General features: G+C 43.6%; 9 protein-coding genes and 1 long non-coding RNA gene across 33 annotated transcripts in view; 5 read left to right on the top strand and 5 right to left on the bottom strand.

Moving 5' to 3' along the window:
* The window catches only part of GPR83 (G protein-coupled receptor 83), a 5,335-nt gene extending 1,055 nt beyond the window's left edge, over positions 1 to 4,280 (bottom strand). The window contains exons 1-4 of the mRNA XM_023920811.2: positions 3,853 to 4,280; positions 2,915 to 3,040; positions 1,792 to 1,925; positions 1 to 954 (exon numbers count right to left, since the gene is read on the bottom strand). The exon at positions 1 to 954 is cut by the window's left edge and continues 1,055 nt beyond it. Of these exons, the coding sequence (XP_023776579.2) occupies positions 330 to 954; positions 1,792 to 1,925; positions 2,915 to 3,040; positions 3,853 to 4,236 (1,269 nt within the window). The 5' untranslated portion in view covers positions 4,237 to 4,280 and the 3' untranslated portion in view covers positions 1 to 329. The remainder of the gene's footprint in view (positions 955 to 1,791; positions 1,926 to 2,914; positions 3,041 to 3,852) is intronic.
* Positions 4,281 to 7,570: 3,290 nt separating this feature from the next.
* On the bottom strand, positions 7,571 to 31,021 carry MRE11 (MRE11 double strand break repair nuclease). 3 transcript variants are annotated; one of them, XM_086882076.1, is made up of 20 exons: positions 30,950 to 31,021; positions 27,984 to 30,856; positions 26,794 to 26,926; positions 24,218 to 24,378; positions 23,529 to 23,616; positions 22,473 to 22,614; positions 20,943 to 21,057; positions 20,228 to 20,413; positions 19,578 to 19,749; positions 18,809 to 18,889; positions 18,127 to 18,253; positions 16,243 to 16,343; positions 14,959 to 15,132; positions 13,880 to 13,942; positions 12,679 to 12,886; positions 11,677 to 11,760; positions 10,624 to 10,679; positions 10,088 to 10,158; positions 9,642 to 9,720; positions 7,571 to 7,935 (listed from the first exon to the last, which is right to left on the bottom strand). In XM_086882076.1, exons 4-20 carry the CDS (start codon positions 24,280 to 24,282, stop codon positions 7,891 to 7,893), a joined length of 1,857 nt encoding a protein of 618 aa, XP_086738202.1. In that variant the 5' UTR covers positions 24,283 to 24,378; positions 26,794 to 26,926; positions 27,984 to 30,856; positions 30,950 to 31,021; the 3' UTR covers positions 7,571 to 7,890. The 3 variants fall into 3 exon arrangements, with proteins under 3 accessions (XP_086738202.1, XP_086738201.1, XP_086738203.1); XM_086882075.1 differs by lacking the exons at positions 27,984 to 30,856; positions 30,950 to 31,021 and adding an exon at positions 27,330 to 27,621; XM_086882077.1 differs by lacking the exons at positions 27,984 to 30,856; positions 30,950 to 31,021 and adding an exon at positions 27,330 to 27,564 and having other exon boundaries at positions 26,710 to 26,926.
* Positions 28,168 to 29,831, top strand: ANKRD49 (ankyrin repeat domain 49). The gene is made up of 2 exons (XM_023920796.2): positions 28,168 to 28,425; positions 28,878 to 29,831. Exons 1-2 carry the CDS (start codon positions 28,168 to 28,170, stop codon positions 29,334 to 29,336), a joined length of 717 nt encoding a protein of 238 aa, XP_023776564.1. The 3' UTR covers positions 29,337 to 29,831.
* On the top strand, positions 30,997 to 40,782 carry C3H11orf97 (chromosome 3 C11orf97 homolog). 5 transcript variants are annotated; one of them, XM_086882080.1, is made up of 4 exons: positions 30,997 to 31,155; positions 31,692 to 31,796; positions 33,414 to 33,539; positions 40,659 to 40,782. In XM_086882080.1, exons 1-4 carry the CDS (start codon positions 31,080 to 31,082, stop codon positions 40,697 to 40,699), a joined length of 348 nt encoding a protein of 115 aa, XP_086738206.1. In that variant the 5' UTR covers positions 30,997 to 31,079; the 3' UTR covers positions 40,700 to 40,782. The 5 variants fall into 5 exon arrangements, with proteins under 5 accessions (XP_086738206.1, XP_086738205.1, XP_023801685.1 ...); XM_086882079.1 differs by lacking the exon at positions 40,659 to 40,782 and adding an exon at positions 35,274 to 35,407 and having other exon boundaries at positions 31,039 to 31,155; XM_023945917.2 differs by lacking the exon at positions 30,997 to 31,155 and adding an exon at positions 31,186 to 31,286.
* Positions 40,783 to 42,116: 1,334 nt separating this feature from the next.
* On the top strand, positions 42,117 to 46,683 carry FUT4 (fucosyltransferase 4). Its single transcript, XM_023920772.2, has one exon. It carries the CDS (start codon positions 42,117 to 42,119, stop codon positions 43,326 to 43,328), a length of 1,212 nt encoding a protein of 403 aa, XP_023776540.2. The 3' UTR covers positions 43,329 to 46,683.
* A 36,498-nt stretch (positions 46,684 to 83,181) lies between these two features.
* AMOTL1 (angiomotin like 1) lies at positions 83,182 to 155,898 on the top strand. 3 transcript variants are annotated; one of them, XM_023920752.2, is made up of 15 exons: positions 83,182 to 83,243; positions 89,493 to 89,628; positions 92,199 to 92,249; positions 112,745 to 112,891; positions 115,359 to 116,244; positions 126,470 to 126,746; positions 130,802 to 130,946; positions 131,986 to 132,075; positions 138,403 to 138,548; positions 144,336 to 144,485; positions 147,925 to 148,115; positions 149,393 to 149,518; positions 150,769 to 150,995; positions 151,706 to 151,975; positions 152,917 to 155,898. In XM_023920752.2, the coding sequence occupies exons 2-15, from the start codon at positions 89,544 to 89,546 to the stop codon at positions 153,018 to 153,020; spliced, it is 2,895 nt and encodes a 964-aa protein (XP_023776520.2). In that variant the 5' UTR covers positions 83,182 to 83,243; positions 89,493 to 89,543; the 3' UTR covers positions 153,021 to 155,898. The 3 variants fall into 3 exon arrangements, with proteins under 3 accessions (XP_023776520.2, XP_086738182.1, XP_086738183.1); XM_086882056.1 differs by lacking the exon at positions 83,182 to 83,243 and adding an exon at positions 86,094 to 86,202; XM_086882057.1 differs by lacking the exons at positions 83,182 to 83,243; positions 89,493 to 89,628; positions 92,199 to 92,249 and adding an exon at positions 101,769 to 101,846.
* Positions 155,899 to 157,195: 1,297 nt separating this feature from the next.
* Positions 157,196 to 165,891, bottom strand: LOC147654271 (uncharacterized). The gene is made up of 4 exons (XR_015284824.1): positions 165,711 to 165,891; positions 162,147 to 162,394; positions 159,784 to 160,041; positions 157,196 to 158,621 (listed from the first exon to the last, which is right to left on the bottom strand). It is a non-coding gene; the product is annotated as an uncharacterized LOC147654271 (long non-coding RNA).
* Positions 165,892 to 167,712: 1,821 nt separating this feature from the next.
* Positions 167,713 to 182,636, bottom strand: CWC15 (CWC15 spliceosome associated protein). 2 transcript variants are annotated; one of them, XM_086882074.1, is made up of 7 exons: positions 182,538 to 182,636; positions 179,927 to 180,065; positions 177,746 to 177,858; positions 176,759 to 176,847; positions 175,910 to 176,020; positions 168,460 to 168,578; positions 167,713 to 168,154 (listed from the first exon to the last, which is right to left on the bottom strand). In XM_086882074.1, the coding sequence occupies exons 2-7, from the start codon at positions 180,055 to 180,057 to the stop codon at positions 168,025 to 168,027; spliced, it is 693 nt and encodes a 230-aa protein (XP_086738200.1). In that variant the 5' UTR covers positions 180,058 to 180,065; positions 182,538 to 182,636; the 3' UTR covers positions 167,713 to 168,024. The 2 variants fall into 2 exon arrangements, with proteins under 2 accessions (XP_086738200.1, XP_023776529.1); XM_023920761.2 differs by lacking the exon at positions 182,538 to 182,636 and adding an exon at positions 182,270 to 182,468.
* Positions 182,637 to 182,639: 3 nt separating this feature from the next.
* Positions 182,640 to 207,000, top strand: ENDOD1 (endonuclease domain containing 1). 12 transcript variants are annotated; one of them, XM_086882070.1, is made up of 8 exons: positions 182,651 to 183,584; positions 183,746 to 183,844; positions 191,678 to 191,751; positions 192,212 to 192,486; positions 193,124 to 193,207; positions 193,588 to 193,724; positions 196,266 to 197,086; positions 202,724 to 207,000. In XM_086882070.1, the coding sequence occupies exons 7-8, from the start codon at positions 196,793 to 196,795 to the stop codon at positions 203,855 to 203,857; spliced, it is 1,428 nt and encodes a 475-aa protein (XP_086738196.1). In that variant the 5' UTR covers positions 182,651 to 183,584; positions 183,746 to 183,844; positions 191,678 to 191,751; positions 192,212 to 192,486; positions 193,124 to 193,207; positions 193,588 to 193,724; positions 196,266 to 196,792; the 3' UTR covers positions 203,858 to 207,000. The 12 variants fall into 12 exon arrangements, with proteins under 12 accessions (XP_086738188.1, XP_086738196.1, XP_086738189.1 ...); XM_086882072.1 differs by having other exon boundaries at positions 182,684 to 182,748; positions 192,212 to 192,361; XM_086882073.1 differs by having other exon boundaries at positions 182,697 to 182,732; positions 192,212 to 192,361.
* Positions 207,001 to 217,452: 10,452 nt separating this feature from the next.
* On the bottom strand, positions 217,453 to 256,167 carry SESN3 (sestrin 3). Of its 4 annotated transcripts, XM_086882059.1 has the most exons (11): positions 255,904 to 256,132; positions 248,826 to 248,959; positions 232,915 to 232,980; positions 230,396 to 230,593; positions 229,532 to 229,714; positions 228,914 to 229,150; positions 227,229 to 227,376; positions 224,880 to 224,995; positions 222,323 to 222,513; positions 220,929 to 221,073; positions 217,453 to 220,086 (listed from the first exon to the last, which is right to left on the bottom strand). In XM_086882059.1, the coding sequence occupies exons 2-11, from the start codon at positions 248,862 to 248,864 to the stop codon at positions 220,000 to 220,002; spliced, it is 1,410 nt and encodes a 469-aa protein (XP_086738185.1). In that variant the 5' UTR covers positions 248,865 to 248,959; positions 255,904 to 256,132; the 3' UTR covers positions 217,453 to 219,999. The 4 variants fall into 4 exon arrangements, with proteins under 4 accessions (XP_086738185.1, XP_086738184.1, XP_086738187.1 ...); XM_086882058.1 differs by lacking the exon at positions 248,826 to 248,959 and having other exon boundaries at positions 255,904 to 256,167; XM_086882061.1 differs by lacking the exons at positions 217,453 to 220,086; positions 220,929 to 221,073 and adding an exon at positions 222,026 to 222,153 and having other exon boundaries at positions 255,904 to 256,122.
* Between the last annotated feature and the right edge of the window lie 29,402 nt (positions 256,168 to 285,569).

Genomic DNA, 285,569 nt, shown 5'->3' with positions numbered 1-285,569 from the left:
TGTGATGAGACTGTTAAGTACCACCAAAACACATCCACAGCCAGTCCTGGCTCTAAAAAAGGCTTAGTCATGCAGGTAACAGCAACAGACATGCAGAGAATCCCATCCTGCAAGCCAGTCCAAAATTGACAAAGACAGAAGTTCCTTCCTGGGGAGAGTTTACTTTTTCCCCTCTAGGGTCTCCACACCATTGTCATCAGCCAGCATCAAACATGCAGCTCTTTCATACCGCCTCCTGTAGAACGTCCTTCTTGGTTTTATCACCTGTTGTGTGATAGGGCTGCACATCTTCCCACCATTTCAGCTCTTGTGCAGTCCAAGGTCACTGTTTAGCTCACGGCTACTATTGGCTCAACCGCAGAAATGTCTGTCTTTCCTGACTGGATGGCAGAGGATGGTGGAAGGACACGGGAGGCCTGCAACCTCTTGAAGTTGCCGTTTTCTGGCCAAGCCAGTCGGTAGGATGGGACTGTGGAGGGAAGCCTTTGTTCTGTGGGCCTGCGGGGTTTTCTGCACATGTTGAGCAAAGCCTTCAGTTCCGTTCGGAAGCTGTCATTGAGCCAGCAGTAGATGAAGGGGTTGTAGCAGGTGCTGCTCATTGCAAACCAGTGGAAGGCAAAGTACAGGGCATTGTTGGTGTGGATGGTCTGGCTGGAGAGGAGGACGACGTAGCAATTCAAGGGGAACCAGCAAACCGCAAAGAGGATGACAACGAGCATCAGCATCTTGATGGTCTTCTTATTCTTTCTGCGCAGGACGACGTACTGCTCGGTGGTGACGTCCCCGATGACATTGCGCAGCCAGAGTTTCTTTGCCACTGTCACGTAGGCAGCAGAGATGATCAGAAGGGGCAGGACATAGAGCAGAATGAAGGTTGTTAAATCCAGGTACTTCCAAAAGAGTTCAGCAGGCTCAGGGAAATCCGGCAGACACAGGCACCGGGTAACATCCTCACTGCAAATGGAGAGATGGACAGGATGAGAGGCACGTACGGCCAGGCATGGCGGGATAACTGCCTCACAAACAAGGAGGCACTTGGGAGAGGGCTCCTGCCATAGGGCCTGAAAGCAAACACTCTGTTTATCTCACAAATGTCACAGCTGAGCAGAGTTCTGCTTCTCAAGGATCTGAGCCATGGAGCAGCCAGTGAGCAATGTGGTGATAATTTCTTATGGGTATTCATGACCTTATGATAATTTTATGAATTTCATCAATTACAAGATTTCCAGCTGCACATAAGCAGGCTTTTATTTTCTGTCCTTTGGCAAATAGGAACACAGTCTCTGCGCATATTAAAGACCTTTCCTTCATTAAAGCACTTTCCAAATATTAAGGCTCTTGACAGCTGAGGCAGATTTATCTACTTTCCTAGGGCTAAAGAGTAGATTAAAACCTGCTGGGTTTTAGTGGGTTTTTGGTTTGTTGATTGGTTGGTCGGTTGGTTGGTTGGTTGGTTGGGGTTTTTTGATTTCCATTTCTGGTCTGCCCAAACAGGTCAGATTGGTGTATGGCATAAAATGCCAGTGTATAGAAGCAAAGGGTCAAGCCAGATCCTCTAACTTCTTAGCCTGTTTCCTGTGATTAGTGGGACAGAATAAAGATAAAATATTTAAAAATAAAAAGGGCAGGATATCAGGCATTGCAAAAGGAATTGGATGAAAATTGTAGTTTAGATTCATATTTGGCTGACCTGGACATATGCTCAAGGCTTTCAGTAGAATATACCAAAGTATGACTGCTCAGAGTTTGGCCTCCAGGGAGACTAGGGAGGAAAGCAAAGCACACCCTTACCTGTATTCAAAGGTAAAGAGCTTTTGGTAGATAGCATGTGGAAGGGAAAAACAAGTTGCCATGATCCAGATTACAGAGATGTAGATAACACCTTTTCCAGTAGATATGCGAGGTTTCAGGGGGTGCATTATAACCTGTGTAAAATAAACCAAAATCTAGTCTTATTACATTTCTGGAAAAAAAATATACTTTTTTTTTTTCTCCTCATACAATCTTCCAGCCTTAAATTTATTCCTTAATGTGGTAATTTAGCATGCAAGCAGTACAGTCTTCACCCAGCTCCCCATGACTGTAAGCTGTACATGAAAACCTGAATTGTAACACCATGAAATATGGTTCAAGTCAGATCCTAGTCCTACCCTCAAATTTCAGTACTTTCATCTAGGTGGGAAAAACTGTGTTCCAGGAGGTATTAACACATCTTCATTACCAGGTTCAATTTCCTTAAGAAAAAAAAAAAAAGAAAGAAAAGAAAAAAAAAAGAGGAAAAAAAAGTCTCAAACTCTTCAGTATCAGTGACCCTCCATGGAATGCTTGTGATAGTGCATTTTCTGGAAACAACCTTTCTAGCAGAAAATGCCAACTGTAAACAGTTTTGTGTGCTTGTTGGGTGACTCCAAGCTGATAACACCCAGCTGTCCCTAGTTTTGAGCCCATTATTGACAGCAAGCCACAGCTCTGCTTGTGACAAACACCAGTGTGCTACAGTCAGACCTCCAGTATTCAGGATAACAGGAGGTGGGACATCCCAGAACATCAGGAGATAGAGCTGAGAAAGTTAACTGGAATGTCCTTTACAACCCTGGTGCTGGACAAGTCACCCCAAAGGAGAGCTGTCCACATGAATTCCTATCAGGATCTTGATCTTTCTCCTTGCTACAGCTACTGGACTATCGACTGCATAAAAGCTCCCTTTACTCAGCTGGTGAGATAGCAAGGTGATGGATACCTCCTGCCTTGCTGTGGGTTTGAAGCTATTCTGACAGCAAGAACTGTCCCCCTTCCCTGTCAACTCCTCATGAATCTTATGATACTCTGGGAGCTGAAAGGGAAAGGACATCATACTTTCCTGGTTTACATGTACCCTCTCAAGCTTTCCATCTCTCTGCTTCTGAGGTCTCACCTGGTGCCTGTCCACAGCAATGGCTGTAAGGGTCAAGGCAGAGACATGGAGGGAGCAGTACTGTGCAAACCTACTGACGTGGCACATCCCCTTCCCAAAGATCCAGGTACTGTTCACAAAACGAGCCTAAAAAAGAAGACCATTAGTTCTGTGCACCCACAACTGCTTATAGGTACAAAATTCCTTCTGCTGTGTAAAAGAGATTTATGAGATAGAAGGTTCTTTGTAGAACTGTATAATTTTCTGGCTTCTGAACCCTGAAGAGGTAGATAAATGCTGCTCAGCAGCCTGGCAATAGCTTCCAGAACAATACAGCCGCGCAGTACCAAAGATGTTTATTCTATTTACAGTGTGTCCTTCTGCAGCCGCACTATTGACTCAATACATTTGCTCTTCCTTTTAGTCCCTCCTTATGGGATTGGGCTGACCTGTACATCTTATTTCATTTCAAAACAGCTTGTTAAACGATGCTAAGCATTTATTTTTTTCAAGTGGTTTATAGCATTGCTTTCAAAATACTTTAGAAAAGAGAAGGAAAAAAAAAAAAGATCAGAGGCTACAAAATACTAAGCAATCACTGCAAGGTTATTATTACTCAAATACTATCAAGGCCACATTTAACAAATAGGTAATTTCCGATCTTCAACTAGATAACAGGGGTCAGAGAAGAAAAATACGTCTGGAGTTTTCCAAAGGCAACTCCAGTGGCTGTAATTTGGAGTGGACAGGTATCTGCAGAAGATCCACACACTGCCTATAGCAGTGTAAAACAAAAGCCACCACAGCACCTTTTTGGCACTGTAGAGGCCCAGAGAAATCGACTTTAGTCATGGGGTGGATTGTGGCGGTGCATTCCCCCGCACCATGGCTGAGGAGGGCTGAGGGTGCCTCCTTTCCCTCAGGGGTGGGGGATCCCAGGCATCTCTGCCCCCTCTTACCAGCGTGAAGGGAGTGTTGAGGAGCGTGATCATGATATCGGCCACGGCCAGGTTCACAATGAACAAGCTGGTGGCGGAGTGTGCGCGCTTCGTCTTGATGACAACGTGACAGCCCAGGACATTGCCGAAGAGCGAGAAGACGATGATGAAGGAGTACGCGGCGATGAGCAGGGCTTTCACCGTGCTGCTCTGCGACTCCGCTCCGTAGCGGCTCCTGCCCACAAAGCTCTGCCAGTCGGCCAGGCTGTCATTATCCCAGGGAAAAAGAGCCGACACGTTCCGGACTACAAAAGTCTTCTCCAGGCTCCCATTGACGGGCAACTTTCCCGGGGCCACAAAGGCGTTAACCGAGGGGAGGGTGAGCCAGACAAAAGAGGACAGCATCTCTGGAGCGCTCTGCCCCTCCAGCTCTGGAAGAGCTCATTTGCCAGAGCAGAACTCGCTCCGTGTGCCGGGAGAGCCGCTCCCGCCGCGCTCAGCCCCGGCGCGCTGGGGGGCAGCACTCGGGCGGCAGCGGGGAGATGCTCCTGCCTCCCCAATGTGCTTCTCTCCCGCTCGGCTCGCCGCTACTTCAGCTCCTTCAGCCGGCTTTATATCCCCAGGCGAGCTCCGAGCCGGGATCTTCTGCAGTCATTGGGCTGCGTGACATAATTTGTGCTCTGACGTGCTGCTTTTCCACGCAGTTGCGCTCCCGGGCGCTACTCCGAGGTAAGTACATCTGTGAGAAAGGCAAAACCACTCTCTTCAGATGTCAGAATCCACATTCTTTACCAGCAGACCAGCTCAAGCAAATTCTGTGCTGCTTATACACCAGCAGTGTGTGTGCCAGCTCTGCTCTCTCCCAGGACATGTCGAATCTGAGCTGTTTTACAGGTCTGGCAGGCAAGTTTCAGCTTGTTTCTTAGCATAATATAGAATAGAATAGAATAGAATAGAATAGAATAGAATAGAATAGAACAGAACAGAACAGAACAGAACAGAATAGAATAGAATAGAATAGAATACTATACAATACAATAGAATACAATAGAATGTAACATATGAACTGTAAATAACAAGCTGCCTTATTGTACCTGAAGTACTTTTCCAAAGACTTTTTTCCTCTCAGAGAGACATGGAATACTCAGGTTTTCCCTTGGCAGGTATTAGTGTGATGTGAAACTGCTTTCTAGGGTTTGTAGAAATAGATTTAGTTACAAAGATGTGATTATACAGGACAGAGAACAGGAACAGTCCCAGCCCATTGAGTCCAGTAATCCAAAGCAAAAGACAGCTGTATGCTGGCTCCAAGCACTGATGAGATGGCAGCATATGTGTTCCCTATGCCTTCCCCACAAAACACAGCAGGAAACAGAAAATCAGGAGCAGGAGAACAAGACCCACAAATCATAATTTGGGTGGCTGAAGGAATACACAGAAAGATGTGCCACATCCAAAGTGCACATGTACAGTGCTGCACCTCTGCTGAGGACAGATCTGCTTGGGTGGTGTCAACTAACCCCAGCCAGAGCTGGTTTTTATATGTAAAAGGCTCTATTTAACCATTAATTAAATGACCATCTGAAAAGCTTGTATTATAAGCTGGTCACTCACTGGAGAAAATAACTTTTCTGAAAGATGTTTGTGCCTGCCTCAGTGAACTGCTCAGGCTGCCTTCTCTTCACTCCTCAGGAACTGGACACAGTAGGACAAGAAGAATGGACAGCCTGCAGTGCTACTCTGCACACTGCTGCCAGTCTGTTTCTTCCACAAAATTGTGCAATTTGAGCTCTTATTCTTGTCTCAGAGAAAGCTTTTCAGTGATCCTGCTGGAGCTGCGAAGGTGGCATTCACACCTGACTATGCAGAGAGAAGAAATGTGTCCCACTTAGAAGTGCTGTCAGGAAAGCAATCTCAAATAAAGGCCCAAGAAAACAGTAGAAAGTAGAACAGAGCAGCATTCTCATAGGTTTGGGATGAGAACAGAGGGGTCAGTGGCATATGTCCCCCTGCTTGCTATGCTGCTCCAGTCCCCCTCCATTCCAGCAGTGCATAAGGGCATTCCGTCCTCTGCCAAGCACCAGCTCTTGCTTCGCATCTATTACATCCTGTTCTCCTGTACTATCATCTCTATTCCAGCAAAAATTATCAGCTTTATTTATGCTTCTTGATCTAATTCTTAATTTCTAGCAAGGAACTCTTGCATCTGTAGCTAGAGCTGCCATTGACTTTGAGGACCAAGTGCAGCCAGGAGAGCAGGACATCTTCTTACCTCCTAAGCCAGGCTGCTGGTAGGATGGGAATCCTTCCCCTGCTCAGCTCAAGCTCACCCTCCTCTGAGCTGCAGCCTGTGTCTTGTGATCCAGAGGAGGTGCTCCAACTACAGACTGGGCAGGCACACACAAAATACCCACAAAGGCTCATGGAAAAGCCCAGTGGAAGCTCTCTGTGTCAGGTGTCTCCCAGGTTACTGATGCGTCTTTCTCTGCTTCACAACACCTTTCTGCTTCAGTTTGTATTTAAAACATGCTCCAGTATGAGCTGTTGAAGCAGCTCACCTCTGTTTGGTTGTTACTAGAGAACAGGCTATAGCAGATTTGCAGCTTGCTGCTCCTGGCAATTTCACCTTTGCTCAACAATCCCCAGCACTCCAACAGTAAAACAAGCAGCTGCACAGGAATGTCAGGATTTGGCATGTTGAATGTGGTTTTTATAAAAGGTACCTGTGGACTGATGCAATTTCTGAACTGAAAAATAATGTTTGAAATAAAGCTATATAGATGGACTATGAATTCAGGTAATTAAAAAAGGCATCAAAAATACCTGTGCAAGAGTACTCTTAACAAGATTATAACAAATTAGAAAACTGGTCTGGGTGGGAATAAAAGATTATTAGTAGAATATAAAAAAAGTCAGCTAGACACGCCAAAAAGTTTGGAAGCATTCAAAAAGTGAAATAATGCCTTTTTTCTTTTTAAATACACAGCATATTGTGCTTTTCTCCCTGCTCCTTCAAACAATCTTTCACTACCATGGCTTTAATGAATTTTTGAGCTTTTCTGGGGCAAGAGAATTGAAGTTACAAGGGTGAGAATTAATTTTTCAAAAACTATCCAGTGTGACCTCTGAGAAATCATGTTGATTTTCGGAGCATCCTACCGCCTTGTATAACCAATCACATTAATGTTTAAAACAAGTGCCTCTTTACAGTACAGTCTTTCTCCACACACCAGCTACACACTTTCCCCTGAAGACTGCTACGTTTATCTTCCATAGATAAAACACAAAGCCACTGTGAATTTGACAGCTGACTGAAGAAAAAAAGAGAAAAGGGAGAAAGAGCTTTTGATATGATTCCCATTATTCATTCATTCTTATTATTCATTATACACTCAGCTAAAATCTTTTCCTAAGATGTGTGTAACATCAAAATACAGAGTCCCCTTTCCTACTTCTTGAATTACAGAGCTGAATTCATTCCCACATACTATTAAGTTTAATAGCAGTGCAATACTGGGTTTAAGTTCTCTTGGTAGAGTTGAAATCAATAAGACATTTTACAGCTTCAGTACTGAAAATTGCATTCTTGTGTCCAACTATGACTCTGAATTCAGAGTTTTCAACTGTATCCACAGCAAATTGCACGTACAATTCCACTGAGCTGAGACTGTGTCCATATTCATACCTGCAGACTACTATAAATTTACTTCTCTGTAAAATTCAAACCAAAGAGATGGAGTTTTCTATAAAAGATATAACTGTAATTTTTATTATCTTCCCAAAAAGAACAGTTTCAGAGTTTTAGAAAGAACTAACACTTTCAGGCAGCACTTTAGAGTATGAGGCCTTCTAGCCTAGTGCATCGAGCAACGTAACAGACATTATACCAAATTTGGTGCTGCTGAAAGAAAAAACAACCCAAACCAAACCATTTCACAGAAGTGAAAATGGAAGACAAGCCATCATTTACACAGAAATATCACATAGAGGAAGTCTTGCAAACTGCTTTCCATTTTCTTCACAAACTTCCACAGACTCTCTTGCATAGTGAGCCAGAAATCACTTAGTTCTTCTTGATGTTGCAGGGCTCATGAATGGATCATCCTGCAATTTGCAAAGAGATACACATTACTAAAACTAGCAGGCATTCCAAGTCATAAAAAAAGCAGTCATCTTTAGATTAAACTAGAAAGCCTAGCCATACAATTCCATGTTTTCTGACAGATCTGTTTTTGTTGGTTTTGATATGAAAGGGGTCATTTATTGACTTAAAAGTCCATGTGATGTATGTACAGAGAACAGAAGTTTATGTCAATATGACCAGAACAGCTACTTTGAAATAAGGAACAAACTATATTTCAGTCGTAAATGAGCAGCACATACCTCAGTAAGATTATGTCTATATACACATTACACATCATCATTTACTGATATTTGTAAATGATGATGTGCATCAAAATGAATCAAAAATACTGTCTCTTTCTGCATATTCAAGCAAACATGTAGGTTTTTATTTCAGGTACGAGAAGAGATAGCACAGTGGGGAGAAGGGACAAGAAGATAGTATTTTCTCTGAAGTGGCCGTCATCTGACACTGTTAAGGAATGGATTCTGACCATGCATGACAGACTGAAAACAAACTGCACAGTGCTTGACACAATATAGTGCCTTCTATTCAGTGCAAAACTGTGTAAAAAGATCTACTTTTTCAATTGTGGAAAAAAACATTTTCTAGCAGTTCAAAGATATACTGCAAGGACAGACATATTAGACCTGAAGGCAGTGTTTTAAATTTTTTAAAAAATGTACTTAGATAATTTGTAACAATAAAATGCCCTGGAAAAGAGCTGTTTCTAAATGCAAAAAAAAAAAAAAAAGAAAAAAGAAATCTTCCTTTTTACAAGAATAAAATATATAAGTAAATGAAAGGATATAGCTAAGTACTAGAAGAGATTGTAATTACTTTTTTTCCCAGGCAATTCCAGGTTCACATTTGAGTAATGACAATTCACTGATTAAAAATTAAAGGGAAAAAGGATTGGGTATTTTTCTGAGGTCTCTTCTAATATTATCTAATAATTATGCAGGTAGTCTAATCAATGTCAGTTGCAATAATCTGTCCCTGTTAGTGAAAAAATCAATTCAATTTCACTCTGAAATGCATTACTCAAATAGCTGTCAAACAGTGAGCTATAGAAACTTACATGAAATAAAACTAAAAAATAGTACTATATACTGTTGGAGTCAGAGGCAAAGAGAATATTCCTGTATCTGTGCTGACAGGCTCTGGCACTCAAGAGAACACTGTGTTCGACCTGAGGCCATGGAAAAGGCTTCCAAAATTAATAGACAGAACTGAGAATGTGAATGTGTAAGTTAGAGGGTTTGAGCTATGTTAGTGAATAAGAGACAACATGGAGGACTTAGGGCATTGTCCCTTTCTCCTTCTTCTTCTTTTTTTCTTCTAGGGTTTTTGGGATTGAGGGATCATTCCCCATTTAATTAAGGGATTGGATGGGAGAATCTGCACTGTGGGACACAGGTGTCTAGTTACTGGGTTATTAATAAGTTACTTGGCATTTCATTACTTAAAATACTTGACACTTAAAAGACCTTGAAGAGATACTTCTCCAGACATTTTGCACCTTGTTAGCCTGGTATATATAGCTCCTCACTGTCTGCAAACATGTAATATAGAGAAGGAAAAATAAACATCCTAAGCCCAAACACGAAAACAGTTTCTCTCTCGTCAATCTTGGTCCCAGGGAAAAGAATTGAACCACCAGTGTCACCCCAACAATATGCCATACCTCATCTGACTCAAAATCAACTCCTCTAGATGCTTGGCTTTGTGAACCTCTTTTACTAAGTGAAGATACAGCTGGCAACCTTGAAACATACAAAGAGAAAAAAAATTGTATCGGCATGTTCTCAGTCACCAGACATTCCAATAACTTCCCCTTTGAGTTGGACCACCAATACACAAAGTAAAAATAGACATAACAATAAGTAAAACAATACAAATTCTTAAAGTAACATATTAACAATAAAGCTCTGATCAAGTTTACCTCAATCAGTAATCTAATTTTTTCTCTTACAGAAAGATAACCCATATTAACAAGTAAAAAATTACATAAATTCTCTAAGCAGCGTTATGACTTTCCTAAAAATCTGGTAGTCAATCAGATCCTTGGACTCCACTGATTGCCGGTCAGAAATAAGGCCCATATTGCATTAATGAAGCAAACATACTCACCTTTGATTTGCTTTGGAAGAAGAAGGAACAAAAGAAGTATCTTCTGGATCAGAATCAACATCTATAATATCCTGAAAAAAAAAAAAAAAAAGTATAAAGTTTTTCCACAGGATTTTCCTTACAGAGAGAGTGCATAATGTGTCAGTACAATAGCACAGAACTTTTGGTTTTTTCCCAACTATAGACCTATTAAGATAGAATACTATACACTCAAGAGGGCTCCAGGCTAGAACTGCACAAATTTGCAAACACAGCACAAGTTTATTCTTCACATCTTTGACCTGGCAGAACCTACCAAAGCACTCATGTATATACACCCCATATCTTAGACTATGGTCACAAATATGGCTCTTCTCAAGACAAACACCATAGCAGAAAAAGATACAAGAGGTCTACAGATTAACAAGTAGAAACTTAATGCTGGGACTGATAGCTTGGGAACATTTGCTGATTTAGGCTAATGTTTTGACTGTGTATTTATTTTTCAACAGTAAAAGATAGCACAATTTCAATCATACAACAAACAAGGTGTTTACCTCAGAGTAAGACTGGAACGAATTTAAAGAGTGGTCTCTTTTCGAAGACTTAAAGGCTGGAATAAAACATATGTAACACTTTTAAAATGCTCACACAATTAAATGTAAACAACATTATATAGTTCTTTTTATTTAAGATCTGACTAGCATGCATTTCCATTGCAAAACACCCTGTAAAACAAACCAACCAACCAACCCCAAACATAAACAGAGTCTGTCAGCCTTTGCTAGTGCTTCCCAGTCTGGCTGAAAAACCATCAGTAACATCAGTTAAGAGGACATGAAAAATACTACTGTAACTGAAATTCCTAACAGGTTCAATATGAACACATCTGCTAAAATTAATTTCTATGCAATATTTTGGATCATTTGCTGACCAATTTAAAATTAAGGTAATTTGCTGATTAATTTAAAATTCAGTCTACCTTGGAGTATTTTGTGGGGGGTTTATGTTTAGATTAGTGAGGGTTATTTTTTTCTTTAATTCTCCGATTACCTATGCTGTTTCCTCAGAGCCTTTCCTCTACAGCAAGGAACAGCTACTGTCACATACAGAGGTGGCTTAAAGTTTTCTTCCCTAGTAAAAACTGGCATTTCCAAAACTCGCTAAAATGTAAGGCTAAATAGATTTGCATTAAAGCTTACTAACTTGTAAACATCAATCAAATTTAACTTTTTATCCTCTGAAGAACATTCTGCCTGAAAAAGTCTTATTCTTTCTATGCTTATTCCTTAAGAAACTGTGTTATGTAATATGTTTCCTATTTGCAGCTCTAGCTAGAAGTTCCTAACACATTCCATTTTACCCCATGACAGAAGAATTATTTTTATATATTTTATATTTTATATTTTATATTTTATCTTATTTTTTCCTTTTCTTTTTTCTTTCTGTCATCACTGTAAGTTATTCTATTTAATTAGTGCTGAAAGAATCTCTCACAGCTGAAATGGACTAATAGAATAAAAGGCAATTAAAACAATTCACAATTAAAGAAACACCTTCACTACAACTTAAGAGAGCAGATTAGAGTGACAGATGGGTCACAGGCCTACCATCCACAATAGACATATTCTTGCTAGGCATAGATACAGGCTTGTAGGATCTGCTGCCAGAAGCTGACTCTTGGCTAGTGGTTCCTGTAGAGATAACAAACAAAATGCAAATCTGTTCAGCAGTAATTTCTTTTCCTCTTTAGTCTATCATTACTGAGTGGGAAGTCACTTAAAAAATCTACAATCCTCTTTACTCCACACTTTCTCCTTGAATTAAAGCCCTCCTTACATGCAGAACTTCTCTGTGTCAAGTGTTCAAAGGTCCACAGACACAACCTTTTAACACACAGAGCTCTGCTCTGATGGGATCACAACAGTGTTGGAGCACAGGCTCACAGACCTAGTTGAAAAGCACTAACCAAATCATATCCAAGATGACAGCCTTTGTTTCAACTCAACCTGCTCTCAGACATTTGGGCACATTACTGAGACAACTTAAAGAAGTTATATATATAAAGAAAAATATATATATATATATATATATATATACACACACTGAAAGTACATCTACAATGGAAGTACCATTACCACTGTAAAGTGTACAATCACACTCAGTCCAGGAGCTATTTAACTCTTTTTGCTTAAGATACACTCCCCATTTTTTCAGTCAATAGAAACATTGAAGTCTCTTGTAAATTACATCAGGATAGAAGCAATCTGTATCTCCTCATTACACTGATCAAATACATTACCTTTAGCAGTAACAAAGGTCTCTTCATGCACTTCATTATACAAACCTTCCCAATAATGCATCTTTTAGGAGTATACTATGTTTCCACAGCTGGGAAGAAGGATATTTTTCTTTTAATCACAGTGAAAAAGCCACAACCTGAGCCTTGGATGGCAATCAATTGTATGTAATAGGATACCATATGTATTTGAGAAGAGTTTTTTTTCCAGTAGGAGTTCTTAAGCACCAAATTTCCACTTGATGAAAGCACCAGCAGAGAGTCACCTTTTAAAGAATGAATTGCAGTACAAAGACTGCAAAGTTTTTCTTACCTCTTCCTCTTCGAGATGAACCTCTTGCTGTTGAATTTTGTCCTCTTGCACCTCTTGCTCTACCTCTTGCCCGACCCCTTCCTCGGCTCAGTGTTGAAGAAAGGCCATCACCTGGACTAATAGATTCCATATCCATGGAATCTTCATCACTGGAGGCTGAGACCAGAACTTCATCCTCAGACCGGTGGGCTCTGGCCCTGATCATTGCCTGAAATTGAACAGTAATTACAGAAAAAAGAATCTTAAATCATGAAACATACCATTATTAAATCCTAGTTATGTACAATACATATGTTATATAACTATAAAAAAAAAGTGTAATTCTAAACCATCGAAGCTTAGGACTGGCTAACAAGTCCAGTGTTATGGAAGGTGAGGACATGTGTGAAAATACTTTGCTTATTTAATTAGACATGTAAATACAAAGTAGTTAGCTAAGATCTGAGAATGGAGCTCGTTAATGCAACACATTGTCGGTGAAGTTTGGTGAACAGCTCAGGTCATCCTACATATATCAGCTACATATATCTGCTCAGAGGAAGCACCCTATGGGCTCCAGTGACTTGAACTTCATTGATGAGAGCGGGTGCTTAAAACAACTAGCTCAGGTGCTGATATCCCAGATTAGGAGAACTGAATCTCACCCCAGCTGTCCCTTATTTCAAAAGTTCGTTCCAGTCCCACATAACTTGCAAAGACAAAGGAGCACCCATGCTAGCAGTAGTTGGCAATTTTCTTTGGAAATACATATGCAATTGATAATGAATACGTGGGAGACCTGAGATTTAAGATTGCTGATAAGGACACAGTACCTAATGGTTCACTGATACGCTCCATTTGCTCCAGTAATACCACCCAATATAGTCCATCCACGTGTCCACTGCTGATGAGATCAACAAGAGCTTAAGCTGAAAGATCTTTAGCAAGTCACCTACCTGGTCTAACCTTAGTTAAAAGCATGAAATAATGAACATTCAGGTTCACAAATTTGTAGAAGAAAAGACACCTCAAAAGCCAAATTGAGCAGTAGCTTAGGCACATACTATCCTAAGATTTAAACCACGCTTATTTTAAAGGCAGACAGGCACTTTTTGGCATGGACAATGCTGAAGTATTGCTGAAGCATTGCTAAATGACTGCATTTATATGCAGAAGTCACCACTCCATTTTTCAGCCTACGTTCAAAATTCAGAGTAATTACCTCACGGACTTCCTTATCCTCTTCTTCAGTATTCTTTTTTCTACTTTCCCTGAATTTTCGCACCTGAATAAAAAAAACCAGTTCCTGTCAAAATAAGTTCAAACAGTTCATATAATACAATAATCAAAATACAGAAAGTGCAAAGCTTTAACCACTGAATCATTAAGTCAAGCTCATGTGAGAAGTGAAGAGTCCAGGAATAACAGAACAGTTTGTTTAGGGGCCTCTCGTGGTTTAAGAATATATGGTTTAAGAATAAAATGTTCTGTTAATAACTGGAGCTACATCACTGGGGAAGAAGAAAGCTTTGGACATGATGAAGGAGATACTGTGTATAAGAGGAGAGTATAGTAATTTTGACAATAAGGGACACTGAAATATGAATAACTGTAAAAAGAGGTAGAGATGAAGAAGCAAGACAGAAAATAACTATGATGAGAAGAGACAATGTTTATGGTCTCTTTCAACCCTTCATGAATTAAAGCAATCAGTAAGAAAACAGGTAGGTGCAACCTTCCTTCCCCATCAAATTATTCTTTAAACAGTGCACAGATAAGCTGCAGAATAACTGCTTCTACAATGTTGAATATTACAGCTGAATACAGGGGCTCATGGAAGCTCCACAAGTTGACAAAAATGTCTTTCAAAGGTTTCTCAATATACATAAACCAGGCCTGTCTCTGGGGTACCCCCAGCTAACTGCAAGCAGTTAGAAGCAAGTAGAGCACCTGAAGGTAAAGTTCCTTTATGCCTGTCCCGTTCCTGTACTCCTAAGCCAATATGAAAAAGCTATGAAGAGATATCTACCATCTTTCTCACAATAGTGGTAAATATGATGTTCTACATGCATTAGATTTTTTCTATGAACATGTGTGCAACCCCATTTTCACTACAAGTTTTGAAATAATGTATTTGAAACTTCATCATAAATTAATTATTCATTTATTAATTGCAGAAAATGACTGGAGGCAAGTGTTGCAGATGCTCCACACACAGGCAAATTTATTAAACCATGTTTGAGCACTGATTTTGCTACTGTCCTGACCTCTCTTGGGGAATCAACATTAACAGAACATTACCTCCTCATCTATTTTTCCTTCCTCTGCATCAGTGTGACGCTCCTTGAGAAACCTCTGCGTTTTTTCTAGTTGAAATTTCACCAGCTCTTCTATGGCATCCTTTTCCTCTTTGTCCACAAACTCTTGCACTGCTTCTCCCATTCCTCTTTCAGTTAGAAGTGAAAGCTGTACTTTCTTTAGAATTGGGAAAAATAATTTGTTAAGAAGCATCTGCCATTAAAGAAAGTAAACAATATTCCAGCTGTTTCAGATAAATATTACATTAAGTTGGTTGCAAAAACAGTAATGTGCACTGAGTATTTAAAACAGAGAAAAGCACAGCAATAAGCAAACATTACTTGCCATAAACCAGTTACAACTCTCTTGCTACTAGCATGTCATACCAGCTTTACAGAGTATTTTTCAAACTAGTCAAAGCAAAAGGAACAGTAAAGAAACCACAATGCTAGTAATATCTAAAATAAAAACTTCCAGGAAATAATGCTGCCCAGAGGAATGAACTTTCTAGCTATTATGAAATAAAATTTTTAAATAAAGTAAGTATAACAAAGGAACATGATAAATGCTGTCCCAATACTGACACCTAGCATGGGTCTAAGGTTAGGCAGGATGATGTAGTTTGAAGGATCTTAACCTCAAGAATTCTTGCTCCAAAGACTTTCTACAACTGAAATAGCTTTTGCAAGTTATGCTTCATAACCATATCAAGCATTTGTGCACCTGGCTCACTGATTATTGTTTTATCTCTTAGATGATACTGCACTGGTGCTGGGAAAGGGAAATAAACTAGATTTAACAACAGTGTGGGAAGAAAGCAAATTATCAGGGATCTTCATTCTCCCTGCTCGGCTTTAAATGAAACACAAAAGTGCATTACATCTGAGAACACAAAATATACTGAAAAGTAACAAGTGACTCTAAGTCAGCTGTAATAGTAAATGCTACAGTCTCATACTGGCCCTAGAGTAAATTAAGGTAGTTCTTCACATTTTCCTACTGTACTTGAGTACATGACACATCACTTGCACACTGCAAGTTCACACAAAGAGCTATCATGCTCTCAAACGTGTGTGTTCACATACCTACACAACCTATATGCAACAGTTACTCTAAGACACACACTTCATGTGGTAATTCTCAGACAGTTTTATGGGAAATAAATTCATTTCTTGGTGAATGTCAGAGTCTTTTCAGGCCACACTACTTCCACTAAGAAAGAAAAAAAAAAAGATAAAAAATATTATATGACATTAAAAATAGGAATTATAAAAGATAGAAAAATACCTTCTCTGCTGTCTGGAAATACTGCTTTACAAGGTCTTCCACCCTCAGTGCCGTTCCCTCAGTAGGTCTGCTAACCAGTTTTCCAAAATTAAGATCAATGTCTAGAATAGAAAAGCACGGTGGCATCATCCACATTTACAGCTTTTAACTATTACCATCCCACTGACAGTAGCAGATAAAATGGTTAATGCAGGCCTCCTAAGAATTGTGGTCACTTTCATATGTAAAGCTTTTTGTTCTCTTTAGAATCTATACATTGGAAATATGGAGAAACATATTAATTGTGCAGACAACTCCACCTCTAGCAGATAGAAAGAGTTCTAACTAACAAATGTCTGGAATTATATGTTGAACACTGTGTTCTGAAGGTTATTATGTAATTGAACTTTAGAAGATCACAAATGGAAGAAAATCATCAAAGCACAAGAGTTTTTCATAAGTAACCAATTTACTAGAAAAGAGAATTTCCTCCACAGCATGCTGACTGATTTTCAATAGAAAATGCTCATAGCTCATCCCCCCTTCTCAGGCAGCAAGATAGGAATGGCAGAAGGATGACAGGGATAATCATCCTAGGTTAGCACATAGCACACAAATAACAAAGTGACTATAGACTGAATTCCTGAAGTCTTAACATCATCTGTACTGAACCACAATGTGCACATGTAATGAAAACACCGAGTGCTTCATTAGCCACTTCCTTTGTATTAGAGGCTGTCTAATAAAGCAATGCAAAAGCCATGGCAGTACTTTTATATTCCCTTCCTGAAGCTGACATGCCCATTAAGTAGGAAAAGTAAATTAGTGAAGCATAGTGGCAGAAGTGGTAGCTACTGTGTAGTCTGAAAATGTTAATGAGATTACACAACTATAAAAAGGAAACCAAAGCAAAATAAACCAAGATAAATACAGCATAATTTTTAAAATGCCTCACTAAAAGCAGTTTTTATTCATGAAACAATGTTTTGAACTTTATAGAACTGATAGTACTCATAAAAACTGTCACTGGAACTGGACAATGCACTAATGCAAACTAGCAGGAGTTTTTTAGCACATCATGTTCCTGTACAAGCTGAATTCATTAGCTATGTTCCTACAAGCTGAATGTTCATCAGTAACTATTACAAATCCAAAGTATTTGGACAACATCTATTAGCCATTTATTAAAAATTCTAGGCAACAGTGAGAAATGCTGCAACAGTAACAGCTATTATTGGTATGGCTCAAATATTTGAATAGAAACATACCTGGAAGATACAAGCCAAGAGCATCTCATACACATGATTAATTAGGGCAAACAAAATGCTATCCTACATTTGGACCTTTTTAAAAAAATATATGAACATCTCTTAAGCCCATACCCTTCATCACTATTTTAGGTAGGAACAAATGAACTACTACAAAATAAAACTAAAATATAAAGGGAAAAAGCACTATACTCATCTCTTTTCCTTCAGAGTGGTCAAACCCAATTATCTTTTTCTAAGAAGTCTCAGGAGTGAGCCACTTAATGCCTTTCATGGTAATTATCACAGAACCATAGAGTAACTCAGTCTGGCATTGAGCTATATGTATTACTATAAGCAACTCAGTAAGGTCTGAGGTCAAAGGAAAATGGAACTGTTTATGAATAACTGTCAAAAGATGCTGTGCTGAATATCAGAATTATTGACAAACTGAAAAATAGAAAAATTAAAATTGAAAAATAGAAAAGAAATAATTGTGTATATATTGCACAATTATTTGAAATAATTAATTAAAATAAGACACTGCATCTTAATTCCTTCTATAACACATTAGATGGTAGAGAGCCAGCCTTTGCAAGTGCTGGGCAACAAAATACAGGCAGGGAGGCAAGCCAATGATTCCTTCTTTCATAATCACCTTTTTTCTCTTTCTGTTCACGATGCCTGAAAAAATGTATGATGTCTTTTGGGTTAGCCACCCTATGCATGTACTTCTGGCTGAAACGATGGACACTGAATGGCTCAAAGCCACCTGCATAATCAACCTAAGTAAGGAAAGGACAAATTTAAATATGAAACAAACAAACAAACAAACAAACAAAAAGCCACACAACTCAAAACAAATTTGTTGTGCTTCAAAGGAAAAAATTAATAGTAAGAGATAAGTCAGCCTAAAATTAATGCCTTCCTATGCAGAATAGTTAATGGCTAATAACAGCTAATAATAACATTAACAGAATAGCTAATAACAGTTCATATTTATAACTTGTTCTTAATTTGTTAGCCTTCAGAACAGTTTCTGATTGGGTTAGGAATGCACACAGGATAATATGACTTAAGAAAAACTTCACAGTAAATTGCCACTTTTGATGCCCTCACTCTGAACATGTAGCAGTGAAGTACATTTGTGACCAATCTCATCCTATACCTTAGAGTACTGGTTACACAGGTAAACAGAAGTATGGTAGGTGATTTATATTTCCCTGTGCACAGCAAAAAAAAGTATATATTATGTGTTTACATAAAAAGCATGACTTTGCTTTGAAACTGTTCACAGTGACCTTTAAAAAGAAAGCAATCCAAGCTGAACAATTTCTTACTCTTAATCTTATGATAGGCTTCTCTGGCTGACGGGGATTTCCCAAGCGTTCTCTTTCTGCAGTGTCCAGCATCAATTCCACCTGTGAAAGAGAATTATAAATTCAGTTCCACTTTTTTCTCTTACAGATGCCTGAACATTTCAAGTACAACTTATAATACATCCAGTTGCAAGGGGAGCTGTCAAAATAAATCATTACAGAACGTGCTCTCATTCCTGAACACATATGTATCAGTATACAACCAAAAGCCATTAAGAATGAGTGAGAAAAACACGACAATGAAAGGCTTATCCTTCAGATACAATGTAGTCCAGCAGTACCTGCACCACTGATCTCTCATGTTTTACAGCCACTATTCTTTGCTAAATTTCTAGTTCCAGGGAAAGGCAGAAAGAGCGAAGCAATTAATAAACTTGCTTAGTTACTTCTGCCACTTCAGACTGCATGACTGAGCTCTCCAGGTTTAGGTCAATGTATTTATGCTGGTTCCAAAGTGCACATCCGACACTGCCCCACTCTCACGTGCAAGCTTTTGTACAAAATCACATAGACATCCAAAAAGCAGTTCCAGCCTACTTTAATAGGTCATCCCAATCAAGGAATCTGGAAGCCAAGGCTGCAGAGTGAATGTCATGGAATTAGCTTCCTATGGAAACACTAAGTTTGTTTTAATATGCAGTAAGCCACAAGATTTCTCATCTTCCAGTCTCAAAACCAGTCACTGATCCCATCCCACTGTTATCCATAAACTGTTAGCATCACAAGTTACCTTTTCCATGCAGAATGCCTGTATTGCCTGAGTAACATTAGGATTGTCAGGATTAAAAAGATCTGGATGATCGGCTAGAACAATATCCTCTATATGGAAAGTTCGCACTGTCTCTAGAGCAATCTTCTCCATTTTCATTTTTTTCCCTTTAACATGCAGCAAACCAATGTGTCTAGAAGGAGAAAGGTAACTTACTAGAAAATAAACTTAAGAGAACTATGGTATAAAGATTTGTTTTCAAATTCATGTTTGTTTTTCAGGACAAAATCTCAAAAGCTATTGGAAGATCTGTAGTTCAGGGTTGGCCCTGTAAAACTTCCATTTTATTAAATTTAGATTGTGCTTGTTCCATATACAAGCACCTGCACTCAGTTCCTTGTATTCCAATTTATCACTATGTAACACCTCTTAGCTAAGTTCCAGTTGCTTCAAATGTTAGATTAAATTGTAAGCAAAGCAAAAGTTATACCAGGTACTCATTCCATCTACTTTCCTTATGATGTCACACTCCGAAGCTAATCCACATAGTAATGCCTTAAATATCTTAAAGTCTTTTCGTACTATATACAAGTATTTTTTCTGCTCTCAACAGAACACCTGAGACATGTAAGACAAGCGATAGACAAGAACAAAAAGAAAAGCTCACGCACTTCTTCACGGCTTCTCCAGGGGACAGAGATGTCACCACTGAACTTCCTGGCTGAGAAATGTAGAAACGTTGCTGTTCATTTTGGAATGGAGCTATTTTGCACTCATGTTCATGACCCCACACAACAAGATTAATAAAGTCATCTAAAAACTGCTCTGGAATGTAGTTGGTAGCTCCATGTTTGCTCCTGTTCAAGAGAAGAGAAGAATAACGAATGGGCAAGGGGAGAGTGAAGCAGGAGAAAAACACCAGTCTGATTTAAAATGATACAGGAACTCTGGCAATAATAACAGACATTCATGTCAGGTCTTCACATTTATTCCTTACCCAGTTGTTTAGTGTTTGGTTAAATAAAATGGCAACTTACATAGCTCATTGTTTTCTGCTTCCCTCCTTTAATTTATTTTATTTTTCTGCTCCCCTCCTTTTCTTCTTACTTGGCTTTTGGGTTTTTTCTATATTACACTACAAATCCTCCACTGCCTCTGACTATAGGAGTTTGGGAAGAGATCTCCCAACTCCCCTAACTCATTTATTTCAAACCTTCTCCTTTATAATTCTTCTCCAAAAAGAGCTGTAAAACAATGTTTTCACTTGTAAAAATCTTAAGAAACCAGCTATTCACAAAAAGCATGAACTAACACAGCTGGCTTGCTCACCTATCCTTTTCCAGGCAGTAACACAGTAAGTTGCTGTAATTCATTCAGTACTGTTACCTATTTTGATGAATCACAAACAAGTTAAACCAACTATCTTCATCTTCCTTTGGTCTCAGCATGGTTACTTGCTTATTGACAAACATACGATACAACCTCTCATCTGGAATAGCTCCTGAAGTGGACAAATGGAAAAAAAATTAAATTATGTGGTAAAAGGTCTGTATTTAATAACATTTTCTCTATTTACAAAAGCATGAGAAACAAAAATATAGGAGCCTTCCAGTATCTAAAGTGGGCTTACAAGAAAGCTGGAGAGGGACTTTTCAGAAGGGAAAGCAGTGATTATGCAGGGGAATGGCTTTAAACTGAAAGAGGACAGATTTAGTTTGGATATTATCATGAAGTTCTTTCCTGTAAGGGCAATGAGGCACTGGAATAGCTTGCCCAAGAAAGTTGTGCATATCCCATCCCTGGAAGACACTGATTATTTACTTGATGTTTTTAACTACGAAAAAAACCCCAAACTATCCTTAGCCAGGCTCATGATCGATATCAATAAATCCCATATGGAGGGTTCATATCTTGTATAAGAATAAATGCTCTCTGAATTAGAGAAAGTCAAAAAGGTATATATAATTGTGGCACAAACACAAAGAAACATGTCATGAACATCTTCATGTAGCAACACTGGTACTTTAGAAATCTGTTGCATTTCCCAGTAACAACTTAAGTATAGAAAACTTCTATATTTTGGTATTAGAACATTTCACTAACTATTAGCCTTTCAAACATCTAGGAAGCTTTCAAAGTATATCATTAAACACACAAAATCATGGCCAACTAGGACTTAATTTAGAGATATAAAAGTTGCTTGGAATTAAGTGTTTAAGTTCTCATGACTGGACAAAAAATGAGGGTGAAAAAAAATAAGATCTTAATAGTTAACTTCTCTAGACAGAAAGCAATCAAAAATAACCATTCTAAGTTAGAAGTGAGGGTAGAGGGGAATTCAGTGGAGAAAATACAAAGGAACAAATCTGAAGCTGAAAACTTATCATAGAACCACTTTTAAGTATGCAACTCTTTAAGTTTCTTTAAAGAAACTGAGATTACCCATGGCCAATGTTACTTATCAACCACTTCAGACCTATATAAGATACTACATTTCTGCTCAGATAGGTTATGTTTTTAAATGGCACATGAACATAGGGTGTTTTAAGTTTTGCCTAAGCAGGATGAAATAAGCTTAATACACAACAGAGAGAATTTAAGAGTGTGATTGCTCTGACCTGATAGTGCCAGTCTATGGTTCTATGGTCACTATGGTTCACTTAAGCAGAGTTCATTTAACAGCAATAAAAGTACAAAAATCGAGTTTAGGAAGATTTATCTAAACAAGATAAATCTGAAGTCAGTGACACAAAGCAGGAGGCAAAACCTGACACTGTCACAGAACTGATATGCTTTAATTTAGAATTACTTAGACCTTCATATTTGTTGCAGCCATTTGTTCCAACTTTATTTAGACCTATTAAATTTCAGTAATACATGAACAGTCTAGTCACGGTCTGGCAGACAAATACTTACCCAAGCCATACAGAGCAATTTTTGTTCTACCTTTACGCAATAAAATGGGACTAATATCTATTTTCTCCACGGAAGCTGAACGTCCAAAGTGATTCAGCAGGCCTGCACAGCTTAAAATATCCAATGCACACAGTGCATCTGCCTACAACAAAAATTAGGAAACAAATACAAAACTTTGAATAGAACATTAAGTGTTTCATGTCTAAATGAAAGTCTCAAAAGTAAGAGAGAATATCTTTCCTTAAGTAACTTCTGCAGCTGAAAAGCCCTATAACATATATTAGGGGTTTTGCTAGTACTGAATACACAGTACAGAAGCAAATCCCTTCTCCTTACAAGTTAGACTTCTTTTGAACAATATGAAATTAAACATTAAATCATTCAGAAAAACAAAACCACAAAAAAACATTCAAACCAGCCAATCTCTAAACTACCATGAAAATTACCTGGTTAAGGCAACTACCTTATAGTAAGTTCCAAGTGAAACTGCTACTAGAACACTCATCTCTGTGATACATTTCTATTTAATATAAAATGCAAAATTATTAATTCAACACATGCATTTTAATGCTTTCTAAACATCCTTTTCCCGCTTACTTTTAGTAGCTTGTTTTTAAGCTGATGTTTCACTATTATTAGATTATCCTTCTTGCAAATACATGATGCATATCAATTACATATGCACAAATCAAAATATCAAAATTCTCCTTCTTTAAGAAAAAAGTTTTCAGTCTCTACAGATGGAACGTTTTCAAAACTTCCTGAAAGACTGCCACTTCTTGGCATGAAAAGTGATTTTGTTCTCAGTGACAGAAACTTATATAAATTAAGAAATTAAACACAGTTCATATGGATCTCTTATTTCCATTTTCTTTTTAATGTCACACACTTAACTTCTTGTCACTTATTAAGAGAATTCCTAACGATACACAAAATATTTACATAAAGAGTGGAGCAACTGAATAAAACCAGCGTTATCTCCCAGAATTGTATTTCTATACAAGTTTCTATTTCTATATATTTGTAATGCAACAGCACAATTATGAGAATAATTACCCCTGTGGGATCATCATGATTGCCATGAATACTAAAAACTGGAATAGAAATGTTGAGATTTTCATCCTGATAATTCACCCAAGGAAACCTGAACAAAAAGAAGAAGTTAGACTATATCTGCAAATTTGTGTATGATTCTCAATTCTCTTCAAATTAACTTCATCACAAATAGATGTGGTACAAATCAGAATGATGTGATTATGAATAAGCCTAAACTTAAGCTTAAGCATAAGAGGATTCTTAATCATGGTCTGGAATGGCACTTTCCATGGGGAATAGGGTAGCAAAAGAAACCTATTTTTTAAGAACAAGCCATGAAAAGAATTGTACAAAAAAATGTGTAGTAGTAGTGGATTAGGCTGTGCAACCTTTGCTTACACACAAGGAACTCTGTTAATTTTACCAAAACAACTCATGTGAATTGGCTTACTTGTATTGTACTTGCAAAATGGAAACTATAAATTACATAAATATATCAAGAGTCACAGCACATTCAGAAGTTTCTCAAAATACTGTACACATTCCTTTACAGAATTAGATGACAGGTGAAGTCATCCTGTAAACTGTCCCACAAAGACAGGCCTAAAAATTCCAGGTTCCAGTCATGGAGGATATAAAATAAAAATCACAACACACTCACCCAATACACAAACCAAGCCTTACATGATTACTTATAGTAACATACTTACTTGCTGTAATTAAAATTAACTGCCTGATCACTCAAAATTTCAAACTGAACTGGACGATCACCCATGCAGTATTTTCTTAGTGACTCCAAACAAGAGTGTACTGTTTTTCTGGAGGGTTTGTTGTCATGAAAAAGGTCCCCACCCAATAAAATGAAGTCCACCTGTATGTAACAAAAAGTTTTATTATTTTAATACAATATTTTGTATTGCCTTGAAAGACTTCTAAGTAAATTGTTTAAATTATTTCTACTAGGGAGTTCCACATACTTCCTCAAATATGAGGAAGTATAGGTAAAAGGAGTTAGTAGTAACAGAAACAGTATTTAACTTCCTAATGAAAAGAAAAGCAATTAATTTATTATTCAAAACAAAATCAAACCCAAAAAGACCCATTTATGAAGAGCCATAGGAGAAGAAAACTGGTAGTGGTAAAAAGAAGGATTAGTGTACTATTGTAATAAGGGTCTCCACATTGGCTCCTGAACATTTTCTGACAGGCATGAAAAGCTACATTATTTTCTCCCTGCTGCACTACCTAGTGCAAAGAAACCAGTAGCTATCACCACATTATTTTGAGAAGGTACTAGTTGCAGTTTCTGCATATATTGCATATATTTAGCTTTTAGTAAAGCATTAGGAAAAAACCTCATCAAAATTACAAAAAATCTGTTTGATAAACATCCTGTCCTTAACAGTGGAATCATAGAATGGTTTAGGTTGGAACTCTAAGATCATCAAGCCCAGGTGTTAACCCAGCAATGCTGAGTCCAACATGAAACCATGTCCCTAAGTGCCACATCCATCCATCTTTTAAATACCTCCAGGGATTGTGACTCCGCCACTCTCCTGGGCAACCTGTTCCAGTGCTTGACAACCTTTCCAGGGAAGAAATATTTCCTAATATGTAGTCTAAATCTCTTCTAGTGAAACTTCAGACCATTTGCTCCAGTCCAGTCGCTTGCTGCTTGGGAGAAGAGTTCAACTCCCACCTGGCTACACCCTTCTTTGAGGCAGTTGTAGAGATCAACAAGGTCTCCCCTGAGCCTCCTTTTCTCAGACACTTTTCACCAGACTTGTGCTCCAGACCCTTCCCCAGCTCAGTTATCCTTTTCTAGACACACTCCAGCCACAATGTCCTTCTTGTAGTGAGTAGCCCAAAACTGAGTAGCCCAAAACTGAGCACAGGATTTGAGGTCACCAGTGTCCAGTACATGGGGACGGTCACTGCCCTGCTCCTGCTGGCCACACCACTGCTGATCCAGGCCAGGGTGCAAGTGCTTCTTGGCCACATGCTGGATCACGTTCAGCTGCTGTCAACAAACTCAGACCCGGGGAATGCAGCAGGCTTCCTTAAGAAGTGGAGCCAGTCTGCATATTGGGCCTTCTGCTCCCATCAGAACGGGGTCTCCTATAACCATAATATATAACTATAATGCATCTTTTTTCTTCATGGAAGGAGTTTTGATACTGAGCACAGGCAACAACCTCAGCAGCACCTCTATTCTAGACAACACTGTCCTTGTTCAGTTCCACTTGCAGAGCCTCACAGCTGTTATGCCAGGCATGTGGAGATGTGGGGCAGTCACAGAGGAGATGCACCTGCTGTGCTTGGCAGGAACTTGTTGCCATTACCCTCTATCCCTTAATTCAGTGAATTCATCCAGAGGGAGTGAGGACAGAGAATCCCCTGATCATGTGTCCTGTCTGCCTGTCAGGCCTGCCCCAAGGAAAGTAGGGTATGATTTCAGTAGTCTCTCTCTCTCTCTCTCTCATACACACTCCCTGACACTCCTCAACCAGAGCTGTGTCTGGACAGGGAATTCTGTCTGGGCAGCTCTGACAGATGTGGTGGATGCAGAGAAAGACCACGGCTTTCTGTCAGACAGATAGCACTGCTCCCTGGTGGAGCACAAATGATGTTCCTGCACAAAAAGTCACACCACAGCATGTCTGTTTGCTGTGTTGGAGGTGTTCCTGTTTGCTGCTACTTGACAGGAGCTTCTTTTTACAGGTGTGGGGGGGTTCTTGGCTGCTACTGACCCCACCCACGTCCCATCAGCTGCTGCAGGCTTCTGGCAGCTCTCTGCTCCCCTGAAGCCACCCCAGTTCAGGCAGCCTCTCTGTCCACCCCACCACAGGATTCTGCTGCTGATCATACAGGCACCGGAGCTGCTCAGCACCAGAGCTGCTCACTTCAGTGACTCAGCACTGCACGACACTTCAAGAACTTCTAACAAATCTCTACTGATTTGTCAGAAGACTGTGTATCACTACTCTTGCTAACCTGAGTTATTTGTCCTCCTTGCTGTGATAAACCCTCTATGGATACCACTGAAACACAGGCAATCCAGAATCACTTGCTATGCAACCAGAGTCATGATTCAGTAAGAATGCTCTCACAACGAAATAGAAATTCCTTTTACTAAATCAGAAATGAAACTGAATGCAACAAGTAGTTCAGCCATTTGATTTGGTACTATCAGAGAACGTACCAGTACTAAACTTTACAGCTTCTGGCAGACTGGACCATATTTTTAACAGCCTCAGTCCTTCCCTCTACAAAAAGTAGCACTTACTTCATTTTTTTGAGCCTGGTCCAGAATTTCATTGAAAGTTACAAATGTATCATTTCCACGAACTGGATCCTTCTCCAAATAGCCAAGATGAATATCAGTAGCAATGAGTATTTTAAAGGTATCTTCATCATCCCTGAATAAGACAGGAAAACTTGTGTCAGAGAGAGCAATAAACATAGGGAATTTCTACACTTGTATTACAAAGAGCACATAGCCAAACCAGCTCGCTGGAAGATTTGTTTATCCCAGACATTTTGCTCCAGTAAAAGGTTGCAAGCACCCCCTCTCTGAAGTATGTAATTAAAAACTAAAGAACCCTTTGTACGGTTTTTGCTTTTAAAAATACTTGTTGAATAGTCTAATTCTCTCTTTGCACTGGTAATCTACGCGTACATAAAGGAAAGCATGATGACCACAAGGGCCAGAGGGAAAACAAAACTGATGATCCCAGCTCTCCTTAACTCGTCCCAGACATACAGAACACTTGCTGCCTGATGTGCCAGGCCTGCAGGGAGCTGCAGACAGCGGGATCTTACTGTGAGTTGATGGCGCTCATCCTCGTGCCGAGGTTCCTTCCCCACGGGAAGGCTCTGACAGAGCGCAGCCAGCTCAGGGACTGAGCTCCTCTCTTCACAGACGGTACGCGAAGCGCAAGAGACCCAACCAGGCGCTGGGCCGGGAGCACAGCGAGGTGCGATCACACCGAACGATCGCTGATGCCGATCCCGCTCCCGCCGCTGCTCGGGCCGAGCACCGCCCCCAGCCCGGCCCGGCCCGGCCCGGCCCGTTCCGTCACGTCCGCGGCCGTGCGGCCCGGAAGCGCTCGCCGGGCCCCGCCCCGCCCGGAGCCCCGGCGGCGCTGGGGCCTCAGGTACCGGAGCGGGGCCGAGCGGGGCGGGCGGGGGACCCGCGGGGCGAGCGGGGATCGATCGGTCTCTTGCGGGGCCTGCCCGGGTGGTGTGGGCCCCGCGGAGGGGAGCGGTGCTGCGGGCCGGACCGGGCCGGGCCGCTGGGGCGGAGCAGAGACTCTGCCCCAAAGTCCGGGCTGCTCTCCAGGACCTTTGTTAGTAAAGTGAGCAGCGTTTCGAGCGCACTCGGCAAAGCCCCGCGCAGTGTTGCAGTGATCCCAGTCTGAAGGTGGTGCCGTTCGGGGATCGGGTAACGCGGTGCTTTTCTAGCGTGGGAATTACCTGTGAGTTCTGGCAGAGCTGGCAAAGCCCGGGTTAGCGGAGCATCACAGAGTTTTCCCTTGAGTTTTGCTGTTTGTTGACATCCACATCATCCGTCAGATAGTTTTATTGATAGTGCACCGATAACAGCTACAGTTAGCATAAATATTGTTGTACATCTGCTGCTCACAGGTGCTGATTGAAAATGAGTAAAGACAAGCAAGCTGATGAAGACGATGATGACAACGAGCTGTTTGAAGATTTCACAGAGCATTTTAACCAACTTGAGCTGCTGGAGACACACAGGCATTTGATTCCTGTAGGAACTCAGAGCTGTTGGTCAGGACAGTCTGATGATGATGATGATGAGCAAGAGAGAACGGAGGAATGGTACGAAATGCAAGAAAAGAAAATGGAAAAAAATCCAGAGAAATTGCTACTCTGGGCAGCTGAAAATAATCGGGTAAGGCACTTGCTCTGTTCATATGTATAATTTACAAGAATGTTATTTTGAGCTCACGTCTGTAGTCTCATCCACAAACAAAAATTTACCTATATTTTTCTTTCTTTCTCTGAGCTGTTTTGATCTGGTTTTGCAAGCCACTGTATGTGAAACATTCCCCAGTGTAGCCCATACACACTAAAATGTCTCTGGATCCATTGGCTTTTAGAACAAATTTTGATTCCTGTTCAAAGTTCAAGTAACAGCACTTTTCTTTAACTTCTGTGAACTGAAAGCATGCTAGACTCTTCGTGGCAAATAAGCCTTTTAACAGGGGTGGAGATGATGTATGTGAGATTTTATAAGTGCTTTTGACACTGACAGGAATTGCTTTTCCATTAAACTTCAGGACCATCAAAGTCATACATCTTGTTTCATAGAGTCACACGAAGTTCCCTGCTTTCTTTAAACAGCTGAGTACCGTGAAGAGGCTCCTGACGGAAAAGCTGGCTCCAGTGAACGCTCGTGATGAAGATCAATACACTCCTCTCCATCGAGCTGCCTACAGCGGGCACTTGGATGTTGCACACGAGTTGGTGGCCCAAGGGGCCGACGTTCACGCGCAGACCGTGGACGGCTGGACGCCCCTGCACAGCGCCTGCAAGTGGAACAACACCGGAGTGGCCGCGTTCCTGCTTCAGCAGGGTGCAGACATCAACGCGCAGACAAATGGTCTGCTGACACCCCTGCACATTGCTGCAGGAAACAAAAACAGCAGGGAAACCCTTGAACTCCTGCTGATGAATCGCTATGTGAAGCCAGACTTGAAGAACAACTTGGATGAAACTGCCCTTGACATTGCGAGGAGGACTGATATATATCACTACCTTTTTGAAATAGTAGAAGACTGCATAAATGCTGTGTCCCCCTAAAAGCTTGTGAATGTCAGGTTTTCTGCCTCTTTCTTTTTAGTGTTCTGCATGCCCATCGGTGGTGGTCTGTGTCTTTGCAACGACGTTTTAATGTAAGATACTTCAGTATTCTCCTCGGGCAAAATGTCACTTCCTGCAGCACAGCTCAGTGGTCATGCTCGTGCTTTGAAGTGTTACTGCTGTTAGTCAAGGTAGTCAGAAAGTCAGTAATTTCTGTGACTTTCTGTTTAATTAGTGCAGATTTGGAGAGGCCTTTGTAAGTTGTCTGAAGTGTCAAAGCAGGAGGGAAAACTGGAATATTTACTTGATGTGATAAAATTCTGGCTTGGTTATGCAGAGTTTATTACAGCTCACTTGAAAATTATTTTTTGAGAAATTTTAACTTTTTAAAAACTGCATGAAAGCTCAGAATGAATGTAACTTATTTGGGTGATACACAAAACGTTTAATGAACCTAATGTAAGGCTTATTATAAAATAAAATATTTAACCCAAAGTATTTTGTCATATTTTTAATTGAAAGCCCATTTAACACATTTATCAATGTGATCGCTTGTTCATAAATCAAACACGTTATTCACAGGATAAGAAAGTAGTTTTGATTTTTTTTCCTGGTGCTTTTCAAGGAAGTGACTTTCTATCAAGGTCTTATTTACTTTTCCCTTGCAAGTAAGTTGCATAAAGACTTAATGTCAAGAATGTGGTATTAGTTGGAAAAAATGAGCCACAACCATGTGAGGATAAACAGCCAGCATACTGTTGTGCCTGATTTAGTAACTGGTAATTTAGTATTTTCCTTGCACTTTTGAGTTAGACTAAAATTCCCCATGGTAAGGGCATGCAGTATGATTTTCAGGTTCAACTTCACCATCTGTAATTTAGAAGTGGAGAAAGCCGCTTCTCTGCCAAATGAATTGAACTGAAAATTGAATTTAAGTGCTTAAGTAATGTCACAGTGTAGTAAACGTTTCACTGTCCCATGCAGACACCATGCTGAGTGACCCTAAGCTCCTTTCACTAACACATGCACAGCACAATCGTACCAGTAGCAGCAGGGTTGGGGTATATATTGGCCCACGTCTGGGCGACTGTGGGGAGTGTCGTGGTCACCCACCCTTTAGAAGCAGTGTGAAATGTTCAGCACTTTCTGCTGCAAAACAGAAGCACAGCTTCTGAACTGTGAATGGTGTAACATGATTTGAATGCTTACTATTTTTGAAAGTTTGGTTTCAGGACATCTCTGGAAGATGAATATATCTTGAAATGCATAAAGGAATAAAAGAGACGTGGATTACAAGGCCACTTCAGTCCAATAAGCAGTGTCTGAAGATGCTCTGTTTTATGAGCAAACGAGTACTTTTGAGTAGCAGTGGATATACATCAGTTTAACTGGACCCCGTTCTTCCCCTCAGTCCGCCATTGCCTCGGGCGAGGATGGTATCCTTCCGCAGGGCAGGCCCGTGGTGACAGCCCACAGCGGTACGGAGTTTGTGATGTGCGTGTCCCGCTCCCGTGGCCCTGCTGAGGGACACGAAGGAGCAGCTGTTAATGACTCCCAGAGCTGTCCCCCACCCCGTGCCCCAAGCGGCGGCCAGGGCCTGCTGTCCGTGGGGCTGGGGAGGCTCCTCCGTGCCGGGGCAGCCGGCAGCCTCCGAGCGCGGCCCCGCCGAGCCGGCCCCGCCCGCCGGGCGGCCTGGCAACCCCGGCGGCAACAGCCCGGCCCAACCGCCCCGGCGCGGCGGCCATGAGGGCGGCGGGCCGGCAGGTGTCCGCGGCGGCGGCCGGGGAGCCCAGCAGCGACGTCCGCGGCGAGCAGCCCCGTGAGCACGGCCGTCCCCGGCCCCCGGCACCCGGCCACCTCAGCCCCTGCCCATGCCCACCCCGCCGTGTCCCCTCGGGAGCCCAGCCGCTCCCCGCGGCTCCTCACTGACGTCCCCCAGCACCGCCGCAGGTGCTGGCCCTGGTGCCATGGGGTGTCCGCACCCCTCTTCAGCTCCTTGGAGACTTCCTGCAGCGAGGACATCTTTTGGATGCCTCTCCATCTGTGGCGCTGCCTTGGGATGTCTGTCACGGGGAGGCACAGTGGCTGTCTCCCGAGTGGCCCTTGGGTGGCTTTGGCTACCAGCGCTGTACCTGCCAGGGTGCTGTCCTGTACCATCCTCCTGTCCTCAGGAATTGCACAGCACTGGGGAGTAGGGCTTGGCTGAACACTACCGCGTATTTGTGAATTATTTGGTTCACAATGTATTCGAGATGGGTGCAGAGTAGCATAGCTTGACAATTGCATTCAGCAAAGTGCATCGGCATTCAGGGGATTTGTAATAACTGGTTGTTTTGTAATATATTTTACTAACAGGGCAGAAATGTGTATATGTTGAGCCACCTAGGAGAGTTAAAGAAATACTGGAGGAGCACTTTCATTTTCAGGAAGAAGAATGCAATGTTAAACATCCAGCTGCAGGTAATCCTCTTTATCAGCAAATGGCAAGTGTTTTTCAGGACAAGTGACTGTTTTGAGGAACTGTGGCAAAATTACAGAACATTTATGTAATAGCATGCAGAAAATTTAGAAACAGCAGAATTGCATATATTACTTGTTTCTCTATTGTTTTGGAAAGAAATTATGAGACACGTGAGAACATCCATATGATATATCAGTTTAATAAACCAGAAACAATTGCCAAGCAGTAGGGGGGTTTTGTTACCTTTTTCTTTGAAAGAAATGCTGTAGTTTTTAGAATACTGTTTCACTTGCGTTGATTGAGACCCATTTCTAAACTCACTCAAAATTAATTGAAAACAGTTGGATTCACAGACAAAAAAAGTACTTAAATTAGGTGATGTAATCAGTACCCAGCAGATGTAAAGACCATTTGAGCCTGTAATTCTTATTACTGTGGTTAGGCTCTGTAGGAAATTACAGCACACACCTGCAAATTACTGACTTAGGTAGCCTCTGTGTGTAGTAAGCAGAAGAAAGAAGGCACTTTGGACATTCTTTTGACTTGTCCTAGACACCTGTCCTTGTATGTGTCATGCTTTAAAAGTGCCTGTTCTTTTCCTGTTGACTGAGAAGGGGTCCTGAACACAGAGCTGAGTTGCAGATGTTACCACTGGTCTGCTCAATCTGCTCATGTGCCTAATGTTACTAAGAGCTAAACACAATTATTTTTCCTGCCAATGGATCAAAATTGTCAGGAATATTTCAGTCTGAAATTATTCAGGTTGAATAAATGCATGCTACCTTATATATTCTCATGACTTTTGAGGAGTGTCCCAAAGAAATGTATGCTACAAAGATTTAAAGTACTCGAGATAATAGAGAAACACTACACAAATATTTGTTGCACAACTGTGTAATATGGATTTATAGCAAGCTCAGTACAGAAATTGTATGTACAGCATAATGTTGTAGGCATAACAAAACAATGATAAATGATAAAAATTATAATACAGATGCTGGTGTACAGATTATTCAGCCAGTAATGAATTTTTCAGCTGTTTGGACAATTATAGATGCTTACTAAGTGGCTTGGGCTCTGATAGACAACAGTTGTCAGGCTGGATGGTACTGATTTACACAGTTTAGACTACTAAAGTGTATTGTTTAAAATAAATTAGATGGCCAGTAAATTGTAACCTTTCCACAAAATAAATTAGCTTTTAATTTTGTTCTGCTGGTGATGGCTTTGGTTTTTTATTTGTTTGGTTAGCTTTTGGTTTGGGTTGGGTTTTTTTGGGGGGGGAGTGGGTAGTGTTGTTTTCTATATTTTTATGAGGGCATTTAGTATTCCAGTATGACCAAAAAAAGGATGCTGACTGCATCAGTGGTACTACTGCTGTTCCTTATTTATTATAGACAAGCTGTATCCTGTTTCAGTTAGGTGCCTGAGTAGTCCTAAGAGCTTCTATAAACAGATGTGAGTGTTGTGTACCTTTAGCAATCTGAATTGCTCTCTGAAGATGCCAATCTCTTTTCATTAACTATGGAAAAATATTATTGTGTAGTTTTATATTAATTCTAGAACCAAATGAAGTAATCAGTTATAAAGCTATTATTTTGTCAAATTGTTAACAGTGGCTCTGGAAGGAGTTTGGAATGTGAAGAACAATTTCTCCATTAGAAGCCTGAAACCAGAGTCACAGAGCAGCAACGATTTACTTTTACAACCTCAGTTCTACTCAAGACATGCAAGAACGAAAAGTAAGAGTCATTAATAAGAAACTTTCACAATAACACCTAATTTTTAAATTGCAGGGCATCCTTCTGCAGAGCTAACCCATCTCTTCCTTTAGCAAGTAGGCAACAGACTTTGAAATCTTTGCAGAAGAAATCTGTTCAGGATTGCTGGGTTGAGTCACCTTATTTCATATTCTGAAACCTTTTGTAAAGGTTCCACATCTATTTTGTGGAATAATCATTTGGTTCCTGCTGATAGATGGTGTCGGTTTTATGTTCATTATGAACCTTACTGTTCTTAGCATCCAGCTTTAAGAAATCCAATTGTTTGGAAATGCACTCCTCCAGCACACCGCCTGAAAGGAGCTTGATTTAGGTATTCTTTCAGGCATTTTAGTACTTGCCTGCAATGGTCAGCTGGTGATCTGGGAAACACGTTTCTCTCTTTACAGTCTGTAGAGTGTGGTTCTTCTGTAGAGCAGACCTGTTCTTTATAGATTTTAGCTTAGTGTGTGCCCACATTCTTTCCTAATGTTACTCTCTTTAAACCCTAATGAAACAGAGTTTGTTTGCTTTTTGAGAGGAATATTTTTAGTGCCATGAGCTTGCAGAATATATGAATTCAGCATATTTTGCCATTACAAGAAGCTCCTTTCCACATTCTTGGGGGATAGTGATTTAAAAATACAGGAACCTGCATGACTAGCACCTCTTTCTTCCTATTTTGATCTTGTGAGATCAGGAGATAGTGGCATCTTAGTTACAAGAGCAGCATGGATTAAGCTATTACTGGTATAAGAAGTGTTTAACCAGTACAGCCTTTGGCCATGCTGCCTTTACTTTAGAGTTACTTACTTGCAGGAATGCTTTAGTTACAGAGCAGATCTAACAACTACAGAAGGACTCAGAGTTTTGAGATGTTGGCATCATTTTAAAGCTCATGTACTTCAGGCTTCTAGTGAAGGCAAGCAGAGTTTTCAAAGATCATGATCTCCATTTTCTGTTCTGAACCATGAAAAGAGAAGAGCTTTAAAACAAAGCAGGTTACTCAGACTGATGTAGGTGCTGCAAATCTGCTGATTTTCCTTTGGGAATTTGGATGTACCTTCATTCCCAGGGACTGCTGCTGGAGACAAGTGGTTCCCTCCTCACTAGCTATGCTGCCTATTTTGCAGTGGTCAGGCAGGCATCATGAGAGAAGAGGTGGCACAAAAGATACATAATGGGAGAAATACTGGGAGCAATCTGGCTTCAGCTCCTGTGTTCACCAAACCATCTCCATTCATACACTCTTTTCTGTGTAAGGATCTGGGGAAGAAAGGAGAGGCTAGTGGGGAGATGGAGTGGGTATAAGCTATAGAAATGGACAAAAGGGAAGAGACGATGAGAGAAGAAGAGCCCGTTGTGTTTAGTGCCAGAGGGAGAGGAACCAGTGAAGGAAAAGGAAGAAGCACTGATAAGGGGAATGAAAGAGGAGACATACAGAAGGTTAGAAATCCCTGAAGGAAACAGAAAAGAGGAGAATACAGTTCAGGAGCACAGAGATAGAAACTGCAAAAAATGAAGGGAAAATATGCAGGAGATATAAATAGAAGAGAGAAAAAGAAAAAAAAAAAAATTCATATTGCTGAATTTACTTAAGTAAATGCATTTTGCTTCTTCCTTTCACTGCCTTTACCTAAAAGTGACCAGTGGTTTGGAGGGCTCACTATGTGATGTCTCATCCATCCTTAGAGCAGATGTTGTCTTTTTTTACAGATTGCTGAATGTCAGTGCTGTGAAGCCCTGAGTCTGCTTTGATGTGTCAAATCAAACATTAGCATAACTAGCTACCTTTGGAAATGTGGATGTTTATTTATAGGATTTTTAATAAAGTTCTAGTTGAATATAAAGCTATTTCCTTTTTGTTGTTTTAATTCATATCCTCATACTACTTTTTAATCCAATGTTGTAAGTAGCCAAATCAAATCCATACTTCCACCAGTGATGAAAATGTCACAATTGAAAGATTACAAGATGTTCTTGCTGAAAAACGTGCAACTGTGAAAGTCAACATTTTCATAGTTTTCTCTTTTGCAAAGGGATTCTAAGTTCCAGCAGATGATTTCAATGTAATTGAAGAAATGTCTCATAATGCTTTAGGCTGAGTTCATCCATTAAACTGAGCATTTTAGAAGGCAAGAGTTTGTGATTCGTTATTTAGCCTGATTTAATGGAAGTTTAACATAAATAAGCCTCTCTCCATATAAGAGCTATCACAGTACCAAAGAACCACAGGGACAGCATGGAATCAGAAATAACCTGCCACTCTCACTCTTAAACCATTATTACAGTGAGGTAATACTAAATTAATATTAGTTTGCTTTGTATTATCATGCCACTTATGCAACAAATGTGAATCCTTCATACTATATAAAACCAGAAAAGATATGGAGTCCTCCAGAGGCTGTTTCACCATGGACTTCTGTGTGCTGCAGGGGCACAGCTGACTCACCATGGTCTTCCCCACCGGCTACTCTGGCTCCTGGAGCACCTCCTGCCCCTCCTTCTCCACTGACCTTGGGGTCTGCAGGGCTGTTCTTCTCACACATTGTATTCCTCCCTTCTCTGGTTGCAATTGCTTCTGTGCAGTAACTTTTTCCTTCTTAAATTTGTTATCTCAGAAGCACTATCACCATTGCTAATTGGCTCAGCCTTGGTTAGTCTGTCTTGGAGCCAGCTGGCATAGGCTGTGTTGGACACAGGGGAAGCTTCTAAAACTTCTCACAGAAGTCACCCCTGTAGACAGCTCCCCAATACCAAAACCTTGCCTAAGAGGTGGAGATGGGATTTGTTTCTGGAGCTCTCAGTTCCTCTGGAAGTATCTATAACACATTGAATATTTTTAAAAGGGAAGTCTCAGTGACAGCTTTGTGAAACTGGACTTTGATTTCCTTTGGGTTTTTTTTACAATTATCTGTGAATTAAATCAGACATTTGTTCTCTGATTTTCTGGATCTTTTCTCTGACATTAAAAGTTTGATTTCATTTTTGTGTCAGTGAGAAAAGAAAAAAAGGAAAACCAAAACAGCCCCTCAGCTGGCTTCAAGCCAACTATTTTCAGTGTTTCCATTTGACTTCTAAATGAAAAAGGTTATTGTACTGAATATTGTACCTGAGGAACTAAAAGAGTAGCTCCTTTTGAAAATACTGTTCTCACTTTTTAGATGCAAATTTGATTATGAATCACATAAAAATATTTCAAAAGCACTGATTTATGGACAGAGATTTTGATTAGGTTTGTTGCATCTTGCTCCTGCTTAGTTTCATTTTTATCCTACTCTCCATGCTTTCCCATTCTATTTCATAACCTTGTTTTAAAATTTTCCAAATGAGAAAACTTTCTGGCTCAATCCTGGATTCCTGCATTAGCTCAGTTTTGGTGCAGCATTTGGTGCTCATTTTCTCCTTCTTCCTTTTTGTGTGACCTTCTACAACAGGTAAATGCTTGTTAGATCTTTTCTATTGAATGTATTACCTCAATTATGAGGCTGTGGTATTTCTTACCTAGTCTGATATATATTCAGGTTTGTGACCTTTTTACATGTCTCCTATTTGAATAAAATAAAGCTATTTATTTAGATATAATACTGCATAATAATGTTATTAATATTACTTTGATATTTATAATATCTTTATAATATTTCATTAAATAGGGTGTTGGGTAATTTAACTGTGCTCCCATTTTATCATAGTGACTTTTTACTGTCTAACTGTTCAGCTCTCTCCTTTTCTCTTTTTTTATTTTATTTCATTGACAAATTCAACACTACTGTTTCAAAAGACAATTGTTATCATTGCTTATATCATTACATCATTGCCTGTATTAGCACCAGTGATTAAACACATTTTTCCAAGGCTACATGTACATTATTAAGTAATGAAACACAACAGGAGGGGTCAAATTATTAAAGCAGTTGGTATTGAGAGCCCCATAACTAGATTATATGTGGTTCGGGAGATTTACTTCAAATTAGGGCTAGTTTTGTCTCCTGGACTGAGATATGACCCTGATCCCTGATGTTTGAAAGTGTCCAAAGAGAAGTTTTACCACAAATCCTTGCTCTCTGTCTTGGGAGATGCTCACTGGGTAAAAAGAGGGCATCACTGCTGGTTGCACGTCACTGTCTCTTGCTACTGTGGCTGCATAAGATGAAGTCCAGTGCTCAGAAAACCCAAGGAAGATTGAAATTATTGATAACTGCTTACAAATACCTGCAGAGCCAAATTCTGGCCTGCTGGTACTACACGTGTGTTAAAGTGTCTGAGAGTCGTGTGGGACTGCTTGGAAAGTTTTCTGTCTGATTTCTACTCTGGTCTACCCCGGCCAACAACAAAGCTGTGTGCTTCAGTGGAAGACTGAAGAGTGTCCTGGACAGGATCCTTCATTCACAGTGTGCACAGCACATTTACTCATGCCTGTGCCTTGACCTGGAAATACCAACTTCGCATAGTTTTAATTCAACATTGCTCACAGTCACAAGTGAAACTGTAGCTGGCAGAATATTTTAATGTTGACTTTGCTGCATATGCAGAAACATTAGTTTGTCTGTCCAGAAACTGTTGAGGAATCAGCTTTCAACTGGATCTTCTGTCTCTCATCGTATTTCCAAATTTTAAACTTCCAAGCAGAAAGATCATAATCCTGCATATGAAACACTAGGTAATCAAATTACAGGCATTTAAACTTCACACTGAAATACAATGTGTATCATTTATACAGAAGAAAACTTTCATCACACCTTTTCATAGAGAATTTAAGTTCTTGGCAAAACTCACATTGAAACCATGGGGACTATTTATGAAGAGGAGACTTCAACATCATTTGTAGTGTCATTTTGGTATCAGACAGCATCCTCCTATGGTTTGAAGATGATCACATTTTCTTGTGATGAAAAACTCCACACGGTTTCCTTGGCTGAAAGAATGTCTGGGTTGATAACTGTGGCTGAAAACACAATCATGTCTAACAGTACCTTTTAAACTGCCTTTTTGAAACAGTTGACAAATAGCCTCAAAGACTTTTCTAGGCTTAAATATTTCTAAAGTGTGACAAAACAGAGTGACTCAGAGTAGAGGAGGAAGCCAGTTGGGAAGTTCCAGGCGAAAATATTTACTGCTGAAAGTAATGGCAAATATTCAACCTTCAAATAAGCAAAATATTTTTTCTTTTGCAACAGCTTCATTACTAACACACAGCATATTATTTTAAATTCCTATCAGCAATGTGACTACTTGCTGAGATTTCCACTGAGCAGTTAAAGCAGTCCCAAGCTGCACATATAGTGCCAAGAAGTCTGGGTGGTCCTCAGTCCATGGGGCTATCTCCTGGACTGGTTTATCTCCAAAGCAGAGAAAACCAGATCTGTTCCTTGTGGGAGGTCTTTAGGCATCTGGAAACACTATTCAACCTTCATCATGTTCTACTTCTCAGTGATGTCCATGGAGTTTTTCCTGAGTCAGAGTGAACAAAACTGCTTGACAAAACCCTGCCAGCACAAAGTAGCTGATGTGGTTGTGCCATGGATGTGCTGTGTATTATGGCAGAAATGAGGTAAACTGAAGTTGACATGGGTTACTGCCAGTCTGAGATCTATTTCTCTAGACAAGAAATGAAACATTAAAAAGGGGAGAGAGACATCTGACCTACACACAGACCTGAGGACACCCTACTTCCAACCTTGGTCCTGATAGTGAGGTCACTCCCTGTATCCCTCACTCTACAGTAACACATCACATCTGGCTATTAAATTTACTACACCAAGATTTAGAGTCTGCTAGACTTCTGGATGAAGGCACAACTGTCATTACTTTCAGTAGTGATTATGATGAAAATCCAATTAAATGTATTTCTGCTACTTCCCATGCTGGGAGGGTTTGAAGACAGCAACAACAAAAGTCGGGCTTGTAATTTGTAAAAATTCTAAAATATATCTCAAATATACATTTCATCTTGCTCTATATATAAATTCTATAAAGATTTTTGGACTAGTGAACTACATACAACATGTAAATGTTAACATATATTTAGTTTCCACAGAGGCAGGTGTAACAGGAAAATTAATTTAAGGTGACAATATTACTCATAGAAATTATTTAGGCTACTGTCCTCTCATCATGAAATGATTAAATTCTTATTTGCCATAATAAACCAAACATTATTATAGTTCTGGCTATCTAAGTTGTATATACAACCACAACTTACTGTGGATTTCAGTAATAGCTTTTTAAAAGATGCAGTGTAGAGCTTTAGCTGATGTTGTGTTGAGGAATACAGAAAGGCATGTTTTTGATTTAATGCTAAATAATTCAACATATTTGTCTTGATATAACAATAGTCTTAATATGGTTGCCACTGAAATGCAGGTGAAAGTCACACTGAAGTTTCACTGTGAGACTGCAAAAAATCAAAACTAACTAGGGAACTCTTGCTATAAGTCCGCACAAGGGAAGGGTTTTTTTCAGTTTTGTTTGTCTTTCAAAATTGTCACCATTTGGCTTATAAAGATTTCCATGTTACATTGTCCTGAAACATTTTATAAATGCTGAATTAATGCCAACATTTTTGTTGACTTACCACAGGCAGGATCAGGCCTTACATCATCAGTGTAACTGTTCAGGCTTTGAATTTGGAATGCTTAGCAGCAAATCTTCAAGCAATGGAAATGAAACGTGACTAGATAAAGACTCCTCCAAAGTCACGTATCAATGCTGAAAGTTCCTGAAGGAAAATAAGAACTGTCATTGCAGTTGATATGATCAAATTTATTGAGTGAATCAGAATTCCACAGAAGTCAGTTGAGCTCTCCCACTCACTTTCACAAGTCTCAGATTTCTCATACTATCGGGAAAATGTCTGAATATACAAAATAATCAACAGTTGTGGGTTTGGACCACTTTGAATCCTTGATTAATGCAGACAAAGGATTGTGTTCATTTTATGTAGCGTTCATTGTATCAGGTGGGCTCTGGATTGAATATACATTCAGCTTAAGGTTTCACAGGATTCTACTCTTCCTTAGCATTGTGTTTCTCTTTTTCTTTTTTTTTTTTTTTTCAGATTTCTACTGTAGCAAAGCGTGACTAAAATCCGTTATTTATCAGAACAGGTGCTAGTGCTGGCAGTGATTCACCTCATCCACTAGGGTGGACTAACATTCCGTGGAGAACCCTTCCAGGCAACTCTGTTGAAGCAGGCAGCCAGATACCAACTCCAACCACAGCTGTTGGCATTTCTTAAGTTTTATGAGTGCTTGCAGAATGGATTATGGAAGTACTACGTACACAGTATGGAATGACTATGTACAATAGGTTTATGGATGACTTAGTTTCTAACCTAACACCACTCTCACACACAACTGTGCTTTATTTTTTTGAGTAAACACTCTTCTTACTAATATAAAGTCACGGGGCCTTGACATATGCGATATGTAAAATCTGTGCTGAAATCCAGTCAGTGAGAATTTATGCCTGGTGTAACTCTGCTGCCTTCAGTAGATATGTATGAGAGGACCTTGGATCTACAGCTGTTGCCTATGAGCATGTGCAATGTCAGAGCTGGAAACTCATTCAGTTCTGCACAAACACTGTTTGAACTGTGTGAGTCAACAAGCTGTCAGCTCACTGAAGTGAATTACTTGGGAAAAAAAAAGAAGAGTTTTGAGCCTATGTGATGTACTTTTTCACAGCAACTCTGTGAAGCAGAGCTGGAAAAAGTAATTTTCTGGTAACCATGAGGTTTTGTAGTTTTTAAATAACTGATATTTTAAAGTAAACATGTAAAATACTAAGAAAACTGTAAAAGAGCAAAAAGAATCCTCTTTCTGTGTGGTGTGAGGAGTCCTTCCCCTGAGGAAGAAGGAGCAGCAGAGACAGCATGGGATGAAGTGACCATAGCCTCCATTCCCCATCCTCCTGTGCCATTTTTGGGGACGAGGCAGAGAAATTGTGAGACACATTGAGCCCAGGAAGAAGGGAGGGGTGGGGAGAAGGTGTTTTCAGTTTTGGTTTAATTTCCCATTACCCTAGTCTGACTTGATTGGCAATAAATCAAGTTAATTTCCCCAAATCGATTTTGTTTTGCCCGTGACTGTAACTGCTGAGTGATGTCTCCCTGTTCTTATGTCGACCAGAGAGCATTTCGTTATATTTTCTCTCCTCTGCCTTGCTGATGAAGGCAGTGACAAAGCGGCTGTGAAAAACACCCGGCACCAAGCCGGGGTCAACCCACCAGAGATGCCAGGGCGCGGGCGCCCGGAGACCCCCTGTGAGCGTCCCTACAACCCTTCCCGTGCGTGCTGGGGCCTGGGCTCTCACCGGGGATCCCTCCTGAGCGCGGGGATACAAGTTCCCTCTGCGGCCCCGAGTCGGGCATGACGAACCGAGCGGCCCCGGGCCGCAGCCGCTCGGCCGCCGCGGCGGAGCCGAGAGACCCCGCCGGGGCCCCGAGCATTTCTGTCCCCGAGGGCGGAGCGGCCGCGGCCGCGGCGGGCGGGGCGAGGCGGCGCCCAGGGGCGGGGGGCGGCCCCGGGCCGGGAGCTGGCGGGCGGAGGACGGGCCGGCATGGCCGGGAGGGGCGGTGGCAGCGGCACCTCCCCGCCGCCGGGCCCGGGGGTGGGGGCAGAGCGGCGGCGGCGGCAGCTGCCCCAGCCCCAGGATGCGCTGCCCGGCGCCGGCGCCGCCGGAGCCCTGCGAGGGGCAGAGCGGGCGGCGGGGATGGATGCGGCCCCGCGGCGCTGCCGCGGCTGCTGCTGGCGGCGGTGGCGGCTGCGCGGGCCGCGGTGGGCGCTGGCGGCCGGGCTGCTGGGCGCCGCCGCCGCGCTCTCCCTGTACTCGGCGCTGCCCGAGCCGGCCCGGGCGGACGGCGAGGCGGTGACCGTGCTGCTGTGGTGGGAGCCCTTCGGCCGCCCGCGGCGCTTGCCCGACTGCCGGCGGCGCTACAACATCAGCGGCTGCCGCCTGAGCGCCGACCGCAGCCGGTTCGGCGAGGCGCAGGCGGTGCTGTTCCACCACCGCGACCTGGTGCGGCACGGCGCCGAGGGGATGCCCCGAGGGTCCCCGCCGCGGCCCCCGCGCCAGCGCTGGGTGTGGATGAACTTCGAGTCGCCGTCGCACTCGCCCGGCCTGCGGGGGCTGGCCGGGCTCTTCAACTGGACCATGTCCTACCGCCGCGACTCGGACGTGTTCGTGCCCTACGGGTACCTCTACGTCCCGCCGGCGCCCCGGCCCTTCGTCCTGCCCCGCAAGACGCGGCTGGTGGCCTGGGTCATCAGCAACTGGAACGAGGAGCACGCCCGGGTGCGCTACTACCGCCAGCTGAAGGAGCACCTGCCCATCGACGTGTACGGAGCGCGGGGGCTGGCGCTGGCCGAGGGGGGCCTGGTGGAGACCGTCTCAGCCTACAAGTTCTACCTGGCCTTCGAGAACTCCCAGCACACCGACTACATCACCGAGAAGCTCTGGAGAAACGCTTTTTCCGCCAGCGCCGTGCCCGTCGTCCTCGGACCCCGCAGAGCCAACTACGAGCGCTTCATCCCCCCCGATTCCTTCATCCACGTTGACGACTTCCCCAGCCCCAGGCTGCTGGCCACCTACCTGAAATTCCTCGATAAAAACAAACCCAACTACAGGCGGTACTTTGCCTGGAGGAAGAAATACGAAGTCCACGTCACCTCGTTCTGGGATGAGCATTTCTGCAAGGTCTGCGAGGCTGTTAGGGCAGCTGGGAATCAAATCAAGACTGTTCGAAATCTGGCCAGCTGGTTTGAGAGCTGATGTTCCTGGCGGGTGAGGCCAAGCGCCGAGGTGTCGGGAAGGATGGGTCTTACAGAGATCATTAGCCCAGGTAGCTGGCATTAGCCGCAGAAGGCTGACATCATGTTGGAGAATCATACAGGTACAGGAAAACAAGCTGTGAAAAGCCTACAAAAGGAAGATTTTTATTCAAGAGAAAATTATAAAGGTACAAAGAGACATTATGCCAGATGACTGCTGAAGAGCAAAGTTAAATTTCCAAAAGTTGGACAGTTACAGAACTTCTAAAGTTCTGCACAGCTCAACATAAATATCCGATGCCAAATTCCTCAGCTGTACAGCTGAAACCAATTTTGGCAGCTATGACAACTTCCTGGACCACGAAACTTTCCTCTGCTCTCAGATCAGTGCTAGTTTTCTGTAATACAAAGACAAAAATGAATGTTTTTAACTGTTTTTTGTGCATGTGAAAACTATCTACAGACAAATTCTGAGCCGCAAGTATTGAATGTAAGAATCTCGTGATACAGTAGCACCTTCTAGCAATGCTTGAAATTGCAGCAGCCTGCTCATTATTTGAATTATTTGAACCAAATAATTGTTCCACTTAGGGGAAAAAAAGCATATGGAGGGGACTAAATCTGAGTGGACAAACAGCTCAGATGATGTAAAGTATTCTCTTAACACCTGCTGAAACTATAGGCATGTTTATCCTGTATGAAAGTAGAGTAGGACTTTAAGTACAGGAAAACACAGACTGTAGGGAAGAAAGCTGGAACATTTCCACCCTCCCTTTATTCAGGAATTAGAAAATGTTTTCAGGTATCTGCGTGTTTTTCTCTGCAAAATTATTGCCATACAGGAAAATGCAGGGAAAGGCTCAGAATGGCAGGGGTTTTATTGTTGTACTGAATACATATACAGAAAGGCTGACATTTTTTCTCAAGTATCAGTAGACAGTGCTGTTGTGTAGCAGCTCTTTTGGGTTATGGCATGCATTTTCAAAAATTCTGCTGGGGGACAGACTAGTCAGAATGCTGTTTTGTTGTTGTTAAAATAATAACTACCAAAAAATCACCAAACTCCCAAATCACTTCCATTCAAGAAAAAATTACTTTATAGAATAAGATCTACACTGTTGGTAAAATACAGATTGTGTGAGGAATGAATATAAAAAGGGAAGGATTTACTATTTTACCTTCCTTTGGTTTTTGAGATCTTTTTCTGGCTCAGTTTTTCAACCAAGAAATAAGTTCTTAAGGTAGAGTTCCCTTTGCTCAGTGCCTGTCAGGATCATTTACAGCAATTATTCCCTTTTAGACTCCTACGGTTTGCTGGAGCCATGCTAGTAGTAGATGTGTGGTTGCTTTTTGGTTACATGTAATCTTGCTCAGCCAAAGCCAGAAAGAAACTTCAGTTACAATTACACATCCTTACCAAGCTCAGCCTCCCTGTCTTTCACAGCTACGAAGTTCGGTGGCAAAAAAAAAAGGCAACCTACAAGAGACCTGCCCAAATGAATAAGATATTCATTCTGCTGCTTTTTAATCCATGGAGTTACTCAGAGACTGCATTCAGAATAAAATCATGGGCACAGAACAGGTGGGAAAAGAAGAAAGTTGGTTGCAAATAAAAGATGGGCATCAGGACAGGAAACCTCACTGGCATTTGTGAGTCATATTTAGGTTAGAGAAGGATTAGATGTGATTTTAGCAATATGGGATGTTGGATGAGCGCTTTTAAGATGTATGAGCTGGCAGTCTACTGTAACTTATTTCTAGTTAGATGTTCCCCCTGATTAGGTAAGCACGGAACCAAGCCATTACTGGAAAAAACCTAATAATTATGAAGTTCATTAATAATTTGCACAGTTTTACCTGTTCAGATCTTGCAGGTTTCTGCAATTAATCCCTTCTGCTTTTGTGCAAGGAGGACTGGCTGAAAGTACTTGATGAACCTTTTTGTTGACAGTGCCAGAGCTGCTGTAGAATATTTATTGGGAAGGGAGTGGAAACAGTCTATGCAATGTGGGATATAGTAGTGTCCTGGTTTTGGGATTATTCCTAATGCTGCACTTTAACTTCAAGAGGTATAAAGTGATTATCTAAAATAAAAGAGTGTTCTTCATGGCATGGTCATCTGTTTCTCTATCAGTAGTTACTACTCCCATAATACTGGGTTTGATATTTTAAAAACTCCAATTTAGTTATAGCATTAACAGTAATACCTAAGTGTCAGTATGATAGGTTCCCTTTTTTCCATTGAATTTATAATATTTTTTTTTTTCTGTTCAGTTCGCATAACTGTATACAAAAACCCAATCTTAAAAGTGATGAAGTAATATTTAATATTGCACTACTGTTTATCAGTCTGCTGAAACTAGTGCATATTTTTCAGTCCTTCTAATTTTTTTAGCATTTTGTGAAAGTTTCCAGGCACACAGTTCTTCTGTGTAGTCATTAGTAATGCTGCATGCAGAAGATCAGCCTACAGGAGCATGGGAATTTCCAGAAATCGCAAACATTAATATTTTTTTTCTCAACCTCACTAAATAGAAGAGTAGAAATCTTTGAGGAAATATTTTTGTAAAATTCAGAGAAAAGCTACAAAGTAATTAAAGCATCATTTGTGTAAAGTGATCAGAATTGTACAGTATTTGTAAGTTGTGCATTGAGGATTTTCAAGAGCTGTACAGTGAAAACTGCAGATTTGTAATAATTATTGCAGAATAGATGCATTGGGAGAGGAGAAGCCTTTTCTAATTTCATCATTCTTACATTGATGTTGCAAATTTGTGGCTTTCCATTTGGGAGGAAACTCAGCCCAGGCCTATACCTTCTGAAATCAGTATTACAGAATTTCTATAAATTTCTGGTTTTTGGTCATCCACACCACAAGCTAATAGTGTACTGTTATAGGCAAAAGACTGGCTTTTGTAATACGTTTTTTAGAGCTCTAGTTCAATGATAAAGTTTGCCTGAGTGAACTGGATTGTATATTGGGTACCAGATTCCACAAGGCATTGCAGATGATGTATAAAATCCAGCTGTAAAAATCGGATAAGCTATTTTCTATCTTAAATAGAAAAGTTTCCTTGAATACGTTTTGAAAAAGTTTTTATTCCATGCCTTAAAATATTGGGGTGGAGGGAGAGAAAGGAAGATTATTATCTTCTGGGTTTTATAAGGAGAAGAATTACCATTACTTTTTGATTATGATGTAAATGGAATAGAGAATTATGTGATCCCTTAAATTTCATATTGTATCTCAGGGAATTTTATACTGTAAAATGTCTTGATCTTCATAGAATGAAGTAAATTTATATTAATTGTGTAGATTGACACTCAATAAAGTTAAAGGAAGTAGTGCAAAACAACCCTGGGTTTTTTTATTTTGTTGTCTGTGTTACGAAGACTGAAGAAAACTGCTTTGTAAGGAGAATGAATGTCTTTTCATGTTTGTTTAATAAATCAAAGTGGCTGATTGTTCTCAAAGTAGTCAGACCATCTGAGGTTAGGCATGAAACCTGGTTCTGCCAGGAGAAAAATATTTTCATAGGAGAGGCTGTGCTGAGTTATTTTCTATATGAAAAGGTGCATTTATTGAAGTTGGGTGTTGGAAAAATGTCATTTCAAACAAAATCAAAAAAACAAACTTTCTCTTGACCTACAGAGAATTTGAATGTGGTTGGATTCTTTTTTCCCCCCTTAAATTTCAAAATCAGACTATGTTTATTTTCGTATTCAGCATGTAGTGCTGTATCTACCTCTTTAGCTGCAGCTTTTTTCACAGTTGTTCATGGTTGTCTTCAATTGAACAACAAAAGACCAAGGGCCAAAAGCTGTTTTCCCTAAGCTTGTGTTTATGCTGATTGCTGCACAAGTGATGGCATACCCCTGTCTTTACCCATCTTATGTTCAGCTTGGTGCACAGTATTGAGAAAGCATTTCTGAAAATTCTTGCCCAGCCAGGAAGGGGTCAGAGCTACAGACCTTGCTTTTCCCCGTAAGTTAACTGATGTGTCATCATCACATTTAACTTTTGTAAGTAGAGCTTACCAAATGACTGCTTGCTTACTCCTGCCTCAGGGGGGGAAACTTTTTTCTGCTCATTTTGCAGATGGCACTGAACACTAGGTTGGAGAAACTGGTGTAAATATTTTTATGACAAATATTGGATACCATTTGTTCAAGCTTGTTTGGTGACTCTTGAGTGGTGCCTGATTAAACTCACAGAGCTCTTTATCCAACAGTCATATAAAATAGTGCTTATTTTAGGAGAGTAAATAACCATTTGTAGAGAACTGACTCAATCTAAAATCTGTTGACAATAACACAGTGACTTAATGTGGATTTAAGTGGTGTTTAACTAAAGATAACTCAGGATCCAAGTATGACAGCCTGCTTTTAATCAGTAAAAAAAACTTATTATTCGAATGACTTGCCTGTAACCAGCTTGGTTTATATAACCAACTCAGTTTAACACTTTGCATAATTATGTGTCTCCTTCTGTGTGGTCATTTGAAAAACAATACCCCAGGCCAGAATTTCTATGCCTTCTTTGCATTCTGCAGATTTTTTTTTTTGTGGCCTTGAGGTGAGTACTTACGCTTAATTTTGACACAATGACAGCTGTTCCTGAGAGTCTCACCACAAAGATTATCTGAGATAAAAAGTCAAACCTGTTTTTCAGGAGTGCTTTGAGAGCTGCAGGGATTTCTCACTGCTGGTGCTAAAGGTTCTCAATGTGTTCAAGAATCATCAAGAAGCTATGACTCCCTTTTAATTGAAAAAATTTCTCTAAAGAAGTGCATACTTTTCTGAATTCCTTCAATGATTTCAGGTCCTTATAATTGCATGGGTTTAATTTTTTGCAACACATTTGAAACTGGACTTTATTTTAGTATTGCTCAATATTTTAATAATATTCTTTTAATGATTATGAAAAACGGTCCCAAATTTGGAACTTGACTTTTTATCTATTTATCAAAACATCTTTTGAAGTTAATCAACCCATAGGTTGGCTGTATGTATTATGGAAGAAAATCTTGCATTTGCATCCTTGAATTTGCCATTGATGTAAAAGACACTGTAGATATTTTGGATTATGAGAAGCTCAGTCCAGGAAAACACAGAGCATTAGGAAGGGCCAAGCTGTGGCCTACTGTGGCTCTGAGATCCTGATCACATGAATGCCTATGACTGGAAATTGGCCATCTTGCTCTTAAGCAGAAGGCAGAAAGAAAATTGTAAATAGAAAGCATAGATTATCGGATTGTGAAAATATTGTGGGACATTCGTAATGCCACCAAGAATTTTTGTTTAGTATAAAAATGATTGATTTATTAGAAGCAAGCACAACAGGACTATATGAAATACAGCTAAATAATTGTCCTAAAGGCAAAGTTTGACTCAAAGTGGAAAAATTATACTGAAATTAAAAAAAAAAATAAAAAAAGGCATGCAGTTGTGGGAAGGTGTGGGTAGACATTTTGAACTGTTAAGTGGGAACAAGCAGAGAATGATCTTGGAACTGCTGACTCTAGCCCAAATTGAAACCAGAAAACATAGGTTCAGAGTCATGCTGGTGGTTGTGTTTACCTCTGCTTCTGAATAGGAATGGCCTCCTGAATTAAAGCAGAGCTCTGAACATTTTTATTCCCCTTCCAGTCCCAAGTGTGTTTTGATTGCCTCATTGTTGGTTTCCCTTCTCTGTCATTTACATGTTATTTCTCAAATGTGCACAGACCTAAGGATGTCTTCTTTGATGTCTTGTTACTTTAGAGGAGAGTTAAGAGGAGATAAGTTAATATATGGATGTTTGCTGGAAATTTTGGTTGTATTTTGCAAGAGTTCTGGGGCAAGTGTAAGTAAGCCGTACAAGCTGAATATGAAACAGATAAGCACATTTTAGGGCAGTAACTTGTTGGACACCCCAGGCTGGGGGGATTGTGAGGTATTTTCCTCCATTAATACAGTACTTTGAGATCTATAAATAAAAAAGTTACTACAGTGGTATGAAGGAGCTGATGCTAGAGACTAAAGGAGTGTGTAATGGCAGTCAATGAGATGAGAAGACTGCTGTATTAAAGCAGCCTGGATCTGTCATCTCTGTGGGACAAGTCACTTTCATCTTTGCTAAGCTGAGGCTCTAGTAGGAGTTGTCACTTCTGCTCTGAGGATGCAGAGCAACCTCACTCCCATTCCCATTCCCACCCCATTCCCGTCCCCATCCTCTGCATATTGTCTTTGAGATGAACATTGTAAACATGGTGGAGATGGGAAAGTCAGCACTTCCTTGAAAGTTTGACCTGGTTCAGTTAAAAATATTCACCCATGTCCCACCAAAGCACAAGGGAAATCTCTCCATTGGCATTCTTGTTGTATCACCCTCCATGTTAGTGCTGTATTTGCCTACATGGCCACAGAAATTGTCACAGGAGACACAACAAAAGGACTGCTCCAACACCAACCAGAGTGACCATGCTGATGTGATGTTTTTCTGAAAGCAGAAGAAAGTGAAATAAGGTTAAACTGTTCTTTCTACATGCACTATTTGCATTATGTTTGTGTAGTAATATGTTTATATACCCCTGCTGTTTTCCATCTCTTTGATCTTTGCAATCTCACACGCCGCAGCACAAATTGAACAGGGTCCGCAGGAAGCAACAGTGCATTGTCTGCTTTTGTTTGCAGTGAACATGACCTCATGGGTTTCAAAGTTCCAGAGAAACCCATTGCCCCAGAGCAACAGAGAAGTTTCTATTCTTCACCACCTATATGCACCTCTCTAATATAAAGGAGATAAAGGTCGGATGGTTATGTCTTGTGTTTTGATTCTCAGGGGACACACCATGATTTCCAACAAGCTGATGCCCTGCTCATCATGTGCTACATTTCATTTGCCCCCCTGGGGACATACACTGGCAATGGGGGATGTGTTTGTGTCTGCACACAGCTAAGTGTGTACAATCTCAGGAGCTGTGGGCAAGAGGAGTTGCTGTATCAGAACAGTGGGCCTTGTCTCTCAGAGAAAACAGCAGCAGCAGTAGTGGCAGGCACCAACATCCGTGCTTGGCCAGGCTGCTGCATGTTTTGGGTAAAGTGAGATTTTCCTCATCTTTGAGGCTGGTGTTCCCTATTCTCTTCAAAGGCTAATAGAGAATTAGTTTGCTCTTACATGCATGGTATCCAGAGCAGAAACTCAAAACAATGGGCTAAAGTGAACAGAAGAAACATGACCTACCAAGTAAAGAACAACTTTTCTTGATTCTCAGCCCAGCTTTGGAGAAAAAGGTTCCCTGAAGAGTTATACATATACCAGCTAATGGAGCTCACTGCAGGCAATGTCCTTTTATAGCAAATGTGGGCTTCTAGTTCAAAAGCTGCTGCCAATTTTAAATAAGACTGCATTGAGCAAAAAGAATCACAGGCTCTTTGGTATCCCACCATGTCCCAAAGACCATTCCGGATGTTTTGAGTAAAAATTAGTGTCTTGGATTTTATCTGAGATGTGAAGTGGGTTCTAGGACAGAAGGGTGAAAGACACAGGTGTAATTCAATTCTAGAAGTGAAATTCAGGCCTGTGGAGTCACCTTGGGAAAAGCTTGGAGGCCACCCTGGATCTCAGCTAAGCAGGTTTTCATACCGTGGCCTGAGAGCAATTTTCTAGCATTCTGTTGCTGTGATCCAGTCCTAAAGTAAAATAAGCACAGATAACTGAGACAAAGCCTACATAGAAAAATGCCTGGTTGGAAAAATGCCCAGGTACACAGAGAACTCCTCCTTTTCCAGGAGCAGGTCAGGCTACCACTGTGCTTCTGTTTTGTTCTGTACTTACATTACAAGTGGCAGCTGATTCCCATCAGTCGGGTACACGGATATAGTTGTCACTTTTGCTTCTGGTTCCTTTCCAGAAAAGAGCTGAGGCATTGCCAGGTGGGTCTCACCTGAGGCCAGGACTCACCTGAACACTGAATCCTTTGTTCCACTGCACTTCTTTGGTGGGACAAGAAGAAAATAATCAGATCACCGTTTACACGCAATCTGTTTTCCTTAGAACATAGGCAAAGAGAATGAGATCAAAAGGTTTATCAACTGGGACCTTTTTTTTGTCAGATCTTCATCTAACAACCAACATTTTTTTGGTATAATTTTTTTTTTGTATTATTTGTATTATTTTGGTATAATTAAATTATTTTGGTATAATTAAAGTGCTAAGTGGAGACAATGTATGTGCAGTTAACTGCATAAGTGTTAGATAGAATGAGTGTCCATGGAGAAATGCTCAGAAATATCCATTTCCTTTGTTTTTCTTCTCATTGTCACAGTGTCACAGAGAACAGCTGGAGTGTGCATGCTCTTGCAAAAACAATGGTCTCTGTTAAAACTCAAAAGATACGGCTTCTCTCTGCTGTGTGCGTTGATAACTGCACTTCACTTGCTTATCAGTTCTCTAGTGTGGCTGGGCAGTGATTCAACTGGGCAGGCAGCTAAATACCTCCCAGCCATTTGGAAAAAAGGTAAAACTTGTGGGTTGAGATAAAGATAGTTTAATAGGACAGAAAAGGAAGGAAAAACAACAACAACAACAACAACAATAATAATAATAGTAGTAGTAGAATATGCAAAACAAGTTATGCACACTGCAGTTGCTCATACTCACTGAATGATGCCCAGCCAGTCCCTGAGCAGAGACTGGTCTCTCCTGGCCAATTTCCTCAGTTTTATTATTCAGCATGATGCCATATGGTATGGAACACTCCTCTGGCCAGTTGAGGTCAGCTCTCCTGGCTGTATCCCCTCCCATCTCCTTGCACAGCCCCAGCCTCCTCCTGCTGGCAGGGCAGAGTGAACAGCTGGAAAGTCCTTGACCAAGAGTTAGCACTACTCAGCAATAACTAAAACATCAGTGAGTTATCAGCATTATTTTCAAAATTATTCTCACCCTAAATCCAAAACATAGCCCTGTACCAGCTACTAGGAAGAATTAATTCTATCCCAGCTGAAATCAGGACAAGCTTTGTACTTTGTACTTTTTGTGCTTTGAAGCCCCCTGCTACCTGTGTGCATTAAGAGTTGTAAAAAAGTGACTTAAGGACTGCCACTGTTTAACCTCTGTTAAAAACATAAGGATTGCATGTGTCAAACAAGAAGCCATACAGACGTCCTGAAACCTAAAATAAAAAAAAGAAATTATAATTACAGCAGCCTTTCATTGATGAGCTCAGTTTGTTCAGTTGTCCTTAAAAACCCAGCAACTGAGATAAGCATGCCAACAGGCTCTGGGTGTTACAAGATTCGAGTCATTTTAGTTTTGAGAGGTGAGGAACTGACTTCCAATGTCGGATTGCAAAATCCACTCCACTAGCACCTGCCAGAGCTGCTAGTAACTCTTCCAAGATGGCTCAGGGATCTCAGATTTCAGGTATTTCAGATTCAATAGGAAACTGCTCAAACTCCATCTCCTAATCTGCATTCCATCAGTATAGAGTATGGGATCTCGGGTTTCCTGCAGCACAATGATGCTACAAATTCCTGTGGTCCAGCCTGGTGTCCTGTGTGCCTACAGGTGTATCTACAGAACCCTGTAGAGGGAGAGTCACCAGGCTGCAGGTAGCAGGGTGCTAAAATTGCCTCTCATAAAGAAACATGTGCTCTCCTGGGTACAAGGGGCAGGTGGGACTGGATAAGGGCATTGGGTTCAATAGGTTTTGCAAGTGCAGGAGGTAAAGTGCAACAGCTTAGCACCCTGCAAGCGGTAATTAATGTCTGTGTGCAGCTGAGGACAGGCAGGAGAGGAGTTTTTAACATCTTTCCTCTTGCTGTTGATTTCTCCTCTTTGAGCTTGCTGGTTTAGCTGAAGTGTTGTGTGTTGAGCATCTGCTTTGTCACGCCTCTGTCATGATGCTGCTTTTACACCATCTTGCTTTTGGAGTATTAAAGTTTTCAGTGAAGGGCAAGTAAAACTGGGCTTTGATGGTTTCCTTGCTCATTGCTTCTTTACTGTCCCATATCTCTAGCTAGAGTGTGGGAGCCTAGGTGGGAGCTGGAATCCACGCTCACATGAATTGGCAGGAGGTGACAGCAGAGCCAGCTCTGCTCCCCCACCTCTCCCTGCCACAGCAGAAGACAAATCCAATAGATAAAGCAAGCACAATAAGAATTAGGAGGGTGTAAATACATAGAAATGACAATCCTAATTAATTCTATTTTTTTACTCCGACATTATGAAAATGTCCACTCTACATTCCTCTAACTGGAAAAAAAAAAGAAAGAAAAAGAGAAAAAAACCAAAAAAGCTGCAATAATTTGAGGAAGACTTGTTTTTCTTGTAACTCTTGAAAAACATTACTATACTGAATATACAATGAAATTGTGTTTCTTCTATGCTGCACAAAAATATATATGAAGAATAGTTATTTCTCATATTTTAGCATAATTTATCCATGGTTCTCTAGCCATTTATATTTAGGTTGAGATGAATCATGGACTGTTTCTGCCCACTGACTATAAAAGGAGTCTTAAATGACCATCTCAGATGCAGATGTCTTTTGTAACCATTTTTGTTGTACTACTCTTCCTTAATTTAGTTTCACAGCTTGGATAGAAAAATCTGTTTGTAAACCAGACATCAGATCTCTCATGCCAAAACTAAATGCAAAATTAATTTATTTTATCTAATAGAATTTGATCTGGAGGCTATAAAATATTCATAGGCAATGAAGGAACTCCCACAAACATCTCCAGAGTCATGGCTTGCTGAGGTGGGTGCTCTGGCATCTCTTGTGTGCAGTGGGTGGTGAGTAAGTACCATGGCTCTCCCTGCCCATCGCCTTGCCAGCAGCAAGCCTTCCCACCCCAGCAGAAGACTGTTGTTTTTCATACTCTCTTCTCCTGGCCTGCTTTAGGCATCTGTGCTGAGGCAAGCTGAAGCTGCTTGGAGGGCTTGTTCCCCTCCTTTGGGCAGGGGTGAGGTGGTCCCTTGGGTGGTGCGAGGCAGGTGAGGCCACAGCAAGGCTGAAGGAGCTCACATGGGGGAACCAGGAGGAGCAGCATGCCCTGGTGGTGCTGTGGCCATGGCCCAGCACAGATGTGGCCAGCTGCTGTTTGTGGTTTCACAGATGGATTGACAGTGTCTGCAGACGTGCTGAACCAGTGACTGCTGGGTCCTGCAGCCTGAGACAGGAGATTCCACCTGGTCTGGCCACGGGGGAGCATCAAACCTGGCTCCAGATGCAACCAGATGCCCTGCTTTGCCTAAGCAAATGAATGGTAAACAACATTAGAAGCTCATTAGGGCAGGGAACATCTCTTTTGCTCTCTCTCTTATTCTCTGCCTTATTTCCTATATTGTCATACTAGAGATAATAATGCTGTTATTAAATATCTAACCAAATTGCTGAAACATAGTGTTTTCTAACCAAAGGTATTCATATTTATGAGCTTTAGGCAAAGAGTACTATAAGTAAATTAATTTAAATGTGTATAAGAATGAAACACTTTTTGTTTTGTAAAATAATTTACCTTTGTTTATAAACAAATGTATTATTGTTTATTATTCCATAAAACTTTGCAGTGTTTTGCAAAGTAATTTGTCTTTTGCACTTTTGAAAAAAGAATTAATATATTTTAATGCCATACCAGTCATTAAACTGATTGGGACAAGTTTAGTAAGATTAATTTTGCATTCTGATGCTGAGTACTCTGCTGGGCAAATAAAAAACAATTAACTATAAAAAACCTTCAGACTTGCTATTCATTTTGCAAACCCAGGAGAAACAGAAGACAGCAATGCTAGCTGTATCTAAACTTCATCAATCCTACTAGACCCATTAAAAAGAATAATTTTAGGTTTTTCTCTATATTCCCATTTTCCCCATGCACTTTTTCCATGCAGCAGGAAGGAGGAGTTTCCCAATTGCAGGGAGGGGGGAGGAAGGCTCACTGTAAGGTTCAGGACTGAGCAATAAGTGCCAGGAAGACAATGTCAGGTGGCAAAGGTCATAAACAGGGTAGAATAAAGACTTTTTTATTGCCCTGCCCTGCATTTGTGGGATGGGGTTTGGATAGTGGCTGGGTACTGGAAGGAGGCAGTCTTGCCATTTTTGCTGCCAGTGACTCATAAGTGACTGAATCAGCTCTTGAAAACACAAAAGCACTCTTGTGCAAAGTTCTCATCTCTGGTTATAGGTAGTCATTACCTCTGAGAGGATGCTCAGAACATGTGTAGGAGTTTCCCTCTGCCAAGAGAGTATTTTCAGGTGTCTGGTTTTTGACAACCCAATTTTCTTTCCATGCTTCAATTCCTTCCTGACAAGACAGTTGTATGGAGCACTTGCAGTTTTTTTGGTTCAAGGTTTTTAGTAAGTCTAGTGAGGGCAGAATCCTGTTTAAAAAGTAGCAGAGAAAGCTTTTCCTTTTTTGACCAAACATTATTTGTATTTTTAAAATACAGATACTAAATACAATTTTGAATTTTTTTATTTTTTTAAATTTACATTCACAGCTGCTTGACAACTTTTCTGTCTGGTAGCATTGCTTAGAATCAGAATGAAATACCAGGATTCCTCAGACACACAGCGTCAGGGTGATTGATCTCCTGTGTGTTACCCACCTTTCCCTGGAAAACACCAAGCACCTCCCTAGTTCATCAGGCACCCTGATATGTTAGCCCATCAGCAGCCTCTTTGCTCCTTAAAAACAGATGCTTGCTGTGTTCTGTTCACTATGAACATCCTTTTGTTCGTCTCTTGTAATGGTTTTAAATCTGCTCTAATTATATGGGAATCTTTAGAAAGACTAAGGTTGGGGTTTTTCTGCACTGGAATGGTGCAGAGGGAAAATGCAGGGCCCATTGTTCCCATCAGCAGTTACCTGAAGGACATTTTGGGTCGGATCCTTGCAGGGAAATAGTGCTGCAAATCAGAGTGGGGTGCAGTGGGACCATGTAAGGAAGCTGGGCAGGCTGTGCTCTGTTGCTGAATTTCCAGAGGGAGCTGTTTGGGTGGGGAGAGGCCCCTGTGCTCCTCTCCTAATCCCCACTGAAGGGATTATGGCATTGTGCTTCCTGAGGGGCGCTGGTGGATGTAATCCGCTGCTACGTGAGAGATTTGCCCTAGGATGATGCTGAAATGCAAAGCAGTATTTTCACTCGGAGGATGCTGTTCTCTTGCAGCAAGCCCATCATGTCAGAAGCTACGAAGGATCCGTGATGGTGTGTGCTTGTTACAATGCCTGCCAGTGGGAATTTGGGTCCTGTGCTGAACTCTTCAGCCCCAGTTCTTTGTTATATTCTAACAACGTTGAAAGTGAGTGTTTTACAGGCATCTGCCTTCTGTGACAGAGATTTGCAGAGCTCTTTGGGTCTGCTTTCAATGCAGTTGGTTCTTGATTCTGAGTCTTGTTTCCATAGTCCTTCAGAAGACCCCTGAATGTTAACTCAGTGTCAGTTTACATATTTAATTGTGGCTTCAGGGTTATTTTTTCCCCCTTAATTTTTCTGTCTTCATAATTTTCATAAAGTAGTACATATTGATAGTGAAAATAATTTTTTTTATTCTCACTTCAGTCTTTTTAAATTTTCTTGTGTTTCACCAGGGAAGATATTGTTATGAACTAATAAGAATTAAGATAAATCTGCCAACAATGTCTTAAAAAAATATTTTTAATTTAAAACTGACTTCTGTAGTGGAATGGAAAGGAAAGCAGACACAAGCCTCTATAGTGTAAGGTTTGCCAAGGAGGCTGAAATTGCATCAATACTACATAATGATAGACTCAAAACTGGCTTCAGAGTGCCTGCTACTTGCTTGGCTTTACAGCCTGAAATAATTTCACAGGAAAACAGGAACACCTGGTGGTGCTGTCACAAAACCTAGAAGCTTTTAACGCTGCTGAGGCAGATAAATATGCATGCAATTTTGCATGTGTGTATGGCAAGAAAAAAAAATAAAATTAAAATATTACTTACTTGCTTTATGAGCACCTTAAATATTAGACTTTCTGGGCCTGAGTGCCCCTTCCAACACAAACCATTTTATCATTCTACTTTTTTTCAGACCATGCATCTAAAACTGAGTACTTTGTTTGCAAAAGCACTCAGTAAAGTCTAGAATGAACAGAAAGAACAGGGAGAAGCACTGTACTCCTCAGTGCTAATCTTGATGTGAACAGAAGCTGAATGTTTAATTTTCAAAGCCACGTTTGATTTGACTTTTTCTTATGCTAGCAAATTCATGGGTTTACTGGCTTTTTAAAAATAATGCTGGTTTCAATCATGTTTAACCAGTGTAATCCCTCATAAAATATTTGATTTTGTAATGCACATACTTAGGTTTATATATAATCAGTACTTATTGGGGGCAACAAGCAGGGATAATGAAGACTAGAGCAGCACAATGCAGTAAAACTAAATGAAAACTGAAAACAAAATGAGTGTGATGTAGTGCAGGTATAATAGGGTTTAAAAGCTGTGTGACAAATGAATTATATGGAAAAGGCAGGGAAAATGGGGGTTTGGGGCTCAAGCAGTGCTTTTTTACTCAAAAGCAATGCCCTTCTCAGCTAGAACATGCCTCTGCAGGAGCTGTGCCATGGCTCAGTCCCCTAGATGGGGTTAGAGCACTGTGATTCTCAGCTACCTCCTGCTGCTCCAGCTGCACTCCGAAGAAACCAGCTGATAAAACAGGCAATGTCCTAAGAGGGTCTTTGGAGGGGTCACGTCCCGTTGGCAGCTGCCACCCAATCTAATCAGCCAGTGTTGGGCTGCTTTTCTCAAGTAATTGTGTGAAATTCAACCAGGTTCTTTGAAAACTAAAGCTTGCTTTTTTGATAGCTGTTTCTCAATTACGTTAGTGTGCCCTTAAGTTCTTGTCTTTTATATCAAAAGATATGTTTCTGCAGAAACAGAGGCTTGTCTGATGTTGCAGATTGCTTGCCAGTTTTGTTCTAGTGAACAAGCTCTCACAGGTGACAAATCTTAGAAGAGCAGAGAGTAAGTTCACAAACCTTCAACCAAGCCTGGGGGTTCACAACCAAGTTTCACCATAAATTTTCTATTTCTGTGTGTCTCCACAGTTTGGAACTGCCCATCAAGTGTTCTTTATAATAACACATCTGGGCTTCCAAAACATGGGGAGAAAAGCCTGCTGCTGGGGAAAGGACACCTCTCTCCTTGTGTCATAAAGGAGAATAACAAGAAAAAACAAAGGTGGTCTTTGATTTCGTGTAGGGGACTGCTATTCAGTGTTACCCAGCTTCCATGAATAGAATAGCTTCCATGTGGTGTGTGCTTCCGTGAATAGAAGTTCCTTGGCTGGAGGGGCTGCTTGAGCTGCTGCTCTGTAGGGAATGACACTGGATTGCCTCTTTATCCAGGTGCAGGAGCTCTTGGGAATGACAGTTCCTGTCTGCTGCTGGAGAAGGTTGCCTGTGAAGAGAAACTGTGCTGATTGTGGAAGTGTGAGGAGGCAAATGAGTGGCATCAGTAGGTGCTGTGCTGGCATCTCTCTGCTTTGCTGGTGCTCATTACCCAGCACGTTTCACAGGTTAAGCTCCTGCTAGGGTTGGGCTTACTTGGGATAACAACTTTGGACCACAGCATCACCAAGTGGTATGGATTGGTTAAAGATCATCTAGTTCCATCCCCCACTTTGGTGGGAAGGGACACCTTCCACTGGACCAGGTTGCTCAAATCCCCATCCAGCCTGGCCTTGAAGACTGCCAGGAATGGGGCATCCACAGCTTCTCTGGGAAATCTGCACCAGTGCCTCACTGCCTTCATGGTAAAGAAATTCTATTATCTAATCTGAACCTCCACTCTGCCATTCTGCCTTGTCCTATCACTTCATATCTTTGCAAAAAGTCCCTCTCCAGCTCTTCTGTAAGACACCTTAAGGTATTGGGAGGTGCTATAATATCTTATCAGAGGCTTCTCTTCTCCAGAGTGAACAACCCCAGCTCTTCCAGCCTGTGTTTCCTCCAAACTCACTTCAGCACATACATGTTTGAACAAGGCATGTATGTCTGCAAACAGTCATTTTCCAGGGTCACAGTGGCCAAAGTGTCTGCTGCCACCTGAAGAAGCTGCTGTTAAGTGTGCTACATTTAACATTTATTATTGCAGCACCCTTTACAGACTCATTTTGGAAGCAATTGAACTAGTTAACCCAAAAATCCAGATTTTAAAAAAAGAAAAATCAACCCAAACAACCCAACCACAGAACAGGTTTTTTGAGAATTGTATTTGGTAGATGTGGTATCACACTGGTCCTCATCTTGGAAGATGAGCAGCAGGCTGGTATTTTCAATGTTAGGGCATGGTTGGATGTGTTTACTGCACATGGTTTTGTCCAGATCACAAGCACCAGAGTGCAGGGTGGCATTCCTGGGGCAAGGCAGCAACACTCAGATTTGAGGCACAGCTGAGGCTACTGTCTTTTGTTTACTCAGGCGTCTGTTTGTTTTGCACTTGAAGAAAATGCAGCCTGACTTCTGGCCCTTAGGGAGGAGAGTCAGAGAGGGAAGTGAGTGTTGTCAGTGCAGAGATCAGGAAACTTAGAGCAGTTATTTTGGATACTGGTACCAGCATGACTGCAAGGGAGAGGGGCTATGTGCTGCCCTGCAACCTGCTCTGGAGGTTTGCTCCCGTGGCTGGGCTGTGATTAGTTTTAGAATAGCTGATTGAAAGCTATATAAGGCATATTTGTACACAGGGCAGACATTTCTTTGCTTTTTAGGATAGATGTGAAGAGGCTGAGGGGCGTGCAGAAGTGCAGAAGGTAGCAGCTACAGGGACACTGTTCTGCTGCCCCTCTAATGAAGTACATTTTCTTTATTTCCCCCCCAAGAAAAGGGTAAGAGTGAGCATGCTTCATTTTCTCCCTGGACTGGAAGCATTGTCATGGCAGAGGTCCCCCTTCCAGTGCTTTCATCTTGTTTGATCGTGACAGGATTAGGTCTGAAGCTGTCACTGGTTTATTCAGCACAGGCCATTTGGGCAGTTTTCTTCAGCTCTGCTGCATGGATCTTGTTTTCCAGCTGTCATCTCATATGAAAAAGAAATTTGTGGGGTAACCAAATCAGTCAGATTTGATAAATTCTTCCTGTTACAGGAGAAAAATGGTATGTGCTTAAAACAGTTGAAAAACTGTTCCTCCCTTGCCATAGGGAGGTGTGTGGAAGCAGAGCCCTGCATCACCACCTCCATGGGGAAGGGACCCATATCTCCATGGGTTCTGTGAAATTTACATCAAGATTTAATTGTAAAAATAATAAACACAAATGCATCTGCATGTGTGTGGTCTTTCAGCCAGATTATCTTAAGTAGCTGACACGAGAGAATACTGTAAAACTAATTAGCTCTTTCTGTTCACCAATAGATCAGAAGTTTATTCTATCTCCTTTTCTAATTGGTCACTTGAGAGTGGATTAGGCCCACATTAAAATGTGTCTTGATCTTCAAAAGTAAGCAAGTGGTTTAGTTTTACAATTAGACAATTATTTAGACAATATTGTACTTTTTATCAGTGTATTAGGAATAGGAAAATTTGTCCCTATGTTGTTGACACATCAGCAGGAAAACATTCTTTACTGTTTATCTGCCCCATGTTAATTATTTAAAAAAGGTTTTTCAGCACTGTAGAATAATTGGGCACCAGTATAACTGGGTCATATTCTTTGATTTGAAGCGACCCCTCACTATGAGTATTGGCCTCATTATTGAAATCTGCCCATTTGGTTTGACTTCTGTGCATGGGGATGTCAGGGGCCAGCTCCAGTACTGGCAAGATTCCCACCTCAGTTACAGACCAAATAAACCAATTTATTTCCTTCAGAGCCTCTATCAGCACTCAGGGATTGTACAGGGTGCAGAAAGTGGCATGAGGAATTATAAAAATTGTAATGTAGAAAATGGAACAATGCATTAGCACCCCGTCAAAATCAGTTTATCACTGAGTTGCTCCAAATTTAAGTCTGTTATTTCACCGTTTATATCACTCCTAGAGATGGATGCTGGTAAAGATCCCACCAGTGCAGAAGGCTGGGTAATGGGCTTGGTGACCCACCCTAATTCCAGCATCGTGAGGTAAGGCTTTGCTAACACTGCTGCTATTATTGCTGTGTCTGCCTTCCTTATTAGGGAAGTCTGAGATTTAATTTCTCCTTGGACTGCCTCAGACAGATCATATCATCATTGAATTGGAAGATGGCAAACCCCTTACTCTAACACTTGCAGCTGATGCAGACTTCAGGAAATAGGTAAAAGAAGAGGGAGAATAACCTGCAGATGCCAAAATTACCTCCAGCCACAGCCAAATTCTTGCAGAAAGAATAGCAGGAGGTAATGACTCATCTGGTCAGCCTGATTATACAGCGTGGGGCTTTGGTCCTGCCCAAAAGTGTGTGGTTTTGGGATGGAGCCAAGGGCACCTCTAGAGCATGCAGGGTGGGCATGGAGAAGCCCAAATCAGGCTCTGCATGGCAGTGCAAGGCAAGAGGATGAGAGGCAACAGGCAAAAGCTAAAATATGGGAGGTTTTGATGGGTGTAAGGAGAAATCCTTTCCCCATGAGGACACCCACCCCACCACATAGAAAGGCTCTGCACCCTCCCTCCTTGGAGGCTGTCATGACTCAAGTGAAGTGCTGAGCACCTGAGGCAGATCTTGGAGTTGACCTCCCAAGGTTCCTTTTAGCCTGATTTTTTCTCTCATGTTATGGAAAAGCCCAGTGCTACCAAGGGAGATGTGGGCAGACATATATATATGTGCAGGAAAATATCCAGTAGATGAGCTAATGCACCTTCTCATTTGGCAGTGTTGTGGTGTCATCTAACACTGGGACAGTTTAGGGGTGAGTCACAGATTTAATGAAGGATTGGGAAAAGTGCCTTTGTTGTGAGACTCTCAATGAGCTCATCTACTTAGCTTAATGAAGTGAGGATTGAGAGTCAGCTTTGATCCCTGTAACTGTTTATTTGAGGAACAAATTGGATTGTGGAGTTTCCAGTGTACCAGATAAAGTCACAGCAAAATCCTACAGTTGAAGTCAAAGTTAGATGGATTCAGGAGAGAGGTCAATAATGATCACTAATAAATCTTTTTAATAAGATTTCTGATTTTTGGAAAAATATGTTGCCATGGATTATGATCAGTCCTCTGCTGTATTTAAATCAAATGCATGTATTTGACAGATATGACCCACCTTAAAGGAGTGTGCATTCAGGTGAGTCCCTTGCCCTTTCTGGTGCAAGCTGTGGTAGCTGAATGGGTGAACCTGAGCAGCAGTGCTGGCCTCATTCCCTGGTCTAGGGAAAGGCACACAGAGCTGCATCCAAGAGCCTGGCCCAAAATCACAGCTTAGTTTCCACTTATCTATTTTGTCACTTGAACAGATATCCAAAAAACTTAGTTTTGTTGTGAGAGTGTAAACACTTCATCAAGAAACAGCTTAAGTTACGCTTAGTTCCCATGTCTCAGTCGTATGGACAGTCACACTTCACTTTTTGGAACTATTAAATACAGACAATGATTAACTAAAGTGCAGCATTTCATTCCTCATCTCTCTGTAATTCACAGAATGTGAAGCACTTTTGATGAAAGCCACATAGGATCATTAAGGTGTTGTAACTAATTGGCAGTCAGAGGCTTAACCTTTATTTCAAATAATGCAAACTTAGTGTGAGTCCACAGTACAAAATACGAATCCTTTGCCCTCAGCATGTTTAGCCATCACTCGAGATGGACTCCACTCTAGAGCAGTTTTCATCAAGAGTTTAAAATACATTTAAATGTTGAATAATTGACTGTCCAGCATTTTTACGAGAAAAAAGGATGAAGTAATGGTTTGATTATAAGAGCATATGCTGAGGACCAGCAGTACACTGAGTATAATTCCTCATGACAATATTGCTCTTTGCAGCCCTAGGTATGATTTTTCAAGAGGTTTTTTATTAAGAAAAGCATATTTATATTTTAATCTGCCTAGTTTGATAGTCCTCTCACAATCCCTCAATTCTTACAATCCAACTATTACTGCCGACACCCCTTGGAATGAATCTTACATTGCTGAAGAAATTACTGCAACACCATGACCTGCATCAACTTTTAGAATGCATTCCTGTGTAAATCATTCTGGATTGATTCTAAACTGATTATTCATTGTGTGCTTCACCTATACAGTAATACAGTGAATCTTGGCACTGATTGACGTTCCACTTCCACAAATTTATATTAAACTTCTTGTGCTAATACCTTTGACAGTGATTAAGTGGTTGTAAACCTTTGTTACTTTGGTTAGAGCATGGTGCTAATAACAGCAGGGTTGGGGTTAAATCCCTGTATGGCCCATTCACTTCAGAGTTGGACCTGATGATCCTTGTGGGATCCTTTCAGTCAGAGCATTCTGTGGTTCTGTGATTCCGTGAATATAGGCAGCTAACAGTTGTCAGAGTGCTGCCAGCTGAGGTGTGAATGGGTATTGAAAAGCACAGATGGACAAGCAGAATCACAAGAAATGACTCATCTAGAAGTTGTGGGATGCAGAAGTACAGCCCTAACTGGGAATTAGACATCCCAGGCCACCCAGGACTTCTAATAAACCGAGAGCATGACATCATCTTCAATGATGAGGATGTCTTAAATAGCATATGTAACAGTGGATAAGCTCATATACCTTATACACCCATTCTGTTCTATACCCTGATAGTAAAATCAGCCAGACGTGGCCATAGGTATTGAAGCTGCCCCACTGCTAAGTATCACCAGAGGATACGTGAGATTTCTTGGTTTTTGTTTTTTTTTTCACACCCTAGGAGCCTGAGCAGGCTCAACACTTACCTGCTCTGTGAGAGTTTGGGGTTTTTTCCCCAAAAACATATACAAAAATTTTTAAGTCTTAATGTTTCTTACTTCTCTAAGGAAATCAGATATGGAGGGACTACTGCCTAGTTTTATATCACTGGATGTCTCTCCTCTTCCATTCCCAGTGAATTGCTGCATTCACAGTGAAGATGTGAGGTTGCTGTAGGCGACACTGTTAGACAGTGAAGAAGGCCAGGAAGCTCCTGGAAGGAAACCAGACCTTACAAGGGCTGGGCCTATCTTCAGTGATGATCAGCACATGGAGTAATTCCATAAGGATCCTAGGCCAGGACAGGACTAGGAAGGACTTAGCTGCTTCGAGTGCATGTGAGATAAACTTGAGCTTAAATTCACTTAAAATTAGAAAATAGATATATATACATATAAGTACCTGGATATGTGGCTTTTTTTTTTCTCTGTTGTTTCAAGACCCAAATTGTCACAGCTGTGGTCTGGGACAAATGTGTGCCTTGGTTCCTTGCATGCACCCTGAATGCCAAGGACACATTTACACCCTGCTGACCAAATGTTTGGCATCTGCATACGGCCCGGAGCGGAGAGCCAAGCCTGGGGAAATGCCTGGCTCAGAGGGTATCTGCCATCACTCATTCTGAGAAAATATTAAATTCAAAGCCAGACCATAAACCTCAACTGAATGAAGCTGTACATGACTATTTTTAGCATTTCTTCATCTAATAAAACTTGCCTTGCCTATACTATTTTACAGAAATTCTCATACTTTTAAAACTACAGATATAAATTAGAATTCCAGTACAGAGCTTGCTGACAGAGTCATTAGTTGCATTGCGAAGGGTGCATAGCAATCCATATTAACTTTTTTTTTATTGCTTTAGGATATCACTGCTCATTAATAATAGAATAAATTGCATATAGAACAATTTCATACATGTGGTCTTAGGTTTTAAAGGTAATTCCTAATACATGTTCCTCCTGGAAGAGAAAAATACCACTGCAGAATTTCTCTTTAAGTGATCCACATAAATCTGATTCCACAGTTTCTCACAGAAGTTCTGCATTGCTGCCAGTACAATTTTTAAGTGAAGTGTAATAATAACCTTAATGGCCAACAAACTGTATTAAACTGGTATTGTAACAGTTAATATATTGTGAAATTATGCATGGAAGAAGCGTGCATTTGGGTATTTCATAACATTCCAAATGAGAAAATGAAGTATCCTGGAGGAGAAGGACTTCCCTAGAAAATAAACAAGAGGGTTGCCACAGAGGTGAGTGTGGAGCCAGCAGCAGAGACAGAGGCACTCTGTGTGTGACACTGTGACTCCTCATTGCAAGTGCAGCCTCTGCACAACTGCATATGCGCAAAATGCTCCTGCACCTCCTGCAGCACAGGTTCTGTAGGCACAAGCAGAGCTACCGGTGCTGAAGCTCCTTTCAGGTGTCCAAGGGCCCAGGGGAGCCCTGGGGGAGCTGAGCAAAACACAGCTTTCTCCAGGAGGTTCCTGGAATTATCTGGGACATGGGACAGGCTGCTCTGTCCAGGCTGGCAGCGGGCATGGGGAAGGGGGACATTGCCAGGCAATACTTCATACTTTCCCTGAAATCCTGCAACTGCTGAAAACTGTGGAATGTGCCTGTGCTCTCTGAACCTGTTGTTAGTGTCCCAGTGAAGGGCTGCTGGCTGTGAAGAGCATCACTGGTAGATGCAGGGGACAATCTAAGCTAGGAGCTTCTCTTTCTCTGCTAGTGTTCAGGGGGGACCAGGAACCTTGGAGAGGGCTGGCTGGGAGCATGGCTGTGGAGCCTTGGCCATTTGGGACTGCTCCTTCCAGAACAAGACAGAGCCTGTAAACACAAAAATTTAAATGTTTTTGCATATCTACACAGAGCACACACTCTGTGCGCTGTGGTGAAGGGGAAAAAAAAAAATTACAAATATTTAGATGTTTGGTCTCACTTGTCTTGGGAGATGGCTAAATGCAGAAGGCATCCCAGCAGGCACGCCACCATGGTGCCTCAAAGTGCGTCAGAGCTGACATCCCGCCAGGCACCACCCCAGTGGCCCTGCAGGCACCACTGCAGGCGTCCCACAGCTTCATCTCCAGCTCAGCAGGCAGGAGAGCAGGCAAAGCAGCAGACATCTCTCCACAGCATCTCCTCAGACACTGCAGCAGGAACCACAACAGGGTGGTGCTTTGCTGGCAGCCCTGCTTTTGAGCCCGATGGGAGCAGGTGGATGGGGAAGGCAGGGCTGTTCTGTGGGCAGACACGGGCAGGGCAGGTCACTGCTCACCCACAGGTTAGCCCAGGTGGCCTAAGGAAGGGCTCAGGGACAGAGAAGCAGCAGTCCCTGAGAGCATCCAACAATTGCTGGTGGAAAGAGGAAAGCTGAATGTGTCATGCCTGCTCCTCAGGTGAGTTTTAAGGAGCTTTTAGGCATGCTTAGTCCAAAAATAGTAAAAAACAGCTTTCTTTCCACCAGCTATATATATATATATATATATATATATATATATATATATATCATGTCCAGAAAATACAGTTTTCATTGTGAAATTGAACCTCTGGCTGAAAATGCAGAATGTGACCTTGGGTGGTCTATGGACACCAGTGATGGGGAGAGTAATTCCATGGCAGCATTGTGTACAGGGTAAAAATAAAAAGAAGAAACACTGGTGCAGATAACAAATGACCATTTACTTTCTGGAATACTTTTTTCACAGGGTCTGGTTGGCCTGTGAGCACCCCATGCCCACAAACAGAGAGACAGAGAAGCCACAGGGAGCCAAGCCTGGATCTGCCTGGCTGGCTTCTCTGCCCAGTGAAGTGAATAACCTCATACTGTAAAAATGATTTTCTGAAATCTCATTGGAATCTCAAGGCTGCTAATAAAGTCTTGTTCCACATCTCTCACTTCCCCTCTCAGGAAAAAGGGGAAAACATTTGGGTTTACATTTAAAATGAGGAATAATCTGTTCTCTAAACTAGGACAGCTGAAGACTTTGTGTGCCCAGCGTAGCAGAGCATCAGGAATGATGGCATTTAAATATATATTCTGGTGTCCAGGGGCAAACCCCTCACTAGTGCCCAGAGATCTGGGGCATAAATAGACCATGTCTTACTCTGCAGGCACATACATTTAACCTCTGGGTTTCTTTTCAAGGTCTCTTTTCCATTTACAGAATTTATTTACTGTCTGCTTACATGAAATTTCAAACAGTCCTTAAGAAATAAAGTTTCATTGCATCATAGGAATGTTTTTGATGCATATGAACATTGGATTACAAAAATATATTATGTTGAAGCTTTTGCTGAACTCATTCTGTTGTTAATCTGGATACCAAAGTAAGGAAACAAGCCTGGGCACGGATGTTTTGAACCCTCATGTCAATGCCACGCAATGTAGGAACAAATGAACACCTAAAAAACACAGACACATGGGCTGGAAATGGAGGAAGTGCTCCAGGTCTTGCTCTGGTCTCAGTCTGTGAAATGCAAATGTTGTTTCTATTCTTGCTCTGCCCTCACCAGTGACTTGGAGGAGGGCTATGCTCAGGCCCACTTTGCAGTTTTGGCTCCCAAAACTTGTTCTGTAAAGACAAGCTCTGACTAAGCCTTTTCTGCAAGAAGTTTACATATTTCTCTCCAGCCTTGATAGACACAACTGAGTGTCTGTCCAAACTGTTTCCCCATCTAAAGCACAGCTTTTGGTGATACAAATGTGGCACTGAAGAATGCCCCTCCTGTGGTTTGGATTTTCTGTACTATAAGCATTGATGTTCAGGTGATGAATCCAAGGGGATTGAAAGATCATGTTACACATTTCAAATGGCAGTATTTTGTGCATTTCCTGCTTATATTTCAAATATTAGGAAAGTAACAAGTTGATAATTTCATTTACAGATGGATGGAGGATACCAGCATCCACATTTGTCCACCTCTGCTGCTCCCTGTATTTGTCAATCCCCCTGTGTTTTGTCCACATGCTGGTCCAAGTTCTTTCTCCAATTACTTTCCACAAGGTTGTTATAGGATACCTGAGCCATATGTGACTGTGAGTTTAAATACTGGCACATGAACAGCTGGTACACTCTTAAGCTGTAAGAAAACTTTTGGAAATTTTTTTCAAGAAGGATTGAAGGGGGAGGGATTGTATGAGTTTACTGAGACCTGTCAAAGCCAAGGGATATCTCTTGTTAGTCATACATCAGTAAAAGATCTCTCAAAATCCAAATTTAATTAAGCCCTTGCTATCTTGCCATACCCAGATGGATCAGACTTTTTAAAATAAGTGGTGTTATTGAACACGTACAAGTATATTACACTTTCTGCCAAGGCAACACACACACTTCTGTACTTCCTTTTAAAATTGTTTTCAAATAAGTATACTAATTTCAAAATTAATTTGAGTGGAGGAGTGGGAGTTTTAACATCATAAAAGTGGTTTTGACTCAATGTTTTTATTCTCTGACATCATTGTAGCAGAGTAATTTGTGGGTCAAGAAAAACTACATAAACTTCATGCAGCAGTATCCAATACTTCACATTTTTATTGAAATAACTTTTCAGCAAGTATCTAACTAGCAGAGGTGGTGAGGACCAGGAAATGAACATCACCTTGCAATATCTCACCTTGCATTTTATCCATGACCTGATCCAGACTCTGTCCTGGCAATCCCAGGACAAGAGCTGGGTTTAGAAGCATCTGACTTCTGGGGAACCCCACTCCTGCCTGGATCAAGCCCTTGAGCACTTTGGCTGTTGGAGCTGCATATGGGCATGGGCACAACAGCCACTCTGTCTCTGACAGCAGGTTTCCCCATACACTAAACTGGCTAATAACAGAAAAATTTCAAAAGTCTTTTAGTTAACCATAGGGAATAAAAAAGCCAGAAAAAAAAAAGAAAAAAGTGAGAATGGTTTTATTCAGGACAGGTTTTAATCCAGCATCTAATTTAGCTGATATACTTTGAATTATATATAGATTTAACATTTACTCTTCAGAAGTTTAAGGTTTCTTAAAAGGTCATACTTCATTTTGTATTAGAACATGGCGTGTTGGCTCTCTGCTCGTGGTTTTTCTGCACATATGAGCGCTTAAGGTAAAATGCCTTTTATTTCCAAAAGCAGCAAGTGTGCAGACACTTAAAATAATTTCTTCATGCCCATTACTAGTCAGAAGGAATTTTTCCTCCATCAAGCAGCAAAGTAGAGGAATTTAGGCTGATTTCTTCACGTTTCCATCTCAGATCCTCCAGAAAATAAGATGAATATCATAGCAATGCAAAATTGTTCTTCACATTCAGCACCTTCCCAGATTATTTGTCTCTCAAACTCATCATGCCAATCTCAGCTGCCTGCTTTTTTTTTATGTGTTCTGGGAAATGAAAACAGAAACCAATTTTGCTTTAGCAATTGTGACTTCAACCAGACAAGATACAAAACATGTGTGAGCCCTCCTCCCTCCATCCTCAGAAGCATGACTGAAATTAACGGTGTAACTACTGTGATGTAATGAACAGAATGAGGCAGAAGAGAACAAGGCCCGTGATATTCACTCTAAATTTTACAAGAGTTTGGTCTTTGGAGGTCTGGTTTTGACTCAGTTAAACAGAGTGTGGACCCAGCTATGTCATGCCGAATGTCCAGTGCTAAACTGAAAGGTGTTTCTGTTTAATCTTATACTGGTTTAATTAAAGCAGCAAACCCTGGGTGTGCACACCAGTGACAAGAGTGGCTGCCATAGAATTTGTGAGTTAAATAGTAAAACTTTGCTAATCTGACCTATTTTGGTTCAAGTGGCCAAGGACATCTGCCTCCAGGTCCTGACTGCAGGTGCAGAAGGCTGAGGTCAGAGCAGGGCACTGACCCATGCTGTTCCCCCAGACCTGGTCATCTTTTGCAGATGAGCTACAAAATTGCAGGCCCTGTGTTTGAAGCAACCCTCTATCAAGCTCCACAATAAAGTGCCAGGAAAAACTGGTATGGTTCCTGCAGTCATGGAGCTGTAAAGCAAAAATAACTTTGAAGCAGAGAAAGTGTGAATTGTCCCTGAACTGAAGCCACTGGCATAGTGCCAAAACAAGAACTGGAGAATGGAGAAAGACAACAAAATGCATGTGTGTGTGTATGAGAGAGACAGAGATACATCCATGCTATGGAAAGAAATGGTGTTTTCCACCTGATCCATCATAATGATATCACTTTTTTTTCTTGGGCAGATGCTGATAGGACAAAGGGGCATGGCTTTAAACTGACTGAGAGCAGGTTTAGACTGAATGTAAAGAAGAATTTTTATGCTGTATGTGGTGAGGCACTGACACAAGTTCTCCAGAGAAACTGAGGATGGCCCATCCACAGAAGTGTTCAAGGCCAGGCTGGATGGGGCCCTGAGAAGTCTGGTCTAGTGGAAGGTGTCCCTGCCCATGATGTGGTGGGTTGTAACTAGGAGGTCTTTAAAGTCTCTTTAAATCCAAAATATTCTATGATTCCATGCTTCGATGACTTCAGGTTTATTAAAATCAGCTGCTAATTGCAGCCCAGAGAATAGTCACAATGTCCTGCTTGTTTCCCTAGAGTTTTGTGGATGACTCACTGTGATATTTTTGTTTAACAGCAGGCAAAGGAACAATTTTCTATCACACCAGTCTGTAGGGAAGCGTTTCTCTCTGGAGCTGGCTGCTGCTTTGTGCAGATGCAGCTCTGCTTGCAGTACCCCTCTGCCATGCTCACTGACACTTCAGTCTGCCTGAACATGCCAGCAGCAAAAACAGATGAGAAATTACCCAAAGGGAAACCAGAGAGCGTCTAAAAATGCCAGAAGAAAACACAGTTTTCAGAACACCGTCTCTTCCTGAGAAAACCTTCATAGCTCATCAGCATGCCTCACCTAACAGGCACAGGAGGGACGTGTGCGTGCCTAATTTAGCTTTGCAAGTATGTCACTGGGCACTGGGATGGAAATCTGCCTAAAGTTTAAGACATTATAAGAATTTAGAAGATCACAACCTTTAAATGTAAGAAATAAAAAAACCATAGCTGGCCATAGGTGCCCCAGGTCCAGCCCTCTTGGAACACAGGGACTGCAGGGAGTGGCCACCTTCCCAGCTCTGGCTGGTCCACCTGCTGGTATCAGTGAGATGAGAGAGGGATGCAGCTTTTGAGGGTGAATCAAATCATCCCAAGTCAAGAATTTTGTGTCATTAATTTCATCCTGAGAGCAGGCTCCTCCATTCTCCTGGGATGAATTTTAGAGCATAAACCAGGAAAAGCTAACTCCATCTTTGTACCCTTTCCTGGTTAGAGAAAGCTTTAAAAGTAGTCTACTGTTGTAAATCCATTCTTTGGGGGGCAAAAACATTTTGGTCCCTGCTTTAGGACATTCAGAAATCATATATTCAAGTCTAAAGTAGTTGCTTTAGGCTCTCTTTTTAATCAGCGGAGGAGAATGGGCACCTCTGGCAGGATAGTCATCCCTTTTGGGAGAGCTGGTGGGCTGGTTGGCTGAATCATCCTTTGGAAATACTCATGCCTTCTGATAAGGCAGGTCACTGTTAACAAAAAGTGTATGAAAATAAGGAAAAAAAAAGTATTTTGGGAAATACAAAGACTGTTTATGAGCTAGAAATGCAGGGGTTTGCTAGCCGGGGGAGAGTCTGGGGCTGGCTTGGTAGTTGCACTGCTGAAAGCACTGGACAGAAGTGCAGGGGAAGTGAGCCCTAAGCTGACTCACAATGTGCCAGACCAATAAAACCCCATAAGTTCTCTGATCTTGGAGAAAATAAGGAGTAGTCCTTGAGGATGGGATTTCAAACACTGTTTGATCAGGATATTCATGCAGCAGTGGACATTGGATGCAGCTTCACAAGGATGACACCTGAGACAAGGTGTTTACCTACGAGCCAGCTGTCTAACCCTGGGTCAGGAGAAAGACAGAGAATGAGACAATGAGAAAGATTTCTGTCTATCCCTACACACAGAGGGAAATCAAATGAACTGACATGGAAGGAGCTGCTTAAGTTCACTTTATGCTCCAGCACACAGGTTAGAAGAGGAAAGAGCTGGGTATGGTTGCACAAGACAAATTAATTTTCTTCATTGAAATATCATATTGCCAGTTACTACAGGCTGAGGCTGTGCTTGTGCACTCAGAGTTAGGAATTCAAGTTGGTAAAAACAGCGAAGCAGTTTTATCTGAAATAGGCATTTCTGTATCAGAAGTTCATTGTAATGCAGAATAACAATTCAGTTTTGTGCCCAGGTACCTTGTAGGTAAAGCTGGTGGGAAGTTTCTGTTGCTGTACCACGCAATAAATACATTTTCGTTAGCTGCAGTCTAACCCAAGTGTAGGTAAAAATAACACATATTCTGCTTTTATGGGTGATGTGGTGTTGGCTTGGCCAAAGTTTTCTTAGCTTTTCATTATTAAATTGCATACTAAATCCATATTTAGAAATCAGAAATAACAGAATGCTGCACACTGAACAAGAAGGAACTGTTATCATTAAAGATGCATTTGGGAGACATCTTCGCATAAGGATGACAGATCCTTTGCTGTCTTGGCATCTTGCTGGATGGTTTTTCTGGATGAAGGGTTTTGGTTTTGCTTTTGTATTACTTAACACAGTACTAGTGAAAAACCACTTAAGCTTTAGATATGCATGTGACATCTTTTAAACCTAAGTAATTGTATTAATTTGTCATAACACTGTAATTTCATAATGAAAGAAGTCAAATCAAAGGATACTAATTTCTCTTAACAGAAAATACATGTTGTGGTACTTCTGAAAAGAAGGACATACTTTTTAGATATAGAATACACATAGATGCAGCTCATTACACAACCAATTTTCTTGCATAGTTATGTTTCATTTGTTTCCAAGTAGTCTCTTTAATTTTGATACATCTGCATGCTAGAATAGATTTAAGCAGATGAATGTTTACATGTTGGAGCCTTAGGGTGTCAGTATATATCAGCCAACATGTATAAAACAGCTTAGTGCTGCATATACTGTTCGCAATTGCTCTTTTAAAAACAGATTCCTGGGTTAGAAAGGGGAATGGGACCAAAGCATTTAAACCAGAAGAGAACATAGGTTTTAGAACAAATGGATATAAAGTGGCCATGAATGTATTTAGACTGGAAATGAGAAGAATGTCCTTAACTATCAGAAGATGAAAACATCCTTTTGAGAGTAAAAATGGATAGAGAGGATGAAACTAGCTGTGGGATCTACCTCAGCTGGTTTAGCACAATCTCCTGATGTGATTCCTTGTGGCAGACAGCTACGGACTGTGGTGGCACAGAAGCTCTGCTCTGGCATTATCTGATTCTAGTATAATATAATGAGTACCTTTTATGTTAATAACCACTGTGGCTCTTCACAAGACGTGCTTGGACCTACACTAATCACCTTTGAGTTCATTATGTTCAAATGCTTGGACCTGAGAGCTGTGAGGTAGAATCAGGTGCCCCTTGGCAGAGGTAATTGCCCTGGTGGAAATGGCTGGTGACACTCAGAGACTACAGTGGGAGGTGGAAGATGAAGGTGCTTGTAATGTGTCACTGAGCAGCATCAAAGAGAGCACATTAATCAAAGTGGGAACAACAAAGGACAGAGGGATGACCGATCTGAGAGTAAGAACGTGTCTTTCTTGTTAGCTGGAGAGTCAAATTGCACAGATGTCCCCAGTGATCACTGAGTTACCACATTTCAGACTTTGAAAGCCTGATGATGCACAATGAAAGTGGTTGTGAAATGCAAAAATTAATGTCTGGATGCATGAGAGCAGTGGTGGAAAGAAAATGAAAGTGATGGTACCTGGGCCTTGAAGATGTTGGGTGTTTGCATCCCAAGAGTGAAAGTTTTGGACTTTTCTCTGAAAAATATTTGAATTTTGCAGCTGTTCGAGAATTAGTAGAAACATGTCATCCCTGATGCAGTTAGCATATTACTACACTGCACACTGCTGGTAAGGGCCTGTTTGCACTCTGCTGTGGAGGGAATACCCTGGACTTGAACCTTCCACATCCCATAGGCACGGAACAGTTTCACAGGCTGAAGCTAATGGGGATGATTTTCCTTGGGACAGAAATCTAGAAATGCTCTCAGCAGCCCTCCCACATATCCAATAAGTTTGATTAAGATCTGAAGAAGATTTCATTATATTAACAGTAAACTCTACAGATTATATTAGTGTACTCTTAGGCAGCATTAATGTCAAAATCAAGAGGCTGGACCTCAGGGCCATCAGCATGCTCCACTGCCTTTTGCAATTAGCATGGGCTAGGGAGGAGAAAGCCATTAAGGGTTCTCTCGTTTCTCACAGTCTGGCTTGGAATCAGGTGCTTCCTGTGGCTGTGGGTTCACCATCTGTTTGGTAGCTGAGGAGCTACTCCTTCAGGAAAGCAGACAGATGTTATTTCCTCACACCCAAAATACTCCAGTCTCCATTTTTCAGGTGCCACAAGACTGCAGCAAAACGAGGCAGTTGCTCGTGCAAGATGGTATGTTCAGAAATAGAGAGCTGCTGCTTCTGGTCCTGTTGAATTGGGTGTTTCACAGTCTCCATGCAGAAGGCATGTGAAAATTCAAAGCTATTATTGCAATAGCTTTCTGGGATGTGTTTCACATGGAGATTGGAGAGGCCTTTGCAAGAATCAGCAAAGAATCAAGAGAAAAGTAGAGTGTCTGTGAAGACACCACAAACTGCAGAAGCCATCTTCTGGCATGACTGAGGTTGCCAAAACCAAACAGAATTGCAATTACACAGCTACAGCTTCCACTCAGCTCTACAAACATCAAACAGGCTTGGGGTTCAGAGACTCTTCTTGGGTTTTAGAGTTTCCTCTTCATCTTTTGGGGGAGGCTGCCTCTCCTGTGACTTTTTCCCATTCCTTTTCTTTGGAGGTACTCTTCTCTTGTGGCTGCTCTAGTTAGTGAGAGCTGCAGCATCCTCTGGGGCAGGGATTCTGCAGCTGCACAAGGTGTTGGGAGGGCTGGGACTTGCCCAGCATTACCTCCCCTGTCATATCCCCACCATGTGAGGGCACCTCTGTCACTCCACACCCTTCTACCCTGACCAGCGGAGCGAGGACCAGCAGCTCCGTGGGGATGTGGGATTTCAGGAGGGGTCCCTTTGTCCATGTCATGGGCAACCCTGAGGAGGCTGTCTGCTTTTGTGCTGCAGCAGAGCTGAGTGCACCTTGATGCAGGGTTATTTTTGGAGGGATGATGCAGCATGGCAGTGGGGCTGGTATAGAAACTCCAGGCTCCGTCTCCTGCCCCGTGCTTGGGTGGGAGATGGTTGCAGAGTGCTCTCTCTCTCTTGTCAGCCTGGAAGTAGCTTCCCTCCAGAGCATTTTAGGACTGTGCTAATTCCCTAAATCTAACCAGTGATGTCCAAGGCTGATGTTAACTCCCTGCCAGAGTCCTGTGCCCACACTCTGATGTAAATCAGGAATAACTCCACCACCATGTAGATTAGAATCCTGTCCCAAGCAGTGGCACCCAGTGCCTGGTTTTGTAACAGAGACCCCTAAGCCTTTGCTGTGCAGGTGGTTCAGCCACCCAGGTGGGGGAAGGAGATCCTGGGACTGGGAAAACTCACAACAGGAGAGCCGGATACAGCTGGCAGTGCAAGGAGAGACCCCTCAAGGTAAGCTGGAAATGGAGTGCTGTTATTTATTGATGCAGTGGTGCCCAGAGAGCAGGCTTGGGGATGGCTGTGTTTGATTTGGCTGCTGAACTGACAAATTGGAAGAGGAAAGGAAACACACTCTGGTGTGTATCTAAATCAATGTTACTTTCTGTTGCTGGTTTTGTCAGTAAAATAGCAGAGCAAAGAAGATAAAGTTCTGTTCAAAATAAAATGTTGGATGGTGCTGGAGATACCAGCACCATCTGGGTGCTGGCTAAAGGGAAACAAGAGAAACAAAGGACTCGTTTCACAAAAATACTGGACAGGTGGCAGCTTTCCACCCACCTCACTCCTTCCCTTCCTGGCGCCAAGAGGTGGCAGTGCAGCACCCCACCAGTGTTCAGCATATGGACTAGCGCCCACCCTCTCCTCCCTGAGAAGCCCAGAAAGCTTCACTAACAAAGCCCAGAAAGGCTTTGCTAGGAAAAAGTGTCTGTTTTCAGACAGAATTAGCCAGACACAGAATTTCTCATCCCATTGCCTGCTGCAACCTGCTCTCTCTTCATTTGTCTGATTTTTGGAGGAGTGCAGTGCTCGCAGCTGGGCAGATGTTTAGCACAAGACCTTTCCCCCACCAGTTCAGAATAACTGGTGAGCAGGATGAGATCTGAGGAACAGGAGTTTTGCCATGAGGATGTTTTGGTGGGGCACTGTTGTTTGTGAGGTTGGACTCATTCGGTGCTAGGAGGGAAAAGCAGTCCCAGCTGTATGTGATGTTTTGCTGCCTGGGCAGGACATGGATGGGCAGAAGGGCTGAACCGAGTTAGCACAGAACATCCATCACCTCTGCATTTCAATCTGGCTGCAGGCTGTTAAACACCCTCTGGAGTCTGGAGCCCTTCTCATCTCCCAGAGCTGAGCTGCAGAGGTGCAGATAGTGCCATCTCAGCTTGGGATGTGCAGCATCAGGGGAAACGTGTGGAGAACTTGCCCTGGGAGTAAAACAGTCTGAGCTAAGGCTGGGAAGAAACACGTTTTGAGCTTTATATAACTTCCCTCTTCCTGCCCCTCCATCCCAGCTTCACAGGAGGATCAGATCAAATCTTATCTTTATTGGCTTATTAGTTTTGTTGGAAGAAGACTTAGAACTCAAGATCATGACCAAAGGGTTAAGGATGTAGGAAGCTCAGGTCAGAGACCTGCATTGAAACAGGCCAGCTGAGGTCCCACCATTGTCCTGCCCTGACTGCTGATTGCTGCTGCCTCCCAGGTGGTTTTTCCACACATGGACTAAAAGTTTCAGCCTAAGAAACTTCCTGGCAGAAGTTTTGTTGAAAGTGGCACATTCCTGAAATGAGGAGCAAAAAAATAATAATAAAAAAATGATTAGTTGATATTTTACAGGAAAATATTGATTTTTCTGGCAATTGGGAGGCAGTGGGGTGAGCACAGGGGCCACAGGAGCTGTTGCTGGTCCTCATGAGTCCAAGTGTTGAGTGGGTAAGGCACTTCCATGGGTAGGGAGTATCCCTGAGGTCTTTGTGTGTCCTGGCCACTGCAGACACAAATGACAGCCCTTTGGAAAACTGCAGAGACTGGTGGGTGAGCTCCAGTGCCTGGGGAAAAAATCAGCAATGGGAAACCCACTGGCACAGCCCAAGCCACAGACAGCCAAGAATGGGCTGTTACAGCTTGCTCATGGGGAAAAAGAGGTAGATTTGGTCTCCTTTGGGCCCCATCCATGGAACATATTCAACGTTTCATCTATCATGAAAAAAATCTTGAAGGAAAAGCCTGAATCTTGGTGTTGCAGATAATCCATTTGTACATTCAGTGTGGTTCAGTGTCCCCATAGAGGAAGAGAAGGTGGTTTGCAAGGGTGTCTGATTGCTGGGGAGAGACAAGACTGAAATATGGAGGGAATCAAAGACTGCCACAGTTTTTTGGGGGAAGCCTAAATGTAGTGGCTTACTGGAAGGAAAGAAAAGGGAAAGTGCAGCCTCTGACACACCATCTTTCTCTGGGAAGAGACATGGAATTGCTCCATGCCCTAGAAGAAGGTGGCTTCAATTTGCTCAGACCTACTAAGAATGTTTCCAGCATAAGAACAGGAAAAGGCCTGAAAGCAGTTGCTTTCTTTGGGGCAGAGGGAGTCAGGGAAAAAAATCATGTATTTAATAAAATTTAAAGCTTATTCTTCATTTATTCATGGTAGCAAAAAACTCCTAAGCAATCCCTAAAAGTGTTCACAGCTACAGTATTTCTGATTAGAGAATCATAATGGCCAATGTGGTAGGACTGAGTGTTACAATTAAGTGCGTGGTAAATCCACAGGAAGGATTTTTAGTTTATTTGCAACACCACAAACATGTCAGTATTAATGGTGTTATCTTCTTGTCTGTAAAGGAGTGTAGGGCAGTTATTTGGTACCATACAGTAAAAAAAAGAGTTATTGCCATCCATTTACTTTGCTGTAAATGGGGGTCTGCTCCATCATTTCAAGTCAGGGAAAATACTATTGTCCTGTTTCTTTTTGCCCTACACCTGGAGCTGTTTCCATTTGAGAAGTCACCACCAATGTTGGATTACTGATGAATTTTTCAGTAATGTGCATATGAAAGTAATAGTACCTGAAGGGATGACTAAATCACCGGGTGTCTCAGTCTCCAGGATGCAGCTGGACACATCCTGTCAGATGCTGCTCTTCCATGATTGACCTGAGCAGACACTTTTTTATGATTGTTCCTCACTGACAGCTCATACTGGTTGTGTGGCATCAGTGCTCATCAGAGTCTCCTGTGAATCACCAAACCAGGGGGTGGATAATTGTTACTTTTGTTCCTTGCTGAGAGTTTAAATAACTTGCACAAATTGAAATCCCCTTATTGATACAAAATAAAAGTCTAACCAATACTGAGGTGGTACCTGAAAGGAGAGGAGATGACGTGCATCACATTTCAGCTGGAACAAATGTCACTGCAATGCTGATATTTTTCCGGTAGAGTCAGGTTTTTTTCTTAAGTAGCAGGTAGACCTGGCAGGAAAATGTCATTTCTCTTTACTGAGATATTTAGAAGTTTCAACTTTTGGGTTTGTTCTGATGCAGAGCATCAGGTCTTCTCTAGTTTTTCATGAGAACCAAAGAGAATGAGGCAGTGACTTGGTGGCAGGGACTCACCCACCACCATGCCTTAGATAAAACTGGTGGCCAAAATCTTGCTCAGTGTAATTAGTGGTGGGGGTTATAATTGCACCAGCCTCACACCCTGGGAGCAGCCCCCACTCCCCTGTGCCAGTGGGTAGGGGGAACCTTGTGTCAGGTGGGGCTCTGCCCTGGATGCATCCAGATCCTCCTGCAGATAGGGAAGGGACCTGCAGAGAATATGAAGTAGGAAGTGACCACAGCATCCCACCACACAGTTCACAGGGAAGAGCAGGCAGCCAGGAGAAAATCAGCAGAAAACAACTGTTGGCTGCACTTTTGTGATCCCAATGGCAAGACATTAGGTGTCTGTGTTAAGGCTGGCCCCAGAGGCAGAGATCATCACACCCTCATAAATTGTCACCAGACTGTTGGGTGTAAGGAGACAAAAGAGATTTGTTTCTCATCTCCCCAACACCACAGCAGGAGTTTCACATTCACATGGGGGTGAGTGTGGGCCTGCCCCTGGATGGAAAAATACAGGGCTGGGAGAGCTCAGATCAGTGTTTTGGTGAGCCACAGGAAGCAAAGGTGTGGGATCAGCCCTGAACTGCATGAAGAAAGGTTAGGAGCCAGACTGGGTGCAGGATGCCATAACCCCCATACAGAGTCAGATAGGGAAGGATGGACAAAGCATCATTCACACACACCACTGGGGTCTGGTTTTGCCATCAGTTCCTCTCATAGTCACCAACATCACCACCACCTCTTTTCTGCTCTTATCTGATCCTGAGGAAAGTAATTCAGTGAGAGGCTGGTTGGATTCCCTTTGTATTTTTCTCTTCAGAGTTCTAATTATGTTTAACACAGAAAGATTGCCCCAGAAGCAGGTTTCTCTGACAAGAGAGCTGTAAATATTTTATGTCTAAGTCAGTCCTCTGGAAAATATTACAGCAAAAAGTGTTTCCTACCTGCCAGTAGAGATCCTGCCTGAGCCTCAATTGCATTGAGGGATGTATGTGGATATTTGAGCAAAGAAGCTTCCTCGGCCTGCCCCATCCTTCACCAGGGAGAAAATTATGATGATTATGGCTGTCCTGTCTGTCAGGGTCTCAGTGAGACAGAGCTCTTCCTCTCTGACTCCCATCACTGGATAACCCAGGCACTGCTGCTCATCTCTGCCTGCCCCACAAGTAACCTGAGACTCCCCACTGCCTGCACCTGGCCTGAGACTTATCTCTTTCCTACCACCAGTCACACTTATCTTCTCTTCCTGGTACAGGTAACTCAGCACTGTCTCTGAATAAGACAGCATTATAGGCATGGCATGGTCTAGCCATGGGGACTGGGACAAACCAGCCCTCAGCCAAGAAACTCCACTGCTTCTCAAGAGGCAGCTGTACAGGACCCCACCAGTGCTCAGGATATGGACAACCTCCCTCCCATCCTCACTCATGCCCGAGCTGCCCTGTGAGGTGAAGCCCAGAAATGCTTTCCTAGGAAAGAGTGTCTGTTTCAAGATAATTTTCCAACAGTGGGTGGGATGGCCCTTCTCATTCTGCTGACTGGTATGTTTGTCTGTATTTGCTTCACTCATTTGGGTGATGGCAGTGCTTACATCTGGGCAGATGTGTGGCAGAAGACAGGCTCCACTGTGAAGATTTCTCCCACCAGTTCAGAAGAATTGGTGAGCAGGATGAGGAGAAAGGGATGGGAGTTTTTACATGGGCACCCAGGGGCACGGCTCAGGTGATGTGGCTGGAGAAAGGGCAGGGAGCTGGTGATACCCAGCACCATCCCTTGTCCTCAGCACAGGGTGGGAAGAGAGGAAAGAGTGGGTTTACCCACTTTGTGGGTAAACCTCTCTGCAGCAGATGCAATGCAGTGCAATTGCTGCTCATCTCTGCCTTGCCCAGACTCACCTGGGAGCTTGGCTTGGGCTGAAACCATCCACTCCATCTGATTCAAGGCAAATCAGTGCCTCTGGCTGTAAATCTCCTGGGAAGCTCATGACTCACAGCAAAAGAGAGGTGGAGTGTTGTGAATTACGCAGCAGTGGCTTCTCACCCCGGTGAAGGCGGTTTTGGCTCCCCAGGATGTTTGTGCAGGAGTGGATGAGCCTGTGCCACGGTGGGGCAACCACAGCCCCACACAGACATGCCAGGAGGAAGGGAAGAGCATGCCCTGAGTCCACAGGCCTGGAAAAGCCATCAGGACTTGGTATCCCTGTAATTACAGGCCTACTATGTAGTTTTGTTTTTGTGAAAAAGGAAGCTCAACACAAAGTCTCCATCACACAGATGTCCATCAGTTGACTTCTATCCAACCAGTGATTTCTTCAAGTTTCTCACACTAGAGAGTTGAAGCCTGGTGGCACCCCCATCCTCCAGGATGGATTCTGGTGGATCAGCATGTTAGGGGCTTAGTGGGAGAGTTTTGACACTGCCAGTGCTGCTCTATAGCTGTGGTGAATGAGCCTGGCTGTGAGGAGCCTTGGGACATACCGAGCACAGCCAGGGCTCTCTCAGCTCCTGCCCTCTGCATGGGTGGTGGCACAGCCAGAATCTTTCACTGCTCCAGACACTGGCTGCCAAGACAGCCAGCACCATTTGGCACCATGCTGGCAGTCACCAAAACATCTCTTGGGCAGAGCTTGAATGCTCTTTCTTTGTGGCCAGAGCTATGCCATTGGAGAAAGAAAGGGAACGCAGGGTATCTGAGGGTCTTTTTTCCCTGGCTGATATCTGCTGCTCCTAGACCTGTTGGCTTCCTGAATACACAGGTGGTCTGCAACCCACCTCGTGCCTGGCAGCATCCCAACCTGCTCGCGCTGCGTGAAGGTGCCAAGCACAGCCAGATGCTGCTGGATGCCTTAGACAATGCTGGCCAGTGGAATGGGGTGATAAAACCAAGCCTCAGAGCTGGCTCTAATGCTGCAACAGCACATTTCTCTTTGTCATCCGGTACACAGGGGTGTTTGAAACACTTCTGCCCTCAGAATGGGAGCTTTTTGCCTCCTAGGTGTGAGGTTTTCTGTCTAACCTGGTAGCTGGAAACACTTAACAACCAAGCTCAAAATTTTATATAATCTCCTGAGTACCATAAGCTGTCAAGAGACATGATGGATGGTGATGGTCTTTCAGGAGATGAAGCAAAAAACCAAAAGCTGTTCACATGTGCCGCAGGTGTGTGGGCTGCCTATGCTCAAGTGAGCTTTTGGATGTCGTGTAGGATTTGGAGCTTCGCTGCTGGGATTTCCTTGTTGTAAATCATGCGGGAAAACGGGTCACTCTGAAAACAGACTGCAGAGTGTGAACATCTGCTGGAGTCATTCTCATCATATTTTTCCTTGCAAGAAGGTGGGGTAATCAAGGCTCCCTTCACTCTTTGCTCTTTATTGTCACCCTTATCTCGTTCCATCTACTTGGTAGAAGCGGCTTCTCTGGAAAGTTAACTAACAAGGTATCCCGTTCTCTCATGTTATTTATTCCTCTTCTGAGACTGCCTGAGGTGGCATTTGATCATGGTAGATATCCTTTTCCTGGTATCACTTTCCCCAGGTGCTTCTGACTCAAGGGAAAACCCAGGAAGACAGACATCTACCATCCTTATCAAGATGTAACTAGCCCAGACACCTCCGCATCACACCATTTTTTCATTCCGTGTCACTGATGACTCAGGATTCATTAGCAGCAGTCATCAGGGACTATTTCATCCTACATTTCCTCCTGGCTAGAGGCCATCCCATAACTTGTGCAATCCAATGAGCTTCAGATTGTCTTTTACAGTGCTGTGGCTGCTTTTGAGACTGGGCAGCTCCTTCTCCTTGGCACATGCACATGTGGTGTTGCAAAATGCTGAGGAAGGCGGGAAGCCCAGCATCTCCACTAGTTTTGGCATTTTGGACATAGGAATTAGCAAAGCCTCTGAGATGATCTCCTTGCAGGGCTACTTCTGACTGTTGAGGGATTTAGACAGCCAGTTGGGTTTTTTTTCCCCTCTGCTGTGTTTCCACTGGTTACTTTCCCATAGATAATTACATGACTCAGGAAGACAGACACATACCTCACATACTTGTGGGAACCATAATGCGATAGGTGGTGTGGAGCATTTTGAAGCTCTTTGAATGCACAAGAGCAGCTGAATTCACGTGACTTACCTACCCAAACTAAAGCAAGTCCAGGCAATGGCTACATAGTTTTTGTGGAGCTCTTACCCAACAGAGGACAAACATTTCCCGGGAAAGCTTTGGTCTTGCAGCACCAAGGCACAGACACCTTTTGTCACCAGAGAAATCACAGGTGTTTTTTCAGGTAAGATTTACCGTTTCTATGTTACCATTTGTTTTTAAGATGTTGTCTGAACTGAGGCTGGAACAGGAATGTTTTCTCCTATGACTGAAAAAAAAAAAAAAAAAGGCGGTTGTATGTTTTCTGAGAGGTCAGGGGAACAGCAGAACAGCACAGAGAAATTATCTTCTCTTAAGTAGATAAGTAATTTTTATGGCTAAAATATCCTGGCAGCTAATTGCCTATGAAGATAACTGGCAGAGCTGAGGTGTGGTGATGTTTGGTGCTGCTAGTTTAGTACAGACATCTCTGCAACAGATACAAAAAGAGACACAGGCTTTGCTTCAAGTCTTTTAACATTTGAATTGTGGAGTTGCAATCTAATTTTCTGACTTTGGAAGAAAACCAGGTAAGTAAGAAAGAGAAATTTTATTCCACATAGTGACTTGGAGGATGCTACAGATCTTCAACTCACCCCAAATCTGTATTGATATGCACACCCAGCAGCTCCTGTACAGTGTCATCAGAGCAATGGTCCTGGAGCACTGCCATGTGGATCCTGATGTCCTGCCATTCCTGTGAGATGGCTGGGACAAGTTTGTGATCAGCTCCTTTGGAACCATTTTGGGGGGTACCCTTGCTCAAGAGTGAGAGTTTGACTGAAACTGAGGATACTGTTTTCAAAGGTTTTCAAGATTTTGTCTGGTTATCTGTGTAGATAGTTGTCCCCAGTTAGAGGTGAGCTATTTAAATGAAGTCATGTAAATAGGATTTTATTTATTGGTTTGCCACCTACCTTTACATCCAAAGAGATTTAGAGGGTAGATAGGAGCTTCTAGTGCCCAGCCCCATCAGTGCAGGTGACCTGAAATTACCCACCTGCTATTATGTCCCCTGAGACCAGACTGGGACAGGTCCTCCAAAAGGGTTTTGTCCTACAGAAAGCTTATCAAAAATGTCTTAGGATTCCTGAGCAATGCTGGGATCCTGTCCCTGAGCCCCTTCCCTCTCTGGTCATCCTTGCAGCCCTGGAATGAGTCAGGGAGATGGTGGCCGTGTTTTGGGGAAGTTTCCCTTTGGAGGAGATCGTGTGTTTCGTGGCTTGTGAATGTTTTTGTTTGTCAGGGTGAGGGGAACACTACAACTTGTAGCTTGCCCTGACATGTGCCTGCTGTGTGTAAACCTGCAGCTTTTATAAAAAGGGCTCCTGTCTTGAGAACTGTGGAGTGTTCAAGTGCTTCTTGGCTCTGGGCTTCTCCTTTAGCTGTCGTAAGATCAGATTAATGATGTATTAGTTCGAGATAACTGCCATGAGATCATGTAATTAGCTTGTGATCATGCTCCGTGCCAGTTGGCTGAAACTCGATGCTTTTAAAAAAAACTTCTTTCAGACCAGCTACAAAAAGAGCTTTTTGATTGATGACATTAACAAATAGCTCATTAGTCACCTTTTGGGCTAATTAAAGGAGAGCACATCCAAGGCTGTAAAGAACAGCTGTGGGTGATTAAAGGCAGCCGTCAGGCTGAGCTCTGGGGTACAGGGGAAGTAGTTTATCACCTTCTGCCTTTCACTCTGCCCACGCTGCTCCAGGTTAAATGAATTTGTAATGTGCCCCTCAAAGTCCTGATCCTGCCCTGCTCAGCTCTGTAAGGCTCAGTCAGACCTTTCCATTCCTGCTCATATTGCCTTTGGGCAGATGAACAGCTGCAGGAAGGCAGTGCCTTCACAGAGCAGTGATACCTGCCCAAGAGCAGCTGCTGCTTGCCCAAGAGACAAGGCTTCCCCTTGGCATGGCTCTCATGTTCCAAGTACATGGTCTTTTTGACACAGATGTTGTCAAAAGTTACTCAGTTTTTACTCTGGGCAAAACTATGGGTCAGGGGATATGTAACTTCTCTGGCCTCATTGGGATTGGGAAGGATCTGGGCTATTGGGTAGGCACCTCCATAAGGCCCCTTTGGTGAGCATGGGGAAGGAGGCTCCCAGTGCATGCCTGATGTAAAGAGGCATATCCCTGTATTATTGCAGGGCACTGGGAAACATCACATGTAAAGGGATCTCAGCATTTAATCCCATGTGTGATTGTCACAAGTCTGCTGCCTGAGACCTTCTCCCACAGTCTGACCAAACTCTCTTCCTCTTCTCCAGCTCTTTTCTTCAGTCCCTGCTTCTTGTCTCAGCCTCAGTTCTGCCTTGGCTGCCCATAGCATCCTTTTGGTGTGGTGAATATCGATCCCAAATCCCAAAGGTTGCCTGGTAGCACATGTTTGGGTCAGTGCCCTCTCTTGCTGTAGAACATTGCAGAGCAATGGCCAGCCACCCCTGTAGGGTTTGCAACATGAACAGAAACAGATTTTTCTCCTTTGTCCCAGCCTCCCTTCCCAAACTCATACTGAACCCTGCTCTCCTTGGTGTGCTCTCTGCTGCCTTATCTGCCAGACCTCCTGTGACTTGTGACCACCTCAGCTGTTGTAGAGCCTTTCTCTTGCCACTGTCCTTGCCCATGCTCACTCTTACACCGGTCTGCTACAAGCTGGTGGTGGCTCTGCAGTCACCAGCCCTAGCCTGGCCACCAGGCAAAGGGATGGTGTGTCTTGGGGCTGCTGTGATTCCAGAAGCCAGTTGTGTACACCCCACACTGCCTGGCTCCCCCAGGACAGATGCTACACAGAAGGGATTTCATGTGAACTCTTCTTAGATGCTACAGGCTGTTAGAAAGGTTGTTCATCTAAATCAAGAAATCTTTAAATGCAAAGGGCTCCAGTGTGCTGTTCTGGGGGCTCAGACCAGCAAGGTGGTGTGTGAGGATCTCCAGCCCTAAGTGATCACCAGCCTCAGGTGGTCACCAACCCTGGTGGAGATCTGGCTGGATCAGATTAAATTGAGTATCTCATGTTGCTGTGCCCTTGTTTGTTCCTCATGGAGGAGAAATAGCTGAGTCTGTGTCTTCTGGAAGAGCCACTGAATTTTGCTCCCAGTCAGGTAGGTGGATGCAGTTAGAGCTCTAAAGCTGAACCATATGCAAGGGGACATGCTAGGTCAGAGAAATGTGAGATCCTTTGTACAGTGTCTGCATCTCCACTCAGCAGCACCTGAGCCACGTGGATGGAGCCAGTTTTGAAGGCAGTGTTTGGGCAAGCATTTCCAGCCTATACTTGTCCACCAGATCAGGCCCCTGCATGCTGCAGCATTCAGGGTTTGATGCTTTAGTCTCTTGTTTGTCTGGGTTAATCTTAGGTCATTAACTTTTATTTTCCTGCTGTTCTGGCCATGTGAATTCTACAGTTTATGGTACTGAAAGAAAAAAATATCCCCATGCAGTTGCTGGGTACCCTGAGAGGCTGTGTGGCAGATTGTCTTGAACTGGAAATGTTCCAGAAGAGGAGCTTAACTGGGGCTTGTGCTCCAGCCACCACTCCTGACAGATTAGAAGGATTGTAAAACATTGCTCATGGTCATTCCAATATTAAGCTATTTTTTTTTCCTGTGGTTTGGAAGAGATTTGCAGGTTACATTGAAAATGGACAGTGCTTCTTGATCTGCATTGCTGTTTTTGAGGTACAGTAGAAGGTGCAGAGTGAAAGGTGTCATAATGTATTTAGCCCCTATTATTTTTTTTAACATTGTATCAGGATATAGGAGCAAAGTGGGTCTTTTCTCACCTTGGTTTTCCTCAGAGGAGTAGTGGAAGCTATAGGTGTGTAACATGAGCTCCCCTTGCCCTCGGTGAAGACTACACACATAACCTTAAGTGCAGGGCCTTTGGAAAATCTCACATTTGATTTGTCTTCTTGAAAGATGGAGGCAAGGGGTGTTGATTTTAGATTGTAGCAAGGCTAAGCTCTTCAAACAGCTGAAGCTGTCATCCCAGCCCTGGTGAGACACCAGCTCCAGCAGCGATGCCTCCTTCTCCAGCTCCACATTTTAGCGAGAGGTCTGTTGCATGAATGTAAATGCAGCTAGTGGGCCCTATCCTGTGTTTTCACCCATCCCTTTCCCTCCCATCCCATCCTGTTGGGCAGACAGTGGACATAATGCATGCTCTGTGGTGAGACAGGGACCATAAACCCATCTCTGATACCTGATGCCGGCACTGAACACCTGACACCAGCAGCCTCTGCCGACATCAGGTTCTGCTGTGAAGAGAAGAGATGGATGCCCCAAAGCTACAGCAAGGACTGAGGTTTATGATCTTCTAGGTGTTTGTCATTGCTGGTGTTATTGACCCAAATAGATTTTGACCTTTGCTTTCTCTAATGTTGGTTAGACCTTACATGTCAGTGAAGTCAGAAGGTTTTACATCTGCAGTTAATCTGTGTAATGAGAGCTCAGGACTCGTGTCTATACAATTTAATGTCTATGTTTTGATTTTGAGCAGAATGGGACAGCAGACAAAGAGCTGAGGTTCCTTCTTTATAGACAAGCAAGTAAATATGGAAAAGCCATTTTGTCTTCTATGCTACATTGATAAATTGCCCTTTAGTTCTTTCTCTCTTGTGCTTTTATCGAAGTTGCCGACAAACCCCTCCCTTGGCAGGTAGAAAGAAGAAATTGCCAGCAGTACACATTGAAGAGATGCCTTTCAGTAGTGTAGCTGTACAAATAATAGGTTTTTCATTTCAGTGGCTGAAGGGAAAAATTGAAAATACTTTTTGGTTTGGATCACCCCCTAAAGGAGAATGTTTCTTTTCTTCTTTGATTTTTTTTCTTAAGTGTAGCATGAGACATTCTGGTTTGAGATTATTTACTGCTTTTCATGACTTTTAGAAAAAAGAAAAGAAAAAGCAAACTAGGTCACTTTCAAACCCAAAACAGCACTTGAAAGAACAAGAAAAAATTTCATTTTTAAATGTCAAAATGGAGCTTTGCTGGTCTTCTCAGGACTCTTTTTCTTCTCTTACAGCTTAAACTAATTACTTAATCCACCCAAATTCTCCTGAAGTCTCAGTCCCTCTTAATTGCAATTCAGGTGAATTTGTTACATCAAAGTCCAGCTCTGCCTCTGCATGCAGTGACCTGTCCTGCTCGCTGCTCACCAAACATATACGAACAAGTATTTCATTCTACTCAATTAAGGTGTTGAGCAAGGGAATGTGTGAAACGACTTCTTGCAGGTCTGGCCAGTTGGGGAAGCACCAGAACCGTCCTGGTTCATGCCCACCTGGCAGTGGGCTGAGGCAGGGGCTTGGGCTGTGCCATGCTGGGAACCACTGGGAGCCGAATACTTCAGCGTGGGGCTGCTGCCCCTTCCTGCAGCCCCCTTCAGCAAGATGGCAGCTGAGAGGTACCAGTGCCTGATAAGTGTGGTGGGATGGCTCAGCCACGCTTTGCTTCCCTGTGGAGACAAAGCCCCATCCATCTCTTTCTTGGCCTCATTTCCTAGGGAGATGTTTCTGGTGTGATGGTGTTCTTTCATTGCTATCTGCCCATTCCTCCCAGGAGTGCCCTGAATTAGGGTCGTGACAACATCAGATTACAAAAAATTCCTACAAATAATGACAAAGAAAATCATAGGCTGAGTAGTGATGACCAGCTGCTAGTGTGGTGGGTCTCATGGGACTGAAAACAGCTCCGTTGCTGCCATTTGGGGTTGGGGTTTGCCTCAGACAGTGCTAGGGAAAATCCTTGTCACCTCCTTTTCAGCATCTTCCAACAGAGGCAAAAACTTGTTGCATCACAGCACTTTTATATGCTTCCTTAATAAATTAGAGGTTGCTGATACTGCAAGGACTCTATTCCCTTCCAAATCCATGTAATCCGGAAGGATTGCCTTGGAATGTATATCTGACTGTAACTTCCAGCCTGTAACTCCCAGCCATGGAGGAGCTGGGATGAGGGAACAAGGGCCAGCAGGCCTGCCCACTCCTTTCACTTGCCAGGACCTGATGGCTGGCCACATAAAGCCAAGACACACATCCTCGATGGATGTCCTTGTGAAACATCACCCCACACAGAAGTAACACACCATCCCTGCAAGTGTCATGATGGATTAGGAATTTCTAAGTGTTGGTCATGCTGATAACAGAAATTAAAAGGTCCGAGTGTTGGTGGCATTTTGATGCAATGGGGAGGTTTGTTGATGTGATAAGCTGAGTAGAGTCAGCAACTCCTTGGTCCAAGTTCCCTGTGAGCCATGTGGGTTTTTTTCTCAATATTTTTGTTTTTCCCCCTGAAATATTGACAGGATTTTCATCTGCTGAGGCGAGCTTCTCAGCAGCTGGCTATGGTCTGGCAGCATTACAGATGCTCAGTGTGTTTTGGTTATTCCCTAGAGAGAGCAGCAGGAGGCATTGAAAGCAGATCTTTGATGCTGCGGAACAGAGATGGACCCTGGTGAAAACTGGAAGCTGGATGAAACAAACTGGTTGTCTCATGGTGGGATCCACCCCTTTTCCAATGTGAAAGGAGGTAGGATATGATTGCTGGCTCTTAATCCACCCAGTGAAAGTGCTGAGAGCCTTTCCAGTGTGCTGCTACCATTCACTGTGCATGCAGTGGTCACAGGGGTTTTGCTGGGCTATGTCCACAGCCAGACAGTACTTGGTGTGAAGGTGGGAAAGGTCAGATCCAAACAGTCACACTGACACAGCTACTTGGTCTGAGGCTGGTTTTCATTCTTTGGGGTGGGCCTAAATAAATAAATAAATAAATAAATAAATAGATAAATAAATAAATAAATACATAAGAGGCCCTAACACCCATCTTTTGGCCAGGTAATGTGCCACTTGTGCTAGATATAACCACCCTCATTCTCCACAAGTAGGACTCTGCAGATGACCATGGCTGGGAAGCAGTGATAGGAGAATTGATGAAATATTCTCTTCCATCATACTTGTGTGGGACAATTTAGGCTGGCTGCAGGGATACATGATGTCCTGGCAATGGCAGGGGGGCTGCCCCAGCTGGGGGTCCCTGTGCAAGGACTGTTCAAGGCTTCAGCTCCCCTTAGCCAGACACAAGACATCCCACCTCAAGGCTAGGGTTCATTGCTGTCTAGAAATTCCAGGAAAGCACTTGGTGTAGACACAATGAGGAGTAGCCAGCAGTCCTATTTCATCTTTCAATTCATCTCTACCTAATTTCCAGTCAGCTGCCCTTACTTGCTTTTTAATCCCCATCTGAACATTTGTCAGGAGCAGCCACAAGTGCTCCTTGCTTAGCCCCAGGTCATCTTTTTTACCAGAGGTCCCTTTCCCCCGGGCCAGCACAAGCTGTCCCTCCCTGGGCAAAGTTCCTTCTTTGTCTGGGATGTGCTGTGCCCCAGACTGAAACCAAAATAAACCCACAACCTTCCAGATGGCAGCACCTTGGGAACGGAAACACTTTGCTTTGGTAAAGCGCTCGCTTATCTCCATCTGTTTCCCTTGGCTTCCCGCTGATAGCCCAGATGCTGGGGGAAGGGAAAGGGACAAACCAAGATGCAGTATCACCTCCTTTTCTGTGAGAGCTGACTTACATAAGTAGCTTTATGCTTTTGAACCCATAAGTAGATTTATGCTTTTGAGCCCTGGGTTCAATATCCTCAGCAAAGTACAAATGGGCAACATCCTTGTGATAGAACATCTGTTGCCTCTGCAGGTACCCAGCCCAGGATGGCTCCAGGGGAACTGCACAGGGATGCTTGCTGCAGTCCACTCTTTTTTCCCCATTAGAGCAATCTCTGCTTCTATTGTTTCTTAAAAGTCTTTGCTATGTGCATGGTCTGTGTTATTGTTTATAACTGTATTGGTTAAATACCTGTAGACTTCAAGACTGCACCATGCTTGTGTCTGTAAAGTAGAGTATGGCAGAGTCACTGCCATCAGGAGTTCATAGAAATCCAAACCAGTTGAACAATTGAGTGTGGATATACATTGGCTTTTGGTTTTGTATGCAGCCCATTGCTATCCTAAACTTGTGTCTCACAACTTTTTCTTACCATTGGGCCTAAGAGCATTTTACAAAAGGGGACCAGATCTCTTAGGAAGGGCACAGGTATGGGATTGCTGTAGGGCATCATGCACCTGCCCTTCTCAAATGTCCTCCTGGAACCCCTAGGAATACAGGGATCTACAGATTCCAGACCAAAAGTATTTGAAGTGAAGCCCATTCATCAAAAAAATGTCATGAATCCTAAAGGCAAAAGGAACACCACAAAACTCCCCACCCTCTGCAATTTATTTATTTATTTTTTTTAATTTGCATTGGGTTTTTCAATTTAGCAGCACTTTTGACATCGGGAGAAATGCTTGAAAATAGCAAAATCCCCATGAACTCATGAACTACAAGGCACAAATGGAAGTCAACACTTGGTCACATGTTCCTGTGTGGTCATGGATCTTACTGGCAGTGAAGGGTCTGTGTGTGTTGTGCTCTGCAGCTGGGAGCAGACAAGACTGGGATAAATGGGCTCATTTATGGGATGCAAAATAAACCCCTACAAGTTTTTGGTGAGAGATGCCACCAGCTCAGGGATTTCCAGAGCCCATGGTCTCACTTGTCACAGGCACTAAGTTACTGCAGTGTTGTTATCAGATGACTCAAAGGTTTGGTCAGCATCTGAATAATTCTTGCTCCTGCTGGTTAAACCTTCTCCAGCTGCTGTTGTTGGAGGAGACTGTAGCATACAGGAAAGCTTTTCTGCAGGCAGGGTGCTCCTGCCCATGTCCTGAGTAAACTGAAGAAAGGGAGTGAAGAGCTGTGGTATGGACAAAAAGGTGAGCACTGCTGGGGATCCCAGGGAGGGTACAGACGGGGCAGTGGAGCTTCTGCTCTTCAGAGTTCATCCTGACAAGTCTGTCTTGAGCTGGTTCTGAGGTTTTTCAGTAACAGCTGAATTAAAAGAAAACATGCAACATGCACATGAAAGCTGTCAGGGTGAACTGGAAGCAAGCTGAGCAGGGGCTTATCTGCAGTGTGATTAAAACAGCGTTGTCACCCCATCTGTCCTCATCTACCTCTCCAGCTGACTTCCCTAGCATTTGTTCTTCTTCCCTCAGACAATGAGCTCTCCGAAGGTGGCCCAGCCCTCTTTGCTCTGGATCAGCTGGGTAAGTCTGTGCATGACACATTTTCCTCTGCCTGGTTTTTTTTGGGTTTTTTTTTTTATGTTGAGTAATTAGGAGAGGACTTAAAGGCAGGGCAGCTGCTAAATGTTTTTAAATTTATCAGCACAAGTGCCTTCTTTCTGTGCCGTTTTTGAATGCCATCCATCAGAGGGATGGAATAGCTTGATACTAGATGTGTTTGATAGCTTTCTGTGTTAAACTGATGCAGGGCTTTTTCCCCTGGGAGAAAAGCTGTTACCTTTCTGGTGCAGAGCACTATAGGATGCTGCTGTTTCTTGGCAGGGGATTTGAGGCTTAGCCAGCAGCTGGTACTGGAGTTTCTCTGACTCTCTGGCATCTTGCAAAATGATGAGGGATTTTTCTTGACCTGGGAGGCAGAAGTAGAGGTGTGTAAAGCAGGAGAGGAGTAAAACACTTTGAGAGAAAACAACCTCAAATGAGCAAGGGAAGCTGAAGGCTTCAGAGGCTGAACCAATGGGGAAACCTCATCTGGCAGTGATCTCCCTTTAATCCCAGGACCAAGGTCAAAAGAGGTGTGATGCTCAGGATGAGTTAGAGGTGTTCTAGGTAAGGTGTGGTGGAGACTTGGGCTGCAGGATGGGAAGCTTCTGGCCACCCAGCGCTGGAGTTCTTATGTGCATGGAAAGGGAAGAATCACAGAATCACAAAATGGGTCAGGCTGGAGGGACCACAGCGGGGTCATCTGGTCCAGCCTCCCTGCTCAAGTGCCATCAGTTGCACAGAGTTGCATCCAGATAGTTACAAAATATCTCCAGTGAGAGAGATCCCCCAATCTCTCTGGGCAGTCTGTTCCAGTGCTTGGTCATGCACACAGTAAAGAAGTTTTTCCTCATATTCAGGTAGAACTTCCTGTGCATCAGTTTCTGCCTGTTGCAGCTTGTCCTATTGCTTGGCTCCACTGAGAAGAGCCTGGCTTCGTATTTTGGCACCCTCCCTTCAGACACTCATAGACATTGATAAGGTCACCTCTCACTCATCTCTTCACAAGGCTGAACAGGCCCTCAGCCAATCTTTGTAAGAGACGTGTTCCAGTCCCTTAATCCTCATTGGAGCCCTCCACTGTATCTGCCCCAGGAGCTCCACGTCTCTCTCGTACTCAGGAGCCCAGAACTGAGCAGCTCCCAACCCCTCCTGAGAAGAGCATGCTGGAAAGCGTGAAATAAGGTATGCTGGGAGATATGCCAGACTCAGGACTAGGCACCCTGCTCTTCTCTTTGGCAGCATGGTGGGACTCCTCTGTCACTCTGCAATGTCCGTCACCTTGGCATGACCGAGCACCGACCCCTCCATGCAAGGAAAAGGCACCCTCCTTTCCATTTTCAGGGGAAGAAATTCTCCGTATTTGGAAATACTCAAAAGCTCTCTAGACATGGACCTGGGAAATAGGCTGTAGGTGGCCCTGCTTGAGCAGGAAATTGGACCAGATGTCCCTGCTAAACTGAACCTTTCTGTGGTTCTGTGACTACCCTGCCACTCTTGAAACCCACCTTGACCCCAGTAAAGATGATCCACATGCACCAACTGGATACTCACCACATATGGCACTGGTAGAAACTTGGGATAGAAGGGTAAAACTGCAGGCACCCAGAGAGTGGTTTTTATCAAATATAACCATCTCCAATGTTTATTTCTGCTGCTAGGAGACAGGATATTGAAAAAGATTCCTAGGAAGACAAAAATGCTTAAAAACTGCGTGGTGCCTCACTGGTTCTAGAATGGGTGGCACACTGAGTGGTTGTCCTCACCCCCAGTGAGGATATACTTGATCACATTTTAAAGCAGTTCATGTGAGCTCTCTCCACTTGGTGTCAGGATAGAGACTGCTCTGACATGCATTCACCCACAGGAGCATCTTAATAGGGAATGGGAATAAACCCAAGAGCCTTCCTTTGGCTGCCTCATTCATTACCTGATTGTGGTTAAAACAGGTCAAATAAGTTTAAAATGCATATTTTGTGATAGAACTTAGACCAGCTCCTTTTATCCTCTAGGTGTTCCTTCTTTTATTCCTCGAACAGTCTTTCCTCCGTGGCATGTCCCCACTTCTCCTAACCTTGGCAAACCCTCTAGATCTCAGTATTTAGTGACAAAGAAAAAGCTCCCTATCCCAAATAACAAGTTGTGGTCGATTTTAGGAGGAACTCCTCAGACACCACTTTCCTCTGCACAAGAATTTAGACATCCCTCAGTCTGGAAAAGATTATCCAAATCAGTGCTTATATCACCTTACAATTCCACTCTGCTTTCCAAACATAGCACAAGATATGATTACTCCATCCAAGGTAGACAAGACAGACAAAGGATATGAGATAGCAGAACAAGTAATGAAAATACGATTTCTCCTCTTGCCTTCCTCCCAGCTGGTGAGTTTTCAGCTGGATCAGTCTCCTGACCTAAGTCAGGCGTAGCTGTCTGGTTTGCAGTGCCAGGTAAGACAGTCAGTAAAACCAAGCACAGGCTGGAGAGGTAGAGGACAAGACCATCCCAGCAGCACCTTGGATTTGTGCTGTGAAATGACTGTGTAACCAAAGAATACCAGGTCAAAAATACTCAGCCCCGGTCAAACCAGCCACCTGAGCAGCAGGAGTTATTAGCAGAGGAGCAGCAGATAAAGGAGTATTATAAGAACAACCCGCTGAGACAAAATATCGATATATTAATGAAGCATCATCAGGATAAAAATTACAGAAAGGCAGGTCTGAGCAGGACTTCAGGAAGACAGATTCACCCCACTTCTGCTTGGAGGCAGGGATAGTGGCTCCTGTTCACCCATCACCCTGTGTGCGGGACCAACTCATCCTAGCAGCCTTCCCAGGCAGCTCATCCCAGTGCTTTGCTGCCCTGGAAGGGTTTCCTCAGCTCCTTATTAGGTTTCCATAATTTAAGCCAAAGGCATGAAACAGGCCTTCCATGGGTCAGACTGAGAGTTTCTTTCCCACTCTGAAGGGGGCATCCAAAGGAGGATCAGTGGAATGTATCCCTTTTTCCTGCTCATCACGTCTTCCCTGATTTCTAGTCCTGTGTCCAGATTTCTGTCAGCTTGTCCCAGCTTGCTGTCAACTGCAAAAGTAAAAAGCTGTGCTTGGATTTTGCATTATTTGTAGAAACACTGATTGGGACCCGAGGTTTTTTGAGGATCACATCATATCATGAGTAACTAACCTCTAAGAAAAGTTTGGACCTGTCATGTATCCACCTTTTCATATTATATTGTAGCTTGGGTGTTCCTATCTTGCATGTAGTGACACCATATGACACAGTACCAGAAGTCACACACCAACACATACAGCATCTGCACCTTCTCGTTCATCTACCAGGTGTATCACCTCATTGCAGCAGGTCAGATGAGTCTGACAGCTCTGCTCTTGCTGAATCTGTGCTGGATGTTACTCAAACTCTCCTTTTCTACATGGTTGCAATAATTTTAATGATTCCAAAGCTTCCTAGAATTAATAACGAATGGGAAATTCCTTCCTAGCTCTTCTTTCTCTTGTTGTCTTAAAGACCTGTGCTCTTCTTTGCCATGCCTGACCTTTGAAAACCTGTCTGTGGTCTGCTGCTTTGTTAGTCAGTGCATGGCTCACCTGTACCTTGTGCAGTAGGAACATTTCTGATGTTCCCTGGAGAAGTACCCAGCAGGGGAGGCAAAAGTGACTAAAGGAGAGAACAGCTTCCATGAAAGCAGGCTCTGAGTAAACTACAGCTGACTTAGGTGGAAAAGAGATGCTTAAAGGAAGGTACAGTAACAGTACAAGAATTATGAATAGCATAGAAGTAAATAAGTGCAAGAGAGACATGGACATAGTGGACGTCTTCCAGCAAAGAGCACAAGGGTGATGAAGGGACTGTGGCAATTCTCCTGTGAGCAAAGGCTGAGAGAGCTGGGTCTCATCAACACAGAGAAGGAATGGTTCTGGGGGATCTCATCAATATGTATAAATACCTGTAGAGAGGTTGTAAAGAGGTTGTAATCAGACTTTTTCAGTCTGTGAACTAGACTGTGCCAAGTGTCAGGACCAGAGGCAATGGGCACAAACAGAAACACAGAAGGTTTCCTCTGAATATCAGGAAATAGTTTTTTTTCTGTGACGGTGACCAAGCACTGGTACATATTTCTCAGGGAGGTTGTGGACTTTCCATCCTTGGCATTATTCCAAAGCCATCTGGACATGGTCCTGGGAAACAGGCTCTAGGTGGTCCTGCCTGAGGAGGGTGGTTAGACCAGATGGACTGCAGAGCCCCTTCTGACCTCCACCAGTCTGAGATTCTGTGAAAGAGGGAAAGGCTTAAAGCAGCCCAAAGGAAGTATGTCTTCACTCAGCACACAATTCTATTGTTTAGCTTGCTGCCACAGAATGTCCAGGGTGCCAAAAGTATAAATGGGCTCAAAAAGTGATTAGAAAACATCATGGAAGAAAGGTCTCTCAAACTTGAGGGGCTCTCAAACTTGATGATGTAGCTAAAACTTCTGGCTCAAGAAGGGAAATGGGATCATGTAATAGAGGAAACAGCACTTGTAATGTTCTATGTATTCTCACTTCAGTCATCTACCGGAGAGGACACTAGGAGCTCTTAAAATTTGCTATAATCCAATGTGGTCTTTCTTGTCTTAGGTCAACAGTGACTAAACAGAAGGAAAAAAAAAACAAAAACACCACCCTTTCCTTTCTTCACCTCCTCTCCTCCAGCTTTAGCTGCTGGATTTCAGCAGATATGAATCAGATGGTGACTGTTGTGTTCCTTTTGTTCTGTAAATGATTAAAACAGAACATTTCACACTTGCTTTGTGGCCCAGCAGAGAAATGCTACATTTTCTCCTTGGCAAATCCTGAGGTGGAATTTCTGGCTATGGAGAAAATGAGATCAGGGAGAAAAAAACTATCCCAACAGAGGAACATATGCAGACTGCTTTTCTGTCTCTCCCGTGCTTGGCATATCTTCTCTCCATTTTCCATTTCCTCATCCCTCCTCTCTTTTCCGTCTCCTTCCCATCCCACTGGCATTTTTTCTGCTTGCTGCTTAAAGATGATTTAATTGAATATCAGAATAAAAGGAAGCAGACTGAATAAAAAATGCAAGGTGAAAGCCCCCAGCATAGAAATCCCTGGGTAAAGTAATGAGTATGTGATGAAATGGAAAAATAAAGTGGGAGTGGGGGGTATGTACCTCACTCTGCCAGAATCAAGATGAATATGTATGGAAGATGCAATATATCAGTGGAAACCCCTAGGCCCTGTGCCTCACATTTCCCGACAGCCGACCAGAGGAGGAATTAGCTGCCTGTGCTATTTTTAAGTGCACCCTGGGCATGGTCAGCTGCTGGAGGAGGTTCCCCATGACAGCAGCTTGCAGGAAATACTGCTTTGGTGATACTGTCTGCCTGGGGAATAAACACGCCCAGAAACAAAATCCCGTTGGATATAAAAGGGAAGGAAAGAAAAAGCGCTGGTCCCTGCCCTGCTTCTTCCCACTGCTTTATAACCATCCAGCTGTTTTGTTTTTTTTCCTTTGTTGTCCTGACCTCATCCCATACTGGAGCGAATCCAGAGAGCGAGTGCTCTGCTTAGCTGTCTTCTGCCAGAAACCAAAGAGGTCAAGTTATTAGAGAAAAATGAAAGCTCTTTGGCAGAACTGGAAAAACAGATGTGCAGAGACACTCCTGCTGCCTCCAAATACAATGCTGTCTATGAAATGTGTATCAGAGGCAATCTGATAAATACGCATTGTTGTCGTGGTAGAAATCTTAACACTGACTAATTATTTATTTAGGTTTCTTTGGGGCTCCAGGTTTACTGGAGCTGAGTTTACTGGCTGCCAGGTTACAAGGTTACTTAAAAACCTTCCGCAGATGTGATTTAGAAAGGGGTGCTCCAATGTTGTAGGAGGATCTGCCTCTTCCCAGTAGCTAGAAGTCTCTGCAGGGCAGGTTAAGCCTGTGGCTATCAAGAAGAGAGAGAGGGTATTCTCCACTTGAGGTATGGTAAGGACATCTTTTATGTCAAATGCTTTGTGGTTTTTACTTACCAAATTTGCCTGGGTGGAAGTTTCTACGCAGTGTATTCTGATTTCTTGATTCAGCTCTTGCTGTGATCTCTGCATTGCAGGGCAGCTATTTGTGCCATCCCCAGAGGTGGTATTAATGGGGCTGGAACCCTCTGCCTGCCCATCAGCCACTGCTAAAAGCAGCAGCAACAGCAAGAAGTGGAATTGTGTGCAGGCATTTGGGGTTGCTGCAGTGTCAGGCAGAGCGGGACAATTATTTGTTTGCTTGCAGCATTTGGAATCTGTGGGATTACACGCATGGTTGGCTGCAAATGTAACGAGCATCAATACCCGGGAGCGCTCGTGGTTTGGGATGGCTACATCCCTGCTGCAGGGCCTCAGGGGTCCAGCCCCAGGTCTGTCAGTAGCAATTGCTCAGAGCTCCCCAGCAAGCAGGTGTTTGGGATGGTGCAGGGATGCTGAGTGATGCAGGGGGTGCTAAGGGGTGTCACCTGGAAATGCTTCTCCCTTCCCATGTAGCTCACCAAAATACTTGGGGTATCCATGAGAAGTGTTTGTTGTCCCTAGCAGGGTTTAAGAGACATGGGATGTGTGGATAATGTGGGTCTCCTGAATCCATGGCTACCAGGGAGAAGCAGGATGGAGGCAGTGAAAAGAGATGTCACTGTCATATCCTGAAAAGAGATATCACGGTCATATCATATCTGCTGACCTTACAACTGGAGTTCTGGTGGCACTTGGTCCTGGTTGAGCAGGTTAGAACCAAAAGGGGTGAAAAACTGGCTTCTTTCCTTCCCCATATTCCTTAGAAGAATGACATAAAGCAAACACACAAACAAATATTAAAATATTGGAACTATTCCCAAATTAAGGGAGCAATATATTTTAATAAAATACATAAATAAATAAATTACTAAGTACATATGGAATTTATTATATTGAAATTTAAATATTGAAGCTGCAAAAGGGAGAAGCTTGAGTGGAAGTTGCCTTGCCCTCCTGGCCAGTTACAGCTCCCCAGAGGTTATCAGATGTATTGAACCATAAGGGGTTAGCGAACTCCCTCTCCAGTTTATCAAATCAAAATGAAATTGAACTGGAAAAAAGATTTTGAAAATCATGTGGAAACACAGCAGAAAATGAATAATATGAGAGAAGAAGGAAACAATACTTCTACTTCAGCTGAAAGAAGAGTCTTTTCCTTCATACATAACATAACAGCATGGTTCACCAGGTCCTTGTAATTCCACTGAAAGACAAGATGGCAGATAATGATTTTTCTTGATATATTTGTTCTTTTAGCACCAAAATCACCACTGATCACCATGCAGCAGTAAGTGAAAGGTGAGCACAAACCCTGGGGCCAGAATGAGAAACCAAATAAGCCTTTGAACAGGCTGGATCTGCTTGGCCAAGGGCAGTACAGCCAGATTGCCCCCAGGCCCCCATGACACAGACTGGGAAGCAGAATAACCAAAATAATGTCTCCCATTTTGCCCAACCAAATGATAAAGTTGGAACATGACAAAAAGCAGTGCTTGAATTGCCACTTTGTACTGGACCCAGGGGACTCACTGGACAGCAGTGCCCTCATCCCACTTCATTTGCCACGGTGAACAGGCATTTAATGAGCAAGGGCAAAATTTCACCTTCATTTTACAGCTGAGCTGTGCATGGTTCACTTGTGCTTGCTTATAAGCAAAGCTAATCTCTCTGGGGAGGTAGGAAAATCTGACAAATCCAAGGCAAATTCTAACTCTATTGTCAAGGTTCCCCATGACTTTGTAGAAGATTTAGGCATTCAAAAACCCAAATTTGGGCTTAATCTTCTCCCACATACTCAGGGTATCTTGCAGGTGACAAAGGAACTGAACATCTATCTCTAACCCAAGTCTGGTACCCTAAGAACTGGCCTGTAGTTTATCTCCTGAAGAGGTCAAGGATATGATGGTGCCCCTTGCCCCCCACCTAATAAAGCAGCATATTTGCAATTTGCTGCTCCCCTGTTTGAGCATTACCCCAGCCTGTGTTAGGTGACTTCAGGGAGACAGGTAAAAGATACTTCACTTTAAAGTTTCAGAGAGGCATTGCAGGGACAGTCTCTGACTGGCACCTCACCTTGCACAGAGGCATAGCGGGAAGGGCACCTCTGAGGATGCCCTCATGACAAACATCGTTCTGAGGTAACTTCCTGCACTGATGCAGGAATTGAGAAACCTGATTTCACCGAGTATTTTTTCCTTCTTTGTCTGTTCCCATATCCTGTAGCTTGCCTGTGCCTTGCATCTGAGCAAAACCCAAACTTTGAGCAAAGCTGGGGTTTTTTTTGTGATGCAAAAACACAATGCCTCAGAGTGCTGTGAACCACAGCACTCTCCCAGTGCCTGGAGCTTCTGGGAGTCCTGTCTGCATCCATCCGGTCCTGTGGCCATGGTGCTGGGCCAGCTCCTGTCTTGCTGTGCCCCTTTATGGGGCTGTGGTGACAGTGAGTGGTTTCTTCTTCAGCCTGGTGCTGCATTTCTTACTACCTGCCTTTATCCATTTGGCACAGTATTGGAGGAGGGAGAAGCCACCATCAGTCCCTGGGAGAAAGGGATGTACCAATACAATGGACAGTCCTGCCATCACTGGGTAGCTTGCTGGACTGAAAGAGGTTGAAGCATGAGATGGGGAAGCCCAAGCAGTGCCACTCATCCCAAAAGATCCCTAACCTACCGGGCAGCACGGGGAATACGGTGTGTTGGGGCTGCCCAGCCCAGTCCGTGCCCGCATGGCTGCAAGGATCGGAATGAAGACCTGTGCAAAAACCAGAGGAGCTCCTCTGCCTCCTCTGCTCCTCTGCCCTACAGAACACTCATCCCGTGGAGCTGGTGTGCCAAACCACAAAGCCGTGTGATGGAGCAGGTGGGCAGCCGGGCAAGGGGCTGTGCTCAGGGATGGGGCGCTGAGTTAAGGAACGGGGAGCTGAGTTTAGGAACGAAATAATCACCCAGACAGCCCCCGAAAGCCGGGTTCTTCTGAGCCCTCCTTACAAGAATCGGGTCCTCCATACACAAGGAGAAGCTGGAGCTCTGGGAGACGAGGAGGATGCCCGGGGTTAATTCATGGGCTTGGCACTCGGTATAACCCCCACCAACTGTCCCTCAAGGGACCAGGGAGCCTGTGCCGGTACCTAGGTCGGGATTTAGGTCCCGAGCATCCCCGGACATGAGCCGGGGCAGCCGTGCAGCCACACCGGCTCGCCCCGGGCGTACCCAGGTGTGTTCAGTGGCTGCGGCTGGGGATGCCAGGCTCCCCCGACCGCGCCTCACCCACATCCCCGACAGGAGCGGCGGGAGGGGCGCGCAGCGGCCGCCCCGCGCCGGGAGGTGCCCGGTCCGGCCCTGGAGCCGCCCCTTCGGCTGTCCCCGCCCCGCTGTCCCCGCCCCGCTGTCCCCGCCCCGCTGTCCCCGCCCCGGCCCGGCCCGCGGCGGCCGGCGGAGCGCGCCCGGCGGCGGCGGGGAGCGGCGCGGATGGCAGCGGTGCTGCCGGGGACGGCGGGGCGCGGAGCCGGAGGTAATGGCGGGGAAGGGAGGCGGTGTCCGTGTGTCCCCGCACGGGTGTGTGTCCGTGCGTGCATGTTTGCTCACACGTGTGCCTGTGCGTGGGGGGGTGCGGGTGTCCGTGTCCACGTGTGTGCGGGGTGCCGCTGCGGGGTGTCGCTGCTCATGCCCACCCGAGAGCGCTGCCGCGCTCCGCCGCTCTCCCGGGAGGACGCGGGAAGGCCTGGGCAGCCTTCCGCCGGCTCCCGCAGCCAGCGCACCCCGCGGCTCCCCCGGGCTGCCTGGAAGCCGCAGGCGGTGCGGGAGCGGGGCCGAGTCCGTGCTGAGCCGGCCCCACGCTCCGTGAGACCCCAGGGTTGCCGCTGCTCCCGCTCCTCCGCTGCCGGAGCCCTCCCCGGGAATCCTCCCCGCTGCGGGGCGGCAGAGCGGCGCGGGGCGAGCCCCGAGACTGCCCCGCTGGGAGCGGGGTGTCCGCAGGATATTCCGAAGGAGGAGCGAGCCGGGGGTCCGCCGCCCCGGCGCGCCCGGGAGGAGCGAGGCGGGAGCGCGGGGAAGGTTTCCCCGTTTCCGCAGCGTCCCCGCGGGTCCCCAGCGCCGGGCTGTCACTCGGAGCAGCCGGCGGGGACAGCGGCCCCGTCCCGTCCCGTCCCGTCCCGTCCCGCGGGTGCGTGGGGCGGCAGCGCCGGCCGCAGGGGACCCGCAGGAGGGGCCTCCCACGCCGGGGAAGCGCTTTCTCATGTTGTTGTTGCAGGGGGATGGTGAGAGAGAACTTTTTTATATTTAACCTTCCTACCCATGCAGGGAACAAAGATAAACTCTGTTTAAAAAAAAAAAAAAAAAAAAAAAGTCAGTCTTGAAAGAAAAAAAAAAAAAAAAAACAAGCCCACGACATGAATTTAACCCGAATCTTCCTGCCAGGTTTTGTGATTCATAGCTTTAAGTACAGGAAGGTCGCTGCTTGGGCTTTTTCCTCTTTCGATGGAAAGAGGTGTTTTTTTTTTCTCTTTCCTGGTGCTGTGCGAGCATCCCGGGAGCTGTGGGCAGCTACCGCCAGAGACGGGGATCTGGTGACTGAGGTCTGCAAGGCCCTTCTCGTGCATCCACTCAGGTTCAGGTTATGTCTTTTTATATACAGAAATAAGCCTAAAAGCTTCCCGAGAGAAGGGTTGCAGTGAACATGAGTCCTATGAATTTTTCTGAGCGTAGCTAGCTGGCAGAGCCATTCCTGCTAACAGGTGTGCGTGTATATAGTTATATATAGATATTAAATATATATAAAAATATATGTAAATATGTGTTTATTTCTTTTTATATATTTACACATATGTTTATAGACATATGTGGCTGCATGTATTGTATATAAATAAAATACAGACCATGTATATATATTTACTTTTATACATATATATGTGTATATATACATAGTCATTTCTAATGACCAGAAAGCTTTTCCAAGGGTTCTATAAATACCTTATCAAGAAATGTCTGAGTGGTGAGGGCAGGGAACATTGGGTGGGCAAGAGCTCATAGTAAAACCCTCTCTGGGTCTGTTCTGGGTGCGTGTTACAGCTCTGCATGGAGGGTCTGTGTCCTGCCTGGCCTTCCTCATCCCCAGCCACGACTGGAGCAGTGGTGTGAGAGGATGAATTCGGGGAGGCTGGTTTTATGTTGTTAAATAGGGGAGGTGTGTGCCCCACAGCATTGCTGTGGCTGGGCCTCCCAGTTTCCCCAGGCTGTGGGGCCAGTGGGACCCCACCAATCACCTGCATGTCCATTCTCATCACCTGCATGTCCATTCTCATCTGTCCTGATGTCCCCTTTTCTCTCTGTCAGCTTTTGGCAGGGGAATCTTCGCTTTCCCTTTTCTTTTGGAAAGCACTCAGCTGCTGGAGGAGGGCAGCTTCTATCCAAAGGGGCACGTGTGGCCTCTCTGAAGTGCAAATATCTGCAGGATTGGTGACAGGCGTGAGGACAGTTTCCAAGTCCTGGCCTCCCAATCCTGGTGATCTGGACCAAACCCTCTGCACATTAGTCCCTGGATGGAGGGATGGATGCCGGGATACAGCTCTGGTGCTCCTTGCAAGAGCTTCTCTGTGAGGAAACGCCAGCACAGAGCCAAAGGCTTTGGTTTGCATTTCTCCAGCAAAGACACACCTAAGGGGGCTGGAAGGGATCCCAGCAGCAGCCCAGGTAGGGTCAGGCACAACCAGACTCTGTGGACACGAGTGTTTCAGGATTGTGGGGAGATGTTACTGGTAACCATTGCAGCTTTCCTTCAGGAAGTGAAAGCCTGAGTCCACAGAGCCTTTATTTCTCACTGATAGGCGTGTAACTCGCTTTAAAGGCCAGATCTGGTATACATGATACTTGGTGCTAAGGCAGGAGTGTGTGCCATGTGCAGCCTTCTTGTCCTGGAAACCATTAGGAGGACGGCTGTGTACTTGGATTTTCACACACAGACTATCTGCTAATGTAATAGTCCCAGTGGAAAGTTTAGTGCTCGGGAATATTTTGCGGATTTGAGAAAAATCCCAGGAGGATTTTTGGTTTCATACAGCAGTTGCTTTTTGGCAGCTTTGGGATGGATGTAATCTGGTCCCCATTTGTGTCCTGAATTTTTAAATGGAACAGCCTGCCTTCCACTCAGGACAGAAGTAGAAATAGATGGAAGTAGAAAATAATAGTAACAAGAACAACATCACTTCTAAAATAAATAAATTCTTAGGGCAGCTTTTCTGTTCAAATGTTGCATTTAGGAAATGTCTGTGTCCATTTTTTGTCCTTTTAGTGACTTTCTGAGTAGGTGAGATGCTACTGTGGGTGTAAATTTCAAGTAAATCTGTAGAAGCAGGTGAAACTGCTCCAGATTTGGATTGGTGCGTGTGAGAGCAGAATTTGTCCACACAATAAGGTGTACCCCATCCTGCAGCATTTGCTGGCTTTCAGTGGCTTTGTCCAGGTCAGGTGTGTCCCACCACGGTGTGTGGCTGTGGTTTTCCTGATGCACGTCTGTCCCACATCTTGAAGATGTAGCACGTCATTTTTGTGCAAACCAGGCAATGACAGCCAGCACGTGTCAAGGCAGCACCAGCCGAGGAGAGGGGTGATCTGCAGGGCCATGGCACATCTCAAAGACACGTAGCATGGGGTTAAATAATGGAGCAGCACCTGGGATTACCTGCTCTGACCATGTTGGCTAACAAAAATATAAATGTGCTTTAGACAACAGTAACTCCAGTGGTCAAATCTCAGGCTGGAAAATAATGGCATTTAATTTTATGAAGGAATTAATGATTAAAAATGCTTTTAGTGAAATTCCTCCCTGTGATGGTTACCTGGGATGGACAAAGGGTCCCTGCTAGTGACGTGTCCCATCCCTCTGCTTGTGACCAGAGCACCATTTTGAGGCTGGTTTTGATATGATGGCTCCACACCAGTGGCTGTTGCTGTGGTTTTCTGTGTTCTAAATGTGAGCTGAGCCATCTGGGAGCAAGAACTACAGGCAATTATCTTGTTAGCACTTCTACACAGAATACCTTTATTAAATTTCTACATTTTAAAAGTGGCTGAATATAAATTGCATGTAATAATATAATAATGGAAGGATCATAATTGTAATATATATTCTGGTGAGAAGAAGGTTTAATTTCTTTTTGCTTTAAGTTATGACACTTAAGAATTGTGCAAAGACTCTGCTTAGTGTAGGGTTATTGCAAGCAGTTCTTCACACAGATCATCAAGTGAAGAACTGTGGATCCTTTGGATGGTTTGTTGCTTGTGTTAAGGAAAGTGAAAAAACTCTAGAAATCCATACAATAGAGTTCAATGCCCGCCTTTTCAGTTAGAGAGTACTGTACAGCCTTTGTACTATTTTTGTTCTGTCCTTATCCCAGGCTCCTTTGTACGCTGCGAGTTTGTGGGAATGACTCAGGGAGAAAGCTATTTAACCTAAAGGACACCACTGGCAAAAAAAAAAAAAATAGATGGATAAAGAGCAATGTCCGTGACTGTGAGTGGGAACCAAGAGGAATATTTGTATGTCTGAGGAAGAGAGATCCCAAAACCTCCTCCAAATGGGGTGAAAAAAATTCCTCATCTTCAAGATGCTGTTTATTCAGTTCAAGACCGGAATTTTATAACATAGTTGCTTGAAGTAACAAGGAACTAAGACTGAACGATCCACAGACCTAGGTCCTATTTCACTTCTGGTTAATTAATGGAAGGGCTTAAATATCCAAGTGACACGGATCATGACAGTGCTTTTCTGTAACATGATCATTTTTAAAGGCAGTAAGTACAGCAAAATTTATCATGGCTTAAACTCCTGCTCTACAAGTGTCTTGTCTGTATGCTGTAGCTGATTGATGATTTTGCTTTTTTCCCCCAGTGGAAGAAGATTTCCTTCCCTAAGAATTTATGTGATGAATTTTTATCTTGGGGTTTTTTTTACTGCTTGGAAATCAGAATTTATAGTGTAGTGAAAACGTCTGCAGACAGTTGCTGGGCTGACAAGCGGTGTGGCTGTAGCAGAAGTGTTGTCTCACTTGCGAGCTCCATGTCAGCCTTTGTATTTCATTCTTTTACTGTGAGTTTCTTCCCCTACTTTCTAGCTCTAGATAATACTTATCCTTTCATCTCAGAGCAGCAACGCTGACATGAGTCGTCATTGTGCCACTGGCACTTTGATCAAAGCAGGAGTTTCAATTATTGATTCAATTCTTCAGATAAATTTGGGCTGGCTGTATTTGTAGACTCAGTGTTATAGCCACGAAAGCAAGTGTGTAGCTTATAATACAGAGAGACCTTAAAAATGCACATATTTTTGCAAAGCCTAGCACAGCTGCCTGAGGAATATGCATCTCTTCCTCCGTCGGATTAATGCCCAGCTGACTTCGGCACCTGGAGGTGTGATGAGAATACTCTGCCTATATCCTGCCTCTCCTCTGGGGTGAGCCTGGGTCAGGGAAAAAACCAGCATGTTATTCTAGCATTATAAAACCTGTTACCATCTGAGATGAAAGAGTGGTGATGGGCACTGTTTGCCCCTACACGCCAGCACACCCCATTTCCATCGGGAAGGCGGAGAAGCGCGGGCATCCGAGGGGATCTCCCAGGGAGGCAGGCTTGGCTCCACTCTTTCCTGTATCCATCTGATCTCATGCCAGGTTCGGGAGCTGCTTTCAAAGCACATTTGCTTTGCTTCTCTCATAGGATTTTTTTCTCCCCTGCCTTGTTTTTCGCTGAAGGGAAGCATATATGAAAATAAGCATGTGAGGCTGAAGTTTCATGGAGAATGTTCATCCTTGTAGGTAGTTAAATCTGGACATGTTAGCACAATTCTTTGGGAGAGATGGGGTTTGGCTGCCTCCATTGCCTATAGTCTATAGCTGTTTGTCATTGACTATACCCATTAGTCTTGCTCGTGCTTTCTTGGACTTTCTGGAGAGTGAAATGACAGTACTGAGGATGGGTGACTCCAGGAGCTCTTCTTGAGTAAAGGAATAGCACAATGTGGATCCTGGATACAACGTGGATACTGGGATGAGGATTTCTTTCCCCAGAGCGGTGAGTTGTGGAGGTGTAGCTCAGTCTGATAATCCTGCCAGGCACAGGGGTGCAGCTTCTCTTGCTTTCATGTGGGAAATGAAAGGTGCTGCTCACATCTGGTGTGCATTATGTGTCTTGGATTTTTGTCCTGCAAGATATTGCTCTGCTCCTGTGAAAATAATACTAGTGATGCTTGTTCAGTCCTCTCAGGGCTCAGGAGCCCTGGCAGCAGATGTGAGGTTCACAAGCAGAATTATGGGGTGTGAGGATGAGTCAGCCACCCCAGAAGTGACCTAGAAAACTTGTGCATTGACTGGGGAGCTGCTGATGGAAAACAATCACCAGTGGCTGCCGGAGCCCCTGCACTTCATCAAAGCTGTGGCTGCAAAAGAATCCCTGTGCTGCTGGAGGTCCCAAAAGCATCCCTTGTGACATTGTTAGGAGTCCAATTTTTATACCTAAACCAAGAAGCGAGACACAAGTTATTTTTTTCTATGCTGAAGGAAACTTAAATCTTCCTCCCAGCTTTGAGAGAGTGGCATGGCTGTGTGGCTAGGGTGTGGCAATCTTTGCTCTCAAGACTGGGCCAATGGTTAGGAGAGAAAGTAGGGTTCGTGGGCCAGGATACACATAGAGGGGTGTCCAGCCTCAGAGGGTCACTGTGACCTACTGCAGGGACTGATTGGTCCACCCTGGCCAATTCATGGCACAGCCTTTGTGCAGTCCCTGGGACCTTGGAGTGCTTTACTGTCCTTTTGTTATTTCCCTTAAATAATTCTCTTCCCTTTTTGACCTGAATTTTTTATGCAGCAACAGGACAGAGAAAATATTTTAAATGTGGAATAAGGTATTTGTACTCCTTTTTTGAATGGCTGTGATACAGAAGGGCAGATGTGGGCTTGGAAATGATGTAATTTTCATTCTGTCATTTTTGGACTTCCTTTACATACTGTGGCAGGGTTTATAGGAAAGTGTAAAGCCACCTTACTTACTTTTTAATTTTGGATGATTGCTTAGGATTTGAAACACCTCAGTCTCTTTTGAACCACTTGGTCAGTAGGGTACAGATGAAAAGCGGAATTTTTGGAGGTCAGCTCTGTGGTTTTGTTTGGCTGGATGGGTTTTAGGTGGTAGAGGAGGATACATGGCAGCATCATGGGCTGTGCTGTGGGCAGCCACATCATGTCACCTGGGTGGGCAGTGGGGTGTGATGCAGAAACTCATTACCTGGGCTCTGCCTTGAGGTGTTGCCTCTAAATAGCAGCAAGCTGTGTTTTCACAAGTGGCATCTTTTCGGTGTTTTACTGAAGACGAGAGTAGTAGTACAATTTGGCTGTAAGAAAACCATTTTCTCTGACTGTTTTTGTAAATTTGTTTCTTGGATAGGCTGTTACTGCTCTAAAAACATGGTTTTCCACTCATGTCACAGCAATGAGCTTCCTATGTGGTTTGCTTTAGATCCTTTTTAAAACCAGACTGAAGCCACATCAGAAACAGGAAATATTTAAATGTTGCTCCACTGTCTCTGGGTCCTGGCTGACTGTCTGGTGTTAATCTTAGCAGCTGATTCATTTAAATAGTTCTGAATCTTCAAATGAATTTCACTGCTGTGCAGTAAACTCCAGGATAATATGTCTGCTTCTGTACAGTGGAATGCGTGCTTATCTAAAAGAAAAGGAAAACAAATGAGCTGGTGTCAGGCAGTCACTTAGATGCAGGAGGGTTGGTAGAGATGCAGAAATGAAGGCCTAGAGCAGCTACCCAGTTTAGCAAGGACTGAAGTGAAGGCCAGAAATATGGTCATGTCTTACAGAACTGGCTATAAGAGACACTAGATACATGGCAATTGAAGGCATGATGTCTATGGACTGGGCTGCATCCTGGCATTCTGGGGCTGAGGGGGCTGGGCTGGCTTTGGGAAGGGGAGAGGGGAGCACAGCTGGCAGCTGCCCACAGGCACCTACAGACATGATGAGGTCGGTTCTTGGCAGTGGCTGTCACAAAACATGGGGCAGCAGCTGTGGTTTGTAGCTTGTTTGGGTAAGATAGAAAGCCATTCCCTTGGGACACGCCCCTGGAGGAGTAATGATCTTCATCCCAAGTTGCCCTCAACTGGCTTCTTACTCCTGGCTGCTGGGCACCACTGCTCTGGCACCAGGAATCAGTTACAGGGATGAAAATGGCTCTTCTGGTGAGCATTGTAGAGGAACAAGGAGGTCTGGGAAAGGAACAAGTGCCTGACCATTGGATGGGTGCTTTTCACCATGTCAGAGCCGGATTGTAATGAAGCGTTTTCCTTTAGAGAAGGGAGCTGGGATTTGGGAGGCTCCAGTGGCAGCAAGGGGAGAAAGAAATAAGGCTCGTGCCTTGCTCCAAATGGCTTGTGAGGTTCCACTAAGCTTTCAAGTGGTGCCTTATTGCCCATGATCTGGATTGTGGCTGTGTGCCAAAGCACTGATCTCTTGGCAGCTGTTTTCTGTGTTACGCAGAAACTGGTTTCTGTGTCAGTTACAGCTGACGTTTTATTAAAAACTACTGTGAATGAACATAAAATATTGTTACATCATTTTTAACATCATAAAACATCATGACATCATTTTATGATCATAAAACATCAACATGGGTACAGCACGGTCCAGTAGTTTCTGCCTGGATTGGGACTACTTGATTTTGACTCTGATATAACTGGGATCAGAAACTGAGCAGTTTGGCAGATGCTGGCATTTACCAGTCCTGATTTTAGTAGAATATAGCTGTGCCACAACAACCAAGGACAAGTGGATAGGTGAGAATTTCTGCTCTTGTTAAAGAAAAAACCACAACTTTGTTCTTCATCTTGTAAAATTTGAAATCCTGACCCAAGGGTGCCTACAGACTCAAAATGCAGAAGGTGAGGATACAGTTTTACTAACAGTTTATTTCCTTTGAATTCTCTTTGATGAGTGGTGGGGCCAAACCAGTATCTGCTGGCTGCCCAGGTTGTCTGTAATGCTTGAAGCTGCTTATCTTCTTCCTTGGGTGTGCAGGTTTTCTTTGCTTCACCCCAGTCTACTTTTTATTTATAAATCAAGCTTGGGTTTGTAATGCACTGCTTACATGCAGGATTACAAATTCCAAGGCAGGACTGTTTGTGTGGAGGAGCAACGGAGGGTGTCTTTAATCCTATTCTCTACCAGAATAGGCCAATAATTTTGGAAATTAGTGTACTTGAGATTTTTCTTGGATCTGTGTCAGCATCAGCACAATTTACAGACCAGTCTCCTATGCTTGTTTTCACAAACATATATGGCTTAGTTCTACTCCAGCAAGCAATCTTTCCCTCTTGCTCTCTAAATATAGATAACTGCCATACACATTCATGCATAATATGAATGGTAAAGTGATGAATTCATTAACATTTTGCAGAAATGCCTATTTCCTCTCCTCTTGGCACAGAAGAAAATAGTATCTTCGTGCCTGTAGAAACGACAGGCTGGATCCTACCCCTGCTACCTTGCTCCATGCAGTTGCATGGGGTTAGTAATGACCTGTGTGAAATATGCAGGGAGCAGGCAGTTAGCTGACACAAACCAAGCAGGCAGGATTAATAAATCCAGGTCGTTTGTGGGTGACTGCTTTTTCTGCCGAGTGGGGTGCTGCGGATCCCTATGTTTGTGGGCTTCCTGCCCCACTGGGATGGCTGGATGCATCACTGGTGCTACTTTGAGCACTCTGCCTCCTGCTCAAGCAAGTCCTTGGCAGTGGCTGTTGCTAGAGACTGATGACAATTCCCTTAGCCTAAAACCTGTGACAGCCAATGGGATGAGTGGAGAGTGAGCCTGCTGTGTGCCTGTTGTGCCGGGGTACTTGCAGCCAGGAGATGCTCATTTCCAAGGCTTGAACCTCAAAGAGCCTCTCTTTACAAAAATGACTAAGTTCTCAGAAAAATGAGAAAGTAAAAAGTCATATAAGTGTAGATCAGACCAGGTTGGAAGGGATCTCACAGATCATCTGGTCTAACCTTTTGAGGGAAGGAGGCAATTTAGATGAGATTATCTAGGACAGTGTCTCATCGCATACTGAAATCCTCCAGTGATGGGGACTCTACCACATCCCTGGGGAGGTTGTTCAGTGAGTGTTTTCATTGTAAAAAGTTTCGTCCTTATGTCAAGATAAAACATCTCTTAGTGCAACTTGTGCTTGCTGCCCCTTCTCACTGTAGCTCCTTGTGAAGAGAGAGCTTCTTTCCTCTTTGTAGCCTCCCCTTAAATGCTGCAAGACTGTAATGGGAGCTCCCTCGCAGCCTTCTCTTCTCCGGGGAGAAAGGACCTAACTCCTTCAGCCTTTCCTCACAGAACAGGTTCTACAGTCCACTGATGGTCTTTGCAGCCCTCCTTTGGACCCTGTACAGTCTGTGTCTTTCTAGAATTGTAGGATTATGCCTGTGTCGCTTGTGGCTTGAAATATAGGGTCAAGCCAATGTCGTTCCTGGCTTAACACTGCTGTGATGCATTTTGTATCAGCTTGTTAAAACAAGCACTCCTGAGAACAGATTTAGGATGAGCATTGTTGTTTGCCAAGTTGCAAGCAGTAAAGGCCTTAATGCTTCTGCTCAGCAGAGACTAAAACATCCCTGTGTTATCAACAATGTTTCCAGCACAAATCCAAAACATAGCTACTGAGAAGAAAATTAACTCTGTCCTAGCCAAAACCAGCACAGCTCAGCCATCAGTTTCTGTGGGATGCTGGGGCATGCAGCTCCCATGCAGTTGGTCTGCCAGACAAATTCCCATGGCCCTCCAGCTACATCCGCTTCTTACCATATTAAGAACATCTGGACAAAGTGACTTACAAACTCTCTCCCTTGATAGCAGTGGTTGTGTTTTATGTCTCAGCAATTTTCTGTATTGCTAAACTGTTACTCATGAGCAGATTTTGTGGTAAGGCCTTTCCCAGACTATAGCCCTGTTTAATGTGTGGCTGTGTCCTCACTTTTCCTTCTTTTTACCCACACCCTAGTTCAGTATTACGCTGGCTCTGTTGGTTTCATGTCCTGGGGCTATGCCTTGATTAGCGAGCTTGTGACTTGTCACTGTTAGCTCTTACAAACCTTTCTTTGTACGTGGACTGAGGACCTTGTAGGCCAGGCTGGGTCAGCGCATGAAACAGCGCTGGTGACTCCATGTTTTGCCTCTAGTTCCTCAGAGCTAATACGTTATTTGGGAAGTGCAGCCTGAAGAGGTGGTTTGCTCACCGGCCTCAGAAGGGCTTCTCAGCACCTAGCCATGCTCAAGAAATTTTTTTGGACTGCTATTGTAAATCATGGCTTCGTATTTTGTCATTCATGCGGTTTCTTTACTGGCATTCCATTCTTCTTTCTTACAGGCTCCACAACTGTTTGTTACAAGCCTACCAGCCCAGTCCAGGTACTGGAAGAGGCTGGCTTCCTTTACCAGGATCACCAGTTGTTTGCTGGCAGGCATGAAGTGTCCCCGCTAACAGCTGAAGTGATCAGTGCCAAAGAAAAAGCTGGTGAGTGCATGGCCACACTTCTGTATGAACCCACTGCATTTACTTCCAGGTTTTTCACAAAGTATAAATTGAGCAGTTTAAACCATTTACAAGTATTATTTAGTGAGTTGAAGGCCAGCTTCTCATTCTTGATAGAGTCAAAGTTACCTTTGACTTGTGTATTGTGACCTACTGCCACTTGTCACCTCTGTTTGTGGAGGGTGCGTCATTTCCACTTGTCCTTCAGGACACAGTTGCTTTTCGCTGCACAGCTGGACCAATTTCCATGGCTCTTTTGCCGATCTTTGCTTTTTTGAGCAAGACCATGGGCACTGTGAAAAGTTCACTGTGGTCAATCCTTCTGGACTTCAGTAACAGGCAATGTAAAGTACACCTCCCAGATACAAGGATGATAACATGACTAGCACAGAAGTGGAAATCCTGATGTGTTACAAAGAACTGCTTTGACTGTGTGATGATGGCTTTATCCCTCAGGCTTTTCTCCAGCGTTGTCTAACAACCTAGACTGTAAACTTTCTGGTGTGTTAGGGAGACGTTACTGCTTGTCTGCAAAAATGTCCAGTGTGATGAGGCTTCTGTGTGCTGTGGTAACATGAACAAAGCAGCAAGAGTTTGCTGTAACTGCAGGGACGTATAAAGCAGCTGGATACTCGGCTTGAGCAGCAGGAGATGCACTGTGTGTCTGTGCGTCTTCCTGTCTCAAACACGATCCCAAGGAGCTGACAGACCCTCAGATAGCTGGTGGCCAAGCCACAACCCCAGCAGGTGAGGCTGGCAGGCAGATAACATTGTTTCAGGGAAAGCAGGAGAGCTGTATCTCCTAGGGCAGGTGTGGAGTGAAACAGCCTGGGAATCTTCTCTCCCTCTGGAGCTCCACAATCATCTTTAAGGCTTTGCCACAGAAATGTTAAGGGAAATGACCTCTTATCATTGTTAAGAGTCAAAGGCTTTTCTTTCCCTCTGGCATCTAGGTTGTATATAAGTTATCCCACAGCATGGGCAGTAACTGATGAAACCTCAGGGAAATGACCAGACCTCAGGAGAAAGTTTGCTTTTAAACTGCTTTCAAATGCCAAAAAACAAATGTAAGTCCTGACAAACTCCTCTGAGAATTGGAAACAGCAGGAGAGAGAAAGTTGCCAAGAGTGACCTCAAGAAACCAAACTGCAGAAAACACCTCCTTCTTGACTAGGGACATTGGAAGACTCTTCTCACTCTTGTCTGCACTGGAGTCTTTCAGGAACATTCCTCTGAGCTCAAACAGTGTTCAGATAGACATCTTATAGCAATTTTGGGATGGAAGGAGAGCTTCAGGAGGGAGGGATTCCAAAGGTCTCAGCCATGGTTAAATCATGGAATACGCTGAGTTGAAGGGCACCCATTGGGATCATCAAGTCCAGCTCCTTGCCCTACACAGGACACCCCAAGAATCACACCATGTGCCTGAGAGCTTTGTCCAAATGCTTCTAGATGCTTAGCTCCAGGCAAGCTCCACTGCATATATAGTGCAAAGATGTTGCCATTGACTCTGAATGACTTCCAGTAGCCTGTGTTAGAGTTGTGTAGCTAATCTGTCTGTGCCCTTTTTTTAAAATGCTGTCATTACATCTATGACCATAATGCCTTCCTGGTGTTGACCCAGCAAAATTACAACAGTTATTATTGACTCCCTCAGAAATAGTGTTTTTAGCCAGAAGGGAATTTGTAATTTTAGAGGAAGATGCCAGAGCACAGGTTATTCTTAGACCTTTAGGACCATTTAATTTTCAGTTCCATTTCAGTTTTTCTGTGACAAGTTTTACGTTTTATCTTGTCACGGCACGCAGTACATTTACACCTTTGGCCATCAAAAATACAGCAGCTGGTATTGCCATGCAGGCTGCCTCTGTAGGTTGTGCAAGCCATCTCCAGGGAGGGGTCAAACACTGGAGCAGGCTTCCTAGAGAGGTGGTCAATGCCCCAAATGTTTAAAGAGGCATTTGGACAAGGCCTTTAATAAAATGCTTTAACTTTTTATAAGCTTTTAATTGGTAAGGCAGTGGGATAAGGTAAACACTGTAGGCTCCTTTCCTGTCCTGTCCTATCCATGTTAGAAAATACCGAATTTCCCTGTGACATGGAATGTCCCTTGTTGACTTAGAGGGAGGTTCAGAGCTGTGGGTAGAGAGCGCATGGAATATTATGGAGGGGGAGGCCAGGAATGGGTCTGGAATGTGTTCCTAGGGGTCACTGCCAAACAGAATTAGAGTTTAGGGGTGGAGGATGAGCAGGGAGCAGTGCTGTGACTCCTTTGTTGGCTTCCAGCCATGTCCCTTGTGCTGCCAGGAAAATCCTGGCAGGACACTGCCCATGGGGTGCATCCTGGGCACGGGGTCACCGCTGTGGGATGTAGGAAGGGAAGAAACAGCAGGGGGATTGAGACCTGTTGGACAGCAGAGCTAATGGCCACCTCTCTCTCCCTGCCCAGCCGAGGAGACCCTCTGCACCCTGCGCCCGCCCAGCTTCCGCCGTGTGCCAGAGGCGGAGATGCGAGGGGCGGAGGAGGTGGCAGCCGGCACCGTCCTGCAGCGCCTGATCCAGGAGCGGCTGAGGTATGGCAACCCCAGCGAGAACATGAACCTGCTGGCCATACAGCACCAGGCGACGGGCAGCGTCGGCCCCTCCAACAGCACCGCCAGCACTCTCTCTTCCGCAGAAAACCTTGCTCCCGAAGACCTGCCAATGGTCCAGCCGTCAGGGCGGCAGGAACCACAGGGGCAGGAGCACCAGGGGGACGGTGCTGCCATGGAGAAGCAGCCTCGGGCCCCGCAGCCCCCGCACAGCTCCGAGGAGCTCCCCACCTATGAGGAGGCCAAGGCCCAGTCTCAGTTTTTCCGTGGCCAGCCCGCACCACCAGCCACGGCCGCCACACCGGGTTTTTATGGCTCCTCCAGCCAGAAGGCCAGGACGGAGGGGAGGCCAACAGTGAACCGGGCCAACAGCGGGCAGGCGCATAAGGATGAGGCGCTGAAGGAGCTGAAGCAGGGTCACGTCCGCTCGCTGAGCGAGAGGATCATGCAGCTCTCGCTGGAGAGGAACGGGGCCAAGCAGCACCCCCCAGCCCCAGGAGGTGGGAAGGGTTTCAAGGCAGCCCCACAACCCAGCAAGGCCACGGACCCACGGGGCCCGCCTCCCGAGTACCCCTACAAAGGCAAGGCAGCAGCCCCAGGCAGCAAGGCACAGGAGCACGGGCTCTTCTACGGCGAGCAATCATCACAAGATGTCCTCAAGGCTGCCTACGCCGCCCCCCAGCCCGCCCGGGCAGAGCTGGCCCTCGTCCGCTACCAGCCGCCCCCAGAGTACGGGGTCAGCAGGTAATGGCCATTGGGGGTGGGTCTGCAGGGCTGCCTGGTCCTGCCCATGCTGGAGGAGCCGGTGTCTGGGGCTTGGGCCTCGTGCAGACACGGCCAGAGTGAGCTGTAGCTCCAGGCACATGGTGGGCACATCGCACCCTGCAGTGGGGACGTAATATCCTGTGGCCGGGATGGCAGGCCTGGCTGGTGGAGGCACCTGCATCTCCCAGAGGACTCTATAAAGCTTATATTGCACTTATGTGCTGCTTAAATCTTGCCAGAGAGCTCACGTGGGGCTTTCACGGTACTGGGCCCCTCATGCCAGGTCTCCCCGTGAGCACAGGTTTATTCCAAGCTCATTAAAAGTAATCCACTGTTTGCTGGCTCTGTGCTGATCCCTGCGAGTGGTGCGGGTCCTGCCTTCAGAGAGGTGGTGGTGTGTTAAGGGCTCCTTTTCCTTACTGTACCCAAATGTAAGTATTCCTCTGTCTCATCATCCCTGTCTCTTTGGCCTCTCAGACAGTTATTTTGTTGGGTTTGGAAGTCTGAAGTTGTTTGGCGTGAATGTGAGTAGTTTCCATGTTGCAAGCTGCCTCATTGGGTCTTTATTGATGCCAGAATCACCAAAGGTTTTGTTGGCATCACTTTAAGTTGCACACAGTTATTTTACCACAGTACAGACACAAAGAAAAGGTGGTGCAACTGACCTGGCTCTTTCTGCCCAAAATGCATAAGGCATGAAATGCAGGAGGGAATGCTCTGTTTTTCCATGTTTGCAGAAAGGATGGGTTTTGTGTCGAGACAGGTAGAAACTCAAAATGTAGTTTTGGTGACAAGGGCAAGGTGGCTGTGACAAGAGGCAGGCCTCTGCTGGGTCTTTCTACAGCTACATGTATGGCCATTGTGAAGAGTTTATGCTGTTTTTTCAGAGCAAGATGGTATTTTTAAGACCTCAGCAAAACTGCCTGTTTATGCAAAGATCTATATGGATGTGAGGGCAGCTGGGGCCATGCTTTCCTGCAGTTGTTTGTGGTGCTAACAAACATCTCCAGCACCAAGTGGATTCATCCCCACAGAAAAGCAGCTAGGCTGGGTATTTTTATCACCCTTGGGAAATGGTGGTTCAATAGCCACAGAGTGTTCTGAGTCTGTGCAAGTGAGTGGAGCTGGGTGCTGCATCGTTTCAGTTAACTGGGAGCCTCAGTGGGGTCAAGTGGACCCTTTGGGGCCACTCCCAGAGCTTTTTTCCCACTTGCCTGATCAGCAAGTTTAATGCTGAGAAACCCCCTTGATTAAGTGCAGATTTCCATGCCAGTCCTCAGCAAATGCTGGATCACCCCAGCAGCTGTGGGGAGAAATCCACTGGCTCGTGGTGGTGGTCACTGCTTGTTCCTGGCAAGGCAGCATCGTTTACCCCCAAATCACACTGCAGGGGGGATGTCTGCTACCCCTGTGTGCTGTTTTCTTTGCATGATGCTGGAGAAATCTCCCTCCTGTCAGGTACAGGGGCACCAAGAGGAGGGATATGCAGTGCAGCAGAGGACTGGCAGCGTGACACAGCAGAGCTGCCAAGTTTTGCACGCTTACTAAAAAAAATCTTCAGTGTTATCTTTCTTGCAACTCAGCAAGAGCCTTAATACTTCTCAGTCTCCTTATAACCCTGCTGGCTATGCCAGCAAGCTTGTAGTGACATAGGTTAGGGGATTGGCATGGCTGGGGGTTGTTTCATCAAAGCTAGGTTTGCTCTAAGGTGTGTGGTGTCTCTTAAGCTTTATTCAAGGCACTTCTGGATCCTGATGTACATGTGGTTATTTTTCAGGTCCTTCTTGGCTCCCTTCAAATGGTGGCTGGATTTTGGGGATTTCCTTTCAGTGAATGGGGGAACATTTGGCTGTGTTCAGATGTCAGACAGTGAGCCTCTGGGTCTCAGTAAAGTGATGGTCTTCATCCTCATCTCAGGCTTCCCTATATTTTTTAACATAGGGATGTCAACCTTTCACTTTGCTTCGGCACACTGAAATATTCACTATCTGGGCTTTTTCTCAATTATTATGAACTGCTGTCACTAAAAACCAGGAAATAAACTCAGTTTATTCTGTGTTTATCCCAGTTTATAACTGGTCTCATGGTTTGTAGGATCCCTGTATGGTCCTGTCACCCAGGAAGATTTGGTTGACAAAAGCATTTAGGAGGTGACTGTAGTCCCTGTGTGCTTATTCATCACTTGTCATTTCTCTATCTGCAGCAGCTGTGCTCCAGTGCATCCTTGCATGCACCTTGGGCTGCATGACAGGGTGGGCTTGCCCACGTCTGGGATGGTTAAAATGCAAGTTCATAAAGTGGTCTCTGTGCCAAATATTTAAATCTTTGGAGAGGATAGAGGCAGGTTACCTGTTCAGGGATGTCAGCCCTGTTTTTACTAGAGGATTTGTCTGGGCACCAGTCACTGTCTGAGCCCTGCTGGAGGTGTGGGGTGCGGGGTGTGCTGTGTTATACTCCTGGGTTTCTCCCAAGCACAAACCTTCCTGTGACTGCACTTACTTACTGCTTCTCCCCTTACCTGGGCTCTGGGGAGGCTCACTGCCAGGCATCTGGCTGGGATGGAGGACTTTGACAGAAGAGGTTGAGATTGGGGACTGCCTGGTTTCATAAGGTTAACAGTAGGGGTAGGTTTTGGAAAGGCTGGTTTTTCTGTTAGAGGAACGAGTGAGGTGAGGAATTTCATCTTCCATCTCATCAGTATCTGGCAAAGAAGCTGATGGAAACAGAACTTTGCTCATGGTCAATTGGGAATCTCATACAACCCACCATCTCCTTCCCTCTGTCTTGGTCATATCAGTTCCCCAGCCCATCCATCCTGGCATCCTCTGGACAGGGACCGTGCAAAAGGCTTATGTGTTCAGAAAAGATGAGAAACAGAGTGCATTGATCTAGAAAAAGCACTCACAGATACCAGGGATGAAAAATACCTAAAGGGTCACTGAGCCCCCACTTCCCCACAGTTGTTCTTTGACAAGGGAAATGTGGCTGGAAATGGATCAATGCTGGCAGGGAGCTGATGAAGGATAATGGAATAACTGTAGCTGCTGCTTAACTTCCTTATTTGGTTTGACTTTTTCTTTTGCATATGACTGGTTTTAAAGGGAACATTGCCTTTATAATCATCAGGGTGAAATATTGAAATTCACTGTAAATTTCAAGATAATTTGTGTTGTACTGAAGAATTCCTAGAATTATATGATGTAGGGGTAGTCTCAGCATTTATATAAATTAGATTTAGTGACTTCTGTTTCATAGACATCGCAATTGCAGAACAGAGCTTGAACGTTGAAGCTTAAAGGACAAAACAACCAGAAGGCAAATAAAAATGAACTAGTATTTTTTCCTTTTAAAATATCAGTATTTTTAAGCCAGTTGCTTGATACTTGGGGCCCTGACTCACAACTTCTGAATGCTTTAAGTTGGCCAAGTATAATAATCTTTAGAAAATATTTCCTTTCCTAGATGTGCAGCTATTCCTGAATGGTGTCTTTGCTAGCTTTCCTTAGGTGCAGGTTCAGAAAGTCACAGCTTGTTAGGTAAAAGGGCTTGGAACTAATCTAATTTAGATTTTTGCACAATGCCGTGAATTAATTCCAGTTTGTGAAACATTCAGTCCTGGTGAGTATAACAATCTCCATCTGGAGAATCCATCACAGCCTTTACAGCCTTGTTCCACTAGCTAATTGCCATCTCTGGCATAGATCTCCATTTTAGTTTCAGCCTGTATTTTTTCGTTACCAGGGATTTTGCAAAATCTTCTTCAGATACAGTGGGGAGACCTGTGCTATGAGTCTTTAATGCATTTAACAGATGGAGCCCAGAGCCCTGCACATATTTCACTCTTGTCAAAATCCTTTTTTTTCGCTGTGGAAAGCCAACCTGAACGCTGGTTCAGTACCATCTGGACCAGAGGCTAATCAGGTGTAGTAACACCTCTGATTTGACTCAGTGTTCCTTGTTTACATAGCTCATTAACACTTGCAGTTGGCACCCTGGGATCTCCCCGTACAGCTCCTTATCCAGTCTGGCATGTGAGGGTTGTCACAGCCCAGGATAGTATTTTTCACCCTTTTACTTTAGCTTGCTGTGTTTATTCCTAGCTGGATGAATTTGGACCAGCTCAAGTCGATACTGTTTCTTCATGTTCTGCTTAAGCAGTGATCCAGATCAATCGGTGCAATGAATCCCCTTCACTGATCCCAGTGGCTCTTGTCAGATCCTGGTATCTTTTATTCAGAATGATTTCTTTCTCTGCACTATTAATAAAAAGTGTGTATAATGGAAATGAAGCCTTGAACTGGAAACTCTGCTTCTTACTGAGGGGAATTAATTTTTGGTACATGCAGAAGACAATCATGCAGGCACCTTTTCATTCTGATTTAATCCATGCGTTTTGAAAGTTAGCATGCAGAATCAATGAAAATAATAAATCTGGGCTGTTTTTTAAATACATCCCATTTTTTATGTGCCTCATAAAATTCCAGCCTGCCAGGATGTAGAAGTCTATAATTAACTGCTGAAATAGTGTGCTGCTTCTCCAGTTGTTTGTGTATTTATCCCCCCCACATATTACTGCTGTTTTCAGACAACCTATTGATATTTACTGATTCAGCCATGTCTGTGGCTGCTGACAGGACACAAGGAGCTTGTTTTCTTCCCTGACACAGCCCAGGCAGGCGGGTTTGCTGGCACTGTGGACAAGCTGAAGTGTGTTACACCCACAGTGACTTGTCCTGGCTTTTCTCTGCAAGGATAGCCCAAGCATGAGCATGAGCTGGAGGCTGCACTTCCATGTGAATGCTGGCAGCCCTGCAGAGGAGCTTTGCTTTGTATCCTCTCCTTCTGGTCTAATATGGGTTACATTAAAATAAATGAAAGAGAAATGAAGCTGTTTCCACAGCTTGGGTGATGCCCTGTCATTTCTCCTTACCCTTCTCTATTATTATCCCAGCTGGTTCCTTTAGAAGTGGATTGAGGATGGCACCTTTTCCTTATGCTGAGAATCTGTTTTGAGTGTGAATCTCTGTAAGGAAATACAATGTCCTGTTCCTTTCTTAACTACCAAGGATATATTTGATACAGCACGTGTTTTTCTAGATTATAATTTTGCCCTGCAAAATCTTTACATAATCGTGCCAAAGAAGCTGGGCCAAGTCCTTCAAGAACTAACAAATGTCACCAACAAAACAGTGAATTCAAGAGATCTGAGCTCAAGTATGCAGAATGTTTTTTGAAACAAACACTTGTGTTTACAAGGTGCTGCAGCTATTGCTGATTCTATAAGACAGAGAATACCATGAGGGCTGTGTCTGGGCTTTGGCAAATGTTCTCCTATTTCTTTTGTATCACCATTTAGTGATGGATCTATAATTGTGTTTCCTTGCACCATGACCATCAGACTTGCTGACTTTGCCAGGATCCTGGTTTTTTTCCTGCATGGGTATTATACTGTTTCTTCCATGTTATTTGCAGACAGACAGAAGAGTGTTTGAAGTCTGCTTCATGACTGCAGAAATCATAATGAAATCAGGTAGACACCTGGGCTGAGGTTAGTATCCAGACTGAAGGTTCCCAGTCAATGGGCATGAATAAGCACATTTTATGCACTTTTTTGCTCTCATTGTAAGGTAAAAGCTGAAGGCAACTTCAAAGAACTGCACCCCAGAAACACCTTATTCTCATTGCTGCCTCAGCCAAGCCATCCACAGAAGATGAAGTTGTGAATTAAAGTTCCTTGGGAGGGTCTTGGGAAGATGAAATAGGCCAGTCTGCCCTAGAGACAAAGGAAGGCAGATTATTCAGAAAAAGATGAGCTAAATAGATTAGAGGAGGTAATTTTAATTATGAATTAATGCTATGGTGTGTTGGAAACAAAGTCCTTCCTCCACTGGCCCCTTTCCATCCCTGGACAGAGAAGACCTTCACTGTATCTGTAGCAAGGCTGAGGTGGAATTTCCTTTTCAGAACATTTACAGACATTTTCATTTTATTACCAGTACTGTGCTGCTTTATCCAACAACAGCTCTGTTGTATTTATGAGTTTCTGGTCATCAACAGCAAGTGGACTTTATCATTAATTTTTCTTTCCATGTTTCTTATTCATACATAAAGTTACAAATTCTCCCCAGATTCCTCTGTCTTGGTAATTCTTGCTCCCAGGTGGTCCAATATAAGAGGAGTATTAAAACCATGCCTAAATTTGGGGGCTTGGGCAACCCCAACATCTTGGGGGATTTCTTATGAAAGTGAGGTCCATTGTCAGGTATTTTGCTGAAGACATCCTGTTGTGAGCTATAGGTAGTAAGCTATTATGTATGTATCACACGCTGTATCTGTGAAAAAAAAGAGTAATTGGTGACCCCAGCACAGAAGCCCTTGAAAGCCTCACTGCCTGCTGGTGTTTTTTATTCAAAAAGCTGTTTTCTTTAATTTTTTTTTCTCTTTTTCCTTCTTTACAATACATTGCAGAAGCTTATGGGGGTCCTCGTTCTACAATAATATCAACAACAAAAAAATGTTTTTAATAGAAATATAGCTGAAATGTTGCAGAGATAATCAAAACTCATAATGTTCCACTGTCACATGCTTTTAAGAAGGATGATTTTCAACTAGAATGTGTTTGGCTGAAAGATTTTAACCTGCCCTAATGCAGAGTAAGATCAACATTTAAAATACAGTAGAAGCATTGTGAGAATGTCATTCTTTACTAAGCCCAAAGGACCTCTGGATAATCCTGGTTGCTGTGTTTCTTTGGAGCTTTACATGAGAATTCGGATAGGAACTAAGCTGATGTTATAACATTCCTATTTTTGCAAATGCTGATTTGTTAATATGAATTACTGTGTTTATTTTATTGCATATGTACTCAGATTTTGCAGTTGGCTAAGTCAGAACTAAATTAGGACAGATTAAACAAGTAAAAAGAAAGGTAGAAACATTAATTTTATTTAACAGCTGTGCATCAAGAGGGATAAAGTCTGTTGTACCTGTTCAGTTTTGAAGCTGGAAAGCGCTGGAGAATCTCTCTTGTGGCCATGGCTGCTGAGACTCTGGTGGTTGGCAGCTGCTATGGGGTGTAAATCTGGAGTAGCTCAAAAAGTAATTTGCAGTTCAAGAAAATAGAGATCTATGTGGTCTTTCCTTCCTCTGTAGTGTAAAGCTAGATTGACTAAAGGGACAAGAAAAGATTAAATTGATGAAAGTCTAAGATTTCCCAAAAGTACAGTGTCAAAAGTTCATGCAGGGGTCTAAAGGGTGTATCTACAGGCAAAGATTGCTCTGCTTCATAATGAAAAATTTCTGTATCTCCACTGGTTTAGATTCAGAGATCAATTTTATTCTGTTGCTCTACACTATTCCCATAAAGAAGTGAGAAAATCTGTACTGCAGCAAATCTTCCAAATTTTCTACTTTCTACAAAGTAGGGGTAGTAACTGTGTCCAGACATTTGGGCTTTCACTTGCATAAAGCCAGTGATGCCTTTTCTTTTGGTAAAGAGGAACAAGCTCACACTTAACTGAATTAATTGCTGTGGTAAAATATGTGAGCACAGACTGTCAGCAGCATGGAGGAGATGTGTGTTTGCTTATCTGAGTCCACATTCACTTGTGGAGCATCTTTTGTGCTGTGAGTGATATCCCTCACTCATGATGTTATTTATTGGTCAGAATTTTGAGCAAAAGAATATCCAAGTCCCATGATGGGCTTCAGGTCCCTTGCCAGGTTTGCACACTGGAGCACCAGAAAGAAAGGGGGACTGTGAGGATGGTGTGAGAGCTATGCCCTTGATCAGAGGGCTGGAGCACCTCTTCTATGAAAACATACTGAGAGTTGGAGTTGTTCAGCCCAGAGAGGAGAAGGTTCCAGAGAGATCTTACTGCAGCCCTCTAATTCTTAAAGGGGGCTTATAAGGAAGCTGGAGCAGGACATTCTACCATGGCCTGTAGGGATGGGACAAAAGGAAATAGCTTTGAGCTGGAAGAGGGTAGATTTAGGTAAGATATAAGGAAGAAATTTTTTTATGCTGAGGGAGGTGAAGCGCTGCAACAGGTTGCCCAGAGAAGTTCTGGATGCTCCGTCATAGGAAGCGTTCAAGGCCAGGTTGGTTGGAGCCCTGGGAAGCCTCATCTAGTGGAAGGTGTTTGAGCCTGTGACAGGGTGACTGGACTAGATGGTTTTTAAAGATCACTTCCAACCCAAGCCATTCTGTGATTCTATGAATTCCTGTGTTTTGTTGTGAAGTGTCATACAGCACCTCCCTGGCTTTCATGTCTTTTAGAAAGTTTTATCCACATTTAGCTCCTTAGTTATTAGCCTGCACCTCTGCCAGAGAACTAATAGGCCTGGGACTGAGAACAGCACTTCTGGCCCTGGGAGCTGCCCAGGGGCAATGTCCCCTCTCCTGTGCTGCCTCCGTGGATGTTTAATTTACGGCCTTTTAGAACGTGTCTGTGCTAGGCAGGTAAAAGCCATCTCAAGGCCAGGCTGAGTTCAGCACAGCTTTCCTTAGTGCTGGCTGCGTGAAGCTCTGCTGGGATCTTCTTCCCAGGGACACTGGTCTGTATTTCTGACCAGGTTAGCAGTGTACTTGTGTTCGGTGTTTCCTCCATTTCAGTACCTTTCTGTGCCAGAGTGGATGCATTGGGCAAAGCTGGGATGAGAGTGTGGGGCTGTGTATGTGCTCTCTCTGGGGTCCTGCAGAGCCAATTTGCTTTCACTCTAGTTTGGACAGAAGATTAAGGCTGCATTGTCATCTTTCTTTGCTGTTGTGGCAATGACAAGTTTGTTAGAGCAGTGCTGTTCATTTTCTAGGGCAGGATTTTAAAATTGCCTTCACTTTTCAGCTTTGTTCTACTGCAGTTGAAGGAACTGATGGGTTATTGTCAGTAGAATTAGGTCAACACTGAAGGTTTTTGGAAACCTCTTTTTGAGAAGCAGTGTAGGTGCTGAAGACAACAGTAACCATAATTACTATGTATTCATACAGCACAAAATTATCTGTCTAAATAAAAATACTCATGGATATTTGAGGCCTGGTGGGGTAAATACTATTGTTCATTATGTCTTGTGCCTTGTTTCGGGTACAGAAATAAAGGTGATGATATCAGCAACAAGCCTAATAGCTTGTAGTTATGTTAAAATACAGATCCCAGGAGGTGCTTGACTGCAGACTTCAGGTGAGGTCCAGCAGCCAGCTTGTTTTCCAGCCAAACTGGGCCCTGACACTGAGTTACCAAGTGGTCTGGGTTGAGTTTATTTAACAAGATCCGTGTAGAAATTTCAGGACTTGGGCATCAGGGCTGAGGAGTGGCTCAGCCTGTGTACAGTGAGATTTTGCCTGGGGCTGCTTGCCCTGGCCAAGGCTTCAGGGGCTGCCTGTGCAGTGGATGGAGGGATGGAGGTGGGTTGGGTGAGGGACTCTGATCCCATCTGGCTGTTGGGTGCAGGTTTACCCTCACTGCTCAGATATCCTCCTGGATTATCTTCCAGCCATTGCAAATTATGCTTCAGGTGTATTGAAGTGCTGCCTGCTGACAGTAAGCCTAGTTCACAAGCAGATCCACTACCAGCTCACTTCCTATTCTTCCCTGATATGAGTCTGGTGAGTGGTAGATGCCCTTAATCAGGGAGTGACACAGTGAGGTTTCCCACTGGAAGATGGCTTTCATGGCTCACTGTGAATGAATGGGGCTGTGCCTCCAGCAGTCCTGCAGCAGCACTTTCCTCTTCCACTTGCTAAAGCCACTCAGGGATGCTGCTTTGCTCACATCACTTCCTCTCGCCTCCCAACTCAGCTGATCCGCTGGTCTTGTTCTGGGCAGGGAGTGGTGTTCAAAGGGTGAGTAATGCATCCCTTGTGTTTTCTTCAAGCCTGCCAGCTTATGCTTCTCAGCTATGGCTGAGAAGTGGGAAGGGAAGTCAGGGAGAGGCTGGCTGCTGCTGAAGTATTAGCTGCACACCTCTGCAAAAATGCTGGTTTTGAGTCAGTGCTTCCTTTATCCGTTCATACCAGATGTGTACATCATTGTTAAGAGCAGGCGAGGAGACAATTTACCCAGTCTCTGCTGCGATTGTTGGTATTTAGGAGTTGTGACTGACCAGTTATAACACTGTTAATAAACCATGCAGTCATTAGGTGAAAGCTCCTGTAAGCATTTCGAGGGTGTGTGGCTCTAACACTTCCCCCATGTGTGCTTTCCCACAGCCGACAATGCCAGCCGCCCTTCCCGCCGCCGGCGGCCCAGCAGCACAGCCCCATGTCCTCACAGGCCACCACTGGCCCTCTGCTCCCAGGCTCCCTGCCCTCGCTGCCAGCCCCTGTGGCTGCCCAGACCCCAACGCTGCCAGGCCAGCAGCTGACACCCGACGCCTTTGCCATCGTGGAGCGGGCGCAGCAGATGGTAGAGATGCTCTCCGAGGAGAACCACGTGCTGCGGCAGGAGCTGGAGGGGTACTACGAGAAGGCAGACAAGCTGCAGAAGGTAGGTGTAGAGACTGGGAGGGGGCCCGGCCAGGATAACCATCTTGGTGCTTCTATCTTTGGGCAGCTGTTCTTCATAGCTGTGTCTCTGCAATGGAGATGCACTACTGGCTGTCTCTAACCACTCCTTCTCCATGGTGGTCTCACAGAAGAGTAATCCTGTGCCTTGTGGGCTCCACTGCCTTAGGATAAAACAGGGCAGCCCATCAGATATCTCTCAGCTGGATATTTTCCCCTTCCATCCTTCCATGCTGGCCTCACTGGAGCTTTCCCTGGAAGTCTTCCATGGGCAATATGTTCCTGTGTAGCAGGGTCCTGCACCATCTGCACAGGGGTTAGAGATACAGGTGAGAACTAAATGAAGAACACATTCTCATCTGTCCCAAGCATTCTTGTCTAGCACAATAAGCTCATGTGGTGCTCTACACTCTTTGGAATTGTAACAGCCACCAGTGAGGCTGTCCATTGTTTGGAAATGGATTAATTGGGTTGTCTTAGAGGCTTTCAGTTACTGCTCCTTGAGTTTCTAAGAACTGATGTTAAACATCCATTTGAACATGTTGGTTCTAAAAGCACTGCCCCCTTATCTGAAGGAACCATTTGATAAAGATTTTTACCAAAAAGATTTTTAAAGAATTTGCTAAAAACACATTTTTCTAAGAGATCCTGCATCCTCTTTTCTGTAAGCAAGCAGGTGTTTCAGTGGAGAAGGGTGTGATGTCTTGTGCACTGCCTGGGGTGAGAAGATGAAGAGTTGTATCAAATGAAGTAGAAATTGCTTAAAACTGAGGCTTACTGAAGGCAAATCGGAGGTGCTCCCCAGAGCTGCTGGTTTTGGATCCCAAGGGCTTGGACCAAAGTACTTATTTAGGGCCCTGCATTACTATTTCATTTATGTCTTCCCACCACTTACACGCAAATGAGCTTAGACTGCAGGTCTTTTCTCTCTGAGTTTAGGAGTCCATATAGGAACTCTTTTTTTTTTGTATGTTGTGTGGATCAGGGTGTTCTTGAAGACATCCTTCATAGAAGAAGCAGCTCTGAGAGACCATGTCCCAGCCTCAGCTTTGGGAAAAGTTTGTGATGATTTGTTCAGACAGATTACAAGAAAGACCAAGTGTTCTGTAGCTGCTGTCTTTTCTGCCTCCTTCTCTGCAACAAGATGAGTTGAGTTTATTCACAGAATTTCCTAAACTTAGTTAAAAAAAAGTTCGCAGCAACATTAACTATTCGTGAAGAAATCTGCAAAAACTTTAATACTGACTTCTCTGTGGCCTTTGTGGGCAAAAAGAAATATTCCAGCTATTAATTTCACAAAAGCTGCGTTGTTCAGTAAAAGGTATTTAAGTGTAATGCCCTATAAATATGCCAGTTTTTTTCACTCTTGGAAATGGCTCTCTCTTTATCTTGGATGCCCTGCAAGTCTATTGCATCAGACACCAACAGAAAGGTATTCAAGCATGGCCTGAAGTCTCACTTCAGTCAGTAAAGTGTGGACTTGAGTCCCATTGAGTTTGAGGGAATGTAGGCGGAGTATTAAAGTGAAACACGTACTCAAGTGCATTTTTTCTTCAGGAAACCAAATCTCTGACACATGGTATCCCTCCCATGCTGCTTTTGCTGTGTTTGAGCACAAGGTCAGGGCAGGTCTTCCTCAGTTCCCACAAACATTGACTCTGAAAATGCGATTGAGTTAAATTATGTACTCTGGATGTGAAAACTCTTCCCTCTTGTTGCAAGTGGAAAGGTCAAGAAGAAGTACGTCTTGATTGTTGGTAGCAAATTTATTCTAGGTAGGACCACCTTCCCATCACTTTTATTTGTTACAGAATAGGAAAAGTTAGAGAAAGTTAGCCTGACTTGTAGGACTCCCTGGGCATTTGTATAAACAGATCAGTTCTGAGGGTTGTCACATTTTCAGTTGTGTGTGAACACTTTTTTTGTAGAGAGGTACAAGGTGGTGATGAATTCCTGTGCTGCTTGATGAGTTGCCTCATTTTCTTACCTAAAAAAAAGAGGAATTGTGTGCATTTAATTTTGAACTTTTTAATTTTCCCTTTTCTGAGCAGTGTTACTTTGCTGAAGTTTAATTGCCAGACTGGTCTGGCTCTTCCCCATGCCACATGTGTGGGTTGTTTGAGTGGGTTGGCTCCAGAAGCTACCAGGCAGAGAAAAGGCTGAATTGTGTTTTTTTCCTCCTGCATGGAAGAAGGAGAGGGAAATCCCAGGGCTGTAGAGAAACGCCAACACAATTTGTGTCTGTTTTGCTCTTCTTGAATTTTGTTCAATGCTGATGGAGCACTTGCTACAGCAAGTTCTCTGCCTCCAGGGCTGCAGGGTGTGTGGTGATGTGTTTAGGAAAATACCAGCATATAGAGGTGGAAGCAGAGCCCTTGTGGTAACCAGCAGCATCGGGCCAAACTCTTTGACTGTGGAAACCCACTTTTGTTCTGGCAAATCTGCTTTGCTGTGGTAGGAGCTCTCTGGAGAAAGTATCTTCTCCTGCAGATAATGGCTTCCCAAATTCCTGAACAATTTGGAGTGAATCAAATTAAAGCATCTTGATAAGGGCATTTTTCAAATGCCTTTAAAGCACTGATGCTTGGGGCATCCACCACCTCTCTAGGAAACCTGCTTCAGGGTTTTACCACCCATTCAGTAGAGAAACACTTTCTCATGTCTAGTCTGAATCTCCCTTGTTTCAGCTTTTGTTCTTGTGAACAAGCTGGAAACAGAAATTGGGGAAGGAAATCTGGCTTCCCCATCATGGCTCTGGTAGGCTTTCCTTGGTGCATGGTTTGGAGGTGCTGCCTGCCCATGGGCTGTATCTTGACAGAGTGGCTCCAGTATTGTGGGAGGTGCAGGTCCAGGCTACTGGAGCCTGGTTTCAGGTTCCTACACATGCAGGGGGTTTCCTACACACATGCTCCAGCAACCTTGGAGCTTTTATTCTGCAAGAGCTGCAGCTGGAAAATCATGCCTGAAGCTTACTGAGAGGGACCTAACTCCTCAGCAAATGGAGGTGAGCTCACACCCTGGCTTCAAAAATCTTGAATCTGTCCCACCCATGACTCAAAGGGCCAAAAAAGCACCAGATTTAGAAAGGTGTGTGGGGGGCTGTATGTGTTTTGGTTTTCCAGCCTGTGCACATTATCAAGCCTTTCTCTACAAACAAAAGGGCCAGGCATGCAGGAACAGATACCCACATCAGTGTTCACCATCTCTGCAGGAATGATTTTTCCAAAGCTGTATCACTTGACATTATCTTGTTAAAAGAGTTGGATGGATTGAGCTGAACAGCAAAACTACACCATGGACTATTCTTCTGTCAGTTGGACTCAGGTCTTAAGATGTGAGTTCACCACTAAGGGTTTCTTCTGCATACCCTGCCTGCAGTTTGCCAGATTTCAAGGAGATGAAGTTAAGAAGATTGAAAACCTGAAACAATTGTTTCTGTCTGTTAAAGAGAGTCTCTCTTGTATAAAGCAATCTTCAGTTAAGGATGGAAAGGAATGGATCACAGTAGTTTAAAAGCAACATGAGGCCAGAGCTGAGCCTAAAATACTTTTGGTGGCATTCAGAGCTCAGAGGCAAGTTTTGGATCAGGGACCTGTTGAGTAATAAATGTTGCCTTCTGCACCCTTTCTAGGAGAGAATATAGCCCACATAAGTACACCATTTCCTGGTTTTTCTCCAGTTGGAAGGCATTAAAGCAGTCATCATGGTCATAGACTAGAGGCAACCAAGCAGTTCCATCAAGTCTAGCCCACCTCAAGCTTTTTTGGGAGCTGCAAATGGGGTGTTCTGAGCCGTTGTGACATGGTGAGCTGCCCCACAAGGTGTTTACAGGGGGTCTCCACTGCAGGAGCCACCAGTGTTGCTGGGGCTTCATGCCATCCTTTGCCAGGGAGATTGGTCATTGCAGAGTTGGTGACTGGCATGACATGGGACATGAGCATTGACCTGACCCCTTGTGTCTTATTGGAATGTGCTGGGCAAACACTGGGACCGGACACATTCCTGCAGGGCTTTAACAGGAACTCTCTCTCCTTTCAGTTTGAAATAGAGATTCAGAGGATTTCAGAAGCTTATGAGGGTTTGGTCAAGACCACCACTAAGAGGGAGTCTCTGGACAAAGCAATGAGAAACAAACTTGAAGGAGAAATTAGGAGACTTCATGACTTCAACAGAGATCTCCGTGGTACGTTACAGTTGCTTGTAGTTTTTCTTCCCCTCCGGTTGACATGGTACTTCCCTTACATGCTCCAGAGCAGCAGGCTTTAGGGGAGTGGCTTTGTACAGTATTTAGATACACATCTTGAGATGCCCTGCTCATTGGCATTAGACAAAACTGCTGTCACACCCCCGTGGCAAAAAATCCTTCTGGCAAAGTGTAGGAATTGGCTCCAGATGGTGCCTTTGTGTTCAGCATTTAAAATATGGATTTGACATCAAGGCCACCAGTCACAGTATCCTGTCCATTCCTGAAGAGCAAATTGTAATGTAGAGCAATTCTGCGCTACCTGTAAATCTCCAAGGTCAGCGCCTTCACAGACCAGTAGCAAGTATCAAAGGGTATCTCTTTTTAAAAAAAAACTTAAAATTGAGGGTGTATCCTTTTGAGAAAGGAAATGGTGAATATGTTGGGTAACTGTTGCCCATCCAGGTCCCTGATGGGGGATACTTTGATACTCACTGCTATGCAGTCAGTGAGCTGACTTACAGTTTTTGCAGTGGTGCAAGGTGGGCCACGTGGTCTTTTTGAAGGGGGGAGGTTTCTGAAGGCAGGAGGTTCCCAGAGGAAGCAGTCCTTGGCTGCAGAAAATGCCTTCTTTCCCAGGGCAAAGAGTGGTCACTGGGCTGGGGGCTGCCTGTCCCCAGGATGTCTTGCTGCACCAGGGGCAGCTCTTCACTGCAGGAGAGCAGCCATCCCCTTTGCAAAGCTGGATAATTCAGATTGCAGATGCCTTGTGCATTTTGAGTAGTGTGAGAGATGATTGCCTGGGCATGTCAGCTGTGAATGGCAGAGGCTTTCCTCCCAGTTTCTGTGAATCTGAATAATACAGCTTCATGGAAGAGGTCAAAGGCTTCATCTTTTATGTATGTGTCAGCCTCCATTTTAATATCCTCCTTCAGAGAGTCTATTTATATTGCTCTGCTGGCATGCATCTTATTTTCTTGGTTGGTCTGCAATTTTATATACATATATTTATACTTGAAGTATTTCCTGTTTTTTGCAGAACGACTGGAGACAGCCAATAGGCAGCTGGCCAGCAGAGACTTCGATGGGCACGAGGATAAGGCAACAGAGGGCCTTTATGCCACTCAGAGTGAGTACTGTGCTTATCTGTTTGGAAGATGCAGATATATATATATATATACACATATATATGCGCATATATACATGGACATATATATATGTATATACATGGTGGAGGTGAATACTTTGCTTTTAATTGTTATCCTTCTTCTGGCTTGGTTTTACTCAGCTAATTCATCACGTACTCTTGTTTAAGCTGCAGACGGGATTGTTTAGGGTAGGGTTTTTTCTCTCTGAGCACCAGAACCAAGCAGTGGGAGTTAATGGTAACACAACTTGGCTTATTTTTGATAAATATTTATCTGAAGTTGTGAAGTGTTGCTTGCAGAGATAATCTCTAAGGACTGAATGATTTTTAGAGAAGCCAGATTCTTCTCTTGGCTGGGAAAAGCTCAGAATGAGCTCTGCTGACTAGTTGTCAGTGCCATGGTTTGACTAACAACAGAAAGAGCAGAGTTCAACCATGCTTTTTACAGAGGACTGAAGTGACAAAGATTTTACAGCTTCTATTGCTGTGGAAGCATCCATTCCTAATACATAGTAGGTTCCCAAAATGACTGGCTGTAGTGCTGCTGATATCCTTGCCATGCATTGATGTGTGTGTGACCATCCAACCCGAGCAGCTGGATGCTGTGTGGCAGTTTGTGGCTTCTTTTGTATCCTAACCGTCTTCAGCATGCTTCCAGAAGGGTTTGGCCACCTGGAGGCTGTGCAGTGTCTTGTGAGCTTAAATCCCGGTGAAGCTCATGGCTGTGTACAGCTCATCCTTTTGTTTTATCGCACCAAGAGCTTCCTTGGAAGATGAGCTGCCACTGCAGTGGAGAACCATCCACCTCCATTAGCATTGTGGAGTTTGGAATTATTCAGCATGCCTCATCACCAGCCCTGTAACGTCCAGCAGCTGCTTCAAATGCTAGAGAGCCTTCTCCTGGCTCCCACCAGCAGCAATGATGCCAGCATGGCAGACTGGTACACGTGGGCACAAACCAGAAAATAATCCAGTGATCTTTTCCATGACGTGTTAGCTTTGCCATATTAGCAAATGACATAAAGGTGTGTAGATACTGCTGCAAATCCAACAGGATGATCTCTGAAGGAAATGGCATTGCTGTATAAATCTTGTCATCCTCGGGAAGAGTTCAAATGGGGTAAGCTGCTCAGTGGATACTGGAGACTGGGATCTGCTCTCTTTGTGTAGAGACAGCCTGTCAGTGTTGTTATATGCTGTTACAACAAGGAGAAGTTAAATCCCCAGAATGGGCCCAATTTGAGTTCTTTCCCAGTACATAAACATGCTTGGTGCTTCTACTGATAAATAGCTAGCGGTGAAACTTTGTGCTGTGCACTCAGCATATTGCTGCAATCAATTCACAGCTTACAAACAAATATAGCTTTTTGGATCCTATCACATAAGAAGGTCTGGATGCTTGGAGTGTCTCCTGGCTAGGCCAGAGAGCTAAATGTTACTAATGCAATGCAGAGTGCTTCCAAGAATAGAAAAATGGGCACATGTAAAGCAGGTCCTCTGCAGTCATGTTCTTTGGGCTGCTGGGACACGCACAGTACTGACCTCGATGTCAGGGCATCTACCTAAAACATCCCTCTCAGAGTCCATAAAAGGTTCTGCTTGGAAATCCTCTGTTGCTGACTGCATTTATACACTGATGTCTTTGTGTTTCTGAGTCTTCCAGAGGGGCAGACCGTGACTCGGGTTTGCTTGTACCTCACTGCTGACCTGGGGGTTTTTGCAAGGACAGTTTGTATCTTCCTCATGTCATTTAATGGGATGAAAAGGCAGAAGACTGAGAAGAAGGAAACTGAGTTTTAGCTGCTTTATATACACTGAGATTGAAATAGTAATTTTTAGAAGAGGAGAAAAATGTTTGTTGTGGAAGTGATGTTTTGTTTTTTTCCTAAGAGTAGAAGGTTATTAAGTAAATGCAGGTTAGTAAACGCAAATTTTAATTTTCATTAGGAAAGCGAAAGCAAATTTCTATGTTTGTGGAAGACAGATGGGAAACATGACCCAAGTTATATAAGAAGACTCCAACATCAGCAGTTTCCTTAAAGTTGTCATTTTTAAGCCACTCTGGTGATGAGCTGAAGAAAGAAAGATAAGATTCTTGAGGCTGGTAATACTGCATACCAATTTTTCTATGATAAAACTCCAGTAATGGGAAAAACTCCCTGAGAAAGAAATCTGGCAAGGCAGGATGTTAAAGGATCATTACTCAGTTCCTTGCACAGCTTTCCATTAGCAGTGCAACAGTGCAGAGAGTCATGCGCTCTGAGATGGAGACTGCAGGTGACAAAAAAGTCTTATTCTTTCCAATAATAATAGACAAAGCCAGGCCACATGCCTCTAAGGATTGAGTGCTAGGCATTTGTGCCTAGGAGAAACACTACTGTTCTATCAGGGGCTGGAAAATACTCACACTGTATTAGTTTGAAGATAATTATGTGATGTTTTTCTAGGGAAAAGGGTTTTTTTTGAGGAAAGGCATGAAGCAGTGACTGATGAGGGCATATGGACACATACAGGCAGGAGAGAAGACACTTAGGAGGAGGCTAAGAGATGCTGTGGGAAGGAAGAGGCAGGAAGATTGAGGATGGTTTCAAGGGCATAGGGCTGAGAGACAGCTTAAATTTTGTATCTTGGGAAAAATATGTTCTGGTGGAGTGTGAGAATTTTGTGTTGTTTTTGTGGGGGGTTTCTGAACTGTGGAAGCACTGTTTATTCAGGTGTCTGGGACAGACTGAGGTCTGTGCCCATCCACATGGCTCTGCATCTGTTAGTGGGGATGTGTGGACAGTTTTAGCAGTGTGTTGATAGAGCCTTATGTTTTGTGAGGGTGTTCAGTTCATGTGTCGTGAACTTGTGCATATATCTCTGTCACAAATATCCCAGGCAAAGAAATGTTCCCATTTCCAGACCGGAAATAATCAGGAAATAATCTACATTGCTGCTCCAGGCCTCCCTTGGCCCAGCTTTGTCAGCATCAAACCACAGCTGCAGAGGACTGAGTGAGGCTTGGACAGATGGACAGTAGCTCTGCTGCTCCTCTGGAGGGAAACCTCAATATCTGTGCCTGGCAACCTGGCCCTATTTAATGTGCAGAGAATTTAGTAAAGCTGAAAGGTCTTTAGAGCAGGCAACAAGGTCCTGTCCTCATTTCAGATTCCTTCTGACAGTCAGTCTGGGGAGTCTGTCAGAGCATGAGGACCCATCCTGTCTGTCTGTGCTGTCTCACAGCTGTGGCTGTTCGGGAAGGTTTGGCCACTGGAGTTGGCTGGGACACAGCTTGATCTAGGTGAGCAGGAGAAGTGGCTCTTGTGCCCCATCCTGGTACATCAGCTGGTCCGAGGGTGACTGGAGCAGCTGCCATGGCATACACCTGTGACCAGGGACGGTGGATGGCAGAGCTCCTCCACACGCGTGCCGTGTCAGGAGCTGCAAGACTGACGAGAGGCTGAAGAAGTCCCTCAGGTTTCACTGAGGAAAGGCATGGTCCCTGGAAAGCATCTGTGGAATTAACAGCTGTGAGTGAAGAGCCACCACTGGGAAATGAAAACATGCATAAGAGAAATTATTGGAAGTGCTGCAAGGGATGTGGTATGGGAGCCACTTTTGTTTGCAGGAAATCTCCTGCAGCCAAATTAGTCTCCGGCTGCCGTAATTTGATATATTTTCTTCTGCCAGCAGTGGTCATTTTGTAGTAGCAAGGACTGTCTTTAAAATATGTCCATGTTGCCACTCTGCAACATCAGAGCAAGGCAAAAATCAGCTTGGGATGTATTGAGATGGTCATTAAATTGGTCAAATAAGTTGATGCTCAGATGTAATGTGTGCTAAGATGGGAGTCACATCTGAGTTACACTAAATCTGTGTCATCTCATACCTGTATCTTTTTGTCTAAAGTTTCCATTTCAAAGCATATTCAAGACTTGTCTACTTTTGATGCACTTACCCAGCCTGACAAGTCAGAAAGCCTGTTTGAGAAGTACTGAAGCAGCCTCCTTGCTTTTTCCCCTTTCTTCTACCCAGCCAGAGTACAGGTGTAATATCCACAGTGAGTGGAGGTACAGTAGTCAGAGGCAGGCTGTAGAAAGCTGTGAGATTACAAAAGTAAAGTACTTATAAAAATGTGCCTCCAGAGTTTTACAGGATGAAGCTGATGCAGAGTGGTGTTGAGAGCCGTTCAGGAAATTTTTCTTGCCAGCTTTTTAGTGGTCATTATTTTGTGAATTTGTGTATGATTTTTCCTCTTTTGGTGGGATAGAAAGTTCAGTCCAACAGGGTATGCTGAGGGCTTCAGCTTCTGTGAGTGGATGTTGAAAATGAAGATTCCAAGTCCTGTTTTGCTATGTGTTATCCCCATGTGTAACGTGAAACATGGGTTTCAAATCCAGAGCAGAGCATGTGTGGTCCCAGCATGAGGTGGTGGAGTGGAGGGCTGAAATAGCGTTCATCTTCCAGCTTCCTCACCCTCTAATGACATTAGCTCCCTGATAATTTGCTCAAGTTTACACTTTCCTACAATAGATATTAATGTTCCTTCTGACTAATCTGATTGAAATAAATATTTTTACATTGAAGGAAGAGGTCTGCATGTCTAATGTAAAATCCCTTGCCAACAAGGGAAGAGGAAGGCCCCCATCATACCAAGATGGCTAATGGTGCGGTGTCTACAGCACTCACTGGGCTTTGCTTGTGGGCTTTGCAGTGACCAGCATGATGGTGTTGCTGCCAGGATTTCTTATGGGGTGCTCTGAGTTCTTCCTTTTAGGATAGATGAGAAGACAGCTGAGTGGGTTTGGGCTCACCTCATCCACTTTTGCCTTGTTCCACATGACTCAGCTTGTGTACGTCTCACCTCGCTGCAGGCACCTGCTGATTGTGCATGAATTAAACCTGTTCTCATCCCACTTGACATTAAAGACGAATGTGGCCCTGCTGGGGGAGAATTTCAGTTCAGGTCTGAAATGGAATGGCTTTGGCCATACAAAGTTTTCTGACCCTGCTTGGGGGAAGGCGGGTGGTTGGGTTTCCAGCTTGAGTGGTCACATTTGGGTGGTATGAACAGGATGTTTGGGGCAGATTTCCCATGTTTCAGTGTTTTTGAATTAGCTTTTCACTTCAGTTAAGAAATGATAAATTTTGTAATGCTATGTTTTAAAAATCAAAAATTAAAACAACGTTTAATTGATGCCAAATTAATTTTTGGAGGAAATTTTCCTTCCTGGAGGCTTCCTAAGTAGCTATTTTTGTTGTCATTCAGAATGAAGGCCAGATTTTGAAATTTCATATGTCACTGAATGAAACCTCGATCCCCTGCTCACTCCAGTCATTTAACTATTTGTGTTCTGACATCAGGGGTCCAGTGTTTGGCCCTTGACACTCGTATTCCCAGAAATGGCTTCTCAGCACTGTCAGGGCAGAAGCAGATGGAGCCAAGCATTTTCCCAGGCAGCTTGCCAGCAAAGTCAATGGTGGGCCTGCAATTTGTTGCTGAAGACAAAGATGTGAGCAGAGCTGACCGAATTTAGCCAGTTGTTTATTTTTTAACGTTGTTTTAAATCTTACCCAAAAAAGGGATGATTTTTCAGCCCAGAGGTTATCTACATGCTTTAGTCTCACTTGTGATGCTTAACAGAAGGGGAGCACTGGTCACTGGGTCCTTAAGTCTTGCAGATCTGGAAGGTCACCCAGGACCCCCATTAGCCTGAAATGTCTCCCACAGCCTCCCTTTTCTCTGCATGGTCAGAGAAAGCATGTACAGAGGCCTCCTATCAATTTCTTCATTACTGTTTTCCCCTCTCTCCATTTTCAGGCTGTCCAGCACAGATTTCTGTTTACTATTTGTCTTCTTCAGATTTTCGCATGATAAAAAGCATGAGGCACAGCACAGCCCACATCCATGGGGCCGAGGTTTCTTGCCCCTTACAGAAGGCAGCAGCATCAAGCAGCTCTTGATGTAGGGTGTTCTGTAAAAAAAGGCTAGCTGCTGCAAGCCAAAATTTTGCTGGGGGATGTGCTAGCAGTTCAGCAGAATGGAAAGCTGTAAGGCAGTGCTGGGGGGCACAAGCTCTGCCAGTGCAGCTGCAGTCCAAGCTGCTGCTCGTCTCTGCTGCTGGTGTAAGGCTGAGCACTGAGGGGCTGAGCCCTGGCAGCAGAAGCTCCTTGCCTACTGTGTCTCAGCACTGTGTTGTAAAGGCCCTACTCGCTGCTGCTTTTCATAATTTTTGTTTTTCCAGGGGGCTAGAAAACAGCTTACCTCTGGTTTGGGGCCTGTGAGCTGTCCTCATGGAGTGGCTCTTGTTCTTGTCTTTCTTTCAGACAAAGAGCACTTGAAGGAGAAGGAAAAGTTAGAGATGGAGCTGGCAGCTGTACGTTCAGCCAACGAGGATCAGCGGAGGCACATTGAAATCCTTGACCAGGCCCTAAACAATGCACAAGCCAAGGTTATCAAGCTGGAAGAGGAGGTGAGGCATGGACAATATTTCTGTGCTCTAAGGACAGACTTGTCTCATGGTTAGTCCTTTCTCCACCCAAGTCCCAATTCTCTTCTACCCACAAAGTACTAGGTCTCCCTCTTTCCCTTGCACTTGCCCTTTTATAGAGAAAATGTGTGGTTACAAATACTGAGCCAAACAAGCAAGCAAAGGAGACCATAGATGTGTCAGAAAGCAAAGCCTTAAAGTGTAGCCAGGAACAAGATCAAATTCAGCTAGATGGTGGCTGAGGTAATGATAGTATTTAACAGAAAAATTGAATGAAAAACTGACTACTCACTAGCCTGTGACTGTGATAGAGACATGTGATGTTAGTACATCCCATTTCTCCCCAAAGAGTACCAGAAAGCTTTTGAGACGTGCACAGCAACGCAGCAGTGCAGGGCTTGGTGACTTCACATCTTAAAATATCTGGCTGGAAGCAGACTGACTGAGCAGGATTTATCTGAGAGCTGAAGAGATCCTATCATATCGTGGGACCAAGAAGTGCAAAACTCCCAAGGGGTCTTTGAGCAGTAATCGTATAAGCCTGATAGTGAAAATAGGTATTCAGATGGGAAGAGAAATTCCAGGCAGAGGGGGCTCTTTAAACTGACAGACAGAACAATACCTGCTATTAGTTGGAAGTCAGAGCTAGACAAATTCAAAGTGGAAATAATGCTCAGTTTTAACTGTAACTAAGAGTGACGTTATCAGTTCTCCATTACTGGTGGAGAAAGTCTCAATTTGTAGTGTTCCTTAAGGACTTTCAAATCGGGAGGTGTGGATCTAGTAACTATTTGAAAGTCTGTGCATTCTAGCAGATTGGGCAAAATTGTCAAAACAGGCCTTTTTGACCTTTTAGACCCCTAAAATCTTTGTCCCTGGGACCAACAGAGGGAGAATGTTTTATGGGAAGTAAAAGAACATGATCTTTACTATCTAAGTGGCCAGGTCACTGGTGATGGGAAGGCCGCTGATAAACCTCTGCCCTAGCAGGTTTGGTAGAGGTTCAGGCTCTGGCACAGACCGTTGGCATGATTTTGGGCAGCTCTGTTCCCCTTCAGAGCTTCATTTTCTACCTGCGCCCTCCCCAGGGCTGGCCGGGGGAGTGAAGGATGCAAGGGGTATTGTGGGGAGCAGAGTAGGCCTTTCCCAAATACCTGCAATTAACTTAAGTGCCATTCATTGTCTTGGAAAGATGAAGGGAGAATTGACCTGTGATTTTTTAAATGTTTTTAATTAACAATAAAATGACAATGACAGACTCCCTGTTAGGCTAGCCAATGGTTACTTAGAGTCTGGAAAATTTAAAGTACTATATGTGAGTGCTGAAGGCATTGCTGGTTTGTACCTGACCATTGGCCCATTCTGACTCCCTGTTTGGAAACATTTTAAAAACTCCATTTCCTCAGATGGATGGACTCAGCAGCAAGAAGAGGATTGCATTAAGTTTAACTGCTCCTTTGTCAGTTAGACGAAAGCCTGCTCACCATCCAGGTGTATTTGGAACAGTCCCTTTGGGGGACTTTGGGGCCAGCATATCTTTAATCTGTACATAATTCACTTGGCACTCTCTGGCTGAAAGGCAACCTGAGGTTTTCTATTTGCATTTCATTACAAAGGGCTGAATAAAGGAATGTTTTAGGTGGTAATGCCTGCTTCTACATTCATGGCATCATGCAGGGGATGGGAAGAAATAGTGTTTAGCTTGTGTCTGGTCCACAGACTGTCAGTGTGGTACTGGCAGGTAACATTGGCTTGCTGAGTAGAGACTAATGAAGGCAGAAGTATATACAGTGATTTCCTGGCAGGTGGTTCAAGAACCTGCCTTGTGCCTGCTGTGTTGCAGTAAGTTTGTTTGCAGCCTTAGGGCTCTAAGAGCATGGCAGTAGTCAGGTTTTAGTCTAGTCATCCAACAGAAATGTGCCTCTGCTGGATCTTAGATTGTGGACTGGTAGAGCTGAGGGGAGGTTAGATGTTCCCCTCTAAGGAACTCTTAACCTGCTCAGGGCATAGCAGGTGTTATGGAGGTGGTAAATTCCTGTCTGGGGCACTGTAGGTGTTAGAGGGGTGGTAATCTCCTGCCTTGGGCATGGTAGATCTCAGAGGTGACATATATATGAAAGTGATGCCGTAGTATTTGCCAGAGTAAGTCAGAGTCCTCAGCCTGACAAACCCATGTTGATCTGGTACCTTTAAACTTATTCTTTTTCATTCTAGGGGCAGTTCAAATTAATTTTAGCCCAGCTGCTGTGTTTAAATTGTTCAAGGCAGTGTCAGGCAGCTTGGGTAAAGTGCAGTTAATCTGGGGTTGCCAGCATGTGCCCAAGCTCCAGCACTCACTTTCCCTTTTGTCCTGTTTCATGGCTGAATCAGAGCACCTTTTCAACAGTCTCCAGTGTTTCTGGATCTTAATTAGACACATGCAGAAGATAAGCTGCAGTGTTAAACCTTCATGTTAAACCAGGGATTTTTACTATAATTTGGAATATATTGAGGAAAACACAAATTCAGTCAAATCAAAATGATTGTTATTATTGTTAACAGAGCTCTAGCTCATGCACTGCTTTGTAAATCTGCCCAGATTTCTTCTACCACCAGCATGTAATTAACAGCGTTTTAAATCAAGCCTTGAGAAATAAGCAGTAGCTATTAAGTTGAATTAACATAAGATAGTGTTCTATGTAAATCTGCATTATCCTGAGTGCCTGCTAGTAGAAGGATTTAATTCAAAATGTGTAGGTGGTATTATCACCACATGTCATTTAGCAGACTGCTGCTGGAATCATGTGTCTGTTCCAGTCTTTGAATAGAAAACTGAATAATTGGAGAGGGCTCAGAAAGCAGATGTACAAATTATTTGAGGTCCAGAATCTGTTCTTTGTTGGGAAGAATTACAGTGGAAAGTTGTCTGAGCTTCGGTCTGTGCACATGAACATGAATTGCTGAATGGGTAAAATTAGAGGGGATGGCAGTGGGTTATGTGGTCCAGCCTCCCTGCTCAAGCATCCTAGAGCACGTGGCACAGGACTGTGTTCAGATGGTTCTTGATTATCTACAGTGAGGGAGACTCCGCAACCTCTCTGGTCAATCTGTTCCAGTGCTCAGTCACCCACATAGTAAAGAACCCCCAGGCCCTTTTCTGCAGGGCTGCTTTCCAGCAGGTCAGCCCCCACCCTGTACTGGAATATGGGGTTATTTCTCCCCAGGTGCAGGGCTCTGCATTTGCCCCTGTTGAATTTCAGATGGTTCCTCTCTGCTCATCTCTCCAGCCTGCTGAGGTCCTTCTGGAGGGCTACACAGCCCTCTGGGGTATTGGCAACTCCTCCCCAGCTTTGTGTCTGTAGGGAACTTGCTGAGGAGGCCTCTGCCCCTTCACTTAAGTCATTGATTAATAGGTTTAACAATGCTGGGCCCAATATTGAACCTTGGGGGACACCACTACTGACAAGCCTCCAACCCTGTGCCACCCTCTGGGATCTGCTGATCTGGGATCTCAGTCCTCCTCACTGTCCACTCATCCATGGTTCCTGAGTTTACCCATGAGGATGTTGTGAGAGACAGTATTGAAAGCCTTGCTGAAGTTGAAGTAGATGATATCCATTGCCAGGGATAGATGAAGAAGGGATTGCTGTCAGAGAGATTAAACACTGCTATTTAACATAAGAGGAAATAATGAGATGCAGGCAGTGTTTGGAGGCTGAAGCTGAGCAAATCAGGCTGTAAATAAAGAGTTAAGAGTAATTAACACTGAAACAGTCTACTTAGTGGATTCTCCACCTCTTATAGTCTTTGATTCAAATCTCATATCTATAAAAAACAGTTGTTCCAACTGGAGTTACATTTCTAGCATGGATATTTTTCCAAGACCCACTCATCTTTACTCAGATTTATTTGCTTGGATGATCCCCTTTTAGCCCTAGCTCTTCACATTTATTTTCCTAATCCCTGGGACAAGGGCAGTGTTGAGGCAAGTTTGCTGATCAAGTGAAGAAGTGAATTCTTTAATTAAATGCTTCTTGCTCTAGTAGATCACAGTTTGGAAACAGAACAAGAAGTAATTTGGTTAAATTGCATAGGAGAAGGCCAGATGAGGCATTAGGGTAAAAGTTTTCGGGCAGTAAAGGAAAATAAGCTGTGAAGTAGTTTGCAGGGATGGGTTGTGTAATTCCTACCCCTGGGTGGTTTTGTAAACAGCGTATACAGATATGTGCCAGGTTTTTTGTACAGTTGATCCTACCATGCAGCAGGAGGATGGATTGGTACCTCCCCACTTGTCATCCAGTTTTGGGGTTTTTTGAGTCTGTGTGTCTGTGAGGTGTTGGAACCTGGTGTCACATGTCTCTGCTTGTAGTCACTCCTCCCTTATGGAGCCATGCTTCACTGGCAACCCAAGTTAATTTTAATTGCAGCATTTTATACTTTGTGTTTTAAATGCATTGGTGATTTTTTTGTTGTGGTTTATGAATCTACAAGCAGAATAGAAAAGCCAGAATTGGCTTGAGAACCTGCCTATAAACTTATGAATCTGAGAAGTGCATTGTTGCATATCTCCTGCAAAATCGTTTTTGAAGGCAGTGGGCATGTGAGCATCATCTCACCCACAAGGGCAAAGGTCTGTGAGTGAACCCTGGGGCCTAGAGGGCGGCTCCAAACCCAAGTTGTGGCTGCTGTGATAAAGATGGACCCTGCAGCATTTGGCAGGACATGGGAGAGCAGATGAGGTCTGACGCCAGAGAGACCCTGGGGGAGCTCCCTAACCTTCTCTATCCAGGCTGGTGTGGCTGGAGGTAACACAAACACCTTCCTACTGCCAAAATAGCACATTCAGCAAAAAGCCTCTGCTGTGTGGGTCTTGCCAAGTTGTGAGCTCCTAAGGAATGCAGTCTTCATGCTGCTGCCAGAGACTAGTGGGATTATAATCTCATTAATTTTCAGGGAAAGCCCAGGGAGCTGTAAGCATTAGCCTAGATTGCAGCAGGGCTAAGGAGGTCACTCTGCCTGTTGTTGGTGCCAGGAGTTAGGGAGGTTTGTTTAGACCAAGCTATGCTTTTGCTGTGAGCAAGCCTGTTATTTCACTTCACCTGTGACATGGATGGATTTAGGGTGACAGAAGAGGAATTCGTACCTCTTTTGGGGTATGCTGCTTGGGCAATCTCTGGCTGTAAAACCCTGCATTGCACTGTCATGTTTAGCTCTTCAGTAATTGCATTATAGATGTAAAGAGGGCCTGGCTTTAGCTTCCAGGACATCCCATCTACAGAGCAGCATGGACAAGCCTGTGAGCAGGACAGAGTAGGTGGAGCACTTCTGGCTGCTGGCACTCTGCTTGTTCCACCTGTGTTGAGCAAATATGCAGGAGTGAGGGAAGAACCCCTCTGTTTGGGTGCAGGCAGTGTGCCAAGGGTCAGCAGTCAATAAAACCCACGGGAATTCCTCTTCACTGGGTCTGTCCTGTGTGTTTGCCCAAAGAGTATCCGCCAACATGACAGCTCTTGCTTAGCAATGGTCTGGGGGGGTTGATGGTTAGCAGATCCTCAGTGGGTGGAAGATCTGGGGCAGCATTCCTTCCAAAAAGGATAGCTCTGCCCCAGCAGTGCCTGCTGTGCACATTCCCTGCCTGTCAAAGAGACACCGTCCTTTTCCTAGAGAAACTCTTGAAAGCAAATGACCAAAGCCATGCTCAAGCCCAGTGCATGCCTGCAAGTGCCAGGGGTCCCATGGCCCAGAGTGGGGTACAGTGCCCTCCAGACTGCTGACCCCCTGTACCCACAGCTGCGCAGGAAGCAGGCCTACGTGGAGAAGGTGGAAAAGCTGCAGCAGGCGCTGACACAGCTGCAGGCAGCCTGTGAGAAGAGGGAGCAGATGGAGCGGCGGCTGCGCACACGCCTGGAGCGAGAGCTGGACTCGCTGAGGATGCAGCAGGTGAGGACAGGGTGATATGGGCAGGACCCCAGCACGGGGCCTTTGGCATTGATTTTAACAGAGATGGTCACTTGCAGCCCTGCCAGGTGACACCTTGCCTTTGGATTTGGGTTGTTGGGCCTTTCTCTATTCCTTTGGATAGGGTTATGGATCATTGGAAGTGTTCAGGCTCATATTTTGGAAGGGGCTTTGACCTTGTGAAGTTGAATTTAGATGACCTTTGAAAGTCCCTTCCAGCCCAAACCACTCTATGATTCTTATTCCTGACCTTCAGCAGAGGATGGGGCCATTCTTCTGTGGGGCTCTGGATACAGTTGAGGCCTGCCTGCTGTTGGGCTGAGATGTCCTGCTTCCCCTGCCCAAGGGCAGGCAGGGCAAAATGTCCTTCCAGGTTTCTCTCTCTAGCAATTTTTTGTACAGATTGTACAAAAACCAGCTCCACACAGAAGGAGGAGAGGAAAGTACACATGAGATTCACCCCAAAAATTTTAGCCAATGTTTCATTGAAAAGGCCAGGTAGTATGATGTGGGATCTGGTAGGATTAAGACCTAGGCCCGTATTTGTTCTGTGCAAAGCTTGATGGATGTGGTTCACAGAAACGTCAACCCATAACAGATCTGGAGCCAAGTGATGTCATCTTCAGACAATAAATTGTTTATCTATCAGTCCAGTCCAGAATGGGCTAGGAGTATAGACTTGAATTTCTGTGTGTGACCCCTTGTTTTTTGGCAGGCCTGTATCTTTAGAGGGGTATTGTTATGCTTGAATTTTATGCACAGTTACTCCTTTGTTGCAACACCTTCATCCCCAAGTCACAAAGTCCAGTCATCTTGAAAAGGGGAAAAAAAAAAAAGAGAAGGTTGCAGGGAGAATTTCCAGGCTGCAGCCTGCACCAAATGCCAAATACATGGGCATTGGCTCCAGAGGAGAGTGAGCAGATATGCTAAATGTATCAAACTACAGCTTGGGGAAAAACCAGCAGCATAAGCAAAGCATGATGCTCTTGGAACTCCTGAAGGGCTCACTCATATCTGTCATCACACGCATCTGCTACTATAACCTTTACTTATTTATAAGCCATTAGTGGACACCAAAGCAGCTGTTACACAGAGCTTGTGCTGCCAGAAAGCAGAGGGGCTGATCCCGCTGGCAGCATGCCATTGGGAAATAGCTCGACGGTCAGGGTCAGTGGTTTGCAGAGTCATGAGGCAGCCAGACCTGAGAGCATCCCCTTCCTTCTGGCAGGGCCCCCAGCACTCTTCCCAAGGTATCACTCTGCTGCTGTTCCCTGCAGACCCTTCTCATTCATCTCTACTCCTTCCTGCTGCTATAGAAGTGTTTTAAGTCTTTTCTTGCCCAGTTCACCTTGGGCTTGGTGTTCAAGTTCTCTCAGTTCCCTCTTTTCCAGCTCTCTTCCAATTTAGCAGAGGAATTAAATGGAATATGATATGCTAATGCCATCTGAGAAAAGAACATCTGAGAAAAATACAATTAAAATTTAAGTGAAGGTAAAACTGGAACTAAGAAAGGCTGGGATACAGATTGATATATTAAGTATTATACAAATTGATAAATTAAGTAACAGGGATGGACTGTTACTGAAATCCTTGTCTTGGGAGTTCAGGCTATGTCTGTTCATTTTCGCAGAAAATTTCTCTGTAACTTAGATTGTTTAATTTAAAATATTTTTTTTGGTACTATAATTAGCAATTGGCTTTTGGGTTGACATAGTTTTCAAATGCCTGCACCCATTCCATCTAGTAAGTTTTAAGAGGAAAGATACTCTTAACTTCTTGTCTTATGTATCAGCTTTGAGAGAAAACTCCAGGGTATTTTTGCTTTTGTTATCTATACAGTTTGTTTATGATTCACAATGCTGCAGAGAATCATGTGGCATCAAAATACCCCTGCTTTTCACTTCAGAGCTGTCTTCTCTGAGTAATCAAAGTTACAGCTACTGAAACATTTTCTCATTGCAGAAAAAAAAAGGAGATTTTCTTTTCTTATTTTTACTAGAGTCAGCAGAAGAGACCCAGCACTTAAAGAGACAGCCAGAATCTCTTCTGTCCCTGGCTTGCTGGTAGTTGAGTCCAAATGGCAAATCTTCCTTATCACTGATGCACAACAACAACAAATAAATAAACTCTTTCAGTCAGCACTGCGGGCTCAGTATGCAGGGCTGGCAGATGTTTTGACTCAAAATATGATAGGCACCCATCATGTCTCAAGATACCATTTGTAGATCAGGACCACAATTCCAAAATACTGCCTTCCTGACAGAGGTTTGACGATATTTTTGCAGGAGCAGAGTCACAGCCATTGTTCCCAAGGGCCTCTCCATACTGTATTCCCAGAAAGCATCTTCGAAACATGTTGTTACTGCACCAAAGGCAAAAGCTTCAACCCTTCCCTGGTACCTTTGGTTTCAGTGGTACAGCTTTGCCAGTGGAACTTCAAGGTGCAGCATGAATGAGAAGCCAGTGCTCCTGAGAAATTGTTTCCTCTTTAGCACAATACTGTTCACCATGAAGTATAACAAATCTCTTGCATTTTTTATTTAAAAATTCATTTATTTCTACTGAGTTCTTCCAGAGCTTCATGCTTTTCCCCTCAATGTGCACTCATCCCTCTGCTGAGCCAAGGATTGGATCTCCCTCTGCTCTCTACCAGCAGTGAGAGGAGCTCAGGGTAACTGCCCATGCTGCTTAGGTGACTTAATTAAGTGCTGTAACTGGGTGGAATAAATCCTGCCTGGACAAGCACTTTTCTTGCAGCATAGATGGAAAGTGTTGCACACCCATTGCTGCTTGTCAGTGTCCCATGGGAGCCACCCCACAGGTGCCTGGGGATCTTCTGTCCCTCTAGTTAGAAAGTTAGCTGTTACACCACAGAAAGCATCCCCTGAGGGCACAAGAGAACTGATGTGCCAGAAGAGACAAGCTTAAATGCATGGCTGGGATATTTTCCCAGCTGCTGCTTTAAACAGGGTACATTTAACTAGGTCACAAGGTGCTTTTTTTTCTGCTTTAATATATAAGCCCTCTGGTAATACTGCCTGTCCATACTAAGCACAGCCCAGCCATGGGCATGAGGTCCCAGCAAGAAGAATATCTTTTAAAACTTTATTGCTTCTTTTCCTACCAACTTTTTTCCTACTTTTTCCCTTGGCTTGGGGTATCCCAGGAAATCTCTGCACATCCAGGGTTTGCAGCCAAATCCCTGCTTCAGTCAGCATGGTCTGGAGAAGCATGTGCTAGGGTTGCACATACAGCCAACTCATTTGTTCTCCTGCAAGCTAAGGGGTTTAGCCTGGGATTTCCACCTGCCTCTGTCAAAAGACATGGGGATGTCTTTGTATGTGCCAGAAAACTGAGGAAAAAAGGGTCAGCTCACCATGCTTGGCAGGGCGTGAACATCTGTCACTGTTTCCACTGGCAGAGGCAGGGCAGCTACCAGGCAAGCAGCCTTCCAGAGCATAATGCCCCAGCCCTCATGGAGTTGGTGCGGGAGAAGGAGGAGAGGATCCTGGCCTTGGAAGCTGACATGACCAAGTGGGAGCAGAAGTATCTGGAGGAGAGTACGATCCGGCACTTTGCCATGAATGCTGCAGCCACAGCTGCAACAGAGAGGTAAGATGATCTTGCTGCAAGCAGGCAGCTCTGTTCACCATGGAAAGTATGGTAAAATAATACAGAATGAGTGTTTTCTTAAGGCTGGATGTTGCTTGCCTTTCCCTGCTGAGTTGCACTGCCAGGGTTAATGCACTTCTCCAGGGTGTCATGCCCGTGAAATAGAATAGTTGGTTGAGACAGAATTTGTCCTTCTGACTGGGTGTGAAAGTTTATCAAATCTAGGCATCAGATTGAAGCAATGGCAGTCTCAAGGTGCCAAATTACACAGCACAGGTAAGGCAGCTCCTCCCAGTACCCTGTCAGAGTGAAGAGGGACTTGGTATATGGCTGCAACAAGATTGTTTAACCTAGTTTTAAAAGCCTGTAATAAGGGAAATTTTGTTACCTAAGTACCCTTTTTCACCACTTCATTAATCTTCAAACTAAAATGTTTTTCCTGATAGATAAGCTAAGCTTCTTCACTGCAAATTACCTTGACTGATTCTTGTTCTTCACAGGAATACAGGATGAACAGACTACTGTTGATGTTCAAATAGCCTTGTAAATATTGGAAGACATATATTCCCTGTTATATTTTCCCTGGTCTGAACTAGCTTTCTCCCCTCAGCCATTCCTGACATGCCCTAGTGTAAACCCTTTGCCATTCACATTGCCTATGTCTGGACTATCTGTCTCCAGTTTGTCTGTGTCGAAGTGGCAACCAAAAGCACAAAAGGCAGTCATACTTCCCACCCATCAGGAGGATGGGACAGTTAACTTCTCACCCCAGTTTCTTAGGAACCAAATCCCCAGAAAACATCCTAAAATGAGTTTTCCCTTTGAAATGCGTTTAGGTGTGTGACTCAGGATGGACTTTCCTTTTGTACTCCAGTCTAGGCAGAAATTCCTGTGCTGTTTTTCAACTTTCAAAGAGCAGAGCATTGTTACTGGTTCATGATGTAGTCTTGTTGACTTGGGATCTGGTGAGTGGGTCCCTCTGTTACCTGACCCTATCCTTCTGGGTGGCTATTAGTCCTGTGGGTCACCCATGGTCCCAGCATGCCCTCTGTTCCTTTAATCCAGTTAAATGAGTGGCATTAATGATCCAGCCCAAACCAAGAGTAGCCTGCAACAGGATGCCCTGATGTCAGGTAGCCATCGCTTGACAGACAGCCATCGCTGGCTTGCTCTTTGAGCAGGGGTTTGGGGTTTTCTTTGCAAGTTTCAATCTCACTTGCAAAAGCCACCCTCACAGTCTCAGGAGCCTGACTCACCGTAGTGAACCTCTTTTCCAGGGATGCCTCGGCCCCAAGCCACTCACACAACGGCAGCTACGGTGAGATGGCGCTGGAGGTGCGGGGCTGGCAGGAGGAGGAGGAGATCGTGCAAGCCAACCGCCGCTGCCAGGACATGGAGTACACGTAAGAGATACTGTGCCATTCCTGCTTGTTGTGGTGTTGGGGCTGGATTCACATCAACCAGGATGCCCTTCTGTTCATTCCTATATGCCTGGAAAGGATGGGCATGGCTTCACTTTGACTTAATTTTGCTCTTTAGCATTCAAACAGGGATTAAGGAGTTGCTGTCATTAGATAACTTCCTCTCTACCTTCCTGTTAAGCCTTCTGTGGCAAACTCAACGTTTTTACAAAACAGAGGCTCTTCCACTATTAAAAGTAGTCTGGCATGCAAGGACACAAATTTGCAGACACTTTTATAAAAAAAGGTGTATTTGTTGCTTGTGGAAAATACCGGTGATTGTTTTTACTGGGTTTGGGTTTTGTTCTTCACTCATGGATGCTAGCTAATCCTGCTTCCAGGGAAGTAGTGGAGTTTTGCCACTGCCTTCATAAATATAGATTAGCATCTTGTGTTTACATTGCTAATTAAATGTCTGATGATGAAAACTAATGCTTTCACTGCTTCACAAAATGCACCTGCATTGTATTATATATTGTACAGCACAGTCAGGCTAGTCATTTGACTATCAAAGTGTACAAAATTTTGAGAAATACAGTTTTGTAGCTGTTCAGTATGATTTGTTGTTAATAATTTCTGAAGAATAGTTTAGACAATCACATTTTTTTAGTGATTTGAGAGTCTTCAGGGTCTGTATGAGAGAAGAAGTGAGCTTTTCTCAGCTCTGAACACTATATGCTGATTGTTTTTGCAGCAGTGAGGGTGAAGGAAGAGGCCAGACCACCTCTAAGAGAAACCAAAAGGAACTCACTTCAGCAGGTCTTTACTCCAGCTGACAACAGACCTGAATCCTGGGGTTAACTCAATCTGCCAAAGCATACTATCCAGATTTAGCCCTGATGTATTATAGGAGTGAAAATTGCCTATGTGCTTGTATTGTAAAGGTAGCAATGTGCAGCCTGGTCAGGTTACTGCCCACTGCTCCTGCTGGGTTAGTAAAACCATAGCATAGATGGGTTCAGTTAACCTTGCACAAAAGTTTTAGCTTAATAGCTAGAAATACTGCCTGTTTTAAAGTGCATGGTTTTCCTTGGAGGAACTTCTGGGAGCTGTCTTGTCCAAGTACCCATAACCAGAGAGGACAGAGCAGCAGGGCATCTGCCTGGGGACCTCCCTGCTGCCTTCAGGTGTGGAGACCTGCCCATATGAATGTTTTTTCCGTTCCTGTAAGCAGAACATTCATATTTTGGCAGAATAAAGAATCTCCATGCCAAAATAATTGAGAAAGATGCCATGATCAAGGTCCTTCAGCAGCGGTCACGCAAGGACCCTGGGAAAGCTGACAGCGCCAGCCTGCGACCGGCTCGGTCCGTGCCCTCCATTGCCGCTGCTACAGGCGTGCATTCGCGCCAGACCTCGCTCACCAGCAACCAGATAGCTGAGGAGAGGAAGGAAGAAAAGCTCTGGAAGGGAAGCATAGGTGAGTTCAGCTTTTGCTTAAGCTTTGGGTCATCCATCACTTCATCCTAATCCTTCTGCCTGAGCTTAGCAAAAGTGCCTTGGTACGCATTGCCCTGACAGCTCATTTCCAGAGCACTTTCCATGGGCAGAATGTGTGTCCTTGTGCTTAAGTGAAAAACCAGACATTCTTCAACCTCGCATTATATCTTAATTACATTTTTAATCATATTAAATAATTCTGCACTGATTATAGAAAGCCATAGTTGAGGGAAGTTCTCCCAGATACAAGCGCATAATCTTTGCAACTTTATGGGAATAAATAACAAAGTTGGGCTAGAAATAAAGCCTGAATAAAGTTAATCAAAAGGGTGAGCATCCTGTTGGATGGGACAGTGTGATGTGATGTGGCAGTTGAATGGGAAAATCAGTGCAGGACTGCCCGTTGTTTGGGGCCACGTAGGATGGGGGTGTGGAGGTGTGCAAGGCTGTGTTGTGATTAAGTGCCACTGGGATGGGTGTGCAGAGGGGGAGGGAGGGAGGGGAAGCTGCTTTCAAAAAGCTGTTTTATAGGAAAGTACCATATGGATGCCACAAAAAGCAGCACCAAGGGGAAAAGCTAAGCTGAACTGAATGACTGGAGCCATACCCAGCATCTTGTAGCTCCGGGGTGGGACAGGGGACATCACATACATTTGAGCCAGGATGTGACTGACCTCTATGTGTTTTCAGGGCTGCTCTTGGGAAAGGAGCACCATGACCACCCATCAGGCCCCTCACTGCCTCCACCTCTGCCCTCCTTGTCTTGCATGCCTGTCCCAGTGCCGGCAGCCTCCCACGCAAAGACAGGCAGCAAAGACAGCAGCACCCAGACGGACAAAACCGCTGAGCTCTTCTGGCCCGCCACCGCCTCCTTCCCTGGCCGGGGACGCCTGGGTACCACCCCCTCACACAGCCCAGCCCCACGGCCCCTGGGGACACGAGTGGCCAGCGAGAAACTGGGTGAGCTCTGCCAGATCCCCCCAGTACAACATGTCAGCACCCCTGGGGCTATCAGCAGTCCCCAGAGACACATCATAAATGGGGGCAAGATGTGGGTATGTGGTGCTGCCACAGTTTGTAAGGTACGGTGGAGGTTTCTTCAGGGAAACTAGAACTGTAGAGAGAGAACTTTCTAAGGCTGTCCAGAGTGGCTTTGCAGAGCTTTGTGCTTGGCAGCTTCTGTAAAGCTCCATTAGTCTGTGGCAGGCAGAGTTTTTAATTATTCACGCTGCCAGGTATAAAATTGTAGTTTCACACCTTGAAAACACTCCACACCTGCTCACAGACTCTTCACCTTTTTTTCCACTGAAAACATGGTTAGTTAAAGCACCATCTTCTCCCTAATTATTAAAGGAAAGCTGGGGGAAATAGTAAGGGGAAAGTGGAGATATTTTTTCAGGGGGGGATGAAGAAGTACAATTTTAGTTATTTTTGAAAGGTGTAAACTGCTGGTTTGCAGCCCTAGCAAAGGAGACATTTATTTTGTGCACATTATTTTGAAAAAGCCAATTTCTTTCCTCTTTCCTCTCAAAAGCAAGTTTTCCCTCTAAAAACATGCTATCTATCATTAAAAGAGCTGACTGTCACAGAACTAGGTGGTCTTTAGCATCCCTTCCAGCTCAAACCATTCTTTGATTTTAGCTAATGAGGTTCTTCGGTCTGTACCTCTTAAATACCAACTCTGTGCCTGTTGACAGCATCTGTGCACACCGACACACCTGCTGTCATTGTGTAGGGAGTTCAGCATCATACATTCTTAGTGTCCTGAACAAATTTGGCTTTCAGTATGTAGCATCTACAGGCAATACATGCCCCACCTTCAAGGAATGGGTTGATATTTTCTTTGAACAAACTGCTGTTGAATTTGGACTGAAGATGGACTTTCCTTCTTTCCATTGCAGAGAACTCCAGCCACGGGAAGCTGCCTGACAGCAAAGGCAGAGTGAGCAGCCTGCTCCACAAGCCTGAGTTTCCAGATACAGACATGATGGAAGTCCTCATCTGAGCAGAGGACAGCATCTCTGGGGTTTTGTGTTTGTACAACCAGGCACAAGATGGTCCTCAGCGTGCCAACCTTGAAAAGTAACCTTGAGTGTCTGAAAAACACAAAGTTTATTCCCAAACTGAAGCTAGAGCCTGGTATGTTGGGACTTTTGACCAGGCAAGAAGTCGAGAGCACTGAAGACGAGTGATGATTTTCTGAAATTGAGATTTTCTGAACAGAAAGGATTGTTGAAAATGGAAAGTGGTGTGAGAAGGGGAGTATTGAGGGAAAAGGATACTGTGTTTTCTGGCATAAAGTGAAAATAGTGAAGTTACAGACTGGTTGCATGCTGCTGTTTTCCTGCCTCTGCAACCAGGACAGGGAGTGAAATCCTGTCTCTCTGGAGGCCAGAGAGAGTTTCTGAGTAATCCAGGAAAAACTTGCATCTTCCTCAGTATCAATGCATTTCTCAAAAATTTTAGTCTCAAAAATTTCACTTCTTAATTTTTGTGAATAATTGGTCTGTAGATGTTCATGGCAGGTTCTTGTAAGTATTTGTTTGAAGTGGCATTGGTGTGGCTTTCCTGGGCAGGCAGGTCAGGTGCCTCTTTCCTGGCTGGACAAGTGTTTCTCTTGGAGCCGAATTTACAGTACAAATATTCATGTCTTGCAACCTCAGAGCTTGCTAAGACTTCTTTTTTTGATAGGAGCAGTTGATGCCTGGAATTCTCCTGGTGGATGAATGTAGGAGGAGGGGGGACCTTGCTGAAGCAAATCCTATTGTAAGCATAGGAAAGTTTCAGGAGGGAAAACTGGGGGAGAATCCCAGCAGCTCCCTAAAGGGCTGTGCATTATAGAGTTCCTTCAGAGGGGAGCTGCAGGGGTTTGTTTTTAGAGGAGTTACGCTGGGTTCGCATGTGAGATCAGAAGATAGCTCTTCTTGGGCACTGTTTCATAATATTGGAAGAATCAGTATGTTTGTGGTAAGAACAAGATTTTTCCTTACTTTCAATTCTTATAGCCAAATCCTACCTTCTTTAAGCTTGCAATCCTGCTGTTCAAGCTGATGTGGGACTGGACACTAAGGAGTGCAGGAAGGAGCAGGCTGGGAAGGGTTTAACTGCAAAGCAGTACACGAGCATCATGTGTTTTCTGTGCTGAGCTGCGGTTTCTTTTCACCTTATTTTACCCAGGGTGGAACATTTCTTATTTTCAGCTCTATCCCTGAACTCAGTAAGAGGCAGCCAACTCACCCACAGTGTTACTCGTGGCTTTGTGCACTGCACATGCCGATGGGGAAATTTTCCTCAGTGAGGCATTTCTGTATTGGCTTTGCAGTTCCTGAGCCTTGTGGTGCACCATAATGACTTTAAGGAGAGCTTGGCTTTGGGAAAAAGAGCGATGGTATCTCATGTGAAGCTGCCTAGAGTGGAAAAGTGATGGGTGCTAGAAGTAATCATGGACTCAGGGCTGGCTCGGGGTCACCTCTTCCTGTAGGTGACAAATCAGAGCCCTTGACTGTTGAGAACACCAGGCATGTTAAACCCTGCTTTTGCCAAAAACTGAAGTCCTTGTGAACTCAAAGCCTTCACAGGCCAGAGCCTTGTGCTCAATACTGCCTAGCTGATACCTTTATTTTAAAAAGAACAAAATGGCTATGTTAAAGCTATGCACTTATTTTTGCGTGTACCTAGAATTAGATGTATGTTGTTGTCACCCACTTTCTGAGTTTTGCACTTGTTAAACAAATCAGTGGTAGGTAGGTTGTGTAGCAAGCAAACTGTGTGTTTCAAGTATTAGCAGCTTTGCATTGTGAAACCAAAGGTGTAAAACCCTTGGAAGATGTTACGCAGCTTAATATATGCCTTGTAAGATAATTTTTTTTTCCTCTAAAGTTAATTTAAATGTAATTGTTTGCATAAGAGCCAGGACTGCGTGTGACATCACCACTGACCCACTGTCGTGGCCCTTCCTCAAGTGTCTATGGTAGGAATGGGGCAGGAGAAAGACAAATCAGGGGAATACAAGTAAAATGTTGATGAATTTTTAATTGCATCACTTTTTATCCAAGAAATAAGGATACCCAGGTGCTTGGAAGTCCCTAAGCATTTTGTTACCAGCTGTAATATTTCTTTTGCTGAAACTCTTCAGTAAGTTGTGTGCAGGCAGACAGTGAGGCGTCCAGGAGAAACAGTGCTGGATCAGCATGGATCAGCTCTCAGTTATGTTTGGTAGTGGTTCAGCTCGATTTCTCCAAGTCAGCTAGAGTACAGCACTCCTCCTTGGGGAGACCACAGCCTCTCCAGTTTCTGCTATCCAAAGCTGGCTTTACACTTGATGCTGCCCCAGATTCACGGTCGCATATAGGAGACTGTTAGAGTGTAGGCAAATCTCGTTGTAGGCAACAGCTCAAATAAACCAAAAGGTTCATTCTCACCAATTGTGTTGAACTCAAGAGATGTTAGTTTTCCTGGAGGGAAAGTCTGGAGGACTGGTGTGTCCCCCTCCAGCCCAAGCACGAGCAGGGCTTGCACAGAGTACTACTGCCATATATCAGCCCCGCTGAGCAGAGCAGTGCAGCTTCATTTGTGCTGGCTTTCCCAAATCTTTGAACTGTTTTGTGTTTTTGGGAAACTGTGCTGTAGCCATTCCAGGTGATGTCAGTGGTAACTAGTTGTAAAATACTGTCATTTTTTATTGTTGTTGGTTGTATAGAGAAGTTTGTGTACAGTGTTGTACAGCTGGAGGGTTATTTGTACATAGGGGGAAAATGAAGGACGTTTTGTGTCACCCCCAGCAAATGTTGATATTGTTGGTCAGCCAAAGATTTCTTATTCTTTGCTGTTTAAATTTGTGCCTTACTATTGTAGATAATAAATGTATAAACATGTTTATTTTCTCACTTTTCCAGTGTGAATACATTAAGTCCTCCAGAAGAAAGGACTTTATAAAAATTCTTTCAGCTTTGAAAACAGTGTGCTAAGACTAAGAGGGGATACCTCAGGGACTTTAAAGGTTGCATCTTCTCCATTTTTCACACATGTTAATGAAAGGCCCCACAGCTGGTGACACCAGTAGGTGTATATGGGCATGAAATCAGTGGGTCTCCATGGCAGAGGATCAAACTGGGAGCTTGCCCAAGCAAGAAGAGCATGATTTTAGAAATGATCAAGAAGATTTTAGTGAGATCGTCTTCACTGGAAGGAAATGAGAGGGGAAACTTAATGAGATACTTCGGTGAAGATACAAATATTTTTTAGCTCTATGTTCCTGCTAAGCACAGAACTCCCACTGTTTTTTTTTGTATTTTTTTTCTGGAGTATCTGGGGCTTCTTTATTTGATAGATGTTGGCTCAGTGTGAGTGAGGTACCTAAATATCTTTTATATCTAGATGTTCTTGAATTATATACTGTGCTCAGTAAGGAATATAGACCAGATCGCATTACATGCTGTAGTGCTGGTAAGGGGAATGCTCCAGTCTGGTGGAAATATTGTTCCTATGTTTGTTTATGCACCTGAAATAAATGGGGGGAAGGGAGCAAAAGTTAGCCAAGTGTCTGGGTTTGAGCTAGGGAGGTTTGCTCAGCAGGCTCTCACATGCTCTTGAAAGTGTCTGTTAAAAAATTCCTGAATCAGGTCCCAGGGAGCTGCAGGCATGAAAGGCATGAATGCCACTAAGGGCCTCCCTCTTCTATGAGCTCTCCTCTGCCTGTCCCAACCTTCTCTCCCCAGATCCTTGCACACATTGAAAAAATTAATACTCCTGAGCAGAAGTGTGTCAGAAAAGATCCAGAGGGGGTTGCAGAGGCTTGAGGAGAAGTTTGCTTGACCCAGATCCCAGCACGGTGTGTTCCCCATGCAAACACAGGTCAGCCTGACCCATCTGATCACGCCATCTTCAAGACATGGCAGATGGTAGTATTTCTTGTGCCAAGAAAAAAAGTTTGATGATTGCTGAGGTTGTGGCTTTTTGACTTTCTTCAGGTCAAGATTTGACAGTAAAATTTGGCATGTATCTTGTTTTTCAAGGCCACGGAAGAAAAGAAACTGAGAGAGGCCAAACCATTATTAGGATGGGAATAGCCTCATGGCCAGCTGTGTTCAGGTGTAACAAGGAGGGGGCTTATTCCATTTTTGGGTTGTGTCTTCACCACAGATGCTCTGGCCAAAAAAAAAATGTCACTGTAACACTGTCTGCAGGTTAAATATATTTTTCATTTTAATGCCAGGAATAAACATGCAAAGAAGCAAACTTCCAGAGTCAATTTGTTTATACATTAAAATCTGTTATTCCAAAAGTAACAGACCTGCATCATGTAAAGAAAGAGCTCAGAAGAGATAAAACTATTAGCAAGATTGCCATTTAGAAGCAATCAATAATTTAGTCCCATCCAAAATGACCTTTTCAGGATTCACTTGGATTCAGTGCACTGTGCAGCTGTGGCATCTCTTCTGTGCTGGTTTGTTACCACATTCAGGGCTTTCTCCTCCCAAAGTTTGAGGGGCACACAAACAAACAGCACTGAGGTGCATTCTTGGGGAAAAGCTGTGATTTCCAGCAGCTTTAAATTCCTTCTGGGTCTGGGCTTAAGGTACACTGCAGTGAAAAGTTCAGATCTCACTCCCTGGCAGGAAGGATGCTGCCAGGTGTCTGTTTATCATCAGGATCCCCAGCCTGGGGTCTGGATGCAATCCAACAAACCGGGCTGGTGTGAGCACCCCGTGCTGTGTTCCTCCACCTTACCTGGGCCAGGTAAGTCAGCCTGAAGGTAGTAACCCCCCGTCTCTGCAAACCAAAGCTAGAGGGGAAAACAGGGCACGATGTCCACGGTGCAGTCCCACCTGAGAGAGGGGTAAAAACATGACCAGCTGTCATCATGCCAGTGTGATTAATGTTCATCCAGACCTTAAGCTGCGGCTTTGAAGCCTTGTAAAACCAAACACGAGTGCCCAGCATTCCTGAGCTATAAAAGGCCCAGGAATTCATTGACTCGAGGTATGAAGACCACAAGCTATTTTCTTTCATACCGACCACTTCAGCTTTAGATGAACAAAATATCAGTGTGCATATTTTCCAGAGTAACCCTGCATGGCCCTGCTGCAGTCCAGAACTCAGTCCTGTGCCAGTGCCCTCCAGTCTGACACAAAGCAGGGCATCAATTAAGAGATGAGACCCACATGTATGTAGGCCCCCCCATCCTGTGAGAGGCTGAAGACCTGCAGCAAAGTTTAGTGCTGAAAGGGAACTTTTTTCCCCCAGTACCAAATGATGAGGTAGTGATGGAGCTTTTGGCAGGCTAGAAGTTGGAGGAGGGCAATGCCACCACCTCTTGGGAGGTCATACTCACACCTGACCATTGTGGTGGCTTCTCCAGCTGCTTGGTGGATTCTGACTCCTTGTTCATGGCTCCCCTGGTGCCTGTGTGCCCTGGGAGCACCCTCAGTCCCCTGCAGAAGCAGGGTGGACAGACAGTGACCCTCCAGGCATGTGAAGCTTCCTCCAGGACAGCTGGACTCAGAGTGAGAACAGGGGACTGTGATGGCAGCTGACATCCTTCTGCTGGTCCCTGCTGGTCCCTGGTTTGATCAGCCCAGGTAGGAAAAATCCTGCTGGGAGGAAGCTCCAGGAGGGAGAAAGGTGGTGTGAGGAGATGGAGGTCCTCTTGCTTGCTCAGTTACTTGAAACATTTTTAAGATAACCCTTTCTGGTAGGTTTGCTATTAAAACTGCAATGCAGTTTGGTGTGCAAAAAAATTGCTGCTTGGTGTAAATACCATCTGAATTCATAGAAGGAACCTTAAAGACCATATCTAATTCCAACACCCCTACCCTGGGCAGTGACACCTTCCATGAGACCAAGTTGCTCAAAGTCCCACCCAACCTGGCCTTGAAGATTTCCAGGAACAGGACATCCACAACTTCTTGGGCAGTCTCCTCCAGTATCTCACCAGCCCCACAGTGCACAATTTCTTCCTTATGTCCAATCTAAACTTTAACTTTTTAAAGCCATTACCCTTTGTCCCATCACTATGTGCCCTTGTAAAAACTCCCTCTCTGGCTTTCATCCTCTCAGTGCACATCCTACCCTGCTTCTCTGCTGCACCCTCTCACCCTGCTGCCTCCAACATCTTTTTCCAGTTCAACCGTGCCAGAAACAGGCAGTGAAAGCCCAGGGAGTCAGGTTCTCATGTGCCACCAGTTTTACTGTTCAGTTTTAAGACTGAACAGCTTAAGAGGAAGGGACTACCCTTATCTAGGTGCTTGTACAGTGCTTTGCACAGTGGGTCTGTGTGGTAGCCCCAAATCATACTCTCAAGCTGTAAATAAGGATATTTGATGATGATGATTATCTGTGTGCCAGCTCTGTGCACATCTGCTTTTAAAATGAAATCATTGTACACATTCCTTAAGCCTAAATCTGGTGCACAGGTCAGAGCTCTCTCACTTTAGGTGTTAAATAGTGCCTTATCCCCACCACAGGGCTTTTTTTAGACGGCTGAGCCTTTCTTTTCAGATGCCATGAGTGCCTTATCGTGTTACCCAGCTGGCTGTGTGTGCTGCCTCTTCTGCCGGCAGGGCTCTGAAGCCTCACCCGACCCCGAATAGAACTGCACCCCCAGCCTACATCATCCCTGTCCCCGTCCAGCACTAACAGGTCCCCTGTGCCATTCTCCAGCGGCCATGGGCCAACTCCTGGCAAAGCCAGCTGGCACAAGTGTCTGCCCCCGTGCCGAAACAGCGGGGGAACCACTCCCTCTGCTGGCTCATCCTGCCGGCTCTTACCTGGCACTTAGACTGGGAAGGCTGGGAGGGGGCTTTTGGTCTGAAGGGCGAGTCCAGCAGGTCATGATGATGCTGATTGCAGTAGCATTATAGTTACAGCGATTATAGTAGCAGCAGTAGTAGATGAAGAGAGGAAGCAGAATAAGGCAGACTAAGAGGAACCTGATCTAGCTGAAGATGTCTGCTGTCATTGCATAGGGGTTGGACTAGATGGCCTTCAAAAGTCCATTGCAATCCAAACCATCCTATGAGATAAGGCTATAAATAAAAATAAGAATAGAACAAGAAAATAAGAAAACAGGAATAGGAATAAGCATAATAAAAAACCTGGTTCATTACAGGGAACAAGAAAATTAAGAAGATAAGGAAAAGAAGGAGAAAAAGAAATCTGGTCACCTCTAGTGGCAGAAGAAAGTTTGAGTATGAAGAATTTGATTTTAGGGTGAGCTGGACATTCATGCTAAGGGAAATTTTTCTGTTATCGCCCACTGACCCCTGGCTGTGGCCAGGCCTGTTCAAATGTAGGCCTTTCCAGGTCAAAAAATCTCAATCTAAGCACAGGGCTTTGAGCTTGCAGTAAGAAAATAGGATTGTGTGCTCATAGGAACTGGGTTCACATTTGAAAACTAGTATATTACATAGCCCCTGGGTGTGAAAGTCCTCTATGCATCATCATCCAGTTGAACTGTTCAGACCCAAAACAGCTACCACAGACCAGGTTTGTTTCAGTTTTAGAGAGGAATTTCATACACTCCTTTAGAGCAAATATTTCCCAGCACTCAACAGCCTTCACCCCACACATGCCAGCTTTCTCCTTGGATCTTTCACCAGTGGCAAGATTTTTCCCGTGTGAAAAATGTGCTTGAAGTTCTAAGTAGAAGATACTTTTCTGGAAGCAGGAGCTGTCTGTCCCTCAGCTTGCCAGAGAGAGAAATGCCATTTTGAGGCCCCATTCAGGAGCAGCTCCAGAGTTGCATTGTGCTAGGCATTTGTTGGTGGGGCATGCCCCACCAGTCCTGTGTTACCATCATGTGCAAAAATCATGACCCATGGCTCCTGATCCCAGCAGAGCTGGCACGGAAGGGTGCTGCAGCCCAGGACTGCTTGGTCACTAGCCAGCAGCTGGGAATCCCTTTGGCAATCTCATCCTCATCCCACCAGTTCCATGTGTCGCTTGTGAGGGATCATCAGGAAAGTACCGTGGAGTCTGCAGTCATCACTAAAGCAATTTATGTGGACTGTTTTGCTGGATGCTGGATGAGTCAAAGTTTTCCCTTTAGCAGAGCACCACAGAAAGAGGGAGAACTGGCAGAAACATGCATCACTGTGCCTTGTTTGTTGGGCAATGTGGGACGTTAGATGGCAGAAATATTGTGGCCCTGCCATGATTCTCTTGGCCTGAGTTTTCTAGGCCCAGTATCACTGGAGCCCCAGGCTCTTTTCCTGTCTCAACCCTAACAGGAAGCCTAATGCCATTTTGCTGCTGGGTCTGAGGTCCCCATCACCATGGGTGGTCCAGATTAGAAAGATGTAGAAGCAGGAATGTTGGGGCCCTGCTGGGATCACCTTGCCAGGACTTTTCCAGCCCCACTTTTCCTGGAGCTGTAGGCTCTTTTACTCTCTCAACTCTGACCCTAACCCTAAGCCTAAACCTAAGCCTAACCTTAATGGCAGCTTGGTACTGTGGCAGAGGTCCTCATTGCCATAGGTATACAGATTAAAAAGTGTTGAGCTGGCAATGTAGCACCTGCCCTGATGCCCTTGCACGGCCTTTTTGAGTGCCAGTAGCCCTGGAGGACTGCTACTTCGGCACTCCGCTACCATGCAGCTGAGTGCAGTTCAAACACCCTCTAGAACTTCTGTAAATCCCTCCTCACATTCCCTTGCACCAAGGCACTTTGCGGCCTCACTCCATTTTCTTGCAACACACTCACTCCACTTCTCAGATTTGATACTCTTGGCAAGGAGTAATTACTGGGGGAAAAAAGAGATGAAATTTAATAGCAAACCCACTCTAAACCAACAACTACTGAAGAGGAGCCAGCAAGGCTATAGCAGTAAGGAACAGAAAAGCTTTATCCATACACATTCCTGTTTGCAATCAGCAATTGCTAGTAGCTTTCTATTAAAAGGGAGAGAAAAATTGAAAATGTTTCTGATACATATGACTGCTAATTAGTGAAAAATACTGACTTTGAAAATGTGGAATTTTAATGAAATCTTCATGCCAAAGGCATTCTCACTTTGGATCCAGACATGCTCTCATGCTCTGCAGCTACAGCTGAGCTAAGAGGCATCTCAGCAGCCAAAGGCATCCCAAGCTCCCTCCTCCTGCCAGTCTGACCTGGAAAGTGTGAACTTACCCAAGTGACCAATGCGGAGCGCTTCTGCCACTATCCCCTGCCTTGAGCAGTATTAACTCAGATCTTCTGCATCTCTCTTGTGACCACCTTATGCTCTAAGGTGGGTCCTTGTCCTGCTCCAAGTGTTTCAGCACCACAGGGGTAAAGGTACACCCACTTCCATCAGGAACAGAGCTGGGATGTCAGCACCCTGTTCGCTCCTCAGATCCAGGGTTGGGACTGGAAGAGTTTACATGCCTGGGCCACTCCTGTAAATTCACAAAAGCTGAAGCAGAGTCAAAACCTGAACCCTGCTTCCCTCCCATCTCAAAGCAGGGTTAAATCATTGCTTCATCCCTTTGCTTCACGCCAACTCCATGAATATAACAAGTTCTGCAACTCAAGTTCATCAAGAGGAATAAAATCCAGGCCACCATCTTGGCTGCAAATAGACTCCAGAGCCCAGATTACAATCCCCTGCTCTAATGCCCATGAAACACCATCTGGCTTTTATTGGAACAAATGGTAGAAAGGGGTTTACATAAAGAAGGATTTTATTTGCTTTTTATTTTTTTTAAATTATTTGGCTCCAGAATTTTCTAAAATTATTCCTTCTCTCAATTGAAAAGAGGATGCATTGAAAGAGAGAATATAAATTTTTAAAAGCTGGTGTTTGAAAAGCAAGCATTAATTAAAGTATGAGGTGGGCATAAAACAGCTAGAGATTTCAATATCTATGAATCATTCTATAGCTTTCAGAAAACATGATTTACTGTTGTTGCCATCGGCTTATCTGTGCTCCAAGTGAAATGAATTCAGCCCTCAAAATACTGAACTGCAAAGAAGTTCCAATGAAGTCTTACTTTCTAGAATAAATCATAATGCTGCACTGCCCAAAATAAGTCTTGCAGTGAGAAATATGATGAATCCATTTATTGCTAGGAGGAGTAATTGGGGAAGTTGGTTTAACACAGTCCTTTCAGAGGTGCAAGTGACAGTTCTCATCAGCAGAAGAAAGAAACCCAACAGGACCCCAACTTCTTCCACTCTAGTGTTAAAACCTTTGTTGCTGCCTGGTTTCACCACCAATCCCAACTGCCCATGTACCACCAAACTCAACTGGGCAACCCCAAAAGAAAGAGACCAACCACAAGGGACCCCATCTGAAAGTAAGCAGACTAACTGGCAGATGTATCCTTCACCCTCATCCAACTCAAATTCACAGCTTTTTCTCCCAGTGCAGGAAAAATAACCTTTTTTCACCGGAGAAAGCCCGACTGCTTGAAATCCCATCCAGTAGAAACAACTCAGAAAAAACAGAAATAGCCCAGTTTCTTAACAGGAGTATTTCTGAGACAAGAGCTGGTTGGAGTGGCAGATTTGTAAGTAACACAGATACCGAGGGGAGAAGAGCTCAATACTCAGCATCCAGATACAATTTTCTGTGGGACTGAACACCCTGTTTTTATTCTGCCCTTCGTCCTGACTTCTGAGCATTTAAGTTCTTCAGAATACAGCCTGCTTTACAGCCTCTGTTTCCAGAAAACTTACAACAAATGCCTATTGTAGTCTTTCAAATGATATTCTAGTAAACAATTTAGAAATAAACTTTTCCTATGCAGATGATACTGGTTTCAACAGAGAGCAATCAGATTTCTCTGTTCCATTCTTTCACTTCTACAGCGCTTCTTCCCTCTACTTCAGAATGTATTTCTTAGGCTTGGCGGCAAACTGGGATTTGGATTAGGATAATTTGTTTAGATCAACATGACCCTTCTCATTAGAGCTGAGCTAGGCACATTAGAATTCCAAGCAAGTTTTGTTTGTTTTTTTGTCTCATTTTGTTTTTTAATGGAAGTTTCCCACTTGAAATGACAATTTTGAAAAAATAAGTGACATGAAGTTTCTAGTAGAGCTACTGGTCAGATGCTACAAAGGGGAAAGAAAAACATACTACACAACCCTTTGGTATATTCCAATTCTGAACTAAAGCAATTTAAAAACTAGACATAGTCATTATTTAATTTTCAATCTTACTTCCCCAACAGACACAATATTTTGGCCATTCTTGAGTTACATCCCATGATACACCCACCTATGCCAAGGAAACAGTCAAGTCTGAAATGCAGAAAAGCCAACCTGTCTGACCTCAGTCCAAGGAGGAAAGCAGCACTATGGTAAAATCTGTGATTGAACAAGATAAGAATTCAATGTGGTTTTAGTTGTTTGTTTGTTTTTAGATTTACTTCAAATGAGTGACTGGGGCATGTATGGAATCATCTCCTTTCTGCTTATCCACAATTCAAAAAGAAAGCTCAGAGAAGCCTTTCTTAGGAAACACAAGTTTTCCAAATGTGCCCATTTATGCTCTGCTTGCACTGTATCTTGGGGGACATGAAGTGTGGTGGCGAGGTTGTAATTGCTTCTGTCACTAGATATGACGTGTCAGTCTGCCTTGGTAAGGAAGATATTGCTGAACTCATGACAAACTCACAAGACTTGGTTTCCTTGGAAGAAGGTTCCCAAAATTCTTCTTCCAAACAGGCATGACAAAATTAGACAGGGAGTTTTGTTTTTGAATAAAAACTAATTAAACTTCATTCTAGAAGCTGGCAGGAGATGGAATGAGGACTTCCATGGATGGAAATATTTCTGTGGGTATTTCCTTTTCCTCCTGAATCTGTACCACAGAGCTTGAGACTCCAACTAGCCCTGACTGTAGATATGAATAAAAACTTCAGTCTGAAGCACTTTCTGAGCATCAGTGCATCCCTTCAAGGCTTGAATCCTAGATTTCTTTGAAGTGAAGCACTTGAGGGAAACATCGCCCATGCATCTGATGCTTTGACCTTGTGTTCAGATCTCTCCTCCAGCATGAGACTTTTAAGTATTTGTAGTTGTAGAGAGAAATTTCAGCACCTCTGTGGGAACTGATAGCTGCCTGGCTGAAAGGAGACACTGGGCTGTCACCACAGCAGGCATCAGCTGGGCTGCCCATGAGACACTCCAAGGGAAACAGAGCAAGTACCAGGTCATCCCTGGATTGACCAGTACCCTGGTCACCCCAGGATTTTACTTCAGACAAAATACAAGTGAACAGAGAAACTGGAACTCACCAAAAAAGATTTGTTTGGTTGTTTTCTTTTAAAAAAAGAACTCTTTCCAGGCATTCATAAGATGCCTACCATAACAATGTGAAATCCTGAAAAATGCAGATGGCAATCCTGCTGGTTGCAGTAGGAAGCCTCTAATATTCAGCCATCTACATGAGGAAGACAAATAGATGCTAAACATTTTAGAACCCTGTATACACACAGCACAACTATTTCCAGCTGCAGGACTAACATTAGGCTTTATTCCTCATACAATTAATTCCTTCAGAATTATAAAATATACTCAAAGAAAAACTTGAAAGACGAGGCTTTGTAAAAAAACCTTACGAGTTTAACTGTTAGTCCCTATGGAAAACAGATCCTAGTTTTTAATTGCAATCTCCCAAGGTAGCCATAAACAATGGGGAAACTTTATAAAATGGATAGGCTTTGTCTATACCTACCAGTTACAGAAATTTCAGGTATTACTTACAAAAACACAGGATTAAACAATCCTGACTGCTAGGAACTGCAAAATAATGCCTTCCTGGAAATGCTGAACGTTAACTTTCTTCCATATCACCTCCTGGAACAAGATGCCTTTGCCAGGTCCACTGTCCTTGTTGAAAGCTATTTGTCATACTGAACAGGGGCTCCTGGAAAAAAAATCTCTGCTGAGAGCAGAGGTGTAGAATGTCAATCTAATTTTTTTTAAGAACTCACAGTCACACTGCAGTTTTACAAAAAAAAATTACTTATTTTTCCTAGATGCGTGCAAGAAGCACAGTAGAAAATTAAATATCAATACAGCATTAATACTGAAAGCACTTCCCTGACAAAAAATCACAGAACACTTCAGATTTTCCAATACTAGTAAAGAAAGTTCAGTAATTAATGATACAAAACCCACCAAATGGTAAGATTTGAGATTCCTTAATTATCCTGCTGTGTTGGTGTATTGCTGAGTCCTCAGATTTTGGATCAGCTTACACTGTAGGTGGTTAAAATACAAAAGCTTTGAGGGGGAACATCAGAGATGGGACCTGCAAATTCTGTGGTGGAGCTAAAGAACAATGCCAACAAAAACCTCAAATGAAGCTGCAGCCTGGAGCTCTACAGATCTTCCTCTAGAACCTGAGAGGGAAGGAACTACTGGGAGAAGTGACCCAGCACAGCTATGCATTATGCCTTAATTTAAGAAAAGCATGCTCCTGCAGGTGTGCAGAACAGCTGCCTGTGGAAGAGCTCATTCAGCCACAGACATCTGACTTCTCTAAAGTGTTATTTTTTCCAAGAAAAGTTACGTTACTTCAGGAACACAAATGATGGTCACTCTGCACTTGTGTCTTTCCATGAGGGCATTGAACTGGCATTCCATCTGTGTCTCCCCCATCCAATGACTCTACGCTCGCTCACTTTGGCACAGCAATTAGATCTTGGAATACTGCGAGACCAATGTATTTTTTGTTGTTGTTGCCATGACAACTATGCTGCTATGTTGGACCTAAAGCAGCAGCTGGCTTCACTACTGCCAGGCCTTGGTAAGTACAGCCCTTAACTTCTTTTTTCCCTGCCTTCTAAACATGTTGCCTATATACCAAGATTTTAGTCCCTTTATTTGAAGAGAATTACAAACTACACCCATTTTTCTGCTTCCCAAGAATCATTTCTATCATGAGGCAGGCAGCAGAAATAACACAAATACATATTCCTGCAGTAGCTCACATGATCCTAAGCATGCTGAAAATCTCATTTCCAAGTAAAGGTGGGTATAAGCTGCTGGCATTAGTACACTATGCACAGCTTAGTGAAAACGTGGCAAATACAGCTAAAGCTAAGGAAAGCTTTTGCGGGATACCAGTCATGCCAAACAAAAATCCGAAACATTGTGCTCTACATTTACTGTCTTAAAAAGAAAATCAGGTAAGTTTTCAAATTAAGAACTTGAAAATAATACTAAGAAACAGCACCTGTAAGAGCAAACTCAATTGAGCATAACATAGGCAAGGAAAAGGGCAAGAGTTCTGCCACTGTCACCTTCTAGGCAGGGAGGTAACTACTCCATTTTAAAAATGTTATGTTATTATCCAATGCATCACTTGGCCAAAATTTCAAATACAACTGAGATGACAGAATAGAAAAAAATAAACCCTTCACATTTTAGCTTTTTTTCCAGTGATTCATTTTTTATCCTGTCCTAAGTATTAACATGGACATTAGAGGAGTAAACAAAGTTTACTGTGGTATCTTGGTATCACTTGTTTGATAAAAACACACATAGACTGAAAACAGAAACTAAAAATAAAGATTAACTAAGCTTCTACCTAGCTTTTAAGAGGAAGTCCAGTTTGCTACAGAAAGTACAGTTCTTTTCAGTTTACACTGCTTACCATACTCAGCTCTTCCTCACGTTTGATTAATACTGACATCTATCTCAGTTGTTTAAGTTACAAACCACCACCATCACTACAAATACAGGGCATTTTGGAAAGCAATTTAAATGATCAGCAGTATTTATTGCAAATCAGCTTCTCTCTTTTACCATTTACAAGGTGGATAGTAAAAGTAAACACACAAAGAAAAAAACATTCATGAGACACAAACTGGTTTAATTAAAACTTTAAAGGAAAACAAGATGCAGGAATAAAAACTCCAGATCACAGCACTTATTAATTATGAAGGTGCTGCTGATCTTGAAAAAGCATTTGAGAATCCATGACCAAATATTCAGCCTTAAATTCTGAGGGAAAGGGAGGGAATGGCCACGACCTACCAAGTCCTTCCACACTACTGCACATAAAACTGTACTACTTGATGTATTTTTCCATGAACTTTTTGTGAAACTCTGATCGCAGAGTATCATTGACAAATCTTTTGTCCTTTTTCGTTTCGTCTATCCCCTTGGCACAGTTCTTGAAGACGACGTCATCGTCCCACCTGAAAACAAAAGTTTTTAATTTCAGTAAACTTGTATGAAAATTAGGTGTGATATACAAAAACAAATAAATGGAGTTTGACCCTCTTACTGAACAACTAGTCATTAGGATTAGTAATTTAGTCTTTCATTAGTCATTTTCAGTCTTTCAGAAAACATGGTCTATTTTTATCCCAAGCTATCTCCTACACACCTGTGACAAGATCTGAGGAAGGAAACAGAAACCAGCTACAGTGATAACATTTTCTGACTCTGAACAGCAAGAGTCAGCAAGGTGATGGGTGTCAATGAACAGACTGCACAGTACCTCCTTTTAACTTTGAAGTTTGCCTGAGGCTGTGCTGGCCCAGTAAGGTTCAGCAGTGGGTTACCACTCAGGATATTCTCCATTCGGATTCTTTCTTCTTCAGCCTTTTGCTCTTGTTCCTGAGAACCAGAAATGGATATAATTATTTTTCTAGGGCACTCTTCTCTAGCTGGTAGAGATACACATTATTTAGCTTTGAACTCACACAGATGTAGCTTTAATTCTTAGCTCAGACTTTTCATCATGTTTGTGTATGAGGAGAATAAGGACAGAAGCAGAGATACTCTACAGAGCTTAACTTTGCTAATAAACTGTCAAACTAGCAACACTCATACCCTACTTAGCTCTGATGTGCCATCAAATATTCAGGTAAATTCTAGCTTTACCCTATACATATTAATTATATTAAAAACTGTATACACATTAAAATATTTTCTTTATCCTCATAAGAAAAGGCAGTACATTGTACAATATTCAATAGGTAGAAGAAACCATACAGCATGTTGAAACTTCTCTACTTTCAGCAGCTGTTTGGATTTTACAACTATAACTTCCCTAGGGACCAATTAAAAAGAATATTGGGAATCCCACAGTGAAATGACAGAGCATGTCATAAGACTATTTAAGAGTTTCGATATTAAGAAGCAGACAAATTTTCTTGTCCTTGTACTGTCAAATGCATATGACTCAAACCTACATGAAGCGATGCACTACAAGCAACACAAAGTAATCTCACTGCCCACAGTTCCAAGCTCTATTAGCACATCTAGTGACTTAAATGTTTACAGGCTTCAAAATTAATGTTTAATATTCATTTTTCATATTTTTCCACAAGCTTTCATGAATATTGCAGAGAGTGTTCTCGATGAAAGAACTAGTTGGAAAAAAAAAGTAATTCTTTAAGTTAGGATGACTAAGTAGCTTTCCTACTCTGAAGTATGAAGTATGGTCTGAAGACATTGGTTAAAAAATGAACTGAAGCCTCCTTAGCACTTCAGGAGAATCAAACCATGGCTTTTAAAAATTATATAAACTAATAACAAAGAGATCATGAGGTTGAGGTTGTTCTCCAAGCTGGGAAAAAAAAAAAACCAAAAACCTGTAGAAACTTAATTGCTGAGGACTTCAGGATCCCAAGAGAGGAAGATGTTTCTTTGCTGCTGGAGTTTACAAGGTTTAAATGCTAAACTTGATGCTGGTGCTAGCCAGAGTTTTCTACCTTCAAACATTTAATCAATACTAAGTTATTTATTGTTACCTAAAATTTACAATATTTTTCCATTAAATTGATAAGGTAGGTGAAATTTTGTATGGGCACCCTATCCTTAGAAGTGTTTAGGGCCAGGCTGGATGGAGCTTTGAGAAACCTGATCTAGTGGAAGGTATCCATGCTGACAGCAAGGGGCTTGACAGTAGATGACCTTTAAGGTCCCTTCCAACCCAAACCATTCTTTGCACCATTAAATTTAATCTCCAATGCTCCATTAAAAGCAAGGTGTTGAAAACACAACAGGCCTGGGAAAAAAACACTGAGAGCAAATGAGAAAGCTACAAACCAAAAATTCCTAATCAAGAGAATGTAGCACTATTAAGACCATTGTAAGAAATTAATAGTCCTCTGCTGAAAAATGGTTCTGTGGAGAGAACTTCTACCAAGTTTATATATGCAAACAGATGCAGCAATTTCTCATTTTAGAGCTAGACTCCAGGTGAACTCTTCTGAAGGTGGCAGGTAGAGCATGGCACAGTCTCATCCTCAAACTTCTAAGACGTTAACTTCAGCCATGACCCAAAGTTACTGAACCTGTGCATCATGCATTATGTTATCTGAGGCAGACATTACTATTTTGGTTTGGGTTTTTATGATGCATGAAAAATCCTTCCACACACCACTGACATATAGAGAACTACAATGCACTCCACATACAATGTTTTTTTTAGTGGTCAAAAAATTGACTGGAGTCAGCCAGCGTCTTTTCCAGAAGAATTGCAGTTCCTCTTCCCTCCCTCTCCCCATTTCAGATATAATCTCATCAGTTCCTAAAATGCTGATGGTTCCAGCACTCTCCACCATTCATGAAGAGAAGCAAAAAGCACTCAGTCATTTGAATGGCAAATATTCAAAATCACTACAGAAAGATAAAGAGAGTATCAAGAATCATAAAAAATATGTGTAGAGCACTCCAATGCACTTCCTACAAACAGATGCACATTCTAATTTTCTATACTAAGATTTTTAAAAGGCATGTTACACATCATCCTACCTTTTATCTGCTTTGACATAACCCATATAATATCCTTCAGCCTCAATCAGCCTGACATAGTTCAATTTCTGATAACAAAGAAAAGCATTAAGTGATAAAATGTGGTGATAGAAAAAATATCAAACCTGAAATAACACTTTTAAGAAGTGTTATACTACAAGCACTAGTGTAAGACTAGAAGAAGGATTTAGCTGGACATGGTCCCATAGGGACCTGAGCTCACACCTTGGCAGAGACCTAAAGGATACAACAGGGAGCCAAGACAGCTTTTGTGTTCACACTAAATTATGACACAGGAGACCAACCACACTCCAGGCTCTACTGACTGCGTCTCCACTGTACCACCACGCAGGCTAGGGTACACAACTTGTATGTTGGCCCCAACTTGGCGTTTCAGGCTCAACTGAATTCACAACTGATTATTACTAGCAAAAAAACTGCATTGACTTAAATCAACTGCAGTTGCAGAGGACTGGAAAGTGGCAGATAAACTAAGTGGTAGAGGCAATCTTGGGAATTTCTTTCCTTGGCATATCTGTTTCTGACTGCAAAGGAAAGAAAAACATCATTACCATGTTTATTTTGAGCATAGTCCCTACCCTTAGCACAGAGCAAGATTACTTTTACAGAAAGTGCTAAAATTCTCCAAATGACTACATTGTATTGAAATTAGTTATCCTACTCAGGTTTTACAGATATTGAGCAGCTTAAAGAGAACCTGAAATAACTGCATTCCATTGAAGGCTGAAAAAAAAAGTTTAAAAAAAAATAAAAATAAAAATTGCATAACCTAATTTAAATGACAAATTTTTGAATGACAAACTATGACAGCACTGCCTTTAGCAGCAGGGAATGAAATTCAAGAATGCATAAATCCACCCCAGTTATCTGATGCTGTGCAAGTTACTAACTGTGCAACACAGAGATTCAAATAATTCATTGAAACTTCAAAAACAAAGAGCACCAAGTAATCACACTGGCAGTGTCCACATGCTTTGTTGTGATTTTGTCCACAAGGAAAGCGATGTTATCATTTGTTCCTGGCATGTCTCAAACACTGAATGAAGAAACACACTCTGCCATCTGCTTTTGCCTTTTTACTGAAATTTTCTTAATCGCTGATTTGGTCTTGTAGTTTTAGTCAGACCCTTAAGATTTAAGTGGAAAGGTTAATATCTATCAAGACTCATTTTCTGATGTTTTATCTGAAAGCCTGTGACATGGCTAAAACAGGGGGCAGAGCTGAGATTTACTCTGATCACCAGTAAAGTAATATATTCAGTTACAGAGGAACTTGGTGAAATAAAACTGTTAAGAAAACAAATCAAAAACTTTAAGTCTGCTCTCAGTTAAGCAAAAAACAACTGGCTATTAAAACCGGTTTGCCAGAACTGCACACATACATTTAGCTGCTCACTGATTTGCAGTTTCTTTTTATTTCAATTTACTTTCTAATGAAGCACTGGAAAACTGAAAAACAAGAGCATTGTAAAGCTTAATTTAGAATACTGCAATGTTTCCTGAAACCTATCCATGGATGGTTAACACAGACACGGATTTAGTGTTCATACAGTTCTATGCAGACCTAGAATTATTCCACAGAAATGGCTTTCAAAACTAGAATTTCCTGGTCAGCTCAGTGTCTACTAGAAACAATCTGAGATTACAATTGTAGAGAAAAACATCAGGAGGACACCCATGCTCAAACAATTTTCAGAAATATCCATAGTATTTATTTAATGATTCTACATAACTTCAGGGAACTTAAGCATTTTGAGAAGTTAACAAGCTTTGAGAGGAACTGTTTATTTGGCTGACAAGCTATTAAAACCTCTTAATATTAATATTATCAAAATTAAGATTTAGAGGATTTCTATGGATGTTGGTGTTACCCATAAGGGAAGTTAACAGAGAACAGGATGCCCCCTAAAAAGCAGATTCTCATATTTTGTTTTTAACTGCTGTTTCACCACAGATGCATTTGGAAAGAAGCTGTTCTCCTTTAATGGCAACTTAAATAATGGACACCAAAGTGATGACTGAATATTAACAAAAATACAGTTTACTCCAAATGAAGTACCATAAGTAATTGGACTAGCATTTTAATAAATCAAAATAACTAAAGTATCAGGGAAAAATCTACATATGGCACAGGTTTGGGATATATTACAGTAGTTTACCCACTTAATCTTGTTAAGAGCCTGGGATGTTCCAAGACAAGAAGAGACACATTAATCTGTCTATATAACAATAGGGTTTGAGAATGATGATCAGTGAAGTGAAGAAAGAAGAGGTATTCACTCCACAGTTTCCCTTTGCCTGGCCACTGGTTTACCCACATTGTCTACTGTGGACAGCAGCATTTCAGCAGGTAAAGCATTCCTGTACATGGATTAGTATTAACAACAGTTAAGACTTCACATGAGATGCTATTCTGAAGTCATCTGAATTATTAATACAAAGTTACTTGCAAAAATAGGTCTAAATTATGGCTTGCAGTACATAATAAAATGAAATTCCATGCATCTGAAGGGAAAAGGAATTTATACAAAATAACTCTAAAATGCTTGGCCAATAACACCGTATTTCAAAGCCATGGAAAACAAGGCATAATCTAAACTGATTGCACAGTAAAGCAAACAAACTTAAGACTTCTTTCCAAAGATAACCCTTACTCCTGAAGACTCTTTCCAAGGCTGTGCCCCACTCTGGCTTTTACTTTTTCCATCAAAATGGTCTTAGTTTCCTATTCCCCAAAAAAGTCACAAGAAAATAAAATTCCAGGTACCTGTAGAGAACCCTCTATTGATGCCAATAATGAAGATGCCAATTTTAAAGAAAGCCTACCTGCCACCAACCAGTGAAAGGATGAACACTGTAGGTCTAGATTCTGAGTGTGCAATAGTAGGCACTATTGAAAATAAATAACACGATTTCATTCAGTATGCATGCAGCACTGGACAGTACAAACCCTGCTGCTGGTATGTATGTTATGAAGGTAACACATTATACCTGTAAGAGACAGCAAAAACAAAACAAGTGCTATCCCAAATACTTCATGGCTTTTAGCACCCTCTAGTGACAAAACTAGAATTTCATGGAGATTATGATGTTCCTACTTTCCACACATGATAAAAGCAGCAGGCACTCGGTTGTCTGAGCTTCAATTTATTAACCACTATTTTCCAAAGGCGAGTTTTCTATACTGAAATGTGACAAGTCATGCTGTTTAATCTTGATGCATGCTTTCAACTATCAAGCAAAGTGGAAAATCCACACAGACCTAAGTTTTCATTTTAAGTACAGTGCAAGGCCAGCTGAGGTCAAAATCTTTCCTACACATGGCTACACTTAATTTGTAGTTTAGTACATTTCACATAGGATTACGTGGTCGAATTGTTGACAGTGTTTTTAAGTATTTTTCACCATGTTGTTACTGCAAAAGGCAATTTCATTGCTTCATGATATACCGCAAATACCAAGATAAAGAGACAAGAGATGATTTCAGACATCCTTTAATGCAGAAGACCTCTCATAGGCCAGACAGGCAATCAAGTAGTAACAGTCTTCTACAGCACAATTTCTGCAATGAAGCAGCATGCTACAGCTTTTAGCCTTGCATACTGTTTTAAGTGCAAAACTGCAGAGCTCACTGGTTTTACAGGCCTTGTTGATTCTAAATTTTTATATTGTTAGGCAAGAACAGGCTCACAACTACAACACTGCCAACAGCAGTTAAAACATTATCTCTCCTAGCTTTTCCTAGTGTCTGCTGGAAGCTCTGTTCACTGCCAGCTAAGCATTCATGAAAAACATTAAACTATTAATGTGTATGTTAAGCTACAGGAAAGGTTACAAGTAGTTCAGAGGCATTAAAACATTATGCTGTCAGAGCAGCCTTCGATTAGCCTCCTGATCAGCATCTAATGTGTTTATTTAGCATGTTCTAAAAAATACCTCAGATTAATTCATACACAGGTGACAAGTGGCTTGGTTTTCTGACAGACTTTTTGTTTGATTTGGGGTTTTTGTTTTGTTTTACACTAATGGGGAGTATACTTACAAAAGCATACAAACCACTCCAAATGAAGCAACCAAATGTTTCACAAAAGCACTAAAATTATTTAAGCCCTACTCAAAAAGAGAAAGCACTTAGTAAAAGCAGATGAGGGAATGCTGCACACATCCAATACCTCTGCTGCACCACCAGAGGAGAGTATTCCAGCAGTGCAGATGAAATACCTGAACTCTAAACTGTTGAAATACAATGCTAGAACCAGTACACAATACAAACCAAAAATATGCTAAGTTTCACAACACAGATCACTCCCAGAAACGAATCCAAACTCCCAGTCCCTACAAGTCCAATCAACAGTTAGGAATTTTGCTAATGCACTCCATCCCAACAATCTCTGTTACACCAAGGATGTAACAGCACCACCAGCATAGGATTTAATCCCACTCACAGAAAAACATCTGTAACTACAGGGACTTTCCTCCCACTTCAAGGGCAGAACATAGTGTTTTCTGTCTGTAGAGAGATTACAGAGAGGTATGAAAGCTACATGTGAATTGAGTTTCCCAGTTCTGAAAAGACTGCTGCATTGTTATTTGGTTCTGCAGAGACATTTTTCAAATGAATTTGTCTGTGTATGATCAAATGAAAATAATTCTGGTCTTACAGTTCAAACTGGTGCTCCTTGCAACACAGCACCAAAGCTGTGAAAAGACAACTACTGTATAAAACCAGCAGCCATAAGAAGCAGCGCCAAAAAACACACATCTTTATTTCATAAACAAAATTAATATTACTCGTTTCATAAAAGCTAGTTAAACTAAATTATACTGGATTGCACACAGCTCACTAATGCCACTATATCCTTTGGTATGATAGCTAAGTGAAGATGACTTGCACATGAAATCAAGATTATATTGACTCACTCCCTGTACAAGTGTAGGAAAAGTGAATAAAATGTTTCAGTGAGTAAAACATTCAGTATGCCTTATAAAGAAAAAAATTCTTAGTAATTATTAGATAGAAGAACAAATCCATCATACCTGAGAAGAGGTTTGAACAGCTCTTCGTTTATCAGTTCTCACTCATCCCAAGTACTTCAGGCACACCAGTTTTAATAGACAGCAGTTCACAAAAAAAAAAAAGTGATTTTTAATGTGTGAGATTTTACCTTTCGAGCTTGCTCTTCAGCCCGTTCTTTCTTGATCTTTTCCAGTTCAGCCAGAAGAGCTGCAGTGTCATCATCATCACTGTCTTCCAAGTCCTCATCTTCATCATCCTCCTAGTAGTAACAAATGGAAGGCAAGAATCAGCTCATTCATTTAATTTAATAAAAAATGCCCCTGGGCTGCTCAGCTAAGGCTACAATTTGCTGCTGGTTGATTTCTGAACAAAAGGTAGTGACAAATGAAATTCAAATAGGCTTTTTGCTCTTTTATAGTAAAGTCAACAGAAAAATATGTTTGTGCTTTTGGGATGACTGCACTTAAAAATGCTATGTAATGGCTAGACTCTAGAATGGCTGTCCCCAATCACTTTCTAATCATTGTGATACAAGTCATTCTGTGTGCCTGATTACCCTGTCCAGTACTGCTGGGACCAAAAACCACAGGATTAAAAAACTCAGAGCTTGTTGTCAAGCCTTTGACTTAGCTGCTAGATATCAGCAAAAGGAAGCATAGTCAAAGGCAAGCATTTGTTGCTCATGCAGTTATCTGCAGGTATCTCAACGGTTCTACCCCTGGAGAATTCTTACTAAGCCAGTGGTAGTTCCCCATACTGTAAGTGGTATTTTTAGTTTCCTAGATATTTTCTACTTTCCAAGGATACCATTACAGCATGGACCAGAACCCTCTGAACCACTCTGTACTTTCACCACAGTACAGAAGCTAAAGTAAAGTAAAAGGAAAATACGTTGGAACCTATGCGAAATCTTAAGGCAACCTAGAAATATCTATTGCATTAATAGCAATCCTTAAGGCAGGGTGTAATGAAAGGAGACAGAAAAGAAGATACATACATCAGTAAGAGGATCATCTGCATCAAGATTTGCAGCAGGAATCTGGTCTAGCCGAGGCTTCTTAGACACAGTAGATGATGATGTATGTTCTGTGGTAAGAGTTAAAGAAGAAGTGTCTAAGTCACTTCATTTAACAGCATCTAATGTCAGAAAGCAAAAATCTTCACAATTTGTCTTGCATTAGAGTAAGAGAAACAAGCTTATGTTTGCTTTTCCCTCACTTCTCCATCTTAATGCTCATGTTAATTCCACCACCTAGGAAGCCTCAAAAGCAGCAATAACATCTCAAACTTACAGTCTGGCCTCCAGAAGTTTTTTTAAGTCATTATTATTTCAATTAGAAAAATCCCAGAAAAAACAGATGTGGAGGAATATTCTTATTATATATATATATATATCCAACTGGAGAGTTCCTATTTAGGATGATTCCAAAGCATTACTGTTGGCTAGTTTGGTCCAAACCACATCTACTTTCTTCTGTGAATTTGAAAGCCATGCAACGGCTTCACACCTAAACAAGAGTTGTACTTTAATACTAACAATGAGTATTTCTCAAAAAGCTCTTTGATTTTGTTATTACTTCACTGTATTTGAAAAGAATTGCATACTTTCAAACAGATTTATTGTTACACTGGTGCTGTAACAGCAAAAGATGAGCCATTACCCTTTCTCCTTCCTGTCTTGCTTGTTCAAGTACAAAAAAAAAGCCCTTTATTAGCTATACACACTTGTTGCCAATTCATTACAATTATACTGTATCAGCTGGGCATGCTTTTCTACTGGCTGGCCTAGATTTCTGCTAGCATGAAGCCAGCATTAAAGCCAGTGGACATTCCCTTGCAGGTCAACAGTTCTGAACTATCAGGGCAATACCCTAAATTCTACTCTCATGACATGCTGTCTGCAACAGGAAACTTCTTACAACACCAAATTTCATGCAAGAACAATGTTTCACAAAAGGGTTAAGATTTTTTTCTTGGTTTTTACCTCTGGTTGGTCTGTCTCTGTTCTTTTCTCTTGCAGCAACTCGCTCTCTCTCCTCCAGCTCCCTTCTGAAATCACGGTTACGCACCTCCTCAGGAGCATCCTGAGTGGTCTGTCTAAAACAACAAATGGGGAAAAAGGCTCAAGTTTCACAGTCTGCAGCTGGGGACATCTTTTTCATACAGCCCAGTAAATCCTGGAGTGAACAGGTAAGGATAGGGAACAAGAATGGGGTTCCATGTAAATGTATGTTTATTCTCTCCCCAGCAGAACCCTCTGATGTATGTATGCACTACACCCAGACCTGCCATACCACACACTCATGCTCCTTCTCATGTCTCTTGAATGAATGAAAAGACCCTACTTAAATTTCTCCAACAAGATTGCAACATATATCTGTATTTCACTATGTTGAAATATTCTGTTGTCCAGCAGTCCAGTCCCTATGTCCTAGCAGACATCCATAAACATCATGGTCACCTTCCTTCGTTGTTTTACCACCCAAAGTTGCTGCTGCTAACCCAATCTCTAAGGCTTACAGATAAGACCAAGACTAGAACATCCTTTTCATAAATCTTTTCTTCTCCATGAGCTCAGACCATGATTAATAATAAAGTTGGAAGAACAAGCAAAACACCTTGTAAATAAATCCATGGTCACCCCTCTTTTAGGTAACAAAAGGCAAAAAGCAATGAACTACATATATCTGAGCCACATTAATTTCCACCTAGAGGCTGCTGAAATTTTTGTGGATATCTTGAAAAGAACTAGCGAATAAAAAAAAGCAGCGACTGCTTTTACCTGTGAGCTCAGTGCTGAAAATAAGTGCCTGGAAGAAACCCAGACTTGAGCCATTATAAATACATTGTGTGCACAGCCTGTCTTTATGATGAAGTATTTTGTTTGCTTTTGTAATTAAAAACCTGAATGTGGAATCCTTGTCAGAGCTGCAAAATCTCTCCAAACCAAGTGCCATGCAAACAAAGATGAGTGCGATTGAAATGCTGTTCTTCTCCTGCAGTGATGCAGTCCTGGCAGTTTAACAAAGACAACTTTTTATTAGGTGTTTGGGAGGAAGAACAGAAGACACTTGATGCTCCCTCCATCTCTCCCTCTCACACAAAATAAGGGATTTGTTAAAACATACATCATATATTCCCACACATACGTGTGCCCACAGACTTTTTCCGAAGCACCAGACTGGTGCTCCAAACCCCACTTTTTTATAAAACAAACCACCATCAATTTTCTCCATAACAGCAAAATGCATTTGACAGCATTTCCTGTGTTGTTTGTTTTGGTATTCTCCAAAACACTTAGGTCCCTTATGAATACATATTCTTAAAGACCAAAAGGACAGGAGGGAAGAGCTAACAGGGTAAATATCTACAGAAAAAAGTGCAAAAGTAAAACCTTAACAGTAATTTCACATACAAGAGTAACATCAATTAGATGAGCATTTTTAGATTGACACATTTAATTTAAATTCTATCATACTGACTGCAGATTTTATTCATTCTTTCAAAAAGATAAACAATTTATTAGGCATTTCAAACATAGGAAAATATTCCTACGATCACATTCTCTTTCTCACTGGTTAAAGAAATTTCTTCTCCCAAGACCTGCGTAAACTACTTACAGCTTAACGTCAGCTGCAGTTTAACATCAGCTCTTCCAACACATCCCACTGCCTGAGTGCTATTCCATGGCTCCCCTGCCTCCTCCTAATGCCCTTACCAAGTGGTCCTTTGCCAAATATATGATGTGGTTTTCCTGCTTTTAAGAGGTGCCCAATTTCACTTCTCTCATCCCATTTTGCTCTGCAAGTGATAGTACTCCCTGTGGCTCTGCCCCAATGCTGACTTTCTTTCCACTTCACTGCCCAAGATGTTCAGTCTCCAGTGCTCATCTTCTTCTGATAATTCATTTGCATAAACAGCAACAAATTATCACTAAACCTCCCCAGTCACCTGCAATGCATTTGAGCTCCTAACTCTGCTTTTCAGAGCAGAGTTTTAAAAGCTTTCACTTTTAGCCCACTTGCTCAGCACTGCTGCATAATTTCTGGACCTTGCTCAGTGTCAAACACATCAACATGTACTGAGAAAATGTCAAGAGTACTGCTTTTAACAAAACAGTCATTCCCAGCCTGCTTTGCCCTGACACTCAAAAAATTATACTAACCTGTATTTGATTTTAGTATGAGAAGGAAGATCTCTGCTAGAATATTGTTTGGATAGCTGGCTTAAGTCTCCTTCACCTTTTCCTCTTCCTCCTCTTGCAGGTTCAAACGTTGGCCTTGCCGCTGTCGTCATTTTCACTCCTACAGAATTAAGGGAAAAAACAAGTTGTTACTACAACTTACAGTGTAAGACACTCATTAGGAGCAACTTTGTACAGCAACTGTAGAAGCAGTGACAAGTCCCACTACATTACACCAGTTGTCACTCAGCTCATGATCTTCAAAATTTAAGTAGCATTTTATTGACAGAATCTATTCAGGTTTCAAAATAAGAATATTTTCCAATATGCTTGAAAGATGATACATAGACTCTAACTTAAATATGAAGCTGCATTTGCAAAGTAAGTAACACCAGTCCGGAACTGATCTCCCAGCCTAAATGTAGTAGTCTTGTAACTAAACTCTTTCCCCTCCTGAAAAACTGCAGTCAAAATGACTGTGTACTGGGAGGATGCCTTCATTATTCCCCAGACCATTGCTAGGTACCGCCACCAGCACTGCTGGTTCACAGAGACCACAGTGTGCCTAGGATGGTGCTCATCATTAACCACTGATGAACATCTGGCAACATAAACAAAGTGCATGAAAAAAAACTTGGATAAATGGAGAAGTTGTCACCAGCTCACCCCAAGAAACTGCAGAAACTCAGCATGTCCTAAAAGCCAAACCAGCAGATGCCCAAATTTCTGCTATCAGTTTTTCTGTGCATAAGAGTGAAACAGGCTCCATTCAGCCTCAGCCATGCAGACACCGTGTGTTCAGCACTGCCTGACAGGACCTGGAGACCCTGCAAGCCAAAACCACTGTGCCAGCCAAGAGTTTAAGATGGTTAATCAGTGCCAGAAAACACTGTGTGATCAGCCATCAGGACATGAGGGGACAGCATGAAGCTGTGTCAGGGGAAGTTTAGGTTGGATATTAGAAAAAGTTTTTCACCCAGAGGGAGCTTGGGCACTGGAACAGGCTCTCCAGAGAAGCATCACAGCACCAGCCTGACAGAGCTCAAGAAGTGTTTGGACAATGCTCCTGGGCACATGGTGTGACTCTTGGGGAGTCCTGCAAGGGGTCAGGAACCAATTCAGGATATTCTATCATTTTGTGACCTTAAATCTACTATCTGAAATGATTCTCATTTCTGCTTCACCACAGCACACATTGATTAGTCACAGCCTAAAGATATTTAGGACAGGAGAAAGAGACCTGCAGAGATACATAAAGGTATCAGTCCTACCAACCAGAAGGTTGAATGTTTAAAGGTGACAAGAGAACCTATTAAAAAATACTAAAAAGCAAAATAAAAAAACATTACATTGTTTCATATGCTTTTGTGGTACACAAACAAAAGTTATTTATGCTCTGCTTATTTTGTTAGTTTGTAACTTTGAATGAGAGAACGAAATATCCAACTTCAGCATCAAAATGGTAATATAATGAGTGGCTCAAAATAACATTCCATCAGGCAGAACCGTTATTGCTACTGAACTTCTACTCAAAAAACAAAATTAACAGAGGGAAACACCTTAAAAAAGATGTGAAATGGTAACTAGCCTTGGCATGTTAATCAAGGACAGCTGACACTTTTCAGTGGTGCTGTACAAGTTAGCTGAAACTCAGTGAGCCACTCAGAGAGCTCAGTGAGCTCTCCTGGCACACATTCTGCCAGATCTATGATCCAAGAAAGTAATTTGTTCCCATAACTTATCTGTGCTAATTATATGTAACAGAGGGGATCCACGAAATCAAGTGAAGAACAATGTGATCTGGTGCGGCTGCAGTAGTTTCAGGAAGCATTAACAAATTGTCTAGAAAGCATCCCTAAGCTTCTCTTAGATTACAGAATTAATCACGTTGGAAAAGACCTCTGAGACTGTTGAGTCCAGCCCATGACTGAATATAACCTTGTCAACTAGACCAGGGCACTAAGTGCCGAAATCCCGTCTTTCCTTAAACACCTCGAAGGATAGTGACTCCTTGGACAGCTCATTCCACTGTCTAATCATCCTTTCGGGGAAGAAATTCTTGCAAATGTCCAACCTAAGCCCCCACTGGCACAACTCCAGATCACTTCCTCTCGTCCTGGGAAAAGAGGCAAACACCACGTGGCTCCAACCTCCTTTCAGGCAGGTGTAAAAAGCGATAAGGTTTTTTTCGCTTGAGCCTCCTCTTCTCCAGGCTAAACGCCCCCAGCTGCCTCAGCCGCTCCTCACAGGACTGAGTCAGTCCGCAGTCAGCTTGGCCTTCAAGGACCCAGACTCAGCCTGAAACCTCTCAGGTTTCGGAAATACCTGAAGAAGCCTCTTTAGCGCTACCAGGAATTATCGGCCAAGACGGAGTGACCGAGCTCGGCCTGCAGCTGAATTGCCTTGGCCTTGCCGGGCTGCGCCCTCACGGGGGGATCCGAATCGCAGCGTCAGGCCCGGCCGCAGCGTCAGACCCGACCGCAGTCCGTCCCCGCCTGTCCCCGCCTCCCCCCGCGCCGCCTCCTGCCCCAGGACCGCCTCTCCGCCTTCAGGGCCCTCCCGCAGCCTCCCCGCCGCTATCCCGGGCACTCACAGCGCGGCCTCCTCCGCCCTGCGCAGCCGGGCCCTACACCGCCACCATGATTCCGCCGGGCACCCACAATGCACCGCGGCGGGCCATAGACACGGGAGCGCTGACCATAGAGAGGGGCCGCCATGACGGGGGCGGGGTGGAAGCGCGCGCTGGGGCGGCAGCCGCCTGGGCGGCAATGGCGGCTGCGCTGCGGGGGTCGGGGCACCGAGGGGTGGGCTTAAGGAGGGAGGGTTGGGAGCCTTGGAGGGATACAGGGGAGGTTAGAAACAATGGCGGGCGGAGGAAAAGGGAATACCTCAGGCATTCTCTTTATTCGGGGGGGGAGTGGGAGTGTGTTAGGAACGTCAGCCTGGCTAAAAGGTAGCAAGCACGTCTGACTTGTCCCTGCCCTCCTTGCAGGGAAGTCCTTTACATGGTGTAGGTGTTTATACAATAGACTTATATTGGCTATAAGGAAGACATTTTTTCTCGTGGCAGTGTTGAGGCACTGGAACAGGGCGCACAGAGGAGCTGAGGATGCTCCGTCCCTGGAAGCGTCCAGGGCCAGGCCGGACGGGGCTTTGAGCGCTTCCATCTAGTGGAAGATGTCCCTGCTCATGACAGGGGGTTAGAACTAGGTGCTCTTTAAGGCCCCTTCCAACCCAAACCGTTCTGTAATTCTATAATTATTGCTGTCTATGTCAAGAAGCCAAAGCACGAACGACGATCACTAAGGAATTCAATTCCCCCTCTTAAAATGCAGCTCCTTCCTTGCGTTTATTGCTCCTTTTAGATGCATTTTTATTAACAAGCTTCTGCGAATCCACACTAAGGCATGTGAGGTAAAAGGCTCTCTGATGTATCTACAAGTTAACGCAAGGAAGCATTTTCCTGAGTGCTCGACGCCCAGGATGCAATTTAGAAGACAGCCCACAAGAGGTCCCACAGATATTGCTAGCCGGGGAGCTCCAGCAACAATGGAAATTGCACCCTCTGCACCAATGAGCCGTCAGAGAAAGCACTTGGAAGAAATGGGCCTTTAGTATGGGAAGAAACCAATTATTATAGGCACGTTAAGCTTCCCTCTGAAGTTGGATAGTGACAGTAATTACTGTCTCGCCTCCTAAGAGCTACACCTGTCAGTAACCAAGCATCTAGCACTGCACTTTCTCATCTGCAAGCCTCTATCGGTACCCTGTGAAATGTGTTTATGATTTCTTCCACTACAGACACTTCAAACTCAAGATCAAACCTTGCAGAGAAGTCTGGCTTCGCAAATTTGGTGTTCAGATCACAGCAGCCTGAACTGAGTGCATCATTCTGTGATGGTGGGTGTTATTCCTAGATTACAAATCTGTGGATTTTAAATCAAGAGGCACTGACTGTTATGCTAATTTGACTGTCGTGGTGCAGCAGAATGTTGTGTTTTGCTCAGTAACGTATCCTGAAGGCTGTGCCTACCGTTCAGTTGTGATATCCATCTGGCAGAAGGTACCAAGTCTTGATTAAACACCTCAAGAGCTGAAGGGATCTCTCTTGCTCTTGGGTCAGAGCATTCCGTTGTGTGTTAAAAAACTAGCACAGTCCCTGCTCTGAACAGGCTGGAAAATTATTCAAATAGTAAAGGAATAGTTTTGTGTCTTTGGCCAAAATTGTTCCCCAGGGAGCTTCCCTTCCCCCAGATTGTGTGTATCAATGTAAAGATGTGTTTTATGGTCAAGGGCTTGGTTTCCTTAGAAGACTTGGGCACTAAAGAAGGATATTGGTGAAGTGGAGGTGCCAGAGCCCAGACTCCTAAAAATACTCAATTTTCTTGAAGAAGCACCTGACTTTTGAACGTCTGCAACTTCTGGGTTTAAAAATCTCTAATATACAGAGTTTTTCCCAATCTTGACCTTGTTTGGATTTCGGTTAGGAGTAAGAAGTTTAGCACCATCTTGTCCCCAGGGCCTAACAATAATAGCTGGTCTATTCCCCAGCTCAGGTGCTCAGAGAGCCTTCATCCTGTAATTATTCTCAGAGCATGTCCGCACTCAGCAATATCACCATCAGCTTCTCAGTCCCTCTGGGTCACTTCACAGAGCTCTTTCCCAAGCAGAGCTCACCATGCATGGGAGAATTATTGCCCCAATAGGCAGGCTTTGACATGTAGGGACATTTTCCATATGTTTTTGACTAGCCAAGCACAAGGGAAGGGATTACAGATCCACCAAAGTGCAGGGATGTAGAAAGGGACACCACTCAAATTCAGTGATAAAGGTGGCAAGTGTGAATTCATGTGTTCCTGGATTATGCATTGTAATGTCATCAGATAGTGTAAACAAGCAGACAATAACATAACCCCAGATCTTCCCCCTTCCCATGGCTGCTCTTTGCTGAGCAATTTGGCTGTGGCAACCCTTAGGAAGGTATTGTGTGCTGCATGGAAAACGTGAAAAGCAGAAGTCACCACTTCCCTTGATCATTTCCTCCAGTGATTAATTATCCTCACAGTTTAAAACTGTGCCTTATTTTTAATTCCAGTTATCTTTGTTTCCAGCCATGAAAACAGAATTACTTTCTGGTAATTTTAAAAGCCTGTGTTCTCACTAGGTATTTATGCTCTATAATCTAGTCTTGCTGCTGCCTTTGGATAAAGTAAGCAGCTGACTGTTCCAGTCTTGGGATTGTTTTCTTCCTCACACCAACTAGTTGAGGGCTTTTTCTTGCGCTCTTATCTGTCAGCAACAAAAGTACAAAATTGTTTCAGCATCAGCTCCATCAATATGAACTAGAGAGGTACAACCACTTTCCTCCCACAGCTTTCTATATGGTTGTTTATCTGAGGATCACACTGGCCTTTTTACCCACACCACTGCACTGGGGGCTTGAATCCAGGTACATGTCCATGGTGACTCTTGAATCCTTCTCAGGGTTGTAATTTTCTGGATTAGAAAATTCCATGCGGCCTTTGAGTTGAAACAAATAAACATATTTGGTTGTGTTACAGACATTGGTCTTAAAAATAAATCCTTTGCTGGTGTCACTGGCATCTCCTCTTCGTGTCCAAAATCCTTTATGGCACCTGTACACATTCTCAGTGCAATTTTGTATTTGCTTGTGGATCACACCAGGAAACCAACATTCTTTGGTTATCCCAGTTCTTTAGGATGTAAGTCTCACCAAAGTACTGATCCTTCTCTGAGATCATGGCAAGACTGCAAAAGATGTGTCCTGAATGAGAACAAAAACATTTCTAAAAACCCTGTGCCTTTTTTGAGCCTTGTTTATGTTTTTCTCATCTACTTCTTGGCCTGTAGTGTTATGAAGATTGCTTATGTTTCTAATGGACTTTAAAAGCTCCCTTTTAGCCTTGCCAGTGTAGGGATTTTTTTCCTGTTTCCTATGTAATTTTTCTGTTATTGGAATCTTTCAATGTATATTCTTTGGGTTTTGGTTCCCCTTTCTTCCATCTCTAGCATTACTCTTACTTACTGATTTTCACTGATTTTTTTTCTGAATCCAGAAAGGAATTTTCTCATAGCAATTGTAATTCCTGAGTTTTCATATCTCCCACTGTATGCTGTCTTCTTCCCACCCTTAAAGTACAGCAGGACGAGTTGCTATCTCCTCTTTCAAAGCAGTTCTCTGAAGGTGAGCATTTTCCCCAGCAGGGCAGAGGTTCAGTGCCAGAATGGAAATCTCCCAGCTTGAATTTTCCCCTTGTCTCCCCTTTCTTGCAAGAACCTGTCTTTGGCCATCTGAAGTACAGCTTGCACGGCTGATCAGCAGTAAATTGTAAATCCTGTGTTTGCTTTGGAGCGGCCACAGCGCCATTTCCTCCCTCAGGACACTGAGTGCTTTGAAGGATTGTGCCTTCTGCTGGGAAACAGATATAGAAGGGCACAGGGGATTGTCAAGAGTGGAAACTTGGTGCAGGAATGCTCAGCATCCAAACCAGCCTTAAAAGAAGTTTGTGGGAAGTTGCTGTTTCCTTGATTGGAAGAATAGAAGCTGGGCAAGGCTGTGACTCAGCCAGTGAGTCAGCAGGGGCTGCTTTCTGATGAGGCCATCTTGTGTTCTTTTGCTTTCCGTCACACCTTCCCTGCTGCCTGCCATGGGACAGTAAATGCCATTTACTGCTGCTTCTCTTTGCTCACAGAGTCATTCCAGCCTATAACCTCTGCCCTGACACCTCCCATTGCACCGTCTCTCCAACTGTCTGCTTCTGTGCTCCATTCCATTCCCTGGGCTGCTGGGATTTGTGTGCCTTCATACTCCAGTCATGGGTGTATTTAGCAGCTGCAAACCCTTGCTTTGCAGCAACAGAGACAGATTGTGACCTATTCACCAATAGAAAATCCCAGGAATGAGTAGGAATTCCCTGGAAGAAAAGACTCAGGATGAGTAGCTGATCTGGATCCTCCTTGAGGCAGCGATGACCTTCATCCGGCACTGCAGACTGTGGTTCCTCAGCCAGCCATTAAACGAGCTAGACCAGTGCTGCAGGTCCAACACACTGGTTTTGAATACATCTTCTGTTAATTGTGTCCTTCTCTGTTTGCTTCCACTCATGCTCAGCTCTCAGCTGAGATCCCAGTGCTTTTCCGACATGAGATGTGATGTCAGCCAAAAGGCACTCAGGGAGCTGGGGAAGGGAGGGTGCTGCAGGAAGGAGTGGCGCCCCAAGACACACACAGCTAATGCTTCCTGGACTCAGTCTTGGAAGCTCTCTTGTTTCGACTGAAGGGATTTTTTTTGAGCTTGGACAAAACAAATAATTTTAGCCATGCACTATTTACATCCAGGCAAGCAGCCAGGACATACCTCTGTCTATGGTTGCATCCACTGTTAAGCAAAACTGTCCTACTGTTTTATTTATTAACCAAACATTTCTAATAGCCAAGCTAATTTTATCCTTTCCTTAATGCTGGCTGACGATGACTCAGTCTGGCTGGGAGGAGTCTCAGTAGCATGGTGCCCAGATTTTGAAAACCCATGTTATATGGAGAGAAGGGCTGGCTGTCCATGTACCACAGTGGCTCTGGCTTTAGAGCAGTTCACTTTACCTCCTTCTTTATGTAGATGTGGAATAAAGAAACCAGTGAAGTATTCCACCAGTGAGTCTGTTAGGCAGGGTGGAGATGATCTTGTCTCTGCAAGAGTCAGCTGCAGCTATAATTTTAACAATAACATCAGGAGGTGGTACACATATTTCTCTGTAAGTTCTTTAATGTTTTAATGCTTTATCATTATTTTCTGTCTGAATCAGTCCTCAGTTCACATGCATCTCTCCCTTAGCTTCAGGATTATTCTCATACAGCTCCAGGTAAGTGAGGTGTCTAGTCTAGGCAAATCTTTAGGGCCCTTCATCTGTTCAGTGGAGAGTGACAGGTTCCTCTGGGAGGTGATTCCTCGCTTGAGCAATCCCAGAAAATCCTGCTCCATATTTCGTTAGTAATTTACAAAGGCAAGCAGAAGATGTGGAGTTTAAAAGGTAAAACAGTGTAAGTAGTTATGTTCCAAAGATGAGGTCCTTCAGATTTAAGAGATCCTTCTGGATTTAAAATTTCAGTTACTGAAACCTTCAAGATGCAGGGAAGTACTTTTTGTAAATATGGCTCTAAGGAACAGAGAACCCAGACTGGAAGCACAGAATATCCTAATTTATTTCCAGTCTCTAAACCAGGAATACAAGGAAGAGTTCATAAGAAAAGTAAAACAGCTGTATGTCATCCTGACCAATTTAAAACACAATTCAGGTTCCTTTCCAGCAACATCTCAGTAGTAAAGTCCTCAAACCTATTGATAAGAGGGTCACCCATAGGATCAGTTTCTGCTACCTACAAAGATTCCACATGAATATAACATGTGTTTCTGCCTAAGAGGATTTTAGCTGGTATCAGCCAGAAGTGAGTTCTCTTAACCACTGTATAACCTTTTGTTATCCTTAGTTATCCTTTATTTACTGAACTAGCACACTGTGCAAAGGGTTTGCCCAGTAATGAGGACACTCGGGCTTTGGAAGAGTTTTAACCAGCCACATTGTTTCTTTCAGACATGGGCAGAAGTGAGTTAATTCTGATTCAGATGGAAACAAAGAACAAGAGCTTGAAAAACAATGAAATCCCCACACGTGGGATCAACCAGGTTGTTTTTCTTTTAGTTCTTGATTGCAAATTCACAATATTTTAGATGCTGAGGCCTTAAGGGAGCCTTTTGCTTTTGTGGAACTATGTCAGTGCAGAGGGCTTGCACTCAGCAAACTTATTTTCTTCCTACCACTGCCACTAGATAGGGGACCTTGACAAAGTCACCCCCTCTGCCCAAATCTTGTGCATTTCCCACTAATGGACCAAAGGCTTTTGCTCTGCAACTTGTAGATGTAATGTCCCATTTAAGAGGAGTCTCTGAAATTTGATTTCCTATATTACAAAGCCCATAGGGCTTTGACATTTACTTTTGCCATCAGAACCATCACCTCTGTTTGAGCAAGACTTGTAAACTGGGTCCTGTTGTGGGACTCAGACTAAGGATAAAGCAGGCTTCTCCTACAAGATCAGTGACCCTGACTGAAGCCACTTACGGATGACACCAGTCTGGCAAAATTTGGTCCCTTCCTGGGTTTTAATCTCTGTTCTGTGATTTGTGCAGAAGGACAGGGGAGATTCAGTTGAAGTTTAAGTGGTTAATGCTGGTTAGAAGTATAAAAACACAATTAGAAAAATTGATTGATTCAGGATTTCTGGTGGCTGGTTCCTTCAGCTGAACATGGACTGGCATGACATGACATGGAGCTCCACCGTGGGTGTGGAGGAGGCCTTTTGAACAGGGCATTGCATGCTTTCCTGAAGACTTGGGGCACACCAAGAAGGTGTGTGTGCTGCAAACGCCTCTGCAGATGTGCCTCATCTTGGAAAGACACTGCCCATTTCTGTATCATTGCTATTGAGGATTAGTAATTGCATCCAAGCTTTGCATTTCCCTCCCTTTTCCTGTTCTCCTTGTCCAGCTGCCTGTCATGAGAATGGTGAAAGCAGCCACATCTCACGTTTGTCCCTGCAAAAACACGCACATTGAGCAGCTTGACCTCATTGCTCCTATCCAGTACTGTCTTACTTTGACCCTAATAACCTGGCTTTGCTATCCTTGGAGGTAAAAATTTAAGCAGGAACAGAGGGAGGAGTCCTGGTCCTGCACAAAGTGCTGCATCCCACTGGTGGGGAGTCCCACCCACTAGAGCACAGCAGTTCATGAGCAGCTGTGGAGGGAACACTGATAGAGCTGGTGCCTGTGGGGGTAGGGCTTGCATAGGAATGTTTGGCGTGTGATGAATGTGCCTTACTATTTACATCTCTCCCCCCCTTCAAGTTTTCACTGTGCTGGAGCCTGCCTACTCCACCAACTCCAGCTCCTGCAGCCTTTAACAGCTATGAGCTCTGTAGTCCATGCTTGGTAGACTTAAAAACACTTCCCATCAGGTGTAAGGATGCTCAATTAGGAACACATGGAATGTTTATGCAGGCCTTATGCTGGAGGGAGGTTACAAGGCTGTGGTGCTCTCAAAGGAGGTCTGGTTCCTTTGGCTGCTGTACTGAGAAGACTGAGAGCACCATGTCTTGGCACAGGAACAGGGGCTGCTGCTCAGAGGGACTGTAAGCAGAGTGGTCCAGGCTGGACAGCATGACTCTTGTGCTTTCACTACAGAATTAAAGGGCAGAAGGTGATTCTCCTTCTGACCATTTGTGCAAAGTTCAGCGGCAAGCAGCCCAGGGCAGCAGAACAGTGACTCCTGTCACTGGCTCTTACAGGCATGAGACAGTTGAGGCCAAACCTCTTCTGCCTCCTGATGAGATAAGATCTAAACCTCAACTTCCTAGATGCTGAACTGAGCTTGAGAGAGAGACAAAGTTATCTTTCCTCAGGGGCTTTGGGTTTTGCACTTGTAATTTAACCTGCAATCCCAACAGCCACCTGTTTGTTTAGAGGTCTAATTTGAGGCCAGTACTTCCTTCCACCCTGCTGTCAGTGTGACTATAAGCACTGCTGCTTTATTATTTTAGAGGAAATACCCTGTCCTGACTGTCACGCACCGATGCTATTCTGTGAAGTCTAAGGGCAGAATGTGAGCCCTATACTCATGGTAGTGACAGGATCCTGGGACTGATGATTGTGTTTTTCACATCTGAATTTTTCCCTAGGCAGTACTGGCCAAGAAGCAACACATGTGGAAAATATGATATTACATTTATGCCTAGAGCAGTTGCAATACGTATTTCAGTAGCAAGCCAAGGCTTGAAATGAGAATGGAGAAAGAGCTGCTCACTCTTCTCTTGCACAGCCAACACACTTTATTTTTCATGGGCTAAGTCTCTGTGGTGGCAGGAATACATTAGATCCTGCCTGAGTTTTGTCTGACCACCTGTGTACATCCTGGGTTCACTTTAAAGCTGGTGCAGAGACAGAGGCACATCTGGAAGATGCCATTTCGTCCTCACCTGGCCATGTAGGATGATGCAAGTCAGAACCTTTTGGTGCCGCCTCTCTACTTTGTTGGGATGACAGGGCTCCATAGGGGCATCTCCATTGCCAATCTGAGTGGCACAGAGGGCTCTGGAGCTGGGGAGCAGCTGGAACCTCATATCCATCTATTAGGTCTGGCCAAACCTTTAATGCAGAACATCTCACTCCTACTACTTATTGGTTCTAAAACACAGTGGTGTTCCTGGAGACAGGCAGTCCTGGGTGTGGCTACTATCTTGCTTCTTGATTAGAGGTTCTGGATCCCGCCAGCAGGTTTAGCTTTCTCAAGGTTTATGGCTTTCTCCTTCCCTCTTCTGAAGATGATGCAAGCACAACAAGCATGTACCTCTAATTTTCTTCTCACTCACCAGTCTTTTGTCAATGCAGACTGTCAGGAGCTGTCTCACACCTTGTTTTGGGCAGCTTGTAGCATGGCAAGTTCTCAGCATTGACTGAATCACTCCACACTTTTGAAAATATAAAATAAAACAAATACAAAAAATTCAAAATTAATACCCAGAAGAAAAGCATGTAAGTGGATAACTTCCCTGTCCAAAACAGATTTAAGGTGTGTAAGACCCGTTGTGGCTCTGACTAATTGACAGTCTGTAAAACAAGGGCACGGTTGAAACATCAATTTTTTTATTTTTTTTTTTTAGTTGTTATCATGTTAAAAAACACCTCCTAATTTAAAGAATGGAAGTACTGGAGCTTTCAGCACATTTCTAAATAGGTAATTTTGACAGATAATCATTTACACTATTGTGGTAGTTTGGAAGCCTTAAAAACATTGCCTTATACTGCTATTCTATATCCATCCTGCTTTTGCTGTCTAGCATGGGACTGTCATAGTGCTTCTTTTAAACAGTCTGAAGATTAACTGGGATCTCTTGGGTATGAAGACTGTGATAAAAGGCCAAAGGAAGCAGCATTTGGATTTTATTAATTTTATTCAGTATTTATGCAAAGCATTTATACTTCATGGTTTACAAGGTGCCTGTCAGATTTCCACTGTGCAGTTTTTGTACAAAATGAGAATATGTCTCTGTCCTAATGGTGTTACCATCCATAGAGCAGCTTGGGTGCTTGACTCTTCCCAGTTGCCACCCTGTTCCTCTGATTGTACACCATGGACAATGTCCACTATAATTCTTTGTTTAAAACTTCATGCTTTTTTTCTCTTCTGATTTCAGCTGTGATGCCACTTCAAGGCATCCACTGTCTGCTGTGGGTAGACACTGAGTCTGGACAGGAGAAAATGCAAGTGAAGAAGCAGAGGAGCCAGATCAGCATCCCTGGCAGTCTGAGGCAGTTCATGGTCTCTGACAGGCCACCCTTGCTAGGTGAGCATCATGGTACAGCTGAGCAACAAAGCAGCACTGCCAGTGGAGGGCCATTCCTCACCAGCACCGTGGGGAAGGTGTGAAGACAAAAGGCAGCAGAGATTGGCATCAAAACCTCACTTTAGGTGGGAATCAAAATCCCAAAAATGTGTTTTCAAGCTCTTCCCTAAAGAGTTTGTTGTCCTTCTGCCCACCCCCTCCCCTTGCCCTTGAATCTCCTAGTTACAATAGGAAAATTGTTTCACTCTTGCTTTTCCCTGTAGCTCAGCACTGGGCTCCCTTCCCAGAGCAAGTTTTTCAACTGATTTTAAAAAGAGACTGTTTCCCCATGAGACAGTGAGGAGGCAGATGTGCTCTCTGACATGCCATGGCATGTCTGCTGGCAGTGTTGTGCTCCAAGTCCAAGCTTGGTATGCCTACTGAAACAAATGGTATCTTTCTCATGAGACTGCTTGTCCTTGGTGACACTATCTTCTTCCTTTTCTTAGGAGAAAGAAACAGTCACATACAACACTAGAGTCTCACAGAGGCCATGAGAGGAAGCTGGAGATTGAGCCTGGAAAAATATTTGGAGTCAAGAATATTTTGAAAGATTAGGGTAGAGGGGTCAAGCATGTGAGGGGATAGATTTTCTATTTGTAGCAAATCCAGTGTCAGTCGTGTGAACAGAGACAGGGCTGGAGAAGCAGTGTGGGAAAGCAGACAGACAAGTCTGGCAGCTTCTTAATGGCTAGAGAGTTTGGATGCTGACATGCTTTTCAGGTTGTTTTGCAGGGAGGTATTCCTCCTTTTGAGACATTGTTTTTGATGCTTGCGGAGAACAGAAGGACCGATCATCTATGTCAGGTCAGTGAAGATGGAAGTAAACCTTTCATTCTCCTTTCCCCCTATTCCTCTTTGTATTTTCAACTCATTTTCTTATCACAAGAGACTTTCCTCAGATTTCTCTCATCATATCACTCGACCTGTCACAACCTGCCTCCTGAGTTTCCTCACACCTATTTCCATTTGTTTTCTTTCTTCAGCTTTTCTTAGCACCCCAGATTTTCAGGAATGCAGGTCCTCCTCAACTCTAATTTTTGCCTAATATCTTCCTTTTCCTGCTGCTCAATACCATATTCTGGGTCCTTGCCTCTTTTCTTGCCCTTCCTTCTCTCCAACCTCTCTTAATTTTCCTCAACATGCTTTACCTCTGTCATGGCTTGCAAACTCTTGTGTCTATGCAGTTTGTTGTCTACAGCCTCTCCTGTCTCCCACGCACCTCTGCCTGCCATTGAGTGATCAGCTTCCTTGTGGGGGGAAGTGGAGGAGCAGGCACTTCTCTGTGGTGACCATTGACAGAACCCAAGGGAATGGCCTGAAGGTGAGTCAGGGGAGGTTTAGGATGGGTGTCAGGTGGCTGGGCACTGCAACAGGCTCCCCAGAGCAGTGGTCACAGCAACGGCCTGACAGAGTTTGAGTTTGGACAACACTCTTGGGCACATGGTGTGATTCTTCGGGATGTCCTGTGCAGGGCCAGGAGCTGACTCAATGATCCTTGTGTGTCCCTTCCAACTTGGGATATTCTGTGATTCTATGATCACTTTTCTCTTGTGTCCCTTTGGCCACATCACTCTGCATCCTCCCTAGGTTCCCTCTGCTCCATCACATGAAACATCAGGTTCTTGCCCGCACTATTGACACTGCTCAGCTTATTGCACTGTCACCCCTTGATGGGTTTGGAGAAGGCAGCCCCAGGTCCCGTGAGGCCACACAGCTGGCACAGTTCATGCTGACACCACCAGCTCACACTGCCCATTGCCAACCCAATGTGTATTTTGTCAGAGCCCTTCTGCTCACATCAACAGCCTTAGGGCTGTTTTGAATCTGATCTTAATACTCCTTTTGGCATTAGCCCTTGTAGGCATCACTCCCTATCACTGCCTATGGCCATCACTCCCTGTGATGCCTGTAAAAGCATCTGATAGCAGATAGCTACTGCAGCACCGAGTCATCAAAACCTCTGGCCAACTCTATCTCACTGTGTTTAAGTCCTCTGTCTGTGGTCACTTGGCTGAGGACGTAACCTTCCCTGGGTAGAGCAGCCCTTTTGTTTTCATATTTTCAGCATGGTGAGTGCCACAGCATGATGACGACACTAGTCCCTTTAGTAATAGTGATGTTAGCAAGAGAAAAAAATACACAGCTCTGTGTTCAAGGGCCACAACAGCTATACTAAATTAGATAGAAACTGCAAAGGTACCTTGCTTGGACAGAAAATCAAACTGGGAGCAGAGAAGTTGACTCTGTGCTGACTTTCAACTGATACTCCTCATGGGAAGTGAGAATCTGAAGCTCCTGCTTTTCAGAATGAGTCAGGTTTTTCTGTTTGCTGGTACATGCAGAGCTAAATTGGCAGACAGACCCCAGCCTCACACCCTGAAAGAACTCCTCAGAGTTTCCCAAAAGCCCATAAAAGCCCTCGAGGTTCAGAAGACAACTTGGGGCTGTATATCTGATGAGACAGAGGTGCCGCTTTGAGGCAGGAAGTTGATTCACAGGTCCAGGACAGAGGCGGGATGTTTCCTGGTGGAAATCATTGATCTATTTAGCGTGCTAGTGCCTGCTGTCATGCACATCTCGAGACACCTCATGCTGCCTTTTCATTGTATTAGGACCATGCCCATCCTGAGGTAATTCATGTCAGCCATGAAATGGAGGGTTTAAATTCATTGTCCGACCTAGCTTTGCCTGAGTAGCAGGGCTTACCGTGCTTATGAAAATATTTTCTTCTGCTGCCCAGGTAATCACAAGTCTGGGATCAGAAAAGCACCTAATAGCAAAGGTTCAGCTTCAGTTCTTGATTTTCCAGGAGCCTTTTTACATCCAGGAAAATGAAATTTTATGTCTGTGTTTTCCTTTCCATCACCTTTCCTGAACATGACTAACTCTTTCTGGCAGGACTGGATGACCAGTCGTCTGCCTGGACCAACCCCAAGTCCACTTACTGCATTTCCTGTTGTTCCCCAGCCTGTCCAGCCTGCCTCTGTCTCCCCTAGCTGATATCACCACTCCAAGAGGTGTTGACGTATTTCCTTGTCTTGATACTTCCAGAAGTCATCCCTGAGTAGAAGAATGATAGTCATACAGTGCAGTCTATTTTTAGCCTTTCAGAGACTCCTTCTCTGACTTTGGGCAGGCACTTTAACCACTCACTGTCCCACTTCATAATTTTCAATATGGACATAATCCTACCATGTCTGCAAAGTACTTGTGGGATGGTAGCACTTGGGAGGTTTCTTGCTTGGAAGTTGTATTATAAAAGGGACTTGTGCCCTATTGGCATCTAGGATTTTTTAAAATTGTTGGCAACACAGATGATTACATCTCACTTCTTGGGTGGGAAAATGCTGCCTTTCCTTGACTCCAAGGTACTGCTCTGCAATCTCCTTTCCATCTCCACTATTTTGAAAACACTAATTTTCCCAGTCACTAAAGGAATACTGTTTTTACCCAGCAGTAGCCAAGGTATCATAGGCAGCTGTTTATTGGGTTAATGGTTTTTCTGCTGAGCATAAACTCAAAGGAGCAGATTCATTTCCTTTTCTTTTGCCAGTTCCACATGTTTGGCCAAAATGTCCTGTGGTGGGTGCTGATTAGGGGTATGTGATCCGAGGGTGTTCATCCTTCTGCCTGTTGCTAATCTCTTCTGAGAAAGGGTCTCCCAAGATGAGGTGATCCTGGAGGGTTTTGAATTCCCCATACAGTGCCAGGAGAGATGAGAGGTGAATGCCGTTCCCAAGCATCTAAGCAGCATGTGGCTGGCAGCAGTAGTGATGACAGACACCCCAAAAAGGGACAAAGGGGGCTCCCAGCAGCTCCAGTGTTGCCACCTCTCTTCTTTCTCTCCTTCTCCTTCGGCCAGGCTCACAGCTGGAGAGGACAGCTAATACCTTCTTTGGGGTGGTGAATCTGACTTTGCAGCATCCCCTTTGACAGCCTCAGGAACATTTCTGGCTGTGTCAGCCAAAATTCCTGCCGGGGACTGCTGCAATGCAGCACACCACACCCCCGCCGGCGCTGAGCCCCAGCCTGGACAGCCGCTGCTGCTCGGCTCCAGCCCTGCCGCTGCCATAGGCGTCCCTCCTCCTCTTCCCAGCGAGGCCGGATGATTTCAGGTTGCTTGGCATCATCTCCTGCGGGCAGTTGGCGTCCGCAGCGTGTGTCAGAGCAGCCTGGCGCACGTTCGCTTTCCCCCGAACAACGTGCTGCCTGCAGATCGCGCTGCCTCCCCGAAGGGATCGGCTGTGGTTTCGTATTTCATTTCCCTCGCACGCTACACCCGAATTCCAGACGCTTTCTGGCTTCGCTGCTGCATGGACTCTGAGCGTAGGTCCTTTGCCGTACCCAGCGGAGGCAGACGGGGCTTCCCTCGGCTGCAGGGAGTGGACCATGAAGACGTCAATTGTATTCTTGCTTTGCATCTCGGTTTTCCCAGGCTTTTGCCAGGGCAGAGTTGTTAGAGAGGATGAAACTGGTTTTGCCGAGTGTAACGTGTTCTTCCCTGGACAAGTCCCACCCGAAGGATTTACGGAGCCGTTCCATGTGAAAATCTGTCAGCAGTACAACAAAGAGCCACGCTTTGCAACCCTCTACAGTACTAAGGACAAAATCCCTCTTTATTCAGCTTTTAAGTTTACAAAGCCAGCTCAAAGTGAGGAGGAGAACTGGCTTGTTGAACCGCAGGTAAGGCAGCTTTTCCTTCGCTGTAAAGCAACTGTTCCTGGAGAACATTTCTTCTGGGGCGAAGCTGGGGCTAGGATTTTGGCAAAGGAGGCAGGAACTCTGCTTGTTGAACTTCTTTTGGTATGAATTTAGCATGAGCAGAACCTATTTTTGTGCTTGGAACTGAGCAAACAAATAGTTTCTTGTCCCAAGGAGCTTATAATGAAAACTGAGAGGCTGCTGCATGAACGTGCAGTGCCAGGGGAGAGGAAAGCCCTTTCTGACACCAGTGATGTGTTTGTCCTGCCCAGCCAGCTCTTGTGGGCAGGGAGCACTGCTGGTGGGTTAAACATCGCAGTGTCAAGTTCAAGTTTGTTCTTGCCAGTATGATCACAGTGTTGATAGGGGTTCTTTAGCTTCACTGGGCAGAGATAAAGCATCCATTTGTGGTTCACCAAGTTGATGCTGCAGCTTTTCAGTGTGTCCCAGTGCTGTAGACTGAGGTAGGAAAATGAGTTGCTGTGTCCTGGGGCGTGCAGACTTCAGTCAGGTCAGAAGTATGCAGTATAAAATGAATTTTGCCAGAGCCTCGGTGGTTTTTGTCTCCCCTGACACTTGGCATGTTTAAGCAAGGCCTTCAGGCTGTTCAATTTAAAGGAAATCCTTAAAAAATGGTGGTGCCCTAAGACAACTTTAGCTCTCCTTTTTTCCACCCCAATGCTTTAGGTTTTTCAGCAGTGATAATAAGGAATATTGTAGCAACATTAGGCTACCCCATTTGAGCTCAGGGAAGATGTTCGATGTACAAGGGTGCTTTTTTAGGGCAGGAATGGCTGCAGTTTCAGAGCAGTGTGTTAGGAGTGTGGCCCTCAGCTACTGGATTTTACCACAATCAAAGCTCACCCCTCTGCTAGGAGAATGCTGTGCTTATTTTCTCGTGTGTGGTGATGAGATACTAAGGCCACAAGGCCACAGGCATTGAAGACAGGAGATATTTAGTAGTTATCATCAGCCTGGACCGTGTTCTGGCTCTCTGGGCTGTGTTTTGAGTTACAGGAGTTTCTAAGGGCCTTTTGATCTGAGCTCCTTGCACTTCATCGGCAAGCTGTGGGAGCTTGCCCTTTTAAAACAGAGGAAACTTTTTGCAGACCATCATTACTGAGTTATTGGAAGGGTGGCAAATATTTAAAGCGTAAAGGGGACCTAGGCGGGCAAGAATCTTTGATCAGTGCCATGGAAGCAGCAAGGTAAAGCAGCAGAGATGAGATCCTTTCCCATTTGCCTTGGCCAGTGACACCCTTCATCACCTCAAGCCCTCATATCTCCTCCTGCTTCTTGTGGTCCAGCTCTCCCAACCTCCACAGGTAGGCTCAGAAGCTGTTCCTGCCATGGAGCAGTGGGTAGCCTCCTTCCCCCTCACCCTTTAGCTGTAACTAAAGTAACTTCAATTCCCCTGGACCTCCCTTTAGCTGGCTTCTCTGCCCTTCCTGCTCCATCCCTTTTGACCCCTTGTCTTGGTTCCTGCCAGCGCTCCAGAGTCCCGAACCTTGTGTGTTCTGCCACCAAAACCTTTTGCAGCCTCAGAAATAATAGGGCAGGTGCTACCTTGAGCAGCCTCACAGGTTGACAACAGTTCTTATTTGACACTAATGGGCCTCCTTCCTCTGCTAGTGAAATGCACATGTCTCAGAGGCAGAAGTTAGCAACTCTGCAGTTCCCTGGAGGAACCTCTGACTGAGACAGAAAAGTACTAGGACCAAAAAAAAAAAAAAAAAAAAAAAAATCTGCAGAAGAATATATAAGGGAAAGAAATCAAGAATATGAAAAATTCCTGTAACTCAAGAAATAAGTGCACACAGCCCTCTCAGACACTGCCACTTGGAGGAGAGAGTGGGGAAGAGCTTCCACACCCATTATGTATGTTCTACCAAAGCTAGATCAGATGGCTGCTGAAGTGAACCCTTAGCAACACCTGCTCTGCAGCATAGCCCAGCGAGCTCGTATCACCAATTTTCTGGGTAATTTCCTTGCCAAGACAGGGATAGCTGGGTATGAGCTGGCTCAGCTGCACCGTGGCATGTGCTTGCACATGGAGACGCAGACACACAGCAAAGGGAAATAAATCACTATAAAAACACTCTCAGCGCTCCAGTGAGGGCCTCAAGGTTGTCATATGCTTTTTTTGGGGGATAATGATGTAAGTGGTGAGGGCAACATCTTGCTCCTTCCTCAGGATTGTCTGGCTGAGAAACAAGTGCCAAATGTAGCAGAGAGGCAGAAATTGGGTGAGAAGTGTGAGGAATGTCAGTGCCACCCGCTGCGGATTGGCAGCTGGAAACAATGAATTAATTCAGCAATTAGGGAAAAATTAGAGAGCAGGAAGGGTAGGCTGATGAGCAGGGTACTGATGGGACTCCCCCAGGCGAAGGTCTGAAAACCTGCTCTGCTACAGAATTCCTAGGGGTTGAGAGCAAGTCACTTAGGTGTCTTCTACCTCATTCCATTTTGGTTGTCTGAAAATCTCTGTTTGATTCTTTCTGTAGCTTAGACAGAGATGGAAAACTGCAGAGTTGCTTTTTCCAGCCTAATTTATGAGGGGCTGGATGAATTACCTTGTGTTTTCATTTGGCTAATGGCTACCACCGGGCAGATGACCAAGGTGGGATTCTTGCCCAGCTATAGTGCAGCTACCTCCGAGTTGCTCTTGCAGTCTCTCTCGGTAAAGTGTCAAGAGAACAGGCTCCTCTAGAGCCACTCAAGAATGTCCCACTACAGAAACTTCAGCATAAGATGCCGTGTGCCTCTTCCCTGAGGTATGAATCCCACACTAAGGCTGGATCAAACATTTCCACTGCAATCAAAGGTATAAGGGTGCCTGAGGAAGTAGCGGTGGGAGAGGGAAGCTGAAGTTTGGGGATCCTACATACCAGGGTGGGGAAGGTGGGGGAGGGGGGGGGGCAGTGTCCTGCCTTGTTAAATGACCAAACTCAATGGAAGTTGCCTGCCCTAATAACTGTATGTTGCCACACTTTTAATCCCCCTCTGCCTCTGTCCCATCTGTGAAACTACACCCTCCACTTAATGACACACATCAGTATTGTTATGTGTTAACATCCCTACAAGCTTTAGGCACATAAGTTGTTTTTAAATCTCCATTCTATGATAAGGAGTTTACCTGTCTGCTTGGATTTTGCCCTGAGCTGTTTGGACAGGTGGCTTCATGGCTGGCTCCATGGACACAGATATGTTTTGGGGTGACACTAGCCAGAAGCTTTTTGAAACAGGGATGAAAGATATCTTGCAATGCAGATTAGATGCAGTGCCGAGACGGCCTGCCTTTGGGACTGAGCTGGAGGAGGCATGAAAATCTCAGGTACACATTAGTTATTACAAACCATAATAGGAGATATTATAAGCATAATTAGGTGATGTCAGAGCCTTACGCATGAACAGCACATAGCTGCATTTTTATCATATTCTTTTTTAATTGCACCCAAATAATCTCAATGGTATGGGCAAAGGCCTGCCCTGGACAGGCAACCAGGGACGTATTTTCTTGATAGGCTCCTCAAGGTTTGCATGCAGCAGCTCATAGGGAGAGAGAAATTAAGTTTATTCTGCTTTGTGTAGCTTGTCAGTTTCTGCCAGGAGGCAGAGCTGATCAGTCTTAGCTCTACGTATTCTTGTAGTGTGGCAGTACTCACCATGGAAGTGAGATGGGTGAGTCTCTGAGAGGATGTAAAACTCCAAAGAGTTATAGCACTGAGGAGAGTTCCTGGGCACAGCCTCACAGCCATGTCCAACCCCCCTCACCACTTCCATGCAATTAAACACACTGGGTGCATCCCTTGTCCCATGACGCACCATCATCTCATTGGAAGGGGAGAATGGCAAGGGAAGGGAGGGCAGGAAGAGACAGCGATTTTTTTGTGGAATGCAAAATGTCTGGCTTCATCAGCCAGCTGCAGCCTATTTTTTGGGGTGACTGAGGAAGAGGAGCAGAATAAGTCTTTTTTAAGCAGTGCATTTAGAAGAAGCTGTGACTTGTGCATCAGCACATGGGCGTCACTATGGTCCTCCCAGTCCTGAAGCAATAAGCACCAGATGCTTAAAAAAAACCAGTATGAAAGCTCCTTAGCAGGAGGTGGGGTGATGCAGCCCTCTGCAATAGCCAAGCTTGGCACTGTGACCAAGCTTGGTGCAGAGGGAGCTCTGCGCCTTGACTGCAGGGGTTTAGCTGATGCAGGAGGCCAGCCAGAGCTTGGTTCCCAGGTGAGGGTGATGGACAGTTGCTGACACTGCCCCTTCCACCCTGACTCCCAGCACAGGCTGGTGAGGAACTGTGAGGAGGCAATGTGGCACTAAGAGGATGCAAACTCTGTGTAAGGTTGCAAGGACATAATTGGATATCTGTCCAAGTACACTGCAGGGTGGTCAAGAGACAAGGATGGATGACCAGTCAATGATTCAATGTAGACCATGAACACTCTGCTGTAGATGTGCACATTAGATAGTGCAGTAAACAATTTATAGGCCAGGGGCAAAGGCAGAATTGGGCCAGCACAGTGCTGGGAGTGAAGGGCCACACCCTCTGAAGCAGAGACTACAGAAGGCAGTGACTGCCAGAGATCATCTGCCACCCCTGAACTTCTGGCAATATGTTCACCCTCTAATCTGAGGAACAAAATGACAATTTGGAAGAGCCCTCTGGAGCGGCTGCAGGCAGTGTCAGAATAACTATGGATCAGACAGACCTGTGGTCACCTGACAAAGACCTGAACACACCCTGACATTTAGTGCTTCTCCTCCTACTGCTCTTTACCACCTCCGCCCGCCCCTTCCCTCATGAGCGGCTCCAGGACAAATTCCCGCTGCAGTAATTGCTACCTCTGGCTCCACTGCATGGGAACCGCAGACACAAGCAGGTAGCACTGATTCCATCGAGGACTTTTAGGGATGGCACCCTCACCCATGTTATGCCAGGAGCTGTGTGGTCATTAAGGATGAGGTTCAGACTGTTAATAACAGGAGGATACTGATGACCAGCCCTGCAATAGCCATAGGGGCTCACTGCTGTGTCTCCTGTTCAAGGTGGGGTAGTTCAGGTCACCTGACATGATGTCTGGCTTCATTCTTGCTTCTTACACAATAAGTAGTGTGAGGTAAATGCCTGCTCTAGACATCTTATCCACCATGGCTTGTTTGGTTTATTTTCTTTCCCCATGGCTTGAATTTGATAGTTCAGAGAGGCTTAAGGTGGCATGGTTAAGTTCTTAAATGGCCTGCAGTTACCACCACAGAAGGAGGTGAAAACACGACCCTAAATCTAGCCATCAATTGGTCTTAAAAATCTTTTCTAGGACAAATTAAAAGTTAGAGGCTTGATATATGATGTCTGGTGAGATTTTGAAGTCTGTGGTGTGCTGTGTACCAGACTGGAGAGTTGCAAATATCCTTTGGAGCCTAAACCAATGTGTTTGGCAGAGAAGTTAAGTAGAGAATTCATTCCTCTGAAGCACTTCAAGGAAAGTAAGGATATAATCCAAGGCACAGCATGTACTAGTAGTCCTAATGAGAAGTATATATCAAGGCCCATTTTACACATTGTTTTCTAGGAAGGTGAATTGCATGCAGTAACTCTTCTCTCTGCTCTTCCAGATAGATGATCCAGAAAACAACTTACATGAAATGGTGCATGAAGCTAATATTGGTGGCACTGTGGCCAACCTTGGTGCAAATCAAGCCCTGACCTCAGACTACAAGGGCTCTGGCTATGAGAGAGGCCTTCTCAATCCCAGTTTGCTTAATGAGGAGGATTTCCAGGTGGCCACTTACACACTCACGAACGCTGTCCCTCTGAGCCCAGCTCTGAGCAAAAGCTGGCACAGAGACATTGGGAAGGTAGTGGAGCAAGCTCTGACCCCTCACTGTTCCAAGATGGATCATCTATATCTCCTTGCAGGTGCAATTCCTTCCAGTGTCCAAGTTAATGGCAAGGTGTCAGTGCCAGAGAGCCTCTGGCTGGCAGCCTGCTGTGATGCTCCAGAGGGATGGTCCCTGGGACTAGTGAAAAAAATCAATGATGAAAACAGCTTGGCAGACCTCACGGTGAGAGAGCTGGAGAAGCAGCTTCTACCAGGAGTTCACTTGTTCAAGGGCAACTGTGGGGAAAACAAACAAAACCAGGAGAAAAGAGAAGCAGTATTGCAAGTTGTCAGTGAGATCCGTTCTGGAGGGCAAGTAGAAGCAAGTAACACCCAGGAGACCAAAGAGAGTGGCTGGGTGAGAAGAGTGGCTGGCATCATTGCTACCCCTTTCATCAAACTTCTGGAGCTCCTCATCTACATCTTTGTGGAGCTGGTGAAATTTGTGTTTTATTTTCTGTGGCTTGTTGTAAAGCAAGTTGTTGGTACAATTCTGGATGGAGTCTACAGCCTGTGGAATGGGGTGGTGTCCTACCTTAAAGCCATCAGTATGGTGCTCATCAGCATCCCCTATGATGTTGGGAGAGTCATCATCAACATATTTCTGGGCTTCCTCCAGATTGTTCAAGACGTGGTGTCCCTCACCTACAGGATCCTGAGCATCCCCGTGGGGTTCATCCTTCACCTTGCTGCTTTCCCTTACCACTCCATCTGTGCCATTCCCTCTGTCCTTAAAGACATGGCCACTGGGATCGGGGGCACCTTCTTGCTGGTCATCGATGCCACATCTGCGGTTCTGCATGGCTTTTATTACCTAGCTGGTCACATCGTCAAACGGTTTGTCCCTAAAGGCTCTTCTGATGACTGATAGGGACAGAAACCAAGGCTGCAGATACATGGAATGAAGGAGGAGTGGAGCAATGCTTTAAGATACGTGGCCAAATGCTGTCAATTTCATTCTGGTATTTATTGTAGTGACATTAATAAAAATGAACTGACTGGGGAATAACTAGGAGGCCCAAGGCAATGCCAGTCGGGGCCACCACCACTGTAACTTGAGTTCTGTCTGTTGTAAAATGTTCGGGTTTTATCGGTGCAGGCCACAAAGTTTCTGTGATTTGCAGGTGTCAAGATGCTTCTTCTGGAAAATGCACACTAAATGTGGTACGAGGTAATTTCTTTCTGGCTGTGATGACACTGAGACTTATGCAGTGGCAGTGAGTTCTGCAGAAGCCCATCCCTTCCAAGGAGCAGATGGTGGTGGTTAGGGGGAGGACAGGAGTTACAGAGGGTTACTGGGACTTGATGAAAGGAGAAGGAGGCAAGAGTGCAAGGACTTGGGGCTGGAAAACAGCAGGGAGCAGTGTGGAATGGGGGCAAGGTCCCGCTGTTGGCTGCATTGCTCATTTCTTTGGTGTCCCACTGGTAGAGGGGATGCAGCTGGGTGTATCTCATAGTCTTCGGGCCTTTCCAGACATCTGAAATTGCATGGATCTTGCTTCAAGGAAAGACACACTGACCATTTTTTTTGCATGATGGGAAAGCATTTTTCCTTAGCCATACCAAAGTCATCTTCCCCCAACTCTTCCTTGCTGTCTGGTGACCACTGAAGGTCTGAACCCTGAGTCTTCAAGATGTGGTAGTCTCTGAAGGTTCTAAGCCCATGAATGTCTTAGCCCTGAAGTCCTCCTGTCTGCTCACAATGCTCAGCAGATCTGGGAGCCACACTTTTGGATTCAAATCTGTTGCCACCTGCCTTGTCTCCCTTGAGAGCTGATTGGTGCTGAAGCATAGGGGGACCATGGACTGTCAGGTGGGAGGAGAGGCAGAAGGGATCCTGGGCTGCAGCGCTTGTTTTGCTGTTTGAAGACCCACCTGGTGAGCCTACACACAGACACCTTAATGTCAGGGGTTGGAACCACCTCCTCTTCTGTACTGCTCATCCTCTTTGCTCACTCTTCACCTCTTCTTCTCACTGCCAGCATGAGCCATGTCCCCCAGCATCTGTGACACTGGAGCTTGGGCACACATCAGGGCTTTGCAGGGGACCAGCAAGTGTTTGCAGCCAGATGAGGGGGACAGAGACATCTGCCACTGCTGGAGAAGAGCACAGGAGTGCTGCCCTTCCTTAGGGCTTGGCTCAGTAAGGGCCTTTGGATCTCTTGGTGCAGTTGGCTGCAGGAGGGAGGCTTCCTGTCTCAGCAGCATTTACTTTGGCTGGACTCCAAGAGGCATTTGGGAGTCCTTCATACATGGTTGCTTCCTTTCACACCCATCTGTGTCTCTCCCTCCAGTGCCAGATTGGTGTGGATCCCTGACCTACCATAGCATCCCATAATGAGTCCCAGGAGTGAGCAAGCTGGTGCTGCCATCTCAGTGCTGTGTTGGTGGTGGCCTGTCCTGGGTTGAAGAAAACTCAGCTACTAACATGGCAGTTTTGCCTCCCTCTATCATGTATCCTGCAGCAAGGCTGAGCTGGCATGGATGGATTTAGAGGGAAAAGGAGATTTGGCTGGTTCATGATGGGACAGGGTTGTTTCTTTAGCTCAGGGGCTGTGTTCAATGCAACCAGGTGTGTGTGCCAGCCCAGCACACCTTGGCCTGGTGGCATCCTGTTCAGCAGTGATGCAAATGGAAAGCTGGGGAAGCCAGTGATGGTGATGAAGTGGGGAAGCAGTGGCATGAGTGGAAAGAGAGGATGATTCCTTGTCTCACCCTTCATTGGCCACCACTGGTTTATGAAGAGAGGCTGTCTGCAAGCAGAACTGGCTTTGCTCAAAAGGAAGGGCAACTTTTGTGTGCCAGTATGGGTTGAAGTTGGGTAAGGTCTGTGGTGTTTTGCTATAGGAATGCTGAGTACAAAGGGAAAGGTCACTGCTTGTAACTGAACTTCGCATGTCTGCACTCAAACATGCCTGGTCTGCTGTTAAGCCAGTTGTGGAGCTGATTTCCCACTCCTTCATGAGACCCTGTCTCAATCCTGGTACTCCTCTAGGGCTGTGTGGCAGCTGTCAAGGCAGGAAAGAAGCCAGCTCAAGCCCTAGGGGATGCTAGGATGGGGTGAGAGGGGCCCCAGGATCCCCAGCAGCCTCTGAAGGCACATGTGATGGCAGCAGCGCTCAAGTGCAGCCCGAGCACTGGGAGAAGGGGTAGCTGCTCCCACAGCTGTCTTGCACCTTCTGTGTGGCCTTACTTATGACCCATCTTCGCTGTGTGGCACTGCATAGCAGCCAGCCACGCACTTTCCTGGGGCTCTGTACCCAGAGCAGCTTCCCTGCACCTGAACTCAGCAGCTCCTGCATCCCACGTCCACCAACATCTCCTGTGCAGCTGTAGTGATGTGGGAGCTCACATGCTGATAGGCAGCAAAGCTGAGGCACCTCAGGAGGTCTGCATTGTCAATTTGCCACCACTGTTGCTACTCCTCCTAGCTTGGGCCAGCATGTCTCTGCTGCAGCCATGACTTCTCACAGCAAGTGTACAGTCCTTGAAATCTAAGGCGCAGCAGCTCTATTGGATTTGGGCAGATGTGCAACAGTATTATTAAAATTGTCTTAACATGCTCAGATTTTAAATGCTAAGAACAGTAACTGGCATGGGGCATTTCTCTTCTATGCTGCATGTCTGAGCAGGCAGTGGGAAGTCTCGAACATTAAGCAATTATCACAGAACAACAACATCCCGCAAAAAACCCACTGTTTGAGATTCTTCATATCTAGGCATGATTTATGGCTCCTGAGCTTTACTCTCTCCTTGGAAACGTATGGCTTCAACAGAATAAAATGACTTTTCCTAAGAGAGGCTGGTATCACTTTCTGTCACAGTTGCAAATGAGATAATACAACCTAGGGTGTCCTGACTAATCAAGAAAACACCAGCAGCACAGTTTTTCCTTGTAACAGCTTGACATCTGATATTAATGGCTCTTTTGTGCTTTTTAAACACCTTTCCTTTCTCAAAGCACTCTAAGATTCAATTAATTAAACTGCAGAATAAATCGGTAAAAGCTGAGATGTTGCAGGCAGTGAATATGACTCTTGTGTGTGCCAGGAGAGGGGACTGTTTTATTCTTGTGAGAAGCAGCTGGAGTGCAGCATGATAGCCAGTTTTCATACAGAAATCACAACACAGCAGCACAGTTCTTCACAGTTCACAGGTAGAAACTCCCTCTTGTGCAGTGCTGGTCCCTGGACTGGCTTTCTCACAACTTCCTTACCTTCCCTAACAGGGATAATTATACTCCACTGAAAGCACAGAGATCCAGTGATGAGCAAACCAGATGTTGGCACCTCTGTTTTGCAGGTACCTCTCTTTGGGCAGATGAACCCCTGCAGCTGAGCCTGCATCTGTCTCAAGTCTGCAGGAACTGGTGAGGCACTGGTACAGGTTGCCTGGAGAAGGTGTGGATGCCCCATCACTGGAAATGGTCAAGGCCAAGTTGGCAGGCTGGATGGGGCTTTGATCAATGTGGTGTAGTGAGTGTAAGGTGTCCCTGCCTTAACCAGATCACCCCAAGCTTTGACACTGGGATCTCTGCACCTCGGGGTGACCCTGGTCTCTGCTGCATACACCCTGAGGCTGCACCCATAATGGCAGAGGGACTCAATAACCCTGCAGGACAGCCCCTCAGTCTCAGGCCCTCTGGGTCACACCTCTGCTACCATCACACGTTTTGGAGCTGCTCACCTTGCATGGAACTCCATCAGCAGCTCTATCCCTACCTCTGGTCAGGGAGCTGCTCCTGCTCAGCAGGGAATTGAGCCATGCTCGCTCACAGGTTGTCTCTCCAGCATAGTCAGTGCCAGAAAATGGAAAAGGTATTGGGAAATAAATACCAGTGTAACTCGTTTGGCCAGGAGAGATTGTCTGGGAGCAAGGAGTGTGAGGTGTGTCCAGGGTGTGTGTGTATTAGTGAGGTTGCCATACTGTGGGTTTGGCATGGGATGATTTCTCTTTGCTGCACACACTCCTGGGCTGTTGGACTTCAGTGGATCTCACACTGCGTAACATCTGCTATTGATTTCCACAGAACTGGTGTTTCCAGTCAAGCACAAACGCCTAAAGACTTTCCAGTGGTGTTAGTGTTACAGCTGGTTGGAAAATCTCCAAGGAATTATATTCTGTCAGAATGGGGTGATTTATCATACAGGGTTATTTTCATGGCATTTTACCATTTTTAGTGGAAAATATTTTTCAAGTCCAGGTTGGAACAAGGACAGGAAACATCCAAGAGCAGCCCAGGGTCTGGATTAGCAGTTTGGATGTGGACATTCAGCACCCACTCCTGCCTAACAGCAGGTTTGGCAAGTGAACGTGGCTCTTTCTGCCTCAGAGGCATATCCTTCAGCCATGGCCCATCTTAGCACATGTGTGATTTTCTTCCATTTTTAAGGGTGAAAATACCTGTCTCCTTTCCAAAAATACTGAAATTGTGACAGTATTCCTGGGATGTAGAAGCCATTTTCTACTGAGCCAGCAGCAAAATTGCCTGCGAAACTGAAGCAGAGGCTTCAAATTCTTTTGCAGTATCATCTTTATTAATAAGTTGATGTTTTAATCTAATTTAACATGGTGAAGAATAGACATCTGGAGCAGATGTTACTGTATGACTTTTCCAAATCCCCAATACCTGCTGGTAGAAGATGGCTATGGACCAATGCCAGGAGCTGCAGCAGTTGGGAAAGACCATGCTGGTGGGCAAGGGAGGAAATGTGGGAGAAGAACATCAGACTAAAGAAAAGGAAGAAATTTCTTTTAAAATGAAGGTAAATTACCTTAATTTAAGGTAATTTAAAGGTGAGTAAAACCCCTGGTACAGGTTGTCCAGAGAGACAATATGTGCCCCAGGGCTGGAAACATTCAAGGTTGGGCTGGATGGGACTCTGAGCAACCTGATCAGGTTGAAGGTGTCCCAGGTTGAACTATGTGGCCTTTAAAGGTCCCTCCAACCCAAGCATTCTATGATTCTGTAAAACCAAGTGGCCAGTAGCTAAACAGTGAACAGTAAGGGCTGAGAAATGGTCTCTGCTTGGTCCTGACACCAACAAGCTGCTGATGTGAGTGAAGCAGCTCCAGAGGGATGATACACTAGACTCGTGGACTTTCTGGATTTATGCCATCTAAATGTAGGCATCTAAAATTTCTTCTCTGCAGGCACAGAGGGGTCCCTGTGTTCACCTGGGCACCTCAGCTGGGTGCCTAAAGATGGGACCAATGAAGCTTAGCTGGGGTTGCTGGCTGATGGGGCTTGTCCCACCCTTGAAGACCCTTGAGGTGTCCACTGACATGGTTCACCCAGATGATGGTACAGGTGGGATGGTCTTTCCCACAGCCCCTTGGAAGGCTCTTGGGTCACTAAATCTTTCCATGCAGGTAGGACTAATATCAGGGTCTGATGCCTCCTGAGCACTGCTGGACATGACCTGCAGTGCTCGCAGCCACGTTTAGGTGATGGTGGGGGTTGTGTGCGGCCCGGTTGAAACAGATGGGATTAACCACTGTGTGCACCTCAGCCACACGGGTTGGCTTCTCCTGTGTGGAATGAATTCAGCTCCCAAAGAACTTGGCCCACATTTTTTGAGCTCATGGAAAACATGCGCATTTGTGGAGTGGATGAGTTCATCCCTCACCCTCAGGCATCTGCAGGAGGTAACTGTACACCTTTGCACAGCAGGTGACAGCCTGTACTTGAAAACAGCACTACAGTCTGCAAAACTGAGATGAGTTTCTGATGTAGGGGCTGCCTTCTCAAGGATCTGTGAAGGCACAGAGCCCCTGGCTGCAGAAGAGGCTTGAACAGTAACAGTGGCTGTTCTGGTGTCAGAGGGGTGCAAATCTGAGGCTCATCACCACGGCAGTTGAGCATGACTAGTCAGATGGAACCATTAAGATTGGAAGAGACCTCTAATATCAAGTCCTGCCATTGACACAACACTACCAAATGCTCTACTAAACTGTTCCCCCAAGTGCCACATTCATATGCTCCTTGAACTCTTCCAAGGTGGTGATTCACCAGTTCCCCAAGCAGTCTGCTCCATCCTTTCAGTAAACAAATTTTTCTTAATCTCCAAACTAAACATCCCCTGGTGCAACCTGGGGCCATTTCTTCTTGTCCTGTCCCTTGCTACCTGGAAGAAGAGACTGACCCATACCTGGCTACAATAAATTTTCACCTGTAATCCAGGACAAGTGAACAGGCTGTCAGGCTCCAGTGATGAAGGGTAATTTTGTCCATCCCCAGATCCTGTAATACTTGGGATCATGCCCCCATTCCCAACCTATTCAGGGCTGCCTACCTTTATCTTGGCCATGGCCCTTTGCCAGGTCCCTGGGACATCCCACAGTGGTCACCTATGGGCTGCAGGGAGATTGTCCCGCAGCCACTTGGTGTGGGCACATGACCATGCCTGTGGCGTGGTCCCTGGTCTGCCACCACCCTTTGGTCTCCAGTGTGGGCACAGGGGGCAGGGGATAGATGGCAGCAGAGTGGTGGCCTGGGAGGATGGTCAAGGAGGTCCTGGGGAATCACCAGCACACAAATGATTTTGGCTTTGAATTTCCTGTGGGAAACCAGCTGGAGAGGTGAGGATGGGGTGCGAGGGAGTAGGGCTGTCTTCTGCCTGTGCTGGGTACCCTCATCTGAGCACTCACACCACATACTGGGTGTGAGCAGGGACCAAAATCAGGGCAGGGCTCACTTGAGGGTGGCACTGTCCTGCCCTGCTGATCACCCATGCTCTGAGAACTTCTAGGGGCTAAAGCAGGAATTCCACAGCAGCCCTTGGCTTTGAGTAATACTGCAAGATTTTTATCATTTTCACAGTGTTGCTGGTGACACAGTCACCTTCCCAGTCCTGAGCTGCTCTGGCGACTGGAGGTGACAGCCACACCACCTGTACCAAGGGGCCTGGACCTAAGATGATGACCTAAGATGACCTAAGATATTTTCAGTGTTTTGGAACTCCCACTGAAAGCAAATAAATAAGCACTTTATATATGTACAGATATTTATATACATACATGTATTTATTTTATTGTGATCTGTGAATCCTGCAGCTGGAGATAAAGTAACACCTGAAACATCCCAGGTCTGCAGCTTGTGTTAACTCGTTTAGTCTTTCTGAGGGGAAACTATCATCTTCCCCATTACAAACTTCCCTGGTGATCCCTCAGCACTAAGCTTTCTCTGGGGATGGATGGGGCAGAGGATCTGGGGACTTGGGGGGGCAATTTGACTGCTGGGTAAGCTTGGCACTGCCCTAAGCCAGCACACTCAGCACAGATTTCCTCGCGCCTTTGCATGCTCTTCCCGTTTTTATGGCTCTCACCCACTTCTGCTCTGGGGTTTGCCCAGGTCTCCCTGGAAGAGGGATTAAATAATCTCTGTATTGAATGATACATAAATTAAAACCCACTACAAAGGCATGGAGAGGAAGGACACTTCAAGGACTCGATTTGTCCCAAAACACAGGATGTTCTGCTCTAGAGATGTGTTCCCCAGCATGTGGCAAATGATGGCTCAAACAGGAGTCAGGTTTTATCCGTTTTATTTAACCAATGAAATTCCTACTGATAACAATGAAAGTAATTTCAGCAAGTATAAATGCGATACAGTTTTAAACAAACCCCATTGTTCCGTACCTATAAATAGATTTTTCAAAACCTCATAAAAAGTGCAGATTTATGAATTGCTGTTAAAATGTTAATACGTGATTCCTTTGTTTAAAAATGAGTTTTTGTCTCTTAACTCACAAAAAAAGAAAGTTCCTTCTGCATCTGTTCAGATAAATTCAAGTCGGGTAACTTAAAAAACTAACAAAAGTCACACACAAAAAATTCCATCCCACTAAGTCAGTCTGTCCTTTCAAGAAAAAAAAATAAAAAACAACAAACCCAACCAGCAACAATAGGAAAGAAATGATAAAAGCTGCTGTGGTAACCCACAGTGAGCTCCTCACAGCTGCCTCACCTTGCAGGCAAACTTCCTGTGAAAGCATGGAGCCCATGGCCTGTCTCTGGAGCTCAGGACAGGTGGTGACCTGGGAGGCAGGACAGGAGATGTGTCACCTGCCCACGGGATGCTGTAGGGACAGTGGGACCCACAGAGCTACCACACTTCTTCACTTCCTGGTGGTGGGAGGGAGCTGCAGTGTCAGAGCTTTGTCCTTAACCCTCCGTCCCAAAACACCTGCCTGGCCGTAGTGCAAGGAGGCCGTGAGCTGACAGCTGCTGGGCTGGGTACAATTTACCCCCTGTCCAGAGGGTCAGAGGTGGGAGATGCAATGAAACGCCCCTCTCTGGGCACGGCGCTGCCCTGCCTGCTGCCCCAGCCACGGGGGCTCAGACCCACGGCTGCCAACAGGGAGCCAATGCTGCTTCTTACCCCAGTGTGCCAGGCCCTGCTGTCAGCAAATCAAGGGCTAGTTTTTGCACTTGAGAGAGGCTTGGAAGCTTTTTGGCTGCAGAAGTGCCATGACCCTGTTTGTGGTCCAGCAGCTGGTCTGTCCATCCCTCTCATGCCAGCGAGCTCATGCTTGCCCCGTGCACTGGTGAGCAGAGTGTGGGGGCAGCCAGCAGCAGGCTTATGGGCACAGGGGGCTGAAACAGACACCAGGCCCCAGACTTCGCTGTGTTTGGGTCTACGTGTGGTCACACGCAGCTGTGGCTCGGACTGTGCTTTGTGCCGAGAAGGGCTCAGCTCACCCACAGTCGAGAGAGGTCGGCTGGTGCTTCTCCCTGTATCTACAGTGGTATTTTATCTACAGCAGGGTCTGTTTAGCAAGAGCAGTTTAAAGTGGCTATGTTTATCAAGTTTGCTACTTTATGAATTAAAAAAAACAAAACAAAACAACAAAACAAAAAACCAAACCCCAACAACTATAAATACAAAGACTCTCACACACCAGACACTTGCAGCCTGCGTGACTCATAAACCGCATCAATATTCTGTTAAAAAGCTTATTCTACTTAGAACTATACATAGTACAAGAGACCAAAAAGTGGCAGTCGTGTACGGGCACGCTACCTGCCCCAGGGTGGCCCACAGTCAGGTGCTTCCTAAAAAATCAAGGAGTTACAGTAACATGGCACAGGACTGCAAAGCCGATCACAGCTTCTGCTTACACTGCATACGAAGTACCAAGGGGAACACAAAAAAGAACTGGTGTTAATACTGATGGATTAAAGAGTAACTATAAAGATCAAAACAGACGTTCACAGCATGCTACATATATTGCTCACAAACTTTTCTTTTTTTTTTTTTAAAAAAAAGGCTAATACAAAACAAGGAGTTGGCAGTCTGATTTTCAGTTATGTTGGATAGAAAGATAAAGCATATACATTCATCATGTGGCTTTCCAGCAAAAGGAGAAAAGGGTAAAACTGAGAGATTTCAAGTTTACAAAGTTCCTATTTTTCTAAGCTACAGTTAATATCCAGTTCTGGTCACAGTCGTGAAAAGACCTCTGACTGCACTGCCTTGCAGAGTCCAAGGGCTGTAGCCTAAATATTATTTTCCCCCTAAAAGTGGCCACATCACCCACCACCATGAGTGGGCTGCTCTTGCAGCCACCTGGGCATATGCCTGCTGGGCTGGAGTGAAGAGGTTTGGGTCTTGGTGGCACAACATGAGCATGAAGTGAGGAATGAGACACAGTTTTGGACTTGTTGGTATTTGGAGCTGCTGCTGTTGCTGCCCCCCAGACTCCTCACCTGGAGACACAATGCTTAGTGATTGACCCATTTTGCTTCAAAACTCTCTTCAAAGGGCTGGCGGAGAAGAGAAAATGCAATCCAACAGCAGCAAGTTTTTCTTGGGCAGAATGGTTCCCTTCCCCTGGTCCATCTTTGGAGTAAGGAAAAGGCTCCAGCTCTGTTCCCAAAGAAGCCCTCTGGACACCTTGGAAGGAGGCATCCTCCACTACCTCCCCTATGCACAGGGACACAAAAGAACCCTTCAGACTCATCAGTGCAGTTTCTTCAGCTGAACAATACCTCAACTCCTCCTGTGCTGGCTGTATCCCTTTGGGAGTGCCTGTGGTCCGTGCAGCCTGATGCCGACAGCAGGGCTTGCTCCTCACAATTACTGTAACAATTGGGACCTCCGGTACCTTTAACTACTGTCAGGAACAAGGTTTCTATTTTCCACAAGCCTTGATGATACTCAGTACCCTAGGAACACCCAACTCTGCCTCCAGCAGCTACTCTACAATGTGCATTTGGATTTTTTTCTCACAGATAAATGAAAAACCCAAATCCACTTGTTCCAGAGGCTGGCTGCAGCCTGCCTGGCTGCAAGGCACCTGAGGGGCTGCCAATCTGATGCCCTGTAAGCCTGCCTGGCAGAACAGGACCTCAAATTCCCTGTCAGATGTTCCTCTGAGAAACTTGCACAGCTGAACAGCTCAAGCATGGGGCATTTCACCAAAGAAAGCATTTCCTTAGTGGATCCACTGGATTTTTACTGTAACTCCAGAGATAGGCTTTGACACTACTAAGCAAATACTGAGTTTCATCCTTTTGAACCACTTTTAACATTTTCCTGTCCAGAAACAATCTACTACAATTAAGTGTTTCTAAAGGTGAGAAAGAGCCTCTGCACTTAACAACAAGCAGTGATAGGGGAACCTTGCTTTCAAGGTTAAGGCTGGGAGGTTGTCCCTGCAGCTGGGAGGCTGCTCAGGGTTGGGATTTGGGAAGACAGGAAGCACTTGATGCAGGACAGGGGTGGTGGCAGGTTGGAAAATAACAATTTTTCCCCTGATGAGCAGCAAAGGATTAAATATCTGCAAAAGAGACCTGATGCATATTGGGGAGCAGCAGCACGACCACCTGCCAGGAAATGTGCTCTAAGGAATAAATTAACACTGATCAAGATGCTCCTGAAGTTTCCTCATACTACTGTGCTCTCTCCATCTCTCACACCTGTAATCTATGCAGTAGGTATGAAATACTATATTAATTTTTATTTGGAGATAAAATGTTTCACTTACAATTCCTAAATATAGGGAAGTAGGTGGATGCATCTCTTCAGACAAACATAGTGCTGGGGGACATGAGAAACAGTAAATCTGAAGTTCAGGTAATGAAAACTGACATTTTATCCAGCTCTTGGAATGATTGCTAACAGCAACTGATTCTTACAGCTCTATAGTCAGATCTGCTCTGGGAAAGTTCATTTACAATGAATCCACTCCCCTCTTCCTTTGTTTTGTGCAACATCACCCCTTATCTATGGGAGAAGGATCCAAACATCTACAGAAAGTAACTGAAAGAACATTGAGATCAAGAAGATCTGGAGTATTTTTGATCCAAAAATTTTTAGTTCAGGCACATGCTATCCACTTACTACCACAAATGAATGTTTTCTGCAAGTAGAGGTTAAATAATTCTGAATCTCTTCTGAAAGGAGTCCAGATTCTGGATCATGAGCCTGAAATGCATGCCTATGTTCATGGAAAACACACATGCATGAGAAACGTTGAGAACCTGTTCTGCAAGAGCAGTGGCTTACAGTTTAACTGCTTTAGGAGAGATTTCTCTAAGTCTACGTTAAGTCCCCAAAACAACTCATTTCATTAACAATCACTGCAAATCACATGGACCTGGTACATATTATTATTTTAGTCTCTATGGAAATTAATTTTATTCTATTTTATTTAGGTGACTCAGTTTCTTAAAAATCTGACTCAAACATTCAAGTGGGCATCTTCTAGGATTTTGCTGAGTGCCTGGGTGCTTAAATCCCCATTGAAATTTAGTCAGCAAGCTGCTTTTTTCCAAATCCCATGAAAATATCAGTATCACTACAAACAAAAATACACTTTAAGAATCTGGTGCTTTGACTTTTTGCACTCAAGTAAAAGAGCAACAAAATGTTTTTTGTTCTCTTCTGATCTGTTCTAAATTTATACTTACATGTGTAATTGTTTAAAAATTTACTGATTTTTCTGTCCTTAAATGTTTTTTAATACATAGGAAGAGCTGATAGTGGAGATTTTTTAACTCTTACAGCTGAAATACATCCTTTTCAAGGATCAAGGTGTTGGGCAAGGGAGGGGATTGTCCTACCCTGCTCTGCACTGGGGCAGCCTCACCTCAAGTCCTGTGTGCTGCTTTAGGCACCACAATATAAGAAAGACGTGAAACTATTGGAGAGTGTCCAAAGGACTTCAAGGATGGTGAAGGGCCTTGAGGGGAAGCTGTATGAGGAGTGGCTGAGGTCACCTGCTCTGTTCAGCCTGGAGGAGACTGAGGGGAGAGCTCACTGCAGTTACAGCTTCTTGTGAGGGGAAGGGGCAGGCACTGATCCCTTCTCTGTGGTGACCAGTGACTGTACTCGAGGGAATGGCCTGAAGTCGTGTCAGGGGAGGTTTATGTTGGATATCAGGAAAATGTTCTTCACCCAGAGGATGGTTGGGCACTGGAACAGGCTCCCCAGGGAAGCCTGACAGGGTTCAACAAGTGTTTGGGGACAATGATCTCAAGCACATGGTATCACTCTCGGACCTGTCCTGTGCAGGGTCAGGAGTTGGACTTGATGATTCTTGTGGGCCTCTTCCAACTTAGCAAATTCTATGATTCTGTGATTTTCATTTTAGTGAAGGCTTTAGAACCAAGGATATATGTTTCAACTCAGCCTTGATGAAAATAAATCCATCTACAGCTCACCAAAAATCTCATAGGACACCACAGCACTAGCTGTGGTAGCTATCTATCTTTCTAGCTATCTGCACAAACTGCACCAAAATTTAAAATTATTATTTCTGTTTTAACAATTATTTCTATTCTTGTATGATGATACTCTCATGAAGTTTGGCTGTGGGTAGAATGTTCTGGGAAATGCAAATGCTTTCTCCAGTTGGCACCTTTTTCACTTCTCTTCATTACCAAAAAAAATAGAGCAATCTCAGCAAGGACATACTCTACAGCAACACACATTTCAAGTGACTCTGCAATGATAAGAAGCTGTTCATGCTCAAAAGCTCTGTTCCCTACTCACAGTGCTCCCTGTGCTAGCTGGTTAATTTGTACCTATCAAGCTTTCTTTTCAGTAGACAGGAGACTGTACATTTTGTTTTTATGTTGGTCACGGCTGGGATTTTGTAGACTAACATGAATGCTGGTAATTACCAATTCCAATGAAGGAACACAAAGGGAGAGGATCTACACTTCCAATGATTCTGGTACTCTTAAGAAAAATATTAATGAAAAAAGTGTGAAGATTCACATTCATGTGTACTTTAAAAATGCAAAATAAATCCAAGAACACTTGCACATTAAAAGTTGGCACAGTGTGAACCTAAAGCGTGCATAAAGTGTATGGTAGTGTTGTCTGACTTTAAACATCTATTCTGAACAAACAGCTATTAAAAATCCCAAATTTGTGTATAAAAACTAGGCTATAAATTGTTGCACTATAAATGCAATACTTTGAAAAAAAATGCCACGTGGAAAACACTTCCAGATGTTTCAAGTTTGCATTTAATATTAAAGGAAAAAAAAAAAAGAGAAATAGCAAACTAGCTGTACAATGACATTTCCTGTGATGGAATGTCTTGCAGGCCATATGGGACTTGATATGGCACTTAAAAAACCAAAACAAAACACTGGTTTACTACAAGTTTTGTGAAGCAATCCATTTACGGTTTCTGTATTTCAAATCTGCTCATGTACACTTTGCTCATGAAGGCATTTGAGCTGGCAAGTATATTTCATAAGGAAAGAAGTAAAGGCACTCATGTTTCCAAATGTAAAACTCAACCTACTCCGGAAGTCTTTGCATTTCTGAGGGGAAACGAAGCCATCATATTAGTTACCCAAATCTAATTTCACCTCCTTTCCAGAGCTCAACTGTGCTTCTTGAAAACTACTTGACTTTTCAATGCAAAGAAATTTAAAGCAGTACTGAACAGTTCCCATCACTCTGAAAAACAAAAGTATTGCATGAAAACTTCTCTCAGCAGAAGCCATTAGGTATGGCCACTACAATCACAAGAAGCAGGGGGGAAAGGATAACAACAATTTAGAAAGCAAATCTAAGTTCACACATATGAACATCTCAGTAGTTCTGAGAAATCTTTGCAGTTAGCTATACAAGATAAATAAATCTGATGTTCTACCCGATGCTTTCTACAAGACAGACCAGTGCTGTCTGTTGGGTAGTTTTCTAAATAGCCAAATGACACTTAAAAAAAAATAGTTACTGATTTTTTCCTCAAAAGGTTTTCACATGCAGAGTCTGCAGTCTGAAAGTGCAGAAAAGTGTACAATCATCGGGCTTTCCAATCTGGAACGGACAGATAAAGCAGAAAAACCAACATGCAAAGTCAAAGCATGGATCAGGAAGAGGGAAGAAAAGAGAAAACTAACTTTAGTAGAGTACTGGTCCATGGTTTTGTAAATGAAAAGTGTCAAAATATGACTGGTAGTATTTTTTTTTTCTAACTGTTCTGCAATCACCAATGAAAAAAAGTCCTGCATTAACTTCTACAATCCAACAGAACATTAAAAATAAACCTGTCCGGTTAGTTTTGAATACATATCACAGAAATAAAAGTCACCCTCCTCAAAAGAAATATGAAAAGTCCAAACCAACAGACAAAAGTTGAAGCAGTTAACTCGTGTTCTACTGGGTAAGTTTAAGCATCTCTTTAGGCACTTCACTGGTTCATTAAATGCAATACAAAATAAAGCTATAAATATCAACATTTTGTGCTCTCAAAAATTAGTCAAAAGCAACAGAAAACAGCACAAAAGTGTGACATTTTTGGCAGCTTATTTCTTCCCTTCCCCAATATTACTGGTTGTCCAAAAATGCTTTGTTTTGGGGATGCTTTGGCATCTCAGTATCAGGTTGTCTTAAGCCGTAAAAGCTAAAACAAAACTGCTAGACAATAAAGAAATTTGGTTTTAAAATTTCTTTATGGCTATATAAGAAGGACACTTTAGCAGTGGCATGTCAGGGAAAAAAGCTTGCTTTCTTTCTAAATATTGCACTTTTCTTTTGTTCACTCACACTAATGCATAGAAACTTTTAAAACTTTGAATATTACAATTTCATGCTATGAAAAAGTTATGGGAAATAATTTTTATACATCCAATATGAAAGAATAGATATACTAGCCTTCCTTTACTTTCCTTAGTTAAAACATTGATAAAGAAGAGAGTGCAAAAAACCCCACAACCCTATTTTTGGTCAGCCTGTGTATTAATTTTTATAGGTGCCAACTAAACAAATTGCAACACGTGATGAGCATGGGTATTGTCAGGACAACTGAGGGTGACTGTCAGTAAAACAAGACTATGCATGATTGAAACACAGTAAGTGTGGCTGAAATGGCAAACTGTGAGGCCTCTTCTCTTTGTGAAGGGGCACGACAAAGCGGATGAATTTCGCACTTCAGTAGCATGCTGTAGGATTTACCAAGATTAATTTCACATTAAAGTGTGCTCGATGCTTGCATCTACATCTCGCATCACCTCCAATTGCTGTAGTAAGACAGTGACTGGCAGCAGTCTCCAGGACACACAGGAGAATCCAGTGGGCAATTTGATGTGGCACAGCCCGCGCATCTCCGTCGCGAGTCACGATGTGGTGGGACGTTCTCAGGACAGGCAGAACTGATCTTCTGCTGGACTCCACTCATCTGAAAAATGATTGCTTGGAAAAAGAAGTCTCTAAGCACTTCACTCCAGTGCTTAAAGAACAAAGCGCTAGGGTTGGATACAATAAAACCAGTTTCAGGATCCTGACCACTGTGCAGAAATCCAGCCGGAAACAATGCAGAGTAGCGCTCCTCAGTGTTACTTTTGTTATCATTAGTAATGTTAAGCATCAAGAAAATAAAACACGTCATTGCACATTACAGCCGCCAAGAAGCACGGCTAAACTTTGACACTAGAGAATTGAATAACCTGATGCTACATCACAAACAGCTTCTGGTGTGTATCTATTTTGAAAGGTCTTTACATACTCAGTAGAAGCCCCTGTACTCCTGGCCAGCGAGTGCTTCAGGTTAAGTGACGAGTTATGGCACGAAGGGCATACAGAAGTTCGGCTTGCATCCGAGCTTCCATCAGAAGTAGATTGACATGAACCTGTAAAAAAGTACATCAGCCATTTAGCTCACCTCTGAATGCAACATGGTTTATTCATTCAGGATGAAATTTCTATCCTTTAGTAAAGTATCGCTGCAAGAAAACTTTGTCTCTTCTCCCCGTACCCTGCTGCAGGACTACAGTTCCTCTAGTGTAGTAATGCCAATATGGACAACATCCCAGGACTGCAAACAACTACCCTCAACTGCTGCTTTAAGCAATCTTCCATCTGACAAGACACCTTTAAACATTTCTTTGTGTCCTAAAGACAGTAGATCTTTCTAAATTATATTTGGTGTTCTTTACTACTACCTGTCACCATTATATAGGAGCACAGAATAAGGAACAGTTTCCATGCCAGACAGGTTTGCAGGCACACGTGTACTGAACCACTGAACCCTTCTCAGGAAGCATTTAATGTGATATATGAAGGCACACTGACATTTTTATTGCTGAAAAATACCATAAAGTACACACACACACACACACACACACACAAGAGTTTAGGTATTTCTTGATATCCAGATCCCAAGTATTGGCATAGATGACCACTTCTGCATTCTCAAGTTTATCCACTTTTCTTTTACAGTTGTCCATTCAACATTATGGAGAAGTGAGTCATCATCACCATCATCATTATTACTATTTAAAAAGTATTTCCAGCACACTAAGAAGTATTTTTGTCAAATTGGTATCTAACACTCACAGATTGATTCTCATTTGTTTTTCTCTGATTTAAACCAGTTCATTTGACAGATGCTGCCCTTTTCAGAGTCCCCATATTTTAATTTTCAAACAGCACAGGGGTCTCTGTGAAGCCACTTTGGCTTTGGAGCACATACCTTCTCCGAGTGCTTGAACTGGCGCCAGTAACTATCGTACATGCGCTTGGTAGTTCTCTCTGGGTAGCAGGTCACTGTCTTTATGTAAACCTTCAGGCTGCGTTCAAGTAGCTGATTAACTTCTCCATAATCATAGTCATCATACCTACATAACACAAGCAATGATTCTGTTGGACATGAGTTTCTAAAAACATTGCTTTTGCAGCATTATATTCTTAAGCCTGGGAATTGGAACATTTATCACACATGACCAAAAACCACGTGTTAAGAGAGGATCTGAAAGGCTTAGTAAGATCATAGAATTTATAAGGTTGGAAAAGACCTTTAAGATCATCGAATCCAATGGTTAACCCTAAACACCATCATGGCCACCATTAAACCATGTGCCCTATCCACCATTTTATGAACACTTCCAGGGATGGTCGCTCTCCCACTTCTGTGAGCTGTTCCAATGCTTTACAAATCTTTCTGTGAAGAAATTTTCCCTAATATCCAAACTAAAGCTGCCCTGGTGCTACTTGAAGCCCTTTGTTCTCATCCTGTCACTTGTTACCTGGGAGAAGAGGCTGACCCCCCCAGTCTCATCTCAGGTTGTTGTAGACAGTGAAAGGTGCCCCCTGAGCTTCTCAGACTAAACACCCCCAGCTCCCTCAGCTGCTCCCCACAGCACTTGTGCCCCAGAGCCTTCCCCAGCTCCGCTGCCCTTCTCTGGACACGCTCCAGCCCCTCAATGTCTTCCTTGCACTGAGGGGCCCAGAGCTGAGCACAGCATTTGAGGTGTGGCCTCAGCAGTGCCGAGTCCAGGGGGACGGTCACTGCCCTGCTCCTGCTGGCCACACCACTGCTGATCCAGGCCAGGATGCCATCGGCCTTCTTGGCCACCTGGGCACACCCTGCATCATGGTCAGCTGCTATAGACCAGCATCCCCAGGGCCTTTTTCAATGAGCAGCTTCCCTGCCACTGCCCCCAGCCTGTAGCACTGCAGGGGGCTGTTGTGGCCCAAATGAAAGACTCGGCACTTGGCATCACTGAACCTCATAGAACTGGCCTTGGCTCACTGATCCAGCCTATCCAGAGCCCTCTGTAGGGCCTTCCTACCTCCTTCCAGTACATCAACACTCCTGCCCAACTTGGTGCTGTCTGTGAACTTGCCTAGGGATGTTGTCTTTCCTGAATGAAGGATACAGGCTGGCTTCAGAGTTCCATCCTGACTCATTTTCTGTACTGGAGGGAAAAATTATATTGATATGCCAGCAAAACCACTCTAACTTCCAGACAGAGGTACCATCTCCACTTTAATCACCCAGTCTAAAATGATGCATTACACATGGTTTCTTTTTCTGCTTACATAGTTTTAAAATGTACTCCTAAGCCAGGGAGTTTTTGTCCATACCTGATTCCATACATACAGTGGACATAGTTAAATAAAGCTCTTCTTAGCGTAGTTGTATCAACATCTTCATGTGTTGCCATAGTGTTATATGTGAGGTTATACACCATCCGAAACTTCTCATCCAGGAGATGCCCAATATCAGAATAAAGCCTGTTTACAAGGGAAAAGCCATGATTTTCCCAAGTATAGTCCTGCAGAAAGAGAAGAAAATATATAAAAGCACAAATTAAGTGAATTCCCTATGTTATCTTCTCTACAACTCAACAGTTTTTGTTGGCTGATAGTTATGACTTCATTCTCTTCCAAAAGTTTGCATTTTGAATCCTTCATCCACCTGCTCTGTTCCCCCAGAATTCCTGGCAATGAATATCACGTTGCGACACTCCAACCCTGGATATCATTAGCCTACAGGTGAAAAAACCCCAAGCTTCTCCTGAAGTGCTTAGGGAATCTTCTTCTGCTTTGCCACTCTGACCAGTATCATTCCATGTGGAATTGGCCTTGAAGTTTAAAACCTGCCTCTCTTGGAGGCTTTGGTGCTTATCTCCAAGCAGAGATGGAGCCTTTACTTCCAGCCACAATGTAAAATCATTGGGTTAAATGCTAAACCATCCCTGAAAACCCTGATAAAATCCAGGCTGTTTTGGTCTTAGACAAGCACCTGGATTGCAAGATAAAAGCCTGAGTGCTTGTATGAGGAGCGGAAAGTCATTGTAGAGTAGCGGCACAGCAGGAAGAACCATCCTGCTCCAGAGCAAGGGCAGATGCTCCAGAGCTCCACAATGCCATCACACAGAAGGTGAGAGTGTGATCACATCCTTGTCAAGTGCTCTATCATTCCATCACTGATGGCATCTTCACAATTGAGGGCATCGTCTCCATGTTATTCCTGTTTCTGGCTGTTTTCCAAAGGTACTGCCAGGCCAGGGTCCTCACTAGGCACCTTGAAGCATGTCTTCTGTCCTGTTCCCCTGAGGAGGGCAGCAGGGAAGAGCAGAACAGGGCTCCGTTGTCTCACGGAGGCATCAGTGACATCTAAAACATGTCACAACATCACGTTTGGTCTCTGGCTGCCAGCACAAAAGACTAAGGCTTGTGAGAAACATGCCATACCCATACAACCCTGGAAAGGTGTCCAGGACATCACAAAAGCCTCTGAGAGCCAGAAGACCCAGAGAGGGGAAAATGCTGTTGACTAACAGCAATTGATCCCTATTATCAGTGAAACCTTCCCCCCAAAAACAAGCTTGAAGGCATTCTGCTGTGTACAGAATACCATTTTTCTATTTATAAATTTAAAACCATAGAGACAAATTCAGTTTTGTTTTATCAGAGTAAGGATTAGACTTATTGCAGGTGTTTGGAATGCTACTGAAATTTAAGTATCATTAATAGCAAGGAATTTGGGAAGCTGTGGTTATCTACATCCAACTGTTAAGAGTAGGACATAATAAAGTTAAATTATCAAGGTGACTTCTTTGAATGTAAGCCAGAAGCTGTCCTGTTTATTTAAGAGGAGAGATGTTTCAGTTCCAATTTCAACTTCTTTGGAGCTTTTTTCCAAGGGAGCCTGCTGCTCCTAAAGAAGTTAGGCAGATTGTTTGATTTATAGGCACTGACTATGTCTAATTCTTTTTGGCAGTAATAACCTACTTCAGGCTCATATAAAGACCACAGAATAAATTATCCAGTTCAGTAGAGACTGCTATAAAGCTAAATACATTTCCTGAGAGCAATTGTGGATTCTTTATTTTACAGTCTTAGATACATCTTCTGACCACGGAGTTTTCCTGCACCCACTGTCATTTTAATTGATTTGGTTGAAGATTTCTTCCTTGCTTTCCATTTACTTCTAGCCTGCTTATGAATGTGCTCAGTAAGATAGAACAGAACCACCAAGGATGTCCCTTCTGTTACATATAATATGAAGTTCATGATTCTGGTCATGGCAAAGGATGTCAACATATTAAGACAATGTACAGGTAAAATGTACCTTCTGTTCTTACAGTAGCACAGAGAAAAATGCATTAAAATACAGCAAAAACTTCAGTAATCATATTTAGGAATTCCTTTTCTTTCACAGCATTCTAATTGCAGAGATTTGGTGCACATATGAGAACAATACTCCTCAAATCACTCTCACAGACCTATATGCATCCAGGTATTGACAGCCACTGGACAGAGAGTACTTAGTAAAATGACAGGAATACAGAATTGTTCCAGTGGATTTTTTTTCTACAACATCTCGAGGGATGTGAAAGAAATTCTTGCTTTTCTACCTTTCCCTTTTATTTCAGATATGCTTTACCGTTTTCAAATATTAATGCTGGTAATGTTTCAGTAATAACTGAAGTAAAAGGGAAAGCCAAGTATTGCCTTTGCCAAATATTGACAAACAGTGAAAGACTCCATCTCAGGAGACTTATGCAAGATTGTGATTAATGAACCACGATAAGAAAAGGAGCTTGGAACAAACATGCCCCACAATAACCACTTGATGCTCTGTAGTGAGATATGCACACATTCTTCGAGTGAATGTGCTTTAAAGAGATGGTACCTGAGCTCTGAATGTTGGCAGATGGTCTTCTCCTCGCCTTGCAAAGTCTTTGTACCCAAACCCAGGATCTTCAACATAACGGGAGACATCTGTAGAAACTATTTCATCATCAAATGCTGGGAATAAAAGAGGAAAATGCTTTGCTTTAGGCAAGAACATGACCTAATGCCGACTTCCAACTAACACTCTACTACAGCACTGGAGGAAAATTTTAGAAGTTATGCATAGGAGAATAGTGGTACAAAGGAAAGAAACATTTCAATTCTCATCTGCTTTTATTAGATACATTGCTTTCATTGAGCCCATTAAAGTCAGCCTATACCAGACATCTAATGTACTTCTACTAAAAGACAAGAGTTGGACTACACTTCTGTCTGGAGGTTTCCTTTTCCCTCTGTTGACTTCTGAGGGAGGCTAGTTATCTTAAGTCAGGAAGATGAACATCATCACCAAATTCACTGGGTTAGCATAAGGAACAAAAAATTGATCCTTGGTAGTAGGATTGTTGTACTGAGCAGTCTTTGTGTCAGGAGTCACACTGTAAACTGGAATATGAGCACCAGAAAGCAACACAACACTCCACTGGCAAGTATCAGCTGAAGATTATATGAAAGCAAAGAGCTCTACAGTACATCAGGGTGAAATTCTGCCAGAAGCTGTAGTAACTAAGCATCTTCAAAGAGCTCCAAAACATATCGTTAAGCACACGCAGCTTCTCTATCAGGAATCAATCTTTCCCTCCCGAATAAACAGGTGGCTTGATTGTGTAACTACCTCTGCAGAAGTTGCCTACTGCATAGCTGACTGCATTTGACCCTGATGTTAAAATCGTGGCTTGCTTCCACATGCATTGACAGAACAGTTGCCATATGTCCACTGTTAGCACCTTGAAAAGTCAGTTAATCTAAGAATTGCAGAAGTGCTTTATCTCCTCTTTGCCTCATTAAACAATCAAAACATAACTGTGTAGGAAGAGGCTTGGACAACATCTGCTACAGAAAATTCTCAGTGAAGAATAAAAAACCTGCACACATACACTCCTCTGCCCTGACAAGGACTGGGTTTCATGAAAGGGTAAAGGCTCAACACACACAGACTCCTCAACTGAAATCAGTAAATGGTAAAGAGGAAAGAAAGTGAACAAAACTATCAACAACCCCATCCAAAAACCCCTCCTGTCTTGAATGACCCCTTTCCTTAAACACTTGAAGTGGCACAGACTCATGGAAGTCCTGTTTTGATAATGAAACTGCAATGAGTGTCCATTTATCTGCACTGCTGATACTGCCTGACCAAAGGAAAATACAGCAAGAATTTACAATGTCCGCTTAAAAAAATCCAGCTTGAGGTTGCTGGATGTGTCTTCTTTCAGAGATTTTTCTATGTTCCTAAAGAGCCACAAAACAATATCTCTGCTGATGATCCTCAGTACATTCTTTCTCCATTTTGGGGTCTTTGCACAAACCTGTTGATTCTTTCAAACATGTTTGGTCTGAAGCTGTGGAGACCTACATTTGCTAAGAACAGTGCAGTAAAATGTGAAGCATTTTAGTGGTCACTTTTTAAAAAGACTAAGCAAGCAATCAAGTAGCTTCTACTATGAGGAAATAGCTAAAGATTCTGATTGTTGTAATAATATTCTTTCTTCTAACACTTTCTTTGGGAAAAAACCCACCTTCCTGTCTGTATGAGGCAGACTTCATTCTGTAGTTTGTCAAAGATGAAGAACTCCAGAGCATATGAAGAATATGCGAAAAGAAGGTTTCAGCTCAAAATTTGGAAAATCATTTAAGAGCAAAAAAATGCTATCAATCTCTATCACAAGATAGGCAGTGGAACAGCACAGCAGTATGATCACTCAGAGCAGCAAGTTGGAAATGTCCTTTCCAGGTGGGCAGTAAATGGTAAAGTAGTTGAGTCTCATCATTTAATTCCTAAAGTAAATGTCATATCTGAAAGCTACTGAAGTTCTAAGCACTACAGAACCTACACCTGTGAAATATTACCAAATATGTATTACTAATTTATTAAATATAATTAATAAATTAATTATTTTGATGATACAGAACATATAAAAGGAAATGTACATCCTACTTTTTAAGGAAGACTACAAGCCTTTTTTTTTTTTTAATATACAAAAGCTAAATTTCAAGTAGTAAAAAGGATGATGTTATTTGTCAATCAAGAAATCCTAAGGTTATGAAGCGGAAGGTAAGACCACCCTTACTACACTGCTTCTAGATGAAGAGAATAAAGAAATGGACAGAAAAAGGTTCAGTCACTGAACTAGCCTCAAGCATTTATTTCTTAAAAAGCACAGACAGAATTGAACTGGAAAAGCACAAATACCTCCACTAATTACTAGCAGACTCTCCTTCTTCTCCTTCTCAAAGCGAGTTGCCATTTCTTCCTGAGAGGCTTCTTCATCCTCTTTATCTTCTTGTAGTCTCTTCATCCTTTCCATCAGGGCCTCCAGCTCACTTAAAGAATCTGCAATCTGCAAAAACACCATGACATTCTGAAAAAATTAGAAGATAGACAACATGTGTCATCTTCACAAACGTTCTCAAAACCAGACAGCAGAAGCAAACACAAAAACTCAAGCCAGAATGCATTTCGCCACATACAGCACAGACAAACAGCTTTTCAGACAGCAGGAAGACAGGAGCTGGGAAGTGTTAATGTAGCCTGCTGCATTAATTTACTTCAAATTAACAGGAAAGAGGTGGTGTTTGAGTGTGGAAACCACAGTCACTCATATTCCACCACGTAAATAGCTCAGGAAAATCTATCTGCATGCCCTATGTCTCTCATAAAACAACTTTTCATACTAAGGTAACTATATTCAGCCCACTAGTAATGCAAAATATGTTTCTGAAGAGATGCAGTGCAACACTGCCTTAGAGAAACACAACCTGAGATGACAAGTCAGTACTTTTCTTTCATTATGTGTGACCAAAATAGCCATTATGTTGACCCTTTTCCTTACTTTTGTGAGGAAAAAAGACCTCTTTTTACTAGAAATACATCAAAATTTTGGATGCCCTGTACCTGTCATTCAGATTTTCCATAAGATAAATTATTTGGTTTTTCTTTTCCATCTTTTTGAGTTGTTATTTTGCCCATAGTTACAATTGTTTCCAGCAGACTCCTTAGCAATAAGCTAAGCCTAGCAATAAGCACAGTCAGCAGCAATGCTCTGCCTACTACAAAGGGGGAGTAAGGCACCTCCATGGCATGAGCTGGCATGTTTTACAACCCAGAAGTTTAAGACACAGTGATTGAACTGAGTGATGACATGCTAACATTCTACTGCTAATTGTAAAAATTGTATCTAGCAACTCTGCTCATAATCCTGATTTTTCATCAAAGGCAGTGAGGCTAATTCATCTGTCAGCATTAATTCAAAGGCATGCCTTCAAAAGCATTCTAGAGCAACTTTCAGAAAAAAAAATGTCCAGTTAATTAACTAGTAATCAAATTAATCAAGTTAATTAGCTAGTAATCAAAGTTCTCTGTTGATTCAAGACTGGAACACCAGCATGAAAAATTAAATAATTTTATTTCAGACATTTCCTCCCATCTATACAGAAGTGTTTCAAACTTCCTATGTGACTGCAGGCCTTGAAGTAAAAACTGTTATTATTATTATTACTACTACTACTACTTCTACTTTTTTCCATTTTTCTTTTCACTCCTTGTGTTAGGAACATGGATGGACAGTGCTCCAGCCAATGCCACACTGTCTAAAAAAATGGGCCTTTAAGCTTTCTGCTGAAAGCTACGTTTTAGTCTTGCCTGATGGATGCTGAGATTAACTATCAAAATCACATTGCTCTGACTACCATCCACTGTTACAGTGTGGTTTGCAATAGGTTACACTGGAAATTGCCAGAGTGTATGTAAGAATTACCAGACTCAAGCATTCCTGTAAAGTAGACAAATTTCAAACTAATATTTAAACAGGAAAGAATGGAAGAAAGTTTTCTAATGCAAAACAGAGGCAAGCAAAATAATTTTCTTGCAGCACTAACCCCAAAGTTGCTACTTGTGAGGGATGCATTTTCTATGTTGTTGTCGTTGGCAAGATCACAGACACAGAAGTTGTTGACTGCTATAAGTCTGACTCCATTAGATGTATCCGGATCTCTCTCTGGATTAATGCCACTACCAAATACAAAACTTGCCAAGGCATGATAATGTGCCAACAGGACAACAGCATGCACCAGTTCAGGAAGAGACCAATTATTTTCCCCAGTCTTGACAAGTTTCTGAAATGAGAATAAAAAAAGTGTAAATATAAAATTTCTTTTGGTACCCAGCTTTTCTATAAAGCACTACACATTTCAAAAAGGGATCAATTCTTTCTTCCAATAATACCATATTCCCCTTGCACACAAACTCTCACTGGATAAAAAAAAAGAGATACCTAATATATTACTTTTTTTCTTTTGGGCTATTTTAGCCGATGCTACTCCTAAAAAGAAAATCCTACTGGCTTTGTCACACAGGAGAATCAGCCTGTTCGGTGCACTGGTACTTCCCTGAACATAACTCAGGGTAATGAAGCCTAACCAGGCACTTGCACGGTTCTTGGCAGTCCTTTTCACCAGACATTTACTGGTATTTACAGGGCATGACTGAGGAGGTACCTGGATGTGCTCTTTTGTGATCAGCCACGGCCGGTGTGCAAGAAGCTTGTTTATTTCGTTCAGGTTTTTCAGTCTTTGGGGAATGTATTCTAAACCATTCAACCACTCTGCAATCCCGCCAGTCTTCAGAAACTCATCAACGTGCATATTGATTAGGTAGGAACACTGATGTCTGGCAGCAGCCTGGAATATTTAAACACAGAGTGAATGGAGCAGCACATTAGTGTGTAATCTGGTTTTGCTGTGCGTGGGAGACAGGTTAATAACACAAAACAAAAGTACAGTGTCATTCCAAAAGGCCTTGTGCAAATGCATTGCAATGCATTTCTATACAGTATGGAGGATTCTCCAGTAAAAATACATTTGATTACTCTGGATTGCAAAATATAATTTAGGTTGGAAGTGATCACTATAAGATAACCCTCTGCTCACAGGGCTGACTTAGAACTTGCTGCTTGGAGCCTTGTCCAGACAAGATCTTCCCCCTTGGAGATCACAGAACCTTTCTTGGTTCCTGCTGCAATGTCTCGACATCCTCACACAGACAATTGCTTTCCTAGTGTCCATCTGGAATTTCTTGTGACTTGAGTTTACTGCTTCTCATCCTACTGCTGCACAGTGATGTGGGCATGTGAGAGGTGCATCACTGTGGGAAACAGGGAACGATGTAGATTGCCAATCTCCCTTCTCACTGAAAACCTTCCGGCTAGGTTTGCTTTATTGTGATAAAAATCTACAACAAAAATCCAGCCTCTGTCAAAATGCCACTAATTTCTCCTTTCTGAATTCTTCCTTGTTTTCCTCCTTTTTTAAAATACAGAAGTGAGAGCTGCAGGAGAAGATACAGAGCCCATTGGTACGTACCATGATGGCAATGTAGTGCCTGTAGGGCAGAGGAAGGGGCCCATCCATGCGCAGCATATAGAACTGGCTGCGGAGGAAGGACTCCAGGTACTGAGTGTGGATACTCATGACCTGTGTGATGTTGTCCAGGCGACCAGACGTAGAATATTCTTCCACAAGAAGATTGGTACGTTCATCCAAACCGTTTGCTTGCATAACCTTGAAAATAAGATGGAGAAATATTAACAGAGGGAGAGATTTTCTCCAGCTTTAGCCTTGGGCAGAAACACACTGTGGAATGAAAAGATTATCCGTGTCCAGACGTAAAGACAATGATGGAGCTCTGGGTGTGCATTTGCAAACATACATGCCTGCATGAATGCAAATACACATAACACAGATCCTACTTGTATATTGAGAAGCGAAGAGCGCTTTACACTGAACCTGTGTTATTTTTTATACTAAAAAACCCAAGCCCATTTTTCTGTACATCTTCTTGAAGCAGAGGAAGTCACAAATGCTGAAATCAAACCTGCACAGAGAGCTGGAAGTAAGTAAGAGCTAAATGGGAAGTAAATACTTTATGGAAGACAACCTGTATAGACACACACTACCTGAGTACTCAGCCCCAAAATCAATTTCAAAATTAATGGAGAGGAACTGGATTATGTAACCAAATTATAGAGACAGCCTGGCAATCTACCCCTTCTGTGCTTGTATAATTGAAGAGGAGATCAAATGCTAATTTGTTCATAACATTCAGGTATTATTTAGAGTGGGAATTTAATGCTTTCTTTAAACAAAAGCTGTTCTTTAATTATTCCAACCAATCCAAACCTTGGGCACAAGATGAAATGAAACAGCAGAACAGTAAGTAGCTCCTGCACTGCAAGCCCTGACACAGTATGAGTGCTATTACTCAGTGTTTATCACCAGGAACAGCCATTCTCAACATGTTCACCACTGAAGTTACAAGCACAAGACTAGAATACCCAGTATTTATTCTGACACTGTGCAGTAATAAACCAGCCAGCTTACTATTGCAAACACCATGAAATGAGAACATATTTCAGCTGTTTTACTGCACATGAAGCTATATATGCCCAAAACCAAGAAGCACAATGCTTTTGCTGAAATATTCTATTTAAAATATGTTTTCTTCTTTATGATGGGCTGATGAGTGGACCATGTCTCAAATATCTTTCTATCAGATCTCATATAGATAAGTTACATACAGAGAAACACAAACAATACAACATTTAATTTCTCACCACTGTACTTTCCTGGTTTAATTTGTGGGCCCAGAAAAAAATGGAAGAAGCAGCTACACAGTTAGGCAGCTCCATCATTTTCACATGTGTATATCTTCACTATGGCAGCTTTTCTATGTTTTACACCCAAATCGATGCCTTCTCAGTTATCTTTAATAAAGTTTTTACCACCAGAATTTTATTCAGACATTAGAGACCGTTTTATCTCCCTGTATATACCTCACTCCACTCCTAGGAGTCCCCCTTATTCTTCAGCAAGTGTATCTCTCATGTATTTAAGAGATTCTTGTCTGTTTTAGTGGTTTCTTGGGGAAATAATATTTTTGTGTCTCTGGTAAGGTTTCTAATCTTCCCCAGCTTGTCAGGAATTTTCCTTGTAACACTGCAAGTTATAGAAAGAAATTCTGCTGACAGAATCAAAATATAATCCTGAAGGACTGTGCTGTTGCTATGTTAGGCATAGCAATATGCCATATGATTATTTCTAAGCTTTATCTCCATCTCTATTACTATCCTCTTCATACTGTGCATGTACTTCCTCCTGATTTATTTCCATCCACAGACATGTTTTTTTTAAATTCTTCTTTCAAAGCCTTGTGGCATGTTAACAGGAACCTTTACAATTAAGTCATTATTCCTCTGCCCGTATTCTTTCTATTTGAACAATAAAGCAGCCTTTGACACCAGTAGTGCTATCATCACTTCAGTGTGTTACTATTCTATCACTAAGCCCTCTCTAGTCGCTGTACTGTTTCATGACAAGGAATGGGGGAGAAAGGTTTATTTAACAAACCACAGTCGGCATTTGTCATGGTAGAAATCTCAAGTCTGAAATCCACTTTTACCTTTCAACCATAAATTCTCTCAAGAGCCACAGCTACAGTCTAAGGAGTGATGTCATATTTGCAGCTTCTCTCAAACTGAAGGTCAGGCACTGCTCTGAGAGCTACATAATCACACTGCTGCAATACAGGACTGGCCTCCCCTCAAGTCTGGCATTATAAATAATGTGTTCACCCCCATCTGACAAGAGCAGAGCTGTCACTCATGGCTGTCTCTGGAATGCTGGTGACAGAAAAGATGTCAAACAGTACCACTTGTGTGAAAGGATCGGTGTGCCTTACCCACTGGAACCTGCTCCAGTGAAACTATTGCTTTTGCTTTCCAGGGAGCTCATCCAGGTACTGTGGAATAAGCAGGGTCAAAGAATCACCCTTCAATGTCATTATTTTCAAAACTATCACCCAGCCCAGCTATCTGCAAACTTACTTCGTTCTCTGGTATAAAGGCACTTGGTCCTCTTGTCAACGGCGGGGACACTTGTACTCTCTTTTCCTGCAAAACAGTCACATAGTTCAGTCACTGTCAAGAATTACATATTCACCACACAGGATGAGATCTTCAAGGTCTGGATTCAATTCTCTTCTCAAAGCCCCCTGGGTGTTCACTGAGGATGTATGGGCACCACATTAGCTCAGCTTTGTATCCCCTGTACTTTGCATGAAGGAATGGCATTCATTTTGGCAAGGAACAGCACCAATTTTGAGCAGGGGTAAGGCAGAAACAAACCCAAAAAATCTAATCCCAGTTGGTTTACAGACCAGTTTTAAGATACACAGACAATAGCAACAAAACATCTGGCATGATGCTAAAATTAGCCATTTTACTGGATTGAATAGAAGTTTGATAACAGAAGGAAAAAACCCCCAAACCCCACACTCAGGAAATTATAAGAAAGATGCTGTTTTTTTTCAATATCAGCATCTGATGAGATCTTTAACGTTGTGAAGAGCATAAGAACTTCATGTGCCAAATATTGGCATGAAAAGCAAACCAGCAAGACCCAGCCACATGTATTTTCTAGAAACCTGATGAAAAGGCCACCTTGCTCAGTGCCGAGCCTGGAGCACACTGCACGCAGCAGGAGCCTTGGTGTGCAAACCCCAGCTACAAGGCAGGAGGATATATTTAGTACAGAACAAACTGATAGTGTAATAAGAGCCAGAGGACTTTTTTGATTTATTAGGGATAAGAAACTGGACTAAGATAAACTGTGCTGCCAGCCAGAGGAGTGAAAGGGACCTGGGGAGGCTGCCTGCTCCTCTAACTCATCAAGGGCAGGACCAGCACTGTCCATGTGATTCTTGACCAGCATCGGTACAATTCTCCTGGAGGTCCCTTCCTCTCTGTGGGTCATTTATTTCAGTGACTAACTCCTCAGACTGTTAAAGTTTTCCTAATGTCTAATCTGAATTTCCCTTGCAATAATTTAAAGCAGTTGCTTGTCTTTTCTTCTTCATGGTTATTTTCCACCTATCTGGCTGGCTGCACACTTGTCTCAAGTCCCTAATTGCAACCACAGTGTTGGTGACTCTTAATATGTTATCCATAAACAGCAGTATTGGATTTGCATACTAAGTATTTCGTGCCCCTAACATGAAAGTCTGAAGTTTTCCATAACAAATGACTCTTAAATACCTCTACCAGGGGGGCTTTAAGCTTAACTGCTGTGTGCACAAACAGCAGCTCCAGTCCCATAATGAATGTGCCACTGATTTCCACACAGGAAAATTAAGCCACTGGAGCTGCGTAACTATTGTCCTGATCCTTAAAAACATCCTGTCCTTTCTAAATTAGATTAAGAAATAACATGCAAAAATCAGCAATGATTATTCAGGAAAGATGTTCCAAAGCAAACTCTCACAGGACAATTGAGTTTGTGACTTTGGAACAATTAGCTGCTAAAAGATGCAGAAATAAACTGGATCAACCGCATGAAGCCCAGCAGCCAGGAGACAACTTCCTCCATCTGCTGCTTACTGTCACAGCCCCAAAAATCCTGTAAAATACATCTCATGTATAAAAAGTACTCAATCTAAAGTATGAAGAAAGGGTGAAGCGAGTCCTGGTATCTGTACATGCAACCCCTTCCTCACACAGTTACACAAGGCACAGGAAAACCTTTTCTGCCCTCAAATACACAGTCTTGCCAGCAGCCAGTCATTACTGCCAACACTGAAAAAAATAAATGCTTTCCAAGACTGGATACAAGCTTGGATTTTACTTGTTTTAAGAAGGGTATCTGGAAATCAAAGTTTAAAACCTTTATTTCACACTAAATAATCTGGAGGAAGCAGCTTGTGTGAGTGACACAACATGGATACGTGTACACTGTCAGCTCTCACTGCAACGCAGGTCTAAACCAGAGCTAAACCTTCTCCATCCTGCTCTCTGATCTGTACCAAAAAAAAAAATGGCAAAAAAAAAAATCCCTTTGCTGCTTCTAGCCGGATCTGGGGTCCATTCTCCTGTTTTCCAATTCAGTGTGACTGCCATTACTCCTTTGAGCCTGCAGATAAGCTACTGCTGAGGAAAGGAGGAAACACTATTGGGTGGATGAATATAGGCAAGTATCAACAGTTATTTCCTGTGAATGATGGCAGAAAATCCAGGAGACAGTCAGACAAGAAAAATGTGTGTTAATCTACTACAAAAAGACCAAACTCCTTTTGGGTAGTGGCAATTCTGAAAAAAACAAGCCTGGGAAAAAAAAAAAAGACAAACAACCAAAACAAGAACAAAACTCCCAAATCCCGAACATGATCATTCTAGTTGACAAGTCTTATCACTAGACACATACAGGGAGCTGGGTTTTTTTTAATATTAGAAGCACATATTCTTCCCTTCTATCAACAAGAAAGATTGTTTTGCCTTCTTGCCAGAGCTTTTATTTTATTAAAACTGGTTAAAACAAGCTTGTGAGGAGAAAAGGAGCAAACATCATCTGGTTGCACAAGTTCTCAGGATGCTATTAATAAAAACATGTGAAATTCACAAGCAGTGAGAAAGATAATGAGCTGTAGATAAAAACCACTGCTTCTGGGCATTCTTTATCTGGAACAATGATTTAAGGTCTACCCAAGAACCCAAACATAAAAAATGGTATATGGGAATTAGAAAGCAACAGTTCAGATATATGGTCCTTTATGGTGAAAAATCTTGCAAAGCTTCTTGTTTTCCAAGAAAGTAATTTTGTTTTCCTGTCCAAGTAGTCTTTGCAGGTTACACTAACTATCACTAAGTCAGCCAGGGTCCCAAATATCTTATTTGAAATTGGACTCTTTTGCTAAGAGGCTGAAGCAAGAAACAGGTTGCTCAGCAACTAAAATGCTGCACGCACATCTACCAGTCATTTTCTGCTTCATGATCCTCCAGCAACACATCGCTGGAGTAAGAACAATTTCCACTTACGTTAAGACTAGTACCTTTTTGAGGGCTGCTTCCTCAGAAGGAATGAGATGATGAAGGGCTCCAAAGCAGAACAAAGCGTGCCTGAGAGAGGGGCTGCTGCAAGGCAGAGCCTCGGAGCAGGTTTAGCAGCAGTGTCACTGTCACACTGCGGTGTCAGACAGCAAAACGAGACCTCTCCAGAGCACGGGAGAGCCAACGCAGAATCCATGAAAAATCCTATGTAAGCTCTACATGTGACTTCATCTGATTTAAACTGCACTTGCAATGGTGCCAGGAGCTTCATCAGGAATCTGAATGGTGACAAAGTCGGAGCATTTCCCCTCTGCCCAGCTATAAACCGTGAGAAATACCTTTGTCCTCGGGTGAGTTCTGCACAAACCCACAGACACAAATCTGCAGCTTGTCATCTCACGGGTTTATTTTCAGTTGTGGCAGTGACTGCACACCAGTGTAGTCCAGAGCCAAGGAGGGCACTGGGATGTGGCACCTGCATCTCAAATAGCTGCCAGGCTGTGGTGGCAGAGCAAGGAATGCCAGAGCCACTGGGATTGGGGATGTGGCCATGAAAGCCAAGGGGGAGCAAGCATGAGCCCAGCTGGCACTGGGATAGCACAGCAGCTTTCCTCTCCAAGCCCAAAGCGAAAGAAATAACCTTTCTTCCTCTTCACCACCACATGAATCACCATGTCCTCAGGCTTTAAGGAATGGCTATTTTTAGCAAGCTGTAAAAAGAGGCGGTTTTGTTTGAGAATGGAAGTGCTAGCTGGTGGGGCTGATCAAACAACTGCTTTAGGAAGTACTTCTGAATATCTGTGTATTCAGAAAACAGGGCAAGAGGCAAGTGGTTGCACTGCTATGGGTGCATGGGGCCTCCTTACAGACATGGCATGTAAAATCTAATTCATCCTGCACCTGACATCAAGCTGGTCATGCTTCAGTGGGATGGGGGACAGGGGAGGGGAATCACAAGGAAGAAACAGTCAAGAGGGAATTTTGTGAGCCATGGCAACACTGCCACTTGTGTCCCTGTAAACTCCCAGAGCAGTGGAAGTGTCCAGGAAACACTCAGAAAGGGGCTCAGAGCCACCACTCTCACACCTGCCACCACTGTCAAAATATCAGGATAATAAACAATACCAGATCAAACATAAATCCTAAGGGCATTCTAAAATTAGTTTCTCCTGAGGAACGAACTCTTTCTCCTAAACAAGCAGAAATGTTTTTTGGGGGGGAAAAGTAATGAGTAACTTATTATTTATTACACCTTTTCTTATATTATAATCTACAAGCAACTTTGCTACCATCTAGCATTTGTACGGATCTTTGTTATTTAAATTCAGTGGTCTAGCTCTTTAAAATACTCATTATCATCTGCAGCAATAATCTGAGTCAAGTCTGTCACTGGGTGGGAGTGGAGAACTGGATTTCAGATTCCCTCTCTGGGGCTGAATCTTCCCAAAGGAATTGTTTGGTTTTTACCCAGTCTCAGCTTTATCTTACAGTTCTTCAGAATCAAAATACACCAGTTCAATCTCACAGACTTAATGTTATGGAGCCCATATTTGGTTTTCAGCTGACAGACACAAATGCCTTGGATTATAGTTCACATTAAAAGCAGCATTATTTGCTGCTTCTTCTGGTTAAAACCCTACCTACAAACTGGTTTCTCCTACTCCCACTGTTTTTACTGAGCACATTTTCACTTTTGGTTCTTGGATCCAGGGTCTACCTCAACTGGCTCTAATTACAGTCAAATGCTCTGATTTTCAGAAAATTGTAAGACAATTTTAGTCATACAGTCATACTGGACCATCTGCTTATTCCATCCTCACTGAAAACAGAAGGAAGCATTAAAAAAAAAAGCTGTCTGAACACTGGTTGTGTCTTAGCATCTACTTTTATTCAAACTCTTCTTTAGGATGCAGGAGGGATTTTGTTTATTTCTGCGCATGCCAAGTTGCATTTTAATTTAGCCACCCAACTTTGGCAGAGGAAGAGCAGTTTAGAAATGTGGCAGAAGTTTAGGATGCATCCAATTCATTTTAGGTGGTAACTTTCTTATTTGTTGTAAATTTGCAGAGGATTAATGTAATAGTTAAAACTACACATAGTCTTGCTGACTAAAATGAAAATTCAATAATCACAGTTTACCTGTCTTCACATGCCAGTTCTCCTTCAAGACTCTGACTGACAAGAAAAAAAAAGTGTATTCAGCAAAGCTGTGAAGTTTTGACACTTATTGACAACAGTTTCTTGATGTATCATTCTTTAAAGAAAAAAATATGTTTATGGCATCTAATGTAATAAAATTGGGAGCTTTATAGCTTCAGAACATATCTACAATTCATCTCACATGAAACTTGCACTGCAACTTCAAAGATTTAGATATACATTTGGAAGGCAAACCTTGGTGTCCTGTTATTCAAAACAATTTCTGGAGAAAAAGAAAAGCCGAAAACCATAAATGTGAAGAGCAATGATTTAAATGACATGTAACACTTTATTTGCTGACAGTGCAAAACTCCTCCTTAACAGCTGACCCATTCCTATAATCAAACCCAGGATATAACTCCAGAAGCAATAAAAGAAATGTTCAGAACAAACAATGTCAAAATGTTGAGAGTTCACAAAGCAAAAGCCTTAGGCTACGGTCATTTGTTAGGGGTATTTCAAGTGATTTTGCAACGGTTTCTTCCTCTTAACAGACTGTCCAACTCCAAAAATGCAAACTAAGCCATAAAGATGAAAATTAGCAGAGGAAGTAAAACAGCAGGAAATCTTTTCTTAAATGGAACAGCATTTCAAAATACTTAAACCAGTAACTTTTAACATTAAGAATTTGGCATCTTTGTGCCTCCCAGCTGATGAAGTGGTGCAAAGAGCTGGGAAGAGAGCCAAAGTAGTACAATTGATGGAGAGCTTTTGCTCTGGTAACAGGTTACAGCCCCTTTGGATTTCACACAATGAAAGGAAGCCTATCCCAAGTTCCCATCCCTCTACCAGCTATTAAGAACACAATCCACACTAATTAGAAACCAAAGGTCAGCAATTTCTACCCAACCCAAGATGGATGGTCAGGCAGGAGAAGTTCCACAATGGTTCCTTCCTCTTTGAAAGACATCTGGTACACTTGGCCCACGGGAGAAAATCTCAGCAGTGAGGATGAAATTACTGGCAGAAAAGCCTATTACCTTTTCCATAAAGCAAGCCTACACCTGCATTCTTACTGCTCCTACTGCTGTATCTCTCTTCCTTGTCCTGTAGATCAGACCTATGAACCCAAACCAACCTCCAGCTGCAACTGGGAACAGACAAGGACTGCGAGTCAAATGTCAGAGTAACAAGTATGCTGAAAAACACTTCTTTATTTAAGAAACCTGAATTTCACAAATTTTTTTTTGTCAGAATAGATCTAAATTTATCAAGTTAAACACACACCTGTAACTTAATATTGACTGAAGTTCAGAGTACATCTAGTTGTGTAAGTAACTCTGAGGCTCCTAAACAAAAAAATGGAAGGACCTTCAGAAGAAAATTTGCTCAACTAATGGTGCCAAGTCAAACCTAAGCATTGATTATTAACACCTGAAACGGGTGAGAGACAAACAACTACCTTTCCTACTTCCTTGTTGTTTGAGAATCACTTCCATTTAATGTAAGCCAAACCTCAAAATCTGACTTCTTATTCATGCCCCAATCATTCTCAGATACCAAGGATGAAACTTGACTGACCAAACACAGGCACCCAAATCAGAGCTAGCCAGCTGCCTGCTGGTTAAAACGAAAAAAGGAAGGTCATCTCTGACTCAGGATGAGAACAACTGTGCTATGGAAAAGCCTGAATTTCCATCATAGACTAACAGGTCTTCAGGACTAACCAGGTATTGGTCTGAAGACCAGTAAAACATGCATCACCAGCAGACAACAAATGGTCTTCTGGTCTACTTCAGCCTTCAAAAAACCACTAGAAAAACCAAACAAAAAAACCAAAACCAAAATTAAGGGGAGAATAGAAAAACGGAGAAACAATGTTTGTCTCATCCATCCACGGAGAACTTCACCTCCTTCCCTCCCTGCACACCCAGCAGTAACACTGGAGTTGGTGTGCTCCTCGAGAACTGCCCTCAGGACAGAAGATCTTGTGAGTGAATGCCTAGATGACTCAATACACTACAAGCACAGCAGAAGGGCATTTTCTGTGTTTCAACAGCACCAGATATTAAGAACAAAAGTTAGAAAACTTCAGTGGTTTTAGCTGGGACTTGTTTCATCTGTACCTTGGCTCCCTTCCACCTTCAGGTTCAGTCCACATCTGACATACTGAGACAGACCAGTATTATCTAGTTTGGAGAACATAGCCTTTAGCCATTAAGTTGGCAAATCTGCACTGAGTTAATCTGCCTCCTCATCAGCCAGGACAGGAGTGCTGCATGTTAAGAAAGGCTCTCTGAAGCAGCACAGAATATCTTTTAATTCCCTGCCTCCATGCAGAGGGCTGCCTTGTCCTGCCTGAGCACAGCCCATCTAACCACGCCTGGTTTTGCTCTGCCAGAAGGGTCCCATGTGCTCAGGAGGCTGCAGGCTCAGCGTGGGCAAGGACAGAGATTGTGGTCACATGTGTGGCCTCCATCCTCTTACGGAGAGACCGGATTGACTTCCCCGTTGGATCCATGCAGCAGAACACTGCCAACAGGTACAACTAAGGCTTGCTAGAAAGTGCAGATAGAGCAGCAGCTGCTTTGACAGGCCTGACTTAATATCCAAATTAACAACTGAGAGCACAGCCTCTTTACAATATAGTAATTGAATGGTTAAATACTTCAATTCATAAACACACACACATTTGATTTCTTGGGCATACTGCCAACTGGAGATTAAAAAACAAAAAGAGAGAAAGACCCCTGGGGTTATGCAAATCCATCATGTATCTCTGGCAGAACTGTCTCCCAAGAATGCTCTACCGAATTTTTAATAGAAGTATTGTCTAAAAAGACATGCCTTGTAAGCCAGCAAAAGAGAATGGTGTTCATCCATACTGTAAAAGCATAATGGCATACTCCTACTGTTAAGAAAGTGGCCCAGGGTGCGGTGGTTTTTTGTTTGGTTTTGGCTTTTCCAAGTATTTCAAAGATGCTAAATGACTGAAACAGTAAATTAATGTAAGGGCAGTACACTACACAGCACTCAGACAATTTTTTAAGGAGAGTCTTGAAAGGACTCCACTGCAATTCATGCTAGAAAATCCTTAAATGCTACAGAGTTTCAGCAGAGACCATCATCACCAAGGGTTTATAGAAAAGAAGATGCATTTAACAGCATGTAACTATAAAAACAGACTGGGTGAATTTTTAACTAGAGACCATCATCAAGGCTGCATTCTCTCATCTCTCCTCTTTGTTACTGGTGTTACATTCATTATGACAAAGAGCAGAGAGAGACATTTTAGGCACAGTGTGCCCTAAAACATTAGGATTTTGATTTGTACCAAGGCGAGACTCTTGAGGTTATGTCTACACTGCAGTTGCTAGCACAGCTGCTGCCCTTCTACAAGTCAACTTTAAAGAAGTTCCTGGCTGCACTGGCTTTGAAGAAGTCCTTGGTTAACAGTTCCTAAGAGGGCAGGCACATGAAGCTCTGCTGCACAACAGGCTTGAGAAACCAGACAAATGTTAAGTCAGCCACTGCTGCGTTTCCAGTTGAAAGGATGAAGCTTGGCAGCTTGGAGTGAACATAAAGAGATCTGCTCACAGCAAGTATGGAGTCCTACCTTTGCACTTTAATGGAAAAAATAATAACAATATCCTCCCCTGATTAGCATCTCAGTCCCCCATAGCTGCAGGGGAGGAAGCTGGGCTCTGACCTCTGCACCAGCTCACTAAAATAGTTTCCTTCCCGGCTTCAACTTACCTGCATGATAGACAATCAGAAGCAGCAAGGTCTCCTGCACTGGTCTCCTAGCCACAGTTTTGCACACCACAAAGTATTTTGCTGCCTGAGGTGTTATTCAAGCAATGTTCGTGACTAATGTCAAACAGTTCATGTTTACAGACTACCAAACACTGAAAAATCTTCACAAACTAAGTGTGGTGGAAATCCACCACGGAATTTAACTCAAGAAGGCAAGTCCTCAAAGGCTGAGGACCTTGTCAGTGTGAAAACCTGTTTGACCTCTAACTATGAAATTTTAGATCACACAATCCAGCTTCCCAGGCATTGCCACTACTTTTCACCCTGCAATGTCACTGTACAGCTTACTCCTCTTGTAGTTGTTCTTCTAATATTCAGTAGGAGGTGCACTCTGCCTGCTCCCCTGATTGGCCACTGAATGAGGACATGTAAGTGTGAAGTCTGAATTTTATCAGAAGAGCAGCAAACTTAGTGCAGAGACACATTTTGCTATCTGGAACGTATCACAGGTGCTTCTTCATTGCATTTCAGGGAATAGGTACATGAGCAGAAGCCCCACACTCTAGAAATAAACTTAGCATGTGTCCCTGCCAACACTCCCTTTTGATAAGTCTGTGTCCTTGTAGTGTTTTCAGCTCGATAAAAATTTCTAGGACACCATCTCTTTGCTCAGTACTAAATGCTGCTGCAGACATACACTCCCAAGCACCTTTCACTAACCAAGTACTACATAAAACCAAATTCTATTCAGAGACATAAGAAAGTCAAGCAAATGGCATAAGCATGGGCTTTCAAACTGCTTTTTCCATACCTTTTTTGTACCAAATGATCACAGCAGTTATTTTGAATCTTTGTACAGCAACTATCTTAAGCATCATGGAAGTAACTCACCAAAATTCAGAAAACAAAATCCCCTCACACAGATCAAAGAGGGAAATGTGCTCTGCTCAGCACTGGAGCTCCCCCAGCTAGTTTTCTGCCATCTTTTTCATGCAGGATTGTGAAGCACAGTATTTTGAGCCTTGGAAACAGCAACTCTGAACTGCTGATGTTGCTGTCACAAGCATGTCAAATAATTTTAATTGATTGCCTCCTTCCTGTCACAGTCTATGCATAGTGTACTTCTGCCACCTCCAATAAAAAGATTATGAATCAACCAGCAGGCAACAAACCCAAGGAGAGGCACTTAGCCTTTCCCACAACGTGCAGCTAAGCTGTGGAAATCCTTGCTGTAAGATGCTATGGAGTGTGTTTAAATGTGAAGTGTTCAAGTTCATGGAAGAGAAATACAAGAACGGTTATTAAATATGGAAAATTCACCTCCAGCTCAGGAAGTTCTCAAATGGCAAATACGTGGAGCCTGGGAGATAGTGCTGTGGGAGTGCATAACAAACTGTTCCATTTTGTGTCTCCTCTCTTCAGTATCTTCCCTTAGCTTCCCTGGAGTCTGAGTTTCAATCTGACCCATTGTATCTGCCCTAATGCTGTCATATATCTGCAACAGATTGGTTGAAAAATACTGCTTACTCTTTAAGTCCTATTAAAAAACAGAACCTATTTTCTAATAGAGATAGGAATAGGCACCCCCCAAGCAAGGAGGCATTTTAGCTAAACCAGACCATTGCAGAAATAAGCATGGTGCTAATCCACTGTAGATGATGCAGGCCATGTTATGCAGCTCCTTAGTGCCTGGGTGAGCACATTCCTACACTGCCTGTTCAGCACAGGTGGTATCAAATAATTTACCTCAGAATCTGAAGTACATTACATTTCAGTTTGTTTAGATAGATGGTACTGAAGAAATATAAGCACATATTGGCTATGCTACCTCACCATGAAGAACTTTAACTAAGCCGTTTGCATTAACATTCAAGACAACATCAAAATATTAAAACATGAGCCAGTTATAAGGTTTCTAATTTATAGCGAAATTTGTGGCTGATCTTCCTTAAAATTTTAAGTTAATCCATTGAAAAGCTTTTAAAAGAAAATGAGAAGCCCCCTCGGCACAAGTTTCTTGGACATGTGCTTATGTACAACTGATGATCACTGACCATCTTTGCAACAGTTCAAATAATGTAAGGCACCCTGATGCTGTTCTCCTCACTCCACCTGGGAAGGGATAGCCCTCCTGGACATCCAAAAGGAGCAATATCCTCCTGCTTTAAGAGAAGCACCTTTTTTTTGCCATCTTTCTTTGGCTGATGACTCAAACCGAGAGAATGTGCCAGACGAAAATAAAATCTCCCTGACTAACACGCTTTACCTCTAGCCTAAAGGTACAATTTCCAAGAGCAAGCGCCTTGCTGTCTAAGCCAGGAGTTTAAGCCTCTTTTGATTAGTTGACTTGTAAGCATTTTTCAGAAGGAGGTGGCATCCACCCCATGCCTCTGAGTTTACTGAAGCAAGTCTTCTTACACAGTCTCCCTGAAGGAAGTCCAGAAGAATCTTACAGGTGCCAGGGCCACAGATGGAAAACCATGGGTGAGCCCTTTTGATTTTTCACCCGATAGGAAATCTGAAAATAGTCACTCAATTAGAACAAATTATTTCTCCAAGGAGTCTTGTTTGCAAAGGCAGGAGACTGTTTTACAATGGGCAGGGAGCTGACACGCTGTTTTACATTTGATTAGTCTGGGAAAGTCTGGGTAAGAGACAGACAGGGAAAAGGCACCATCTCAGTAGCACATTCACAAGCCACTGACTTGCTGGAATAACCCTAAGAATTCTTGCAGTCAGGCAGTTTCTTCTTCCCCTTTCTTCTTGTTTTTTTAAGAACATTTTGCATCTTAAGCTACATCTTACCAAAGTGAGTCATTAGTGAGATACAATCTCCGAAACACACTGACTTAATGTAGCTGAGCTGGTGGCAGCAAAGACCTAAGATACAAATGTATTTTCATGACAGAGCTTAAAAGATATGCTGATTTTCAAAAATGAAGATTCCTAACTGTTAGAGAAGATTTATTGCATGTAAATACAGGACTTGTTCAGAGATCAGCTACTCCTGCTCTCTCCAGCCACTCAGGCCAGCAGATTGACAGAAGTTCAGATTTACCTCCAGCCTCTGCTGGCAGGTGCTACTGTTTTTCTCAGAGTACTGCCTACACTTTTACTGAGAGAGCTTTCACTACAGTTTGGTGATTTAACAACTCAAAAGCAAAAAAAAAAAAAAAAGCAAAAAAGAAAAAAAGCAACAACCAGAAAGTAACAAAGAAATAACAAGCTCACTTTTTTTATACCCTGCTTGAATAAAGACTACTGTAGCTATGGAAGAGTGATTAACACACACTGCCTAATAAGGTACTCCATTCCCCTCCAGCTGACTTGCCCTTTTTCTTAATGAAGTCACCAAACCCAAGCTGAGACCTTTTCAACAGAGCAAGCCCAGCTCCTAAGAGACACATTCACAGCCTTTACTTGCACCATCCTTACCTCTATATGAGATGTGACCATGCAATTTTTTGTCCAACTTTTCTGGGAAACAAGAACTGATGCCATAGACCTACCTTCTCAAACAAGACAAATTAATAATTTTGGATGGCTGGATGCTGCCTCTATGTATTCATGAGGCACAGCTTAACTCAAAGGAGTGTCACATACAAAACAGCAACAGCACTGGATAGTCAAACTGCTTTTGCTTGTATGGCAAGTTTCTGTTGGATAAATAGGTCAAGTAAATACCTTTATCTAATACCTTTTGCATAAGTGGCCTAAGGAGCAGGGGCATGGAGGGAGACCCTGCTTCCACCTCGATTCCCCTCTTGCTTTTCTAACCATGTGTGAAAGATGTTTCCAGCACACCCTCCATGGCTGCAGCCTGCTTTCCTTCCACTTGGCCTCTGCCCTGGTGGAAGAGTCACCAAGCTCCATTTCTTCTGAAGAACAACAATGCTGGCTGCAGGCTCCTTCAACCTTTAATTACGTTAAGTTCACCTTTTCAACCAACACACCTTTCCTCCTAACTACTTGTCAAGCACCAGCACAGAAGCGAGACAAGTTTTAAATTGCTGGAATAAAAGTCACTCATTTCAAAGCAGATTCTACTTGAATAACCCCCAATGTTACTGCCTCATCCAGTCTTTCCCCAGTAACACAAAACTTAAAATATTAATGTAATTGAACAGTTTGTTTGGGTTTTCTGGAGGGAAAAATGATGAAAATATTTTCTGAAGCATTAATATGGTATATTCTAGCCAGGAGTTTTTCTGGTTCAACCCTTTCACTGCATTTGTTTAAATGTGGCAACTGCAAAATATAGAAATATTAAATATGGTAAAGAAACAGAACTGGAAAAAAAAAACAAAACAAAAAACAAAACACAAGAAAGAACACAAAAGGCCATGTCTGATTCTAGCGAGATGCATTAGAGCCTTTCTTCTGTATTTCATAGGGAGAAGGCAACCAGTCAAAATGAACTGTTGGCTAATGAACACCAAGCACCTCAAGTGCTCCTAAAGTATTTTGATATGTCTCCTACCACTAGGGACTGTTAATTTCCACCACAGAGTCCCAATTTAGGGTTTTCTACCCAAAGTGGTCTAGAGTGAAAATGGTTGCAACTGTATTAAAGAGGACTTAAAAAACATGGGTGATCAAACAGCTGCCACTGCAATGGGTGAAATGGGTGTTGCACTCAGCTTTTGGAGGGGACTGACCCAACCAGTTCATAATATGGAGAGAAATGTGGTGCTTCAACTTTAAATTCTTATTTATAGTGTGTTGTTGTCACCTTATTACTAGACAACAACAGGGACAAATTGGGAACTTCAGCATGTTTCTACCTCATATACACATCAGCTTGTGTAGAACACATGTGCACAACCACCTGAAGTCCACCTTACAGAGTTAGTAGTATGGGTGCTTCTCTATAAATAGCTGCCTTAATTTTCTAACTCTAAGCCAGATATTGCAGTCAGGCAATCAGTGCTCACTGGAATAATCACATCCTGATGCTGATTTCCAGGGAAGCACAAGGTTTGCTCTGCCTGCTGAATAGCCAGTGGGTATTTGCATGCAGGCAGCACATTGACTTCAAGACACAAAACATATTGTAGTAAAGCAACATTTCAAGTGTTCTTCTACACTGGATGAGATCCAGCTGGTGTCAGGTAGAATATTTAGACAGCATGTAGGCGCTCCATTTCATTAGAGGTCTAATCAAATTTCTAAATGCTAGAACAAATTACTATTTCCACACCTCTAATCAGCAATGAGGGTGCTTTACTGAGAGGAATGTCAGTCAACTCAGAGGGGAATATTTTTTATTTTTTTAGTTAATAGGCATAATTACTTTAAAACAGATTTAGAACCATATGGCCAAAACCCCTCCAGATACATTTAGACAATAATGTAACTATATTCCCTTTACCACACACTACAGCAGGAGATATTAAACATATTTACAAGCATGTGCTATTAAATTAGGTTCAACACTGTTAAGACACTGTCTTATTAAACAGTCTTTAACTGCAGAATTCATATGGAGGAGAGAACATATGCTAGCTTTCAATTGTTTTGTTAGTATCAGCCAGAGCAAATCCAATGCAATAATAAACTGCCCAGAGACAAATAAATGATGATTTTGAGTAAGCAGCTGTGTACTGCTCTAGAATGGTTTACACCAAGACAGCTTATATTCCTTCACTGTCATGAAAATAACTTTGTTTTACTGACGTTATGTGCAATTGCTCAGAAGCATGAATTTTTTATTTGAAAATGTTAAGTGAGGAGTCATTCTTGCAACCATTCCTCCCTTCTAAGGAACAATTTTAATCTATCCTATAAGGTATCAAATGACTCTGAAAGAATTTACATTTCTCTTCAGTTTCATGACAAAACTGATTCATAATTTAAAATGCTTTAAAACAGAAACAAAATTACACGTTTTTATTCCAAACTGCAACAATTGAGACATATTGACTGTATTTATGACTTTATTGCTCATCCTGAATAGATGAAAACTTGATTTTCAAGTTACCCTTTACTTTTCTTCCAAATGTCTTTTGCACTCACAGAGGAAACAGAGATCTATGACTCCAAAGAATTCTTATGAATGCGATCCGTCCTGGCTTTCATACACATTAACCTAAAATTTGTGTATGTTGGAAGACCTAAACCACAGCCAAAGGGTGATCCACACACTGGCCATGCCATATTCCCTTGTGATAAAGTCTTATTACTTCTGTTCCAGCCTACTCCCAACATATGAAGCCAGGAATACTTCATATTCCACTCAATTATTTTTTTTTACCACCTGATCTCCTGAGGAAGGGGACTGCAGGTAGCCTCACACTATTACCAAGTTCAAAAGGTTGGGGCTGAGCTCAGTATGCATTAGAAATCCACTGCTAGTCTAACAAAACAAAGTGCTTACCTTAAGAGTAATATGAGTCATTAACAGCAACAAAAGGTGTTTAATCAGGAGGTTTTATCTGTTTATTTATCTTACCTAGTTCAGGTAACCAGGCACATTCAAGAAAGAATTAAGATATCTTCTCAGATTAAGAACAGACTTCTGCCTCTTACCCTGAGCACCATCACTTACACCCAGTTCACCCTCTCCCTAACTTAAGTCCATGACTACCACAAAGATTATGCCCTACAAGAAAAAAACCCATGCTTCAAACACCTTCCTCTCAATTTAAGAAAGATGCGAGAATGAAGACATTTGAATAAATCAGTGGTTGATATGGTCTGTAACAGGAACAAAATAGTTTTCCAGCTTCATAAACACATACTATTAACTACCATCTATACCAGTATTTTGCCCCAAGTGATAGTTATCTAATGTTTGATATGCAAGAAGCATCCTATAATAAAAATTTAAAACTAGTGATTAAGAAAGACATTTAAAGTTAATACCCCTTGGTCATGGCCTCCCCTATTATCAGTAACACTGGTCTGCCCAGGATGGCATACCAAGAACAGCATAAAATTTCTTGAACTATCTGTAATATGTTTCATGGACTGACTGATAGGCAAACAATCAGAAAAAATTTGTTTGTGGAGAGTATCCCTACCTCCCTGTAATGGCATTTCACAATTTGACTCATCTGCATTACGTTCCCTATAGCTTCTACTCAGAGCACAAAGACTACCAGGCTGGGCTGCAGAGACAACAATGGGAAGCACCTCTGCATACAAACAGGAACACCTGCAAAGAACAGAGAAATTAAACAGCATAAATTATTTCCATACAGGTTTTTCCAAAGATGATGAGGTGCAATTTCTCATTAACTGAGGTCTCCCTCCTGACAATTCAAATTTCTTTTCTATGGAAAATGCCCCATTTCCCCCCGGTCCATCCTGACCCACTTAGACAAAAGCCAATACTCAGCCCGGACACGCAAACTATGCTTGAGATCCCTCATTATTCTCCAGCCCTGCAAATGGAAATCTGATAATAAAATCTCCAGACCCCAGCTATGCACAGCCAGGGGAGAATTATACCACTATCTTCTCTCTCTCAAATCTCCCTAGCCAGAAAAAAACGGTTCAAATAAAGAACTAAATGAGTATTAGCAGCTCCCTCACCAATGTGGGAGAGAGGAAAAACCAAGGATGCTTAATGAACCATATTGTTTTTTTCAGATTTCAAAACACTGCCATTTAAAGAGATGTGAGATTTGAAGCCCTAATTAAGTAATATGCATAAATTTAAAGCAAATATTCACAGAGTCCACATCTCCAAACCACAGCCTGTGATTTGGCTAATGCAATGCTCCACTCCCACCAGCAGAAGTAAGTCTTAGCAGAGGACAACCTCCACACTTGGCTAACCCACTCCCAACACTAAACCTCAAAGTTTCTTTTGAAGAAAATCCTCCTGCCCACTTTCTCTCCTTTCTTACCTTCATTCCCTCCCTGTAATTCAGGGAAGACTGTGTTTTTGCTTTTGATTTTTTAGATAGAATGACTATTCTAAATGAGCATGGTTGCTACAAGGCCACCTCTTACAGCTTTTCATTGCAAAACAGCGTCATGCACCAGAGGTTCATTTCACTCATGCCACTCTCATTACAGGTCTAATGAAAATTTAATAGTTCTGCCATCTCATTTTCAGCCAGTAAAACTAGGAAAACACAAGCTTTTAAGGCAAAAATAGGAGAACCCAGGCAGCCTCAGGAGCAGCATACATGTGCAAAGAGCAATACTGCCCTTTGATTTCAGGACACCAATACTCTACACGGGGGATGGGAGAACCATCAGTTAAATGGATCAGATTCTGAAAAGATACAAATCATTGAAACACTCCTGAGGATGGGGAAGGAAAGTAACCAGTCAACTCTGGATTTTCACTGCATTTATTTCACAGGAAAGACCCTTGTTCTTAGTTTGTTGGGAGTTTTTTATCAAATCTTTCAAAAAAAAAGAAAAAGAAAGAATGAATTATGAGAGTGAGGGGCCTGTTGGTGCCAACTTCAACTGCCTTCAAAAGTTTGGTTTGTTGCTATTGGTTTATAGTTTTACATTTTTGGATCCTAAAAATTCCATCTTGTCCCTTCAGCTGTGCATGCAGGATTAGTTGGAGGAGTGACCTGGGCTGGTTTCACCATGTTTCACCAGTGCTCCAGGGGACTGGAAGACACAAACACTGAAGGCAGACACAATGTTTTACACAACAGAATGTTGCTAAAATTAGAACCAATGCAAACAGAGTTGATTTTTCATGACAGACTTTGCAAATAATTTTGAGAAATCCTTTAGGAAAAACCACACTGGAGATTTAAAGCCATCCAGGCAGCTCCTCACATCCCTTACAATGTGAAGGGAGATTATTATTAAGAGGCATCAAACTGTAGAAGACATAATTTGATTTTACAAATTAAGATTCTCTGTGACAGTCAAGGTTTGTTGATGAGATTTCCAAAGCCAACTAGACTATGCAACTCAACAGCAACAAAAAAAGAGATGCTGCACTGTGGAAAACCCAGGGTGTTTTCCAAGCAAAGGCATAGAAACTTTGATTTGCCTATACTCAGAATAGATTGAACCAGGTTACTTCCCTCAAAATAGCTGAGATATCCTTGAAAGGCCTCTTGATTTTTACAGTGCAGGTAACAGCATCTCCATGCATCTTCATGACTCATAGTGACACACATATTTTAGCTTACACAGGCTTATGAGACCTGACATTAAACTATTTTTGGTTCACTTTTGGGCTACTTTCTCACTCACCCACACAGAACAATAATGTGAATGAAAGTGTGTCTTTTTTTTTTCTTTTTTTTTGGATATGACTTCAACTCCCTGAGCTTAGGCTAGTGCTATTGTAAGCAGGGCATCATTTAATGACATTCACACATTTTTCTATCTTAAAAGCCGGTGCTTTTTTTGGCAGCATCAGACCTGGAACAAACTCTTCCAGATCCTCGTACCTGTGGGCACTTCAATTTTCCAGCCTAAATGTATTTATGACCATATTACATCCATCTACTTTTGAGCTCATTTCTCCTCATTTGCTCTTACCATGAGATGTATTTATAGACACTGATCATATCCCTTCTCAGCCTTTGTTTCTGCTGGATTATAAAAAAAATTTTTTTTGCTTCCTTCTGCAAAAGCAGTACGCCCTTTCTCCCTGCACCCAGCCAGCTCCCCTCTGTGCCTGTTTAATTAGGGTCTATCCTTCCCAGCATCCCTCCTCTTCAACACCCCAGCCCTGCATGGTGACAGTAAGGTGTTGGTCCTCCTGAATCAACATCCTTCTCCCTGCTCCTTCCAAGGAGCTGTTCTTATTAAAAGTAATCTGCAGCAAACAGCCAAGCCTGTAACTCTCATATTTCACACCACTTTAACTATGGCAGTGCTCAAGATCTCCCAGCTCTCCATGAAATGTCCTTCTCTCCCTGGACCAACAACGTTTATCACTTGTGTTGTCCTCTCAGCACAGTGATTTCTCCTTTCAGCATGGCCCACCATAATTCCTATTCTCATCAGTTCCCAATCACTGTACTTAACAGTAACAGAAAAATAGACAAACTGTGTCAGATCAAAGGTCCCTCCTGCCCAGTAACTTGTCACTGCCAGGGGACAATAGGATACATGTAACAGCCAGGAAACATACAGAAATTATACTGAGAGGTGATGCTATTTCATATTTACGTGTGCTATTTAATTTTTCTGTTATGATTTTGCCCAAGTAGTTTTCAAACCTAGTTAAACTTTTTGATATATAGAACATTTGACGTTAGTAAATACAAACATTTAATTTGCATTGACTTTCAGTGTCAAATTCAACCTTTGATGTTACTTCAGACGTTTAATGACTACAGTGCAGTTTTAGTCCAAAGCTTTTGGAAGAGGACACTCTAGCAGCTGTCTTATCAATAGAAGACCACTACATTAGTCTAGTATGACCTACTTCTGGTGATACAATGTCATACATATTTTTTTCATATTTGCTTTAGTAACTTTGTCCAGTATTGAGAGTTGTACTAAAGAAGGAGACAGGCATGGGAGGGTGAGGAGCAAATTATGCCCATCATTTTTATGGGTATTTCCCCTCTCACATGATCACTCTGGATGGGTAGGTCTATAAATACCTGAAAGTCCTGAATTTCATATGCCTTCATGTTTCACTCCAGCAGCTAAGCCGGGTCCACTTCCACCTTGCCAACACTGAAGGCTGCTTTTAAATCACACTCCCCCATCACCCATCTTGCCACTGCCCTTCCATCTCCCTCACTGAAATCTAACACAAACCAAATATTTAATCCTGGAACCATGTTTGTACTTTTCTCTCCTACCAACTTGTATGTACATGTAAAAGAACCTTTTACTTCATATGCTTTGCAATTTACAACCAAACTTGAACAGTTGGCAAATCCTCTCTGTTCCTACATTTTTTGATTTATCAGGATTTTTCTATCCCTTTTTGCTTATTCCTAAAAGCCTCCCTGAAGCAGTTATTTATCCAAAGAAATACTGAGCTCCTCCTATATAATATTCTTTCTTGCTTGGGATATTGATTTTGTTTAGGCAGCAGAACCCTGGGTTTCCATCAGGCACCAGGATAACACCCTGGAGCTCCCCTGCCCAGGGACTCCCCTACATGTTGCATTTTCAAAGGGGAGAGCTGGAGCTGTCCTGGTTACTGAAGTGGCAGCAATTCTCAGCCACCTCTAGGAAAGACCTGGCAACAGCACTCCTATGTCCTGTTAAGCACTTTTCCCCGCTGGTTTGCCACAGTTTTGTTACAGAAGCTGCCCATCCATCCCATGAACCAGAGCTACTCATCTTGTTTTGGGCATTCTCACATTTATTTTAAACTGATTAAAAGCATTAGCCTTGGTTGTCTGTTCAACAAGCTCACTCACCAAACCCAAGACAGCATCACCTATTACTTTTTTTGTTTTCTCCTAAGTCAAATAATGATGCAGTTGTTGCATCTGTGACTGTCTAAGCCCTTCTGATTAGCAACAATTGTTCTGCAAGTAGATCTGATTATCTAAAGAGTACCATAACAATAAACCCAAATGGAAATTGTATCCTTTTAATAGGAGAAACCTCCTTCATAGGCAAATTCAACCCATGAATCCTTAGCAAGATCCTCAGTGCTGCCCTCATAGAACTTTCCATAACAAAACATAACTTTGATTAATCTGAAATCAGATGAAGCATAAAATGCTGCATCTAGCTTTTCCTGTTTCCCAGCTGAAAGAGAAACTTACCTTCACCCATGAGAATCCAAAACCTGCTAGACTATTTCAAATTTCATTATATGCCACTGAGTTGAAAGCTTTACCCCTTATGATTTTGACAACAGCTCTACTTAAACAGTGAGCATTCAAATGATTTCAAATAAAGACTTAAAACGGACGAGGGCAGAAGAGATTCAACATGTTTCAAGGACAATCATTTTTTCCAGTATATTATCACATGAACATTAAAAAAAAAAAAAAAAACAAAAACCAAAAACCACTACCATCAAAAGAACAGATGAGGCAGCATGTATCTGAAGATTATTACTCTGAGACTCAGGTCCAATTTGCATCTTGTTTTTATCAAGCGTTTTCTTTTTTTTTTCCCCCCCATGTTTTCTACTTGCATGTTTGTCAATGAGGTGCAAAAGGTTAAAATTTACAGTGATTTTTATTACATCAACTTTTTAATAATGACAGATACAGTCAGAAGCTTTGCACTTCTATTTTTATTGTCTAGCCTACAACAGAGATGGAATGATGATGTCCCAGTACCACCACTGAAAGCACAGATCACCCGTGGGTTTCATGGGCTGTCACTCAGTTTCTTCATTCTTCCCCAATTTTGTATGGCTGAAATGACCACAGCCAAAGCAGAGCAGCACTAAGTTTCCTTCCTCAACAGACCCAAATGTGTTCCTATGTTTCACCACCATCCCTAAACTACTTTAAAATAAAATAAAAATACAACAATAAATCAAATCCAGTAAGTTTCCCGTTATCAGAAAAGTACCATCTAACCCTGTCCCCACCTACCTCCCACTGATATTAAAGAGGTATACAAAAAAGGTCTTACCCAGCAGGATGGGAATATGGCTTAAAAAAAAATCAGTAACTTAAATTTAATTTTAGATCTACAAGTGCTGCCAAGCACCACTTTATTTGTCAACAAAACATTTTGATTATTTGGCAGAACAAAGCAAGCTCCCTCCCTGCTTGTTCTACAGACATATTTGGCACTGGTTAATTTGTATGTCTTTAGACATATGTCAAGTCTGAAGCTGTTTCAGGCTTTAACCCTGCAGAACTTCTCTGTTTTAAGTACTTGTTTTTTCTTAAAGTGGGAACAGCAGCAAGCTAAAGCCAAGAAGGGATTTGGTCCTGCAATGAAATGGTTAAAAGTCAGACTCTGCTGATGTGTGCTTCTCTGATCCATTACATTTCTCGCAAGCTGAGCTAAGAGCTGAGCACCAAGTATCAACTGTAATATGATCCAAGAGTTTATGGAAAAAATAACTGCACATACCAAGCATGCACATTTAATAAGATTTTGTTTCCATTAAAATATTCAAGAAACACGATTTTTAAGATCTGCTTCTCTCTCTGACCGATTTTTAACGTTTCTCCTCCCCCTCCCCTAAATACACACCTCCTTTCCAAAAACCAAACCCTAAAAAAAAAAAAAAAAAAGGAAGAAAAAAGCAGTCCTACTGCAGGGAAGAGAGGCTTGAAAAACAACTTTGATTGGCACTTGGCCTGACCCACAGAGGAAGAAAAACAGTTTTTGGACAAAGAGCGCAAATATTTGAGCTCATTGACTTACAGGCTTTCTTAGCATTTGCAAGAACCGACCTTGAGCAAAATATGTTGGGAGAGATTGAATTAAAATAAAACCAAAACCGGCATCGCGTTCATCTTGAGCGCTCGGAGACTCGGCGCATTTGAACAGCTCAGCAATTTTAATTCATTTGCACTGGACAAACAAAAAGCACCTCCGCTAATGCTCCCCGTGAGGCAGACGTCGGGAGCAGGGGGTGCAGCCGCCGCACCCTCCGGGGGCACGGGGGCTCCGTCAGTCGGGAAGCGGCCGGGCACTGCAGGGATGTGGTTTGGGGGCCTGGCGGGCGGGGGGCTGGCAATGCTCCGCTGCTTTTCTTACATTTTCAAAGCTCTGATCTCAGACTCCCCCGCCCGCACAAAGACTTGACGGAGGTCGCGGCGATGAATTTCGCCGGTGAAATACGGGGATATTCAACTTTAGGAGCGCGGCCCCAAGTCAAGCCCCCCGCCCCGACGCCATCGGGGCGGCCGCGGGCCCCCCAACCCTGGGGATGCGGGGGCAGCCTGGGACAAGGGCAAGTGACAGCCGTCCCAGGGGGGGACAGGGGCGATGGGGGCGCGGGACTTGGCACCCCTCGGCACCCCCTGGGTTCCCCTCGCCCCGCACCCCTCTACCACCGCCCAGCCCCTACTCCCCGGGCACTCACCTCATGGAAAGCCCTCACCCCACCGCCTCCCTCCGCCCCACGGCTGCCCCATTTCCATCTGCTCACGCCACTGTGGCCGTACGTGTCCCGCCCGCCAAGTCTCTGTCCCGCTGCCCCTCGCTCCCCCAACACCCCCCACGAGCCTCTCCCGCAGCTCCCGTCGCCTCTGTGCGGGCACCCCCCGATACCTGTCTCGGCACCTTCCGGCAATTGCCGCACACCCGGTACTGCCCGGCGGCGGCGGCAGCGGCGGCGGCGGCGCTGCCCACGGGTCCGGAGCCGAGGCGGTTCATGGTGGTGGGGATGGCGGCGACGGCCGGGCGGGACGGGGAGGCCCAGGACGCTCCGCGCCGCTCAGCTGCCCGCACCGCCGGCCGCCCCCATCCCCGGCCGCGGCCCCAGCGCCCGCTCCGCGCCGCCGCCCCCCGCGCACACCCCCGCGGGCCCCGCCAATCCGCGCCGCCCGCCCCGCCCGCCGCCGCCGCCACCGGCCAATCGCGACGGGCCGCCCGCCGCCGGCCAATGGGCAGCGCCCGCTCCGGCTCCCATCTCCGGGCAGCCTGCGGGAGGGGGCGGGGTGGGGGGCGGGGCCAGCTCCGCGGAGGGGCGGGGCCGGTGGCGTCTCTGGGCAGCCTTGGGCAGAGAGAGGCGGGGCCGGCGCCTCGGCGCGTGCCTTTCTCTGGCCAATAGGGTGAGCTCCATGCAAAGCAGGCGCAGAGGCCCCGCCCCCAGGGCCGGGGTCCCGGCGGCCGCGGCTCCCCAGGGCCGCTCCCGCTCCCCCCTGGAGCGTCCCCGAGGGTCCCGCCTGGGGCCTCCGCTGTGAGCAGATGCCGACCTCAGCCCCCCACCCCAACCCCTGCCACCCCGGGGACAGACCCCGGCCTCGCCATCCTCATCCTCTCGAGATAGCCCGCTTCAGGGGCGGGGGCCGAGCTGCTCTCCCTGCCAGAGCGGCGGCTTGCACATGCAGGGACACGGCTGCGCTGCTGCCCGGCGGAGCGGGATGAGGTGTTTGCTCTGAGGGAAGTTGGGAGCACGCATGCGAGAGAGAGTGTGTGTGTGTGTGTGTGTGTGTGTGTGTGTGTGTGTGTGTGTGTTTGTGAGTGTGTGTTTGCCTCAGGTCGCCGGGATTGTTAGGGATGATGAGTCAGGTTTTCTAGGCTCCATGCTAATGTACGGAGATGGAGTGTATAATTAGGACAGAGGCAAATCTATTATCTGCAGCCTCGGAGAGGTGGGGTACGAACCTCTTTTTTTGCATCACGGCATCACTGCAGTTTCCCTTGCCTGTGTGCTCTTTAGCTTTTAAGTGCGCACAGAGGAGCTTCAGCATAAGCAGTCCCGCCGACGTCAATCAAAGTTCATTAAATGTCGAGCGTTATATAACTCCTATTTTGAAAGATGATGAGATAGAAGGGTTTTATTTTTTATTTTTTAATGGGAACAGAATGCTATTACTCTACAAAATTTCTAAGCAGATTTGGGATGTTACATGGTTTTCAAGGTTTCTCTCGGAGAAAGAATTTTAAATCAGCTGCTTGAGAGCTGTGATTTGCTTTGCCTGGGAATACTTTCTATTTTTGCAAAATGAAGCGTTGTATAATTTAGTCAACTGGCTGGCTAAAAAGGGCACAATGCAATTAGTAATTTACATATCTTAAAGGAGACTGATTGAACCTACATCTGCCTTTGAAAACTACTGAAAAGTTTCTCAGCTCAGACTTTGCCACTATAAGTAAAACCACATCCACAGAAACATTCTCCTCCATCCTTTCCCTTCTATCCATTTGAAAAGGGATCTTTTCCTCAGGCAGAGCCGCCTTCAATAGACAGACACTCTGTAGACTCCACTGTTGGGAATGCGTCCAAATGTTACAGTCACAGGCAGCCATACAAAATGCTTGGAGAGGAATACACGGAAGGGGGTTGCTTTTTTTTGTTTTGTTGTTTTGTGGGGGTTTTTTTTACCCCCTAACAGTGTACTAGAAATGACATCCCAACATGAGAAAACAGTTTGTTTGCCAGAGTGCAGGTACTTGTTGTGCCATGTCTGAATCCCACACACTGCAGCATGTTTAAGCCAGGGGAAGAGGGTAGCTGAACAGATTAGTTTTCATCGTCTAATCCAAATGTAATGCCAAAATTTAAATAAACTACGCAAATGATGTAAACAGTCTTTCATTTCTTGCTGAACTCCATGATAATGTTACCTGAAATAGGAATTTTAAAAGAAGCAGTAGAGGATCAGTGTTATTAAGCCACAAGCAAAGTGGAGTTTATTTTTCAGCTCAAGTAAGATCACTTTGAGTCATTTGCTGTTAAAGTATTTGGTTCAAAGCTCAAACCCATTGGCAAGGATGGTAGTAGTTACGTTTGAAAAACAGGTAAAAGAAAGATTTTGGCTGAGTTACTCCTAATATTTAAGATTGGAACATTTGCAAATACTCAGATTTCAGTAATAGCATCCATTAATTTATTTTATATCTACAATGGCAAGTACACATGACTAAACATTCTTAGAATCCTGGTTGGGACCTATTCCCCTGCTGAAATTATTTCTGCTTTGAGTGACAACTTCAGGTTTTCAGCATAGTCCATTAAACCCAGGAAAATTTTCCATTACCCAGGTTTGAAAGTTAGGCTGACTTGTAAGGCACTTTAAAATTCAAGAAATTTGGTATCTAGTCTCTGTTCTGCCACAGATGTCTTGTGAAAGAAAGCAGGACATGCATGCCTAGATGCTTAAGTATTTGGTTGACTAACCCTTAATTAAACAAGAAGCACTTAAGTACCTTTGTGGCTCCCAGTCTTGCCTTTCAGTACTTCAGTATCTGAGAAATGTCAAGAGAAACATAAACTTTGAAAGTGTTTCATTGTTTTTGGAAACAATACAGCAAATAGAAGTTGCCTAAAACCCTTTTTTTGCCCTCAACAAAAATTCTGTTGGATATCTTTTCTGGAGTTAATTTTTCCCTTCTACAATTTTTTTTTAATAAAGAGTTTTAATGCTAATAGAGATCAGACATATACTTAACAGGGCCAGTGCTTACCCAATATCAGTCTTAGAAAATTAGTGTATAGACTAGAGACAATATGACAATTTTCAAAACACCTGAACTCCTTCTAGATGCCGTACTTGGAAATGAACTGCTGGGGTCTGTGTCAATGCTCCTGTAAAACTTTGGTTTTGTGCTCTGTTTACAGCATCTGCTGAGTCCTGCTGCCTGCAAAGGCTTGTGCATGTGGGCCTGATTTTGAGCTCTTGGATTATTCCATTTTGGGTTAAACATGTGCATAATTTCTTCAGAATAAAAGCCTGTCTTTGTACAAGCTGGTTTCTTGGTGAACATATCCACATTCTTGAAAATTCTCCTTGTAAGCTTATTGCTCAAAGTATGCAAAAATATCCAGTGCTCCCTTCACAATTGCCTGGCAGCTTTTATGATTCAACTGTACCTCTCTTGCCATCCACTGCTATGGATTTCCTTCAGTTTTTGCCCAGCCACTGAGTCATAAAGGAAAGCAGAATGCTGAAATTAAGATGTACTTGGGTTACAAGCAGCATGGCATCTTGACCTGCCTGAAAATTTTACAAAGTTTGTCAGTTCTGTAAAAAACCAAATCTGTTGTCTCTACTGAGGTCACCTAGATGGGCTGTGAACTATTGCTGTGTAAGGGTAAGGTGGAGATATTTTTTTAATCTTGATGACGTGGGGCATACTGGCTTGAGACCATCACATCCTTTCACAGACATCCCTGACCTGCTGGGATAGATTTGCACAAGTGGTTACTGGTTTAAACAGATTTTTATCATCAATGATCATAACTTTTGCAAAGTTTAAAAAACAAACACTATGATGAAACAGCAAGGCAGGAGAAAACTCACAAAGGAAGTAAGGATTACTCTGCCTCCTGAAATCATCAGATGCATTTTTGGCAGACACATTGCAGCCAGGCGTGGACTGCTGCCCTTGCCATAGGAGTAGCTGAATTGTGAAGGCCTCTGCTAGAAGGTCAAATTTCTCCTAATGCAGCCTTCAAGTTAACATTGTTCAAACAGATTGCTGAGAGACACAGGTGCATCCAAACATTGAGCTGCCTTCATCCCCCAGAGCATATACTCATGCTGTGTTTTAGCAGTGTGATACCACCTTTGAACCCCCTGATGAGGCTGCAGTATTTCCACCTGGAATTTGGACAAAATGCATCTGCACTGTCTTCCGGACACCCAACAACCATCTGCTGCACAGCCACTCTGTGAAGGACCACAGAGCAAAAAGCATACACTTTTTCAAGATCAATGAGAAGATGATCTGTAGATTGACTGCACTGACCATACTGTGTGTCCCAGAATAGTCAGCCTGGTGGCAATGTGCTGCGCAGGTGCTATGGGATGCTCACAAAATCTACATGATCCTTCCCTAAATTATGCACCTAGTCTACAAGTGTGCAGTGCTTTTATTGTTCATACATTATTGAACAGCTTGATGCTTCCTGAAAAGGCTAGATTGACAAGATCAAGTGCTGTAAAATTGAACTCGTTATGCAGTGGAAACGTTTGTTATTCATAGACATCCAGCAGCTTGGAGAGAGAGGATGGGAGGGGGCAGCTGCCATGCAATAGCTCTGACTGGATTGCTGCAAGACTAGAAATCCCATATGAAATGAAAAGATCCTCAAGTTTTGCCCAGAAGGAGGAAGAGAGAGCACACCTGAGCACTCAGCTCCAGAGCCTTACCCAGCTCCCTTACTGCCACAGTAAAGAGCTATGATTAAATGAGCTGATTGACACATGTCACATGCCTTACATTTCATGACTCCATGAGTCATTCAGTAAAGCCACACTGAACGTGTATGCACAGGCAAATAGATCTAGTTTCTTCAGGCCAAAATCCAGCCCATTGACATTATGTCAAATGAGTGATAGTCCTGCCTTCATTATCATAACTTTTTTTGTTGCACTGTTCTAATATAATTTGCACAGCGTTTATATTATGTTAGGGGAAGGAAGAGCAACAGATAAAGTTTGTGCCCTGAGTGATGTTATGCGCACTCTGGCACTATAAAATGACTTCCCATCCTTTACTGTTGCACATCCTAATCTGCCAAATGGGTGTTCAGATAACTGTGGGAGACAGGGAGATGTGATAGTTTGTGGAATTCTTCCTTGAGGGTGGGGGTACACGCCTTTTCATTTGCAGGGTTTAAAAATCTAACTAGATGAAGCACTTGAAATTATGTTTATCGTAAGAAACAATTATGGCCTGGCCCAGGAAAGCTGAGCTCAATGATCTAATAGGCCTTTTTAATATCTGATTTCTTTGACAGAAAACATTAAATCACTACCCAACCAAGAAACCTCTTCTCTCTCCATGTTCTTCTGTGGTTTGCATGATAATTCACTAAATATATTTCAACATGTTGTTTACTTCAATTCAGTCTTCTGAGACCACATTGGCCAGTGTTGTAAGCCCATAAATAGGGATCATCTGGAAAAAAAATACTTTTTGCTTAAAGTTAAAGTTGGAAATGTTTCAACCTGTACAATTTTTGGGAGTGATACAGAGGGGAAATGTATTAAGTGAAAAAAGCCATATCTGAAAATTAGGACAAAGGCAGCCTGGTGCAACTCCCTGCAAAAGGAGAATTGCAAGTAATCCCTTGTAATGTATTCCTATTAATATTGATGGTAGTCCTACAGATTTAATGACAGCAGCAGGACTAGCTGTGGGGACAGAAGACACTCTCCCCTCCAGGACTGGAGGTGGAGTTCGTGGGGCAGACAGGGATGCCTGGGGTCATACTTGCAGAGCGGGGACAGGTCCCAGTCTCAGCACTGGCTGCACAGCTGCAAGGAAAGGCACCCGTTCCAGCACTGGTAAAGATGTGCCCGAGGTTTCGTCCCTCTCCTATACATGTGTGCCTGCATCAAAGCTGCAGTTGTGACACCTCTGTGAGATATCAGTGTTCTCTGGCACTGTGGACCAGTGGCGAGATTTCCTCAAGAAGATAGAAATGCTGCTGGCCTTTGGGTGGAAAGTGGGAGTTTCTGCCTTGGCTCCCAGCTACAGTGTGTATCACTGAAGAGAACAGCCTAACCGCAACTGGGTAGGTCAGGCTGGGTAAAACACCTCGAGCTTTCCTTCTGCAGCCGCGATGCCAGGAGGCCAAGAGTTCAAAAGCCAAGGAGCCAGAAGAGGGCAAGCAGGAGGCAGCTGGCTGGGGAAGAGAACTGGAACCTAGGGGTTTGCTGCCTGTTTCCTCCCACTGCTTTGGCTTAGTATTGTGCCTGGCCAATGCAAAGCAAACAAATATCTTTGTCTGACTTAAAAGCCATAATGTTTCTCAAGCAGCAGAACTTGTCTGTTTGTATTTTGCAAATGAAACACTTGGTACAACATGATGGCGCATTAAGGATGGAGCTGATAAGTGAAATTAGCTTCCTGTATTCACTGGCAAAGTCATGTTTTTCATTATTTTCAAATACAAAATAAAAATACAAAAAACCAAATATAAAACTCAGCAGCTTTTGGGATATGGCACATAGTTTAGCTCAATTTCTCATTGAAACCCATAAGATATGAACATAAATATGTTGGAAGATCAAGCTAAATTATGGCAGTTTTATTCCTTGTTTTTAGACAAAGAAGAACTGATGTGCTGAGAGATATGCATCAGTTATGGATTTGGCTTATTTTTATTCAAAAAATATTTTAAATATTTTTTATCCTATTTCATTATTTTTTCCAATGGTTACACCCTGAAAAACCAGAGTGTCAGTGCAAGTGGGATTTTCTCAGGAGGCACCACACTTAGAAGCAGTTAGGCGTGTGAGTGGAGGCAGTTAGCACATGAGATCTTCCCCAGCAAAATCAGCTAAGTGCTGAAGGCTTGTTTGCGTGGTGTGTTTTCTTCTTTCATTCATCTCTGTCTGGATGCTGGGGATGTTCTTGGAGAGGAGAGCTGTTGAGATTCAGCCTTAAAGGAAGACCCCTGCAGGGGAGTTGGCTGACTGAATCAGCAGCAAAATTTGCCTGTGCAGAGCCTCACAAACTGCTAACCTTGGCACTTCTGCCTCCCTCCCTCCTGCACGGCTAGGCAGTGCCTGCTGTGATACACCAAAATGCAGCAAGCAGGATGGGGACTGGCCATCTGGCACTGCAGAGCAAGAGAAAAGGAGCAGCAGTTTCCCTGGACTAACATCAGCCAACTCCTTTCTGCTTTTGCCTCCTCTAGCCTGCTGATTGTCTGCCGCCAGATGGAAATTCATGACTCCTGCATGGAGATTTTTCTTTGAAGACTCCCTGACCTATTTCAGCCCAGTGCTGCAGGAGACATGAGCTCTATTTGTAATGCCAGGAGAGGAGAAAGGGAAGGTTGGTCTGGAAAGAAAAAGGGTGTAATCAATACACCTGGCTCTGCTGGTGAAACCCTGGCAGTCACTGCTTCAGTGTTGGGTCTCCTGAGCTGGAAATGGCAGAACCCAACTCCTGGTTGGGCAAATAAATGAATAATAACATGGGTCATTGCATCTTGCTCTGCTAACTTCCAGATCTGTCTGGTATAACTGAACCTCAGGCACAGAGACTGGACTATTTACTATGGCCACTGAAGCATTTATGTTGATGAAGATTTGTGAGAATACTGGATAGTAGAAGCAAAGACTGCTTTATAGGTGAAGTGATGTCTTTGTACAGCACAGGATCTGAGACTGAAAACATAAAAAGATTGTATTTCCACAGCAAGGTCATGTCTTAAGAATTTTATTTGTCCTTATTTCTATTAAAAGGTCATTTTACAGGGAGAAATAACTTACTTTGGTCAGGTTGTATTGCTCTTTAACTTAACCTTCCTCTAGCTGGACTCTAAATCACCAGAGATCATGGATTTTCTTGTAAACAGACTTCAGAGCAGCTTCCATTTTGCATGATTTTGTTCCCTTTTTTCAAAAAGAGTATGGACCAAATTCTTCCCTGGCGTAACTCCAGTCCTAGTACTCCTCTTTTGAGAATGTTGGGAAAAATTCCCACTCCTTTATTTTGTCAATGTATGTTCAAATCAACTCCGCTATAACCAGTGGAGTCATGTATCATTAGCTCTAATCTACCGCTGAGCAGAATGCAGCCCCCTCTATAAATATCACTTTAGTGAAGGGAAATAAGGAAAATAATACTGAATGTGGCCTTAAATATATTACTTACTCTGTTGAAAGATCATTCACTCTTGGCTTAACTTATTTCAAGCATGACAGTCCAGGAAAAAATGTATACTGTGAGTGGCATAAGAGTCAATAAGAGTCAATAAGACCCGGTGTTATGTAGTATTAATAAATGTATATTTGTGCTGAAGCATGCTAAACCTCAAAGGCTGGGTATAAATATCAATGTCTATTGAATTTCAGGAAGAGATGGCTGGCAGTAACTACGCTCGATGTCATTCTGCAATATGCAATCTGTGTTTACACAGTGGCTATTCATAGGCACGTTCCTACTGGTAGGCAGAGAATTTGCCTCTTTCTAGTCAGTTTATGAGAAGTGAATTTCTTCCCCTACATCTCTGTCAGGACTGTTAGGTTTTCTTTGGGTAAAGTAGCAGTGATGTGCTATTGAGCAAGTAATGTGTGAGCGAAAAGCTCTGGAGAAAGAGTGCCAAGCAGCCCACTATTGGATGAGGATAGCACTTGGCTAAAGGCAAAGGGGGTCCTGGTGCCTGAAGCAAGTTTATGCAGCTGGTGGGCAAAGCATCTTCTGTGCAGACCAGGAATCCTCTGAACATCCACAGCGACTTCTCTCTGCAATAAAACACAGCATTCATACATTTAATCAGAAACTGTGTCGTAAGCAGTGGTGACAAGTCATACTGCAACAGAAGGATGTGGTTTCCAAGCGGTGTCGGTAACATGATTAAGCTTGGAGAGCAGAAGAAAGTGGTTGGTAACTGTTTGTCAGTGTGGTGAACAACTTGCAGCTGTGCCAGGTAATTTTCTTGGTTGTGTTCTGAGCTGCCACATGCAGCTGTTGTTAAAGCATTGCCAATTTGTTTGGCTGTGGGTGGGAGAGACGGTCACAAGTGAAAAAATCACATCTTTGGGTTTGCATACCTGTAGCTAGCTGTCCCAAAGCAGAGAAGCTGACATTTAATCTGGAAAAGACTGAAAAAATTGTTGTCTGGTAAAAAAAAAAAATAAATCGAGGCATGTCCTGTCTGCAGCATGTTTTCCTCACTGGGATGATGGACGTGAGAGATTAGTCAGGAACAAGAAGGGATGCTGCTCAGATGCTTTGGAGGCACCTGTCTGCAGTGGGCACCTGGGCACCATGGTGGCAGTGAAAATCCTAAGTGCTAAAAATCTGTCATCTTCCCAAGCTACCTGGTACCTCAGGCCAAGTCTCCAGGGCATGCCTCTGTGCATGAGGCTCAGTGTTAAAACAAGGCACAGGGGGCTGGGACAGCTGACCCCTGCCTTCTGGGACTACTACAGACTTCTTGTGTCTTCTGTGTGAGAATTATTTTCTAGAGACACAATGCCCACCAGCATACAGCTTTATCATAAAAAGCAGGTGGGATCTGTAATTCTGTGAAAATGGATTCGCCTTTCCCATACCTCAAATTGCTTTGCAATTGCATCTTTAGGCTTTATGTTATTATGAAGGGCAGCATGAGGTACTGGAGAATCAGATGCCATCTGCCTCCAGATACCCCCTTTTAGAGGTTCCTGAAGTATTTGGAGACCCACTCATGTAAGATGCGTCATGAACAATGAAAATAAAAGTCCAAAAAGAGCAGTTATCTGTGGAGTTATCAAAGAACAGTGTCTGTACTTGATAAGATGCAGAGAAAGTAAAACAGGAAAATACTCAAACCGAAGACAAAGCTGATGTGGCTGCTGAACTCCTGATGATAGCATGAAGGGGAAGAACCCAAGAGACCATGCACAGTGTGTCTGAAGTTATCTGAGTGATAGACAGAAGTTTTATTCTTCTCACCAAGAAAGGCAGTGCAATAGTTTTAATGTGAGCTCATTTTCTTCTGGTATCCAGATTTTTTGTGCAGTTTATGCTAAAATGATTAGCCAAGCTGGGGTTTCCTAGGAGAGCCACAAGACATTTGCCATCTAATTAGCTGCCACTGTTTAGCGCTGGAAAAAGCTGAGTGGCAGCTTTTCTCTCCCCCTCAGTATCATGGTTGCACCCATCCCTGAAAGCTGGGATGCTGTCGGAAGAGAGGAATACTTTTTGTCTTGAGGAAGCAAAGCCGTGGCCATAGCCTGTCCTGGAGCACGCTGCCCAGACCGACAAGCTTGTTTTTCCGTAGAGTTTGTACTGACACAGAGGACCATGTTGTGCTGGGGGTGATTCATGAGCAGAGCCAGTTAGCTTCCTCAGCTCTGGGTTGAATGCCTAACCCCCTTTCAGCCCTTGAGCAGAGCCAGTGAGCAGCACCATGAGCCTTAATCCCATCACATCCTTGAGAGGACAAATACCTTTCTGAGAATAGCCCATTGGAAGGCAGGCAGGTCCTGGGCCTCTGAGGTTTTCTCCATGCCTTGCTTAATTGTTGCAAAATTTCTAGGGGACTTGGAGTTAAGGTGATCTATTCCAATGCCAAGCTTCCCATGAGAACTGCTATGGCCACCAATTTTTTGGGTGTTTTACAGATCTGCAAAGTTTACATTTGGACCTGAACACAGCTGCAGCACAGCAGTGGTGTCACAATGGGTTTCTAGCCCCAACTCCATGCACTGCAGCTGAAATGTGATACCTGAAGTCAGAGGTGGATCTACTCTATGCAGCAGTACTATGGGCATGTGACAGGCTTGCCATTTTCCCACACAATCTATTGTATTACCCTGCCTTGCTCTTCATCTTCTCAGAAGAGGTGCCTGCTGTGGGCTCCACACACCACTGAAGGTATTGACAAAAGTTTGGGATTTGCTGAAGAGCTACTAAAAACTGCTGGCTGTAGTCAGATGTATGCTCATGGTGTAATGAAAACCAAAGATAGTGTGCATCTAGGAGAATATCCTGAGCAGCACCAGGAGACCTGCATGCAGTTCTTGCACAAATATGCATTGGAAGGAAGAAATCCTCAAACAGTTGCATTTAATGCTCTCTTTTGCACTTCTGTACATGAAGACCCATGGCATACTTGCAGCCTGGGGTGGCAAGCAACTTTCCTTTTTGATTAAGAAGCAAAGAAGTAGAAAACAGGAAGACCCTCGAGAGGTCAGGACAGGCACACTGCCATCACAGACAACATTAAAATGACACTGTAATCAAAACTGTACTTCACAGCAAATGAGGTGACAGCAGTGAATTTGAAAAAACTTCAGGAAGAAGCATACATCTCAAGCAAACTTTGCTGTTTCTAGGTCTCCTGTGGCTTATCCAAATGGCTTCTGCTCCAAAGGTTCCCCATGGCCAGAGGCTGCAGTGCTGTGAAGCAAGAGTCCTGCCGGTAATTGCAGAGGTCAGGCAAGTGCAAGGCTTTTGGCTTTTGGCTGGTGAAAATGGGACTCTCAAGCTGCAGATGAGAAACAGTGATACTGAAACTTCATCTGAGACAATCGCTACCAGGAAGATGAAACCAGCAGTTAAGGGTGTCGGTGCGAAATGAGGCAGCCAGTCAAAGAGGCGCATCGGCTTCAGGCACCTATGAACAAAAGGCTGTTTCATGAAGACGATGCCCTGGGAACAGTGCTGGTGGGGGGAGGAGGGCAGAAATCAAAGAGTGGGCAAAAAATAAGGTGGCTGGATATCAGTGGACAGGGTGACTCCAAAGGCTGCCAGTCCTCCCAGCTGAGATGAATGGTTTCTTTCTATTTACGTAGATCTGTATGCAGAAAAACATTATAACTATGATCTAAGCAGAGTCACAGACATTTTGGCGCCTGGGCTGGTTCCCTCCTCCCACTGCAACAAGCAGGGCCTGACCCGAGTGGTGAAACGCATCCCGCAAGGCCTGTGTGTGTCAGGCCGCGCCATGCCGAGCCCTGGGAGCAGCACGGGCTGCCCTTCACACTCGGCCTCCTCTGCAGGGGTGTCTGCACTGGGGCGACCGCATCACTTGGGAGGAGGATGTGTGGGCAACACATCTCCCTGCCCCACCTCTGCTGCAGACCTCTCCTACGTCCCACACCTTTACAGCGCATCTCGGCGGGAATTTCACTTTGAATCCAGCAAGGCCAGCAGGGCTTCAGTCGCCATCCCAAGCTGAGCATGTGCTGAAGTGCTCTGGGAGCAGCCAGCTGAATCACAAGCCAACCCAGCAATTCCTATCCAAAGGCTGTTGTCTCTGCCCTTGTGGAAAACACATTTATTGTTTTGGTGTTTTGCTTCTTTGTGCCCAGGTTCAAGCAGTACTTTACTTGTTATTGCATGTAATGGTTTGTACGCAGCACACCAGCCCAATGTGGGGATGCCAGGTTGCAGCAGTGCTGGACTGAGCAGGTGCCCTTTGTGGAGCACAGCACAGCTGTGGCTGGCACCATGAGATGCACTGGGAACCCCCTCAGCTCCTCAGATAAAATGGGAAACTCAGGAACTACCAAGCTAGAATGGATCTGAGCACAAAGCCACCAAAGTGAGACATTTGTCTTGCTTGCCTCAAGACTGAATTTATCAAGTTACTTAGTTCAAGATTAAATTTATCAAATTATCTGTAAGTTAAATTCTTTTTCCCCTCTACAGTCTCAAGGTGTAGTATGATGGTGGATGAGACCTGAGGAAGGTCTCATCTTCTCCCTCCTTTCACAAATCTGCCTGCAGGCTGGAGCTTGCCATGGGTTCCGGTGGTGACCCTAGGGCAAGTAATTTCACCTCTCACCTTGGGAGGGGAAATTCTAGAAACCTGCTTTTGTATTTTATTCATGCAAGATGAACACAATGGGAGGCATCTGGCTGTGGAGTGGAGCCTTGCTCCTGGGCTTCCCACCTCTACCCAGTGCACTGCACTGTGCTCAGCCCTCAAGGGTGGTGATTCCCTCCCCAGAACCTCTCCAAAAGGTCCATGTGTGAGGTAGCTTTTGGGTGCTGTCACCTTGCTGGTGTGGTGTACATACACCCTCCAAGAGCTCCAGCACTGACCCCAGCTGCTTGGTGGTCGCTCCTTGTCACCCACCCTGGGCAACCTGCATCACCTGCTGGCAATCAGGGTTCTAGGAAGAGACTCAAATAAAGACACATGTTGTTATCGGCAGAATAATGACTCATTATCCCCATTTTGGCAGCAGACTAGCAGGCCACCACACTCCATAAGAAGCTAGCCATGGAATCAACAGCAATAAAATAGAAAGTCTATGTTTCCTCCTTGCCAGCCCCTTTTCTTACTGCCTGGAGGGCTGCCCTGTGCAGCACGTAGGGAGGAGGAAGATTTTGGCTCAGCAGTGCTGTTTGGAGGAGGGGAGGAGTGCTGGGCCGCCAGCATCATGTGCAGCAGAGTGCAGAGAAGCATGGGGCTGGCCTGATAAAATGGGTAAAAAATCCCCACTGTCAATCCCACAGCCTTTGAATGGCAGCATCCTCCTTTGTAAACAGAATATGCAGATATATTATATAACTCCTGGTAAATTAACTGGTTTTCCATACTGTTAAAACATGGTAATTAGGTGTTTGCTTGACTAGTGCCTTTGCAACAGGAACATTTTGACTCTCTGCTGTTTTTACTGTTATGGCTATGTCATTTGTACCCTTTCTGTGTTACTGCCATTCTGCTAACACCAAATGTTAAAAATGACACCACCTCACCTCTGCATATATTCTCAAGTATGAATTTCTAGTGTGTGCATTTTCAAGCTTGCCTGAAAATCTACTTTTCTTTTGAATGAAAAATTAATTCAGTGCAACATCCCAAGAAAGGAGACTTCATGACAGCCTCCAAACATCCAGATCTTCAGTAAATCCCCAAGGACTGATAACACTGGCAGTGCCGAGAGGCACAAATCAGGCTGACAGCTCTGGTTTAGGATGCATTGTACAAACACAATAAAACTCATCTGCCCAGCTCACAAGCTGTAGAGATAAATGCTAAAAGGTTGGAATGGAAAAGGAAGCATGAGAAGATGAAGTGACTTGGCACAGGTCACAGCACAGGTCATGGGCACAGCTGAGAACTGAATTTTTGAATCTGTCTTTCTAAAGTGGTGCACTCTAGAAACAACTTGATTTGACTACACTCTTACTTAGTTTGTATTATGAGCTCTCTCCCACCAGCAGAAAAATCAATTGCCAGCAGAGACACTTTTTAGTTAAGGGTATCACACAGGATACACCAGTGATACTGCAAAATCATCATCTACAGGGATAGCATTCAACAAGTGAGATGGAGATTTTGAACAACAGTACTTTTATAATAACCACTGTTATGAGAAGCCCTTCTTGTCCATGTTTCTGCTAGTTGTTGCAAATTAAGCATATCCTTGGATGTTAATCTTATTTGAAAACTCCACTATGCAATAAGGTGTTCAAATGGCTGCTTTTATTGAATGCATGCAACAGTGGCACTTTGCTACCAGCTACTCTGGTTGGTGTGTGGTTGCTTCTGCTGTAGCTGTTGATACATAGAGGGTGGTGAGGGACACAAATGACTCACAAAGTATTTAGAGGGTGCCGCAGTTCCCCTGCTCACTCTCTGCATTCGTCCATCACGCGAGAATGAGGTAGGATTAAAAAAAAAAAGATGCTTAGGCAACTTCAAAACTGAATTTATATTTTTTTTAAAAATGCCTCAGGCTTGCTTTCAAACCAAACTGCATCTTCCTTTGTGGTTCATGCCCTCCTTTTGCCACCCATTTCAAAATTCTACTGCATCAAGAGCCCCTGTTTGGCACACAAAGTTGATCTTTCCTTGTCCATCACTATTCTTGGGCCAAATTCCTTGGCCTGTTTCAATACTTACAGTGCACCAGATAAGGGTTCAAGGAATGAACAAACTTTTTCCTCTCAGGAGTTCAGCGTGAGTTTGCTCAGGTTCATGGACAACCCTTGGGCATTATTCAGCTCACCTAAGCTCAGCAGACACTTGAGGTCACCATTGGTAGCCATGTTCCAGCCACGGTCCAGGCCAGGAAGGCAACCCAAGTCTTGGTGTTGGTGAGTCTTATCTTGCTGTAGGGGGGAGAAATCAGGAGCCACAGTGCAGTGCAGACTGTGTGGGTTGTCACTTACTGGCTTGAGCTTTGTTTGCCTTACTTCAGTAGGAGGGCACACAGGAGGGTGAGGGGGAGGTGAGTGGTATTGGTTTTAATAGACATATAGCACACTAACGGGATGAATAGCAGTGAGTCCCAAACACCCAAACTCTACCCAAAGGAGGCTGAAAAGCTGAAATCCTCCATCCGTTTAATAAATGGAAGATTCTTCAGCTAACCCACTGCACCTGGCTTGACTGCCCCAGCCCTGCAGGAGCTGATGAGGATTCAGGGTGCTGCAGAAGCTTAAGGGGTGCCCCAGACAGCCAACCTACTGCTGTCTCAAGTCTGTCCTCCCATTTCCAGCTCTGAGTTCTAGCTCCTATCCTTTTTGAGATCCCAGAACAGCCCCTTGTCAACTTCAGTAGTTATTTATAAAGACAAATTGTATTAGGAAAGAGCTTGATATCTCTTAAGCTGCATCTGATGAAATCTGCCTGCAATGGTCACATGGTGAGAAAGTCCCCTTGGCTCCCTTGGAGCATTTTGGCTCTCAGAGCTGGGCTCATACATCACAGCCACTCCATTATCCCTAGCTTAGGGCCCTCATCTTCACATGGAGAGGTCCCTGCCCTCTCAGCATTCAGGAACCCTTTCTCTGGTTTGTCCCAAGCTGACCACAAAGCTGGTGCTTTGGCCACTGCAACAGGCAGTGACTAACTCATGGGCCAAGGCCAAAGCCGGAAGGCTCAGAATTTTGTTTCTTACGTGTAAGAAGTATCCAGCATTCTTCTGAAGTCAGTAAGAAACTTTCAGGTGGCCTTACCTTGCCTTGGTTCAGAACCCAGACTTGAAATTAATTTTTGAGCCAGTCCCATTAGCATCCAATGGAGGATGTACTTTGTACAAGTTGATCATCCTCACCTCAAGCACATACACAGACCTGGGAGGAGAGAGAGAGGCAGGAAAAAAAATAAAGTGAATATGACAGAAGTAAATCAATATGAAAAAAATATGTGTTCCGTCTTAATTTCAAACATTATTAGAAATGTTTCCCTCAGAGGTAGCCTACAGGCAACCCAAAGTTGACCATGCTTTTAAAACTGTTCATGTTCTAATAATTCCAAAGAAGCCCAAATAAAAATGGAGCCCCATTTCCCTACATGCTTTCCAAAGCCAAGGTTTTTCCTGCACTATCTCCCTGCCCTGTGTTTCTAGGGTGGTGAGCTGTAAAACAAGGTGCCTGTGTTGCTTGGTGGATATTCCTGCGCTCCCTTGGTGCCAGGATGGGCATGTGGCTGCACCCATGATAACCTGAGCCAACAGGAGACAAATTTCTCTCCTAGAATCCTTCATTGCTGCATCTCAGCTAATTTGAGTGAAATTAATGTGTATTATTGCACTTAATCCCCTAGTTGCTCCAACCTGCAAAAATTCCTATGAAGCTGGAGGCATGGCTGAGACTTAGCTTTCCAAAGTGACAGGTACCAGCAAGTTTCATTGCTGCTTGGTGGATTTGGGAATGCAAGATGATTGGGAAATTATGGGTGCAGATGCTCTGTATAGGTAGAAGATAGGATTCATGGCATCTAATTTTGGTAATCTGTAAACCAGGTGACGTGTTTTGGTGGCCCATGTCCTCTGGTCACCTGCAGAAACAGAAGTCCTCAGCAGATGGTTTATCCCTTCTGTTTCAGATGCTCAGGACCATGTGAGTCACTGTTTCTCTCCGTGGATTTGGAGGGCTCATGGCAGGTTACTCGTCCTGCAGCACCATCGCTGTCTTCAGTCAGAGAGGGACATTAAGTGACTCTCAGAACAGCTGTTTAAATTTGGGCCAGACCACACCAGGGGAGAGAGTAACAAAACAGAGCTGTGCTGGCCAGACCTAGGAAGCTGGGCTGGTTTTCTGCTGATGTGAAAACAGGATCTGCTCTATTGTTCCGATCCAGGGCTGTGAGCAAGGGCACACGCTGTGCTCTGCCTTCACCGAGCAGGTTCAAGGTCTCCGTTTTCTGCTCACCTCACAGGAGTTCTAAAGATAAACATCTGCACTTTTCTAGGCTGAGAGTGCTAAAAGCAAATGCCACCCCTGCTCAGCTTTTCAGATGGTTGACAAAGCACTGTAAAGGTCCAAGTTTTATTTGGAAATGAAAAGATCTTTGTACTAAACAGAATATAGCTTGTGTGCTGCTGAGACTGACAGTCACTAAAAGCAAGCACATCTGCTGATGCAACCTAATTGCTGTTTTGATTGCCCAGCCATGACGGGGCATAAAAATATTGTCTGTCTACAAAAAAAGAATGAAACCTCACTTGACCGTTTTGTGCCCAAATACCTTGGCACCCAGCCCTGCCGAGCTAGAGTTGGGCAATCTGAATTCAAAAATTCCCCAGTGGAACCAGCTCCTAACAATACAAAGCTGTGCCTGTCTGACTGGATGGGCTATTTTCATGACTATGAATAAAAATCATGTCTAGAGCACTGCACGTTTCTGTGGGGGCTGTGCAAACAGGCGGGCACACTGGCCTGGGCCCGGGAGCTTTACAGGTTAAGTAGGTAGGGAACGAGCCACTGTTGAAAGCCAATCTCTTGAGTCTTATGGGCTTTCTGCTTGCCCATGGACAAGGATCCTTATAAAACACCATTAGGAACATTTCTGAAGCAACATGGCAGGGCTGGAGCTATTTCTAATTAGGAGAGACCATATATGCTTACTGAAAGAAGTTCTTGATTCTTGTAGGAAACAGGGGAGTAGCCTCCTCAAATTCAGGTATAAACCACAAGGATGTCTCACTTTCAGTTGATTTTGATAAAAACCAGATTCTGTGCCCTGTTGTCTAACAGCACAACTTTTTAACAAGTTACACCAGCATGACTGACACTCACTTCCCTTTGTCCCTGCCCCAAGTGATGTGGGTATTGCACAGCCCCAGGCTGTGTGCTAGGGGCCTGTACATACCAACTGGCTAGGCTGGGATGGAGTGGGGACCCCTGCCACAGCCAGCACAGCCCTGCAGAATACAGCTCCAGTACCAGTTTTCTGGGCCAAACACAGCCTCCCACAGTCCAGCTCTTCTGGACTATACCTGGTTATAGGAAGGGAGCTGGGGTAGGAATAAGACACGGAATCATAGAAACATGGAATTCATTGCACTGACAAATTCACTACTATGCATGTCCCCAGAGCCACATCTATGCATCATTTAAATAGCTCCAGGGGTGGTGACTCCACCACTTCCCTGGGCAGACTGATCTGGTGCTTGACAACCTTCTAGGTCAAGAAATTCTTCCTAATATCCAAACTAAATTTGCCCTGGTGCATCTTGGGGCTATTTCCCCTTGTCCCATTGCTTGCTCCTTGAGAAAAAGGACTGACCCCTCCCTCACTGCAACCTCTTTCCATGGATCAATAAGGACTCCCCTCAGCTGTGTTTTCTCCAGATTAAACAGCCCCAGTTCCCTCAGCCACTTCTCATCAGAGCTGTGCTCTATAAACTTCAACATCTTCACTGCTCTCACAGAGAAAAGGATTGATCTTTCCTTCCCATTAAAAGGTGTATTGATTGATCTGCCCATTTAATAGGCTTCATCTGCTAAATCCCAGCTTGCAGCCTGTCTCTGCCCCTTCAGCCAGCTCCTTATACCACTACTTTTGTGTTTTTCTTCCCCTGTGGTGGAGCCTTTCAAGTTTTTCTTTAAAGAGTGAACCAAGTGAATTCAATCAGCTGCCAGCCCAGCCCTTTACCAGTGAGGGGCTCCTGGCTGCTCCCTGGCTTGGCATTGCAGGATATGAAATCCCCAAGGTCCTCTTCCCTCAATACAAAAATGTCAGACTGGTTTAATATGTGTGGGGTTTTGTTTGTTTGTTTGTTTATTTTTTGAGGTGGTTTTGGTTTAGTTTTCTTAATTTTTTTTCTTTTTTCTTTTTTTCTTTTTTTCCCCCTCAAATTCCTCTTGGGAACCAGTGTGTTTAACATACTTGGTTAGAGAGAAGCTGCTGTGCAGCAGAGTCAAGCTCTTGCAGGGCTCTGACTGCAGTGTGCATCAAACACTGTGGGGCATTGCAATCACCTGATCACAGGTGAGAAAAGAATGGAAAAGATGGGCTGCCCCTTTTCACAGCCTGCTGGGCAGACCGTAACTGCAAATTTGGCTGTGTCTCTGCTGTATTCAAACCACCGAGGATGAATCAGGGAGTCTAAAATCCCTTCTGAATTGCATCTTTTCCCTGAGTTATGAAAATGTGTAATAGTCAAAAGAGCTGGCATGGCTTTCACCACATCTCCGTGTTGCCATAATCACCCTCACCTTGCCTCCACTGGGCTCCCTTTGGGTTCTCCTTAGTGAACCAGTGGGTCCCATGCAGAAGCTGACCTGCTGTTCTCCAGGTCAGAGGATCTCCAGCACCTTGACTTTGGCCACTGTAGACCTGATAAAATGAAAAGAATGCTCCGTCTTGCTGAACAGCCTTTCCCTTTGGAACAAGAGAGATTGTCAGGATTAACATCTTGTGATGTCCCACAGTCAAGACCCCTTTAGGAGGATATGTGGGGAGTGGGACTCCCAGGACTTTGTGGAGATCTCCCAGGGAGAAAGAATGAAGCTGTGGGGAAGAGGTTGTGTCTACTCCCAGCAGCATTTTCAGGCAGTACAGCAACACCTGAGTCAGAGGTAAGCAGTAATTTGAACAGATGGATCTACATTTTATTCCACATTAAGCTCCACAGATGAGACAAAAGAAAGAGTTTACTCCAAAATAAACAAACATTTGCAATGGTGAAATTCCAAAAGTCATTTGAGAAAAGTTTTAGACAGTATTTTGTGTATCAAGCATTTACAAGTATTCCCAAGACTCTCAGACAGAAGGCTTGGGAAGGATGGTTTTCTCAGCATGGCAGCCCTGAGATCAATCACTTTTGCCAAGGTCTTTCTATGCAGCAGAGGGAAGCTCCAGGAACTTGGTGTACCCATGATCCTTGTGCCCGGGATTCAGCAGGGCAGCCTGCCAGGGGTGCTGTGCGTGAGCTGACAAGAAACAGGGAGGGTTTGGAAACCCACCTGGCAAGTGAGACTGTATTGGAAAATTGCCTGGTTTCTGTCAAAGTATTGTCAAAATCATCCCATTCTCAAAGTATGTTTTCTTTGTGTCAGGTCAGCATTTTCATGGTAAAAAACCCAAACCAAAAAACCCCCCAAGGAAAACAACAAAAAAAAGTTGGAAAGTTTTCAACCAGCAATCAGCCCAATGGCCGTATGTTGTTAGTGTTCACAAGTCTCCAAAAGGAGGTTTCTGATCCAGCTCTGCATTTTACACAAGGCCGGAGTGAGACTGAGGAGGGTGAAGGAGAGCAAAGGCACTTGGCTCCTCTGAGACCTGCTTCTCCACAATCTGATCACAAAAAGAAAATCCTGTAGTTGTGTGACCAGGATTACAAATACTCAGCAATGACTTCTTGAGCAAAAACCACTTCATTGACTCCTTCAAAGCAAAATTAGCCTGTCTTGCTCAAAAACGATGCTGACCATTTCTAAACCAGGGACCTGATGTTCTCCACCAGCTTTTGTCTACCACAGATGATACAGATGCAAGTATTTTCTTCTTTTTCCAACATCTACACTACCTAAGGAGTACCTGTTGTCCACACTTTACAGGAGAAGATGAGTACTGTGTTACCTTGTGAGTTTGTTCCACCACCAAATCAGTCCTATCCACAAAAAAGCAACTCCATTTCTCATTCTAGGAACGTGGCTTTGCTATGAGAGCTAGACCATCCAGACTCACCAGTCTATCTAAGACCAGAAGAAACCTCTGCCAGAATTCTGGATAGTGAAAAGTATAAAGCCATAGCATGAATGTAAAATAGGTTCTTTCTGGGAGGGATGTGCCTTCCCGCTGAAATGCTGAGGTAGTGGTTGATGCACAATGTAAGATCTAATTTCCTACACTCCACTCCCCACCCAAAAATGAGATCCAAACATTCAGGTGCTGGTAATCACTGATGCATAGCTGCTTTGATGAACAGAAAATTCACATCTGCCTTCCCAGATTTGTCATCTCCAGGTAGGTGAACATTGCCCCAGGTGACCATGTCCAGTGTCACTGGGCCAAAGAATTAAACATTAAGTTGTGAAGTGACATGAACTAAGCTGATGGTACACCTAGGGAAACAACACACTAAATCCAGTGTCATTTCATGCTGAAGTAGACATTTTCATCTCTAAAGACAATCTCCCTTCAGTGATCAGTATAGCCTCCTCTTCTCCCTAATGGATCTGGTCTACTGCTAAATGACAGGTATGTTCAATACCATTCTTGTGCATAGGTAACACATTACTTTTATTTTTTGGATTGCAAGTTGCTGATTTTTCCACCAAGAGAACATTTCATGTAGTTAACGAGGATTTTTGGGTGGCATTTATCTCGCCCCATTTAAAAGTCTACAATAATAGTCTATGTCTGAGCTAATTTCTCTGGGAATCTTTGGTTGTTGGAAGAAACAGGCATCTTCAGAATGCAATGTACTGTTTTACTTTAAAGTTCTTATTTAGGATTGAAACAATCCAAAGTGATCTCTAAGACAACCTCTAAGTCTTCAGGTGAATTCTACCCTTGTATCACAAGGATTTAAGATCTAAAGTATCTTAAGAATTATGAGCTCTAAAGAACCAAAATTAAACTCTTTGTTCAGGATGTATTGTCTCTGTGGTTTCCCTTACCTTGTTTCAAGGTGCCACTGGGACTGAGGACACAAGACTCCACTGCTGATGTTCATCTTGGGTCCCTGTTATTGCTTCCTCTGATGGGAGGCAGCTGACAAGCAAAAAAGTTGATAACAACAGTGACCTTGTATCACTATACCAGAAAAGCACTCGTATTTTCTGCCCATCTCCTGCTCCTTGTCTCACACTGAAGGGCTTTCCAGGCATTATACTACTTCCCCTCTTATGCTCTTCTTAAATCCCCTTTTGTCACTGTGGCGAGACAGGTAAATGTGGGTGCAGTCACTCCTCTAGGCTGGTCTCTGGCTAACCCCTAAGTTCTGCTGCCAGCATACCAGAAGTGCAGATGAAGTCAAAATTGCTTTGTCTCACACTGCCGGGGGTTTCATCCATTTGCAGTACAAGCCCTTCATCTCTCCTCTCCCCGTGATAAGACCACCTTTAAAGAGAGGACTCCTTATGTAGTTAGAAGGCTCCCTAGAGTCTATCAAGTTGCCCCATTTCTGATGCTGCTTTTTCTCTCACAGAAACCAAACTATATGGATCACATTAGGGATTCAGCAGTTAATGAAGTCTTATTCTCTCCTCTTGCTCACACAGCAGAATCATCACCCTCTGTCCCACATCTGAGTCTCTCAATATAACCGATATGTAATGACTGGAAGAAAGGAAATTTTATAGCCAGGGATGTATGAAGGTAAGTCCTCATCCTTGTTCTGAGTTCCCACTGACTGAGAAACTCCTCTACCCACTAGAGTGGTGGTAGATGGGGAGCAAAGAGCAAAACAAGGTTCTGAGCTGTGCGGTACTTCCCCACTGTCTAGGAAGAGCCCGTCTTGCAGCCAGGTCCCTTTAATAAATAATCCTCCCTGTTACCAGCAAAGTGGGTCTGCTGTGTAAGGTGAAATGAATTAAAAGATCCAAACTGGTATTGATGCAAATGAAAAGCAGGGAATTTTTTGCTTAACAGCTGTCACCTATTTGAATTCTTACAAAAGTCTTAGTGTCGGAGCTGAGTCACTCCTACAGTGCATGGCCAAACTAACATCTTGTGGGGATATGTTTGGGGAGGGGAGTGGGAGTAAAGGGGAGGGAGGGGGCTAATCATACTCATAATTTCTCATCTTCCAAAATAATCTGTTTTCTAAATGCACTGCTAAATCCTTGTGCTAGCAATCCACCATCTGCTCCTTCTTTCAAAACACCCACTATGTAGTCTGCTGTCTTGTTATACTGCCAAAATTCTATATACTGTGGGTAGAATAGTCTCTACTTTCAGATGCTTTTCTTAGGTGACGGGGAAAAAATCCTTTGGAATTAGCACCAAATATAAGTTAGTGCACGGCCGTGAGGCTTGCTCTTATCCTGCAATCCATGATGTAATCTCGGCAGCAAACAAGCAACTAAATTTTATCTATCTAATTCCAGGCAGGGGCTCTGGTATCACCCTCCAGCATAGACTGGAGCTGGAATGTTTTGGGTAATCTCCGGAATGCCTCAATAGAATTATAAATCCATAAATCAAAGCAGTCATTATGTATTTGAATAATATGCGGATCAAAGTCTCAGATTGAGGGCCCCTTTGTTCCCATGCTCTTTTTATATCTTACTCAGTGAGCATCTATTCAACGAGAAACAATTACAGTGAATTTAGAGCAAAAACATACAGTGCTAATGGAGCTCTGAAGACCTCCTCTGGCAAAGCATTTGAGCATATGCTTAGTTTTAAGCACATGAGTGGAAACAGTGGAATTGCACACAACTGAGTGGTATTTAGCTCAGCAATATGTTGAATTGGTATCTAAATTTAAATTATCAATCTCTCCAAATTGAGCCTTTTTCAAAGTAGTTCATCTTTACTCTCCCACCCAAACACTTTGCTAGCAGCATTTCATCCCACAGGCCTGTGCAAATACTGCATTAAATCCTGCTCATCCTACTCTAAGGCGAGTCTGTCCTCAGTAGGGGCAATTAAAGAAAGAGGAGCAAGACAAGGGCCATGTGTCATTAAACAGTGCAATTATCCTGGGATATATGAGTGCTGGTTTTTTTGCCAAAGGGAAGCTGAGACAAAGCAGCCAAGTGGGTTATGATGTGCATCGACTCAGTTCCATGACAGACACGGGACCACACCGTTGGATCACAAAATGCCGCCACCAGAAACATCAGCCAAACACCTCCTGCCTCCAATCTGGGATAATCCCAGCCAGTCCAGGGCTCCTTTCTCATCTGAAAGGACATTCTTGTGATGAAAGGCAATGTTTGCAACACCGTGCTGGTAAGCCTCTGAAAAGCATTACAAACAAATATAGGTATGACTGTACCTCCAATAAAGGAAAAAGTAGCACTGATGGATCTGGAAAGGTTCTTCACATGGCTGTGCTAATGCTTGCTAGGCAAAAGTGAGGCCAGTGGGACAAGAGCTTTGGAGCACTTTGTTTACACACAGTGAAATAGAAAAACCCTCTGGCTTTAAACCACCTGTGGCAAACAAAAAAAACCCCTGACATCTTTGCTGTGCTCTGCTCCAGAGAGGCTCCACTGATGAACTCTGATGTTGAGATGAAGCAAGGCCTTGAGGCAGCTTGCACAAATGTTTGGGAAAGATGTGGATCCAGCATAGCTCCTGCCCCAGCACCCGAGCTGCCTGAAGAGACTTCCAGCTGTTCAGGGGCCACTTCCCTGCTTCAGCCCAGCTCGTGTGGGTGGCCAGGCTCAGTCCCTGGCTAGAAAACCTCCCCTGCTGAGACTTGCCCTGACACACTGGCAAAAGTGGGAATTGTGAAACGTGTCAAGGCAATTGGGACCACAAAGGTGGTCTGCTCACTAGGTGAAAACAAAACATTGTTTTAAAAGATGTTGCAAAAGACTTAATAAGATCTGAAGATTGCACAAAGAGCAGTGAGAGGAGCTCCCATCACTGAGAAAATGAGCCATATTTTTGCTCCTCAACCTTCTGTGTGGATTGGAGAGGGCTGTCTGGAATAGAAACCTTTCCAAAGAGAGCAAAGGAGAAATGGACTGTCTTTTTCTCCAGAGAACAGGAGAGTTTCTCTCTTGCTTCAACACACATCAACTCACCTACTTAACTTTAAGCATATTCTTAACCCTTAAGGTCTTTCCAAGCTGACAAATCCTAGATCTTCTTGCCCTGTTAAAAAAAAAAAAAAATTGCTTATATTTCAGCTACAAAACCTCTTACCACATTTCTCACAGACCACACCAAACGTGAGCCTCCATCTGGGCAGCAAAGATGAAATTCTTTCTAGACTTGTAGTTAATGAACATACTAGAGACTGCCACGTTTTATCTTAGAATCTCCCTGTGGAGATGCTGCTATACAACTTCCCTTGTGGACATGATTAAAATCCGATGAAAATAATGGCAAAGACTTATTCAGGTCAGCTACTGTAATTTGAGAAAAAGTTGTTTATGTCCAAGCTCTTTTTCCCTTGTATATGTTTCCCCCTCTTTAAATGTTCTACAGTTTGGCCCCAACTGAATCGCAGATCAAAGCATTTCAGCTTTTGAGACCAAATTGCAATTTATAATGTCTGTGGTTTGAGCTAATCTGTCTCTGTGTCATCTCATTTTAAATCAACAGAAAGCAGGACAAAACAACTCATTTTGGTATGCCCTGCTGAATGAGGGATTTTAACTCCAGCATCCTGTTACCAGTTCTCTCCACAGGTAAATGGGGTTTTCTGCCTTTATCTGAGGGTGCTTTGTTCCTATTGTAAACATCAATTTTGTAAACAGCTTGTGTTCCACTGAGGTGAAACAACTGTATCTCCAAACTTAAGCTCAGGTTCTGGTTTGTCTCCCTTCTTATAATTTTAACTGTATCAAAGAGTAGCTTAATGCTGAAAATAGCCTTTCATTTTTAATTAAGACAGTCCTAATTTCAGACCCACTTGAACGGTCTGGGTTTAAAAGTTCAATTCATGCCACAGTCTTATTCTTCACAGCAATGACCATAGCAAACAGGCCAGTTCTAGTGGAAACACTGCTCCCCAGCTCCCAATATCACTGCTGTGTGATTCCTTGTTTTGTGCTGATGCTGCTCCCCTGACAACAAAGGGGATCCACCAAAGTAGCATGAGGATGAGTCAGCCCCAGGATGCATCAGACATCGGCATGTCACTGGCACAGCTGAGCACATCTCCACTGGCTCCATGGGCTCTCTGCTGGGCTATCACCATCCCTGTGTCCTGCACATTTTGCTGTGTACCACTGTTTGTGAAGAGAAAATCCAACCTAATGTACCCATTTCTATTCTGATTTCACCCTTCCGTCCGACCTTCCTCTCCTTTCTCTTGCAGCCTGGCAGCCCTCTCGTGCTGTGCCTGGGTTAGCTATATCTCACTATTCCTGCATGCACCCACCTTGAGCCCTTGGGAGAGGTGGGTGCAGGCTGGATGGTGGCTGAAGCAGCCACAGGTGACTTGCATGTCATCATACCCTGGAGAAGTCAGAGACATGGGCTCCTGGTGTTGAGGCTACAGATTAGCTTCATTGGAGCAGATCTCCTTGAGGAACGAGTAACACATGAAACTCCCACTAATGCCAACCTGTTTGGGATTGCTTAACTCTGATGAATAATGGAAGAGTCCAGCCTGCACTTCTTTTTATTTAACCACATCATTCTTCAAAACAAAACCAAACAAAACCCAAGCAAGCAAATACTCCTACAGAACAAGCTGATGTCTGACATAAAGTGTGGCTCTACAGGGTAAGGTGCACTGGAGAAAAATGAACTTTACGTTCATGGCAGAGATGCTGTGTGTGGAGGGAAGAACCACATTTTGCAGCCAGGACAAAAGTCCACACAGCTCAGTCCACGCTCAGTCTGGTCCATAACAGGAGTTCAAGCAAAGAGATAAAGCAAAGAGATAGAGCAAAGCCAAGATCTTCTTGGCCTGGAGGTTATACCAGAATATTACTTTCAGCAGCCCTTGGTAGATCTGCCCTTTATGAACTTGCCTGAATTATTGGCGTCCAACATTCATGCCACCAAGTCCCACAATTTAATTATGTGTTGGATGAAAAAGTACACCTACTCATTTGTTTTAAAGTTCAGACTGTGTACTGGCATCATCACAGATCAAATAGATCAAATAGAGTAAAAGCTAAAAGAACAAATGAGATTTTCAGAGCTGTTATTTGCACACACATTCTCAAAATATGACCCAATTTCTTTCCACATCAGTTGAGTAAGTTAATACTGAGGCTGTGTGACAAAAATGGCTCTTGTATATTTGAGTGTCCAGAGACCAGAGCCTGTGCAGGGCCTCAAAACCCCAGGCGCTGCAGCCCTGTCCTTGGGGACAGGGTGCAGGGGACAAGGATGAGGGCAAAGCAGGGCCTTGGTGGGGTCCTCACCAGATCCCAATTGGAGGAGTGGAAGATGTTGTGGAGCATCTTGTCTTTGGTCCCCATGATCTTCATATTTAAGTTTGAATCAATTTTCTCCAGCACCAATGTAAAGCAACCACCTCCTCCCTGTCAAGGGAGCCAAACCCATCCTGAAAGGATATGGGCCACTCTTGCTGCTACAGTAATTTCCAGCTCCCAGCTTCTTCTGACAAAATATCTTAAACCTCTCATGATGCTGGTGGAAACTGTGAGTATGGAAGAGTAAGAAACATGATTGATAACCTGATTGGGCTTCCGATGGAGAAAGCACAAGATTGCAGACACGGCAGTGCTGCCTCCAGCTCTTCTGCTGGCTCATCCCCCAGAAAGAAATATTTACCTGGCTCTGCCCAGCTGCTCCTGGTGGCACACAGCCTGCCTTCCAGCCTGTGCAAAACCTCAGGCCAGCCAGGATGCCCACACTCCTGGGAGTCCATGAGAGTTTGTGTCACTGCACACAGAGGAGCTGAAGGGAGACATGAATTAGACCATGTCAGCAGTGCAGTGCTTTAAAAGTTGGGGTGTATCTTGGGAAGGTATCCAGTTCATCCAGTTTGGCAGGGGTAAGGGGGAGTGTGGAGGAAGAAGGAGAGCATGCTGTCAGGAAAGGATAGCTTACCTCGAAGCCTCTTTCACTGAAAAAGAGCAAATGGCACTCTGCCTGTCAGACAGAAACTGAAATAAACTCTGCGAGGTGGAGGGATTCCTGACATCTCTGAGCTCTGTGGGAGCACGTACCCCAGTCATCTTTCCAGGTCTGTTGCCATAGGTTTACAGCCAGAATACAGAATTGCCTGAAAAGCAGCATTCCAAGAAAACAAAGTTAAAACAGCTCAAATATGACAGGCCTAGCCCTACCCTGCAGAAGGTATTGGCAAAAATACCTCTTGATTTCTTCTTTGTGGTTCTCATGTTATAAAGTTCTGTTTTTCCCTGGAGTATCATGGGTATCCCCTGTAAGGGATGGGTAGCAGGGCTCAGTGTCCAGGACAGGTACACACCGACACAGTGAGTCAGAGGGCCCTGCCCAGAACCCCACCACTGGGAGAAGATAATGCTAGCTGGATTCAAGCAGTGGGCTGGGTAGCAGGGGGTGGTAACACCCAAGAGGGACAGAATGGTGACAGTACAACCAAGTAATGGCTAAGTCTGGGTGGGGACACTTGTGTGACCCCAGAGATTGAGAAGACACCAAGAGAAGAATGAAGAGGTAAGACAGCAGAAGAAGTTGTATGGTGGTGGCCTCTGATGATGTGATGGGACATTTTCAAATGGTTATTGAGATATGTTTGGAAGTAGAAAGTTGGATTGTCCATTTCAAATGTAATTTGAAATACTTTGTATGACTTTCAAGATCTTCTTCGTGACTTTGTCAAGGTCAGGACCTGCCTGACCAACCTTTTATGCTAGAATGATTACAACAGCGGACAAAGGAAGGGCTAGAGATGTCATCTACCTGGACTTCTGCATAGCCTTTGACACAGTCCCCCAAAACACCCTCTCTAATTGGAGAGAAAAGGATTTGACTGTTGGACTGCTCAGTGGAGGAACTGGTTGGGTGGTCACATCCACAGGACAGCGGTCAGCAGCTCAGTCCCAATGGACAGCAGTGGTGAGTGACGTCTCTCCAGGGAGTTTGGACCTCTTTTTCCAAGCTGATTTGCCAAGGTAAATCCTGAAGCAATTTTTTTTTCCTTTGGCTGAGTCCAGTCCATGGAATATTATTCCATATTATTTAGTACAGTCCTATAAAAGCTCCCCAGCATTTGGAGGGAAGCTGTATTTATGCTGGTATGCTTCAGCACATAAATATAATCACAATCAATATTAAAGAAATAGCTTTGCAGTTTGTCTTGGTGCAAGCTTTTCCACTGAGGTTGTCTGGATGGGTTGTTCAGATGTACATATATTTGAGATTTTGATCTTTTGTACCAGTTTGAGACAAACTAGTTTTACGATATTTTAGTCATTTCTGCAGCAGAAGAAACACTGTTCTTTCCAAGTCTACCTTTACTTGGCTGCAATTTCCTAACGTGAAGGCTGTGTGTGCCTGTTAGTAATTGCAGTTGTTCTGATAATTGCAGATGGATCACTTATCAATACAACAGCTTTGTGACTTTTAATTCTCCTAAGCTTATTGACAGAGTGTTATCTCTAAGTTCTTCAGGCTGCTTAGCCGTTGTAAAAAATCAATTAGTTTGAGAAACATGCATCTTCCTTATTTCAATCAACTTTTGCTCCTGGAGTTGCAGGAACAGTCCATTAGCTACCAGCCCAGTGGAGCCCAGCAGGGAGTGCTGGTACCTCTGGGAGTACATGACCCATCTTGGAGTGATGCCTGGCCCACTAGGGCACAGGAATCATTGGCTCTGACAATTCACAGGAACGAGCATTTGGGAACATGTCCTCTGCACCACTCATTACTGACCTGCAACTCATCCTCTCCTGCTCTGAAAGAACCTCTGACCTTTCTGTCTTTATTTCCTTCCTGCCATATCCTTACAGAGACTGCTTTAAAGGACACCAGACTGGGTGGTACAGTACCCACAGCCTAAGTCAGAGTTTCTAAATTTCCCTCCCTTGCAGCC

The sequence above is a fragment of the Cyanistes caeruleus genome, chromosome 3, assembly GCF_971803275.1.
Source record: "Cyanistes caeruleus chromosome 3, bCyaCae1.hap1.1, whole genome shotgun sequence".
In the NCBI taxonomy this organism is placed as follows: Eukaryota; Metazoa; Chordata; class Aves; order Passeriformes; family Paridae; genus Cyanistes; species Cyanistes caeruleus.
Note: the sequence above shows the minus strand (reverse complement) of the source record. Positions and strands in the feature narration are given on the sequence as shown.

Excerpts from the sequence above, each read along its gene's own strand:
- ANKRD49 (XM_023920796.2), top strand. The coding sequence starts at position 28,168 with ATGAGTAAAGACAAGCAAGCTGATGAAGACGATGATGACAACGAGCTG. Across the intron at positions 28,426-28,877 it reads GGGCAGCTGAAAATAATCGG|CTGAGTACCGTGAAGAGGCT; the intron begins GTAAGGCACTTG and ends TTCTTTAAACAG.
- AMOTL1 (XM_023920752.2), top strand. The coding sequence starts at position 89,544 with ATGGACCCTGGTGAAAACTGGAAGCTGGATGAAACAAACTGGTTGTCT. Across the intron at positions 116,245-126,469 it reads CCAGAGTACGGGGTCAGCAG|CCGACAATGCCAGCCGCCCT; the intron begins GTAATGGCCATT and ends GCTTTCCCACAG. Across the intron at positions 144,486-147,924 it reads ACTCGCTGAGGATGCAGCAG|AGGCAGGGCAGCTACCAGGC; the intron begins GTGAGGACAGGG and ends TTCCACTGGCAG.
- FUT4 (XM_023920772.2), top strand. The coding sequence starts at position 42,117 with ATGGCCGGGAGGGGCGGTGGCAGCGGCACCTCCCCGCCGCCGGGCCCG.
- ENDOD1 (XM_086882062.1), top strand. The coding sequence starts at position 196,793 with ATGAAGACGTCAATTGTATTCTTGCTTTGCATCTCGGTTTTCCCAGGC. Across the intron at positions 197,087-202,723 it reads ACTGGCTTGTTGAACCGCAG|ATAGATGATCCAGAAAACAA; the intron begins GTAAGGCAGCTT and ends CTGCTCTTCCAG.
- SESN3 (XM_086882058.1), bottom strand. The coding sequence starts at position 256,008 with ATGAACCGCCTCGGCTCCGGACCCGTGGGCAGCGCCGCCGCCGCCGCT. Across the intron at positions 229,151-229,531 it reads TCACAAAAGAGCACATCCAG|AAACTTGTCAAGACTGGGGA; the intron begins GTACCTCCTCAG and ends TTCTCATTTCAG. Across the intron at positions 221,074-222,322 it reads CACTGTATGTATGGAATCAG|GTATGATGACTATGATTATG; the intron begins GTATGGACAAAA and ends TGTGTTATGTAG.
- CWC15 (XM_086882074.1), bottom strand. The coding sequence starts at position 180,057 with ATGACGACAGCGGCAAGGCCAACGTTTGAACCTGCAAGAGGAGGAAGA. Across the intron at positions 176,848-177,745 it reads CAGAGACAGACCAACCAGAG|AACATACATCATCATCTACT; the intron begins GTAAAAACCAAG and ends CTCTTACCACAG. Across the intron at positions 176,021-176,758 it reads CAGATGATCCTCTTACTGAT|GAGGATGATGAAGATGAGGA; the intron begins GTATGTATCTTC and ends TGTTACTACTAG.
- C3H11orf97 (XM_023945917.2), top strand. The coding sequence starts at position 31,208 with ATGCCCACCCCGCCGTGTCCCCTCGGGAGCCCAGCCGCTCCCCGCGGC. Across the intron at positions 31,287-31,691 it reads GTCCCCCAGCACCGCCGCAG|GGCAGAAATGTGTATATGTT; the intron begins GTGCTGGCCCTG and ends TTTTACTAACAG. Across the intron at positions 33,540-40,658 it reads AAGACATGCAAGAACGAAAA|AACAGGTGCTAGTGCTGGCA; the intron begins GTAAGAGTCATT and ends GTTATTTATCAG.
- MRE11 (XM_086882075.1), bottom strand. The coding sequence starts at position 27,349 with ATGAGCGCCATCAACTCACA. Across the intron at positions 20,414-20,942 it reads TTTGTGATTCATCAAAATAG|GAGCAAACATGGAGCTACCA; the intron begins GTAACAGTACTG and ends TCTCTTGAACAG. Across the intron at positions 15,133-16,242 it reads ATTTCCAGACAGCAGAGAAG|AAAGTACAGCTTTCACTTCT; the intron begins GTATTTTTCTAT and ends CCAATTCTAAAG.